Genomic DNA, 288,358 nt, shown 5'->3' on the forward strand with positions numbered 1-288,358 from the left:
AAATGAACTACAGAAAAAGTATCTGGATAAAAATGAAAATGCTCTGCCAAAAAGAAACGCCAATTTCAGCAAACCCCACTTAAACAAAAAAATAAAACAAAACCCTTCTGACAGAACAAAAACAAATCATAAAGATTGTACTACTTACCAATTCCAGGAGCTGTGAGGGAAGAAATGGTTAGAGAAAGACAGAGACAGAAAGAGCTGAGTGGAGGAGACAGAGATGGAGGGAGAGGGATGAAGAGAGTTAAAAGACTATCTCAGATCTGGCTGTACTCACCGAGGAGGATGGGCTATAGGACCTGGTTCTACGCCGCCTTCGTTTGTGCTTACGCCTGCTGCCTTTCCGCCGGTACGACTCGTCCCTTTCACGCTCCCTCTCGCGGCCACGTCGGTAGTCATACATGTTTGGGGAGAAGTCGCGTGGGTAGTAATTTTCAGCTGCTCCATGTGGCTCCCTTTCTCTGTCGCGATCTCGATCTCGGCTCTGATCCAAGCGTCTGTATCCCTCGCAGTATCTCCGGTCAAATGGCCGGTGCTCCGTAGAGCGATTGTCATAGCTACGACTTGAATCAGAGGACAGAGGACACATTGAAACCTAAAGGCTGACAAACAACCAAACTATAAAATACATTTTCAGCACAACAAACCAAACAAATCTCACAAGCATACCTCCTTGTGCGTGCATAGCTTCCTTCCTGCCTGTGTCCCCGTCCCCTTCTGTCTCGGTCTCGGTCTCTGTCACTGCTGGAGGAGTAAGAAGGTGATCTTCTGTGTCGGTGTCTTCGCCCTCTGTCTCTGTCTCTGTCTCTGTCTCGATAACGGTCTTGGTAACTGCTTCGACTGTCTCTGTCCGAAGACGAGTACCGTCTTGTGTGAGGCATCTGGTGGATTATTAGAAGGATAAACCAGACAGACAGTACTTAAATTTAGGAGAAACAGCCTAAAACAGTCAATTTTGGCACATGCATTCACTGGGGCTACAACTAGCGACTGTTTTCATTATCAATTAACTGCTGATTATTTTCATGAAAAATCATTCAGTCCAGGGATTTTCAAAGCATGAGATTGTGGGCCTCCACCCAAATATGTAGATCTACTAAAACTGCACTGAACTTTAGGAGACCAGTTTTTACAATTAGTTCACATTTTCCTTCTTGCCAAATATTCACATAAGTTGTTACAGCTGTCTACTGGAATAGTCTTAAGTGATTTATGAGAGTCAGATGGAGGTACAGTTGTAGGAGACAAAAATGCAGCCTGAAACTGTTTTGTTCTTTGTTTTTTGTTTTTTACACATGCATTCACTACAGCTACAACCAATTCTTTTCACCATCATTATTATTTTGAATATCCGTTGATTTTTTCACAATTAATCAATTAATCATTTAGTCTATAAAATGTCAAAAACTAGTGTAACCTGCTCATCACAACTTCCCAGACTCCAAATTAACATATTGAACAGTTCAAAACCAAAAGACACTGTCATTTAGGACAGCAAATGAAAAGAAAAGAAGCAAATCCTCACATTTAAGAAGCTTGAACTTGCAAGTGTTTGCCTTTTTTGCTTGAGAAAAATTATCAAAACAGTTAGCAACTAATATTCTTTTGATCGACTAATTGGTTAATCAATATGGCTCCTACATTCACTGTTCAATAAAGCCGAAGAATTGCAAATACTTGTATGCAAACTTCGTAAAAATACAGCTGCGTAAGAAACCGATTACTGGCAGACATTCAAGCACAAAATCACACAAATCAACACTCCAAGTTTCACGAGCATCAATATGAAGCATGCAGCTTATAAATACGTGTAAGATAGTTAGTGCCAGTGGTTACAGCTAGAAAGACAACTGTTGAAACGAGCCTGGAATTAGCGTTAAGTGATCAGACAACAGTGAAAACAAAGCTAGCTAGCTTAGATCATTTTCATAACCCTGTTGCATGATCCTATTTAACTATTAACAAGCCACTACTGGTTAGTGTAAATACAGCATTGCTTCACACGATGGCACAAAATACATAACTATAAATACACGACTAATAATAACATTGTAATATTGTCAGTTGAGAGTTAACTAAGCTAATATGAGATCCATAACATAACGTCGGTCCAAGTTGGTAATACGCTTCTACATGCATCGCTGTTTTTTCCCCACCAATTTAGGACGACGCGTTATTAACACAGCCCTTAACGCTGTTAATTTCACAAAAAGACTATGACATTAAGTGCTATTACTCAATATTCTTACAGTTTACGACCAAAAGCATATCCAAAATGGCTTTAAACTCGAACTAACTGCCCAACGAGCGACATACAGGCTGCTAGCATGCACTGCTAGCCACATTAGCTAATGTAAATAATTTGGCCGCCATCTTAGCTTAGCTACGATCACAGCTAACCAAACAGCTACTTTCGCTAACAGTCGTACTAAACCGTTTGTTTAAAACGTGGCCAACTTCACGGCACGTGACGGCTCATATACATTACTTACCGTTTTAGCGGCGAGGCCTGTGCGCTTATCCCACAAGAAATCCGTGGTGGCGTTCCAGTTTTCTCTTTTATCTCCCTGCTTGCCCGCTATTCAAGTCTCCCGTTGCTAGCAAGCAGCCATTTTTTCTCTAGCCTTCCCTAACGCTACAGCTAGTTCTGGTTCCGACTGGCGGTCCGCCTCCTCCCTGCGCCGAAAATGTCATTCAGCGCTGTGTGTGCACCAACAACCACAGAGAACTAATGAGAGCAATACCCTAAAACCTGCAATACTTATAACTTTACAGTATAATAAAATCCAAACTGACGTGTTTACCAAGTTATGAGTTTGCATGACTTAATTCTGTGTATTTTATCGGATTTAACCTCGCCCATAATTTTGTTTTGCGAGGAACCTTTTGAACGTGCTACCTTGTTCTGACTTATCATAACTTTGAAAAATTAACCTCACAATTTTGACTTTCTCAACAATGTGACTTCATATTTAACTATTCTAACTTATCACATAATTTTTAATTAATAATTTACTTTTCCTACAATTCTGATACACTGTTTCATAATTTTAATTCTACAGTGAGTGATTTTATGTCCATGTTTAGTTTCCTTTCATGGTGGAAACAGGCTTCCTTTGCATTTTGTATTATTTTTACATCTAGATTAGATGACCTGTAACAAGTTAAGATAAACAATAAGAAAATCAGACAGTTTAATTTAAAAATCCAAAAACCCTAATACACATTAGTTACAAATACAAAATTTTTACTTAACCCATAAATTTCTTAGTTGATTTGTTACCTTGTAATTGTTTTGTCTTCTCTAATAAATATGAATAATTAGTATCATATTTTTGTTTAGAATTTCACAGTATTTTATTATCGTAACTTTGTATCTCGTAATTTTAAAGTAGTTGTCTTTTTTTTTTTTTACTTATCCCACAATTGAGTCACTGTCATAATTCAGAAGTCAGAATTTGCTTAACCCATAATTTGTCTCATACATTTGAATACTCTAATTACAGTCAACAATGTGACTTACTTTGACTTTGTTTGACTTAACATGAGTGATTTTATTTCTTCATGTCTAACTCTTCATGTTTCTTTTTTGCTTGTGGACATGGGCTTCCATGGTTTCTAAATTTTATTGAAATCACAATATGGCCAAGTGCAATATCCAAATCGCAGAAACTGCAATTTTTTGATCAAGGAAAAATGTGTGACAGAACAGCATTATAATGGAGGGCTGGAGAACTGCAGACATGCCCCAACCTACAAAATATGTTTGTTTGGCACGGACCCCAACAAATGTCACATCGTGATTTAATAGTTCTTCAGTGAACATCAAAATTGTGATACAAAAATAATCAAGAATTAAGACAAAAATATCATTCCCATGAATTGTGAATGTCAAAATGATTTTTTAAAAACCATATTGCACAGTTATAGTGCAGCCCTTGCAATTTTATCATTCTTGCATCAAGAATAGATGCTTTTTAATAAGTTAAAATAAACATGAAGTGAATAAGAGAATTTATTTTTATTTAAGAATACAAATACTGTAATACAGACACACGTATAAACACATAAAGCGTGGCTTCAAGAACACTCAACACTTTTATGTCATTCCAGTGGGGTAGAACCTTCAGCAGTGCAAGTCCCATTGCGGTTCCCGGGAACAACACCGGGCTGTGGGGCGATTTGTGGCGTCTGGGCCACGATCAAAATTAAAGGCCATGTGACACACAGGCGTCACAAATATCAAGCATGTCCAATCTGAAGTGATTGTCATCAGAAGCAACAGTAGTACCTAGAACTCTAAAAAAAACAATAAGTGCATGCTCTCGACTCGGCTCGGTCAGAGAAGAGCTTCAGTGCAGATGCTGTATGGATCTAAAAACACATGAGGCCAGAAACCTTTTTGCAGTTTATGTGTCTGGTAATCAGCTGTCTCTGAATGCATCTTGGAATACTGCATCCAGTCGTCTTAACACATTCATGGTCCCGTCAGTGTGCTGATTGTGATGAAGCTGTAGTACACAAGACAGGGAGCAAAAGATGAGATAAATAAAGATACAGGGGATAACTTAGGGGTAGATAACTTAGGATAACAGGGGATGATTTTATTAGTTTAAGAATTTAATTTACCATTGACTGAGGTAGACTTGTTCTTCTGCTCCTCCTCCTTTTTCACCTCCAAATGCTCCCTCATTTTAATCATGTGCTCCAAGCGCGGCGAGCCTCTGTAGATCCACTGCTTACATTGCTCCTTCTAACAATGAGGACAAACTTCTTTAAGTCACAGTATCCAAACTAAATATATCAGAGAGAAAAAAGACCAAGAATCCACTTTGAAATTGTTGAAATAGTGATGTTTACAGCTGCTGACCTGAAAAAGGACCTGTATTATGCTGGAGTCGACCACCAGCACCTCACACCTCTGCTGAAATCCGTTCAACTCGGCTCTGATCATCTGTCCAGCCCTGTAGTGGGTCTGGGGTGGGTAAGGCCACGACTCTAAATACTCCTTCAAGAATTTCTTGCTACGGTCATCTGGGATGTCGTCCAAAGGGTCCGCCACTGGTCACAAGAAAAAAACAGAAACTAAGTCTGTCACTCTGCTTACCGTGGACAACTGTGGTTTGACAGGCGCGAGAATTTGGGACACTTGCGTAAAATGTGTGCTACTGCCACCTATTTTGACAATAAATCGGTTCATTTGTGTAATTTCGTAAGAATATTCTCTGGCTTCTTTTTTGGGAGACACTGATCAACGTTTTCATCATGTTCTGACATTTTATAGACCAAACAGCTGATCAACCGGTCGAGAGAATGATGGACAGATTAATCAAAACTGGATAGAATCTATAGTTGCAGCAACTGTGTGAACTGAGTGTATTTATTTTTCTCTATCAATTCCTTTTAAGAGCTCAAGTACCATGTTCTAATGCACATAATTGTTCTATCATTGAGCATGCAGCTTGGGTTATGGTGGGAATCCTATCATAGGTGGGAAAAAGAGGGAATAATATGGAGAGGCTAACCTCAGAGAAGATAACCTTGTGTCTGTAACGAATCTTCAAAAACTAGGTGTGTAAATGAAGACATCCAAACTTACATGGTCTGCACACCAGGTAAAGAAAAGGTAAGGCAACATACACCGGTGTGAGATCATCCAAAAAGACCAGGAACCTGGAAAATGAAAATATGTTTAGCATTAAAAACAAAAGGGAACTGCATTTTATCCTGGGAAAATGGCAAAAAAACCCCAACTTAATCTAAGTTTAACATTAAAAAAAGTTATTAATCGCACATACAAACCTCATGTGGTTTTTCCTGCCCGGGACCTCTGCCACGATACCAGGGCAGAACCGGGGCTTTTCATCTTTAGACTTGACCACCACACGAGTACCAACAAGCAGCTGATCTCCCTTTGGTATGCAGTCAAAAGCGACGTGGTGACCCGAGACGAGGCTCCTCCCATTCTCAAAATTGATCTTGTATTTCAACTTACCATTTTCTGCAAAAATGAAAAATAAAACAAACACATTAATGAGTACAGCCCTTTTAAAAGCCATATGAACTTTATCGTAATTAGATTTTTTGTTAGATTTGTTAGTTTTGGGTTAGGGTTTTTTATTCCCATATACCCCAGTCCTAAAAAGTGTAGTTATTTTTTTCTATCAGTTCCTTTTGTGAGCTCAACTACCACGTTATGATGCACATAACTGCTTTAAAATTGAACATGCAGCTCGGGTTATGGGTGGGAATCCTATGATCTGTAAAAATATCTGTCCATTGTTTTGCAGATCTTTAATACAAATAATTATATTAAAAAAAATAATAAGAATTCAACTGTGCAGAATTACTGGGTTTATACAGAATGTAGACATGAAAAACTGTGCCGCACTCCACTGTTGATTTAGAATTTGAATGTCAACCTTATGTATGAAGCTTTGAACTGTTCGGTACAGCCCCAATGATAAGATCCAACTGAGCAGCTGTATTATATTCTGTGTTGTGCCAACTGGACAAATTCTTTTTGTTACCTTTTGTTATTATTTCTGCGATTTTCCCCTGTTGCCAGCACATGGCCGTCCTTCTGGCCAGGACGTTCATGTTCTCTCTGATCTTTCCTGGTGGCCCGCTGGGAGCGTCTGGGGTCTCGGGGACTTTGTTAAAGGACTGGCAAGGAGTCGATACTGTGCCCACGGGGGTTACCCCTGTCTGTGCTGAAGGTAAACAACATGTTAATATCAAAACACCAGTACTCCTGCTGCTTTTCCAAACTGGGGGTGTGCCAACCACTACTGTCAGTAATACACCGACTATGGATGAGCACCTCATACAACCCCACTTTAAACAATCAGAACTATCACTCAAGTTAGCGCCCAAAAACTGTTTTTGATTGTTAGGTAGTGAAGGAATCAGCAGGCTAATGTCTTGCCAAGCACATTAAATCAGCCAGTGCCAATGCTGCTAATGGCTAATGTACTGTGGTACATTAAACTGCTTATTAATCAGATGTGGTTAGAGAGCAGTTAACAATGAGAGAGCAAAACTGCTGAGCCTTAATAAAAAAAAAAAAAAAAAAGGTTTCATAAGAAAGTATCAGTTCCCTCTCAAAATGAGCAGAGAAATTAACCGGAGGATCTCCTACTATATATCAGATAAAAAACATGTAAATGACCACATACATTTTAAGCTGTGGTGACTTTCTTGTTTTTCCATGACAAGTGTGATATGACAGCGATGAAGTGTGCTTTTTAGGACCAGAAATAAATTAAAACATGCAACAAAAATCTTTTTTTTGAGTGACAGGGGTGTTCATGTTTTTGTATGGTGCGTCTTTGTGGCCATTACCTTTGCTGTTTGCTGGCGGTATCAGTGTTTTCCTTGCTTTGCTCTTGGCTTTGGTATTTGTGCTGGTTTGAGGTGTTGATGTTTTTGTTGTATTGCTCTTAACACTGGCGTGGGGTGCTGATGTTTTCGCTGCGTTGCTCTTGTCGTTGGCGTGGGGTGCTGATGTTTTCGCTGCGTTGCTCTTGTCGTTGGCGTGGGGTGCTGATGTTTTCGCTGCGTTGCTCTTGTCGTTGGCGTGGGGTGCTGATGTTTTCGCTGCGTTGCTCTTGTCGTTGGCGTGGGGTGCTGACGTTTTCGCTGCGTTGCTCTTGTCGTTGGCGTGGGGTGCTGACGTTTTCGCTGCGTTGCTCTTGTCGTTGGCGTGGGGTGCTGCTGTTTTTGCTGCGTTGCTCTTGTCGTTGGCGTGGGGTGCTGACGTTTTCGCTGCGTTGCTCTTGTCGTTGGCGTGGGGTGCTGACGTTTTCGCTGCGTTGCTCTTGTCGTTGGCGTGGGGTGCTGACGTTTTCGCTGCGTTGCTCTTGTCGTTGGCGTGGGGTGCTGCTGTTTTCGCTGCGTTGCTCTTGTCGTTGGCGTGGGGTGCTGACGTTTTCGCTGCGTTGCTCTTGTCGTTGGCGTGGGGTGCTGACGTTTTCGCTGCGTTGCTCTTGTCGTTGGCGTGGGGTGCTGACGTTTTCGCTGCGTTGCTCTTGTCGTTGGCGTGGGGTGCTGCTGTTTTCGCTGCGTTGCTCTTGTCGTTGGCGTGGGGTGCTGACGTTTTCGCTGCGTTGCTCTTGCCGTTGCCGTGGGGTGCTGACGTTTTCGCTGCGTTGCTCTTGTCGTTGGCGTGGGGTGCTGACGTTTTCGCTGCGTTGCTCTTGCCGTTGCCGTGGGGTGCTGACGTTTTCGCTGCATTGCTCTTGTCGTTGGCGTGGGGTGCTGCTGTTTTCGCTGCGTTGCTCTTGTCGTTGGCGTGGGGTGCTGATGTTTTCGCTGTATTGCTCTTTGCACCAGTATGTGTGCTAGCTTGGGGTGCTACACGACTCTCAGCAAGTTTCTCATCTATTCTTCTCCTCTTGCTTGGCATATCATCAAAACTTGAGACAGAATAATCTGAATCATTTGAGTCTTCATCTGGTTCCCACTGAGTACTAGACTCTGAACTGTTAAAGGATTCATCGTCACTGTCGCAGGTCTGAGGTGCTGGTGGACGTAAGGATGACGGAGGAGGTCTGATCAAAACCACCACTGGTTGTAACTTTGGATTGTCAAAGATATTTTTGTCGTTGTATCTATAGAGGTCCTTAATGTCACTGTCCTCTTGCTTTGGTAACAGAGGAGCGTGGACGTTTGAAGTTGGAGAGCTGCAGGCTTCAGGCTCAGCCTTAAACTCACGTTGGGATGGAGGTGCATGTCCTTCAAAAAGACAAAGATCTAGTGAAGACAGTGAAGGACACAGATATAACAAGAGTAGATTTTTTTCACTGACTCAATGATTTGCATCTTACCGCCTATTATACTTTTATCATCATCATCATCATCATCAGAATCTGGGTACTCCCACCCCAGCAAAGAGTACTGTTTCCTCACAATGGCTTCACATGCTGCCACAGACCTGAAAAACATCAACAACAAAGACAACACAAATAAAGAAGGGAAGACAACAGCACTTCAGGTACTCTGAGAAGACTTACACACCCTTCACTTTTAAACTACTTAAAGGAATAAAGCTGATTGTTGGTTTTAATACAAATACATTCTTCTTCAATAGCATTAATAAGAGTCAAGATACCATGACAGAATGGGTTTGGCATTTTGAATTTAAGATATCTATCTGTCTATGAAGAGATAAAGAGAGGAGAACGTTCCTTTTCAGGTGAGAGAAATGCTTTATTCTATTTTAAGGAGCCATGCTGGATAAGTGCTGAACATTTACACAACACAGAGCAGAGATTAACCCAGGTATGCACCTCCCTGTGCTGTATTCATGAACCATGAAAGGCCGGCCAGTTAGGTTTAGAGATGGTTGGCAGGCAGCTGGATCACTTTTTGGTTGCCACCAGGAAAGTTAATAATTAATCATTAATGATTAATTGCTGCTAAGAATTTAACTGATTAAAAACATATTAAGCAACAGTTTATGTTTTGAGTGTAAGTTCTCTGAAGCTCACAGGTTTTCTCACAGTTTAGTCTGCCTAGTTACTCTAGAAATGGCAGTATCTGCACCCCATGCCATATTATTTTATTTGGAAGAGACATTTATTGAATAAGAACAGATGGACAAGAGCAGCTGTTTCAATCAAAAGTCTTATTGTTCTGTCATTCTGTTTATTCAAAGTGTTTGTGTTTCATAAATTAATGTTTCACGTGACTAATGTGCCGCTACACTTGTTTAAATACAATTTAAAAGTTTAATTTGGACATTTTCTTTCTACAAAAACCTGACTAATCACTCTACTGCCCAATGACAATAAAGGCCTTCTATAACTTAACTGTTTCAAAGGGCTCTCACAGGACCACAGAGTAGATATGAGACTCACTTGCAGAGCTTCATGAGCTGGACAGCCTGCTTCTCCCTCCTCTCCAGCAGAGATTTCAGCAGATTGCATTTCTGCTGCATGTCTGCGGAGATCACCTTGTTCTCCTTCACTTTTGTTCTGATCCACCGTTGGAGCTCCTCTTTGGTCATCTCTATCTCATCCACCTCCATAATCACTGCAACACACAGGGTTTCAAATCATGTGCTACAGTAAAGTGTACAGTAGCAGCTAATTCTTAATGCAAAAGGAAATTTTATGCTTAAAATACTTGACTACTGACAGGCAGGGCTCCTAGCACACCTGCAGAGTCACAGAGGATGGATATAACCAGCTCCTGGACGTGCTGTAAATGGTGCAATCACGGTATGGCAAGCCGTTGTAACATTTAATTGAAACACACTCTTATCTGTAATTATGTATTGGCTATTTCTCGGAGTCAAAACTGTATTCTCCCTCGCCAGAATGGGACTTAAAGATATCCACAATAACAATCCTATTAGTTGAAATGTAAAAATATAAAGTTTGATTATACTAGTCAAAACTAAATTCTCTTCTGAAACCCAAGCAACAATATTAGGCTATCTTGGCTCAACTGTTAAGTGTCTATGGGATCAAATAACATAGTCATGATCCCTCAGACATCCCAGAATTGAGCAAGTAAACTAAGCTGGGCACCTTTTTCCAAGCTTTGGCAGCAGGGAGGCTGGGGATGGCCACCAAAAACCAGGGCGGCACAGTTAATCAGTTGTAATTGCTGCCCCCAAGTTTGGGAACCACTGACTTGAGTGAATTACAATTGCAGCCAAATGTCAAACTCAGTAAACAACTTAACAGGCTGCTTCTGCAAAACAACAATAATAAAAGGACTGTTGAGTCTTTTAATGCCATGTCTTAGTTTTTTGCACCAAATTATGGTGAATGGTATTAATAAGAGTATAGATATGTATTATTATCATTAAACAATATTAGTATCAAGATGTGTATCAATAAAATCCTAATGATATCCATCCCCTGGGAGGCCCGTGGTCTCAGACTTTAGATGGATAAATAGCAGAGGAGGCTAAAGGAAAAATGTTTTAAGTATTTATGATTTAAGGTGAGCACACAAAAACTTCTTTCCTCCCACAGATGAATGTTAAAACTTCCCTGGACACTACCGCTGGACACTACCAGTTTGAACTAAAAACAGAATGTATTTTAAAATCAATCATTTACTCTGAGATTGCTTCACTCACTGTTCACAGGTCTACTCACAAGTGTTACAGTGGCGCGTGTGTAAAAGGGAACCCCAGACCGGCGAATGATCTCGAGAGACTGATAATTTTAATCAGAACCATGGCCTTTCCGAAACCCAAATCAAGCGTTTTCTGCCTCTAAACCTACCAATATTTTAAACAAATCGTTCTATTGTTGCAAAATTTAAACAACTTGTACACGATACACAATAAATTAACAATGCGCGTAACTCTCGCGAGAGTTTTGCAAATCAAAGGTTCCCTTCTAAACACGACTGTTTAAGAAACTTCATGTAAGAAGCTAACGCCTTTGCTCTGGACTTTATGAAGGTTTGGGAGGAAATGCAACACACATAAACAAACGTAAAGCTTAGCTGTCACTTATTAAGCCTTTTCTCTCGTGGAAGTGTAGCATTTAGTGGGCAAATACCTTAAATAAGGCAAAAATCTTCCCTTTGTGTAGCATCTCACAGTCTGTTTTCGACTGCTGTGTCTTCTTCGTCGTTCTCCTGCAACAAGTCGTAACCGGCTCACTGCTGCCCCCTGTGTCTGTACATTTTATTTATTTAGATATGCTTAATATAATAGTCGAACATAATAAACCTTTATATAAAAGAAGGTAAGCCAGAGATTCCTTAAACTGTCCATTAGTTTGAAAATGTGGAAACCTAAGCTACAAGCAAGTGAAAAAAAAAGTTTATTCTAGGAGCCCTTAATCAGCAAATTAATAAGATTTCTGTGGTTAATCGTTAATTCACCTTTAGCTTGATAAAAAAAAAAAACTAAATGCAGCTAAATTGTGATCAAATTAGAAATTCCCTTCTGTCTCATTCAATTAAATACCTTTTCTTTCAGTCTGTGATTGTATAAAAACTGCTGTTTTTCCTCCTGACTTATTTGCTCCACAGTGTATTATTACAGCTCCTCTGGTACTGGTATATGGAGCAGAAGTGTCAACTGTGCTACATTTTACGTCTCCTAAATAATGTAAATAAGCTCCACAATTTATGTTTACGGCACAAGACAATCAACTTTACATCTGCATTTCAGTTTTCTGTCAAATTATAGTAAACTACACAATAACGCTACAATGAGTGAAGAGCCAAACATGTTGGGACACACAGCAGAAAAAAAGACAAAGCTGAGGAGGAATTAGAGTGAGAAATTAGATTTTTTTTTTAATATACACATCTGAGCTGAGGCTGACACTTGCTAGTGACAAGCTAACATACAATGCAAAACATCTTTTACTTTTATTACTTACAAAATGAAACAAAAGAACAAGAAACAAAATGCTACACAAACTAATTACATAAATGCAAATCAAATTTGATAATGGTGGAAAAAAAAACACTGATCACTGGCAAAACAGCATAGTAAGAATACAGAGGTGTGGTTATAATTGAATTCAGAGATGAGACGTTAAGCACAGTCTCGTATGACATTACAAAATCACAATCTTCTGTCTCCCCCCTCTTCTTACCCCCACACCCCCACCTCAAGGAACCAATGGATGAACAGAATGAGTTTATAAAAAGGACTAAATAAAATTTTAATATGATTCTAACATGTGACATTATCAGATTTAGCATTGTGCTTATCAGCCACACGGCATTAAATATTGGCTACATCAATAAAATCAAAAAATCACGCCTGTATTGAGTGGGTGGACTTCCATCTGAGAGCTAAGAGACTTTTCGGCCAGTCAGCCTGAGTGTCTCTGTCTGAAAGAGAGATCTAAATTGGAGTTGTCAGATCGAGGACAGAAGGTGAACAGCGTCGCAGACCTTCTTTTAGGAGTCTGCAACCTAAGTGCCCAAGGTGTGACAAGCGCATAAGGCTTTTTATCCAATGTGTGAGGAGTCTGTTATGTTCAATTAATAAAATCAAAGCGGATTACTGGATGACAGCAGAGTGTTGTGGCAAATTAGCTGTAAATTAGCTACATGACAGGCCCCTTCCCTCCATTATACACTGATAATGGAAACAGGATTAGAAGACTCCTTCATCAGAGTCTTCAACAGGGGATTTGCAGATGCTTGGTCTATTTTTTAAAATTTAAAGTATGTTTTTAAAAAAAATAACAGTGAAAGGGATAGTTCGCCCAGAAATATAAACTCAGTCAGTCAGAAAGTGAATGAAAAACAACCTGAAAAAAACATGCAAATGTCTCCATACTGCTCGTCGGGTGTAATCCAAGTCTCCTAAAGCCTCAACATGCCAAGCTGACCTGAAAGACAGGTTCATTGTCACACGACACACCCCAAGTTCTGATGTTGTGCACGAGCAAGTGAACAGTATGTTGGGGCTTTAGGAGACCTGGATTACACCCGATGAGCAGTATGGAGACATTTGCATGTTTGTTCTTTTTATTTTTCCATTTGAAAACTGGTCAACATTCACTTAAACTGTCTGGGAGATTCAGCAACATTTTCCTGTGAAACTCCAGCAGCGTTTTGTGGACTACAAAACTAAACCCAAACTTCTATCAGCACGAGGGTGAGTAGATAATGACTGGCTTTTCATTTTTGGGTGAACTATCCCTTTAACTTGACTCTAACACATTGTTAGCAAAGATGAATTGGCCTACTTGTTAAAAACAAACAAACATCTAAAAATCATTGTCAAAAGGCTACCCATGAGTCCTGTTTGGCCCTTATCGATAACTATGGTCTAGTTAGCTACATATAAATGAAATATACTGGCCCATTAACTGTAATATTATCCCAAGTGTACAGACGTTCTTGTGAGCCACAGTGCATTATTTTGTAGCATCACGAGCAAGATACCCCGACATACCCTCCACCTCAGAAACCACTGGATAAAGTGCAGAAGGTGAAGCTAATGCAGGGAACATAAGCCATACCACAACGGCAGCTGACTTAACAGGTATGGGTAAATACAAACGTGAGAAGACCCCAAAATTTTCACAATATGAAGTAGAGGGGTCCCTGCTCCGTCCCTATCAGGGACCATCAAAGGTACATTACTGTGTGCAATTGTAGACAGAAAAACCCCCGAGAACATCCAGGTTAGTTAAAGTGCTTCTAAATGTGACCCGTTACCACAAAAGTATCATCTAGTGTGTACACCATTGGACCACTGAGGGAATGATGTTGGACGTCCACCCACAGGTATGTAATATGGAGGAATGAAGGTACCAGTTGGGTGTAATTTTGCAAACTTAATTTTGAGTTGCCAAAGTGATGAAGCAGCTATGTGATAGTGGGAATAGTTACCCATAGACCATAGCTGTTGTGTTGCTAAGACGTGATTTACATAAACCTTGCGATGCAAAATGGTCCAAAATATGGTCGTGCCTGGCTGAAGCCGCATTTATTTATGCACTACCAAATTCAGTTCATTTTGCCATAGACGCCTAAGGTTGGGTATAGTTGGGATTTTATCAGTACCAATACTTGTCGATACTCGTATTGATATTACTTGCCATAAGTTGGTGCAAAACATAAAAGACATGTCATAGGAGGTTGTGAAACATTTCAAGTTATTTTATCACTACTTTTTTTTGCAGTTTACAGAAGTTAAACTGTTTCCTGAGTCATTACGTTTCATTAAATTTAGTTAAGTGTGTCCATCCCTCAAGACACCAGTGTTCATATTGACCTATCGCTCAATGTTATGGAAAGTGAAAAATAATTCAAGTATCCACCCCACGATTTGGATTCGCTCCAAAATTTGGGTTCTTCCAAGGCGCGTTACAGCCTTCCACCAAGTTTTCTGAAAATCGGGACAATGATTTTTCCATAATCCTGCTGATAAGCAGATACACAAACCAACAAACAATTCATCCACCCGTCCGTTATATACAGCCGTTTATGCTTTGCAGGGTCGCGGACGGCTAGAGCCAATCCCACCTGACAGCCATGCATAAAGCTGCTTGAGTATGCTGCAGATAAATTCACATTTCTGGGATAACTGTAAATGTCCATTGTTCAGTATGTTCCCTATGCATGATGACACACAAATTTATTACCTTATAACTTAATAATGTCACAATATCAGATAGGAGCAAACGTCGGGCTGAAGTTATTCATGTGCACTCATATCACAATTATTTTTATCTTATTTTGGCCTGAAAGGTTTGGTTTCTTTCTCAGAACAATCCAGAAGCACATCACTTTAGAGTGATCATTACTGAAAACATATGTTTTAAAAAAACAAAACACTGTGGGCACTTAATCAGAGTTATCATCGAGCTCTTCCACTCTTTTTAACTCCAAAAATCTTGCCATGTGTTCAAGTCGTGTGGAGCCTCGATAAATCCACTCCTTCTGTTGAGTCTCCTGAGAGTGACCAAAACACTACATTATATCATAGAAATCTGAAGGAAAAAAAAAACAAGAAAAGAGCCACAATAGTTTAAACAAAAGCAGCGTTAAATGACACTTACCTGAAAAACGACCTGTATCAAGCTGCTGTCGACCACCTGCACCTCACACCTCTGCTGGACTCCGTCTAACTCTACATTAAGACCCTGTCCAACACTGTACTGGGTTAAATGTGGATATGGCCAGTCCTGCAGGTATCGAGACATGAAACACTTGTGAGGGCCGTCTGGAAGGTCGTCTAAAACGTTTTCCACTGTCGGGAAAAAACAAAGAAGTCACTCTTCTTACTGAAATGTCTGACAGTACAGCGGTATATATTCACTTGTGGCACTGTCGCTTTGGATGAACATGTTAGCATTATGTTTGCATGATACATTTGGCGTCTCCAAAGTCCACACTGCACTCTAATTCTAAACAGGTTTTCAAAATATATTGTTTTTTTCTCACCAGACAGTATGCATACTAAGTTGAGTACAATTTTGAGCGTGTTGGTGTGTGTTCTCTCACATTGCAGTCATCACATCATCATTTTATCCTATTAGATATGTGTGGGAAATCTGAACATATTTAGTGTATGAATTCTTGAGTTATGGCCAAAATGTGCTTTGTGAGGTCATGGTGACTTTAACCTTTGACCTCGAACTTCTAATCTCCTCATCCTTGAGTCCAAGTGGACATGTGCACCAAGTCTGGAGAAATTCCATTGTTAAAATATCGCGTTCATGAGAATGGGACAGATGGACGACAACTCGAAAACATAATTCCTCCAGCCACAGCTGTTGCCAGCATGGAGGTATACAAAGCCTTTGTGTTTTTTTCAGAATTCTCAAAAGGCAGCAGCCAACAATGCAAAGCGTTTGAGTTATATAAGCAGGGAAAACCCAGTAATCTAGACTTAGGGCGTGAAAAAGAAGTACAAGTGTGAACAGCCAAACTTACATGGTCTGCACACCAGGTGAAGTAAAGGTAAACCAACATAAAGCGGCACGTGATCATCCAAAAAGACCAAGAACCTGGAAGATTAAAATATAATTTACATCAAACCAAACCTTTGCTAAAGCATTTGGATTTTCTACAGGTAATTGTGAGGTACTAATTTCTTCAAACACACCTTAAGCGGTTCTTTCTGCTGGGGAGCTCTGCCAAAACAGCAGAGCGGAACTTGTTATCTTGACACTTGACCACCACACGAGCACCGACATACAGCTGCTCCAGCTTCGGTGTGGTGTCAAAGGCGACGTGGTGGCCAGACACGAGGCTCTTCCCCCTTTCTTCAAAACTAACTTTGTACTTCAATCGTCCGTCTTCTGCAGTTGACAAAATGAGTAAAACTGGTAAAAAATCACGATTGTCATGTGTTCATATTGCTTTTTTGTTGGACCAAAGCTCAAAGAAAACACAAATTCCAAAAGTATATATTACAGAGAGAATCATCAAAATGAATTTTCTGTCAATTAAATAACTTGTTCAATTAATTTACTTATCATTTCAAGCCTAATAGTTATACATTAGAGTTTTCAAAAAAGCTTTATTTTGTTTGTACAAAGTACGACACGTTAACTTTTTACAACACTTGCATTAGTGATATGTTTAGCAATTTAAAAAAAAATACAGGTTTAGGTACATATTAAGGACACGGCACTTATACTACAGTGCACAGGGACTTTTAATTAAAGTCCCTCTGATCAATTTCCTGCCAACAAAAGTGAGTAATTTTCTTACCTCTTGTTATTATTTCCACTATTTTTCCCCGTTGCCACCTCATGAACCTCTTCCTTGCCAAAACCATCATGTCCACTTTGACCTCTTCTTCTGGCAAGTCAGGACGAACCTTTCTGGTCTCCTCAGCAGTATGGGCAAAAGCTGATGAAATTATTACAGGGGCTGGTTCTGACACTGTAAAAACAAAACAGTATGTATATTAAAACTAATGGTTGTGGATTACACCAGATGAGCAGTATGGAGACATTTTATGTTTTTTTTGTGTTGTTTTTTTGAAAACTGGTCATCATTCACTTAAACTGTTTGGGCGTTTCTAAAACATTGTTTTCCTGTGAAACTTTCCTAAACTAAAAGCCCACCTTCAATCACCATGAGGATGAATAGATAATGACTGAATTTTCATCTCTGGATGAATTATCCCTTATTATTTTTTAAAAATATTTGCCACAGGTCTTTATTATAACAACCTGATCCTCTTGACTGAAGTGGGCAGCATGTGATTGGTCCATTTTGTGCAGGACAAGAGTCAAATGATGCATCAAAAGCCCTTTCTAAGGGAAAACACACTTGCTGTGTTGTACAACCATCTGATGTTCTTACTGTGTGATTCTCTGTGTATTTTCCGAGAAATCAGAATCACTATAATCACCTTCTGGTTCTGACTGCATGTCAGAATCAGAGCTGCTGGGGGAGTCATCTTCACTGTAGAACTGCTGAGGCGTTGGTGGTCGCAGAGCGCTGATCTTATAGTCGGGGAGTCTGGTCAAGACCACCACTGTTTTCTTTATTACACTCAAAGAGTCTGAACCATTCTCCAATTGTGTCCTTTTGCAGGGCGTTTCGCTTGTAGAGGGAACAGACTGACAAGGAGAATCTGACATATTTTCTGCAAAGAAAAAAACATTGTTGTAAGTGTGACTTGCAACAAACATCCAACCTACAAGACAGATCACTGTGTTCTGGTCTGGTTAATCTGCAACTATTTTGATAATTGATTAATCTTTTAAAAGTACAAAATTTTTTCTGGTTACACCTTCTTAAATATGCGGATTCAAAACTTGTTTGCATCACACATGAAACTGAAATTAAATAGATTTTTATTTATAATTTAAGGAGATCACTTTTGGATTTTTCACTACTTTTTGATGTTACAGAGGTTAGCAAAGCAATTACTCAATTGAGAAAACAGTGTTCATGCCAAGAATTTCCTTGAAGTTGAACATAAGAATTAGTTAAAAACCGGATTTATTTTTTCAATTAACACAATGAAGTACTTACCATCATCATCTCTTTCTTCTTTAGATTCTGTCTGTCTGTCTGTTCTCTTGTTTTTTACCGTCTCCCCAGACTCCTGGAGCTCCAACACTCTCCTCTTCATCTCATCCACCTCCGTAACAACTGCAACATGTACACACAAATGGGATGTAAGACAAGGGTCTTCTGCAGCCATGGGCCACGGGTTCAACTCCCATCTGCGGCCCTTTGCTGTATGCCTTCCCCCCTCACTCTCTCTCCCCCTTTCCTGTCATACCTTCACTTGTCCTATCTAAATAAAGGCATAAGAAGTGATAGGTGAAAGGTGATAAGTCATGTCCAGTTTGCAGAGCTAAAGAGAGGCAAACTGTTTCATCTCTGTCTAAAACAATCCCACACTTAAGATGATCACGGCGAGGCCTGCTCTCTGCAGCTTGTTCTCTGTGTGAATTTGTGCTCTGACCAGGGGCTGCAGGTCATAGTGACACATAGATGCACATTATTCAAATCAACTTATTTTTGTAATTGATTATGGTGATTACATCGATGAATCACCCCACCCATACACATATTCAGTTTTCCTGCCGGACATCAGCTGTTCACTTCACTCTGATGTCCATTCTTAGTGTATGTACAATTATGGCTTCTAGTTTCTACATCACACTAGTATAAAATGGACCAGGACTGGCTTCCAAAATAGTTGTGATGTCACAAATCATGCCCCTAGGCCCGCCCCTTAAAACCTGATTTTCAGTGACCACAGTGAAACTTCAAACGTTCAGCAGGGTGGATGTATGAACATGGTGTCAAACTCTACACATGACTTTCTACACACTGAAGCTAAAACATCCAACTGTAGGCACAAGAATAATATGTATTTTTAATGGAGGGGGACTTTAATGTCATTTGATGGGCAGTTATGATGCTAGCTTATTTATTCTTTAGGGAAAGTTACAATTATGGTTTATTTGAAACTTTGGGTTAACCAACTGTGTTACATCCAAAGCTAAAAACGTAGCGTTAATGTTTGAATAAAAACTGACAGCTTACCTGTCGTATCCTGATTATCCGCTTTAAATGGACAAAAGTCTGGCCACAGCAAAATGTTGGTAATGTTAGTATTTATTTTGTGTGTCGTTTGGCAGCAAGTTAGCTGAAGCTAGCTGTCAGGCGAGCAGCACTAGCCTAAACTACTGGTTACCTGGCTAGCTAGCACTCAAAATACAACACTGCACAGTCGCGATTGTACGCAAATTATGGTAAATGACTTTCAAGTTCGGTCTGCCAAAGAAGTCTATTCAACAAAATTAGCATAAACGCAGCTGTCTCCATTTTAGACCTCTGTTGTTTTTGTTTTTATTGTTATTGTGTTGCTTCTTCTTCGCTGTAGTTCCGTTCACGATGTTGCATTACTGCCACCTTCAGGATCATTTCGAGAAGGGAACCTCAGACCCGCGAAAGAGCTCGCGCGAGTGATCATTTTAGTCCAAACAATTAGCGATCCCTTGCCATAACCAAGTAATTTTGTTATTGAACCTAAGGAGATCTTAACCACCGCACTGTCACATCATACAGCACAATTAGTTTGTACAACGTGCATACTGAAGCAACAACGCGTAGAAATCTCGCGAGATTTTCACAAATCAAGGGTTCCCATCCAGACACGACCCATCCTCAGGTATGTACTAATGGTTAAGTCAATCCAAAACATGTCATGTTTCATTAATGTATCGCGTTTTGTATTACAACGTCATCTGAAAAGTAAAAATAAATACAGTGGACTACAAAGTACAATATTTCCCTCTGAAAAGTCGTGGGGTACAAGCATAAAATAAGAAAACTGAAATATTTATGCGAGGTATTTGAGTAAATAAGTTACTTAACATCACTAATCACACCGCCATAATAAAGTTTCTTGAAAAAACTGAAAATAATAAAATCAGTGTATGATGATTTAATGCAGGGATGTTGTACTGCATTGTTTTTCGCTAGATATGCTTAATAGAATGGCTATATACCTATAAACATTTCTTCTGTTAAAAATTAATGTCGATTAATGTCATTGAATTGTTCCTTCTTAATCCACTTTTGCTTTGCTAAAACTAAAGAGAGACATTTATAAATTCCCCTCCTCCCTTAGTTATTTCAACAAAAAACATCTTTTTCCCCTTTATTACGGTGTTTATATAAAATACTTTTTTTTTAATTAAAAAAAAATAGCTTTGCTTGAAACAGTACATCAACTCAGCTACATTTCTGTCTCCTGGAAATGTGTATTAAAGGCTCCTCATAATATAGACTAGATACTGTAGGTGGGAGTAGTTTCAATACAGAGAACAAACATTACATATGTAACCGTTTATGTTTACTGCACAAGACAATTTTACATCTGAATTTCAGTTAGTTGAGACCTCAACATTTTATGTTAAGTTACAGGCAATTACACAGTAATGTTACAATGAGCAGAGTGTTAAAACAAGTTGGGACACAGCAGAAAAAAAACACAAAAGTTGAACAGGATTGGGGATTGAGAAATTAGATATTCTTTTTTTATACATCTCTGGAAATGAGGCTGACAAATGACAAGATAATATACTATGTAAAACATATAAAATATCTTTTTTTAACTTAAAATGAGAAAAAAGAACCATAAACATAATGCTGTACAGAGAAAATGTTGGTCATGCTGTTGACTCATTGTTTATTATAGAGTTTTTCAAACTTAGAGTTTTATCAGAATTTCATGAGTCTGATGCCTTTCGCTTGAAAGGCTGAACCACTGACTCTCCTCTGTTAGTCACTGTATGAAACCTGTCCCAAAGCTGCCAGGAAGGGTGGAAATCTGTCTGAATGGAAAAGTGACCAGGAGGCGCATGAGCCGGAGCAAATGAAAGGTGATTTCACAGATTTGTTTGGTTCCGAGGCCACGTCTCCATGGGCTTTTAGCCAGAGTCTTCATTGTGCTCTCCCAGGCCTTTCAATTTCAAAAATCTTGCCATATGTTCAATTCGTGTGGAGCCTCGATAGATCCACTCCTTGTGTTGATTCTCCTGAGTGACAAAAAATAAAACACTATCCGTTATCCAACAGAAATATAAATAGAAACAGAAAATCAATAGTTTAAACAACAGTTAAATAATACTGACCTGAAAAACGACCTGTGCTAAGCTGCAGTCAATCACCTGCACCTCACACCTCTGCTGGACTCCATTTAATTCTACATTAAGGCCCTGTCCAACACTGTACTGGGTTAAATGTGGGTATGGCCAGTCCTTCAGGTATCGGTTCATGAAAGACTTGTGAGGGCCGTCTGGAAGATCATCTAAAACGTTTTCCACTGTCGAGACAAAACAAAGAGTCTGTTATTATTCTTACTGAAATGTAAGAATGATCGGGTCACCATCGTATCGCGGTTCTGAATCATAGATCAAGTCATTGTTGGTGAAGAGACAGAGCTGCTTCAGGGACCAAGCTGAGCTGTGTGTCTTCGTACAGGCAGCGGGTATCACTGAAGTTGCAATAAACACCAAAGTCACAGGACACTTGGCTTTGAGTGTGAAAAAGAAACACAAGTGTAAAAACAGCCAAACTTACACGGTCTGCACACCAGGTGAATTGAAGGTAAACCAACATAAATCGGCACATGATCATCCAAAAAGACCAAGAACCTGGAAAATTAAAATAGAATTTACATCAAATCAAACCTTTGCTAAAGCTTTTATTTTTGTTTTCTGTGGGAAATTTTATGGTACTAGTGTCCTCAAACACACCTTAAACGGTTCTTTCTGCTGGGGAGCTCTGCCATAACGGCAGAGCGGAACTTGTTATCTTGACACCCGATGATCACACGAGCACCGACATACAGCTGCTCCAGCTTCGGTGTGGTGTCAAAGGCGATGTGGTGGCCAGACACGAGGCTCTTCCCCCTTTCTTCAAAACTAACTTTGTACTTCAACCGTCCGTCTTCTGCAAAGGACAATATGTCAATGAGAGAAACTGGTAGAAAATCATTGTGTTACTTTCTGCTTCACTGTGGTTCAAAATTAAGTACAGAAGAGAAAAACATTGTTCTCTACAAACATACATGGTTGTAACTGCATGCGAGGAATATGTGTCAGCTACGTTTTTATATTTAATAAAAACACAAAGAGAGAGAGAAAAGAAAGAGCTTCAGCTGACAATTAAATAATAGCTGCTGGGTAGTCGCTTCATTCAGCTCCATTCACGCTTCATTCACACTCCATTTCTTTGCACAGTTTTGGATTAGTCAGGGGTAAGGTGGAGTTGGGCAATGCCAAGATGGCGATGGCCAGACCCGCCACCACAATCTGTGCATTCCAGTATCCATAATACCATACTACTACATTTAGCATGTCCCCATACAAAGTATATCAAATGCAGTATGCCAAAAGTATCAGAACGTTCTACTGCATTCTGGTCACATTTCAAACTTATTTGTGATCAACTTCCAGCCAAAAAGTAATTTTCTTACCTCTGGTTACTATCTCCACTATTTTTCCCCGTTGCCATCTCATAGCCTTCTTCTTTGCCAGGACCATCATGTCCACTTTGATCTCTTCTTCTGGCAAGTCTGGACGGACCTTTGTGGTTTCATTTGAGGAATAGGCAAAAGCTGATGATATTATTACAGGAGCTGGTTCTGACACTGGAAAAACACAAAATGTGTACAGTACATTAAAACGAATGAGCTTGAGGGATTGTAAAACATGAATGACTTGTTATGGAAAATTTCTGGGAAATATGTATGCACAATAACAGAGGTCGAGTGTGAAACCTTCTATTCATAAACTCTGTCTAACCAGAAAATCTGAGACAATGTGAGTGGCAATTAAATTAGTATTTTCTTTTTTATTTGCTTTGTTTTCAGCTGTGAGTGGTGTTGGTGTTCATGTCAATGTGGTGGTGGTGGTGGTGTTGTTTGTGGCATTACCATTGTTGTTGTTTTTACTCGTCTGTGGTGTGGGTGCTGTTGTTGTGTCACTCTTGGTGGCTTTTGGAGCTTTCTCCGTCTTTTTTGAGAGTGAGAAATCAGAATCACTAGAATCACCATCTGGTTCCCACTGCATGTCAGAATCAGTGCTGCTCTGGGATTCGTCCTCGCTGTAGAACTGCTGAGGCGTTGGTGGGCGCAGAGCGCTGATCTTATATTCTGGGAGTCTGGTCAAGACCACCACTGCTTTTTTTATTACACTGAGAGAGTCAGAACCGTCCTCTGATAGCGTCCTCTTGCTGGGAGTTTCGCTTGTGGAGGGAACAGACTCACATGGGGAATCAGACATATTTTCTGCAAAGAAAAAAGCATTGTTGAAATTGTGGCTTGCAGCAAACAAACAACCTATCCTGTGTTTTAGTTGGAAATTAATCTGCAGCTATTTTTCAAGCAAAAACTGACACATATTTTCCTTTTTTGGTGTTTCAACTAACACGATGAAGTGCTTACCATCATCATCAGATTCTGTCTTTGTCTTGTTGTCTACCTTCTCTCCAGACCCCTGGAGTGACGACATTCTTGTCTCCATCTCATCCACCTCCATAACCACTGCAACAGACACACACACACTCCCAACTTAAGGCTTGAACTCCAGACAGTACCCCCTAACACTGATATAGATGTAGAGGCAGTGGACACAGGTTGCACACCAGAGCTTTGCACAATACTGGCACAGTCAAGAATTGGATATTATCCTATATTTTTATCTACTATGTGTGATGATGCGCATTTGTTTTTGTTTGCTGGTCTATTGATATTTAGAACATATAACTGTAGAGTAGCTCTGAAATCAAATATAAAATAACAAATACTAATTATTGCCTGGTATTTTTAAACACTTCCACCTGCTCCTGGTGATAATGTCTTTTTTTTAAGTAAAAAAAAAAAAAACCTTGAAACTGCACTTGCAAATATGACCTTTTTGGAGTAATGATAAACTGTTCATCTGTGTTAATTGTATATAAATCTATAGATACAGTATATAATTGTCATGGTGAGGACTATAGGAGCTCTGGTGTGTTTTGACTTGTTTATATTACTGTTGTTTGACAGTCAGAAATAACATTAGCTCATATGTAATTTAAGGAACGTTACTAGCTACAGTTGAAGAAAAGATTCTTTCAGGTCCAAAATCTTTGGCTGGTTCAACATGAGCTTTATTCACTGCGCAGCAGAGATAGTCTCACAACACTGGAGCAGGGCTGTCTGTCAGGTTATACATAGTTTTACAGGAAATCACAATAAGATCCGAATGCAAGTTCCACCACAAGAGAGGAAACAAGGTTCCTGAACAGAAGTGTGAACTGGGTGCTAAACCAGCAGAAGTGCATCTGAGAGACCCAATCTGAAATCTGAATCTTGTGATCAAGTCGGACACAATTGTTAGCCACAGACTAAACGGGGAGAGTGGTTGTCGATGGGAACAAGTGTGATTAAGGGGGGACAACTGGACTCTCCACACAATGGCAGAGTCTATGTTGTAAAACTGTAGGCATATGTCATAAGCAAATGTCAACAATGTTTGTGTGCTTCCTTTCAGCTACTCTCCACATCGCATACTTTTCTTTTTTCACTTTTAGTACGTACTATAGCTGCCCTCACAAAGTATGTACTGTTGCATGCAGCTTGCATACAATTGGGACTTACTACTTCATCATAACATTGCGCCTTTAACTTTGACCCTGTTGCTCACGTGTCCGTCACATCTGCATGAAAAGCACACTGGCTCAGGTAGACCTACCTTTGTGTACAGGACATGACTACGACAGGACATACTCCCAAATCATTCGCAGTTTGTTTACATTTAGACCTGGGCGATATAGCTGAAAAACCTATCATGATAGTGAAATTTCATATTGGCTGATAGTGATAATTATTAACATGTTGTGTGCTCTAAAGGGTGGAAGGTGATAAAATTAGTTTGTTGTATTATCACAGGGCGCTATGGATACATCAATATTTTTGACTAAATACCTTAATATTGATAGTGCACAAATATTGTAGGGATGAATACTGAGTTTTTTGATAATCATCAGTAATGTGGATATAATTATTAAGTGTGTAAAGGCAAATAATAGAACAGCTATAACAGTCTGATAAGTTCAGATAATTACATTACTTTACTATAATTCAGCCTTTACAACCAGAGAAAGACAACACTTCTTATATGTATATTATATGTATGTATATGTATGTAGTCTCATTTCACGGTACAATGTAATATCGATATATTTCCCAGCACTATGGTCAGCCACCAAACCTTAGGTTACTTGGGTAGGTTTAGAAAAAAGCTCAAATAAGTACCACAGTCCAGGAAGTTGTCCCAGGGGTTGTGTCATGTAGTAAAGTAGGTGTATCGTACAGTTTGTGATAAACCCGTCTCTGCTGGCTTGCACATCCAAAATGCAACCGGATGCAATGCAACATCCTGTTGTTCGTTTTTTTTTTCTTTTTGTTGATTTGTTTATTAGCATACTGCATTTGACATACTATGCATCAAGACCTACTACATCTTTTTTGACAGACTAATTAGCATGATAGTACTGCTAAGTTAACCCACTTCACATTTGTGAAATCTTTAGTCAGTGAAATCTCCCTTTTTGCATTTTCACACATAGAATAATGGTTCAACAAACACGAAACTGTGTCTTAAAGTTCCTGACTTCTTTGGGACAATCTTATCGACTGTCAGATTTGAGTTTTTATGTGAACTTGGTCCAATGTCTTGGTCTAGTTGTGAGAAGTTAAATCTCCCTTTTTTTCCCACACATATCAACATTAATATATAAACAGCGTTAACGTGTTATCTAAGGTGTCTGCATGTCGCCACATCAGCGCGTTAAGAGGTCGCTCAGCACAAGCTGAACCCTGAACTTTCCTCTTCTGTCCACTCGGAGGTTAACTTCAGCGGAAACTGAGCTCAACGTTAATAACTGGACCTCTAATAAAACTGACAGCTTACCTGCTGATGTGCCCTGATTATCCGCTCCAAAAGACAAACGTCTGGTGACACCACGATGCAGTAATTTATTGATTTTTTTTGTGTCTTTTGTCAGTGACGTTAATTAGCCGCAGCTAGCTGCCAGGATGCAGCACGAGCCACCTGCACTGTAGCTAGCTAGCACTGAAACATACGACAGCTTCACAAAGAGCGGTTCAACCGTCGTCCTGACTTTGCGTCACTTTTTGCATGTAAATGACTTGTAATTTTGTCCCGATAAGGATCCTCATGTATTTATGGCATGGGCTTCCTCCATTTTAGATTTCTGTTATTGTAGCATCTTCTTCTCTTGTCGCGTTTGCTGTTGCTTCTTCTTCGTTGGTTTTTAAAGCCGGGTGGCTTCCAAAATGTTGCTTTACCGCCCACTAGTGGATTGAAAAGACTCGAGTCTCCTATCTAAACTAAATTTAAAAAGAACAAAAAAAAAAAAAAAGAAATATTACCCATTCTCTAATACAATCAGCAGTTCCCAAACTTTTTCTAGGACGCCCCGCTGCCAGAAGCTGAAAAAAAGTTTTAGTCTTGTTCTTACAAAAACAATATTCATTGTGCTTCTTACCTAAACCGTTCTTGCTTTTGCTGCTTCTTCTTTTGCAATTAATAAACAACAAAATGGCACATTAATAGTTTGCAATAGCTTGATGGTAGTTCACCTATATTCATATTTACATTAAATTAGTTAAATTGCATCTTATTTGCTATTTTTGTGTAATAAAACTATTGAAACTACAAAGAAAATTGGGACATAAAAAGAAAGGACTGATTATTTTTATTTTATCATTGCTTCTTTACTAACTGACGGACGTCCACATGGGCAAACCAAAGATGACACTCCTTGCACTTTCCCATGAATAACAGGAATAAAAATGTCAATTCCCTTTAGTATCGCAATATTATGTTTTGTGATACTGTACTAAACATCGTATCATAATATTGTGATATTTGTTTTGTGTTTAAATCCCAGACTACTAGATATCAGTGTTGTTATCTTTTTTCACTGTTCTAATTCAATTGCAATACAAAGATATATTTTTTAAACTCAGATTTTATGCATATTATGATGTGTTATTTATACTTTGACAGTTTTTCTTAAATTAGATTTAAAAACTAGCAATATATCACCCAGCTCAAAATATCACAATACAATAATTAGAAACTTTATATTGTGATACATATTGCAATGCCAGATTCTTACTTTTTTGTATTATAGTTTGTTACAATTGCATATACATTGTCAAAACTGTATCTTCTCTGTCTAACTCAAGAGCAGGAGTTGAGTGTTATCTCTCCAGTTTAAATATTTCCTTTTAGTAATGAGATCCCCCCCCCCCCCCCCCCCCCCCCCAAAGCTTTGCAGGATAGCTGCACAGATCAGTGGACTACTGAGGAGGACGGTTCATGTCTCTCTACAGAAACACGTGTGGTCGTCGCTGCTGCATTAAAAGGCTATTCCATACACAGATTATAAGACTATGTAAGACATGTTACAGACATGTAAATGTAAATTACTACTTTTTCTGTAGGAATGTGAGCTTAATGCCAAAGTATGCACCATACAGATGTATTCTATAGGACTAAATAAAGAAATATAAAACATAATAAAAATGTAGAATTGCCAAACAGCATCAGAGAGGTCAAAGACATTGGAAATAGCTAATCATGTCACTTTATTTTGATCCGGTGTACATTATATATAAATATTATACATAGATGTGTGCTATGCTGTTTTAGTTTATTGGTGTTACAGTATGTTGGTTGTACATCTCTCTCTCTCTCTCTCTCTCTCTCTCTCTCTCTCTCTCTCTCTCTCTCTCTCTCTGTGTAAATACAGTTAAAAAAAATTAAATATTGCTTCTTAGATTGGCAGATTGGCAAAATAAATCTTGTTGTGAACATATATCAGAAACTCAGGGTGAAGTCTCTTGATGCTTTGGTCCCCTGGAGTGTCTTTTTAGTCAAACACTCAAACATAACCTGATACATGTCTTGTGACTTCCTTGTGTAATGATGACTTCTTTTTCTTCTTCTTCAGTGTATCTATATAGTGTATATATATATTTGTACAGCAGTGAGAGTGATTCTGAATTTCCTGCAGAGTCCTGTCTCAGGTGATCTGCTCCTCCTGGTAGGTGGAGGTGGAGATGGAGCCGTACGGATCCACCACAGTCTGGGCACAGCGCACCACCGTCACCAGCAGGAAGAAACACAGGAGGAAGAGGAAGAAGAGGGCGAAGCCCAGGTCCACATCCACCTCAAACTGGGTCGCAGGGGGAGAAGCCTGGTCCATGTGGGCGATGATGACTGCTGCTGATCCCTCTGTGACTGTTTCTTTCTTCTTCTTTGTCAGTTCAGCTCCACCTCTTCAGCAGCAGGACAGGTGTGTACACATGTGCTCCTGAGATGATGGTGATGACTTGAAGTCAGAAACACGAATCAAAAAGGCAGATGAAGATTACAGAGCTTCTGTGTGCAGAGACAGTGCATTGTATTACCTAAAGTCTTGAGCATCCTGGTGACTGAGTGGTTAAGATGCACAGTAAACACACCAGCGTTGTCAGTTCAGTTTTTTCACAATCAGCCTAACTTCTCTTTTTCCAAGAGAGACATTTCAAAGCTTGTTGTTAGCTTAGCTAATGTGAGTTTTTCTGTGGCCCACCAGCCTGTGCTGCAACATAAGGTTTGACTGAGCAAATGGCAGGTGCAGAGTGAGTGTAATTCTATTGCAGCTGATCACCACACATAGGTGCTTTAAAAAGACGTACAGAAGTTCAGATGTCTCAGAGTAGCTCTGATATATGTATCTTAGCTTAATTTATTATATTATGTTCCTTCCTCACAATAGAACTTTTACACAGCAGCCATAGTGATATGAAATAGTAGGGTAAACACACTAATGATACTAACTCAACAAAAATAAACACTTTTGGTGTTTTGGCTCCTATTTTCATGACTTGAAGTTAAAAAAAAATCAAATGTTTTTGTGCACACAAAATGTTTATTTCTCTCAAATCTTGTGCATAAATTTGTTAAAGACTGTGCCAGTGAGCCCTTAGCCAAGATAGGTGTCAAGTGGATGGATTAGCTTCACAAAGAAGAGATGCTCACTGATGAGGATTTTGACAAATTTGTGAACAAAATTTGAGAGAAATGAACATTTTGCGTGAACAGAAGAAGTCTGAGATCTTGCTTATTCGTGTTCCTGCTTTTGTTGAGCGAGCCAACAATCACAATTGCAGCATCCTGACTCTGTTTTACCTGAATGAAACAGAACCTTAATTAGTATCACTGGTAACACCGGTGTTTACTCTACTATTACATGTCAAAATGGCTGCGATCAACAGTCCAAACCCCAAAGATATGTTGTTGACAATCACGGACAACAAAGAACAGTGCAAACACTCAGTTTTCTTGAAGCTAGAACTGGAGAATGACTTCAATGACTGATGGAACATCAAGATAAATGCTGACTAACTTTCTGTCAGTTTATTATTGGATTAATCAACTAATCTTTTCAGCTCTAATGGACAGTTTAACATATTCTTCTGGGATTTTTCTGCTTGGTTGTTATGTAGAGGACAGAACAAACTCTTACAGACAGATTAGCTCTCATCAAATCAATTATGGGAACAAACTGTTATTAATTTCACTATTATAAATGTTTAAGTCAAATTCTGCTGCTTTAATTACTGTAAAAGCTGACAACAACAAAAGATTTCAAAGTTATCAGTTAATTTTAAGGATATCACATCAAACTCACCATGCTGCATCGGCCACCAGTCAGCCCGGTGTTTGTTTCTGCAGAGTCTGACCCGTCCAAACCTATGAGGAGCTTTCAAAGCATCTTCGTCTCTCAGGCTCCTTATTACTTGAATTACATAAGATGGTCATCAGTTACCAGAGTCTTTACTGTCCCCCCGCTCTCAGGATCATCACAGGAAAAATGAGCAGCTCCTGCACACACACACACATGCACATACACACACTTACATACACATGCAAGATACACAAGCATACTTGCACCTCTGCAACCTCCCCCTGGCGTGTAAAGCCTTTATTAATACTTAAGCAGGAATTGAATAACGGTCTACACAGTTCACAAGTGAATCAAACACCCCACAGCTTTTGTCGTCCTGTCAGAAGGACCTTCATCCTTGTCACCAACTCGACTTCACACCACAATTAACTCAAGCACCTTAGGCGCCACTGACCTTATTCATTACACAGGGCTGAAAAGGCACCAGAGGAAGGAGGGGAATGTGAAAGGAAAGGCAAAGATTTAAGGAGGAGGAGTAAGACTGGACACAGAAGGGGGGCGTGGAGAGGAAAGCCCAGACGCAGGAACAGGGGAAACAGGAGATGCATTAGCAATTAAATTGTGGAGCAAGATGCGAGCGAGAGAAGGGTGGAAATTGACCCTGCTGCCGCTTTAAAATGGAGATTGTTACAGTGAGGCTGCCAGTGACAAGTGATCCCACTCCATATGCAATTAGCCAAGGAGGCCTTTTAGGCTGCAGCCAAAATACTGTAGCAGGGGAAAGTGGCAGAAGAAGAAGAAGGAAGAAACAAGAACTGGTTTCTTTTTAAGACGGATGAAAAAGAAGCCCACCCTGATCCACCTACTCAGACTTTCCGACTGATTCAAGACCAACTCTTTCGCTCAAAGATGATTCTGCAAACATTTGAGACATTTTTGGCAACAGTCTGCATCCCAGAAGTGTGCCGGCCAGCTGCCGCCCAGTATGTCACCACCGCACGCTGCCATCTGATATTGTAATGGCTCCACGGTGCCCTCAGGTCCACTCTACACCAGTGGAACCAATAACTGATGGATGGTGCTCAGGTCAGACTGGATTGGTTCCACTTCAGCAGTGACAGAGTATCTCCGAGGCACTGTTTTTGTGGTGGCATTGTCATGAAGTCACACATTTCTAAGCTGAATTATGACCACATCATTACATTGTTAACACATGCTCCAAATCACAAAATTGTACTTGAGATTCTGTCCTAAAAACGTCAACAAGAGCTACAATGCCTTGAATAAGATATTTTTTATTTAACAGAAGGAGCTTACTCATAGAACTGGGCCATGTTTGCCACTGTGTTACATCAACTTTTCTTTTAACAACACTGTTTGGGAACTGAGGACACTAATTGTTGAAGTTTGGAAAGTGAAATTCTTTCCCGCTCTTGCTTACACACATATGTATATATATATATATATATATATATATATATATATATATATATATATATATATGACGTCTGGTACTCAACAGTCCGAGGTGTTTGTTGTCATTTTTTGTGCATTTTTTGTGCATTTTCAGTGGAAGACATGTCAGTCCAGTACCTGAACTCTTTTTGACTATGATGCCACGCTGTTGTAACACATGCAGAATGTTTCTTGGATTTGTCTTGCTGAAATAAGCAGCGACGTCTCTGAGATGGCAGCGTGATTTCCAAAAACAATCTGAAACACGGACTCATCAGACCGCAGCACGCTTTTCGTCTTTGCGTCAGTCCATCTCAGATAAGCTCAGGCCCCAGAGACGTCTTCTGTTTCTAGAAGTTCTAGAGAAATAAAACATTGCATTGTTTTTGTTTATGTTTCACACAGCGTCCCAACTTCTTTAGAACTGGGGTTTGTACAGGACTGCTGAAGTAATCCACAGGGGCTGTACATATTTTTAACTGCGCAAAAACATACAGTACAGTACACATTAGTCAACTTTCTGTCTGAGTTACATTACAACATAACACTTTTTATTTAGCAAAAATGTCAATCGTCCTCTGGTTCCACCTTTTTAAACCATGTAAAGATTTTGTGCTTTTCTGTTTTATCTGATTGTAAATTTAAATTTTTGACTATGACTGAGGACGCTGGGAAATTGTGACTGGAATTTTCAATATTTTCTGACATTAGACATAGAAAACATAACCTACAGATAAACTGATAATGAAAACAATTATCAGTTATTTTGCAGCCCTCAAGGACACAGATTGCATCTGCTTTGTGTCGAAGGCAAATTGAGAGTGTGCAAAAAAAAAAAGTTATTTTCATTTTGGAAAATCTGCCAATTATTTTTTTTTTCAGTAATAAATTGGTTCTAAAAAGCAGATGCCTAATGCCTTAAACGGTGTCTTTAAATTGATTTTTGATAACAGTCAAAAAACCCCAAACATTTGCATCGTATTATCACTGAAGAGAAAAAGGTGCCATAGCAGAAAATCCTTGCAGTTGAAGAGCTTGACATCTTTGCTTGAGTAGTTTGCCATTTAATTTTGTGTTGAGTGACAAATCAAATCAATATATGGGAAACCCTTAAAAAGGTCTCTAGCAGTTAGTCATGCTTCATTATTATTTTCTCTCCACTCAACTGGTGTGATATTAAAAATCTTGAGTGTTCATCTGAAACTAAACCTTTATAACCCCGTCAAAGTGTAATTTCAGATTCCAATTAAAAGACGAAACCATTAAGGACACAGAATAGTAATCCACACTTATCTTTATCATCATCGTCATTATGATTTTACATCTCAGCAACACATTATGCAGAATAAAAACACTTTCTGTTGAAGCAAAGCTCTTTAGAGGGAGCTGCAGGTGATTGGTCGTCCTGAGCGGAGGAAAGTTAGACGCCCAGAGCGTTACAGTACAGTGCACTCACTGTTGGACGTGTTGGGGCACAAAGACAGCTGAAATAAAGACAAAGGGACAATATATATATATATATTTTTTTTTTTTGCAATTGACAATTGAAATGATGAAGGCACTTGAAAATGACAAGGTGATACAAAATGTAAACCATACTTTGGTGTTTCATTTTTACCTCTGTACAAACGATTTCATTAAACATTTTGTTGTTTTTTTTTACAAAATGAACCAAACACTGACAAAGAGGAAGATCTCGGGTAGATAATTAAAATAAATATGAAACAAAATTTACTTCTCTAAACTAAAAATAGATAAGGTTGAATTTGAACACTATTTCTAAGCTTGTTTACTAGATATTTAGTCAATGCTGCTCCATAGAAGAAACCATAAAGTGCATCTTTGGATGGATGGATGGATGGGGAAAAAAAACACTGAATGGAAATGCTATTGACTAGTCCAGCCTTAAAAAGAATTCATAAACAGTTACTGATTAGTTTGGGTGACGCTCAAAACAAATTGCTCCCAAATTTAAACCGTAGACTGGACTGAAAACAAATAAAGGAACATAAAAATCAAACAACTAAAAAGATATTGAGCATAAACAGAACAAACATTTAAAATGATCTCTGTGCGTTCTGCTTCCCAAAAGGCAGAGCATTTAAGACAAACTTCCACACAAGGCACTTTTTCAACACACGTGGAAGATGTAGCACCTTCTCGCACTCATTCAGACTGTTAAAAAACATTTATCTCCAATTTTAAACATTATTGGAACAAGTATGTTTTAGCAAAACCTTTGGCCAGAACCAAAGTGACAAAAAAAAAAAAAAAGTGGCAGCTGCAGCAACTAACTCGCTCAAATTTGCTATTAATTGATACTCTGGACGTCAGTAAATCAGGTTATGGTCCATAGAAAAGACATCGCTGCATTCACCTCCATGCTCCTCACAATGTCACTGACTTCAGTGTGGTTATTCAGAGCACATATCAGTCAAGTTTAAGGGCAGTAACACTCAGAAGAGTTTTAACCGACTGTATAGGAAATACAGCACCTCTTTAAAATACTTCTAGTACCAAAACATAAAGCTACAAGCAGGCAGATTCGGCAACATGTGGCAACTTGGTCAACAGCACAGGATCTTATAGGGGAGAGAAAGGAGGAGAAGGTGTGTGTGTGTGTGTGTGTGTGTGTGTGTGTGTGTGTGTTATGAGAAAACCACTCTGCTGCTCAGGTGCTGAACAGATCATTGTGGTTCTCCATCGCAGTCTTCCTCTCTGCATTTTATTTAATCCACAGAAGAAGTGAAATTATCCACAATGGACTACCGGTGCTTCAGAAAGAAGGTTATAAGAAGACATGAGCGTGTGTGTGTGTGTGTGTGTGTGTGTGTGTTTGCTGCCTGCTGCCCCGTTCAACACGCTATGCTCCCGTTCTTTGGCTTTCAGGTGAGGGCCACGTGCGAGGGCCCGTCGTCACTCCTCACACAGCCTCCTCATCTCACAGTCCGATCAGTCCGTCTTTCTGTGGTTGTTGTTGAGGGGGGTGTGGCCGTTCTGCACATGGCCGTTTTTAGATTTTTCCCTCAGCTCGCGGTCATTGCCCTCGTCTTCTGACTCAGTCTCCTCTTTGTCGCTCCGCTCGTCCTGGACGATGTCCTGTCGGGTAGAAACAAGAAGGAAATATGTACACCTGCTGGTTTGAGGTGAAAAGTATTGTGCGGTACAGAAAGGCCTATCTAAACCATTTCCTGTTTACTAGGAAAAATAATAATTAGAAAAACCCACAGTGTGCACTGGATCATAGGTAGAGTATTGACAATCTGTGCTAAACTATCACTCAACTTACAAATAAAACACTTATGAGTGCAAAGTATTTTCAAAAACTACTGAGACTATTAGTTCCTCCATACATCATGATTTTCTTTGGCCAGTTTAACCTCATTGGCTACAAAATTGCAAATGGAAAGGTTTGGATTTTAATTCAAATTGTACACAGTTCTCATTTCTGATTTTAAAAGTAGATTACATAGTGTAATGCATACTTAAGTGCAAGTAAAATTAAAGCCGGATTTGAACAATAAGCAGTTGTAATTGCACCACTGAATTGGAGTATATGTAAAACACCTCCCTGGGCGAAATGCTGGCAAACACGGCAGAATATGACAGATTTACAGTCAACAGTTGGCTGTGGCAAAATGCACCTGTCTCACACCGAAGAAAGACGGCCATAGCATAGATCCACAATCTCAAGTGAGTGACAGCTTTTTGAAAGGTCTGCTTGTTTAACTTTGAGGGATCGCTGACTTTATTAGGCCGTCTATATCTGACACTGCGGCGCACACGAGGAGGGCCTTCTGCTGGACTCTCGCCAGTCGCCCCTGAAGGCAAACAGAATATGAAATCTGTCTCAGCTGCATAGAATGACTTTGAAAACACCAAACTACTTGCTTTGAAGAATTTCGTTTGTTTATACAATTCAACATACATACAAGTTCAAGCTGCCTGCAAAGTTTATATTATGTTAATTCTAACGGTGGTTAACATGAATGGCCTTCTCCTGCCTCAATAATTATTAATACTGCCAAATAATAATCTAAAGTGGTCAGGCCTTGTTGTATGTGGTATTGCCTGAAATATGGCCACTGTGTTTTGATTGCTGAGGTTAAACCTTAAATCAACTGCATTTCTCAGGATTCCAGCGACAGAAAATGTCACATTTTGGGGAAAAATATTACTCCCTAATGTGGTATTACGGAGGAAATTGAAAGCGGCGGTTCGTACGTTGCCTGGTAGGAATTTGATGACCATGCGCAAGATGAGGCCGGCCCAGAAGATGTGCAGAGCCTGCAGGACAAACATCAGCCCGTTGAAGAAGTAGAAGCCGAAGAAGGGCGGGTAGAGAGTCAGGGGGTACACCCACGTCGTGTATATGATCCTGGACGAGAGGACAAAGGCAGAACAGAGAGTCCAGTCAGAGCCACCTACAGTCCCCATCAAAAGCCCATTGAGAGGGACCAGGACTGTACACAATGTGCCTGTTGTTATGTTTCCCATACATTGTAGCTCAAGTTTTAAACAAATTAAGACAAAAACATGACATTTTTGCAAAATTAATCAGTTTGTGTTTCCATTATCTACCTGCATGATAATATATTCAACAGAGTATACTGCATATTTATCGTAGCCATTTCATCGTAGCTTCCCACATAAGATGGTATTTTTATTTTCCTAATGATTGAATTAGTCTGTTTTGAACATCATGTTCCAGCTGCCAACAGGGACAGGACAGTATGAACACCCCCGCTTGTACTCTTTTCAGTTTGGGAGTGGAGGCATGTTACAGTGAGTAGCAGGAAAACATCTGTTTTATGTACAGTCATAGAAACACAAACTGCAGTGTTTAAAAAGATGCTGCTGACTTTATACTTTAACTTTCTTATTGTTAACAAAAATCCCATGAAAAGATCAAAAACCGACAATGTCCGTCTCTCAGTATCAACCCACTAACACGTCCAAACTTTTGTCTGTCCCCTGCTTACTTTGAGCAGCAGATTAACACTCACTTGATGCGACTGTGAGGACAGAATGTGGGACTGACAAAATAAACTTTAGCGCCCACATTGATCAAAATGAAAAAGTGTCTCACTGTTTTTAAAAGTTTTCGGTCCAAATGTGAGCTCTACGGCACAGAGGAAAAAGTGATAAGCAAGCCAAAAACTTGTCAATGTTGCACAACTTTCTCAAACGTTTCCATCACACAGTCACATCATTACAGTTACAGGCACATGTAACAACATTTTTACCAGAAGGGGAGGATGACAAGGCGGGTGACGATGAAGACAGCAGCGAACATAGTGAAGATGAAGTTGCAGGTTTTCCTCCAGCCTGCATAGTTGAACATTTTGGCTGACTGGAAATGAAAGACAGACAAGATCACAGAGAAACCTTTACATGTGTTCACCTCTAGAGGGCAGATAGTGAACTGTGAGGTGCACACTGCTCTGACATCAAGCTATTCAGCAATGCTAAATCTTAGGACAGGAGGCAGGGTAACACATTCATTCTACACTGCTGTGTGAGTGTTATTAAATTTCTTGCTCTAGGTATATGAAAAAAAAAACTCTGGAAAATGTATATTTCTCTTGTCTTTTTTTTTTTTTTTTTTACTTAAAAAGCTACTTGCTAAATAAAAAAATAAAAACACATTTAAACCAGTTTTTTATCACTTCAGCACCTATTTTCCTGCCATTTCAGCACGCTTTCATACCTCCATTAGATAGTCAGAGGCATCATGCACTAACATGATCAAAGTCCCTCCCCGGATGTAGTTGACCAGCCAGGAGAAACTGATGAGCATGATGGTGGCTATGTGGTGAATTATCTGCTCTTTGAAATCCTGCAGAGACAGAAAGACACAGTGTAAAAGAAACAGTTTGGTCACTTATTGATTGAGCTGTAAAGACTGGTCACTAATCGACAGTGTGCGTCCAGGTTGATGTCTAATTTACAAATGATTAACTTTCTGCACATGGCAAATTATAGGGCTTTATGGCTGTAAAAACAAACTAAATCCATATACAGTAGCAAAAAAGGAACTTGATGGGAAGTTGCCACACAATTCCTCACATTAGAGGCTGCTTTCAACACAGACGAGCTCTGGAAAAAGTCCAGAAAACTGTTGTTCTGGTTTTACAGATTTAGTGTCTTGTGTTCCTTTGTGAGCTGGATTTATAAAACAAGAGCTGGCACCCAGGCCTCTCAATCTGCTGACAGGTTTAAAGGTCTGCCACCTTTCACAACAATGTTTAGACCGGATGACAACATGGTCAATCTGTCTCTCCACAGTGTGATTCCCCCAGTCACACATTAACTCTCAGGTCACCTCAAGATGAAACATCCCCCGACCGGACAGACAGTTAAGCTTCACTCACTCTGACTTTACCAAAGTGGAAAAGAAGTGAAGTGAACATTATCTTTAATGGCCTTCTTACTGCTGACAGCTCCACTCAATACAATGCATGAAGTCAGGACATCTTAATGGAGAAATCAATACGAAAACCTCAAAATACACTACCAACAAAACAGATCATTCTCATTATTCTGTGCACTCAGAGAGTGATCTCTCTTGATGGAAGGTTTCTGAGGGGTTTTATATACAGAGCTAACAAAGTTTATGAGACAGCGCTGTATCACTTACCTTACGTTTGACATCCGATGCTACGCTAAAAAGAAGCGAGAGATAGAAGCCTAATTCAATCATGTAGTACCAATACTGTGAAGGCAACAGTGGCTGAAAGAAAACAGAAAGAAAAAGCCGTTCAGAATAACATGTTATAAATTATTTTACCCTTTAGTGTGTAAAGAAATAGTTTGGATTATTAGCTAATCTGTATATTAGCTATAGTAGATGGTGATCTACAGCAAAACGTCTTTTAGTCACCTTAAAAAACAGAAGCAAACAAACAAAATGATGATTTCCCATCACTAAAGGCTGTCTGACAGCACAGTAAAGCTGTGAAAATATTCTAAATATAGCATACACTTAACTGATATTGATTTTTTAGATGGGGATTGTTTTAAGTGGCTAACATTCATTTTTACTGCTGACCCTGTCCAAAGCAGTACATTTAAGTACACACTTCGATGCTGGTACTCCTTTACTCCTTTCTGCTTCTTCAAATAGGACGTGTCAACTGTAGCTAACACACTGACTATGGATTAGTACCTAATACAAGCCAGTGTGAAATAAGACAAACTATCCCTTTGGTAAACAAATGGCTAAAGAAAAAGAGAAGTCAGTTGCTTCACCTTTTCATACTTCCAGCAGAGAACGTATAAATCTGTTTAAACTTAAAACATAGGAGAGAGGTTGCAGGTTATTGTTGCTCACATACCATTTTTGGGAAGCCATCCCACATCAGCTTCATATCGTAGAACCATGGTTTCTGGGACGAGATAGATACTCATTATTAATGAGGGATTAAGTGTCCAACACAACACCACAACCACTCTCATTCACAAAAACACCAAAGAAGAACAAGGAAAACACTGTTTATGGAACCAATATTGTCAACATTCACTTTCCTACATTTCTGCAGCATATGTAACATCTAACGAACAGATCCTCCCTTATTTTTCTAAAAAAGCAACCAGTCAATTGATCCAGTTATGACTGAAGTCTATTTCATGGTTTAATTTCATGAAATGAGACATGCAGTGATGTTTGTGCTTATTGTAAACAAATGGTCTAAGTGTCAGCCAGATTCTGACACAGTACTCACGTCAATAAGGATTGCCAGGCCAGCAAAGAAAGCAAGAAGGTAAAAGGTAAATCTCCAACTGTAAGAGAATGCACAGCGATCTCAGAAATCCTGTTCTCAGGCAGCCACAAAAACAACATCCCACCCGTACACAACGGTCAAACAACACCACAAAGCTTTTGGGTTTAGGGGACACAGATGTCTTTACGTCGGCATTGGACATCCGTCTAAAATCAGCAACCTGTGCATTTTGTGTACTTTTCTTAAGATAGTTTTTACTATACGTGTCAGACCAATCACTTCAGCTCACAAGGAAATGATAAAACAGACAAACCGATGGGAAACACCTAGATTGCTCCCAGTGTGTTTTACATTTTCAGCATTTTTCTGTCTGAGTGTGCAATATGTATCCTCCCATCACGCAGATTGTTTTGCAACAGAATTTGAGGAATGTTTTTGGGTGTATCAGGGTTAGAAGCCAATACAGTGATGAGGAAATAGCCATCAGTACACCAGGGAGCACTTAAATACAGTACATTGGAATCATTTTTGATGTTCTGTAGTAGCAACTCATATCAAAGCTTTTTACAAAAAAAAAACAACATTTAATGCTTCAGTGTTTTTGTTTAATGTTTATATGATTAGGATGATTGTCTTGATTAATAGAGTCGTTGTTTGGTCCCGAAATGTCCAAAAATGGTGGCAGAAAGAGGAAAGCTGTTTTCCAAAGCTCAAAGGGACATCCTGTTTTGTCCATAAGCCAAAGATATTCACTTTACTGTCATAAAAGAGTAAAGAAAGCAAAAAAATATTAACACTTGAATAGCCGAAATAAGAAACTTTGGACATTTCTCTCTTTAAAAAATGACTCAAAACAATTAATTAATTATCAAAATAGTTGGTGATTAATTTGATAGTTGACATCTAATCAATTAATCAACTAATCCTTGCAGATCTGTATATGTTTTTTCATGGCAGAAATACATCATATATTAAATGAATACATATATTTTTGTTTTCTTATGCTGTTAATCAGCTAATGACCCCTGAAATTTAGAGTGTGAGCTGATGCAGGTGTCCCGAGCCTTAGCTGGGGAAATGCTGCTTTAAAGATTATGCAATTTGTAAACGGCACAACACAATATCTGTAAAAACTTTATCAAAACTTTGTTGGTCCCATTCAGTTTCCTGAAATCTACACAGATCATGAAAAAAAAAAAAGACATTTCAAAGCAAGTGAGTAAAAGATACTTCATGACTCAAAACAGGCAGAATGAAAATGGGATGACTTTAACTACCTTGCTTCCCGAAATTTTTTGAGCTTGCTGGGCCGGTCCTGGTTTCTCCGCTGCCTGAACCACCTCTGGACCTGTCGCACTGAACAGCCCGTCTGTTTACTTAAACTCTCTATGGAGCTCTGACAACAAAAACAGGACGAGGAAAGAAGAGTCAGTACTCTCAAAATACATATTTTTCTCTGGCCTCCAGTGTTTTTTATCCATCATTGGAGGACTATGGATTGATAAACCAGGTGATGATTTTTGGAGAGAGACACTGATGATGAATATTTCCAATATATTTTTTTTGCCCTTTGAGCACCACAAGCCCAGTGCCATCTAGTCCCAATATATTTGAGAAAATGCAGACAACTCTATTGATATAACTCAAAAAGTACAAAATCAGATTAAATGTACACTACGTTTAGAATATTCTCACCATTTTGTGATACAATCAGGCAGCCTTTTTTCAACAGGAAACAGCCTTTAAATAAGCCAAATATTGCTCACTTCAAACCAACTGAACTGTTTACAACACACTGTCATCATGTTGGCCAAATATCACTCTGTCTTGCTTAGCCAGACTCCTTTTACAAATCAGTAATTTTACCTCACAGTACACGGAAATAGCATCTCTACTGCTGTCTCAGTCTGTTTGTTTGTGTTATTGTGTGACTTTGGTGGACACACAAACAAACAAACAGCAGCTGTAGAACAGCAACTCCCATGTTCTGTGAGATAAAATAACTGATTTCGCTTTCGTTTCGTGATATTTGGCTTTTTTTAACAGCAGTTTCCCATCGGAAAAGGATGTTTGATGGCAAGTGGTGGTGAAGTTAAGTGGTGAAAATATTTTAAATACAGTTTACAATTAAAATTCTAGTAATTTGGGGACCTATTTTCACTGGGTAAAATACATCCTATTGCTGACATTGTCCACAGCACTACATTGATTAGCTTCTCCAAACTAGGCGGCATGCTGACCGGCATCTACTGTGGATAATACACTGACTATTGATATTGATAATCATACAAGTCCACTTCAAATAATCCAAACTATCCTGTGAATGTTTGATGTCGTAAAATGATGGTAGTTGACTGGTCTTGTAAGACCTGGGTATGAAGAGATGTGATACTTTTATCATTCTTGTCCTTTTACACCTCGAACACCAGCGTCTTTGAATTCTATGATTAGACTCATCGCCAAAGGACACGCAATATGTATGAAGCAGCACTAGTTTCCTGAAGTATGCAGGATGATTACCTGTGTGGGATGCTTTGATGTACTGCAGAAATGGGCCTCCAGGACGGGATTTGGAGGAGCACAAACACGCTTCTTGTCGCTCACTCCCAGCAGGGAGGCAAGAGGAATCGCTACTGTCCTGGAAAGAGGAAAATACACCAGGTGGAATACACTGTTTACGCATCGGCTCACATTTGTCAGAGAGAAACATGCAAATCAGACAAGTAGGGCGGTAGATTAACAGGGAAATGATCTTGTGACAAGACGTAAAGAGATGGCCTCACCTCTCGAATATCTGTCTGATGATGAGGAAGCAGAAAGCGATGGGTACGGTAGCCCAGAGGTCCCCTGCTTTGGGAAAGACTACGCCATCGTGGTCCTTCAGGTCATCCCAGCCGTGGCCTTCAGGAAACCAAATCCAGTCCGCCCATATCAGCTCACTCAGCCGAGACAACATCCTGAAGACGAAACAGACGGAGAAAAGGATTTGTTTTTGTATCATGTGGAAAGAAGGTTTTGTCAGCTTGGTGACTTTCCATTAGATACACTACGGGACTCGCTCAGCTCTGACAATACCCTGACAGGAAAGAGAGGAAACAGAGAGGGCTGAGAGGAATGAGTATTGATTGGAGGTTATTAATCTCACTGGGCATCTGCAACAGGCGCTGTATCTGGGTATTTCCTGTCAAGATTTTGTTATGCTGCACACAATACAATCACAAAACCCACGGGAGTTCATTCAGGGCTCTAACCTGGACTTCAGTTCGGCATTTATTTAGATTCCTTGAAAAACAAACTACTCCAGCAGCTGGATGGCATATTTACTCACACACACGCTGTGTCGGAAATCACTCCCCCCTTCACTCATTCTCTTCTCCCCACATAATGGACGGTCAATAGTTGACTCAGTAGTGAGCAGTAAGTACAGAGTTTGGACACTTATTAATCATCATCATTTTGCATCATCACTGTCAGACGTAGAGTCGTTCAGTGGTTTTGCATCTGTAAAATCTGAGGCACTGCACTGTAGGACTGTTAACAAAAAGTAGTTTACATGCCATGGATGGATGTTATTTTTTTCCCTTGTTCCCTTTTGGAATCTGGTGTGGGTGAAGGGCACTGTATGGTGGATTCAGACACTCAAATAAAATGTTGGGACAGTAAATATACTGCACTGTAAAGTTATTAATAGGGACTAGTTTTGGACACAGCCATGGTTTCACATTTCCAACAGTTGTCACGTTGGGCATCTCCATGCTTTAAAGGCTTTATCTTAAGAGCAATTCCAGCATTGTTAAACACAGACCTATTTCTGGCATCAATATCAATTTATTTATGCTGTACTTTTTCAGTACTCTTAGTTATAAAATTCTTTCAACTTAAAACGGCTATTTACGGACCACAATTTTCAGCATTATTGTTTATGTTTATGTAAATGGTTATATATATTGTGTGTGAAACTCGCTCTTGGCTCACTGCGAGGTAGGGTGCAGAAAGGCAAACAGCGGCACTATATGTCGTGTCTGCCTGGTATACAAACAGCTACGCCAACTTTAGCATTGGATTTACCTAAGTTCATAAATTACATGCCTGTTCACAAATCTCTTAGACCCATGTCACTGCTGACATTTTACCATGCATTACATTTACTGGCGAGATTGTGGTATGTTTTTCATGTTGTGTTACGGAGTTTGGTAGGGGTGAACTGAATTTTAGAACCTGTGATTCTCCTGGCACGTGTGCTTAAGTACAGGCTCACAGAGCAGTGGAGTCTATAACTACAACAAGACTTCAGGTTTGGTTTGCAGTATTTAACTGCAGGGAGGGACCGAAGTACTGAAAAGGAGCAACACTGGATACCTTGACACAGAGATCATTCTTTCTGCTTTGCTATTAGAGTGCAGAAACAGCAACATGATCCTGGGATGACATCAGTGCTGCTGTAATTACTGGCAGTGAAAATAAAACACTCACCTGTGGACTTACAGTGTCAGCAACAGCATTTTACAGTTTTGTATCAAAGTGTGAACGTCTTTCTGAAGCAAATCATTAAAGAGGGAAATTCAGGTTATCACACATCTGCTGACAGATCTTTTAACAAGGACTGTGTGGACTTTGACTCATTATAAGCTAATCTTACTATGAATGCAGAGCAATTCATGCTAGCTGCATTTGTTAGCAGAGGAGTTCAACAGGATCTTTAACAACAGGTTGCCTCACCTTGAAACAACAGCAGTGAAATATCAACTCTCCTGTCTTTTAATGTTAACCAGTGTATGGATTTCAGTGAACCTGCTGCCTCCTGTTTGCCATCTCTCGTGTCAGAAATCTACCCTAAGCTTTTATTTTCACTCCAGAAAACAGCCTAGCTTTCTCGCAATGTGCCCACCATTGTGCTCAGCTGTCCGCAGGTCATGATAAGTCTGTTAAAAAGGGTCAAACAGAGAACAGAGAACGGGTTCTCTGTGGATTGTGTTAAAACGTGTTAATGGGTGCACATTTTGTATTCAGTCCCGGAGTGAATTATGGGATTTGTGTGAACACAAAGAAGGTTTTTCTGTCTAACTGGAAACCAGCCTCGAGGCTGCAAAAGCTCTCAGGTGTGCATCCCAATTATTAAATGCTAAGTACATGTTTTTCTTCTGTAGCTCATCTAAACTACACAGCTCGCGTTCATTGCATTTGGCAGCAAAAGAAGATAAATTCACAAAACTAGCAACATTAAAGGCAACCATTAGTAACAGTACACAGGTTAGATGCAGTAAATGTAAATTCTTACTTCTTTTATTTAGTTTTATATACATTTATTAATTATTTATTTCAATTTCTATACATATTTCTGTTATTGTGCTGCTGCAACAACCACATTTCTGCACTGGGTATCAATAAAGATTTATTTGACCTTATTGACAGGGATAGACACTTAATTTTCTAAGCACTGGTCCAAAAAGCCGCCAAGCCCTCAAAATATAGCAGCCAAAATGCATTTCTCATGGCCCAAATGTTAACTTGTGTAAAAACAGCACAGAAAAGGCACTTTAATGCAACTTAACACAGCCCTCCGTAACGATGACCCTTCCTAAATTGTGTTGCCATTAGTCTGCCTTTTGTGTTTCCGGATCTTCTGTGAGGACAGCATTAGCAGTTTGCTTAGCAACTCCACACTTCATTAGCTCTGACATATCAGTAGCTAGTTAGTCACATTCGAGTACTGTTCACTGTTTTTGTGAAATGTTGAAACAAAAGCCAAAGGCTCACAGTATGAGATAAAACTTTCTGGCCAGAGGGACCCATCTAAGTGGAATATTTGGTGGCCACGGAGAAATTTTTTGCAGCCACGGTCCATAGGGCCATGGTTTATGTCCAACCATCTAAATCCAAGATGGCGCAACACTAGTGGCAGATTGTTACAGCAGGTCTCACTCATTGTTGAGCCTCTTCCTGACAATGACTGCACTATTAATGTATACTGAGGTTTCACTTCACCTTATGCAGGACAATATCAGTATCACACTGCCCAATAGCAATATTTTTCTATGTGCAATGGTGTAGATTTGTTGAGTCTGTTTATTGTTTATATTGAATATACTATTCCTGTATGCTTTTATATTTTCTCTTGTTAATACTGTTCCTATTATCCTCCTATTTATATTGGTTGGTTACTTATTACTATTGTTTTCTTATTAATGCTTACTGGCTGCTGTTATACGGCAAATACGGCAAGTTGTGGGACTAATAAAGGAATATCTTATCTTATCTCCTTGCATCCCTAGATGTTTATATTTGAAAGGTGAGTTCAACAGTACTGTGTCAGCTGTCTGTGTATGATTTCCTCAGCAGTTTACTCACTGGTGGAGATCAATAGTTGGCAGAAGAACAGGTCAGGCATCAGCAGCTTAGCAGGTGCAACTGCTGCAAGCTAAAATAAACTCTCATTTTATTTTGTTAGCCAAGCTATGATGATGAATCATCCAGTATGAAGCGTAACAAACAAGTAAGACCAGTAGACTGGTGTACACAGCTTAACACAGACCTTTTTAAGTTATTAAATTAATCACAATTTGGATTAAAAAGGCATATTAGGTACTCCGTTTACACAATTCCACCTGGAAAGAAAATGACAGGCATGTGCCAACAGTATTTGTGAATTTAATCCTGAAGATGGTTTCTGCATTAATTGGTTTGTTGTATTATCTTCCATCTGTTCTTATTCTGGCTGACATTTACACTGGCATTTCTAACATTTAGTCCGGTATCATCAGTCACCACTAACCTACCACATTTCCATAGTCAGGACAGTTTTTGTTAAGACCAAAGTGCACCGTGTCCACTCTGGTGCCACTGGTTTAGTGTCCGGGAACAGGAGTGGTGTTTTTGGAGGAGCACAAAGAGAAGTGACTCGAGCTTCACTTTTAATTTTAATTCACACCGCACTCCACAATGACAAGCGACAGTACAGTCCGGTACTAGAATGACTATCCTCACTTCTATCTGACCATCTACAGACCATCCATTGGTATAATTGAGCTGTATGCTTCATGTACGTCTGTATCTTTTTTTCATATTATTTGTTTCTGTGTACTCAGCTTCTGTGACATCTATGGCATTTCTGTCTGTAGCTCTTTATGAGTCTTTCCTTTTTTAACCAAGTAAAGGTATAATCCAGTGATTAAATACTGCACAGTAAAGTTGAAGGACTTGTAAGTGACAGACTAAAAAAAAAGGCCAACAATTCAAAAAACTGCACACCTCCAGTTAAGAGAGAAGGCTTCCTACTGAATAAGCAATTTGTATTTTTTGTTTTTTAGAGTGGATTCCAATTTTGGTTATTCTTGTGCTCTAGCAATACATGTTCCTTATAATTTAACACTATTACAGTGGTCTACAGGTATTGGCAATGTGCCAAGAAATGCAACAATGAACCAGCAAAAGGCTTGGAAGAAGACGACTGCAAAGCAGCGGTAAACACAGGCAGCCAATCAAAATCCACCCAAACTTACAGGTTAAAGCCTACAACTTAAACACTTGTATAACATAATATCAGGACTGCAAATCTACTATAAACAATATAAATTATATATTATATATGATATAAATTATCTGATTCTAATAAATTCTGAAATATGCATCCCATGCGTTTAAACTATCTGCCCATTCACTTCCTCTGCCCTCTCCCTGCTGTTCTCCTCCTCCTTCCTCCACATGATGATACATGAAATCTGCCCATTGACTATATTTAGAAAACTTGCATCACTGCTGTTTGTGGTTGCATTTTTTAAACGATGCACTTATTCCAGATATTCCTCAGTTGTGTCTGCAGAGAGGGACACAGAAGAGCATCGGACAGGCAGGAAGGAAGGAGGGAGGGAGGATGGGTCCACTTTTTTATCTAAGAACACATGCTCTTCATTCACAAGTTTATTTAAGATCAGCCCTAAATGTGATTAGAAAACAGCGGAGGACCTGAATCGCTTGGTGCCCTGCATGTAGAAATGTGCTTCTGGTGTGTTCAGTTAGACTGCTGCTCACTCCAGAACTGACATATAGCAGCGCTTCCACATGCCGTGCGTCTCTGCCAAAACAGGTCATCAGTATACATTTTCAGACGCTACCAACAAAGCTGGAGTGAGCTGCATGTGCTCAGCATCACAAAATAATATCGTTCATCAGTGTGAATGCCCACATCATTATCACTATAGTTATTGTTAGGCTACAATTATCTTTCTTGGTGTGGGCGGCCCTAAACACTGAATACAAACAAAACTTTTTGTTTGTTTACATAAAACTCCCCAGGGCACCTTTAAAATGTTAAGTCTCAAACCCAGGCTATGATAAAACTGATGACACTATCAGGGTTATTTTTTCAGACTTTGGAACCTTTTTTTTTTCCTTAACTAAAACCTTGAAGCCCTGAAGCTATCATATGTTGTACACACTGTAAAGTCATTGGAGCCAAATTTGTGGAGTTGAGGTATGTGAATAAGATCGACTTAAATTGCTTCCAGGACACAAATTAATGACTCATATCTACTATCTAAAATGATGTCATGAAACTGGAGGCTGCTGGATTATTTCAAATCTAGAACAGGGGTATCAAAAACCAGCCCGTCAAAGGGTCCAATTCAGCCCACTGGAAGACTTTTGATTTGTAAATGGTTAGCAACACTTACGGACACTTGGATTACACCACACGAGCAGTATGGAGACATTTTGTGGGTTATTTTGTGTTCTTTTTTTTTTTAATTTACTGGTCACCATTCACTTCAACTGTACTGGATTTGGCTGCAACGCTGTTTTCCGCTGAAGCTCCGGGAGTGTTTTGTGAACTGGAGATCTTCAACCATCCTCACATCAGCACAGGGGTGAGTGGATATTGAGTGAAATTTCATTTTTGGATGAACTATCACTTTAAATATACATGAACATTACATGTACATTTATATTAGTCTATATGTCCTGAGTTTCATCGGCTGGTTTGCAATCAGATAACCTTGCTGGCTACAAAAATGCAAATGAGTGGTTTGGACATTAATTCAAAATTGTACACATTACTCCATTCTGATTTTAAAAGTAACTAGATTACACAGTGTAATGCATACTCAAGTACGTGTTAAAGTGCAGACTTTAAATATACTCATAAAAGTATAAGTATCCAAAAACTACTTAATCACAGTAACTTATTTGTAATAAGTCACAGCTCTCTACGCTGTTTGCGTAAACTGGCACAGGGAGTGGCTGAGTGCATGGCGCAAGCGGGGAGTCTCCCGGACATAGCGGAACAGAACAGACAACTTGACTCACTGAGATGGAGCTTTGAACAAGTTTCCCAACACCAAACTGACTGCCAACACACGCTATGCCTAACACAGAAGGCCACGTATATACTAATTCTTGAATTGCACGTAAAAAGAGAAAGCAGGGGCAGTTTTCCTCGGCGACATCTCCAGTTTACGCTAAAAAAAAAAAAAAAAACTTTAGTAACCTACTCCATGCGCGATATAAATGGCCGTTTATCGTTTGGAAACAACTTCTGTATTTCCTCTGAGGCGGCCGTTGTGCTTTGTTGGTTCGGCTTCGATATTTTCATGACCTTCTCTTATCGTGGTTGTTCCTGAACAAACATCACCGACGACCGCAGGCCTGTTGGCTGGTTTAAAACTTTGATGCGCGAGCCCTATCAAACTTCACGGCTGCCAACGGCTGAGTGCGCGAGGGCTTCTTCGGTTGAAGCGTGTCAGCGGAGTTTGACGGTTGAAACTTCTCATAAATCCTCCCGGGAGGATGACTCTCCTATTTCTGTCTAAAAATAGCAGCCCAAGGTGCGTGCTCGAGTGGGAAGTCTATGATTTGAGACCTTTTTTAAACGGTCTAAACTGACACGAACGCATCGTCCATCATGTAACGGTGCAGTCAACTTACCTCTCTTCGCTGTGTGCAGGCAGGTAATGTAGTCTCAAAATGTACGCCGCTGCTGCTCTTCCTCTGTTCCTGTTGTAGCTGCGGGGATTTCATGTAGTTCTCCAACTTGTTGAGCGCTCAATGAAGCTGCAATCCGCCTTTTTTTTCTCTCTTTTCTCTAAACTTAGGTTCGACACATTCTCGGGAGGAAAAAAAACAGTGTCGCACTTTGTTCTCAAAACAATCCTTTGTGGGTGGTTCAAAGAGGAAAAAACTATGTTTGGTTTGTCAATTTTCCGACTGATCAAAGTAATCTGCATGGGCCTCCTCGGCTTGTTGCTCAGCCGGGTAGTTCAATTGGTCGGGTATAGTGGCAGTATGTTAAAAGTGGACTGGGGGGGAGCAGGCTATTTAAAGTGACGTAAGCCGCCGCTCTGTATGAGAGGTGGTTAGTGCCACACGAGACAGGCTCACGGTGGAGAAGCACTCAGCACTGCTGTTCAGAGGTGGAAGCTTTTACTACATTTACGCAGGCACTGTACATAAGGACAATTTTGTACTTTACTTGAGTATTTCCATTTAATGCCACTTCATACTTCTATTTTACGACATTTCACAGGCAAATGTTTTACTACATTTATCTGACAACTTAGCCTAAATTTCAAATTGATATTTTACACAGAAAACCTATAATAACTTTTTCAGAGTGATATATTGCTAAAGGAATAGTTGGGATTATTTGAAGTGGAGTTGCATATACTTATCCATAGGTAGTGTATTACTTACAGTATTGCAGTCAGCGCCCATGTGGAGAAGCCGAGAGGAGTACCAGCAATCAAAGTGCTGCTATGTGCAGGGTCAGCACAAAATGTATTTTAGCAACCTAAAGAAAGGCCGAACTAAAAAAAATCAATATTAGTTTAAGTGTACACTATATTTAGAATATTTTCATTGCTTTATTTTGCCTTCAGACAGCCTTGTCCAGCAGGAAACCACCAGTATATGAGCCAAATATCAGTCGCTCTTGCTCACGCAGACTCCTTTGGCAAAATTAGTCATTTTACTTTGCAGAACTCTGGTCGTTCGCTGCCTTGATCAGTTAGTTAGTTCATGTTAGTGTGACTTAGGTGAATCCAAACTAACCTTTTACAACACAGAAGACGCACAATAACATTAACATACCAACTGATTGAGGCAGTGGTTGAACAGTAATTCCTGCATTCTGCAAGGTAAATTTACTGATTTTGCCAGTGGAGTCCAGTGTGTTTGGAGACAGCAATATTTGGCTTAAAATAAGTGTAGTTTCCTGTTGGAAAAGGCTGTCTGACTGCAAGGTAAAGCAGTGAAAATATTCTAAATATAGTGTACACTTATATTGGGTGGATAAAATGCATTTTGCTGCTGACCCTACAGCAGTACATTGCTTTGCTTCCACCAGTATTCCTGATTCTCAAAACCTGAGGCCTATCTGCCATCTGTTGTAGCTAATACACTGACAACAAATTCAAAAAACCTGAACTAACCCTTTAATAGTAACGTTATAGTAATGATAATCAGATACGATAGTATATTATATGATTGCATTATGTCAGGAGCCATTCTGCTGCCCAATGACTACGTTTACTTTTCATACTTTAACTTTTTTACTTTAAGTAAATTTTTCAATGTAGGATTTTTTTTATTTGTAACAGAGTATATTCACAGTATAATATTACTACTTTCTTCCATCACTGCATGTATTAATACTTTTCAAATAATGTTTTCAGAAATTCACCAAGTAAGGAAAAGTGTTTGTGTGAAAAGTGTTTGCTTGAATATTATTAGGCTTCAACTTAATTTTGTAACTCCAATAACCTTCAATACATTTCATGACTATAGTTGCTTAATACTGCAATGTCTCTGCCGAAGTAAGTGAAGTCAAATACACAGACTCATATATGTCATTCAAATAAAACTAAGTGAGTGACTTTTATTTTATGTCATTTATGTGTCTTATTAGATAAGTTTGTAGTGTGTTTATTTTTTACCTTGACAGTTTTAGCTGTTTTTTTTAAAGGCATGTTCAGGCAGACAATAGTGCCTGGAACCAAGACTGAAGTTGAGCCAGGTCCAATTTTATTAGATTTCACAGCCCTAGGGCACTTTCAGAAATTTTTTTACAAGAGAGTAGCCTGCTGCATGTTTTGTATCAGAAATTTCCACTGAATTTTAGGAGGGACATCTTTATGGTGCCTTGAATGTCGAATTGCAATGATTCAATCTAATATTTCCCAATTCTAAGTTAGAATTTTCAAGCTACAGTGTGTTGCAGCTGTTTTATCTCCACTTTTCAGCAGCAGTGTTTACAGAGTAGCAACTTGTTGCTAAAACAGGTTTCTGTTCCTCATCCTACAACGTCTGTGCACGTGGCACTAATCACCCGTCATACACCCTGGCATGCTGACGAAGGCCGAGGCGTGTTTGGACTCATCAGACCAAACCCAAAATCCTGTGGCAGACAGACGAATTACACTCCCCAGCTGTGGTCACACACCTCAGCTTTTTCCATCCTCTTCATATCTGAGCTGGATATTTATACACGTAGTGTCATCAAAAAATCATGATAGGAGTTTGCAGGCAGAGGATTATCGATGACTTGAACACAATAATGTGCTGTTATAATGTTAAAAATCTACTTAACGTACCAATGATCCCAATAAACAGCCCCAATAAAAACACAAAAAGTATTTCTATTATTTCCTTCACGTAAGTCTTGGTAAGTTTGATCCACAGGTTCAAATGCCACCGCTTCTGGAGGCCAGATGTTTTCCACTTTCCTCAGTACTTATCCAGGCCTATAGAGAGCAGCAAACTCCCCTGGAAAGATCATTTATGATCAAACACACAAACCTCTGTCTGCTCTGCTGCCTGTTTGAACAAATGAAACGAAAGAAGTGCCATTTTAATTTGCATTTGGTCTGTAATGCTGAACAAAGATACACACATCCACATTTTTTTTTTCTAAATTGTACTTTATTTTCTTTTAAAGACATATGTTTTAAAACAGCGATTGTAGAGAATAAATAAAGAAACATTATGTTTGTTTTTTTTTACTTCCATAGGTACATTTATGTAATTAAAAACTCTATAATAAGTGTGTTCATTGTCTTGAAGACCACAGGAATCCTCTTTTTTTTCTTCGTCTTTTTAAATTAAAAAAGAAATTGTCACATCTCCCCCCTCATCAAATTGATTACCAAATAAATTAAAACGTAAAAAATCAAGATAGAAAAATTCCCAGCCCTTCCTTCCGCTTTGTTAATTTGAAAAGTAGTGGCAGCAGAGAATCTTAACTCGTGAAGTCCTTTAACTCCATTTTTGAAAACCAAGGTATGTACAGTCAGTGAGAGGAAATCCATTTCTCTTCCAGTTTAATTACCCCATGTTTTTAATTTACGTATAAATAATAAAACTAACTCTACATAACAATATTACCAATGGTAATCATACAGAATAGTATTTTCTTTTGCCTCCGACTGTGCAGACTGGCCTTCTCTTAACGCCATAGACCACAAATCACACTATACAGTAGAACCCTGTTCAGTAGAATAACATCAGTGATATGCTTTTTCTTAACATGTAGATCTTGTTGCCGACAATAGAGTATGTACATAATATAAATGAATCCAGCTGTGGAATGATAGGAAATCTGGAGCACTTCAAATATTGCGGATGCTGATTCTGTAGATGTATTTGTTGCTGATATTACTGCTGCTGCTGTTGTTGTAGTTTTTGTAAGCGCATACACGTGTTACTGCGTTTTGTGAAGTGTTGCTCCTGTGCTATATGGTTGGTCAAACAACCAAAAAAGGCTGGGACATCCCAAGTGGTTTTCTTGATTGAACTCTTAGGTTTTCCTGGAGGTGAAGAAGAAGAAGAGAAGAAGAGGAGAGAGAAAAAAAGAGAGCACAGAGCATTTTTTTAAACCAAATCACAGCAATCAAACACATACATTTAAGACTTTGGAAGTGGAGTGGTGTCTGCAATACACACTGCTTGCACTGATGCCTCAGGGGGAGTCACAGTAATCAACTAGTGTCCATGCAACTCAAATAGTGACAGTCATACTGCTGCAAGTGTATGCACGTTCTTAGAAAATAGTTTGTCATCTCTTTTGGCAGGCAAATTAATTCAGAACATGCACAGTAGGAATTCTGGTGGGGATAAACTCGCCAATTTTCTGGGGAGATAATTTTACATTTATTCTAATGAGATTCAGAGTCGCGTCCTTCACCAAACTGTAAAACTGTAGTTTCTCGGGGAGGATTTTAAATCAAATAGTTTATTTGTGATGTGAGTTGCTGCAAAACAGAGCATCAGCTGGTACCAAAAACATCTATTTAAAACCAATTTTATATATGTGTATATAATGTTAAAAACCCCTTAACAAGACATTCAAGCATTACAAACTGTCAAACTTTGTTCAAACCTGTTTATTTTTTTTATTTAAAAAGAAGATAACAGATATAAAATATGTATTAAAAAAATATAAGATGTTAAATAATCTCATATTTTCCTATAGACACTGAAAACAATAACATCAATATCTTGTGCAAAAAGTATTTTTCAATATAATGTGTTTCATTCCTCTTCAGTATAATGTGCAATATTACATTTTCAACATCATGTGCTATATTACTATTAACTATCATTTGCAATATTACTTTTTTTTTTTATTACTTTTCATTGCCAGTACCAATTTTCTATTTGAGTTTATTTTAGTTAACTTATTTTACAAAAAAAATCTCAGTTATTTAGTGATTAAAATATCAAAAGATGGCAACATTTACGATCATGAATGGCAAAGAAAAGCAGCAAATCTTTATTTGTAAGGAGCAGGAACCATGTTGTAAAAATGTTTGACATTTTTACTTGAAAAATGACTGACATGGTTAATCGATTTTGAAAACAGTTAGCAACTAATTTTCTTTCTAATCAATTAATCGGCTAATAATTGCAGCTCTCTTTGGGATTAATAAAGTTCATTCTCATCTCTTATCTTCAACAAATGGTGCATCACTCTCTGTAAAAACATAAAACATATAGCTTTAAGATAACTTTATATATTTGTAACATATTTGTATAACTACATGACTTTAGTGATACATAAGGGGGGAAATAGGAAAAACTGTATGTTAAGGGGTTTTTAATAAAAAATGAAATGTATTTATTGGCTGGTGCTGAGGTTAAGAGAGGAAGATCTCAAAGGGAGAATTTGGATTATTTTAAGAGGGGTTGTTTGAGGTACTTATTGATAGTCAGGGTATTACCAACAGTAGATGCTGTCTCCTCGCCCCCAGTTTAGAGAAACCAGACTCCACTGGCAAAGTCAGTGATTTTACCTCACAGAACACGTGGTTGTTGGTCTACAACTGTTAGAGGGACTCCAGGATGGAAGCTAAGCAACGTACTGCTGTGGACAGGGTCAGCAAGAAAAGGTCTGTTAGCCTCTTTAAAAAGGTCAATATCAGTTTAACTTTACACTATATTAAGAGTACTTTCAGCACTTTACCTCTTCAGCTCTTTCCGATGGAATACTGCCATTATAAAAGCCAAGTATCAGCAACCAAACTCCATCGGTGAAATCAGTAATTTTATCTTGCAGAACACAGGAGTTGCAGATCTATCGCTGCCTCGGTTAGTTTCTTTGCGTTATTGTGTGACTTTGGTGAATCGGAACGAACCCTTTAAACCACCAAACTCACAAAATAACACAAACAAAATAACCACTCGAGGCAGCGGTACATGAGCAACTAGTGTCCTGCAAGGTAAAATTACTGATTTTGCCAATAGAATTTGGTTGAGTGAGAGAGAGAGAGAGCGATATTTGACTTTTATAACAGCGGTCTCCCACAAGAGGCAGTCTGACAGCAAGGTAAAGAGGTGGAAAGAAAATATAGCATAAAGTGATATTGATCTGACTAGGTGCGCCTGTTTTTTAGATAAAATATGTTTTGCTGCTGACCCTGTCAACAACAGTTCATTGCTTAGTTGGGGGCGTGTCAACTTGCCTCCTGTATGTAACACACTGACTATCGATAAGTACCTCATAAACCCCAATTTAAGTAATCTGAACTATCCCTTTAATCTGGCAATTCATTTTTGTTTAATTAATTTCTTTTTTCCCACCAGCAGATACCCTGTGGATAAGACACCTTATGTGTTTTTTGTTATTGTAAATGTAAAGTGGATGTTATTTGAATATGATTAGTATTTTTTTTGTTAGGAGTTTTATGTCCCAGAATTCCTACAGAGGAATGCAGTTCCTCAGCCAGCAGCACGTGTCACAGGAACCAAACAGCTTTACCCAAAACCTTCTAAAGTCAGGTTAGTGTCTCAGCTGGTACAACACACACACACACACACACACACACACACGCTCACTCACTCACTCACACACACACGTTCACTTACAGATGAACATTTTTTTAACATCTAGTCAAAACAAAACAGTCACACACACGAATATAAACGCGCACACACCTTCTGGTTATCTCACACTCGCACACACACTGATTCACGCACAAATACTATGTTGTCATCCATTTACAGGGGCACGTTCAAAATACATTTTCAGTCTCACAAAAACCAAACAAAGTTCAGGCACAACGTCACTTGGAATTGAGTTACAACCAAACGAAAACCCCGCACTCACCGAAAACTACCACACCAACCAACTAAACAGAGGGAATGTGTAAGAATGATAATCATGACAGACAACAAAAAGGAAACTAATCAAAAACCAAAATGTCTAAAAGGAAAAAGTCCTAATAGATCCATATTTTGATGGCTAATTTAGCTCTTAGCTTTGAAGCTTTTTAGAGGACTTAGAAAAAAACAGCATGTCATGATAATCAATTACTTACAGATGCTGAGGTAAAGTGACAGTTATTGATCAGTGTTTGCAAGGATTAAAACCAGGACAAAATAATAAGAGGAAACTCACAACGCACCAAACACAGTTCATGGTCGCCACAGTAACCCGCCATGCAGTTGGAGCATGGTGAATCAAGGCAACGGCCCAAAAATAAAAATTGCTAATGGCAACCATCACAGGCAATATCGCCACAGCAACCAACACAGGCCAATTAACTTACAACGCAGTGAGAAGGAGAAGGGGGGGAGGTTTTAGCGGTTGCTAGGCAACCGTAGCCATAGCGACGCACGTCTCCACGATATATGTATGGACGGGACAGTCTTGAGAGTGGTGTGATGTTGTTTTTTTCAGGAAAAATGGCACATATGGCACAGCACAAAAACAATAAAATGAAAAGTAAAAACAAAAAATTAATGACGAACAGCAGTTGTAACATTCAACCCTGCGACAGAACACTGGTTAGACAGAGTAAAAAATCTGCTTCTCAATAAAACTGCCCCTACATAATGAGCAAAAAAAGATGGAGCCACTTTTACACAGTCTATTTCAAATTGATGGTATTTTCAGAGCGCTGCCAACTCATTAAAGTTAATCTACTGTAGGGTTATTGACTTCTTCAGTTCCACATGAAAGACAACCATTTAAGCACTGAGTCCCCCAATTACATCCACTCTGTCTCTTTAACTTCCAGACACATTTCCAGCTGCCTATCAATCCCTCCCCGAGCCCTCCCCTCCTCCTCAAACACGTCAATATACGATCACTCACCTCCTTCAGTAAGGCCTGTTGGCATCCTTGGGCCTCTTCAGCTGCACCTTCAGTCTCTTCATGCCGATCTGGAAGCCGTTCATGGCCTGGATGGCAGTCTGGGCACTGGATGGGTTGTCAAAACTCACAAAACCTGAGGAGGAAGTGACAGAATGAAAGAATGTCAAACATTCATGGTGCATCAATAGAAGCATCATTTATGGGGAAAAAAGTAAATAAAGTAGGGATGTCCCACACTAGGATTTTTTTCAGGTGAATCAGATTAGTCAATACAAATACTCAAGATTTCAGATATTCAGTTCGGTGAGCCATAATAAACTCCTACACCAGCCTATATCAGTATATTTTACCAGTAAGACTCATTTTAACACCTTTTTTCTTCATTTGTGATGCGAAAACATCTGGTTTTCACATCACAAATGAAGAAGAGAGGCGTGTGCATCCTCGTTTAATAGATCAGTTATAAAATCGGTGCACCACAAAGCTTCTCTCCACAGGCTGCTGCCCTGCACGCGCCGCAGTCCTTCACACAGTGAATGAAGGGTTTATTTTGACCAAACCAGACATGGTAACTGTTGGAACAGTAAAAAGACAAACCAAGACGTTTTGGGTGAGTTTTATTTTGTTTCTGTCGAGTTTGAATGAAGCTGACCATGATGACATTGAAATTATAGTTTTTAAAAGAGAGTCTGGTCAGTTTAGTGAGAGCAATAAAACAGCTGTTTCTGGTTAAATAAAACATATCCCGCTCTCTCTCTCTCCATAACAGTATCTGACATTTGTAATAACATTCTGAACCCGTCAGTGACAGAAACACAAACAAGCATCACCTGCCCTGTGCACTCTGTGGTGTGCTGTGGTGACGTGGCTGACAGTGTGTCACCCTCACACCCTTTCCATCACTCTTCTCCTCGTCCGTCACAGTTAGTTTTGCGGTTTGTGGCGATTTTGAAACTTGGTCTGTAAAGTTTATAGCTGCCATGCTGTTGCACTGCTCTGTGTACAATGATGCATCTAAAAAAAAATGAGCGCTCACTTTCAGCTTCTCTCATCAGTTAACCACCAGTGCATGATTTTACAAGGATTCTTTATAAATATATAAAAATAGAAAATATATTTATGATTCCACTTATTCATAATTCCTAATGTCCTGTGCATTTTTCTAAGCTTCTGTCTGTTTTATCCTGCACTCTGCCAAAAAAGCAAAACTGCTGAAAGAACCTGTCAATCGAGGAATCTCCAACTGATGATTCAAATGTTTGACTTTCAGGGGGCAGCCATAAAATAAAGGTAAAATTACACAATGTTTCTCACATAAAAAAAGAATGTCTCTAAAAGCCACAAGGCAACAATAAATATCACGCACATCGCCGTCACAGTGACTCACCGAAGCATTTACTCTGGTTGGTGGCGCGGTCAACAAAGACCTTTGCAGAGATGACGTTTCCGAAGGGCAGGAACATCTGCAGTATCTCAGAGTCGGTGAACTCCTGTGGCAGGTGGTAGATGAAGATGTTACAACCCTCAGGACCTGCGCACAAACAGACAAAGAGTCACGACAACACAGACATGACGCGACAAGTCAAAACAGGCGATCACTGAAAGCTGCAGTCAAAAACACTCAAAGATGAGCTAATGCGAGTAACAACACAATTATAGTACATTTTCTGTTTACTCAGAGGAGCTTTACTTGACAGTTCAGGTAAGTAAAAAAGGCAGAGTAAAACATAAACATAAAAACAAATATTTAATATTTAGCAGTTTAAATGAATAGTTTAACATTTTGGGGAAACATTTTTTGTTAGTTTTCTTGCTGAGAGTTTGACTGATGCCACTCTGTCCAGTAAATACGAATCCACACCCATCAGCTGATTAGCTTAGCTTAGCATAAAACCTGTAAACTGGAGGAAACGGCTTGCCTTGCACAGTCTGCAGGTTACAAAATCTGTTACTAGCACTAATATAGGCTGGTTCTGAAGGGTTAGTATGTGGATATTGTTACTTTTCACTCTCAGCATTTCCAGTTTTTATGCTAAGCTAAGCTAATTGACCCTTCCCAAGTCCCGCCCCTTTTTACTTCATGCTCCGATAACAGTTTGAGCAAACTTGGTACCTCAGTCAACTTTCTCCTTTTCTTGTAAAAGTGACATACAGGTTTGGATCTTTGCAAGCGTTTTGCTAACATTAGCTAATTTAAGATTGGCCCTTTACATCTCTTTTACAGGTCCCCCAGCTACGTCCTTCAACCATCCTCAAAATGTGGTTTTCTTTTCAACATACATACACAAGCCTAGCACATAGCTTATTTTAGTACAGAAAACGGAAAGAGGAAGTTGACTGAGGTATCAAGCCTGTTCAACTGTCACTCGAGCACAGACTGAAAAGGGGGCGGGACATAGGAAGGGTCAATTGTCTCCAGGCTCCAGCTACATGTCTATAATATAGAATTTTCTCATCTATGTCTCTGCAAAGAAAAGCAAAACGGGATATTTCTTAAAAGGTTGAACTGTTTCTTTAAGAAAAATGAGAGACATTGCTAAATTCAGTGTTAAGTAAATTACTATAACACCTCTATATTTGTCTTCAATACAGATTTTTGAGGAGAAAGTAATATAATAGTATTACTTTATACATTGTCCTTCCACAGACTATATTAGCGTGCTTGCAAAGTCTTAAATATAGATAATTTACACTTAATATTTTTTATTCTTATTTCTGACTGCGTGTGATATTGGGTTAGATATGTAAGTGTATTTTTCTTCCAGTTGCAGGCAGCCATTGGTTTTAATTCTGTTATCTGGAATGAAGATCAGTTATCAGATTGTTGTGTAATGCGGTACAGTGAACATCACGTCAGCATTCATTTTTGTCAGTGTTGCATAATCATTGCTTTGTTATGCAGTTTAAGTAAGTCTGCACTGCATTATGACAGTATTGTCATGACAATAATATAGTTTTGATAAGAGCTGAAAGGATTAGTCTATCAAGAGCAAATGAATCTGCAACATCTCATCATTTGTTTGATCACTTAAAGAATTTAAGAAAAAAAAAAACTTAAATATTATCCAGCTGCTTCTCAAATGTGAGGATTTGGTAATTTTCTCAGTTTTATATAAACTAAATAAATTGAATATTTTGTGGGTTTTGGAGTCTTTTATCGACTAAATTGTAATCAAATAATCAAAAAAATATTGTATAGTGCTGCCAGTAATGGAAATAATTACTAATCACAGCACTAGGTTTGACAAAGATTAATGCCGATTTGATATTCACTGTGATAAATTATAGAATTCAAGCACTAAAAGTCTGCAAATATATTTTCATACCATACAAACAAATCAACTGATACCTGGAACTCAGCAGTGTTTGCAAAAAGGTTATCTGTGGTGTAAAATGTGTGTGTTTTGTGGTAAATGGGCTAAAACATACAAAACCAGTGGAACATTCCTCTTAGATATGATTAACCCACATTCGTGCTCTTTGAGTTTACCTTCTCGTTGCTGCAGCTGCTGCGGCTGCTGCGGCTGCTGGGCCACCAGTGTGGGCTGGTGGGGAAACGGCTGTCCCACCAGGCCGTAGGCAGCGGGGTAGGTGGCTAATGGAGAGGAGGAGCAGGTGAGCAGAGTGCAGACAGAGACTGCAAACTAATCAGTTTTTCCTCAAAAACAACATCTGACGGAGCGGCATTCCCACCTACAGATTTGCTAAACCTGGGAGATGTTTTGCATATATTTTTTGATGCCTGAGTCATTCTATAGAGCTGCAGTTTATTTACATTTGTAATATATGTGCATGTTTTGACTTTGGATGTGAATCTCTATTTTACACATGCAGTGTTGGGTAGTCGTGGAGTGCAAAGGTAATGTTGCCGCATTCCATTATGTTACATAAAACTGTTTTGCATTCCAGTTACACAGACTGAAAGGTTATTTCTAGGAACTAAAAAAAATGAGTTGCATGGGCCAGAAACTTCATATCTTAAGTCTGAAGTTAAGAAGAGTCTGAGATAGGATAACTTGGAGCGAATAATGACTAACTTTAGGAATCCTGTCTTATCTTACTTCATCCTTTCTTATCTCAGGTTCGGAAATCCAGCATCCATTGTGTAAAAGCAATAAATGAGCAGCCATGTAGATTAAACTAATGAGCTATTGTTAGATATCGTTAATGAACACTACTGTCAGCTGCCATTAGCTAGTTAATAAGTTAGCCTTGACTATAGGTGGAAAAGTTAAAGTTCAGACAGTTATTCTAAATGGTTAACCTGAAATCAGGGGAGTCTGGACGCTCGTGTATACACATTTCCTATCTTAAATTAGAATCTGGACATCTGTAACGGCTTTTTTTCCTTAATCAGGGCCTAACCCTAATCACTATGGTTACCAAACAGTTTGGTAATTTGGTCATGTGGATTTGCAAGTCAGGATGTTTCTCTAACACGGCTCAGGCTTTCAGCTGTCAAATTTCATTTAAAACATTATATTTTTGAGATAATATTTATATCTGGAAACAATTTGAGCCTAATCAAAATTTTAATTTCTCTCCTTCAAACACTGATACTTAAAGTTGTATGTGGACAACATTACCAGTAGCAGCAGTAAGACAAGCACATGCACTGATATAAATAAATGTCAGTTTATGTCACTGTCCCTCCATTACAGTGGACACAGTTGGAGGCTCACCTGTGTAGTGCTGCATGCCTGTGTAAGCCTGCTGCAGGGGATCCAGGACAGGACTCTGAGCTGTGGCACAGTAAACACATGGTCACCAACTGCTATATGCACACACACACACACACACGCACAAAAAAACCACTCCTAAATGCTATTTGGGGCACATCAGCACGCTCCAAATAACATTTAGTGCTTTAGTTTCATTTCATTTCCTCTTAATTAGACCGTCCTTGTTGCACATCAACAGAGGAAGCCTGTGATTCTGTGGAGGAACAGCACAATTAATCTTTACTTTCTGCTCTGAAGGATGTTGTTCGTGGCCGTACCTTGATAGGCATGAACCCCGTTTGTGTACAGGGCTTCGGTTGCTGATTGGCCGTTGGGCGGGGCTGGCACAGAGGGGTAGCTGTTCACTGCGATTGGTGGAGGCAGAGCAGGCACAGGTGTGGCTGCGATGGAGGGTGGAGTGCTGGTACCTGCAGACACATTAAAGACATTTCTTTTTATTTTAATGAATTTAATTAACAGCATAAATACAGAATTTAATACCTAAATATACTGCCAGTCTGCAGAAAATTATTTGATTTGCATTTTTTTAGTAATAATAAAGAATATAATAATAGGATGAGGGCTCTGAGAGACTCTACTTTGGCGCAGCTAAATGAGCATTGAGCTAAATGCTAACATTGGCATGCTAACATGCTCACAATGACGATGCTAATATGCTGATGTTAAAGGTAGCCTGTGGAGTTTTTGACCTCTAGTAGTGTTAAGAAGCATTTTTACAATTTTTAACTCTCTAAATGGTTTAAAGAGACACCCTAAAATCTAACATACACATTTTGCCTCTTACCTGTAGTGCTATTTATCTATCTATACTGATATTGAGATAATCTGTATGTCAAATAAATAAAGTACATAAATTTTTTTCTTACACCAGAGAGCAATGTCAAGTTTATTTTTAAACTTAAAGATACATTATAGAGGCTATCCAAGTACTTGCAGGATGTGGGTTCTGTAACTCACACACCGTTTTACCGTCTTCTCTTCCTTAAATCTAAAAGCCAACATGGCTACCATCATGACACACTGAAAAAGAGTAAAAACTCCAAAATAGATGTTCGTTGTTTTGTCCTCTCAGGTCCACTGCTCCGTGTGTATCTGTCCTCATATTTCAAGCAGGAATCTAATCAAGGCCGGCCGGGGCCAGACATCTCTGCCTCTCATTACCTGAGGAGGGGGTGATGGATGCGATCGGCGTGGCAATGATGCTGCTGGGGTTGAGGGCGGCGAGCTGCTGCATCTGAACCGCCGCCACCGTGGCAACAGGAGAGAGGTAGGCCGACTGCGCCACCAGGGCCTGCTGCTGCATCAACTGGAGGACAGAAGGAGACAGACAGGCTGTGATTGAGGGGAGGTTTAGAGTATGAAGTACAGTATGTTTAGAGAGATCTGAGTGTGTAAAGATTGGGAGGTTTACTTTAAAAATCTGTTCTGATATAATGACAATTACCTGTTAGAGAATATAGTCAGTAACCTAATCCAAGTATTACAATATTAAAGTAATGTAACTTGATTACTTTCCAGTACTTTTAGATTATCATAATAACAAATATGGTGAATTTGTTTAGAAAGATATAATGTTTTATGTTTGTTGTAGCTTTATTAATTGTTTATCCAGTGATTCCATCCTTTGTTCTGCGTGCCAATGCATGTTAAAATTAATAGCGGCAATTACGCACATTTAAATGTATTTCGTTAAGTATACTATTCACGCTAATTCATTATAAGCTTGTGTTTTTACCCACACACCATCCTGGTCACCAGCATGACAGACATACACATACAGTCTCAAAATATTTTTTGGTAATTGCAGTATTGACAGGTTAGGTAGCTAATGTTGGTCTGTTGGTCTATTCTGTCTAGCTAAGGTTAGCAGTCAGTCTGTGAAGCTAACATTAGCGGTTTGTCTGTCTGACTAACGTTAGCAGTTGGTCTGTGTAGCTAACAGTAGCAGGTGGTCCATGTAGCTACATTAGCAGTTTATAATCATTCAGATTTTTACTAAATGTATCTATAATCACACTAGGTCTTTTTTTAAATCTGTAGCAGAATACCATTACCTTTTTTTTTTGTATCCTGATAACATAATCCTGTTACATGTAATCTGTTACTTTCCAAGACTGGTAGAGCAGAGAAACACCAGAAGACTTTTACAGTCTGTAGACGGACACACTCACAGATTTCCATTATTAATTAGCTCAAATAACTGGACTTAGTCATAAAAATCGAACGTGTTTAATGCAATTGCAGTGGCTCCAGTCTGAACCTTAATCAGCAGTCAATATAGCTGAAGGCTGCGTCTCTGCACGCTGCACAACACAACAGAGACAGACCAACTGTCCTCAGTGACTCACACTTTTTTGCTGTGTCCAGATGCTTTGTGATCTTCACAGTCAGCCATCGTGGACAAATCAGGGTAATGATACATTACACGCTTTTGTGTGGTTTTTGAAAATGGTGAGCAAGTTTCTTTGGGTTTCTTTGGGTTTTTTTTTTTTTTTAAACTTTTTTTTACTTTAGTATAGGGTGCCACTATAAATCAACACATCCATGATGAGTAAAAATGCTGTCAGGCCTCCTTAAGCATCACAAATTGAACAACTTTAAATGAGCCAAATCTAAAACCATTTGCAGTAAACGGTCAATTAGCAATGACGAGAGCAGTAATGTGGCTTTACTCTACATTGTAAATTGCAATTTTTCTAGTAAAAATTATCCAGTATGACATTAAAACTCCTCTATTAGAAACACATGGAGCATATCCCATTGAGGACGGTTTGCTTGCCAGAAAGTTAATTTTGTATCTTTTCTTGGGGGATGTTTTGAGTGAAATAGTTTTCCTCTGCTTCAGGAAAACATCAGTTAATTCAAAGTTTAACAGCTTTATTTTGCACCCCAGACTGTTTTTATGTCTGCAGTTTTTTTTTTAATTTACCATAGGGCTGCAACTAATGATTATTTTCATTATGGATTAGTCTTTCAATCACTTTCTCAATTAACTGATTATTTGGTTGGTCCAGAAATGTCAGAACATGGTGGAAAATGTTGATCACTGTCACCATAAAGCCCAAGATGTCATCTTCAAATGACTTGTTTTGTCCACAACCCAAAGATATTCAGTTTATAGTCACAGAAGACCCAGAAATATCCACATTAAAGACACCGTAATCAGAGGATTTGGACATTTTTTCTTATGAAAATGACTCAAAGCAATTTACTGATTATCAAAATTGTTCCTCTAAATTACTAAATTAAAAAAGACAGGGTTAGTGTAGACCTCTCAGCAACACTGAGGCAGTGTCCATGTGCACAATAGAGTGTGTCGAGTGTGTTGCTCACGGCCTGTGTGTAGGCGTTGTACGCCCCGAGGTGCAGGGTCATGGGACTGATGACACCCAGCTGAGAGGCCACCTGCTGCATCCGCCGGAGCCCTCGCTCCTTCTCCGAATCGGCAAACTTCACCACCAGGCTGGACGAGGCGCCCTGCGGAGGAAACAGGAAAACTCAAACTCATAACTCCATCTATCTGACACGCTCCGCATCAGGCTCCACGTCAGAAACAATATCAGCACTCAGACACTAACCATGTAATGACTCAGTGCCTTTGTTGCAAGTCATCCCTCCTCTGTCGCCCCTCATTTTATATCAGTTCTCCACTGTCTGACATCAAATAAAGGTGAAAATATCTGAATAAAATACTTAAAAACACACAAAACTAAACAAAAACCAGGTTGTGATGTAAAAGTCTGCAGGTAGTTTTGAATTTTAGCTTTAAACCGTTTCTAATGTTAGCCTCCTTCAAACAGCAAGCCAAACAGCAGACAAGACTGTACGTTTTCCACCATAATAAACACAAAATATAATATTAAAAATAAAATTATCTAAATAAAAATCTCCTCCTGCTTCTTTTTAAATGTCTAAAAAACATATGAGTCACTGTAACTTTGTCTGGGAAAATGTAAACACGCTTCTTTCATCTGATCTGAAGGAGAATCTGACCGGGTGGCAGCCATTAAGAACAACTATGTAGAAACAGCTGATCTTCTCAAAAATGGTTTTGTTAATTTATCATCACTGTCGGACAGAAACCTCATATGTCCAAAACTGCTAACTGAATGCTGCACCCGACAGTGATGTCATGTCGGCCACATAGAGTCATCAGTATTAAACTGAGATTGTTTCCTGACCAGTTAAAAACTCTTAAAATCAGATTCCAGTGTGAGCCGGTCATAGTCCTCATTAATGTAAAAGGTACAATAAGAATTAATACGATGTGATACAGTAAAGAAGTAAAGATGGAGGCCATTGAAGTCAGTGTTTACAGTTTTAAGCTGATGTGGACTGGAAGCCAAAGAAATTGTGAGCAGATGACAACGAGGCTGATATGGACCCCCAGAGAGGTGGGTGAAAAAAAAGATCTGGCGATCCGTTTTCCAAGTCTGATCTTCATTTTTCTTTCTTTCTTGTGTTTATGATTTAAGAACAAGTGAAAAAAAAAAAAGTTTGGCCAGGATGATTTTTAAGTTTCCTTATTTTTTCATCTCTGAAACAGGTTGAGAAGAAACAATTTTGAAGAAAGAGAAAAATATTTGCAGGCGAAAAATTGTTTTGCAGGTGAAAAAAAATGTCTTGTCAGGGTCATTTTTCAAAGTTATTTTTTCATCTGTGAAAACAAGGTGATTTTTGTGCAGGTGAAAAAAAATGCCAGGGTTATTGTTACTTTTTCTTAACTTATGAAAACAAGGCTCTTAAGTCATAAACAAAGGAGAGAAAACAAATTAGATCCGACATAAAAAATGGATCACCTTATTTTTTTTTCACTTGCCTCTCAGGGCTTGTGTAGGAGGATGGGAAAAAAAGCAATTTTTTACATTTTGGCTTTTTCTTAAGCAATGGCTTCTACTTCTGTACGGAGGCGTGTGTGTGGATGGGGAGTGAACGACTTCACAGAAACAGATTTGATCCAGAATTTCAGGATGTCATCAGTTACTTTTAACTGCATCTGTGTCAGCACCTTTCCACAAGAGTCTTGGAGTACTGCATGAATTGTGATGTGACTGTTCACAACGATGTTTCATGGCAAAAAAAACAAACAAACAAAACAAATCAGAATTAAAATGACCTGATTCCATGTAACTTGAGCTGTTCCATCATGAAAAAAAAAAAAAAACCAGATCTGATCCAGATTTGAGCAAAAAACCCCAAAAAACTTTTGCCTGCAGTGTGAATGCAGACTTAGTCACTTGACAAAATATAAAAATAAAAGTAAAAATATGTGTAAAAAGTCCAGAAAAGTGAATTAAATATCTCTTTTTCTCATTAAGTTAGTTGTTCTTTTAATTTAGCGAACCTGCGCCAAACCACAGTACAAATTTGCTACAACGGAAAAAAAAGATGAGCACATTTTACAAAACCTTTATCCTCTATTGTGTGAGTGAAAATGTACGTGTGTGTGTGTGTGTGTGTGTGTGTGTGTGTGTGTGTGTGTGTGTGGAGGAGGGGGGACAGAAAACAGAAGTGGAGACTGTTAGCTGAGTCACCATGTTGAGTGTCTAAATGACTGTATTTGGAGCATCTAAATGTGTCAGTGTTTGAGTACATGCGTGACCATGTGTTTTTCTGTGTGTGTGTGTGTGTGTGTGTGTGTGTGTGTGTGTGTGTGTGTGTGTGTGTTTGTATGTATGTGTGTGTGTGTGTGCGGGGTCGACTCACCGGTAAAGTACGACTCCCATGCAGAGCGTTGATGGCGGCCTGGGCCTCTGCGTTGCTCTGGTACTTTACAAATGCACACCCTACATGAAATGACACACCATTAAACGTGCCCTCACAGACACACTCTTACACACATTCTTGCACACACACACACACACACACACACACACACACACACACACAGCATACAGAAACTACTTCCCTTTAAAAATACATTAGGAGCCGTTTTACATCTAGTGCTTCATCAGTTACGGTGGCATCATTAAACATGGTCCACGAGACATTCATTGCTTCATCAATCACAGTCCGTAAACCACCAAACGCATCATTAGCCATGACCCATAAAACCTATTGCATCATTAGTCATGCCTCATGCAACAAACGCAGAAAAATCTAGCATCTGTGTTTGAACTGTCGCCGGACTTTGATTTACATGGCAAATACCATTAGCATTGTTGTTAGTGACAATGGTAATTTACATTCACGTGATGGCGGTTATGTGCCGCAGGCTTAATTCTCAGGGCTGGTTATAAAATACAAACAGTTAAACAAAGTCAATGTCACTGTTACGGTCATGATCTGGACTCCATTACCGATCATTTTAACCTGCAACCTGCTCAAAGCTGATGGAAACCTTGGCTGGGGGTGTTTTGGAAATAACGGAGGATAAATCTTCCCAAAATCATCAGCACTGATCATTTTATTCTCTGGAGAAATATGACTTTAGTGCTTCGGGCTTCAGGTAGTCTAATAAACCTTTGCCATTTAAATAAGAATATATGTTAGGTATTATTATGTCCATTTACATAAAGGACATTTTCAATCACTAAAATGGTTAAATATTGCTAACAGGGTGCACTATGCAGCAGAAACTCCAGTGTATTAATCTGCTGATCAGTTTCTTAATGAATTGATTGGTCACAAAATGGTAATAAATGACAAGCTGTTAATATGAAGCAGTAACACTTCATTTAAAGGGGTGTGCATAACACTGTCATCACACTGTCATAACCGTGTCATGACACCTGTCATGGACGTGAAGGAGTCTTTATGAATGTTTATGCCGTTATCATTAACTGCACTTCTTGCAAATATGTCATTTTTATCGCAAAGTTGACATTGTTTGAGATGTCTTTGTTATGACAACTTGATATTAACAAAGACAAAAATTATTTTATGATGGCGACCGTGGTGTGTCATGAATATTTTCCTTTAACTCGAGTACAGTGCTATATTTTAGACTTGTCATAAAGGTGTCATTAAATGTTATGAGGCCAGTTTAAGGACAGAGAACAGTTCCAAGGTGATTTAGCGTACTGATGGACAGATAGTGGTAAGCTAGTTTACTTGTTGCTAAAATAGTCTAACTGCTGTCTGTCCATCAGGTAACTCTGTAAGATAAATCACCTTGGTACTACTGTATCGTCAAACTGCCCTTATGACACAGTCATAATGATCTAATGACAGCCAGTGTCAAAACCATCCACACAGTATAATGTAATATAAAAACATAAAGCTAAACAGTTATATTAAGTTGGATAGTGTCAGGTTGTCATAACAAAGACATTTTTGTTCATGTCAAATTGTTATGACAAAGACTCCTCAAACAATGTCAACTTTTAATTAATAAAAAAGGAAATAATTGACCTAAAGACACTATAGAAATTAACTCGTAGTCTTTTTTATCCTGTGCTATGCCTCAATTATACACATAACGATTTATTTGTGTTATATTCTGTTTATATTTTATTTTTTTTTGTATTTTGTGTTTCTGTACGTCCAGGTTCCATGTTGAATGCACTGAGTTCGTGCAGTTTCTCAGGCATGAATTGCCAAGAAGGTTTTGTTGCACATAGGGGGAACTTGCCTCGGTGATTTTGGTGCATAACGATAAACAAAGAAAATAAGAAAATATACGGAAAAATAAAAAGCAAGTACTGCATGTCACAAAGCACAAATGGTAAATTGACAATAAGATATGGACAAATATTATAATGTACAGTTTTGTACACACTGTAAAAATGAAAATGTTGAGAAAACTTTAAAAAATTCTATTTACTTAAATATATTTTTTGAGTTTTAGCAACTAATAATGAAATAATTTACTTTGCTTCTTTAGAAAAACTTGAATCTTTGAGCCGATTAAACTTACTGACGTAAAAGTGAATAATGGTTAATCATTTAATATTTTCAGTTGCAACCATTTACTTTTAAAGCACCCAAGTTATGTAAAATCAGATTCACAGCTCACTGTGAACAGTTTTTGAAATACAAAAAACTCAGATTTGTGTTTATCTGAAGCTGAAGAGTAAAATATTTCAACAAAAGGCTGTAGGTTGGCAAAGCTTTGTTTAGATGTTTAGTTTATTTCAAAAAGTTTGAATTTGATCTTCAACAAACCCTAAAATCTAGTGTTGCCTTGAAATTATGAGTTTTGTTTGCTTTTGTTTACAGTGTGTTTGTTTACAGGATTGTGCAAAGTGTCCACAGAATAGAGAGTAATAATATTTGTGCAAGATAGCAAATACAAATTGTAATTTGACGTTACCTTTGCTGGTACCATCGGGCCCACGGAGCACTGTGCACTCCTCTATGCTGCCGAACGGCTCGAACATCTTTCTCACGTCGCTGTCCGTCTGCTGTTTTCCCAGCATGCCCACAAACAGCTTCCTGTCTTCTAAGGGGAAGGAGATCACCAGGATGGGAGGAAAGAAGTGTGTGGATAATGTGAGTGGGATTCCAGGAGGGAAAAGAGTAGAGGGAATATATTTAAGGGGAGAGGTGATAAAGGGGGGAAAAGGGGGAGAAGTGCCATGTCACTGTACATGCATGAATCAGAGGGAACAACAACAACAGTGTGACACAAAGCAGGATGGACATCAGCCTGCAGTGCTTCACGGTGCCACCAGAGTGCAGTAACACGAACATCACAGCAAACAAACAGCATCTGGCGGTGACTCAAATGTTTGTCACCCTCTGTGTTGTCAGAGAAGCTGCTCTGTCTGTCCCCGTCTGTGAAGGATCAGACCAGTGTTTCTGCATGTTTTAGCCCATTCACTACAAATCATGGACACGGCACATTCCTGCAGACTCTCCTCTGAGGCACGCCGCAGATTTTTAGACTGTGACCTTTATTTTTCTTAACATTCAGACGACTATTTCTTTCCTAGTCACTTTAGTATGATATAAAAATCAACTGTCAAGAGGCTTAAAGCTTGAGATACACAATGCACATTGTTTTGTTACATCTATGCAATTTCACCTTGATATTGTGATTGTAAATGTGGTTTGATTAGACAAGCCTGCCTGTGGTATGACCTGACTGACAATGGATTTTGGGGGCTGACACCAATACTGATATGAGGGAAGGAAAAAAAAATCTAACATTGATATATTGGCTGTTACTCACTAAAAATAAACTATTAATTTTAACTAGTGTCTGGCTGCCTTAAAATTATGAGCTGACTGAATTTGAAAAGCAAAGTTGGGGTAATTTTGTAATTCAAAGCAAATTAACTTTTCTATTTCCTATTTTAAGATATTAAGTTGAACTCTTCAGTCACACTGACAAACATTACAAGCAGATTTGATTTCCCTTCACACTTCACACAACAATGCATGCTGGGAAGTCTGCTGATATGCTGATCATGGTTCCTCTGAAATTTAATTTAATGATTTGGCTGAACTCTGTACAGTTCATTCATTCAACTCATCATTTCAAGACAAAAGACTCATGTTTATAAGTTCTGAAGTGTTCTGAAAACATACACAAGGAATTTTAAGTTTAATCAAATTCAATAAATAAAACTTGCATGTTTAGGTTAAGTTAATGAGAAAAGTTTAGTTAATTCCACTAAATTCCTGTTTTTACTGTGTATTATTTATACAGAATATAATATACCGAATATATAACACACAGTGTTTTGCAATGACCCCTAAAAGGGTGCAAGGAAAATAATATAAGCTAGTGGAGGCAGGATATTTTACAGTTTAACAACAAATGCTATTATCCAAAATGACATAAGGGCACTGAGATAGTGGACCTTAATAATATTAATATAAAAAAAACATTAATACAGCAAATATTCAATGTGTGTTCAACCTGAATCAAGAACAAGGAGCAAATATACATACAATGTTGCCTCTTAAGCTAAAAAATAAAAGCAAACTGCATTATGTTCTGTTAAAAAAAGTTTTTGCCTGGGCACATGTTGGACAATATGTATGCTGATACAAATGTAGGCCGATGCGATGCTGTGTGTCATTGCATGGCGATTTTATAAGCCTTTTTTTTTTATCTGTGGACTGTATTTTTAGGTTGTTTACTTTTGACATCCCATTAAAGTGTCTGGTGCAGGTCTTCAGCTCTCCTCTGCTCATTAATGGAATATTTAGTTGGTGTAGCACAGAGAGAGACCAGCCTTGTTTACATGACCGTCCCATGTGTGAAACTATCTTTCAATTTTTGGTTTTGTTCCGTTTTAACAGTCACAGGTCCTCCTATTGACTACAATAAGTGTAAGAGTGCCTTTTCTTTGAATTTGCAAACCCAGTGAGAACTAGGATTTTAACGCTGATTTCTAGTTTAAAACTGGTTGATACTGACTGTTGAATAATTTTGATAATTTCTTCAGTTGTAGGTTGAAAGAGATACGACACCGAAGGTATTTCTCTGAGTCATTTTTCATTGTTGGGTGAAATTTGGTTTTCAAAAAGATTGCAATTTCGTGCTGCCAACAAGAAGCTTCCAGGACGCTGTAATGGGACAAGTTCTTCATGCGAAATAAAGAAATAGTGCTTCTCGCTGAAGTCTAACACGCATGCACGAGAATACGCGGCGGCTGAGTGGATTCAACGAAGGATTCTCAACCAGGCGCTCGGGATAAAAGTCCAGTGTGTGATGACAATTTTGTCTGGCTTTCAACTGAGAAATTTGGGATGTAGTTTCATAGTGAGGGTCCAAAGAAATGATAGACTATTACTTGCACATTGAAGAAGATAAATGCCAATGTCACAGTCGCAAATCTCTGTGAAATATATTCAATCAGCATCTTCAAATAACTTTCACACTTGAACCAATTCTGAACATCTTTTCAACATCTTAGTTGTATTTTTAAATGTCTTTGCTCAGTGGAAATACTGAAATGGAAGGAAAGTAATGGCCTCCTAAAACTATAGTATGTTTAGCAAAATGCTCAACAGCAAAATATATTATATGTGTTAAATGTGCTAAATGAGAAAAGAATTGACTGAAACAGGTTAAAATAAAAGTGTTCAAAAGTTGGAGGAAAAGATTTTATTCCCTTGAAGTGATATTTTGACTCGTCGTAGTACGAGAAGCGCAGGTGCTACTAGAAACATTAACAATGGCTCTGTTGTGTTCAAGTGTCCCAGTAAGACGTGAAAGTGTGACAGTGAGACAGCAGGCACAATAGCAGGACCCTGACACTGAAGCAGCTGAGTAAAATTGTTCATTTTATCATTTACACCTGTGCTTCTCTTACTACGAAGTGTCACAATGTCTTCTGTAAAAAAAAATAAAATAAAATAAACCCTCTGAATAAAAATTGGAGTATCTTCTGAATCTCAAGCAAGTTTCAAGTTTTCAAACTGAAACCAGCGGCTGCCATGAAACTATGGCAACAATAATGTATAGTATAGTTCCACCCTGAGCCTCCATCGATAAAAAAAGCGGTTGAATCATTTTAGTTATTGAAACTCGCACCTGCACGTCTGAATGTGAGACATCTGCATCAGAGGAAGATGCAACTCAAAGATAATTAGAGAAACTCAGATATATACAGGCACAGATATAATGTGTCACTTTGATAGACCTACACACACATTATCTATGCTTTTTGTTCTTTGTGTTTTTTGGGTGCTTTTTCTCTTTTTTTCTGCACTGGTAATGATATGCGCTGTATATAGTTCGTGTTAAATACTGTTTATACAAGAGATCTTGTCTTTTGTCCCTCTTGTACAACATTTTTCACGTGACAAAGTCAATAAAAAGTGATCACAAAAAAATGTATATATGAATTGTAGTAAATGTGAAGAAACATACAAAAACATAATATTTTAAAGGAACAGTTCCCTTCACCAAATCAAGAATATATACTTTTCCTCATGTAGATAGTTCTGGTGTCAGTCTTTGGAGATATCAGCCATAGAAATGTGTGCCTTCTCTCAAATATGATGGAACAAGATGGCTTATGGTGCTCAAAGCGCCAAAAATACATTTGAAAAGCTCATCAGCAGTGTCTCTTTCTATAAATCATGACTGGGTTACTCCAGATAATCCACAGACCTTGTTGTGAGCAGCTTCATGCAGGAACTGCCAACTTTATCACCACGAAGAAAGAAGAATGGACTCGTGGACGGGAGGCACGTGCTCGCGGGACGTAAACATTAATGGCGTCCTCCTCGGCTGAGTTTTTCCTCTCATTCATGAGTGAAAGCGTGCTTCCTTCTGCGAGGTGATATGATCGGCAGGTGTAGTTTGGCGGAAAGAAAATAGTCCCTACATGAAACTGCTCACAACAAGGTCAGTGGATTATCTTGAGTCACGGGGTCATGATTTCTGTGAAGAGAAGGCAGACGTGTCTCCAGCCGATATCTCCAAAACTCAGCAGCTAACACCAAAAGTATTGATATTTTAATACTTGATCAACAGTTGTTTGCTCAGTTAAAATGATAGGATATCAGCTAATTACAGTATCTAAAGTACAGAAGCTATAAAAAAGAATTATCTGTGCTCATTCAAGTCACCATTTTCCTGCCTGATATTTGGCTTGCAGCAAAATCAGACAGTGTTCAGTGACTTTTTCTGTACCAGCACCATGTGCAGGTTCTTTTTAAAGAAAAAAGAAAACCTAGTTCTATTTTGTGTGCCTCACACTTTTTTTTCTTTTTGTCATGGTATGAAAAGAGGTATTGAGTAACATTTTTTTTTTTTTTAATTCTAGTATTGTGTCAAAGTTTAAAATGCTGCTGTCATGACAACTCTGCAGTCTGGATGGATAAATAGCACTATAGGCCAGAAGAGAAATATCTAATTTTGATTTTGGAGTGGGATGTCACATTAAGCTTTTGGAAACAGCTTAACTTTAAAATAGAACGTTCGTAAATGCTGAAAATGGCCTGATTAGGCGACTGGACCACATGGTAAGCTAGAAGGATCTTAAATGCATTTGTACAAACTGTAGCACACTTGTAGTTGAAGCCTGCATGTCTGTGATGTGTAGGTGTAGTTTGACGGCAAGAATAAATACTCAGTCTTAATTTGTAGTTTTATTAAAACAATAATCTGCAGGAGGAATTATTTTTTTTCATATTTCCTATGCAAATAGCAAGTTGTAGTAATGAATCGTTTCTAGAAATATCCTTTCATCAACTGATATTGTCTTGATTTTGGTGGTGTCACGTTAAGATACTCAAAAACTTACAACTTGTTAAAAAAAAACAAGTGTGCAGCTGTGGACTAAATGAGACTAAATGGCCTGTTAAGACAGAAGTTTTTGTTGCGCACACTGTGAAAGTGTTGTTTGAACAGGTGTTGTGTTTCCGGGTGGGGACAGGTGTCTCTTACCCCCTCTGCTCTCACTGTCGGCCGGCTTCACCTGGATTGGACGGTTCATCTGGAGAGACAGAAGTCACACAGTGTGGTTGGTTTAAATGCAGGACAGGGGTGGAAAAACAGCAAAAAATAACTGAAAATGTGGGTCCTGCTGCGTTGCAAATAGCAAAAGATGACACACTGACTGAATGTAGCTCTTGTGGGAATGCTTTTAAAGGATAGTTCGGATTATTTGAAGTGGGGATGTATGAGGTGCTTATCCATGATCAGTGAAAAACCTACAGTAGATGGCGGTCAGCACATCCCCTGGTTTCTAGAAGCAGAAGGAGTATCAGCAAGGAAGCTCAGCAATGTACTCAGCAGCAAAATGTATTTAAGCACCTCTAAAAAAGGCCCACCCTAAGAAAAACAGTATCATTTTAGACATTGCTGGTTATAAAAGATAGTTTGGATTCAATCAAGTCACACAATAACACAAACAAACCAACAAATCAAGGCAGCTGCAGACCAGCGACTCCTGTGTTCTGTGAGGTAAAAATACCGATTTCGCCTGTGGTGTTTGGTTGGTTTGGAGAGAGCAATAGTCTAGTTATAAACAACAGTTTTTCATCACAAAAGGCTGCCTCACAGCAAAGTAAAGCAATGAAAATATGCTAAATATGGTGCGCACTTAAAACTAAATACTTTGACCATGGCTAAGCGCCTCAAATAATTTGAACTACCCCTTTAATGATGTAATATGATGTAATAGTGACATACATGTGCATGCATGGATGTTAGTGAATCTGGCCTGTGCTCTAGCCTCTACTACGATCCACCACTAATTTCCCTCCTTTCTTTTTTTTTTTTTGCCAGCTGTGCTCCAGCAGACCGCGGCTGGTCTGACACCAATACGTGTGATATTACATTCGCAGTGTCGTACGGTCTCACTTCAAGCCTCCTCTCCCCGAGTCTCTCTCAGGATCTGCTCTAATCCTGCCGTCTATCGTTCCTTCTCCCCCTATCACACAAAACCAGGAAAAGCACACACCCACGCGGGATTGGGGAAGTGATAAGATTAAGCACACTCGCCGGCTAATCTGGATTACAGGAACACGCAGCATCGGAGTAGTGAGAGATTCTGGGCCTGACAGAGAGACGACGGGGTATACAGGGTTAGAAGAGGAAGGAATAATAACTGGGGGGAAAAAAAAGAAAAAAAACAAAGAATAAAAGAATGACAAAGCGCACACGACACAGGGAGGGATTAGGCGACCTTTTCATAATTCATCAAAAGACAAGCTGCTGAAATGCCATTTTTTCTTTACTTCTCCACAATCATTGTCCTCCACTGTTTAACAAAACCCCCTATATGAAATTGTGCACACATGAGTGGCTCTACGCCTCGCCTTTTCAAATGTATAGAGCACGAGAACGGTGAAAAGAGAAGAAATGAAGAAAAGAACTGGGATTGAGAGGGATTGAGGGGAAGGACAGGAGCATATGGAGGGGGGTGGGGGGGTGTTGAAGGGGAGGAGAGGGAGGGAGGCGGTGAGAGCAACAGAGTGACACTCTGTTAACTGTGGCTTAATGAAGGTCTTAATTATGGAGCTGGTGACATTTCAGCCAGTCACTGATCCCGTGTCACTGATTGATCCGCTGTGATCGGTCACCAGGAGACACTATTGATCGGTGCCACGGTCCGCGCTCCGCCGCCAGGACCCGCATGCACAAACACCGCCCGCCGCCGCGCCGAACCGCCAGCTGAAATACCAGCAACACCTGCTGCAGAGGGCCCCTGTGTCTCCGCGCCGAGAGCGTCCATTGATTGCACCAATTAGTGGGATGATAGAGGAGATGGAGGGGCAAAGTCTCATCTTCCAATCAGTCAAGCAAATGTGGGCGTCTACTCATGCAGCAGCTGAATAGTAATTTTTGCTTAAATTATAGTTAGGAAAAGATTATTTTTTAAATGTTTTCTTTGCAGTGAAGTTAACATCAACCTGACTGGGCCCACGTGCTAAAATTCATGTACACGTGCTGTTATAAGGTGATATGGACAAAAGCACTCAACAAATACCACTTGTGTTACTATAGAAGGGCCCATTCATTGTGTTTTATCTACTGTTTACCACCATACTAATCACTTCTCTACACTTGAACACCCACAGCACTGAATGTACCATCTATAATGTGACAACCTGTATACAGAACGTCATGTAACTTACTACTGTGCAATATTATACATTTTAATCCTGTACCTTTCATTTTCTGTGCACTCTTTTGCTTTCCTAGAGTGGTTTCAACATCAAACCACACTTTGCTTCATTTTCACTCTTTAATCTAAATATCAGACCAAAGACAGGATTTTATAAGTCAAATACGAAGTCCCAGATTCTAGGTTTATGCCTTTTTTTGAGGGAGCAATACGTGACACTTTCATGTACTGCAGTCCAAATAAATAATTGGAGCCACAGACTGTATATTTAATGTACAGTCTGTGGATGAAGCGAGTTGTTTCCCTCCTCTTCAGACTCAAAGGAGTGCTGGAAAACTGGAAACTTCAGATTTTTAAGTACATCTGACGTAAAGCAATTGTGTTAATCTGACTCGTTACCTCGATTTGAAAAAGGTTAATTCATTTGCGTGTTACCAGTCAAAGTCTTTTTTTTTTTACCCTGGTCCAATTCTCTGTTTTTTAAGAGAAGGAATCAATAAGCAGAACAAAAATTAAAATCATGACTCCTTTTTAATCCGATTCTTATTTGGAACCGGTTCTTGTTGCCCAACCCTATTAAGACATCAAAGCTGATGCTACAGTGGTTTAACCTGACATTTCTGATAACACCTTTGAATGAAGCCTGTAAAAAGATCCCATGTTTGAGTGCAGGAGGACAAACAGTGACGGCCGTGGTGCTGCTGGTGGAGGTGGAGGTGCTGATAAGGAGTAACACAGCAGATGGCTCAGGAGATTGGAATTAGAATATACAAGGGGGGAAAAACAGTGAGAAGTGGAGGCCATCAAGGCTGTGCCACTTCACATCGGCACGGCAACCGGCCCCGCCGCTCTGACGAAGACCGGCGCTCGCATTGCCATCGTCATGGCAACCCCCCGGCGATGAGAACCCCCACATCAGGTAAACAAGGTTGCCCTGAACGACGTGCGGAAGAAGAGACAGACGAAAAAACAAATGAGGGGGACAAAGGGTGCTTCTAGGTCGAGAGATAGAGGGATTAGATGTGTGAAGGAGGAGGAGGAGGAGGAGGAGGAAAAATGAGAGACACTGAACAACAACAACAACAACAAAAAAAAAAAGATGGAGGGAGCATTGGTGCCTGTTGAATGTTGGCGCTGCCTCGAGAGCAGATGCAGGAGCAGGAGAAAAATATCTCCCTCTAAGCCTCAACCACTAACGTACACACTTTACAGTAATTTGCTCCCTCTCCTCCTCCTCCTCCTCCTCCTCCTGTTGCTCCCCTCCTCCTCCTCCTCCCCTTTCTCTCTTAGGCTTGTTTACAAAAACAGTCCCATACTGTGCACAGACAACACACAGGCAAAAACCTGCCAGATCAACAGCCCATTTCGCCAGCGTGCTCTCGCTATTTGATTTCTTTCTCCCCGTGCGCTCCGTCTCCAAACACACACAGATATTATATACAATCATCCTGCGACTAAACACACATCCATTGTTCCCACACACACAGTCTCTGTCTGTCTGTCTGTCTGTCTGTCTGTCTGCCCCTGTCGGTCACAGCAACATGAGCACACATCTACTCATACTTAATCTTTTCGCTCTGTGATGCCGCGGGGGGATTTCGCTGGGATTATGAGATATTAAATCCATAGATTATCCAATCAAATCACAGCTCGACCCCTTTCGCCATAATGCATGACCCCCCCTTTAAACATCAAGGAGTGGCACTCGCCTCCGTGTGAATCTATTTTTATCCACGACAGCAACATAAATGTGTTTTAAATAGAGTATTGTTGACAACGTAATGATGATGCATTGTTGAAAACTGCTGAACATGAAAAAGTAATCTAGATGAATATATAGATAAGTAAAACTCAATATGGTGACCCTTCTTATCAACATGTCCTGAAGACAACAGATGGAACAGTTATAACCAAGAGAGAGAATCTGTAGTTTGAATGCACATCCTCCCCCTTCGAACAGTAAAGTAGTGAGTTAATTATCTGTAGAGACTAACCATCTTATTTATTTCTCTATTTTTCTTCACGATATGGTAAAAAAAAGTCATATTGCGATAATTTTGACTGAAATTGTGGTTGCGATATGCAATACGATTAGTGGACATGACAAAATTTGCATTACAATTTTCATTTTTACTGAAAATAACCCAATAAAATCATGATGATGCGATATTTGTTGGGGTCTGTACCAAACAAACGTTTTTTCCTTTTATCTTAACAACATTTTTAGGCCACAGAATCTCTGCAGCACTACAGTACCTTTTTCAAAAAAATTGCAATTTAGTCCTGCGATTTGGCCATATTCAATTTTGATAGTATTGCGAATAATTGTGAAGCTCTATTCTAAACTAATTTGACGCTTATTATTCTATATTTTATTTCATTATTTTTTCTGTATTTTGCCCCTCTTCTGTTATTATCTCCTGCCTCTCAGGAACAACTAAATGCTTGGGGTGTATATGATAATATATAAGTGAATTCAAGCATTCACTGCCAAAGACAGTTCATGTTAACTTTTTGCACATGCTTAGGTCATGGCTGTTACTGTTATTTAATTTTATCAAATGAAAGATTATTGAAAAGAAGCAGAAACACTTTAAATTGAAAGTGAAAATGCTGTAAAATTTGACTTTTTATCATGGTTGTATCGTGTTACCATGAGTTTTTGGCATTGTAATTTGTATATGAAGAAGGATCAGGTGTTTTTTTTTTTTTTTAATATCCCTAAATAAAATTGCTTTTTATATGCATTGACAGGCCGGCTAACATACAGTAAGTTTGAAGGATATATCATGTGTATGAATGTGTGTAGAGGCTTTGATTTTGTATTTCTGGTCTGTTAATGTCTGTTAATGTGACTATGGTGTTGTGCAATTTTATTGTTTGTTGTCTGTTCATTTATGTTATGTTTTGTTTAATAAATTAAAAAAAAAAGATTAAAATGTATTGATGACGATATATTTGCCAGCAGATGATGATTTTTATACTGTCTGTGTATATAGCTGCTGCTGATGACACATTTCTGTCGCCTGTTTTCTCTCCAGTTTCCATCCATTCTGCTCGTCTGCCCTGAAAAGCAGCCACTGAATGGTAAATACATCAGCGGAGACCATCTCTTTTTGCTCTTTCAAGAACATTTACAGCGGGGAGGCAGAGTTCTGCTGGGGGGAGAGGGAGGTGGTGGTGGTGGTGTAGGTGGGTGGGGCGGTGGGGGTGGGGGTGGTGGGGCACAAAGACAATTTTCCGTCTTTGCCTCCCCTCCGCTCCATCACACAGCGCTGGTCATTGCATCGTGCCGGTCGCCTAGCAACCTGGCATCCCTGGTCCCCGCCGTCTCCAGGCAACGAGACCTGCGACCGTAATCAACCTGCCACCTCCCCTCCTCCCCTTCCCTCCCCTTCCCTTCCCTCCCCTGTTCTGTTCTGTTCCTCTCCTCGTCTCTGCTGCTTTTGCTCCCTCCTCCTCCACCTCCTCCTCCACCTCCTCCTCCTCCTCCTTCTCCTCTTCGTCGCGAATGCACTTATACGCTGGGACGCACTTGTGAATTCACCCGGGGGAAAAGAACAAGCACAGGTGGAAATTGGTATATTCACAGGCCGAAAAAAAAAAAGGAGATTAATAGACGCAGATGATTGTGAGCTCGCACAAAGAGTTGGAACAAAGCGACAGAGGCAGCAGAGAGAGATGCACAAGTACGCTCTGTTAATGTTTCCACACGTGGATGCACACACAGATGCGCACACACACACATGGGCGGGCACACAAAAGCAAGAGCGGAGAAACTCAACCTTCTCCCGAATCCACAGCCAGTCACTAAATCAATCAAACACAAAGAGACTGACAGCACAAACGCTTGTACAGTTCAATAATATTCAATCAATGATCCAGTCCTCAGTGTCAGAGCGGCTTCCCAGCGTTGTCTCCTCCGTCTCCTACAGGGTTCACTAGTCTGTCCGATATCAAGACGAAGGCTGACAGCTCTCAAAGCTGACATTCAGCCCTTTTTGTCAGACAGCCAACAAAAAATCCCTCAAAGTGGAGAAACTGAATATCAAAGAGTAAATTTCTAACAACACTCAAGTTGACTCTCAATTGTTTTGTCTCTTCTGACTGTTAAATATTCATGTCAAGTGTTGTTTGACTCGACTCAGTGGAGCAGAAGGGGGGAAAGAACTGAATCACGGGCAGATTTATGTGTGTGCATGTGTGTGTGGATACAGATAGGGTCCATGTCCTACTTTTCCCTCTTTTTTTTTTTCACTTTTTTTTTATTTGGACACGCTTTAACTCCACTAGAGTCCAGTTAGTGAAGTCACTAATCATAGAATTGGGACAAAAAAACCCATCGCTTTTTACTCTTCTATTATGCTGCCAAAATATATTTAAAAGATCAAACTCTTGGTTATTAAACCAAAGTCCCAGTAATTTAATTTTTTATTAAATGTAGACGTCAACTCTGTCTGATGGCAAATCTGATCTGAGACAACATCTTATGAAGTCAACACAATGTGAGATTTTCTCATCTCACAGCAGAGTTATAGTGAGTAGCCATTTTATTTTTTAAAGTTGCTAAGAGTTATCGAAATGCTAATCAAATTGCACATTTTAAACCATAATTCTTATTTAGCTTTGATTTACAAGGGCTACAGAGTTGGCATGTTATAGTTGACACACATCTGATGGCAATATTATCTGATGACTTTGATGAAAAATAGAAATCTTACCAGTGCTTGAGCAGTATTTCCCCCTTTTTTAAAACAGGAAATGAGACAGGGGAGCTTAGGGTGTAGCTAACTCGTTTTATCCCTAAAGTTTTTGACAAGTCTGAGACAGCTCCAGGCCCAACATTTTCATGGAAAAAAATATTTAAACAAAGATGATTTTGATAGCAATGTTTTGCAAAATAAATTACCTATGCCATCAGTAGGTATTGTTTAGGTTTTTAAGGCTTTTAACACATATTTAACTGTTTGAAGATGTGAATTATGGTCTGGAATTAAATGAACTCAAAGTGTCAGTATTAATACTTAAAAAAAATCAATAGGATACTATTTGTCCCAGTTGTAAAGAACAGATGTAGTTCAAAGAGCCTAGTGAGTTTTGTGACAACAGCCTCTTCCCACTTTTTCTGTTTGCCTGCCATGTGCACACAAACTCCCCTGCCCCCCCCCCAAAAAACACACTATTTCTCAGTAACAGATGTCTGTATTTAAGCTGATAAACACACTGCCTCAATGCACCTCCAACCCCCTCCACCCTTACTGCCACCCACTGTTCATTATATCAAACTTTCATTCATCTCTTCCTCCCCTCCCCCCACCCTCCCCTCCTTCATTTATCCAATTTCTCTCTAGTTCACACCCATTTACCACCTCTGTAAATCCAATCTGCATTCATCATTACAGTTGCCCCTGAGTGACGCGCAGAGGACAGGCCCTTTTTTTTGTTGTTGTTGTCAGTCGGGGCCGCCTGTCCTGCATCGTGCCTGTCGTGCATTGATATGCATGCATATGTAAATGAATCGACGCATGAATGCGCACTTAGGCTCCAGATAGATTCATCAAGTGAACATATTCACTCTGTGGTGCGCTAATTGCTATCATCATCATCATTCCTGCGACTCTCTGACATCAAGACATGGCTACATATGGAGGTACTGGTTTATCTGCTTATTGTCAGATACATCAAGTATCTCACACGCTCATGTTCAGCATGTTTTGAGGCCTCAGTGAACCAAATCTGACCGTCTACTTTCCGTTTTTGTCATATTTCTTGGCTTGTTACACATTAAGGCTTGGTTACACAACAAAGATTAATTTAAGCTAAAGATTAGTTCAATCAGAGTTGAATAAAACTAGGTTTAAAATGAGTAAACCCAGATTTAAAATTAAGCACAGCTCTGTTGCATAATTAAAATCTTATCTCAGTTTGGTAAATCCAAGTTTAGCGATGTGTAAAGAAATTTACATTACTGTATTCCTTAACAGAACATCTCATTGTTTGATATCTGGCTACAAAGTTAACAAAACATTACATTGTATGCTAGCTAGCTAAAAACAAACAAAAATATATTGTTTACTGGATAGCTAAAGAAGAAATTACAAGCTGTATTGTTGGCTGGGTAGCTAAAAAGTTAACAAAAGATTACATTGTTTGCTAGCTAGCTAAAAAACTGCTGTTGTTTGCTAGCTAGCTACAAACAAAACAAAACAAAACAACAAAGTTATATTGATTTCTGGGTTGCTAAACAAGAAAAAATGCATTGTTTGCTGACTAGCCGAAAAGATGACAAAACCTTAGATTGTTCATTAGATAGTGAAAAAGCAAAAAGGTCTTATTGTTTGCTAGCTAACTAAAAAGAAAAGTCATCATATTGTTAGCTAAAAAGTTAATAAAACATTACATTGTTTGATAACTGGCTAAAAAATAAAGGAAAAAACATTTTATTGCTTGCTAGCTATCTAAAAACAATCAGAAAACATTATATTCTTTGCTGAGTAGCTATAAACAAACAAATAAAAAATGTATTGCTTGCTAGCTAGCTAAAAAGTTAACAAAAAAATTACATTGTTTGCTACCAAGCTAAAAAGTTGGTTAGCCTAGTTTAGTGTGAGTTTAAAGTAAATGCTGGATCATTTTAAATTGGAGTTCTGACACCAGTGGAGTTTTGGTGCAACAAAATAAAAATATATATATGTTTAAGTTGAATCTTAAGCTAGTTTTAAAGTTTGGTGCAACATAATTTAAAGTGAACTGTGATTTAATCAGGATTACAAATCAGTCCTTGTTGGTGCAAGCCAGCCAAAATGTCAGCTTACCTTTTAACTTTGGTTACTTACTATGATGTAAAATGCAACGTCTACAGTGCTAACAGGTCTATAAGACACTGGTAACATCATGCTGCAATTGTTCAAGGCCCATGTGTTCCTACAGCAGAACATTTGCATAGACATTAAGGGAACAACATTGTGCCACTACAACTTCCTTTCTCATATCCTGCGTAAAAAGCCTGGGCTATATTTAGCATATGCATTTATTTCAGACTATTGATAAAACCCCTCTGTCTGCTCTGTCTGAGTCCTTATGGCTGAGTAAATGTCAGGCTTAGTCAGATGTTCCACTCAAAGAGGACTCTTTCCTCTCGTATGGGCAGCTTAAACACAGAAGGCCTTGCAGCTCAGATTTTACTCAAACACACACACACACACACACACACACACACACACACACACACACAGCAGACAGTGAATGAAGAAACCTGAGAGGAGCATATAATAATAAAACCCACAACTTCCTTCCATCCATCCATCCGTCCATCCATCCATCCATCCATCCATCCATCCATCCATCCATCCATCCATCTCTCTATCTTTCTCTCTACGGAAACATATGCACACAAAAGCAAACAGACATTTACACAGACACACAAAAGCACACACACCCTTCATTAAACCGTGTTAGTGCGAACACCTGCCCTCCCTTCCCCCCGCTGCACATGCAAATATACACCAAACACATACACACACACACTTTACTCACTTGGGCACAGTCACATTATTAAATACTTATTGCCTTTAAAATGAACGGTGAGACACTGGTGCAAATATTAATTCAGGTAAGTGAGTGTTGATGAAGAGAATCAATATATTATGTCCCTGCTGAAGCAAATATGAGCTTCAGGACTGCAACTGGCAAATCTTTTCCTGATCGATCAACATAGAGTTCATCAATGTTTTGAGAGACCTGCTGTCTTGCAGAAGGTTAACTGAGAAGATCGACACCACTCTTAGGTCTGTACATTAAATATGATGCTACATTAGCAGCCTGTTAGCTTAGCATAAAGACTGTAAACATGGTGAAACAGCTAGCCTTACACAAACATGATATAACATGTTAATAAGTGAGCTTTAGAGATGATTTTATTATCTTTAGACAGAGCCAGGCTAGCTGTTTCTTCACTGTTTCCAGTCTTTTTGCTAAGCCAGTTTAATTGTTTGCTAGCTAAAAAGAAGCGAACAAACAAAAAAGTTATATTGTTTGCTGTGTTGCTGAAAAGTTTCATTGCTAGCTTGCTAAACAAAACAAAACAAAACCAAAACCAAACCAAACCTTGTAGGATAGCTAAAAAAAGAAAAAAAAACATAGCTAGCTAAAACTGGGTAGCTTAAAAAATAACACATTATTTGTTTGCCGGCTAGCTAAAAAAAAACCCCAAAACAAAACAAAGAACAACAAACAAAAAAATATTGTTTGCTGGGTAGCTAAAAAAGAAAACATTTTGTTGTTTGACGGGGAGCTAAAAACTTAACAAGACACGATATTGTTTGGTAGCTAGCTCTTTTTTGCTTTTTGCGTCTTGCTAAGCTAAGCTAGCTGGCTGTAGGCTACAGCTTCATATTTGCTGTACAGACATGAGAGTGCTATCATTTTGTCTTCAGGGGGAAAGAGTTCAATCGACATTCATTCCCGCGTCAAATTACTTTGCAGTAGTCAAAGATAGATAGGTAGGTAGATAGATAGATAGAAAACAGAAAACATTGATTATTTCAGATAATTTCAGCTCTACTGGCCTTTAATGGCAAACAGCAACATGATTCGATCAGTCAGCCCAGTTATTTTTGTGAAAATATAAGTCTGGTTTTGGAAGTTGCCGTGTAAAATTGCTTCCTTTAATGTGGTACAACAGGACGTTATTGTCTCTGTGAGCCTCACAACAGCTGACTTGGCCAGACAAACAGGCCTGAGATAAAGAGATAAGAACAGAGGGCACAAGAGCACAAGATGTCCAAGTAGGATTGAACGAGAGTGCAGCTCAGGAGCGAGTCTTTTCTCCTCCACAACCTCCATTTCCACACTTCCTCACAGAGTGAATCTGGTTTTATTGCTCCTGCCTTTTCTTTTCTTAAAAAAAAAAAAAAAAATCCACCATTCTTTGACTTTCTTTCCTCGCTATCGGCTGAATGTGCTTTTGACACTCTTCCTCCCCCAGCTCACTTTAGAGACGGACTCTCTCACCTGAAATTAAACACAAGGCCAGGTGCCACTCTGAAACAACCATCTGTTCGCCCCTGCCTGACTTCTTTCTTTCTCTAGTTCTTTCTCTTTCTTTTTTTCCATTGTTAGCGAGGAGGGAAAAAAATCACTAAAATAACAAGAAGCGGGGGGAGAAAAAAGCCTTAAGACCGACTCAGAGAGGAGAAACGCTAAAAAAGAAGCAGCACTGAGTGTTAATGACATCCTTCAGCTTTCTCCACATTCAGGTGTGCTTTCACTGGAGCTTTCTCCCCTCAGTCCTATAATTGCTTTCATGTTATTTCTTTTGTATCGCCCTGGCCATGAGATGCCAAAGTTAATTATTCTTTGGCAGTGCAGGTGCAATTAGATGACAATTACACCACAGCTGGTAGCAGGGGTGGGAAGCTGTTCTTGTCCGTGTGGGTGTGTGTGGAGCTAATAAGATGGTTTTCGTGTTTTTTTTCCCTTCCTTTGGCAACGGATGGGGGGGAGGGTTGAGGGTTTAGCTTGTTCCACACGGCTTAGAGGTAAGAGGTTGTGAGGAGGAGGAGGAGGAGAGCCGCTGGGGTAGAAACACAGAGGGGGAGAGGGCTTTAGACATGAGGCATTGGGCCCTGCTGATCCCCTACGAGAGGTCAGGAAGGTCACGCTACTGTCACGCTAACAATGGGATTTCTTTTGTTGCCACCCTAATACCAGCCTGCTCCTGCAAACTGTCCCCACGTCCCACAACAACCCCCTGCCTGCCTTTACAACAATGTTCTGGTCCTGCAATAATCAATAAGTCGAGCCTCAGTGAGTTTCATAATCGCATAATCTGTTATTCATCAAGGAAAATTTCCAAATTTTTGCTGGCTCAGGCTTCACAAAATATGAGGTTTGGTGTTTTGGCTTTAAGGCTTCAACTAATGATTGTTTTCATTAAACAATTAATGGTTTTATCTATAAAATGTACAAAAGATGTGGAAAAATGCCCAACAGTATGCTATCAAATGTTGTTTTGTCCTAAAAGCACCCAAAGATATTCAGGTCACTATTACATAATACAAAAAGCAGCAGCAAATCCTCACATTTTGTGAAGCTGGAACCAGAGAATGTTTTGCATTTTTGCTTGAAAAATTACTAAACCAACAATTAATCAAATTGTTTTATAGTTTTCTGGGTATAAAACTTTTCTGGCTTTGACTGCATGATTAATTGTTAAATATTTTAGGCGAAAATGCCAAAAGGCTTCTGAAAATGCGAGAGCTGGTTGATGCGTCATATTAAAGACTTCAACTAATGATTATTCTTTTTAACTAACTGATAGTGGCATCTTGTTTTTTTTCCTAAAAAAGTGTAAAACTAATAGATACTGAGTTAACTACCACAAAAGACAAAGAAAAGCACCAAATCCTCATATTTTAAAAGCTAATAGAAAATAGTTTTGCAACTGCTCAATTTATTGACACTGAATCACTGAATATTTTTTTAGCAAAAAAAAAAAAAAATCACTGGTCACAGTTTTTATATTAGCTGCTTTTCTTAGTCATCAAAGAAGACTTTTTTGTTTTGTTTTTTTTTTTTTCTGCTAACTAGACTGAGACTTAAAAATTTAACTACTAAACTTAACTACAGTATGGTGATGAGTTGTCATTTGGCAGGGGCCAAAAAAAAAGAAGTGAATGATGTAGATTTCAACAAAAATAACCAAAAGGAAACAGGGGTAAAGCCTTGTTAGTAAAAGAGGAAGCAGCAGCAAGTCTGGGAGCACACTCTGTCTCAGTAATTCCTTGCCTTGTCGCCTTGTCTCTCATATAGTCGGTTATTATAGAGACGCGGCTGTCATGTCATATTTAGCTCTGGAAATGTCATTTGGCAGCACACCTGCTGCCTGGCTATGCTAATAAAGCTAGGTTTAACTTTGATTAGGATTCAGAGGGAGAGATGGATGGAAAGAGAGGAGAGGAGAGGAGAGGAGAGGAGGGGGGGGGGGGAGGGGTGAGAGGGAGAAAGACGGGAGACGCAGAAAGGAAGAGAAACATCAGAGAGAATAAGAACTGGCAAAGTCACTCCAGCAGCGAGCCTCATAGCTGTCTCTTTCGACCCGTGACATGTTGCGAGATGACTCATGCCTTAACTGGATGGATATGTCTGGATGCATCACATATGAAACATAAGAGGGAGAGCAGCCTCTGACCTTTATTGGAGCATATCAGCTAAAGGGGGAAGTCAGGCCTGCATGTCAAACTCGGTTAATTTTCCTGTGTCACTGTGTGTCCTCGTGTGTCTGTGTGGCGCGTTCACATAGCCCCACATGCCAGTTATTCTTCTCTCTTTATATATAAACATGTGAGCTGTTGAGGAGCTCAAAAACACTCACCCCTGGTAGTGTCTTCTGCTCGTGCAGTGCATTCTGGGCTTTCAGGGCGGACTCACGTGCACAGTATGTCAGGAAGGCACATCCTGGAGACAAAGACAAGCAGCAGAAGAGGATTGAACTATAAGTCTGTGTGTTTTTATGTCATATCATATGTCATATGCTATATTTAACGTCAGAGCTGGCAGTGCCATGTTGTTGTAACTTAATCTTAATTGGCCGTTTGCCCTGAAGGCCTGCAGGCAGAAACATGCTGCTGGAGGTTATAATCCTATTAGAAATCTGCCATTTCATATATGTGCTTTGGATTTATCTAACAACAGTTCTGGGTCAGCACGTGTTTAGAATTTAGAAAAATTAGGAGGCCACAGATGATGGATTTTTGGGGCTGATAACAGGACTAAAACATTCTGATATTGACTTATCAGTTAATATTCCTTATACAGATTGTATATATAGAGAGCTGCGCAATTAAACAAAATATTAGCAAAATCGCAAAATGGCCACATGCAACATCCAAATCACAGAGAATGCAACTCTTTGAAAAAGGTAAAAACTGTGACAAAACAGCATTATGATGAAGTACAGCGCACTCTTAGAAATAACTAGAACCATTAAGTGTTCTTCGGCTTGCCCCCATTCTTTCAGGAACCCTTTTTAGTTCCTGAAAGAATGATTCCACTTGGAACCTTTTCAAAGAGACCCAACACAAAGGGTTATACCTAGAACCATCTGTGAAAGGTTTCACCCAGGACCCTCCATGAGAAGTTCTACAGAGAACCCTTTTATGGTGTAACGGTTCTACCCATTCTCCCTTCTGAGGGTACTGACAAGAACCCACCCAAGAGGTTCTCCTGGGAACCATTTTATATTCCAAAGGGTTTTGTCTAGCTACCACTCAGAAGGTTGTACCAAGAACCCTTTAATATTCAAAGGGTTTTAACTTGAACACATTCACAGGGTTCTATGAAGAACCTTTTTATATTCCAAGGGTTTTATCTCAAACACACTCAGGGGTTCTTCAAGGATTTCAACAATGCTCAAAGAACTTTTTCTTCCAAAAAGTTTTCTTTGATTGAAAACCCTTGACAAACCCTTTCTTCAAAAAAGGGACTCTTGAAAAGCAAATGGTTCTGGGTAGAACCTCAGCACTTGAGGAAGAACCCTTTTGGAACCCTTATTTCTAAGAGTCACCCTGCCCTACAAATTTTGTTCTCCAGATGTAAGAAGACATGTTTGTTTGATACAAACCCCAATAAATGTCACATCATCATGGTTTGATTCAGTTTAGGCACAAAAACGACTTAGGTAGGTTTAGGAAAAGATCATGGTCTAAGATTAAAATACAACCTTTCTGGCAATCTCAGGGATGCACTGTTGAGGCAAAGAGTACTAACCAATCACAGTACAGTAGTGGTAGCCAATCACAGCACATTAGATTGGGACTAGTGCAAATCTAGCGAAACTTTCAAAAATCTTGCAACTCTAGGGTTCCCTTCTAAACACATCCAAATTAAAGTATTTGTTACATGGCTTTTATTAAATACTTGATGCTGATTGGTTCATTATGGCAGTGAAAGGTCTTACATTTCTGAAAAACACACTGTTGCTATGAAGAACAAACTCGAGATGCAATGACTTGCAATTATTTTGCCATAACGACCTGCTCACTGTACATTCCCCTGTTTATTATTCGGCTTCTTACTAAAAATAACAATCATTTGACACAAAATATTAATTCAAAAAAATTTTATTGCACCTCCAGAGTCTATGCTCAGAACTGTGTCCATAGCAACGGTCTTTTCTTCATAGCAACAGTCTGTTTTACAGAAATAACAGAACTTAGAATGCTGTAATTCACCAATCAGAATCGAGTATTTAACAAAGCCATGTAATAATTTGCAATAATGACCAGCTCACTGTACATTATCCCTTACATATTAAATCTGAATCAAGAAAAATGATAAAATATACACAGAATGCTGCCTACACAGCTAAAAAACAAAGATGTGTTGAAAAGGGTTTTCATATGGGCACATATCAGACAACATAAATGCTGATACCAATATAAGCCAATATAGCTCTGATAAGTCAATATCTGGCTGATTACACTGGTCTGGCTCTACTAGAATTGCTTTGTTTCATCCGGCCATCATTAATAATATGTGTTTAAAGCTGCATGAAACAGAGGCAGAAAACGGAATAAAAACAATGAACATTTTGTTAAATAGCTGTCCCGCTGGAGATCTATGGGATTATTAAATCATAATACCTGGAGACTATTCAGACACAAGCCCTGAATGGGTATTTAATATCACGCTGGTCAAGCAAAATGTATGCAGTCCCACATAATAGAGAAAGGCCTCCATTAACCTTTAGGGCTGCCACAAATCATGAATATGTAAAATTATGCAGAATAGGTGTTATAGGTGTTAGAGGACTGATACCACCTGGCCTATACGTCTCCCAAATGACTGATTTATAAAAAGCCTTTGTTTTCTGCGCTCAGATTTGCATGAGAAATGACAGCGAGGATCATTGTTTAGCTTAGATCACTTAAACCAGCTTTAGTCCATCTGTCAAGCAGGATTTCCAATGTGTTGAGACTTTACTTCCAAATATACGAGAAGTCTGTTCACCGTGTGACACGCAGTAGTAGGGTGGGTGACACATACTCCTACAAATTGACTGATATCGCCACATGAAGCCAATTATGGACTGACAAAATACTTTTTGTGAGATTGAGCTCAGACAACTACTTCTCTGGTAATGACGATTAAATTTTACTTTGCTTTTCCTTCTAGTTATATATATCATTTGAATTCCAGAGTCCTCTACGATTTTTAATTGTACCACGCAGAGATAGGCGTGAACACAAACCTCCCATCATGCACCAGGGGGTCTCATGAACATAATTCTCTTTTTAATATGTTTCATTTGTGTTTTACACTGCTCTCAACAATGATTTTTGTACTGTTTCCCCATTTCAATTGTTATTGCATACATATGTCAGTGTATGAATTAGAGCGACTTAATGTCAAGAAAAACAGGCATTTTGAGAGTATCTGGCTTCTGTAGCATGTCGTATTTCAGTGAAATGGGATAGGCAGGCGGAACATAATGTTAGGGGGAATCTGATTTGAATGTTGAAAAGCGGGCGTGTCTGTGTTTTCAGTCTTCACTCTGTGACGCTAAAAGTTGATGACTGATCAGTGGGTCAATGTCATGATATGATTAGTTGAAAATGGTTGGTTCAAGCCTATGTAAACACGCGTCATATTTTGTTTTACAAGAAGGAAACATGGCTGGATTTTGAAATAAGAGTGCAAAGAAACTGATTTTTGTTTTTGTTTGTTTCTCTGTTTTTTTGTTGTTGCATATATTGTTACATAGATGCATCATACAACCAGGGATATGATCTAAAAGTAATCTTTCATTCATCTCAACTTTAATCTGACAGCTTGTCCTCTTGTCCTAGGGTAGGATTGGTTTAGCAAAAATGCTAAGCTACAAGGATGTGATACTCTCTATCATTACAGTAATGTAGCCTCAGTAAACCCCCCAAATATTCAAGAAACCAGAAAGAGGCTACTGATGTCAGGGCTAACGTTAGCTTAGCTTAGTGTTTCCACAGGTAACATTTATGTATAGCAGTCAGTATTTCACACAACTCTGCTGTGAAGAACACAGGAGGACACTCAAAGAATCTGAAGCAAGAATCGTTAAAATCCAAACAATACACAACCCTGGTCAGGACTCTGAATTTCAAATTGCTTTTCATGAGCTGGCCATAACTTGCAAAGTGCTGTGATGTGAAAATGCAATACTACACTCTTATATGTGCTCATATTTAAACTGAAAAAGAAAATTATCCACTGCAATTTTAAATAGAAGGGCACTTGAAGAGGGCAGACCTCCACCAGGGCCAAATGCCCTACCTTGTAATGTTAAAGCAGTTTTAAACCGGTTATGAGATGGTCTCAATTTATTACTGATGTCTTAACATGACTAACATAAGTTAAAAAGACCAACCGTGAGAGGACTGGCTATTTCTGTATAGATATTCTGAATTTTCCATAAAATCAGATGACACAAGCCTGTATTTACATTTTCCCTGCCAAAGTTACAGGGAGTAGTAGCCAGTCAATAAACCAGCAAATGGGTTCTTCCTTGGCCCATGATACATCCTTCCACCAAATTTCATTAAAATCGGGCAAGTACTTTTTCTGTAATCCTGCGGACAAACAGACAAACAAACAAACTGAACCAAAAACCTTCCCTCTTTGGGAGAGGTAATAAATAGTTTGTCCAGTTCTGCAAAAATGATTTGACTTGACTTCAGAAAATTCTGTTTCAGTGACCATGTTTCAATCAGTAAACTGGCAAAAGAAAATGTGAGTAAATGCTTTTGTTTTACTTCTGTTACACAATTATTATTAGGAGTTGGTTCATCGAGATAAGCAGTAGGTGTTGCCAGTTCCACAGATGGAAAACCACTGTATCACTGCGGGAAAAGAGGGCGCAACAAGATTATGTAATTAAAATTGCACCAGTTGATCCTCAAACAGTGGAAAAACAATGTAGAAAACATGATGGAAATATGATATTTCTGTTTGTTTCATCTGTTAATGTGAGGACGGTTACATCAGATCCGTGCGGAGTGATCATGGATGTATAAAAGAGCCATGGGAGCAATGATGAGACTGTTGAAGCCGAGACAGGCGCTCAGTCATCTGAGGTAAATGTTTGCTACGTCAGAACTCACTGTGAAAAAGTGTTTCCATCTCCCAAGCTCCCCCTTAAGTGATCCTGAAAACTTTTGTGGGAGGGATTGAGGAAGTTTTCTGATGTTTCCATCAAGGTTTTCTAAAGCGTTACTTCAAAATACAGATTAAAAATACGTTAATGGAAAGGCAGCTGGTGAGTTGAGTAGAATTATGTTGATTCAACTTAAAAGTATTTGGTGTGAGTCACTACCTCATTTGAGTCAAGGCTGATCAATATTTTAGTCAGTCCATGGCTGAAATATTTGGAAACTTGTCACCATGCAAGTGTGAATCAGATTTCTTTTTTTAAATCAGTGGTGCCAAACCTTAGGTTTTGGCTTCACATGGATCCTTAAAGACACTCCAGAGGGAAAAATTAGGAATAGTTTAACCTACTGAGAATAAAATTCTAACTGGAGGAAATAAAAGAGCAATTGTTGTAATGACCACCACTATCTTCCAACACAATGAATACTAAATTAACAATATTTTGTCCCCATAAGAGCTCCCTGAGACAAAATCTTATCAAAAAAGGGAGTTATTGGGCCTCTCTTACCTTTGTGCATCCCTGTGTATTTGTCCTTTATCACCGTCAACTCATAGATCTTGCCAAACTGTTCGAAGATGGGCTTCAGGTCCTTCTCCTCCAGGTTTCGGGGTATCTGCCCGATGAAGAGCTTGATTGCGTCAGGCTCCTTCATTGAGAAGTCTGGGGAGGAATAATAACACACACACAGCGAGAGAGAGAGCGAGAGAGAGAGAGAGAGAGAGAGAGAGTGGAGTGGAGGAGGCGGTCAGGAGGAGCAGCAGACAGGAGCCTGCGGGCTTAAATTCACACTGCACAGGAGGTGCAAACAGGAGGCCAGGGATGGAGGTGCAGATGGGAGCACTCAGTGTGGAATTTGAAGCTGAAATAATCGTTTCTGCACCCTTGGAGACATGCTCTGGTAGTCGATTTTTGGAGTTTTATCTCATATATTAAAACACTTACATTACAATATAGATTAGATATTAATAAATGAATGAGTAAAATTCTTACTAAGCAGCCTAAGGGTACTATAAGCTCATTGTAGACTACCAGAGATTCATTTTAAGAGCTATAAATACTATAAATTCTACAGTAATAGTGATGTCATTTGATTTTAGAGGTGGTTGCATGCAATTACACATATTTTTTTTGACATCATTTCAACAGCAGAAACCACTATCTTGACTTTCATTTTCATAAAACACAAAATAAAAGCATCTTAGTTACAGAAAATTAAAATATAATCCCATAACTTGCCTATTCTTGGCAGTATGAACATTATGGATGAATAAGCATAATTCATAGCAGCTAAATTAAGATATATACCCTTTGCCTGACATAAAAATGATTTAAAAAATGCATGTGATATTGTAAAATTCTTACTAAGTAGCCTAAGGCCACTATAAGCTCACTAGACTATCAGGGCTTCATTGTAAGAGCAGTAAATATGATAAAATTCTATAGAAATAATGATGTAATTTGATTTTAAAGGCAATTGTAGGCAATTACACTTTATTTTTTGGCATTATTTCAATAGTTTAGGCCACTCTCTCAAGTTTTATTTGCACAAAAAAAAAATATATAAATAAATGAATATATATTAATTGCAGAAAATTTAAATGTAATCTCTTAACTTTCATATTCTTGGCAGTATATGAACAGCAGGGGTCAATAATCATGATTCATAGCAGCAGAGCTACTATATAGTCTCTTTGCCTGACGTAAGATTGATTAAAAAAAAAAAATGCACGTGAAGCTCACTGACTGATACAGATATACTGTAAGAGCTGTAAGTGACATAATTTCAACAGTTGAAGCCACAGTTGCATAAAACCCGAAATAAAAGTATTTTAATTGCAGAAAATTAAGTTATAATCTCATAACTTGCATATTCTTGGCAGTATATGAACATTAGGGATGAGTAGTCATGATTCATAGCAGCAAAACCTAAGATATATTCCCTTCGCCTGACTTAAAATAATATTTTAAAAATGCATGTAATATTGCAACATTTTGCTAAGTAATCTAAAGCCGCTATAGCCTTGCTGCAGACTGTCACAGGTTGTAAGAGCTGTAAGTACTATAAATTCTATAGTACTAGTGATGTAATTTGATTTTTGAGGTGAATATAGGCAATTACACGTGTTTTTGACATCGTCAAAACAGTTTAAGCTACTATCTTGCGTTTTATTTGCTTTAAACTCGAAATAAAATCATATTGAGTGCAGAAAAATAAAATTAGAATCTCGTAACTTGGCAGTACGTGGACACTGGGGCTCAATAATCATGATTCATAGCAACAGAGCTTATATATATTCAATTTGCCTGACATAAAAACGATTAAAAAATGTATGTAGTATTATTAAATTCTTAGTAAGTAGCCTAAGGCCACTATAAGCTCACTTTAGACTATCACAGATTGATTGTAAGATCTATAAGTCCTGCAAATTCTTCGGTAATAGTGATGTAATTGGATTTTAGAGACGATTGTATGCAATTACATTTTTTTTTTTTACTTAATTTTAACAGTTGAGGCCACTATCCTTAGTTTCATTTGCATAAAACTCGAAATAAAAACAAATTAATTGCATAAAATTTCATCATAATCTCATAACTTCCATATTCTTGGGAGTGCATGAGGATCGGGGTTCAATAATCATGATTCATGGCCACATCTCTGCGCCTGACATAAAAATGATGAATAGTTTCATGTTGTATTGTAGTAAATAAGAGTACACTCAGTCCTCCCTTGCACTGAATTCGTTGTAGGCCGCCTATATTTCAGTATATCAAGCCCCTACAGAAACATGACAGTGTGTGTCTGTCATCACAGCTGGAAACCTCTGCGCTCTCTTTGTCAAGACACACGGGTGACAACAACAATGACCCGCACATTATTTTTTTTTACACACAAAACAACAACAACAACAACAAAGAGTTAAAAAGAAAAAAGAGAAATCATACCTGTGGTGCTGTTCGTGGCAAAGAATCGGCGTGTTCAGTGGCTGCCTTTCTTCTTCCCCCCGCTGTTATTTAGTTACTGGATCTCAATTATTCAGTTCATCTGTGTGTATAAGAGAATCCTGTAACAAGTTTAGGCCTGGACCCCCCCTATTATAACAACACAAGTAACATCCAGCGACGGTCCTTTATTCGGCATGAGCGTCTTTTTCTAGATCTGCTTCTTGTTGTTTTTTTTCCCCTGACAGATGCTCCGTGTTTTTTTGTCCTCTCTCAAATATAAAAAATAAACAAATGTCCCTCTCTAGCTCTGCTGAATGAGGAGTGTTGTGGTGAGAGATGATGAATTCAGGCTTCCTTCAGTAGACCGTAGGGAATTGGCAGTCTGCTTGGTTGTCCTCTCCTCCTCTCCTGTGTGTGTGTGTGTGTGTGTGTGTGTGTGTGCGTGTGTGTGTGTGTCTGTACTCCTTTGACGTCGTAAGCCGGTGTCTCCCTCCCTGTCCATCTCCAGCTCCGTCCCTCCTCCCCTGGGCTGTACGAGCCGTGATGTCTGCCGCCAGGGACCGTCGCTAAAGTACCAGCCCGGTGACAGCCGAGCGGGCAGGAGGCCGAGAGAGAAACGAGAACGTGAGCAGGTCGTTATTGAGAAAATAAATCCAGACAGGATCATGCAGGACACTGACACAACACAAAATATTCATTTCATGGCTTTATTTTTGCAGTAGCGAGCTGCTCATTGTATATTATCCAGTGTGTTACTTGATTATGTACCATAAAAAATCAGTAATTTGGCACAAAATAATGATTTTAACATGTTTTTAGTGATTTAACAATGATTTTCCTCCAGAGTCTATGATCAGATCAGTGTCCATAGCAACAGTCTGCTCTACATAGCAACGGTCTGCTATTCAGAAATAACAGAATTTGGAATGATGTAATTGACCAATCAGAATAGAGTATTTAACAAAGCCATGCAATCATACATAATAAAACAGTCACAGCCATATATTTGTGTACCTTTTCCCCTATTTATGATCAAAGTTGACTTTTCACATTACCTTGGCACATACTGTTTAGAATTTTTTGTGTACAGTGCTGTTGAGCATTTTGCTAATCACCTCAGTGTACTACATAACCGTTAGCAACATTAGCTAGCTAGCTAGCTAGCATTGCCATCTTCATTCAAGCTCAACAGAGACAGAATACCACTATGTGGTTTGTCTGTCCACTGTTCCAAGAATCGCCAGCACTGGTTTGGTTGAAAGAATTCGTCCCGCTCACTCCGCTCTAGCTATCTAGCTAACATTGCTAACGGTCACCCAAGACACTGAGATGATTTTCAAACAGTGTAAAAACACTATACACAAAATTAATTATAAATAACATTAAAGTTGATATAAAATGAAACCTATTTAACAATTTATGCCAAAAAGAATTTACTAAAAACAATTTCTTTGTATTTTTATATCAAAATCATGGAAAATCTGTAATTTTTTCTTCCTGTTAAACAAAATATGCATGCTTACATAAGCTGGAACTAACCAGTTTCACCCAATGATATCATGACATCTACCTGTCAATCAATCTTCAATTTTTAGCAGTGCAGGTCTAAGACTAAGATTCATTAGTTAGCTAGTTGGCAACAGTATAATATGGCTTCCAAGATGTTCACCAACTGAAACCATGTTCTGCTTCACCAAAATACCTGTTGGGTAGAATTTATTTACTTTGGGGAAAGTGGTGGATGTGACAACAGATTCTGTGTGAGGGATTTCACAGTGGACTTCTTCAGCAGCTAGCTAACATTAGCTACATGGGGGCATATGATGGTCTGGGACCATCATATAACTTTATAACTTGTCTAAAATCACAACTTTATTCAATGATTTGGGTGAACCTGAAGCATGTTTTATGGAGAAATGTTCTCTGATTTTCCCTCTGATGTCCTCAACTGATGCTTCTCTGACCATCCTGATAGCTTTACTTGATGCTAAAGTAGCTAAACTGCTATTTGCTCAGTCAGCTGCGTAGCTATGTTTGCTGACTCAGCTGCAGGGTGCCACGACCCAAACCCTGCAAACTGTTTTCCCTGTAATCAAACCTCCGTTGGTCTCAGAGGTGGAGGTCAGTCAAAGAACTGGAGCCAAGGGAAGGGGGAACAGAACCGGGCTCAGGTAATAGCACAGCTAATGAAAGCTAGTGGTTAGCAGCAGTTAGCATTTAGGTCCTTTAGCAACAAGTAAAGTTTTCTGTCCATCATGAAACTCCAACAACAGAAGAAAAGAATATAAAATATAATTCTCAGTAAAATATGATGATGTTTTACCAAAATCAGTGAATAAAGTTAGTTTTGTTTTTGCTCAATCATCAGAGAAGGCCAGACTCCTGAAACACTCGCTCTTGCCTTTGAGCAGTTCAGGATGTCTGCTAGATAATCTTGAATCGCAGCACACATTTGTGGCATTTAATGTTTAACTGTCCTGTTAGGAACAATTATTTTCACATTGGAATAAAAGGATTAATTGCAGAGTATGTCAGTAAATAAATGCTCATCTTTCCCCCAGCTGCTTCATAGTTTCAACATTCAACAAATACGTGATGTTCCTTATGTGACTCATAAAAGTACAGATGAGAGCACCTTCCATTTTTATGCTCCTAAAACCAGGGGTCAGTGACATTTACTATCCAAAGAGCCAATATGTCTGGAGCTGGAGCTAGCTAGGCCAGGGAAACACAAGACAAGCCACCAGCAAAACTTAGTGGAAAAGGTGCTGAGAAATCTTGTAATCCAGTTAAAAATAGTCACAATATGACTTTTTTTTTAACCAAACTACACAACCCTAAAAATCAGCCTGAGAGGCAGTTTGGATGAGGTTAAACTGTAAGCTGGGTATTTTTAAACATTAGGCAATTAAATAATAATAATAATAATCACCTTACTTATAGCGCAAAACAGAGTTTACAAAGCACTTTGACAGACAAAGCAAAAGAGCAGGATACCAAGGGGGCAAAATAACAACAGAAGGCCAAAACAATAATGCCAAACAGGGGCAACAAAAAAAAAAAAAAAAAAAAAAAGAGCTAAAATTGAGGTAAAACTAAGACACAAGCAAAAGACAGCAAAACACAGTAAATATAAGACAAAACAGTAAAAGGGATAAGAACAGGAAAACAAGAGACTAATAGTAAATAAAAAATAAAGGGAGGAGAATGCAGAGATGTTACATGATGTCTAGTCAATATAAATACCTACAAATAAAAATGATATGATTAAAATATATTAAAAAAAGAGACAACAACACAAAAGAAAGTCTATAAAATCGGTTTTAAATTATTTTAAATATGTTAAAATAGTAAACCGGTCTATTTTCCCTGAAGTAAAAGACAGAAACAAGACAGGGCTGAAAAGTGGGAAGGAGGTGTTTGCTCTGAGGGTTTTTCTTTCCCCCAGTTTTTCTCGTTTTTCGTGTGGACTGTAAGACGCAGACGGTCCCTGACATCAAGCGATGCAAATCCGCCTTTTGTTCTCGCCGTGGAGCTGGCCATGGTGCTGAAATGGGTCCACTCAACTCGTGACACATTATCATGGCTACAATATTCTCCCTCTCCGAGTGGGGGAAAAAAACATATTATTTCAATAAGAGTGGTCGTAAATACAGGGACTGTAATTTCACGGGCACACACACACACACATAGATACACGCCCTCTCTGAAATCTCGACAGCATGTAAACAATGAGCCCACATGACAGCAGGCTGCACACACCCCGACCTGCGCACACTTCAAAGGAGTCACGATCTGGACCTGCAACATTATCGCGCTTATTTATTTAAAAAAAACACACAGCTATCTGCCTCTCCGCCGTTAAATCCTTTATTTCCAACAGCAGAACATCTCCTCCTCGGCTTGCCTCTAATGTTAAGACTGCCATCTGCCATCAGTCACTAAATCCTATCTGCCTCCCTTCCCATCCGCCCTTCAACCCCAATGTAAGCCCACAGTGCCTGCAGAGGCGAGCACTCACTTCATCAGGCTTTGATCGGGTATAAATGAATGATAAACCCGAGCGCGCTTCGAAAACGTGATTCGTGTCACTTTCACAATGGATGGCATTTTTTTTTTTTTAAATTTTATTTATTTAGGGAGTGTAACAGAACCAACGACGACATCTGGTGACGAGCTGCAAACACAAATGGTGCCAGAGGTGGTGTTCATATTGCCGCTGTGCTCTGAGTGTGTGACTTTGCAAAAGATCACTGAGGATTTAAATGTGTTTTCGTGCTTTAAACTGTGGTGGAAGAAAAATAGAGATCATTTATTTCAGTAAAAGTAATAATCAGTGGTGGAAAGTAGGGGAGACCTGGGACAACTGTAACATTTTCTTTATAATCATCTTTTCATATAAGAAACATATATTGAGAAGTGAGTGCTCTTCAACTGTGCTGGGAAAATATATTTTAAAAGATCAAATTCTTGGCTATTAAACCTTTAAACGGGACAATCTCCTACTGGTTAATTTTTTTTATTAAATGAGATGAGATCTCTTAAAAAAAAATGCACATTTTTAAACCATAATTCTTACTTAGCTTTGACTTAGAAAGGCTACAGAGTTGATGTGTTAGGGTTAAACACATGTGACAGCAAGATTATTTAATGAATTTCCATCCATCCATTTTCTGTAACCGCTTATTCCCGAAGGGTCGCGGGGGGCTGGAGCCTATCCCAGCTGACATTGGGCGAGAGGTGGGGTTCACCATGGACAAGTCTCCAGTTCAACGCAGGGCTGACACATAGAAACAGACAACCACTCACACTCACATTCACACCTACGGGCAATTTAGAGTCACCAATTAACCTGGCATGCAAGTCTTTGGACTGTGGGAGGAAGCCGGAGAACCCAGAGAGAACCCACGCAGACACGGTGAGAACATTCAGACTCCGCACAGAAAGGCTGTTCTGCTAGCTATAAGATAATAACAGACAACCCAACCTTGGTTTATTTTGATATGAATAATAACTCTTTATTTCACCAAAAAATGCATATAACAGACATTTTTTACACATTATAAGTGCATGAATTGAAAGCAATGTAGGGTAACTGTGTATGAGTTAGAGACAAGGGACAGGAGAATATTATATTTAAACAGTATTTAATAATCCTGACTGTACTTACACACACAGGCCTCTCAGTCCAACCTCCCTGCTCACCTGTGATTCCTCCCTAACACACACTCACTAAACACACACACAGACACACACACAAAGAAAGAGAGAAACAATTTCATCAGTTTTATTTTCCTCCCAGTCTGAACTGACTGTTTTGATTTCCTGCTGCTGGTGCCACTCTCTCAGTTTGAGATGTATTTAAGCTGGAGGCTTACTGTACTCAGCTGCTGTCAGAGCATGAAGAGCCATCATCCCTGGGATTCAACGAGGAGAGCCACCACGGCAGCATCAAACCCCATCAGTTAACACGTGGCAAAGGTTCCCATCACATCAGACACATCAAAGTGTGGCTCTGGATCCCTGAGGAGGAAAACAGGAGGAGGGAGGGGATGAAACATGCAGGAAATAGGTTAAAATGCTTATGCAACCTGCGTTTCTCACTCAGGATAAATTAATAAATAAAAAACTATGCATTATTATGGTGCATATTAGCACTTTTAGCGCAACAAACAGCATCAAAAACTGAATGTAAACAAATCTTGCATCGTTTTTTTTTTCAGTGCTGTGGCTGCTGCACGTCTCACAAAGCCTAATAAAGTGAAAGTGATCCTGGGAAGATCTGCTGACATCTGGCGACGGTATTAGCTCACCTGAGCCTGAGCTCACGGCACTATTTATTCATTCCGAGGACGTTTATTATCGCTCATGGCCACGTTATAATAAATCGGCCCTGATTCGTTACGCCGAATAAACTAAAACGAGCTGAATTAACTTTCGGCTTCACTTTTTCTTCTCATGATTTCATCAAACATCGGGTTTTGTAAAGTTAGTTACAATCGATACTCATTTCCCTGAACAGAGCCTGTAATGATTACCAGAAGAAAAACTGTCTTAATTAAGGCTTATCCCACACGGACGGTTGAAACGTAATCCAGGTGCACATTTTTGCTAAAGTAAATGTAAAGCATAAACTCCCGCATCTCGTTATAGGTTTATTATTTTCCTCACTTCACTAACAAAAACTCAGATTAATTAAAAGTTTGGAAGTAAAATATTCGTGTGATGGGTTAATTAATTTAGTGACTCCAGGAAGAAAAATCAATTTTGATGAATGTCATAGGCAGATTTATTTCTTTTTAATAGAATGAACTAAAAAATAATAATAAAATAAAATAAAAATACAGTAATAATCCAACAAGGTACTAAAAAGTTTTCAAGTCTAATTAAATTGGATTTTTGCAAGTTAATTAATCAAGTAGGACTTTAATACTTGTTTTGTAATTGCCTAATTAATCTCACTGATTGGTTCTTTGTCTTAGAAAAGTCCCTTTGTGAGAACTCAGCTTGGTCTCAAATTAAGTGACCCTCACATTTCCCCATTTGCCACTACAGACGCAGGAATATTAGAGGCTCTGCTGTGCCAGGAGGGAAACAAACATGTTTTCCTCAGCTGTAAATGTGTTCATCACACCACCAGCACAACAGAAAACAGTGAGGTGGGATGTGGGGAAGGATTTGCTGCCGAAATGTTTGCTGCCGAGGCAGTAAAGCCTCATATGAATAGATTTGGTTGGACTGTTAACAGCTTGAAAGAAGTGCGGATTTATTTTTTTTTTAAGAAGACAAACTCTACAGATCAGAAAAGAATGGACTAACAAGTAGTGTAAACTATCTAATCAGTGGAGAATAACTTAAACATAATGGACTCCACTGAAGGTAAGAGTCTCAGACAAACTTCAAAATCTTGTTTTAGGCAAATTTGAAAAATTTATACCCAACTGTTACTGCTGAGTAATAACCTAAACGGAGAAATACTCGTCTGTCTTCTACAGATGACTGACAACAATAAAAGTATCAGTCAGATCACTACAGTCTAAGAAAGCCCATAAAAACTTTTGAGATTTTACTTTAAAATATTTAATTACATAAAGTTTGTCATTAAACAACAGCACAGGTTGACGTACGAAACCTCGGTGTGAACATTCCGTCATTAGGTGTAATTTTTTTTTCTCTCTCATGTCTAATTTAAATGGCTATTTATCTAGAGTACAGACAGTTTTCTTTTAATGTGGCCTACCAGTCCTGTACCTACTTGTCTTTAGAAATGGCTTTATCTTCTTTGCAGGAACAAAAAATTACCTAAGTGGCACGAGAGGACTAGTTACTATTTAAACACAGTAAATGTACTTAAGTTAGAGGAGATTTAGAGGCCTATTTCTGTTCTTTGAGTGCAACATTACTTTGAACTGTCTGGAATAATGTTGCATGGCAACAGCAACCTATTTCAGACAGGAAATGACACCGACACCTTCCTGTAACTATTTTTATTTTACAAAGAATACCAAAGGGGACAGTTCACCTCCATCAAAAACTAGATATTTTTCCTCCTACCTGTAGTGGGATTTATCGATCTAGATTATTTTGGTGTGAGCTGCAGAGTTTTGGAGAGATCGGCTGTAGAGATGACTGCCTTCTCTCCAACATAATGGAACCAGATGGCACTCAGCTTACATTTGGAAAAACTCAACGGCAATGTCTCTTCTCAGCAATCATGGCCAAGTCACTCGAGATAATCCACAGACCTTGTTGTGACCAGTTTCATGTAGGAACTATTTTCTATCTATCAACTGCATCACCACAGAGAAGGAAGCGTGCATCTAGTCATGAATGAGAGGTCTGTGCTCATGACAGCATGGGATGTAAACATTAATGGCGTCCTCATCGGCTGAGCTGCAGTTCGGTAGAAAGAAAATAGTTCCTACATGACACTGCTCGCAAAAAGGTCTGAGGATTATCTTGAGTTACAGGGTCATGACTTCTAGAAAGAGACACTGCTGTTGAATTTTCCAAAAAAAAAATTTGTGACACTTTGAGCTCCACAAGCCCAGTACCATTTAGTTACATTATATTAGAGAGAAGACAGATTTCTATGGCTGATAACTCCAAAACTCTGCACCTCACATCAAAACAATTCAGATGGATAAATAGTACTACAGGTAAAAGAACAAAATATGTATTTTTGATTTTGGGGTGAACTGTGTCTTTAAGTTCAAATAGCAAACCATAACTCTACAAAATGTAATAATCTGTGTGATGCAACCTGTGTTACTTAAATGAACTTCAAAGAGACAGTTGTGCTAATTTCTCTGGTGATGGACGGAAAAAATGATTTAGTTAAGGCATGTAGAGAAGATGTTTTGGGCAGTGGTGCAACAGGATCAGAGGAAAGAAAATGAGCAACACAATTTTTAAAACTCAGATTTTTATTAGGCAGTACAATGAAAACGAAACTGAAGTCGAGTATCTTCATCTCCTCCAAAAATGCACTTCTTCTGGGTCGGTGTTTGGAGGCTGAAAAAAATAACTTTCACACGTCTTTCTCACTTGTGGCGCTCTCCTTTCAAGGAACTTAACGAGACGTAAAACTACCGCCGGAGGGATCTTAACGCAGTGAAAGAGAGAATCGCTTCACAAATAAAACAGTCGGACTCTTGGAACAATGAAAAATTTCATTTCCCCCCCAATATGCAATCGTGTATTGTAGAAGGAACATAAATTCTATAACATACACTCTGTTTTTCATAGCCAAAGTGAGATTTAATTTGATGTTTTACCAAAAGTTACTGCTGATATGGAGGAAAAGCAGTTAAAACTGCCCGCTGAAAAACTAAATAACAGCAGAAATATTGCAGCAGCTACATTCTTTTGAACTCTCTTAGCAAAAAATAACTATGTTCAGATTCTGGGACTAGTTGACTTACACTTGAACGCATGCACGCACGCTTACCATGCACACACTCTGACCTGTATCAACTAAATGGCATATAATTTAATGCAATGCTTCCTACTGGAGCAAATAACACAAAAAGTGAATTATATATATCCACCTCTTTTTTTCTTTAATCTTCTGTCTTCACTCTTCAGCTCAGCAGCCCTCTCAGAGCCTCCGACATCTTCTAAATCCCCCGGTGTTGTCTCTTGTTCTCCTCAACCCTCTACACAGCCGTTACTCTTCCATGTTTACAGTTTTTATTAGCTGCTAAATTAATTCTTCTTCGGTATAACCTCCTCTCCTGATGCCCACATTTTCCATTTCATATTTTCATGGCAGAGCATGGAGAAAGTTGCTGCCCCTTCCTTCATCCACAGTGATTTAAAGAGCTCAAAGCTTTGTGTCCAGTCAGTACCGCGGGGGTGGAAACGGTCTTTTGGGGGCAAACATTGGACCAGCGTTCCCCCCTCCTCCTCTTGGACCTGGACGTTTGCCTCTCAACCTCAGCTCGGGACCGTGGAACCGAGGAAACGGTGCACGTGGGGGCCCTCTGGGTGGGTGTGGGTGGTTTGCTGGATGGGGAGGCCGATGTGGAGGCCGTGGACCAGGATGACGGATTTCAGAATGAGGAGGTGGTGGTCTCCTTGGAGTGTAGTGTGGATGAGGGGGGCTGTGGCGTTGGTAGTCAGGGCCAAAGTAAGGGTCCTCTGATGCTGAGGGAACACGTCCTCGCACTCTGGGGTGGTGGTGCGGGGGAGGGCTGCCTGGCATGTAATACGAATCATCCGAAGGGTGGTGATAAGGGTCTTCTTGAAAGAAAAACTCATCGTGGTAACGACCGAGGTCCTCTTGGTAATGTTGGTCGTCTGTGTGAGGTGGGCGTGCATCATCCGGGTGAGGGCGTAAATTTTCAGGGTGAGGGCGTAAATCCTCAGGGTGAGCGTGTAAATCGTCTGGGTGAGGACGTAAATTGTCCGGGTGAGGGCGTAACACCGCAGGGTGAGGAGGGCGAGGTCGATTATGTTCGTATAATGGCTCCTCAGGATGAAGCATGGATTTGTGTTGATGGTCGTGGACCACCATCCCACTGATGACGCTGTTGCCTCTGGTTCCAATCACCTCCCTTGCATCTGCATGGGGCACTGGCGGCTGCTCTCGGGGAATCATTGCACTGCTGGTCACAGGAGCAGGGGCATCAAAGCCACGAGGAGGGGGAGGGAACTTTGGGACAGGGGGGAGGGTATTTCTGAGGTAACCAGAGGATGGAGTGGTGCCCTGCTGTGACTCTGGAGGTTGCTGAATTCGCTCTGTTTGGTATGGATAATGTCCTGACATCTTGTTTTCTTCAGGCACTGTCATATTGTAGCCTCTAGGCTGCTGAGAGTTGCCCTCTGGGTAAATGTCACCGTACCAACGCCTTTCACTCACCCCCTGAAAGCCTTCAGCTGTCTGTGTGCTGCTGGCACCACCCGGGGCTCCTTCTCCAGGCACCAGGCCTCCTGCTTGTGCAGGAATCTGCTGGAAATGTGCAACAGGTGCAGTAATCCCACGTTCTGACATCTCATGTTTGCCGTATGGGTACGGCTGGTACACCTGTCCATTCTGAGCCACACCTGGCTGCAGGTGAGGCTGCTGTTGGTGAGGCTGCTGTTGGGGATTGTTGGGGTTCTGCTGACTGCTGCTCTGGTATGCAGCTGGAGGCAGTTCAAAAGTTTCTCCAGACTGATTTGTGTTGGAAGCAAATGGGGCCATCACTGGCTTGTCCATGATCTCATCTTGAGTCGGGGTGCCTCCACCCTCATCCCGCACAGGAGTCCCGTCCTGGGTGTCTGCCCCAGTTACCGGGCTGAGGTTATCCCCTCCCTGCACTGGGGGTGTAGAGAAACCCAAGTCAAATGTACTGAAGGCAGGGTTCCCCTGCAGGAAGCTGTGGATTTTAGATTCTAAGCTCGCAGAGGACAGGGACGGTTCAGGCTCTGTTGTCAAGTCCATGTCTCTGTGCAGAGCCTGGACCAGGGCGGAGGCTGGATTGGAAGTCTGAGGTGGGGCTGGGGAGCTTGTGCTCTGCCATACAGCGGAGCTGGTTGAAGAAGGCACGGGTGTGACAGAGGAGAGAGACGGGCTCTGAGAGGACACTGCTGAGGCAGATGTGGATGAAGGTGGAATCTTGCCTGTACTGGAGGAGTCTGAAGAGACGTTTGCAGCCGGGCTGCTCAGAAGAGTAGTAATGCCTGAGTGAAGAGAGGAAGAGACAGAAATGCATGTTCAGCAAGCTCACTGCAGGTAATGTATGATACAAAATAGATACATGAAATGAAACTAAGGTTTTGTTTTCAAACTTAGCGAAGGACTCCTTATTCTCACCATCAAGGCTGCTCTGGCCATGGACTTTGGACAGAGCCCCGAGGAGGTCTGCAGGACTCACATCCACCTTGGACAGAAGGTTTACCAGTGAACTGGCATCCTGAGGGGCCACAGAAGCAGCAGGGGTGGTCTTCAATAGGGAGCCAGTAGGGGCAGATGCAGGAGGACTCTCTGCTATTGGTGCTGCAAGACAGAGAGGGACACTCAAAATAAACTGTGTGTTTGAACAGTAAACACACTTTCAGACAATATTACAGGAAGATGCTGAGACTTAAAGGAGCAATATGTAACAAAAATGAGTAAACCAGTCCAAATAGTGAACTGAAGACAGACTGTATATTAAGTAGGTTGGAATCATATTTAATGTATGATCTATAGTTGAAGCCAGTTGTTTCCTTGTTTGAATTCAGACCAAGTTTTTAGTCAGAGGAGCCACCGGCACTTACCTGTGTTCTTCATGACTGAGCTTAAACTGTTGAGGATGGAGCCGATTTTACCCAGATCAACACCTTCCACAGCTGCTGAAGGGGCTGCTACAGGGGGCATGACCTGCGTGACAAGCTGCTCTGTTGACACCGATGGTTCTGTTTTCGCAGGGACTAGAGTGGACGTCTCAAGACGGGTGGGGCATTCAATCTGCTCCTCAACTGAGGAGAAAAATATGGCAGCAAGAGTCAGTCTGAATCAGTTATTTACTCTATGAAACAATTATATTCAACAATTTAAGTTTGTTTTTTTTTTAAAGGTAGCACATTTCATTTTGTCATTGTTGTGTGTTTTTCGACAAGTGCAGATAATTTTTGGAACCAGAGAAGTCACTGCCAATAAAATGAATAGGGTGCAATATGCTGCCAAAAACACTGAAACATAATCTCACCAGCCTTCAGTGAAAAATAAAATAATACACAGGTCACCCACCTAAAACATTAGCTCAGAAAAGGTTCTTCTTTTAGCTCTTATAGAACAAGTTAAATTACAAATGCTCACACATTTCAACCACTGACATAAATAAGGATGGACGCCACAGCTCCACTTCCTCTTGCTGTTCAAAAACGAAGCCAAAATATTCTAGACATGAGCACCACAAGCACGCAACAGTCAATCATGGCAAGAAATCCCCTTTTTATATCATCAAATAACTGATTAGAACCAAACTGATCAAAAAATTACCACTTGAACGAACATTAGAAAGATAGTAACTACCTAAAATAACAGAAACCATGTTACAGATCTTTTTTTTTTACGTACTCTGATGTTTTAGTTTGGCCCATGTCCTATCGACCAACATTAGGAGGTAGGATTTATGACCTGTACTGCAACCCGTCACCAGGGGGCAATCAAGATGCTTTGGCTACAATTTTGGGGAGCTGTCATGTTGTCCCTTTCTACATATGTCAGTGGTTTCAACCTAGAGGCCTCCATCAGAGCACAGGGAAAAATGGAAGTCAGGTCATTTATATACAGATATTGGCAGGTGATTAGCTTAAAGGGTCACATGGTAATTGACTTCCTTTAGTTCAATACACACACTATGTAGCAGAAAAGATGTTTATAGCTTGTTTTCTGACATGGCCAAAATAAATTAGTGAAAATGAGTTTAGTCAAATCTGCCCTGTGTTTGCTGCCTTTTTACCATTGGTATTCAGTTTTGGAAATCAGCGTTGTCGATTTATCTGTGCATGTGTATTCTGAATATTTGACATGCTTTTAATACTCATTTTCTGCAGTAAAACAGTTAGGTTTTTCATTAAATTATAGCCTTGTTATATTTTTCTTTTAATAAAAATCTAAAATTTTATGACCTCAATATCAAGTTTTCCCCATGGAAAATGTCAAATGTTGATATTTTTCAAGGTACTCTATCATAGTTAGAACAAAGGAACACATCTATTAGATGAGACAGGTGCATAAGAGAGGGACGAGTAGACCAAAGAGTTGCAGAAACTATGAAAGCAACTGTTAGACATTCTAGCATTGTCACAACAATATTGGAAATATATTACATTGGCACCACAAACAAAATACTGGGAAAGAGCATCCTTTCAAAGATCAAACTACAGTATAAAAATATCATCTTTATACTTGTACATGAGTAAAAGATCATATTTTAACCTATTAGAGCTGAGTGTAGTAGTTAACATAGATGATATAAGGTAGTCTGGAGGTGTTGCAACTAATAAAAAAAGAACTGGGCGTAAAAAAGCAACAGTAAAAACAGTAAAATGTCAGATAAATGGCTGTCTGTAGTTCAATAAATGTGTCTAATTTTAATTAGATGGCTCTACAAGTGGGCGAAGTGTTCCAGTGAAACTGGCTGTGGCACAGATTGGAAGAAATGCTTGGATGGTCTTCGTTGACATATGAAAGCTGTGATATGAGTTTTGTGTGATTTTCTGCATGAGTCAGTGACTTCGCTTGCCTATTTCTGGTGGTGCTTCTCATTATTTCAACACATTTTCTGCATAATGCTGCCACAGAAAATCGGTGGGAAGAATCACAAACAGCATTTATAAATATTGCATTTAAAAAACTCTCACTGTGCAGTCCCTAATCACCATCTCACTGCTTACCTATAATGCCACCACTGTCCATTTCTTCATCAGAAAGTTCCATGTCTTCCACTTCACGATTGTCATTCTCCCCGAGTGTCTCCAGGCGTCTGGGGGATCCTCCCGGTGAAGACAGAGGACTCGGTGCCGGCGGCTCTGCCTCATCATCCATAGCAGAGCCATCGAGATCTGGATCAGGGTGGGCCAGTTCCAGACCATGAAAAGGGGACTCTGAGCCCGTGGGTGAAGGTGCGTCTGCAGAGGGTGAGGGGATGGGTGACTCATCCAGGTCTGGCAAGGTGGCCTTCAGGGAGTCCAGTTTCCGTTTGAGGTGGGAAACCCGGTTAGCAAAAGTCTGGTAAGCCTGGTAGGTATAGCAGAGGCAATGGACTGTCAGTACATGAAGAGTAAAATAAATATATATATATGTATATTTATTATAATTTCTTCTTTCACAGTCCATACAATAAGAATTGTAATCTCTAATATATTTTCATGCATGAACATGTGTGCCTCCCATCTCACTTTTAATTAAATATACGCTCATTAAAGCTGCAACGATTAGTTAATTAATTGATTAGTCGATCATAAGGAGCTAGTTTCCACCTATTTTGATAATCGATTAATTGTTTCAGTCATTTTTCAAGCCAAATGTCAAACATTTGCTGCTTCCAGCTTCTTAAATTTAAGACTTTGCTGCTTTTCTTTGTCAATTATGATAACAACTAAAGAGTCTTTGGATTTTTGACTGTTGGTTGGACAAAAGAAGCAATTTGAACACAACACCTTGGGCTCTGGGAAATTGAGATAAGCACTTTTCAACGTTTTTTGAAGTTTTACGACTAAACAATTAATAGTGAATTAATCAGCAGATGAATCAATAATGAAAATAACTGTGCCATAAAACAGAAGGAGTTATGCTGAATACTCTGAACATAGACACTAGCCCAAGGTGGTTCTCGGCATGTTATGGGCAAGGAAAGTGACTAACAAATGAGAGCCTGAATAAAATAAATTAGGCTAAAAAAAAAACAAGGCTGGCATAATTTTACTTGGTTACATGTCCTGTTGCATAATTGTCATAGATGTAACATCACAGAAAAATTTATTGTTGCAAAAATATGAAACGAAGGTTGTGAGCTGTTAATGTAAAAAAAAAAAACAAAAAAAACCAACCACATAAAAGGGATAGGTTGCATTTTTTGAAGTGGGCTTCTATGAGGCACTTGTTCATAGTCAATGTATTACCTACAGTACCAGTCAACAAGCCCTCAGTTTGGAGTGACACAAGTACCAGTATAGAGACTAAACAATGTAGCCGCTCAGAAAAGGCCCACCAAAAAAACTGAGTTAAATCAATATAAACAGGAAACTGTCATCATACAAGCCAGATATCATCATCTAATTCAACAGGACTCATATTAGAAAATAGGTCATTTTACTTGTGCTCTGCAAAGAAAAATTACCCATTTTGCCAATGGATTCTGGTTTGCGTAGAGAGAGCAATGTTTGGCTTCTATAAAGAAAAAAGAAAGACTGTCCAACAGAAAGGTAAAGCACTGAGAATATTCTAAATATACCGTTCACTTTAACTGATATTGTTATTTTTTGTGGCTAAAATGTGTTTTGCTGTTCACCCTGTCCACAGCAGTACACTGCTTAGCTTCCTACACCAGCAATCCTGTTGTTCCTCCAAACTGGGAGCGAGTCAGTTGCCATCTACTGTAGGTAATATGCTGACTGCTCCCTCATACAACCCCACTTCAAAAAATCCAAACTAGCCCTTCAAGTTTCTTATGATTGCTAACCAAACCAGATACAATACAACAAATACATCAGTCACTCACATTAGCAACAATCTTGACCTCCTTGTACTGCATCTCGTAGAAGATATCTGCATTGCTGAGCATCTCCATGAGAGGAGGCCCTATTTTCATTTGATTGTCAAGGAATTTGACAAACTCCTTTAGTTGTGCACTTCCTTCCTCAAAGTCCTTGAAGAACTTCTTTCCCCCGGCCTTATCTGTAAGAATCAAGTATGCAAGCATGATTTTTGAGCCAATGCAAGGAAGTGAAAAACACAGTGATGATCTTGCAGCCAAGACCCATCTGTGTTGTAGTAGGACAGATGGTACATAAGTAGAAGGTGACTACAGCAGGCACCTTTGAGCTTCTTGAGACCCTCAGAACTGCAGATGTCAACCCTCATAGCTGCCAGCTGTTTTTCTCTCAGGTCGATCTCCTGCGCAGATCTCTTGTACTTGGACAGTTCATCTAATAGTGCCTGGGGCTAAAGAGGAATGAGCAGTTAGTCACAATGTCAGACTAACATAATATCTTAGTAAAGGAGAAAAAGAGGACAAATAAACCCCAATTCCAAATTATGAATAAAAAAATAAAGACCGAATGCAATGATTTGCAAACCCTTTTGACCTATATCAAATTTAATACAGTACAAAAACAATGTATTTACTTTATTGTTCATAAATGTACACTCAGTCTGAAATTGAAGCCAGCAACATCTTCCAAAAAAGTTGTGACAGTGGCATGTTTACCACTGTGATACATCACAATTTCAACATTTCAGCGTTTGGGAACTGAGGAGACTAATTGTTGGAAGTATTGAAAGTGAAATTCTTTCCCATTCTTGCTTGATATACAACTTCAAGTGCTCAAGAGTCCAGGGTCTCTGTTGTTGTGTTTTGCGTTTCATAATGCACCACACATTTTCAATGGGAGACAGGTCTGGACTGCAGGCAGGTCAGTCTGGTGCCTGAACTCTTTCACCACAAAGCCACACTGTTGTAACACATGCAGAATGCGTCTTGGCATTGTCTTGCTAAAATAAGCAAGGACATTTCTGACGTTGTCTGGATGGCAGCATATGTTGCTCTAAAACCAGTATGTACCTTTCAGCATTACCAGGGCCTGCACTGATGGGACAGTTACCCATGACGCCATGGGCACTAACACATCCCCATACCATGACAGATGTTGTTTTTTGAACTTTGAAGGTCACAGGCATTCAATGTTGGTTTTCAGCCTTGCCCCTCACATACAGAGATTCTCTGAACCTTTTAATGATATTATGGGTAATAGAGAGTTAAATCCCTAAATTCCTGCAGGTTTGGGTCACACATTATCCTTAAACTGACTATCTGCCTGCACAGTTTTTCACCAAGAAGTGAACCTCCCCCGATCCTTGTGGACGACTATGCTTATTGAGGATGTCCCTTTCATACCCAATTATGATCCTGTCACTTGTTGCAAGCTAATTTATTTACCTGGAATGTTTCAAACAGGTGTATTTTGAGCCTTCCACAACTTTCCCAGTCTTTTGTTGCCTCTGTCCCAACTTTTTAAAATGTTTTGCAGAGTTCATCTGACTTCTGACTTTTCACCACTTTTTTCAGGGAATTGGGGTTTTACCAGCATGACTACATTTATTAGCTTATTTTGTAAAATAAAAATGTTGCAGTTTAGTTAAGTTAAGTTCAGCTTAAAATGTCACTTTCTTGCTTACCACAAACTCGGCGAGAACCTTGGACTGTAGATCTGCTTTAGACTCAACTGGAGCTTTAAGAAAGTAAGAATAAAAATTAGAGATAACATCCAAGTTATGTTCTCAGTATTAGGATAACAAAACTCAACAGAAGTAAAAGCAGAGTTACAGAAGTATAAATGTATAGTAGCTAATAGAACAACTGCATGCTGTGACTAACAATAATAAAATACTTTAAATTAAACTTTTAAAGATTAGTGTTGAGATTGAGTTAACAGAAAGTGAGGAAAAAGATAAGCACATTTACTTTTTTGCTCCACGGGGGTCTCAGGAGGGGACTCCTCTTTGACTAAGCTACTCCTCAGCTCAGCAATGAGTGTCCCTGAATACACACCCCTGTCCTCCCAGATGGACAGTATCCTTTCCACCGATTTAATTACCTTGGTGTCACCTTCAAAGCTGGAAAAGGAGAGGGGAGGACAGAATAAGAACAAGTGAACCAAGAGAGTATTATTTTTTATTTTTTTTGTTGCGATGACATCTGTTTTATTTATGTGTGAGGAACTTCTTTGAATGAATAAAACAAATCTAGGACAGAGGAGACAGAAGCAGTGGAAACAAAAGATAAAGGAGGTTAAAAGGAATGATAAGGAAGATTATCAATGCATCTAATATTCTGTACATTTTCCTGTTTAAATAACTACTTACTTGACAAGCAAGAAGGCGTCACGAAGCACCTCAGCAAACGCTGTACGGTAAACCATGGCATTTTTTCTTTTACAGTTCTGAATGACATCGTTGGCCAGGTAAAAAAGGTTGAGTCTGTGTGAGGCATCAGCTGTTGGAGGGAGGAGAGACAGTATCATCAGAGACAGAAATATTCTGCTGAGGAAAAAGTGGAGTCCAAATAACCTGAAAAGAGACTTCTATCTTTGTTAGTTTTCAAATATTTTTTTAGATATCTGTAGTGCTGCAATGTATTAATTTTGTGAATAATAATGATGATAATAATAATCTACTCTGTAAAATATCAAAATGACTTAGCATTCATCACATTTTACCTGCCCCAGGCAAGTGGGCAATCCTAATAGTTGAGCCCTGTCTTCTAAGAGGCATGTAGTCAATGCATATATGACATTTAACCAACATCAGACTATGCAACATAACTTCACACATTTTATTTTATTTTATTTCGCACAATAAAACAAAGCAGCAGAAACATAGCAACAAAAAGCAGCTAATTTTGCAGGTGAGGCTTATAGAAGAAATTTCACATCAATAAGCATAATAAGCAAATTAGGAATGCACCAATACCATAATTAAGTACTCATATCAGTACTCAGCATCGGAAAGCACCCAAATGTAAGTGCTTGTACTTGGTCTAAAAAAGTGGTATTGGTGCTTTCCTGAAGCAAATACAAACATGTAATCCACAAGTGTTCTGCAGCCATGGGGTCAAAAAGCAAACATAACCACCATCATCAAAAAACTTTTTGCCATTTATGATTTTGTGATGACAACATAGAGCTTTCAAGAGAGTGAGTGAAATATCAGCCTACTTAGTTTTCACGTATGTAAGACTTATGTATAATCTGACATTTATGATACTGGTGCTGACATGATACCCAGGTTCTGGTGTGGACACCAAATCAATTATTTTTTATGCTTTACTGACTGAATGACTAGACCTTTTTGTAATTCCCTAAAAAAAATATCTCTCAACTGCATGATCCAGTTATGTCATTTGAGAATATCTTGAGTAAAACTGAGAATCAGACCAAGCATTCTCTGGCAATTTCATTTGTACTTTAAAAGAATAATATGCAACAAATTCTGTACAGACTCATATAAACATAATACCTTTTAATAATCTTTTATCACCCACTAAAAGGGTGGATGTATCTGCAGAGAGCTCTCGCCCTGTATTTACTCATTTTCTCATTGGGACCAACCCAAAATGGTGGTATTTTACATCCTGGGAATGAGACTAAAAAATAAACTATCCTTCTGGTGCCTTTACAAAAAGCTCAAACAATCCTACTGATTTGATCTTCAAAAGTACTGGATAATAACAAGCCATAAAAATGCAAAGAAAGCCCATTAGCCAAACAGATCCATATTAGGCAATGCATGACTATGGGAAAAAAATAGATCTACAGGAAACTGATTATCTTGCATAAACTTAATACATCATTATTATCTGTGAACAAAGGGTGAAACATCAAGTCTTCAGAATCAACCAGTTTTGACAGCCAATACATCTACAAACAAAGTTTCCAATTACTAGCTTAAATCCTTCAGGTGGCATGACACAACACACAAACCCTCAGGAGTTACAGCTTTGTCACTACAACGGGACGCACAAAGAGCTGTTGTATCATTTTAAGGGTGAAGGGTTTAATAACTAAGTCAACTGCAAACGAAAAACCTATAGTTTTTCTCATTTGTATTTACCGAAGGTATTCATCAAAAAACATTCACCAAAGAAGAAGACCAAGATTTATGAAATCTGACAGTTTGAATGTGTCAACAAAAACTGGAAAAAATTGTACTCCATACAAAGCCTCAGTCAAACTGTATTTGAGCTGGCTGAAACACATTTATAGTGCACTGAACACACACAACAAGCTAAGAGAAAGACAGTCAATAACGAGGCAACGAAACCTCTGAGTTTTGATAAATTTCTCCACTTTCATGGGGTTTGGGAGTAAAGCCTTAGTCCAACAGTCAACCTTGGTATAGAGGTTCATACTAAAATTCCTTATCTCAGAAATGGTTTTGGAACATCAAAACAGCAACACATTAAAAACACAAAATTAATTAAACGTACAAAAGGAATTTCCTGCATTCATCACAATAAAGTCATTAAAGTGTTCAGAATGCAAGAAAATGTAATTACACAAATAATGAATTAATGAGGTATTTAATTTCATTTCAAACCAACACCTGTTTCTGTGACAAATCTCCATTTTTCAATAACAAGGACCTCTTTAGGTTAGCAGCGTACACAAATAACCTTTCCTAACAAAACTCAATGTGTATTTTAACTGCCACTATAAATAAAAACTGGAGCCTGGAGCCAACAGTCTTCTCCCTATTGAAATGGGAGACCAAACCAAACTGCAATGTTTTGAAAAAGGAAAAATGTGTGAGAAACAGCATTATGGTGGGGTTTTGTAGAGCTGCATAGATGACCTGAAACCTTTGCTCTCCAGATGAAAGAAAGCATGCTTGTTTGGTACAGACCTCAATACATATCACAACATCATGATTTTAATTTTTTTTTCCAGTGAACATGAAAATTGTCATGTAAAACTGATCATTTCCAGTAACTGCATCACATATCACATTTTCAGTCAAAATAATCACAATATGACTTGAAACCATGCAGCCCCACTATTGACTCATCTGTACAAACTTTACATCAAAGGACAGATAGGAAATGAAAAAGCAGCATTGGAGATTGTTCTAGCTAAATACCATCACCAAAAGTTTATTCAACCTTAAAGCTACAACAAGGAACTTTCATATTTTGTTGTTTTTGTAGGCCGACAAACCATTTGTCCAACCAACCTAAGGATATTTCACCTAATTTACATGATATAAAACAGAGATAAGTAGCATTGCCTCATATTTTGAGCAGTACGAAACAACAAGCGCTTCAACAATGGGATTCTCAGTGGAGTACTAAACCCAAAATCCAGTGAGCATATTCCAAAAAATTTAAAAGGTAGCACATCTTAAGTCTTCAAATCAGGGTGGACAAAATACTCACATTTCAGTTATTTATTTAGTTCACATCACAAAAAAACAAATGCTTACGTGTTTCGGCACAAAGCCTTCATCAGAGCGTTCGCAGTACTGTGCAGGTTCAATGTATTAATATACACAAGGGCAGAGAAAGCACACAGCACACAGTTTTTTGTGATGTGAGGTAAATAAATAACTGAAATGTGAGTATTTTGCCCTCCATGATTTGAAGACTTGAGATGTGCTATCTTTTCAATTTTTTGGAATACTCATTTACATATTAAGATCCTGAAAGAAACAGATACTCCATTATACAAGCAGCTATATGCTGTTGGCCATCATGTCCAATTCATGTAATAAAAGTAATTAATATATCGTTCACCAAATGTTTGTTTTAATGTTGTTAACTTGTGGCATGAAACTTGAGTTTTCAGAGAATCTTTGACAATGATTACTCCAGCACCCGAAAGTCTTAAAAAGACTTTATAACACATACTGTAGACAGGAAACACAGATTTACAATTCACATTTTGACAGATCTTGTAACAAAAGCTCATGCAATCCAGTTTTTAGGTTAAAAACACACTGTCAATTTAATAAACAGCTATGTAACCAATGCCAACAAGAAGACAGTGTTTCAGAGGATAACGCCATACTGCAACCTACTGTTACTGTTTCTACATTTCCACACTAATTGCAGTGAGGGAACAAGTCATACTGTCTCACTCAGAAAAACACCAGTGTCAAACTTTATGCTGAGTTTGTCTAATGCTCTATTCTCACATTTACAAACATACAAAGGTAAAGTTACACAAGACCAAACCAATAAACAGCACAGACCTTAACTCAACAGAGAAAGCTCATGTGAATGCCAGGTACAAAGGTGGGAAAAGCCGTACATTGGTATTCTGTTATGAAACATACATGTGTGAGTTTTGTTGTAATATCTCCATATAGTGTAAATTCTGTTTATTTTTGCTGCTGACAGATTCATTACAGTAAATCACTGTACAATTCCTTTACATTCTCAGATATACTATAACTTTTACACATCTGTAACAGAAACATGCCACTATCTGTGACTACGCAACAAACTTTTAAAAAGTGCAGTGCCAAAATTGAATTCCTCCCCCTACTGTGAAAAGTGATCAGAAAGTTTGACATTCTATTATACTAATAAATTTTTGGCTGATAACAGGAAATGTATATTATTGTTTATTATTCTGATAATTAAATTATACCAGATGGGTGTACTGCAAAGTGAGATTAATGAGTTAGTGAGGTGTGTCATATTTAAAGCCAGAGTTTTCCATGTCACAAAGGTTTTCAGTTTTCATATCAACTAAAAAAAAAATCCATAGTGTGCATATTTAATTAAAAGTACTATTCAAGTCCCTGACAGAGGTCATGGTTTAGCTGTTTCAACTGTGAATTCATCAGTCAGTAGACTTCAAACCAATTTTTTTATCAACACTGCTGCAGAAGATGAGATTATTTAAACTACACTGTTAGGCAGCAGTAGGCTCAGAACAGTAAAACACTGAATAGAGTAGCACCATGGGCCAAACTAAATCTAACCAGCCATTTAATAAATTCCTTTTTTTTTGGCTGGTGAGCAAAGAAAACCAACCACTTGCACATGTTACCAGCGTTTGGCTGGTAGACGGTGTTAACTTTGGTCCCCACAAGAAAATGCACAAAGGGAGCATAACAAAAACTAGAACAACAAAGGTGTTAAATTAAATTTGGACACAGGGATCCTGTAGAAAACAATATCACAAGATAATGTAATAAAGTAGGTGCCAGTTGATTCTCAGTAGCAGGTGCCAGTTAATGGAAGGTCCAATTCCCAAACAATTTTGCAAATAATCAATTTGCCAAAAAGCAACCAACACATGTAGCTTGAACCTGGGAGTTTTTGGGGCCCATGGAAGTGGGGGCCTTGGACACTTCCCCCAGCTGGTAATCAATCTCATGACGCAAAATCAAACACCCTCCCCTTTAACTTTTCCTCAAATGTCTTCTTTTACTCACAACCCGAAGATATTCAGTTTACTATCACAGAGTAAAGAAACCAGAAAATATTCACACTTAAGACGCTGAAATTGGAGAATTTTGAGCTTCTTTCTAAACAAAAAAATAATAATAGCTCAAATTGATTAATCAATTATCAAAATAGTTGATTAATCTGATAATTGATTAATCCAATAAATCACTGTAGATCTACTTTATATCTATGTATCACTGTTTATGCATAGATTCTATATTACGTATATTATATTCTGTCTATAGAATGTCGCCAAACATAAACATTATTTATCACCTTGTTAACATTTTTTTACTCCTTAATTCAGCATCGGTCTCGGCATCGTCCCTAGAATCCAAGTATCGGTCAGGCCCTACTTGAAAACTACTGACAGCTTGGTGCTGGCTGGCTAAATTAGGAAGAGCGCACATTTTAAACTGCAGTGTTCCGGTGATCCTGACTCTGCCATTTACTAAGTTAAACACAGTAAAAAAAAACAAATAAAAAAAAAAACATATCATCTCATAGTTAGCTCTACTTAAGCACTTTGACTGGGACAGTTGTGCCCGAACGAGAGCAGCAGTACAGTTGAAGCAGTAACTGTCAGTTTAACAGGTAGTAAATCTACTTACATTTCTTCAAACACTTCATCCAGTGCCGCACTATCAGACTGTGGTACTTCTTGTTGTCGATACACCACGCTGCCAGTCCTTGAATCGAGTCCATCGTGTTGGTGACATTTTGAAACTTCTTGTCCAAAGTGGACTCCAGAGAGCCTCCAGAAGAGGCTCCTGCTCCCGCTGCCATGTCCGGAGGAGCGCGAGCTACTCTAACCGACTGTTAACATTCCAAAAACCAACTGAAGTTAGCCAAAGCTAGCACTTAGCTTAGCATGCTAGCTTTAGCACAGTTCAGCAGCCGCTGGGCTGCCATTGTAATGTTAAACCAGCTTAAATGTTTGGTATAGTGTTTCCAGTCACTCGCAGTGTCTGGAAGTTTTCCACCGTGAACTTCTGTATCACAGCTGGTAGTTTGTTTCGTTTTACCATTTCAGGCTAAAAGTTAGCGCCTTCCGACATCCTGACATATATCTCTAAGCATCCTGGATGTCTGTTTACTCGTTGCTGCTGGTGGAGGGATGAAGGACACTTCCGCACACACGACGTTAGCATGGCGCCACCCAGTGACACGGAAGCTAAGTAAATATTTGTTAGCGCCACCTGCTGCGTTTTATTGGTAACGTAAAACTATTTATTGTATAGCATACAGCAAGTTGAACAGTGGTGGAAGAAGTTGTCACATCCTCAACCTTATAATACAACAATACAATACAACAATGTAAACAAAATAAAACACAAATAAAATAAAATAAGTTTCTATAATATGTATTGGCTATCGATCTCTATTGTATCCTCATATATACACACTGTGCAGTAATCCTGTTACTGTGCTACTAGCCTGTGAATTTCCTGCTTGTATCCTGTGCAACCCAGTCTGTGTGCAACTATCCTGTCACAGGGCAATAATGTTACATGTGTGCAATTATCCTGCACACAAAGGTGTACATAGTATATTAAGCTTTTTCCCTATTCATTTTTATTTTATTTGTATTTTATTGTACCTTATATGTAGACCATGTTTGGTTTATTAATGCTGATGCAAGAATATAGAGCCAATTTAACCATTTAAATTCTACAGGGTAGTTTAATCGATAATTATACATCATAATTTATAAGACGATAATTGGTTTTGTTTGGTTGGTTTTGAATAAATTCCGTGGTGTAAAAGTTTTTCAAAACTCATCAGTCTTATAGAGCCAATGTCTGGCCATAGTAATTAGACTTTTAGTGTTTAATTATGATAAATCAATAAACTGATCAGTTTAAAAAACACTATCAAGTGATTGCATTTGCATTTAATCTATTACTAAACTCAAATTATGCATTTTATTAAAAAAAAAAACTACAGATTTGTAAATAAAACTCTTGTCAATACATAACTGCTGGTCAAGAGCTCCAGTGGTGGAACACTGCCAACATATTTAAATGAAAGAAAATGGACATTTCATATGTTAAAGCAGGAAAAATATAATTAATGACTGACTTCAGACAATACTGTCACCATATTTCATTCCAGAAATCAACAAACACATTCTGTGTTATGATGAACCACATCATTTGTTTAATATAGAAAAATATGTGCATTTGTCAATCAGTCACCATTAATGACAAGTTCATTATAAGAAACAAAGATGAGCCTTAAACAAAACTGAAATCAAGAAAAATGAAAAACATACCAACTGGGGAAATAAGAATTCTGTGCTACTTTCAGTTTTTTCTCATTTCACAAATGAATATTATGACTGTTACATTTTATATACCAAAACAGCTTTACATTGTTCTCCACCACGTGCTTACAGTCTCCATTTTAAACAACATAACACAGGGCCAATGAAATGACTAATGCTGAAGCATGAGAAACATCTACATAGCAGCACATTTGGTTTGCGATGACATGAGGTGACACTGTTAGTTATATAATACATTTTTTTGTGTGATTGATGGTGTCATTTCGGGCAGGTTTATGGTCATAAAAGTAAGGCTGACTGGTGACAAACCACCAGAGATGAAACACCATTCAACATGAATGACATCCGATTTAAAACATGGTGGTACAAATGCCATAAAAAAAACAACAACAAAAAAACGGATGTGTTCAGGAGTGGAACATGCCTCCATGATATTCCTTATTACATAAGAGAGTAAAGCACTTTGAGTGAAACAAATTTTTATAACAGCAAGTCAGTGATAATAATCCATTTTAAATGGGACACAGAAGCTCTTCTTTTCCCCTCATAATGACACATTGCATTTAAGAGCTCTTTTTTGTGAAAAAAAGCCTGGCAATAAAATAAATTTACTTTTGCTGCTTTTCAGATATTTCCATCCACAGTGCCAAAATGAAAAGATTTCAAATAAATAAAGTCAATGATTCAAGCGCTCATGTTAGTTTCACAAGTTTGCAGATGGAATCGAGATTTTCAAGTACAAATCCTCTTATAGAGATCTTTAATAAATAATAACTCTTTAATGTAACAAATGTTTAACATTTCCTCATTGTCATCCAAAGTGCAGTTGCATCTATTTCAATGTGTACTATAATGCAACATTTTCATCTACTACACAAAACAAGTTCGCTCACTTTCTAGATAAAGGAGTAACTGATATATTAACATCTAGCCAAGCATCTCCTATTTCCTCATCTACTTCAGTCATTATTGATCAGTTTCCTGTGCAGCATTTTTCACGTTATGTGCAACTACATCTATTCTTAAAAAAAAGACTTTGTTTTGCATGTGTTTAGCAATGATAAATAAAGAAAAGGTGACGTGTGTATGATATGATCATGCAAACTGGTTTAGTTTGGCACATTTTGGCATTTTTACATATTTTTGCTCTACCATTATGTTACAATCAGCTGCCAGAACACGTTTAAGCTTTCCTAATGCCATTTTTAATCATTTGTGTTCATGATTGACACATTCTTTGTGACTGTACCAGGGCTGCAAATAACAATTATTTTCACTACAAATCAAGCTGCCAATTATTTTCTCGATTTCTTATTTGCTTGGTCTATAAAATGTAAAAAATGCTGAAAAATGCCCATCACAGGTTGCTGGCACACGTAAAACCAAGAGATTATCTTCTTATCGCATGTAAAAAAAAAAAAAAAACAAAAAAAAAAAAAAAAACAAGAAGAAGCTGGAATCAGCAAATTTTCGGTCATGCTTGCGTCTTTACGAATTCTTTCAGCCTTAAACTGTAACAGCAACAATCCTCTGTGTTTTCATAAAAGTGATGTCTGGTCTTTCTGGTTTCAACCAATGACATGAAATCCTACATTGTTATTGTTAGGGCTGAGAACCAAGATATGAAAAAATATATTTAAAAAAGAGCTCAGACTGCTTTAACATTACATGTGTAAAGTATTTCAAACATGTTTTAACTTAGTAAAAGTCAATGTATACAAAAGTGATACTCTTACATACAAACAATACACAATTCCTGGTAACAATAGTGCAATAACACCAGTGTAGTCAAAAACACACTGGATAGTTAGGAGTTAACAGCTGTCTCTCTGCATTTCTCCTCCTCTTCCTCTGGTTTGAACGTGCTTTGCAGTCATCACAGACGGGCTCTGTGCCTAACTTTATGCTTATGTAATCAGGTCCGCCCTCTGCCTTCACTCTGGCTGGCACACTGTGGCACCTCCATGTGGTACCAAGGTCAGCTAAGGTGAGTCAGCTGTAGCCACGGAGTCGCTTGAGGACACTGAGCTGTCTTGTCCAGCTGGACTTCCACAAGGAGAGGGCAGAGAAATTTCAGGTTGCTTCCGATTCTCATTTACTCTCACGCCGGATAAATATGACGGCCTGCTTAAAGTGCCAGCGTTGTCTGTAAACTCGTGTCCAGCTGTACAACTGCCCCATGCTGCTTCAACTGCATCTTCCACTCGAGTTTTCTGTTTTTCGGGTGATCCAGGTCGTAGACGCGGGGCAGCGGTGTCCAGTGAGGTCACAGCCTGGCAGCTTCCGTGTTTACGTTGCTTATGCTTGGCTGGGACTTTGCCAGAGTGGTCAGCGTCAGACCAGCTCAGTTTTCTTTTCTGGAATGGGAAAGAAAGACTAAAAATAACAACCACGACAAACCAAGGTCTTAAAGGAGAACGACAGTTTATATTTTTAACCCTCTTATAAAACATGCTTTATATAATTACTGCAAAACCTTCACTGTAATATTGTTTCTGCATTCTCATTATTTCTTCTTATCTTGTTGTCTTCTTTTGCCGAACTGTATTGGTATATTTCTCAAGGTTGCTTGGATGTTAAATGAATGTGGTGTCTAACAAATAAGTGGTCATACACTTTTTGTCTTGTCCATGTATGGAAGCCTTTTCAACACAGGTCGTACTAAAAGACGCCTTAGAGAACACCTTGCTGAGCATAAATTTGCCATCAAAATTAGGAATTGCAATTACCCCACGGCTAAACACTTCAGTGAGTTCTACAATGGTTAATGAACACATAAAATCGTTGCTCAGGGGGGAGACAGAATACACATTCTCACATGTTTTCTGTGACATGTTTTTTTTTCTTGTACTGACTTTGTTTTTCTTACAGCCCATGTTTAAAACTTATATAGGTCCCCTGTCACACACCCGTCCTATTTAGTGGCATAGAGGGACAGCTGTAGGACCTGTAGTCTATTTTTTAAAGATTTTTAGCATTTAGCATTTTCCTATTCAGTTGATTGTATAATGGTATCAGTTTAAATTATATAAAATAGTGTAATTCTTGTAGCTTTTTCTTTATCTTGCTGTTTTTTGATGAATGTAATTTTGTGTAAAATCATTGTCATCCTCTTTGGATAAATGTTTATTGTTTCAAAAACGTTGAGACACTGAAAAAAATGAAATGAAACCTTCATGCGGTAACAAAGAGAACATCCGGTATGACGCTCACTTTAACTGGCATGTGGAGCTGATTTTGGCGCCAGTGTGGTGGGAGTCTGGGAGTGGTGGTCTGGCTTGGTGTATCTGTGGACTGTAATGCCACCTGAGGGAACCATATTTTGAGCATCATTTCTATCTGCAGCAGGTTTTGGAGGTATTTCTCACTGCAAAAAAAAAAGAACAAAGGAACAAGCATTACCAACAATGCTCAGTATGAAGGACAAAGACAATATCCTCTTTTTCACTGTATTAGGCGCACTACTTTTGTTAGTCTTACCCCATTTCAGGCCTCTGTAGTATTCCAAGAATCCTCTGCAGTCTGTCTATGGCAACACTTTGCTGGAAACTGGATAAACCTGCAACAATTAAAATACACCAATCAGATGTCGAGGCAAATAGGAACTTAAGGGTTTCATACAGAAGGGAAGCATGTACTGATACTTGAGAAGAGATGACAGTCGTGTTTGTTATTGCCCAACCACATACCTTTGTCAAATCGCCCAGTCTTCAGTCCATGCAAAAGCTCAAGCAAAGGATGGATAAACCTGTGCAAATCTGCACACTGAGGAAATAAGGAGGAAGATTAGTTTTTACTATGAATGATCTGCAGTTTGACAGACAAAAATACTGAAACAAAGACTTAGGAACCAGTTAACTCACTTTCTGAGCGAAGACCAAGTCCCCTGGTGTGGCTGCAGACGAGCCTAACGTGGCAGCTCCAGGAGAAGATGCTGATCCGGGATGCTTTGTTTCATCAGGCCGGTCGCTCTTAGACCTCGAGTGCGGCTGATCTGAATGAGCTGGGAAATCCAGGTAATTTCCAGAAAGTGTGATTCCATCGCGGACTGAGAGAGGCTTTGTTATTCCACTGTCTCCCTCTCCCTCTGAGAAGACGTCCGTTTCATCCTCAGTCTGCTCACTCTCACTGAGGAGGAAGCTTGAGGTGGAGGGCAGCGAGTCATAAGACGGCCATTTGGAAGAACTGCCCAGTGAATTCATCTGTGGAGACAAGGAGGGAGGAATCATGTCCAAACATAACTTCAGTGATAATCATACAGGTAGGGCTGCAGAATAAAAATCAAAGGGAGTTGCACTTACAAGATACTACATACTAAAGGAGATTTATTTGTGTTTTCCAGTTGTACAAAAGATGCATTGAAGAAAAACAAATAAAGAAATACTAATGAAGTTTCCATTCCCAACCTGACTTTTCTGTAAAACATTTATTACAATCTGATGTTGGCTAGATGAAAGGTCTCAAAACTTTTTATTGTTTCAGTATTTCTGTGTTTTGGAAGACCACTGAGCCTTCTCCCGTTAAAAGCCATTTTTCATAGAAATGCTGCCATTTTTCATACAAATGTCTAAAAAGCTCAGAAACTGTGCAATGCAGGGTTTAAAGACTTCTTAAAGACATCTTTTTACAGTATTACAGTATATAATATTGTTGATATTTGATCATATTGACCAGCATGACTCTGCACTGTTACAGAAGGAATGTTTGGATTTTGGAGAAAATGTGTATACCGAGATATATATCTAACAATATCAACATATCATTTATAATCAATATTGCCCAGCAATCTCAGGATTCAGCACAATCCAGTCAGTATCATGCAATACAAATTAGAAGTTGCCAAGTCATATAAGTGAGGTCTTGGTCATCTCCTCGACATGAGGACAGGACAAGAAAACAAACAGCACTGATACATTATCATGTGCACACAAAGGACCTGCTCCAACGCAAATCAACACATGCACTGTCACCAAGTACGTGCAGTTTGTACACTTGGGAAACAGTTAGTTCATCTGAGGACAGAGGTGTACTAGACATTCACTGCTGACTGTGATCACTTCATGTGACCTCAACAACAATAATAAACCATTAACCTGCTTTATGACGTGACATTGTGTTCAGCATGCTTGTTATGACTGACACAGTTTCCACTGTCACAGGTATGTTTTATAAACACATAAAGGGAGTATAACTCTAACATAGCTGAATATCTTTGAAAACCAGAAAGCATGCATAAAAACAGTGTTTGATTTTAATGATGTCTGAAGTCAACTAGTATATGTAGTTAATACTTTGAAGGAATTTAATAAAAGAATATATGCAAGTATGAAGCATGTTTCTTTGTATTGAAGTGGAAGTTAGCACTATTCATGTGTGATTCCAGTGAATAATTTCCAGTGAGAAACATGCTGTCTTCATTTTTTTTTAACAGAGAAAGAGGACTGGTAGAGAGCTGAACATTATTATATCAACATGAAGCTGAACTTTTGAATATGAATGTCATTACTTTATCATTTGATCCGGTTAGATATTTGTGTGTACTTTTGTCATAATTATGTGTGATGGTGTATGAAATATTGAGTTTTGGCCAAATGTGTGTGTTGTGAGGTCACAGTGACCTTTGACCATCAAAATATAATCAGCTTAACTTTTAAGTCCAAATGGATGTTTTAACTAAGTTTAAAGACATCCCCCCCTCAAGGGACTCCTCAGATATTGTGTTCATGAACTTGGGATGAACATGAGATCACAGTGACCTTGAACTTGGACCTCTGACCACCAAAATCTAATCAGTTCATCCCTGGGTCCATATCACCGTTAGTACTAAATTTTAAGAAATACCCTCTAGGTGTTCTTGAGATATCATGTTCACCATAATGGGACAGATAGGAGTAAAAAAAAAAAAATCATACATCCATGTATCATATTCTCATAAAGAGTGTAAATAGATAACACTTGTGCAAGTTATGCTATTTAGGTATTCTATTTTACATTTAAACAATAAACATTATTGCCCAAAATTATATCAGGGCACCTAAACAGTAAACCATCACCAGTACTTTTAAAAAGGAAAAAAAACTATAGAAAAACAAACACAAATACAACAAAATATATGTATACATTAATCTTGAACTAAGAAATACACACAGACTGCTGCCTATGCTGCCTTTATATACAACATACAACACACACACACTACTTATTATTTTATCTTTCGTTACTCTAACTTGCCTTTTTTTTTTTTTAACTTACTCTCTAATGGTGCTTCTCAGCAAAAGTTTTTCCACATGATTGTACTTGTATAACCGGTGTGATGATAAACATCTTGAATCTTGTCAGGCAAATACCCCCATATTATAATAGCCTAACAAAAAACACCTGGTACTGAAACTGTGTATTGGCAAGATACTACAAGTATCACGACACAGGGTTTATGATTTATATATATTGCAATATATTGCAATACTGTAAGCAAGGTCATATATATATATATATTTTTTTTTTTTAAATCTAATTTTAGGGTTAGGGTTAAGTCGGGGGTTAAACACAAATTGAACCACTGCCACTAATCTTTGTATGTATCGCGATGACATGATACTGTGTTTTTGAGGAATCAATACAGTATCACAAAACCATAATATCACACTTCTCACGTGATCTATATTTTCTGACACCTCTCGAAACTGATACAAACTAAACATTTCAGAACAATAGAATCTACACTAACGAGCAAACACATTCTAGAAACTAAAAGAAACTCAACTGAATTTAAAACAACAAACAAAAATAAAAACAGATTAAAAATAAATTCTAATTTATGGCCAATTCTTCTATCGTAAAACATTGCATAAGTCAAGCCGAAAATACAGTCAAGTTCCCCTAAAAAAAGGAAGAAGTGAGAGGGGCGAGAGCTTACCTTAAAGACTGAGCCCAACTGGATTCACAAAGACCGTAAAAGAAAACAACGCTTGAGAAGGCAAGCTGCTCCGCGTGGACACGCTGATTTAAGTCTAATGTCTAATATCTCTGTCAGCGTAGATGTGTAAAAACAAACGGTTACGCCTGTTTTTTTCACGCTCAGTCTTCAATTCCTGCCCGTGTTTAGTTCGGTTCCTCTGACGTCCAACACGTTCAAAAAGTACCACAGCGCTCAACGGCCCCTACACGTGCTGCACTGGTACAGCGCCGCGATTGGCTGAAGGCAGATTCGACCGTCTCTCATTGGCTCAGGGGCTTGGCCAATCAGCAGCATCCAGGGCGCCGGTTGGCTGGTAATTGCGTAGATCCCACCTCACCTGCAACGGCCGCACGTGTGCATGGTGTGGCTGAGGAACAACACGCGGCAGCTGGCATGTGGTGAAAATTTAGGTTCATAAATTAGGTAACATTATGATACGCTTTATAAAATACAAGTGTCCTGAAATAAATTAATATGACGTTATTAAAGTAAAGTCCCTGAACTAAATAAATAAATGTGGCATTATGAAACTTAAGTCCCCTAAAATAAATAAAAGTGTCATTATGGAATAAAAGTCCAAAATTAGTAAATGTGGCACTGTAAAATAGAAGTCCCCTGAAATGAGTAAATGTGACATTATAAAATAGAAGTCCCCTGAAATAAATAAATGTGGCATTATGAAATAAAAGTCTGCTGTAATAAATACATATGGCACTATGAAACCTAAGTTCCTTGAAATAAATAAATGTGGAATTATGAAATAAACAACTCTTGAATTGGTAGTAGTCTTTTGAAAAACATCGCTTTTAAATAAAATAAATATATTTATTTACTGACCTATATTTACTCATTTATACATATTATATTTACATTTATTTATATATTTATTAATTGCCTCATATTTATTTCAGAGCAATTTTTTGTGTATTTATTTATTCATGTATTTACATATTTTTATTTAATTATTTATTGACTAAAATGGCATTCCAAATATACATGTCATGTATTTTTTTTTATAATGTGCTAGGCTTAAATACAATGGGCCAAGCAGAGAATGCATAAAACAGTTGGGTTTTTTTTTTGTTTTGTTTTTTTGTTTTGTTTTTTGTTTTGCACTATAATAATAATGTGCACCTTCAGTAAATTCAGCCAAATGGGACTTTGGTTTTTGTGTGTGCTCTAGATGATCTGGTTTCTTAATTGTATTCATGATAAAGAGAGTGTAGATAAGACAGACTAGATTATGAGATATGGCATCATAGGCCTATTAGAGCCAGAGAAAGAGAGCTTGGGACATAGTCTTACATAGTTACATAATGAGATTGCAGTATGCTGAGCAGTGAATCACTTCTTTTGTTGCATACTAAAATAGGATGCTGCTACCTGCAGGACAATGTTATGGAATCAACATACCCGATGAACTGAAAAGCACCTTATAACAACAAAAAAATATGTTTTTGATAATAATAATGAGACTTGTTCGTTTAGTTAACAGGTACTGGAGGTATGGAAGAATGAACAGACAACAGAGATGCTGCTGCTATTCTGGGTGTGGAGGAGAAAGTCAATTTCAGTTTGACAACTGCCAATGCCATTATCACAGACTGATTTATTTAAAAATGGACAGAGCTCCCGAGGTGATTGAATTTCCAGGAACTCTGCAATACGTCCCCATCAAATCAGCAGAACAGTGTTGTTCATTTTACGGAAGATTATTTGTGTCACACTTGTCAGAGGCTCCTGGGTATCTTATGAAAATAGACTTGATGCATGTTCCTGAAGTTTGCATAGCAACATTTAGTGCCAGATGTTTGGATTGCAACAAAGATACTGTCACAAAGCAAACAGCACCAGCCTGCGCTATCAGCTGCTAGAGAAACCATGCAAACAGAAGTGTCCAATACCAATAACTCTGCAGAACTGTCAATACTGAAAAAGCTGAGGGCTGGTTCTACCTGCACGACGTGTGCATGTCCTCTGTTGTTTGCAGTGGAAAATGGTTCCAAGCTAATTATTGAGCCCTGGATCACATGGCACACATATTCCTATAACTTCTGCAGTGATCAAAGCAAAAGGTTTGTGGCAACAAGTTAAAAAACAAACAAACAAAGGCAAATCTGAAAGTATTGACAAAACCTTAATTTGCTTTTCATCCCCAGTATTTTTTCTCCTTTTCTCCCTTTCTTTTATATTGTCTGCATTTTGTCTAAATGTTTTATTACTCTTTGTACTTTATTTTTACATAATTAATTAATTATGTGAAATATTAATGAAATACATGAAAGTAAGGATAAGAAAAGTCTATAAAATTGAGTGAATCATCAAATTCTGTCATTAAAAACTATAAATTCCCTAAAGAATAAATATGAAATGAACAAACAAACAAACAAATAAATAAACTTGCCCATTCTGAGGGCAAGGTACGTACATTCTTTGAGTCTCATAGTTATTAACAGTTGGCATCATCCAAGTGAGAAATCCTGATATTAACATTAAGCATGAGCAGCAGCTGATATGTGACACTGCTTGATGTGTTAAAGCTGTCGGATATGTAAAGTTCAGTTGGTGGACAGAGCCCTGCTGTCCATGGTTCTAACCAGGTGTGACCAGGTTTTTGATATAACAGGTGGACCAGTAAATGAGTATGTGTCAGTGGTGACATGTTTGACTGATATTTGTCAGTGATAAGGATGTGTCAGTGTGCGTGTGTTACAGGGTGTGCGTTGGGAAAGGGCCAACGGAAACATTTGCGCATTTCACAATCATATTACTGCACATTGACACCGACTGCACAGTCTGAGTTGTGTCAGACTTGAGTCACAAATTTACTGACTTTAGACTTGACTTGACAAAATCTAATAAGACTTGCAATTCAACTTGAACATCTGTTTAACACAAGTGACTCATGACTTAACTTGGACTTTGACTTGAAAGTAGTTGATATCTTCCAAAGTCCAAAGAGTAAAAAGTTATTTACAGTTATTTAAGGCTACTAAAAGGAGTTTTTGACTGGTTATGACACTCGCAGTTAATTACTGATACCACCTACATAGGTTAATGAGACCATTGTGAGAAGATTGCTGTGGAGAGGGCGGTGACTATTTGCATATTCATGAATCTTTGAATACTAAATGAAGGCGAGGCGTAGAGCTACATGTAAGCCATTTTCACAAGGTATTTGAACTTATTTTGCCAACTTCCAACTTTGTTGAGCGTTTAAAGGTGTACAAAGAACAATAAGTTGAGGCTCTTTTATTAAAATGGCATTGCATTAGGTAATGAACGCATTGTGGCTTTTTTCAGACTCAAAGTCAAAAGTTTAGGACTCAGGACTTGTCAGTCTTAACTTGGGTTTTAACTTGATATTTGAATGCACAGCCTTGAGAATTACATGTGACTTGAAAAGCAACAGCAACATCCCCGTTACTCTGAATAATTCACAGAACTATTTTCACAGTTACTATCTCTTCAAAAAAAAGTAGTTCCACAGAAAGCTGCTCACGGTCCATTACATTTGAGATAGAGTGGAGTCTGATAAAACCAAAAACTACTGCCAGACAAACCACTGGAGATAAAACAGAGGAGTTATTTTTTAAGATGAACTGACCAGCGACAGCAGTCAGGTTCCATCAGTGTAAACTACAGGCCATCTATCATAAGGCTCCTTTCAGTCCTTACAATACTACACACTCATTGACTGAAGCCACAGGACAGGGCATCAACATGACCTACTAACCTCCCGGACAAGCAAGCCTGGTGTGAATGTTTAACTTCCTCTGTGTGAGCAAAGTGGGAGCAAGTGTTCACTTGAAAGGCCCCCCCTGTGGTGAAAGCACATCTGGACAGATGTGCAAGGCTGATGTGTCTCGCTTATGGGAGTTTGCAGGAGGTGGCAGACACCATCGGTGCATATTAACACCACACTGCGTAGTCGTGACCTTGAATTAATTAACGAGTTGCTGCAGCGCTGCGTGTTCCCAGAAAAACACGTCTCCTGTAATGTTTGAATGTCCTTCAGCAAATGACGTCACATCCAAACACTTCCAAGGCTTTTTTGTGGCCAACATTGACCCTTATGCTGTTCACACTCCTCGTCTGTTTACTGTAGATATCAGTTTGTCTGTTGTTTAAACACACAATATCCCCATTCATATTTCATTGTACTGGCTCCCTGTACAGAATCAATCTGACTTCAAGATTATACTTTTAAATTCAGGAATATCATACAGACTTCCTTTTTCCTACTTATCGCATAGCTAGCTCAGTTGACTTATAAAAGGACACGTATTCAACCTAATTTAGTCTGCCCTGAGTACTAAAACCAGTTACACATCTTTGTATATTATTATGTATCATTACTGTGTGTATGTGTGTTTTTCCTATTTGTATCTAAGTATAAATGCAAAATAACTATGTGCATACTGTGTATTGTACCTCAATTTTTCTATATTTTTAAGTGTTTTGTTACAAACAGTTGCAGTTTATCTGTGTTTCACAGTTATATATTTTGTTAATGTTAATTATTGCTTTATTTATGTACATCCCTTTGAGGCATATTTTGATATCAGGCTTTAATAAACTTTGACTTGACTTGAGTTGAATTAAAGAGAAGTTTAACTGTGATGAATACTTTTTCACCAAGTCAAGGCTTTCAGAAAATTAGTCATATTTATTAGGTTTTTCATTTGTAAGATTGTGTGGGAAGATTCAAAACACAAAATGTCATGAAAGACGTATTCATTAACCTTCTTGTTACAGCCAAGAATGAGTACAAAAGATTCTTCCTTCGAAGTACAAGCACTGCAGTTTTCATGCCAAATTTTGTGGAGAAAAAAAAAAAAAAAAGTCCATATTTGACTTGACAGTGAACACGCAACTACACGTTTCCTTTCCTTTACTGATGTGACAACATGAAAGCCATTTTTGTCAGTATTCTCCAAGTCTATTTAGAAGTGAAAGTGACAATGATTTCTTCTCCCATTTTTCTGGGCCCATCTAGACCAGTACATTGATAACGTCCCATTTCATCCCATTTTGCTAGCAGCCGAGCCAGGGATCCTCTCTGTTCGTCCTGGAGATGAAGGCAATTTTTCTGGCCATTTCCGTGTGGTAGATCCGCCTGCAGTTCTCAAAGTTTTTCCGCTGTCGCTCTCGGCAGGGCTTCTCAAAGTAGCGCTTATGTTTCACTGTTTCAATAATACCATCCTGAGTCAGCAGCCTGGAGGATGTAGAGGAAACACGTGAATAATGCAGACCTGGAGTGAATTCAAGACACTCAATTCAACAGGTAAATTGAAACAGCAATACAAGCGACACTGGCAGAGAAGACCATGTCCATTTCTGGGTTCTTGATTCTTTTCACGGTAAATCATTTATATATTTAAACTACAAAAGCATTATTCCTGTTTTGGTTAATAGATGTAAAATACAGCAAACTCCAGGCATGTTAGCCTAACACACCACCTGAGGGGTTTGCAACTGATTGATGTAATTATACATAGACATATATGTATTTATTTACAGTTGCTAACAAGCATTTACCTATTTACCATTTCTCTACTAACAAGAACTCTATTGAAACATAGCAAGCCCAACTAAATATCAAATCATTCCTCTAAAAAACAAGACACAGACATGTTTTCAATCCAAGAAGAACATATGGTCAGTCATAGCACAATAACTTTAAATACCAAAAAATTGCAATACTTTCCATGTTTCAGTTTTACCTACAAACAGACAATTTGAAATCTACAGTATTTGATTTTGTGTTGAACATGTGTGTTTTTGGTAATATACTATCTAAAAGTGAACAAGCCTTTACTTTACAGACTTTTATTTGCCTTCTACTTACCTTTACATTTACTCGTATAGTTGATAAATAAATAAATAAATAGCAAGTGACAGAATTGCTGCAGTAATAGTTGGTAACATGAAATTGCTACCAGTCATCAACAAAAAATCCAACAATCCAACCTTTGGATAAAAATGAGTAAAATATACAAACACAATGAAAACGCACAGAAGGCAAAAAGCACAAAATTGCACAGCCCTGTACTAACCTATGCACTGTTATGTCCACAAAAAAAAAAAATCCTAAATCCTAAATTTCCCTGACATACATAACATATACGTCCATGTAAGTGAAAGAACCTCGACACCTGTCTCCAGTTGAGACTGTAAATCTACATCTACTTCTCAATGTTTCACTGATCAGTTCATTCAAAAATACATATCAGCTGTTGCAGAAGTACAGGCTTCATACTAGATTTAAGATTTTGGACAATGTGATAAATAAATACATACATACATACATACATACATACATACATACATTTCCGGACTTGTTTTATAACTGACTAATGCTGCGAGTACTTGTACGACCAAACGTTGTTTGATGCTACAGACCTCAAACCGTTTTAATATAGCGTTTCCGTGATTTTATCTACTAAACGAAATCCCCTAAAACTATCAAAACACCAAACTTAAGGTTACCTACTACTGTAATATAACCAGTGACGCCACTGCGCAGCCGCAGCTCTGTGACATTGAGCGGAAGGCTAACGTTATCCAAGCTAACGTTTAGCTTATCATTCCCTGGATAGCAGATATAGATGATATATTTCATCGCATATTATAACTTAAATACATGAGACTGACCTGTTTAAAGTCTTGTACGCAGCATCGACGTCGCCGCCTTGTACCATCACTGTCCGCGCAACGAACCGAAGGTGCCTCGACATGATGAGACCGGTGCTTTCTCTACCACCAACCGGCTGGAAACACCTAACGATAAGACGTTCCGGGTACAAGAAGAATCTAGTTGTGTCTTGAGGGGAACCCCACACCCGCGAAAGATCTCGCGAGAATACTCGTTTTAAGCCAAACCATGATCTTCCTCTGACCCTAACCATGAGTTTTTATGTCCTTAAATCTATCAGTCTTACCTACAGCGTTATCAGATTATGATTACTTTATAAAAGGTGCACAATCAAAAACACCTACAAATATCGCGAGAGTTTCGCAAATCTTGGGTTCACTTCTAGGCAGGACGAGAAAACCTATAAATCAACGCTAGGTGACGCTTTATTCAACTATTTTCGCCAGTTACTTTCCTCATTTGTTGCAGTTGACTCTAATTTGTTATTTTGTGCAAAGATTTCTTATAAGGATAATTACATTCATGTTCATTTTTTTTCAATAAAGATGTAGTGTTTTGTTTTATGATATATGCAACTAACATTTAAAAAAAAATAAGCAACATTTTTTTTTATCTTGGCAAAATTTAATATAGGCCAACATTAAAAAAAAAAATTTCAAACAAAAAAAGACCCCCAAACCCCCCAACAACAACAAAACTCCAAAACATATTTTAAAGTTGCTCCCTAAGTGAATGACTATGTGAAAAACAACAACAACAACAACAACAACAACAACAAACATGCCGGTCTCTACAGCATAAGGAACCAAAGAGTTTATAATAAAAGGAGAGAGCTTTCAGGGCAATCACAGATTTATGAAACTACGTCTGCTGTTGTAGCAACAGGGACAGCGGTGTCCAGTGTTATTCTTTCAACAAGGCCATTCTCCTCTTCTTCTTCTCATCCCTGAGCTGCTGTTGTCCTCTGCGTGTCTCAGTCTGAGGTCAGCCAGCGGTGAATGCTGGCCTAGATCGTTAGGTCTAATTTGCATTCAAAAGTGCCTTTATATTTTCTTTCTCTGCATAAAATACCCGATGAGGTTAATTCCCATGTTGCTGTAACTCTATAGGGTACAGTAGCTGCATGGTGCCACAGGGAGGAATGCTGAGACAGATAGCATCGTGAGTCCTTTTGTGGGGTGAATACACTGCATCATGTTTCCAGAGGCGTCCCTTCTGATCCAGCCCTGCTGAAATGTTCTTGGCAGTGTGTGAGTGTGTGTGTGGCAGAGTGGGAGGAAGAAAGAAAGAACAGAAAGAGAGTCCACAACCTGAAGAAAATTAAATTTGCACTGAGAGTTTTATTCCACTTGGGGTGGTATTATCAACTATAAACTTGAAACGATTTTTTAAAATGCATTTATTTATTCTATCATTCTTTACTTATGCATTTATTTTTTTTCCTCCACTCCAGGCAGCATTGTATTATGGGTAAATTTGTTAATTTATTCTGCCACTGTAGCAGCTTCAATTGAACGTTCTGTTGCTTTAGTAATCCATACTGGCACAGTTCCAAAGCTGTTGACCGTTACTTACTGTCATTTTGTTAGTTGTGACCAAACAAATATTGACAAGCATATTTATCCACGTGCTAATTGGTACCTCAGTCAGATTTCTCCTTTTCCTGTAAAAACATTCATAGTCACATCTTAAGTTAGCTAATGTCAGGAAAAACTAGCTAACTAGACAGGTAATGTTAACAATACTCTAACTAGCTAGCTAATGATCAAAGTGGATTGTACCCAGCTTGTTAGCTAGCACTTTGCTAACATTAGCTAATTTAGGATGTGAATATACGTTGCTTTTGAGGGTCCCCCAGCAACATCTTTTGACCATCTTCAAAATTTGGTCTTCTTTTCAACATAGTCGAGTCTAGTTCATAGCATATGTATGTAGCCCAAAGGAAACCAGAAAGAAGAGACTTGAGGCACCAATTTAACTGTTACGTGGCACACAGACCAAAGGGAGGTGGGAGAAGGAAGGGTCAATTGCCCCATTTGCGGTATACAACTTTTTTGTGATTATTTTACTGCTAACCAAGCTAGCAACTGTACTAGCTGCCTCAAGCAAAGAAACTCAAACCTAATGTGTTGCTCACTTAACATTCTGGGTAAGTGTTAAAGGACCACTGTGTAGGATTTAGTGGCATCAAATGATAAGAGTGTCAACACCTCTTCTCACTCTTCGCTTCCAAACATGTAGGAGAGCCTAGGGCAGCTGCAGGACTTGCACAAAACACGAAAGGCCGTATCTAGGTGATTACACACTGATAAAACACATGAATGTTATATTCAATTTCTGTCATATCATGTCAATGAATCCCCACAAATTTGTCAATACTGGACCTTTAAAAAAGTTAAACTTAAAATTTGAATGTTCTGTTGCTATAGCAACCACCAAATGGAATGATTCCATAGCAGATGAAGTTCAACTGACATTGTTACAGCCACCATGTTGTCAGTTGTGACCAAGCAAACAATGTAGGTACTCCATGTCTTAGAGATATTCTGTGACCGCTGTTTATAATTTGAGCTATAAAACGTTTCTGTGATCATTTTAATGCTAACCTAAAAGCTAATGTTTTGCTAACATACCATTCTACAAAGGACCAGTGTACTGTACTGGTCACAAAACCATTTGCTCTGTTGCTATAGCAACAACCTATTAGAACAGAATACATTAACTATAATGTACAGTGTACTAGTTGTATGTATAAATGATTTTTTTTTTACAATACTTTTAGTCTAACTCCTGTTTATGGTATATTATTTATATCTGATATGTAACCACAATGTTTCATTAAATGCTGCTTTCAGTTTTACAATTGCTTCTACTACGGCTTTCAACCTTCAAGGGTTTATTTTCCATGGTAATTTTACAGTATCAGGTTGTATGATGAAATTGACTTTTGTACACATACACACCAACAACATAGAGCAAAAACTATTAATTTTGATGAGTGAGGGGGGTGAATGAGAAAGTCTGACAGCCCGAGGAAAGAAGCTGCTTTGTAGTCTGGTGGTATGACAGTGGATACTCCTGTATCTCTTGCCAGATGGCAGCAAGGTGAACAGGTTGTGTCTGGGGTGGGTATTGACTTCAAGTATCCCTTATTGAAAGTAGACCTGTTTAGCTCACTCCAGAGCAGTCTGCATATACTGAGGGCAGAACACCTTAATTTTTATTTTTTTCGACTAAAATTTTCACATTTAAATCGTACATAATATGCCCTGAATACCAACTGTGCTTTGGGACCATTATGCCAAAACATGAGACCAATTTGAACTTGAATGTAAATTAAAATGTGAGAAAAATAAAGGATTGGTCCATTTTAAATCAGTGAATTGATTAACAAGACCAGTCACTTTGATATTATTTGTATTAATTTTAGCTAATTCAGCTTGACTTTGTTGTCCCACAGTAGTTGGAGGATTTCAGCATTAGCAGAGCGTAGTCTTGTATATATTGTTTACCTCACAAATCTGAATATGCAGCCCTAAAGATGACATCCGGCTTAAATAAAGACAGGATGAAAAGGCAGCATGATTCTGTGTGGCTAAATGAAACTGCCAGCCAACGCTAAATGTGCTATTTGATCATAAGACTAATGTGTCTCCTGTCTGTTACATTGTGTTTGTAGTGTGAGAATGCTGATGGCACTTTGCTGGATGGACGCCTCCAGCTGTAAGTCTTATCTTTTGCTCTTTCATTACCAGCTTTACACCCCCCTCCCCCTCTTGAGCTAAACACATTAACCCTGATATCTGATTACACATTCCAGAACTTAAAACACATGGATTTTTTTCACAATAAAAAGTGTAATTTGTTTAATTGGTCACTTATTTATGGGATTGAGTAGTAATTATGGTTAGATTGCTACATTGTTGCAAATTACTTAATTACATTTTTGATTACATCTTTAAAATATGGCAATTTTAAAATTCTCAAACTTTTTTCATTATAACTATTGGTTTTTAACCCATAGAAAGTGTGTCTGACATAAATTACTCCTCTCAGGTTGCTAGTTTTTTGTTTTTGTTGATAATTTATGGATGATGGAGTTTATTCCTTTTCATTTACATTGGAAAGGGAGGATGAACACTTTGAATAAGTGCTTCTCTTGCAGTACAAAAAAAGTCTTCTGTGTAGCCTTTGATTCAAAGATTAAACCACAGCAATTTCAACAAGATTTCACATGTTATAGGTCTATAATACTCACAGTACTCCTGTAGTTTGTGACAGAATTGTTTTTGTATGTGCAATTTGATTTGACCAACTGCAAATGCTGAATATGTTTAAAGAGTAAAATAATATTTGTGGAAGTCAGATTTTAGTGGATGCATCACTTTTTTAGTATAAAGTTCAATATCGTCTTTGCTTGATTTTGAAGTAATCTAAAAGTAGGGAAGACTGGGGGAGAATGGGGGCGGTTGTAACAAGTCTTATTCCTCCGTTCAGAAACATGCTAAAGTGGTGATTCTTCTCATCTTCCAATCAGCAAGACAGACATATTTAACATCCGCTGCTGCATTTATTGTAACAAACTTGTTTTGCAGGTATGAAAGTATGTTTTTTCATCAATTTTCATTTATTTTTCCCTTTTTTTCAGTTTATTTTTTCATACTGTGCCACAGAAAACGTGAGAGAAGCTCACTCACACTTTGAGAAGATCAAACCCACAGAAAGTTTCAAAGTGAGAGCGTCACTGTAACCATAGAAACTCACTGTCCTCCCTCTGCTGCAGCGAGCCTGGCCTGCTGCTCATGTCAAGAAGGGAACCCTTGATTTGCTAAACTCTCAAAGTTTGAGATTTTTCGCGGGTCTGGGGTTCTCCTCTGGACATCACCGTAAAAACCAAACCATGGTCCGAAAAGTAAAACCCGCAATATCACACAGTGAAAGTCCGCCTGTCACGATTCTGATTTAACTTTAATCCAGTACTATTACTCCTACGCCAACGTGATAAAGTTAAGAGAGTAGTGCTAAATTAACGTGCACTTAAAAAGCAGGTGGGCAACAAGACAAACCCATTCCCATCATCTGTGACACTTACCTGGACTGGAGGAAAGTCAGGTCATCTTGTGCCTTCTAGACAACAAAAGAAGAAACTGTGTTTTAAATAATGCAAAATGAGCTAACAGCAAAAGCAGATTGTTATGTGGCTGCTGGAAACATAATCCCACAAAAAAAACTGTATTGATTTTTACAGTAATAATATATTTACTGTAAAAATTCCCCCACCAAGTATACAGCAACTTACTGCATGTTTATTTTACAGTAATCATGCTGTTAAAACTACAGAAATTGCTGTACACATATTATACAGTCAGAATTTCTTAATTTTACAGTAATAATGCTGTGAAAATCACAGAAATATGTTACAGTGTGCACACAAAATTAGATAACATGTCTATATGATTAAATAGTTTATGCTACTAACTACAAAAAATGACATGTAATTTGTGTTCTTTCTACATCTCAAACCCTGCTTATTAACTTATCACCTGTTTTGTTTTTGACTTCTTGTCAAATATTTTGGTCCAACATGACACCATCCTTAGAAAAAACAATTCACACTTTTCCTAAATATCCGAGCCGGCTGATCATCAACATCAAAGCTCTTACTGGAAGAGCATTTTCCAGCTCGTATCCAAATCTTTCACCATGCTGACAGGACAGAGGTGGAGGGAGCAGTTAGTTAGAATCAGGGGGGGAAAGTCCCTCCCTGACACCAGCCTCTGTATTGGCTGGAGCGGCATCGGATCCAGGAGGGCTGACAGCCAATCAGCGGAGGGGTAGATGCAGGCAGAGGAGTCGGCTGCACGAACCGTTTACAGACTGACGCGAACCGGAGAGACCGCAGTCAGACCCTTCTTCTAATCTGCAAAATCATCTCTGCCAGCGCTTTGCATCAAAATGGAGAAGACAATAACAGATTTCTCGGGAAAATGGAAAATGGAGTCTTCGGAAAATTTCGAGGAACTTTTAAAAGCTCTGGGTGAGTTGTCTCATGCATTTAGTGCACTTTAATGTGCACGCGCTGATAGATCATCTGGTTAATTTGCTGACAGAGTTTTTCAACTTTGAAATCAAAGTGCTTTACATGCAAAAACGTTTAAAACTTTTATGCATTTTAGACGCATAAAAATTACACTTATGTACATTTAATTTTAATTATATTTAATATACTTCCATGTGTACATAATCAACTTACTAAAAGTGTGCTATTTCAATATAGAAACACTGTACTTAATATCACACACTCTTAAAAATTAGGGTTTCAAAAAAGGTTCTTCCTGAAGGTGCTGAGGTTCTCATTTGCTTCTGAACTCTTTGCTCATCCCCAGAAATCATTTTGGAAGAAAGAGTTCTTTGTACCATAATATGATAGGATTCTTGGTAGAACCCCCTGGCTGAGTTCTTGTTAGCACCTGAGGAAGGTGGAAAGATTCTGGATAAAACCCTCTGAGAGGGCTCTGGGTGGAACCATCACACCACGGAGGGGTTCTGGGAGAAACCTTTCATAAATGGTTCTAGGTATAACCCTTTGTGTTGGGTTTTAGGTAGAAAGGATTACATGTTGAACCTTTATGAAAGTTTCCAGCCGGAACCAAAAAGGTTCTCCTGTGGGGACATGCCGAAGAACCCTTTATGGTCCTAGATAGCACCTCTATTTCTAAGAGTGTACAACATTAGTGCTACTAAAGATATTCTGATATACAATTAAGTGACTTTATTTCGAGACATCATTGAGATGCACTGAAGTACATCTTTTACACCGATGCTGTACTGAAATATATGCATAGAATTAAATGAAAATGTGACATTGTAAATACTATATATTTGAATTTTTAATGACATTCAAATACACTTATAATATAAGCTATACAGTACACTTACAGCGTTATGAAAAGATGCACTTAAATATGTTTACATGCATCTTAACAGTGTCTCAAAATAATAATAATTTACTTTAGTAATAACTTACTTAATTTACTTAATTGTAAATTGACTGCAAGAGCACCTTGCATTCACTTAATTTACAACTGTGAGTGCCCAGTTTATTATTTCTTGTTGCTTCTGTGGACACGTAATTCTATTTTAATGTATCTTAAGGAGCACTAATTATATGGATTAACATATTATGCATATTGCTAGTACACTGAAATTAGCACAGTTTTAATTGGGGTTGCAAATTTTGTGCATTTTCCTTAACCAATAGTTGAAAATGGTAACATCAATTAATTAGTTAATAATTAATAATTCTCCTTTTTTAATTATTTTTTCTCATTCTAAGGTTAAGTGTGGTTTCTTAATTTAACAAATGTCTCCACCAGACAAAACAAGGCCAATTACTGTCATTTTTAATTGGCAAAATTCTGAACGGTGATTTATTGTTAATAATTTATCATTAAAGTTCCAATTTTTGATATATTATTAATGAATCTACTAGATATACTTAAGTTAGGTGTGCTTCATTTTTTTTCACATGGGCTAAATATACTTTAACTTACTTATCTAAGTAGAGTTAAGCCTACTTCACTGTACTTATTATAATTGTCTTTTTTTTTTTTTAACCTGTGAAGTTAAGCATCATATTGTTTTCTGGTTTATCATCAACCATGCAGCTCCATTGTTAAAATGCAAAAAAGAGAAAAAAGGGAAGGGAAAGGGAAGCATCTCCAGCACAAAGACCTGTCAATCAAGTTGTCAGTGGCATTATGAACTGGAAATCCACTTGGCTCACAGGTCAACTGGAGAACCAGAGTGGTTTGAAGTGGCTCTCTGTGGTTAAAATGGTTTGCTCCTGCCCCTGCTACCCTCCGTGTTCCTGGGAATACCGGTCTGTTAAGCCATATGAGACTGTATGGACCGCAGTTATAAGAGAGAACAGGAGAGAAAGAGGTCAGACGAGGGGCAGCCAGTGGCATCCATTAAAAATCTGAAGACAAATAGCCTGTGGAGGAATGTTAGATTAGACTCATCTGAAGCAGGGTCCTCCTCATGCGGTTGTAATTAGAGCCAGTGTAAACGGAACTAAGCCTTGACATGGGCCCCAGCAGCCAGTCGGCTCTCGGACTGACTTTCCTTCACTTCCCTGGGCCTCTCTGACCCAATCTAGTCCTCTCTGTGTGTGTGTGTGTGTGTGTTAGCACCACTCCATGAGCAAATATGGTCTGAACTGATCTGATTTGTCGGGTGGTCCTGATCTTTCTGAAGCCAGTTCACATGAATAATAGCAACGACTGAGGGGTCAGCAGGCGGTTTGCATTTGTTTTACATTCATTAAACATCACATCACATCTCTACCAACCCAGCACAGAAATGTTGATATAAGCTATTTAATTCTTTCAGCCTTGTTGTACTTTGGACATCGCTCCATTTTTCCCACAGTTTATTCCTCTCTGTTGAAAATCCTGTTATATTTCTCCTGCTGCATAAACCATGAATGAATAATGAAGTGGACCCTGAAATACACGTGGGTACGTACACACGGGGACGAAAAGGTTGAGAACCAACCGTTTCTTTAATGTGTTAGGAAATATCTAGTTCCCCCCAACTACACTACAGGGGGCATACAGGGGCTTGACAGGTTCTTTGTATGGCATGGTTCTGTATAGCACCTCAACCCCCCTATAGAACCAATGAAGAACCAGTAAAGAACCACCATGATTTGGCAGAGGCCCATGGGCCGAAGGGGTCAAGGGGCCCCTGGGTCAGGAACTCTCTATGAAGTGACTAATAATGTTTCTGTCAAGAAAGAAATGCAAAAAATAGACATAAGAAAAACATAAAACAACCACAAAGAGACACAGAACGACTACAAAGACATGCAAACCATGAAAAGCCACAAAACAAAATTTATCACACAAAACACCCAGGAGTCACAAAATGACTACAAAGACACACAAAACTACTACAAAAAGACCACGAGGAAGCACAGAATGAACACAAATACACAAAAAACAACAATAAAGAGACACAAAATGATGACAGAGATTCAAAACAATCGCAAAAGCATGCAAAACAACTATAGACACAAATGACAAAACAGAAAACAGACATAAAAACACAAAGATACACAAAACAAGCACAAAGATGAAGAGGCATCAAACAATACGACTACAAAGAAATGCAAAGAGACAAAAAAATTCAACACAAAACTTCCACGAGTTGAAAGATTATTACAAAGACATACGACATAAACACAAAGAAAGATGAAAAACACAAAGCAACTACAGACACAAAAACACACTGGTACACAAAACACAGGACAAGGACATAATCTGTAGATTCATTAATCACATGTTCTATAACTCTCTTTAAATGTTTCATGAAGGGAACCTTTCACCTCCTTGTCAGGCAGAAACAGCTCAATTTAGTTTTGAGTTAAGTGGATAACGACTGAATTTTAATTACGGGGTCAAATATGTCGTTAAAAATGTCACAGCAATTTGTGGTTTTAAGGAACATACCAGAGGTTTTACATATTGTAACTCATTAAACACGAATCACGTATGCTTTTCATTACCGGCAACCATTTTCTGTTCATTGAAAAGTCAGCATGCAGGGACTTGAAACTCTGAAATTAATCACAATGAATGAACAGTTCATTGTCTTATTTTAACATCGCGTCACTGTGTGGCAATACATCGGCACTGTTTTGATAAAAAGCATTGCACTCAAAGGATTTATGGAAGGGAAATCAAACCGAGAAGACAAACATGAAGCAATCATGGACACTGTGAAAAGGACACACATCTGGGTTTCACTTGTGTTTTAAAATCTGCTGTTTGACTCTCAAACATCTGATGACTCACTGGATGCCAAACAAGGAAACATTTTCGAAACAATTCCAGCTCACCACTACAATGCCACCAACAGATGTGGCAAAAAAGAAAGACTCTGGAAGCACTGATTCAGCTTCTTTACTCAAGCAAAGGTGAAGAAGTGCAGACTTTGAAAGGTACTCAAAGTATAAAAGTGCAAAGCTAACTGAACCTCACCTTTTCTACTCGATTGAGTCTGTTATGTCTTTTACATAATCTGTTGTGTTGATGGATTCACCAAGGAATCATCTTTTCTGTGTGTTGCTGTCTCATCCACTTAGGTTGGAGTCAGTCTTGATGTTGGGAAGGTGGCGCACAATGATGTGAAATAATCAAGAATTCCTCTCAAATGAATTAGAACTAAAAACGAGCCTGTTTGGAAACATAAGGAGTAGAAAGTACAGACATTTGAGTCAAAATGTAGGGAGTAAAAGTGAAAAGTTGTCAGAAAAATAAATACACAAGTATCAGAATCAGACAGAAAGATCTTTATTGTAAAAATATAAAAATATATAACATAAATAAAAGCAGAAACATACAAACAGCAGTAAAATAGATTAAAAACCAATACCTGAGTACTTGTACTTAGTTACTTCCTGGTTCTGTACAGTGCAAGTTGAGAATAGACATTCAAAGCTAGTTTACTCCTTTAGTCACACTCAGATTGCACAGTTGGTGATATTAGCTGTTTGTGTGTGAACAGGTGTGAATGTGTTCCTGAGGAAGATCGCAGTGACAGCCGCCTCCAGGCCGGCGGTGGAAATCACCCAGCAGGGGGAGAGCCTGTCCATCACCACGTCCACCAGCGTCCGCACTACCCATGTCTCCTTCACTGTGGGTCAGTCCTTCAACGAGGCCACGGTGGATGGACGTCCCTGCACGGTAACTTCCCATGTAACATTCCTGTATAATGTGCTAATACATGCATACCAGCGATTGGCCAAGGACAGTGTAACTAACCAGAGCTCTGCGCAGAAGAAACATATGGGAATAATTTGAGTGCAACTCCAGAGTCGGTCCTGGTGATAATACATGGATCTGTTCTTCATTTCTTCATGCTGAGTGAGTGTTGATGGACATAGCTCCTGACAGGCCATAAAAATGTTCTGACACACAATGATCAGCACTCCGAGCTCCAGTTATGATGAAACCTAAAGCTTTGCTATAACTTCACAGGCTCCAAGGCACTTACATGATGTCAGCTATTAATATTGTTCTTATATGAATCCCTGCAGAGTTTTCCTAAGTGGGAAACAGACAGCAAGATCAGCTGTGAACAGACTTTACAGAAAGGTGATGGACCCAAGACGTCGTGGACCCGAGAGATAACCAACGATGGAAAACTGACACTGGTAGTTATTTTGTACAAAGCACTAATACATAATTGTATAGAGGCAGAGTATCAGATTTAAAGAGACTTAAACTAAGGCAATTGTCTAGTCCAAACTCAGTTTTATCCCTGGCCACATCAGCATTATGGATGCCCTCAAGTCGACTGCACTATTAAAGGTTACCACCCCTGCTAGTGGACAGCAGATATACTAGTCAGTCAAACAATTTCTCAATATTTTATTCATGTATAATGCCAGTTGACTGTTGCCTCCAAGATGTTATGTAGCCACCCGCCACTAGTTGTGGCTGCGGCCCGTCAGACAGCAGCCCCTCTCGCCCAGCTCAAACGCCCTGATGGCCCACTCAGTCCTGGAAGTTGTTAGCAGCTAATTCAACAGAGGACAATTTGTAAACAGCAGCGCGACATGGCAATATTTTAATCTAGACAGTGAAAATAAAGTTAATTCTAGGCTGTGTTAGACTAAACTGGTATATAACCACTCAACTGGAGCAACATGTGACCACATTCAGCATAGACATGGACATTAACCTGCAAGCAGAGCAGCTGCTGCTACTGTTAGCTCTGCTAACGTTAGCCACACTGTGTGTCAGGCTGACAGCTATCGTCAGCTGTGGGTCATTTACCCACAGACACTGTGATCCTTTTTGGTCTGAAAAGATGAAGCATTTAGTGAGTTCTTATCACGTTTTGAAGGTTAATGCGCAATGTTCATAATGCACAGCGCAAATTAGCATTCATTTCAGTGCTATTTAAAGTATGATTTGGCGATTGTAGACTGTGATTAATGGCTTCAAATGGCTCTGAATACACCACTATGTTTTCAGACAGTGTTTAACACCATCAATTGTGCTGATGCATTTTGGGACAGTCTATAATGCAGTTCAGAATTGTATTATCTAAATTGTATTCTTTGCAAGCTCTTGTGGGCCAATTAAAATGAGGATCTGGCCCGGAATTGGTCTGTGGGCCTTGGGTTTGATACGTAGTTTAGTATGAGAGCTTTACAGTATAAAAAAGGTAACAAATTCTTTATGTAAATCATTTATAAGCCATAAATAAGAACAACATTGAGGTTACCAGGCAGTAAAACAAGACTTCACACAGCTCTGTTGTGAGTGAAAGCAATAACCTTGCAGGAACAAGCACATAAAAGTTAACTGTACATTTGTGGAGAACCTGTTACAAGCCTCCACAATGACTGGAGTTGCAATGAATCCAGACATATAACCCCCTTTTCATGATCCTTTTAAAGTACTGAATGTGAGTTTCTGATTCTTGTAGATCACAAAAAACATTACTTGCCCAGATATCCTGCTGAATATTAAATACATTTTAAGAGCACAGGGCAAAAACAACTCATGAATAAGTTGCATTGCCCCCATATGCTGAACTGTCCCTTGCCCCATCCATTCCGGCATACTGAAACTCTCTAGCAGTGCCTGAAAGGTTATCCCAGTAATTTACCTGGAACTGTGTGAGGCTTAAGAGTCAACAGCCCTGCGAGCAGTGCTGTGAGTTAGGCACAGCAGTGCTGTAAGCTAAATGCTAACATGCTCACAGCGATAATGCTAACACTGTGATGTTTAGCTGTCACGTTTACCATGGTCACCATCTTTGTTTAGCATTTGAAGACGCTGGCATTTGCACTAAACACGTTTACAGTCATTAACCGTGAGTTTTGTAGGCATTTGGTGAAATTTTTGACCAGATAATGGTGCTAGATTAAAGTTTGGGATCATCAGAACAATGCTGCAGTCATGACCGTAATTACAAGCAGCCAAATTGTTCACATCAAGCTGACTATAATTTTGAGTTGAATATTTTGGGAGCTTTTGACAGCTCCTTATTGAAAAGAACTAAAGAAATGTCACAAAATTTTTTGACAAGATGTCTGTAGCCCTCATTGCTGACAGTTACATCTAAATCCATTATTGATTCAACTAGAATCAGTTCATCCTAATGAAAAAGGGATCATCTATACACAGTTTGTATAGAAAAGATGATAAAAAGCCAAACACATGCCAATAACCAATGAGGTAGGTGCTGGATCACAAAATACCTGGCAGAGTTGATAAACAGTGAGAGATCCACACAGCAAAAAGCCTTGTGTACTTCATGCAGAAGTAAATCAATGTCCTTTAAAAGGCTCTGAAACAATCTGCCTGAGCAAATCAGGTCGGCTAAATCAGTGACCTCTTTTAAATCCCTTCTTAACACATACTTTAATCGGAGAGCAGGAGAGCCTACTTGAGTTTGAACTGTTTTTAACAGATTTTATTTCTTAAAATGTTTATTATTATTATTATTATTATTATTATTATTATTATTATTATTATAAACTCCTCCAAGTGAATGTTTGATCACTCTTCTTCTGGACAAGAGATGCAGAAGATCTTGACATTTAAAACTTTGGGAGTATTTCTGATGAATTAAAGAGCTAACTGACTCACAGCCTTGTAACCCAAACAAAGTTCTTAATCATGGCGTATTACTGATTAATAATGAGTTTATTTTTTATCAATGGTAATAAAGACATCAGTTAAACTCTTCACCTGATCATAAAGTGGTTAAAACTGTCCTTCTGTTGCTTATTTCTTTCAGACCATGACCGCAGGGGATGTTGTCTGCACCAGAGTTTATGTGAGAGAATGAGGACGTTTTTTTTTTTTCTAAGACTTATCATAAAAACCTCCTGTTGTCTGCCTCATGCATGGTTTACATTTTATTGCCTTGTTTTCTTCTTCGTCCTCCTCCCAGCCAGTCAGATGTTGGTCAGATTGTGCTCATACAGTGCACTGTGTAGAAAAGGCTTCAGTTTACATGAAAGTATGTTTGAACAGTGGCTGCTTTTATAACACCAGAACTGAACTTAATATGTATGTATCATATAGAAATGTCATACATTCCTTTTTTTAAAGCTGCTTTGCAGTGTCTAAATCCTTTTTCAATATGTTAATAAACTGTTTTATATGAATTTATGAATTTGTGTTAACGTTCATCAGCTCTGTATTCCTTTGCTGTTCCATTGTTTGCTTGCGAGCTGAAAAGTTAACAAAATGTGACAGTCTTTCATGGTAGCTAAAAAGTTGACAAAACCTCACATTATTAGCTAGCTAGCTAAAAAGTAAAACAAATCATTACATTGTTTAATAGCTAGCTAGAAAGTTAACTAAACATTACATCCTTGCTAGCTAGCTAAATGATTGATAGATAGCTAAAAAACTTAGGCAAACAAAATGTTTCATTGTCTGCTAGCTGTATAAAAAGTTAGCAAAACATTACACCTAGCTAAGAAGTTAGCCAAATGTCCCTTTGTTTGATAGCTAGCTAATAAAAACGTTACAGTGTTTTCTTGCTAGCTTGTTGTGTCTAGAAGGGAACCCCAGATGCACAAAAGCTCTTGCAAGAGTGATTACCGTAATTTCTGGACTATAGAGCGCACCTGATTATAAGCCTCATCCAGTACATTTTTAAAGTTAAAACCATTTTGTACATACATAAGCCGCACCTGTCTATAAGCCGCATGTGCCCACATTGAAACATGAGATATTTACAAAGAAAGACGGTACACAGAAAGAGTTTTCAAAGTTTTAATAATATACCTTAGCTTTTCTTTCCAAACAGTGCCTGTGACGCGGCAGTAACACAGCAGCAATACGGTAGTAACACAGCATTAAAAGGGCTGGTTAAAAAAACATACCGGTAAAAGTCACTGAGACGCGGCAGTAACATAGCAGCAACACGGTAGCACAGCGAAGTTACATTAAACTTGCGTCTTCCTCGACACATATATTCCACCTGTCTCACTCTTACCTTTTCTGCTCGAGCGCCCCTGGCGGCCGTTAGAAAAAATGCATAAATTAGCCGCATCATTACATAAGCCGCAGGGTCGAAAGCGTGTGACAAAAGTCGCGGCTTATAGTCCGGAAATTACGGTATTTTAATCCAAAGGATGATCTTTCCCAAACTCTAGAGTGTGTTTTCCGACTAAATTTAAGCAGAATTTGACCATGGAATATTCACTTTAATTAATAATTAGTTTGTCCAACCTGCACAATGGAGAAATGAAAAAAAATTATGAACATTCAGATAAAAACCTAAATAATTAACACACTACACTGCTTGCTAACTATTCAAAAACAGTAGTTAGCCTAGTTAGCCTACTCATGCTAGCTTGGTGTAATTTCTCTGTGTTTTTGAAAAACTTGTCAGCCAAATTAATGGAGTAAATAATAGAAGATCAAGCATCATAAAACTCAACTGGATTCACACTTTCTTTGAGGAACTTGATTATTTTGCTTAATACATCTAAAAAAAACCGCTAAAAATTAGAATTAATTTCAGTTACTTTACAGTAACACTTAAACTAAGGTTTAAATGGAAACATAATTTTAAGACAGGTTCAAAGTTTGGTGCAATATCATTTTAAGTTTAACAATCAGGTTTAAATATTAATCCTTGTTGGTGCAACTCAGCCTCATTCTTTATGTTGCCTCGTCCCTGCACTTTCCATTCCCTTGTCCTGCATCTGCATATCACTTTACATCACTGTCTGTCTACTGTTCAAACTCTCCTGATTATTCCACACCCATCTTTCCATTTGCAGTCCAGTGTCTTTGTCCTCTATGTGCTCTTTGTCATCACAGCTCAGTACAATATGTAGTCAATTATTTCATATTTTCTGAACTCTGTTTTGAGGGACATTTTGGCAAAGACGAGGGGGAAACAGGGAGTGGAAAGGAAAATGAGTGAGTGAAAGAGAGAGGGTGGTCATGAGAAAATTATTTCATAGCATCATGAGAGGTTATATTTCGTATTCGCCCCTTTCCAGCTGTACCTACTTATTACAGAATGAGCTCAATAAAAATTCCCCCGCCCTTTTGTTCTGACTTTGCAGCCAGGTACAAATTGTTTAGTGACTTCTTCTAATACTGTGCAGGGAGATTTCCAGCTGTTCCCTCTAAAAACCCACTTTTCAACATAATGGACGCAAACAAAATATACAAACAGACTTGAGATGTGAACAGAGAGCCTCTAAAGTCTAGAATCAACTGCTGCGGCTCAGTCTGAGGCGAACTTCACCTCGCTGTGAAAAATGGACCTTCGGGGTCTCTCAGGCACTTCCTGAGGAGAGCACTGCTACGGTTCACGGGCCGTGATGGTTTTTCCAGGTTTTCAAACAGTGTGCAGACAAGCGCCCCTCTGAAGTGCTTCCCAGTTTATACACACAGTGCTGCTGAGCAAGCAGAAGGAGGACTGGGCCTCCTCCAGGATGAATGTTCTCAATAACCTCTGTGGGTAAATCTGTGTGTGTGTGTGTGTGTGTGTGTGTGTGTGTGTGTGTGCATCAGTAGGGGAGACAGTACTCAAGAGGCAGGGCAAGCTACTCAGGTAGTCTGATAATAGGTTAATTTGACTTATTACTCCTTTAAAAAGTAATATTACTTTACTTATTACTATTATTTTTATTACCCTGCTGGCGACTTTTTTGTGCTTTGAAGTTGAACAGTTGATCCAGTGAACTGTTAATACTGATGTTAGCTGTCTAGATGTCAGCTCTGGTGGAAAGTCCACCTCTCTGAGTGTGACCTTCAAATTATATTCCATCACCACATCTACTTTTTTTTCTCTATTTTAATATATATTTATAAAAGCAGGTTTTTATTTGTAAAAACTGAAGCCATAAATAAGAACAACTGGACTGAATTCAATACCAACCTTCATCGTGGTTTAAAATGTTTTCATTATTGTGAAAACAAATAACTATGAATAATCAGAGACACATAGCCGGTTTTCACCATATTTGTTTTTAAAACTGCAAAAAAGAAGAGTCTCATGAGAGTTTGAAGTGTGACACAATGCATGCTGCTGTTTAGGTTTAAGAAAAGATCTAGGTTTGGGTTAAATTAGACCATTCTGGCAGAAAGCTCTGAAGGTTAACTTCTCCCATGTGCTTGTGTATAATTTGAACAGTTATTTAAATGAAACCATCTGAAATTTGACAATACGCCCCAATAAGGTGTGTTTTTTTTAATGAGTCACACGCCAAAAGGTGGGGTTTTAATTGTTTAACGATGTGTTATATTTATACTCTCATCATTTCAGTTCAGTTTTTTAAATGTAAAATTTTAAGTAACTTGAAACAATGGCTGTCAAATAAAAGTGTGCAGTAAAAAGTGCAATATTTCCCTATAAAGTAGCATAAAACTAAAAAAAAATCTAATAAAGTGCCTAAAAACTGTACTTACAGTATCTGGGTAATTACTCTTCACCACAGATCTGGATCCAGTTAGGATCTGTTTAAAAAAATAAGAGAGTGAAAAGATCATGTGTGAACAAGTATGCACAGCTTACACAACTTTTATGTCTCACAGGCACAAAGTATGTTTTCATGGGCTCACTGAAACCCATGATATTGTGTAATCGCTCATCAAACCGCAGCGCTTTAACTACACTCTGGAGAGGATGGAAAGTTTCCCGCTATTGGCTCAATAAGAACACTGGCATTGCACACACACACACACACACACACGCACACACACACACACACACACACACACACACACACACACGCACACACACACACACACACACACACACACACACACACACACACAAATACATGAGATGCCTGATTTTGTCTAAATGACCCCTTTGACTGATGCTTGTTGGCCTCAGAGGAGCAGTCTAAACCACCCAGTCCCGCCTTGTTAGCTGGGTCACTTTCCGCACACGTCTGTTATGCCAGTTCATTCCTCTGGCAGTGATGTCATGGAGCATTGCATCGCTCGATTGGCTGGAGGAATGTTGCGGTTTTAAGACCGGGAAGCACCCAAGTCCAGAGATTGAATCCGAGCCATCTGGACCGACCATGACGGGGCAATTGGAGGAAATGATGAGTCACTGGAGTCAGCTGACAAACACAGATGCTGTGAGAGGAGGGTGAAAAGACAAACAAAGTGAAACCTTGTGAGCAGGTTCAGACAGACAGCACAAGTGATGCAGGCTCATTCAGTTGTAACAGTTAAGGTAATGGTCCAAAGATTTACAGGGATTTATTTACAGGATATGGAAGAAATAGTACATAATATTCATAAGTGAACAGTTTACAGCCACAGAGGGAATGGATTCTTCCACATGGAGCCTGCCATGTGGCTCTGCCATGTTTCTACAGTAGCCCAGAACAGACAAACCAAACACTGGCTGAGTTTCACAGCTACCTTAGTGTCTCCCAAAAACTTGGATCAAGGTATTTGCTATCTGCAAGCTTACAAGTAGATGCCACAAAATCCCACCCACTGGTCCTTTAAAGGGATAGTTCACCCAAAAAATGAAAATTCAGCCATTATCTACTCACCCTCATGCTGATTGAAGGTCGAGTTTAGTTTTTTTATGCCAGCAAATATTGCTGGAGTTTCACAGGAAAACAGCATTACAAAATCTCCCAAACAATTCAAGTGAATGATGACCAGTTTTCAAATGGAAAAACCAAATGAAAAAAAAATATATATATATGTATATATACATATACATATATATTTATATATATATATATATATATATATATATATATATATATATATATATATATATATATATATATATATATATATACCTACCGCATACCGCTCTCCTAAAACCCCAGCATGCTAGTCAACTGCAAGTGCACATCACACCACATACACCCAGTTCAGATGGTGTGCACATGCACGAGAACGTGGCTCCAAGCTAAGGCTCTACGGTGATAATTTAGGCTAAAAACAGGATGTCAATTTTGTTTTTAAAGTCAACTTCGCATGCTGGGGCTTTAGGAGACTTGGATTATACCAGATGAGCAGTATGGAAGCATTTCATGTTTTTTGTGGTTGTTTTTTCCATTTGAACATTTTTGTGCCTTTAAAAATTAGACCTGACCTTCAGTCAGCACGAGGGTGAATAGATAATGACTGAATTTTCATTTTTTTTGGGTGAACTATCCCTTTAAGTTGCGCTAAAGAAGCCGTCATCATTTCTGTTGCAGTCTATTTAGGCTGTAAAAATGGCCACGCCTGCCCCAGCATCTACATGCGAGCTCTGATTCTCCCCAGTACTCCATATAAAAAATTAAATTCATCTTAATGGTTGCATTGATCTGCAGCTCCTACACTGACTTCTAATTACCAGTTGGGAATGTATTATGGCCATTAACAACATGATGCAAATAATCCTTTTCATCATCAATCAACCTGCTGCTTATAAGGTGGAGCTGAGCCGAGTTTTGCTTGAGTTTTAAGGGAATATTTCCTTGTCACTGTTGCTAAATACTTGCTTATGGTGGGAATTGACCCTTCTTAAGTCCCGCCCCTTTTTGCTCTGTGCTCTAATAACTGTTGAGCAACCCTGGTACCTCAGTCAAGTTTCTCCAAATATTCACATCTTAAGTGAGCTAATGTTAGCAACACACTAACTAAATGGCTAGCTAATCTAGACTGATCATTAGCTACCTAGTTAGCTATCATTTTGCTGATATTAGCTGTGAATATTTGTCACTTTACAAGAAAAGGAGAAAGTTGACAGAGGTACCAAGCTTGCTCAACTGTTCTTTGAGTACAGAGAGGGGGAAAAGGGCAGGACTTGGGTAGACTCTCTGTAAATAGTATGGTCACCATCTGCTCTATGTTAAAAATGTCCTGAGATAACTTCTGTTATGATTTGGTGCTTATACAAAACACTGGATTGACTTGAAATTTGTTTTTCGGCTTCTGAAGGGGGACATGCCAGAAAAAGTTTGGAAACCATCGCCTTAGCCAGTGGTGATGTCATCAAACTGCTTGTTTTGTCCAACCAACAGTCCATTTTCAATTTACAGTTATATAACACAGAGTAAAGCTGCAAATCCTCATCCTGGAGAAACTGGAACCGGCAAATGTTTGGCATTTTGAATGGTGGTGAGGAATGACTCTCAACCATTAATCAGTAATTGATATTTGCCTATTAATTTTCTGTTAACAGACATACTGACCAAACGACTTTTTCTTCTGGCTATTTCTTTAAGCTCTATTCAACTTTGCTATTGTTTTTTAACAAACACACACACCAGCCGTCAAAGAATGAGTGGTGTCCTCTGTCATCTTTGGACCTTATGTAACAGGTAACATCTGTGAGCTCTGAGTAGTTTAGAAGATTTTTTGTTTTAAGAGTGTTTGGATAAGCCTGAAAAGGTAAAAAGTTTAGAAATATGGAGTTAATTTCATGCAGCATAAACATGTTTTTTCTTCTTTCCTTTCCCATTAATCATCCAGAACTCCTCAGGTTTGTCCTGTTCTGTCTAACCATCTGTCTTCGCTGACAGTCAGTACAAACTAATGCTGCAGATCATCATTGCTCAAACACATGGAGCTCTATTGGAAATTCAAGTTGAGAGTCAAACGTTTCCAGATATACTGAATATGTCAGGTTGAATTTTGATGAAGTGATGCAGAAGACATTGGATGAAATGGTGCAGCCATTAAAAAACATTGAGCTCTGGGGTTTGAAATGTTCCCCTCACTGTTCACATCATCCAGCTTTAATGGAGGACAATAAGACGTTAAGGATACGGATGCTAAGCCCTTCATATATGTGAGGGTCTGTTCATAAGGGGGTCCAGTAAGAGGGTCTGTATGTACTGTATGTGTGTGTGTGAGAGACAGTCTGACCTGTGTGTTTGTAATGAAATCATATGACTGCCCTCACCCATGTGACCCCATGTGACTTGTAGGAGAGCAGAATGAAAAGAGAGCAGGCTGCATTGTGCGAGGGCATTAAGCCATAAAGTGTGTTTACAGTAAAGTTGGAATCCGTCCTTTGGCTGCGAGACGAGGTCCTTTAAGCTCCCTTAATACAACTTCATCACTGTGCCACAATATAAACTCTAAGAAATCCATATCTAATACTGGGCAGCAAAAAAAGTTGCAGAAAAATAACATCTGGGGAAAAAAGTGATTCAGTTTTAGGGTTAATTTAGAGGGAATGTTTACTGCGTGTCCAAAGTGATTGATATTTGATATCTGATGATAACCTGAGCTGCTGCACCTCAGCAGTTACACGGTGTTACATCAGTCCTGAGAATCAGCTCAATCAAGGCTCAAGAGCGACATCTACTGGAAGAAAAGGAGAACATCTTTTTAGAACGGCAGAACATAAAGTTGAAGGATAAAAAAAAGCACTTGGATGACCAGCCAAGGTTGCACCTCTCAATTACTACAGCCGGTAATACTTCATTTGAAGGAGTGTGCAATAATAATGTTGTGCCCACAGAACTAGCAAAGGAAAAAAGAATCAAAATCCAACCTAAATAAAGCAAATAATCTAGAATAATCAAACAATACTTCTTCTTTATTAGTAAAAGAACAATGGAATACTAACATCAAGCAAAAAGCTCCTCCTAATTAAAAAAATAATTAATTAAAAAGAGCTAAAATGTGCTAAAAATGTGCAGCTTTACCTGACTTCCTGCATGGTTTAGTGGGAAAATGTGCCCAAGAAGGGTATTCTTCAGTCTTGATTTAATTTTGATTTGATTTGATTTGATTAGATTAGATTTATTTAGTGCATATTGAAAAACATACAGAAAATATAAATAATGACAAAAATATCAAATCAAAATTCGATTACTGATTCTGATTTTGAGTTTAAATATTTACATGCAGAACTGTAAGTCCCTTGTTTTTTTTTTTACAGAATAGGTCTCACACAGATAGGTGATAGAAAAAGAAAAGAAAGAAACAAATAAAGAAGGAAAATAAGGAAAAAATGATACACAGAAAACCTAAGAAAATAAACAAATCTGTCCCCACAAAAATATACACACAAAATTACACAAAAATCTCAAAAAACATAAACCATTCATTCATCATTCTTTATATTTTACAGAAAATTGTCTGTGATGTGTTTTAACACAGGGAATGTGAAGATAACTCGACTGTCTGCTTTTGTAGGAATGATGAACTCAATTAAAATGAAAATAATCACAGTATTTAAGTGAAGGAACGAGTCTTTAGCGGGGCGCAGGGGCTGATCCTTGAACCAGGGTATGGAGCGGAGCAGGGCAGGAGGAGTGGGGTCTGAGCTGGGGGAAGGAGCAGGGGAGGCAGGCAGAGGGAGTCCAGAGATCCAGACTACAGAATGCAGATCCGCAGAGGACACGGGAATACAGCTAAACACAGAATAAGAAAACAGAGAGGCTGGAACGAGACTGAGAGAGTCTGCAATCTGTGTGCGTGGTGGAGTTGAGGCCCAGTATATTTAGCAGGTTGATTGAGCTGAGTAGCAGCTTGGTGTTTGACACCTGCGCACCTGATCACACTCCTGCAATCATGTACACACACACACACACACACACACACACACAAACACACTGAGAGACTCCTGCCAGGATGAAGCGGAGGGCATGACAGCTCTGTAAACAAACTCACATATCTGAGGTCTATTAATGCCAAATATGGACAAAATATTCAGCTCATGAAACAGTGCGACAGAGGGCGTCCTGGAATTAGAAAATGTTGCCACACTGCTGTTTCTGAAGAAGAAAAAGTAGTCTCCCTGTCACTTGTTTTGTTGGTTTTTTTAGGAACGGTTTCGATACCACCACACAAAGATCAACCTTCGCTGTGACTAACAGCCTCATTTATCTCGTCGCACAAAACTGTTTCACCTTCCTGGGATAAACAAATCAAAGTCTGAATAAACTGATTAGACTTTGGTGGCCAAAGGTCACAGTAGATTTCATACTTTCATTACGACAAAATTACAGACAAGCATCTAATGGGATAAAATATTGGGGTGATGACAGTTTACATCCAGAAGGTCAAAGGTCAACTTCACAGTGACATCATAATGTTTAGCTCTCTATCAGTCCTCTGTAAAAGTGAAAACAACATGTTTCTCAGTGAAACACATGATTTTTGTGCTTCCACAAAAACTAGAGAGAGGCAGATGAAACTGAAGCTCAACTGAAGCTTGTGTGAAGAATATCATGTGACTGATGACGCCTGAATCTTCAAACATCACTGGTGCTTCAAGAAAGAGCTTCATTGAGTTTGAGAGTCTTTAAAGTTTTGCAGCTAAACTATGTTGCGTTTACACCACAAATGGGATAAGAAGAGGTTTGGTTTCATCAAAAATATTTTATATATGGGCATAATTACATTGCACGCATGTGTGAGACTGAAACTATTCATATCAGCGAGGTGCAGTGATGCTTCGGCCCCAGGCTTACAGAGCTGCTCTATCTTGTGCAAACCACCAGATGTCACTGTTGTGTGTTTGCTGATTTTGAAGCCTCAAAGCTTTGAATCTCTTTTGGCACAAATAGAAAGAAAGCATCGACACTTCATGAGGCTTCATCTGCCCATCACTACAAAAAGTACATTTATTACCTTTTATTAAATTCCCTCAGAGTTACAGGTCAATATAGAGGTAAGTCTTCGCTACAGACATCATATAAGTCTGGACAGACATGAATGTAAACTGGTGGAGACATAAAACTGTGAGGCAGTAATTAATAATGAAGATGAAACACTTGCAGCTGCAACATTTGATCTATGATTAATTGCCTATTAAATTAAGCTGCACCTATTTTGATAACTGATAAACAATTTAAGGCTTTTTTCAATAAAAAAAGTAAAATCTGATTTCAAATGTGAATATTTTCTGTCTTCTTTATTTCTTTATAACAGTGAACTATTAACTATCATTTTACCATTAACAATGGTTTTAAAATGTCTCCAAACACACTCCTAGTCACAAGTCACATTAAGGACACACCATCCGTCTGTCACATCCAAGACACCCTTTAAATTCTGTTTCTTTTGTGGGGCACCACCTGGAGCTTTTCTTAAATTTGCCTTTTCCAGGCACAGCTGGATAGAATACCTCCGAGGCAGCTTTTACTGTTATCTGACAGCCGATCTGCAGGGACCCGGAGCAGTTTCTGAAGTCTGTACCACGACATCTTCAGACTGCAGCAAAAGGAGAATCGTTCATCCCTCCTCAATGTCACAGCGAGGGAGTTTGGGATTTTTCTTTACTTATGAGTAAGATTTGATTTTTCCGTCAATCATATGCTTTGTTAAATAGAAGTACAGTGTGACAAATTGAGCCGGTGAAAGGTAAAAAGTCAATTTAAGGTAAATGTGAGGGTGTCAGTCGACCAGTAGAGGTCGCTGTGGTTTCATCGTTGAAGCACTTTAATACTCCACAAGGACACAAACTGGTCTCTTCACATTATTAATGAATCAGTGACCAGTCACACTGTATGATGAATTATAAAAAAAATAATTATTGAACTGTATACCAGTTTATTATATTAAAGAAATTATTTTTATCCCACTCTGTTTATCAATTTTTGATTTATTTGGCTGCCTTTAAAATTGCAGCTTGTAGAGAGAAAAATAGAGGGATTATGGAGCTCTGAGATGCATTTTCTATACAGACATGTACAATAAAAAACAGAATTAGCACAAAATACCACATGGGTAAAAATCATCAAAATACACCATGCATGCTCACTCATAATTTTCTTGTCGTCATTGTCTGGTGTATCAGCTGTTCTCATCAGCTGGTCACATCTGTCCAGTAGCACAGCGACACACCTTCCTTGTTAGCCTATCATCTCTCTGCAGTCTTTTTTAAATATGATTTTCCCTCCACCTTTAGTTCCTTCACGCTGCTGTTACGCGCACCGCTCCACCTCCTGATCACCATCCAATCTTAACAGATTCATCAGCCTCGTCAGCCTCATCAGCCTCATCAGCCTCATCAGCCTCATCAGCCTCCCAATCTCAGCAGAATCCATGTAAAAGAAACTGAGAGATGAAATGAATGAATCTGAAAACTTCTCACAGACCTCCTGGTAGAGGAACCCTCACTTTAGAACCACTGATCTACAGAGTATGAGAGGTTGTTTTTCTTTCTCCATGTAGATCACAAACCCTCGAATATGAAAATGACTCATTCAAATTGGTTAATGTTAAAGTGCATTTTATCCCGGGGATACGGTCAGGCAAAGCGGTCATGAGAAGCATATTTTCAGATGGCTTTCATTCCATCTCTAAAAAGTCTTCTGCAGGTGGGAAACCAGTGCAATTTCCTAAATTAAAGGCGACTCCGGTGATCTGGGCCAAATAGGCCGGGTGGTCGACCCCTCTTAAGGCAGAGGAGGGCCAAATCTGGAGAGAATGCACCTGTGTTTCCTGGTGCTTATCAACATCTGCTGCAGCTGCTTTGTTTACCTTCCACTCAGATTGTTTTATTTGGCCGCGGCTCTTATTGTGCATTAATTGTGCAGGAATGTATCTGTGTAGCTGCCTCTCTGACCTCTGTACGTGATGCTGGCTTGTTGTTTGATGCTCGGGGTGATCTTGCACATAATTGGAGAATCCTGTTGTTGCAGTGATCAGATCAACATCCCGGCGTAAAAAAGAGATCTTCGAAAGTATCATCTTGATTGCAGCAGTAGCTTGAGTCAGAGTTTATTTGCATGATCGGTAAAATAACTAAATAAAACAGCTGTAACCACGATGCAGAGGATGTTTTTCACTTCTCATCTGCAGATTTTGATGGATTTAATGCCTCCCCATTTCCAGATTAATTCAAAACAACATCTGTAGCTGTCAAACATATGTCTCTTGACAAATCGTTTAAAATAAATACTAAATAACCACAGTTTTGCATCTCTACAACTGTGACCTGACCAAAGAGGCCAGCCGCACAAATCTGTCCTGGCGCAGGAAAAGTAAACCACGATGTAATCCACTAATACTTCCTTCCGAAGAGGCTGCATGTTATTGTTTGGCTGTACCACTTGGCCCCGATGCATAAAGATGGGAAAGACAGTAAATTAAAGCGAGCTCATTGCAGGGGTCAGTGAGAAGCCTCGTCCCCTGCAGAGGAAGCGACAGGATGACAGAGAGCCCTGCTGGGGCCAGACGACTCATTACAGGCTGAAGGGAGAGCTGAAGGCCCCTGGTTTGGATTTATGTGACAGGTTTCAATGACAATGTTTTACATGATGAAGAGGATGGAAGCAGAGGAGGAAGGAATATGATAAAAGATAAAACAGGGGCTCTTTGGGGTGGAAAGTGTTTACATTTGTAGAGGCTTTAAAAGGCACTGCGTTATGTTAGAGATGTTTTTTCTGTGTCACTGATATTCTCTTACTGGATTTGAAGAGTCCACAGTCATGTTAGCGGCTCAGCGAGGCTGGACCATTGACTGTATAACTTCCTCCCGCTGTATAAAAATTGAAGCCAAAATATTCTGGATGCAGAGTCTGCACTTTAGTGACCAGGACTGTAGCTGCGGTCTGGTCCGGTCCGCACACACTGATGTCATGAAATCCTCTCTTTACTTGAGCAAACATCAACCTGATGAGAATTAACTTAAATGATAGAAACCATCTTTGGGAATAATATTTGACGTGCACTTCGATTTTTTAGTTTGGCTCATGTGCCATCTGCTAACATGGAGGGATTGAGGTTTAGCCAGCAGGGGGCAACCAAGATGTCTCGCTTCACTTTTGGGGAGCTGTCATGTCGTCTGTCTTTGTATAATAGCGTCCCCTTCAAAATTTAAACAAAGCAGCCCCCGGGGCATATTTCATCTGCGTTTATTAAAATCGGTAGATACATTTATCATCTCCAAGGCTACAAAAAAGCCTTTGGAGCCATACCGCAAGCCCAACAGGAAGTTCACCATTTTCCGCCATTTCCGCCATTGTACTTTGACTCCAAAATCAGCGTGAGCAATCTGTTTGCAATGGAAATGATTAAACGCTTCAGTTTACAGCTGCGTGGTCGAGGCACCAAATTCGTAGTTCACATTTTTAAATTTTGAACGAAGTTCACAGTCTCAAAAATGAACTAGTTCATGTTCACTTTTTCCTTTTTTTTTCTTTTTGAAATAGAACTTCCTGCCAGCGATGCTGGAATCTTATATAATGATGTCATAAATGGTGTGGAATATTCGTGTTTTTATATTAATTTGAATGGCCAGGGTTGCTTATAACCACAATTATGAACAGCAAATTACAACACCAACGTACTGCTGAAATTTCCAACTGGGGACACGGAATTCCAGCGTTCCAGTTCAAGTGGAACGTACCGTAATTCATGAGAACCGCAGTGAGACGCATGAGAGGTGAGACAAAGGAGAGGAGTGACTGTAATGCAGATCTGTCTGTCTCTCACAGACTGTAGTTTGCGATGCAGTTTGCTCAGTCCTCCCCTCGTGGGATTGCTGTTTTGGGATTTTTTGTTTTAGCCAGTTTTAGTTAGCAATGTTTTGAATTTAAAGCAGCCAAAGACCAATGGGGTTTCCCTCTCTTGTGTACTTACCAGGTACCTACAGCACTCACATTTAGTTTTAGCTTACTTAATTACTGTAGGTAAGCAAGAATCTCCAAAATGATTAAACTAATTTCAGTTTACATCACTAAACTTGGATTTATTAAACAGATATTAGTTATGAACTGTGCAGCAGAACTTTGCTTAATTTTAAATCTGGATTTTCTGGTTCTGATTGCAATTTATTAGATTAAATTAATCTCTGTCGGTGCAACCCAGTCTATGTAGAACACAAACAGAACAAAGAACAAGGAGGGTATTACAATTTTGTGATAGGAAGACTTGTACTTTGATAAAATTTTTACTCTGTATTTTAGTGATATGGAATGTGTTAGTAAAACATGGGCTATTTGTTTTGAGACATGTTCTTGTTACCAGAGCTCTTATAAAAACATGTTGCTTTTGGCTCGCATCACGTCAGTCGGCGATCACACTTCATTACTTCTGACCGCGGCAGCCTCAGGAGCAATAATTGGCCACACACTTCTCACTTGTTACATCAACTTTTACAACGTTATGGACACTGAGCTCTGAAATCAGAAACCCAAACTAGGAGCAGCACATTCATTATTCCACTGTTTTTTTAATCCAGCTTACTACTTTCTGACCTCAATACTTGTTTCCCATGTTTTTTTTGCTACTTTCCCAACATGTCACAGGAATAGACAAATAAAATAACACTTTATTTAATGAATTAAACAAACAAGCAAATGCTCTTTGGCTTGAACTTCCCAGGATGTCCTTACACAATGTAAAGCCTCTCTGGGATCCATATCGGCTGATTTACTAACATGAAAGAACCACGCAACTCACAGTGGATATGTTTAAGCTCTTTTCTTCCAGCTAAAAGGCCTTCACGCTATTATCAGTTTGAATGGCTCCTGCCGGGGCCTGCAGCCTTTCTTTGCTTCACACCCTCTGTGTACACCGAGTGTCATTCTCACTCCCACAGACCATCAATCATATCAAGCTCCTTTTCATTTTTTTCTGGATGAGGGAGTCCCTCACCTCAGCTCACGTTTACATTCTTATTCTACTCCATTTATTTTCCCAAACCGCAGGACTTTCTACTCCAAACCAGCATTACACGATCCCAAATCATTTTCTAATTTCCAATATGATAATCTTACAACTTTATGTCAAGGTGCTTGCAATAAATGTTAATAAGTAATAAGGCCCTTATAATATGCTCATAAACATTAATATGCATCAATAAGACTATATAAGGGTCAATATTAAACATGTCCATTGTTAGATAATAAAATATTTAACAGTTAACTAACGCATTTTGGGGGTTCTGGATTAAAAATGCTTATCGTTAGGTTATAATACATGTATAAGCACTAATAAGCAACTTGTTAACACTTCTTATTCATGTTAATTAATCCTTTATTATGCACTTATTAACAGTTAACTAATGCATTTTGGGGACACCAGATCTAAAGCATGAACAGTGTTTATTAAGGTTAATTAATCCTTTATTTGACAAATATTAACCCTAGTGTCATAATCTAACAACTAAAGATTTGTGTTATGCTATTATTAACACATGTAGTCTTATTAACACATATCAATGTTAATAAGCATCGTATGAGAGCATTATTATCTATGAATTGACACTTACTACAAGAACTTTAATATAAAGTGTTACTAATATCTTTTATTTTGGTAACCAATATGTCCAAACAGCAACCGCCCTCATTCTGAAAATCAAGAAACAAGCCGAGAAAAGTTTGATCATCTTGAGAAAGTTGTAGATTTAGAAATCTACTGGACCTGGATACCGTCTCCGTTTGATAAGAAACTCTGCACATCTGAAAGAAAACAGGGATTATTTCAGCGTAAAACATCTGATCTCAACATTTCTGCAGAGATCACGCAGTTAATTTGGGATTATACTGCAGTGAATAAGAGAAGGACATGCAGTCCCAGGCAATGATTACAGCACTTACTGTAATGATTTTAGGCTGACTTGATTTATAAGGTTATTCCCATGTGCCCTTTTGGCACCACTCTGTGCTGTGGCAGGTTTTTCAAATATTTTCTCTATCGGTGGTCGATTCTGTGCCAGTTACGTAGCTGAGCCGATGATTTCTGAGGTTGCTGTGCTCGGTGATTGCCACATGAAAACACTTAAAACCCAGCCATTAATTTAAACACAGGGAAACTGAGGTCACCGCCACAGAAGGCCAAAAACATGGAGCTTTCACAACAGGGAGGCTAAACGCGCTTCCAGTGAAGACAGGCCTTTGAAGTCTTTACTGGAGGCAATTGTGAAACTGTGAAAACAGATTAAATTAAATTCATTGAAAGTTGGTGCAGCTGAGACGAATGTGAGAAACAAAGAATGCCATAATAAGAAAACCAGATTCACAGAAGGAGACTATAGTGCTGAATAAACGCATTATATTACAATTATTTCTAAATAGTTAAGGACTGTCTACACCAAGATCAATAGGAATACATTGTTTGAAAAATCGTTCTAACTCCGTGGCAGACAAAGTCTGGACAAAACAACTTTGTGGTGTCGACTCTGCCCTCCACTTGAGTTATAACTATATTTTTTCAAAAAGGTATATTCTATTTATCATTCTTGGTGTGGACAGGCCTTAACCCTGATTAGAAGCTTGAAGAAGACAAATGATTTAGAAACTTTGGCTGCTTTAAGTATTTGGCTCATCAAGTGAAGCAGATAAAAAACAGACATCATTTTAAATCATGCTGGAAAGAAACAAAGAGCCTCAATCACTAATATTTAAGAAAGGTCCAGAGAAAACGGTAGAATTGTTTATATCTGAGCTCTTATAATGATGAATCCCACTGTCTGTGTAAGTGTCAGTTGTTCCTGATCAGCATCACAGAAAAGTAGAGAGGGAAGTCAAGAAAAGTCCCAAATGAAAATCTAAAGACAGTGATGAGCTATTTTTTTAAATTACAATTAATACAATTTTATGGTACATTTATCTAAAAACTGTACAGAAAATAACCAATAATTTTGCATAAATATGTCAGCACTCAAATGTGAGTAAGTGTGCACTTGAGTGTTGGTAGATTCTGTTTTTATAACTCCCACAAGAACAACTCCTACATAAGAAAACAGAGGAAGATGCCAGAATCTTTGTGAATACTGTGGAAGTTGGTTTTAAGAAGATTTTTTTCTTAATAGTGATTGGTAAATGCGGTCCAAAGTATTATTGGTGAAATATGTTAATGTAGTACAAACAAGAGTAATTTAAATGTAACTCGAAGGTACATTAACACTTACTTTCAATGAAATTTTAGCAACATTAACATGAAACATCTGCAGTATACTGGATTAGAAGCCAAACGAAGCCAAGTCCCTGTTTTCATTTGATCTGGTAGATAATTCCCATTTGTGAATTAGTTTGGCGGTGCCTGCCTATAGCATTACAGCAACACAATGTTCGACTGAAACCAACTGCTGGTGGCAGAAAAGATTAAATTTTTGACTGACAGAACTTTTGATTCTCAGGCAGGAAGCAAAGGAATGCAAATAATTATGTGTCATACATTCACACTGTGTTTTGAGAGCAGAAAATCTCAAATTTGTGGTCGGAGGGAGAAATAGAACAACATTTAGACATTATTTTAAATGTGATAGCAACATATTTTTTTTTGTATCTGTGCAAATATCACAATGTTGACCTTCACAATAAGGTGAAAGAGGGAGGGTGTGTTTGGATGGTCAAAAAAGTCCACCACCGGTGGAAAACTTTGAAAAAATACTATTTTGATGGAAAGAGGAGTCCATAATCACAGTACGCCCAGCTGCATGTAAACTAAAAGGAATATTCGTTTTCATCTGCTATGTAAATAGCTAAATAGGAGTATGCAGCCATTGTGACCGAATCTACTCTTACATGCAGTTTTGTCACAGCACGTTTAAGTAAAACTTTCGCAAAACTTGATAAGGACCTTTTCGGTCTGTAATGTCGATGAGAGCCCACATTTAGCCACCAACTGCTGTTTAAGTGAATTTCAGCTGACATCACTGAATAAATATACAAAACTGGATACAGCTGTAACAGTGACACTGCCTCTGGGTGTGACTAAACAGGTCTCCATGCACACACCTCTTCACTACTTTAATACAGTGAATGTAATGCCTAACTTACAACAGATGTCAGGTTTAACTGGCAGTTATCACTGACTGGACACTTCTTATATCATTTAGAACTTAATTATTCACTATTTAAATACTGTACGCTGTTTTACATCTCACTTTATTTAAAAGTAGTAGTAACTTTGATCTTACTTTCATGCTTTAGTCTCTTGTTTCTACACCAGGACACAATTTGCTGTCCACTCCATCAGTCCAACAGTCTGGCTTCTTTTGTTTGACTTCCATGGTGCACTCTGGTTTACACAGCGGATCTGTTTTCTGGCTCCTCTGCTCACCTGACGTCCAACAACTTCAGCTATAATATAATAATGGCTTGTGCTGGTGCCGATCTCTTTCAACTGGATTAATAATACTGGAATTAAGTGCACATTTCGTGATTAAATCTGATACGAAGCAACTGAAGTCTGCAGACAGATGTTCTATTTTTACTTTCACTTCCCTTCTCTACGTGTCCTCAGTGTTTTCATTCATTTCCATGTGAGCAGGTGGTCTCTACAGGGGATTCGACAGCCCAGAGTGTTCATACTGCAGGTACTGTGCTCTGTGATATCTGATTTGGTCGGGATCCAGCACTCTGGGTCCCTCGGGGAGTCCCATCGCCTCGCCAGCCCTCAAGAAACGATCCGCTTTCAACAGAGCTGGTGGCGTGTGTGCGTACGTGCAGATGAAAACGCCACTTTGCTTGACATCCTGAATGTCCACCGGAGACAAAACTTCCCTCCCAGTTCAGAAGTGGTTCTCCGCACCTCCTGTCCTCACACCAACAAAGGACAACTGGTGTTTGCCAGCTTGTGCGGACCCTCTTCACACTTGGCTGGTTCAGACTCTCTATAGAACACATTCCAGCGAGGGTGTCGGGTCAGTGCAGGCGCTGAAGGACACGCAGCGGTCTGCAGGCTGCAGTAATTTGTTTAACCTCTGATTAGGCCCAGGAATGTCAACTATGAAGAGACACTACAGGTCCCGACAGCATCGTTTGACACTCTGGTAATCTGTCATTGCCACTAGAAAGCGAGCAAGCGAGTCACCACTCGAGACAATAGCCACTCGACTGCCTGTGCAGAGACGGAGTTTTAATGTTTGCACCATCTGGTCTGGCGGAAGAAAGCATGTCGTCTATCTGTGGGATTTATCTCATGTCTTTCTGTGCAATAAGCTTCCTTTGCATGACATACGGTGCAGCATTTGTATCAGGAGATTTAAACTGATGCTGAAGATTTTATCATGAAAGGAAGCTTTCTGAAGTTTGAGTTAAAGAAAGACGTAATGAGGCCCAAACTTTGGGACCCTGACTTTAAACCGTCTATCATCACATCATTTTGGCACAAAAAGTGCAGCCTAAACGCAGATTGAAAACATTAGTGCATCACATGCTCCTTTATTTAATCTAGCAACACAACACTGACCACATGTTACAAAAAGATGTTTAAATAAATCTGCAAATCTGGAATTTAATGAGGTAAAAGCAGAGTTATCAAAGGCACATTTCTCCAGGGTTATTATCTTAACATCAATGTTTTATGCTCAACTTCAAAACAACATCGTACTTCTGGCAGAATAAAAACAGAAAAAAGAAGAGGAGCTTTCCTCAGGAAAGCTGCTCTATGTACACACGTTAAATTATACAATTTTAGTATGCTAATAAACATGTCAATTGTAGTTTTACAAGTTCCAGGTACACTTTATCTTCTCGCCAAATGTACCTTTAGTAAATACTCCACAGTAGATTCTGTTGTTATAAGCTGGAAGTTATGAAATATGTGTTCACACGGATCATTGGAACAGATCATGGAATCATTAATTTCATGCTTCACATCCAACTCCAGCTCCATTTTTTCTCCCTCAAAGCTGCACTGATGGGAAACAGAAACAGGCTGGATTGTGAGGCTGTGTCATGTTGATGTCTGTGAAAAATATTTTGGATCTAACTTGTCTTAATGATCTGCTCTTTGTCTTAAGGTAAGAGGTTAAGATATGATAAAACTGACAGGACCGGTCTTAAAGTTGTTTTATAATGTCAGCTACAGTTACAAATATGAACTTTAACCTCATTCTTTGCGAGTCTTGTACATGTGGGACAGCTTAAAGGGATAGTTCAGATTTTTTGAAGTGGGCTTGCTTTCTCCAGTTTGGAGAAGCAGCGAGTAGCCACCAGACTCCATTGGCAAAAATAGCAATTTTACCTTACAGAACATGGGACTTACTGTTCTACCACTGCTTTGAATGGTTAGGTCCTTTGTGTTATTGTGCAACTTTGGTGAATCTGAACTAACCCATCAGAACACAAGAGTCACACAATAACACACTGAGGCAGTGGTAGAGCAGGAACTCCTGTTTTCTGCAAGGTAAAAATGATTGATACCGGTACTGATATGATATTGATACAACCTTTCTTTAAAACATCCGAACAACCCCTTTAATTTCCTCATTTACATGTGAATATGGACGGATCATGACTTGGTACTTCATCCTTACATTCAATAATATACTCCATCTCTGTGCATTTTTAAGAATAGGATCACACAGCTGTAATTGTTACACATCAGTGATTATATGTATCTGAATTAATGTCCTTGTTTTTCATATTGAGCAGAGGTAAGGTGATCACTCACAGTCCGAACCTTGGCAAGAATTGGTCGTTTCTCAGCCAATAACAAAGGCAAAATGGATCTCGGTCCAGAATCTAATCCAATAATAACCTCACATCTTGAACCCTAAAATAATCACACCCTGTCAAGACAGCTAGTGTGTAATTGCCAGCAAATACTGCAAGTGACCCTCATAAATATTACCAAACACTTGCATTACAAGGTCAACTTAAAATTGAGCATGTTTTGTATAGCAGTCCATTCTCTTCAATCTGCGTACAAATAACACATCATTAACTTTTAAATTGCATGCTGTGAACAGAGTAGGTATGGGTATCGTACCAAATATCCAGCATCGAATAGTACTGATAATCCTCCATTTATCCAGATCTAGAAAAAAATACTACGTAGCTCACAGCCAATCACTGCATCTACAACCTACACAGTCTGTGGTGTGTTGAAGTGTATTTGACAGAGTTGTCAGTTCAGCGTGATGAAATGCTATCAAAACATATTAACGTATAGTTATACTACACGCATGTGGTATCTGATGAACATAAGTACTTCAGGAATGCTTTCATTCACATGGTGATTTCAAATGACGTAGAACAAAAAAAAATATGAAATGAATTGGTATCAGTATCATTAGTATTGGTATCATAATTTTCAAAACAATGCATACACCAAAATAAGATTTGGCATGCAGGTGATACCCCACAAACACAATGCAGTTGCCATGTTAGTTCATGATGTAGCAACATTACACTTAAAACATTACATTGCAGCAACGTTACTGCAACTTTAAACCTAGAACATTAGGCTGCAGCGATGTTACAGCAACATTAACTTAAAATGTTAAGTTGTGGCAACGTAACAGCAACATGAAACTTAAAATGTTGCGCTGTGGCAACTTTACTGCAACATTTTACTTAAAATATTTGGTAGTGATAGCATTACTGCAACATTATACTTAGAACATTTCTTTGCAGGGATGTTGCTGAAACTTTACACTTAAAAGGTTAATTTGGGAAATTGGGAAAAACATACCAGCGACTTTTAAAGCAACGTGCTGATGGAGACACTTTGAAATTTCCACCCAGGAAACCGAGGTTCTTGTCTTGCATGAAATCAAAAGTCAGCGTTATCTAAAGTTGCATTTTGTTACGTGCACCATGTGACTTATGTAACATATTTATTTAAGCCCAAACCATATTTTCCTAACCCTAGCTAAGTAGTTTTGTTCCTAACCTAACCGTTTCATAACGTTAACCACGTGTTCAGCTTTGTTACCATGAAAACTTTGGCATATGCACTGCATGCAATTTGAAAGAGTAAAGTTATCTTATTTGTATGAAGATTGAAGAGTTATTAACACATAATGCAAATAGAAACTCAGTATACACTGTACAGTACAAAAAACAATTTCATCTCACTTTGGATATACAATTGGGATAACAAAAATAATACTAAAAACACAATATATAATACAATCATAATATTTATGGGCTGCATTCTGTGAGCAACATTTTAATAAAAAAGCCACGTCTCTCACTCATCTCCATATAGAGCGGTGCAGATTAGTTCTGTCCTGCAGTTTAAGAGTCAGTGCTGCTCTGTGATAGCTGCTTTCCATTCAGAAGAGTTCCAGTCCTCCATTACTTATTACAACAAAGGTCCCCAGGAAAATCATGCTTGAATTCTCATACAAGCTGAAAATGTGCACAAATTCCAGGCGTGAGACAACACACCTGAACGCATCTCTCCTTAAATAAGTTCAAGTTTGTGAGTCTGCTTGGGAACAGAAATCAGTTCAGGTGAATCGTGTCTTCTCCGTCCTCCCCCTCCCCGCGGCTGCTTCTCGGTTCACTGAGGAGAAAAAGTTACGAGGCGACGCAGCAGCACAGCAACAGCAGTTGCTCTGGGGAAGAACCAGTTTGAGTAAGAGATTCATCGGATGACCCCCATGGCCTGCGAAATGAGATGAGACAAGAGGATAAAATGGAAAGCGTCCCTCTAATGTGCTACATAGCCGTTTGGAAGTTTACAGTTTAAAGTTCAAAGGACTAGGAGAAGTCCAGGGGATGGATCATCATGGCGGTGGCTCGTAGCGAGTAGCTGGGGCCCTTGAAGTAGTGCCACTTGATACCGTTCAACTTCCCTATGTGTTGTCCTTGGGTGAAGTACATGCCGTTAAGGTTGGACGGGCCACAGGCATCAAACCACCAACCTGAAGAGAGAATAAGGACAAGGGAACATAAAATACATATATAAACAAAAAAATACGAATGACTGTTTTGTCAAGATGTTGATAAAGTCACCTCAGTTACAAGTTTTGTCCTTGGTAAAGGTTGAAAGTTTCCCATGGCCTCTCCCACAGCTCCATGGCAGTGGTTCAGACACCATTTCACTGCTATCTGCTCAATGTGTTACTGTCACTGGGTTCACTGGCATGCCAGTACCTGTTGCTGAACACATTCGGTACCTCTTTCTATTTAAAGCAAAGAGTGCATGAGCTCCAGTGTTGTGAATGGCATGGGAAACTTTTATTCTGCTCTCAAGGTGACACATTTCATCATTTCTATCTGGTATTTAGAGAAAAGGTAGCTGTACTTTGACGTACAGGGTGGTTCTTTTATAAGTTGTATTTTTAGTTTACAAGGTTCTCAATGGTTTAACATCTCCATACTTAATCAGCAATCTCTGTCTATACTTCCACCCCACTGCCTTAGGTGATAGACTGTAGCATTAAATTCACCAAGAGCTAAGATACAGAAGCAGTCCTTACTTTTGTTGAATCTTACTCAAAGTCCCTTTCTATTCAGTCTCAAATCTGATTCCTGTTATCATCTCTGTCAGTGTGTGACTGTCCTATTCTACTGGACCCATCAGCCTGATAATTCTTGTGCATCCTCGAGGATCTCTCATGCTTATGGTGATTCGCAGTTTTTTGAAAAACCTTGACAAACCCGTTTTATTGACAGCTCTGCTCTGTATTGACTGCTAGGTTAAAAACAAGGCTTACCTAGTCTGTTGCAGGCCACATTTTGGCCTTTGTCATGGCTCAACCGCTGACATCTAAACAAAAGTTTGGTCTTTTGCTTAAACCAAAACATCTGCACATTAATTACATACAAATAACAAAACGTTCTGAATAAATAATGTTTAAATTGATAAGTTGGATTTATTACATTTATTGTTTCCTTATTAGGTTAGTTGGGTGAAACCAGTATGCTCGGTTACAATGACATTACATTATCCTACGCATCTTTAAAAAATTAAACTACACAAAATCACTTAAATAAATATTTTGCATACATCTATATTAGCAAATTAGACAGCACTAAACTATACTATACAAAAAAAACTGTTTTCAAAATATTGCAAATTTCCGATGGCTGCACCTGGCATCTTGTGGTAGCATTGCAGTAGGTGCTTCACCATCTGTGGCCTGGCGAAGACCTGCACTCTACTGAGGATAGTCTTCTAGTTCTATTCTGATTTATTGTCTCTTAATGTTTTAAATATATACAACTGAATGTAAAGCACTTTTATGAGGGGTTTTGGGGCTATATAAAGGGTTGCTATGGTTACTGTTATTATTACAATTAGTATTATACAGTACAGTAATGTATGTTACAGTTAAGAAAGAACATAACATTAATTCCATCCTGGTAATCTGTCAAGTCTTCTATCTGAACTTGTCAACACACCCTCACTGATACAGTCAGATATAGAACATATGTGAGGAATGGCATGTGTCAGTCACACAGTGACAAATGGCAGCTCTTCTCCTCTCTGCTGTCAGACCTGAATACCACCACGGCCTGCAATACTGTATGACATTTCACAAGACCTGTCAGTAATCAGGAGCAATGTTTTGCCCTTGCAGCTGGCCTGCATCACACAGATGAATCTCATATCGATTGCTGTGTCGCCGTAAGACACGTACACAACCTAAGCCTGGAAACTGCTGGACACCTCCTTACATTTCCGCTGCTGCGTATAATTCTAGGATGCTGGCGCCAGTGGGAATCGAATATAAAATTGCGCTTGCTCCGCTCTTTGCAGATGGACCAAAGCTGTGAAAGGTTAAAGCTGCTGGAGTCAATATTTCAGAGTTATACATGGATTGAATGATTGTGTGTAAAATGAAAGGAGTCGCTTGTGGTGACGAATTCACTGGTAAATTATCACCTAACTCTGCAGTTTCTCTCAGCTCTATGGGGCATTTTAGCAACTTTTTGTTCATTGCTTTAATTTTAGGGCCAGGACCTTTACTGTCATGGTTCACTTTCATCCACTGATCTTGTCCACTTCTATCGGTTTCCAGCCACAGCAGCTGACTGTTTTCAGGTAATAAGCTCTAAAAAACACCATCTAGTCTGACTCATTGCGTCTACATTTTCAAAGTCCCCAGGAAACAACAAAAAAAACTCAGCAAATCGGTGCCTGGAATTCTAACAGTATGAACGTCAACAAACAGCTGTTACTACTGAAGTGGTCATTTTAATGCCAGAACTCGCCTCCCAACGTGCAAATGTTCCACCAAAACATGTTACCCGTCAGCGCTATTTTGCAGCAGCATCATCCCCGCAAGACATTTGTGACTGGTTTAAAGAAATGCAAATAAGGCAGAGTATGTTTTCCCCGTATCGCAAAATGATTATGTGTGAATGCACATTGAGGACGTATTGAGATCGAATCAGGCGAGTGCAGTATAGAAGTGAGGCTGCTGAAATGAAACTCAAAGACTGACTGACATGTGATGTGCATTGTTTTTGGGAATGTCTGTCATGACATGCAGTCTCTAGCTGTGCATGATTCAACTTTTTTCCCATGGTCTAGTGTTTTCAGCTAAAATTGCAGAAAAAAAGTAATACCAAATTGCAATACTTAAGAATTGGAATATATATCAAATTGGCATGCAAGTAGATAAGTGTATCATCCTAGCTCTACTAAATCCTGCACATTGGTCTTTTAAATGGGAAAATAGAAGCCACTTAATCACAAAAATGAGGCTGGAATTTACGCTATATAGACAGGAAATGAATGAAAAGATAGTTGACAGTACCAGTAGAAAAAAACGATAATGTCCTGTTGTGTTTGGTAATAGCGTGTCACAAAGTGCGAGTTGTGCAACCTGCTGTTTTATTTTATTGAGACAATGTTTTCCTGTCAAGCCACGCAGCAAAATACAGCAAATATGTCCTACTTGCCATCCCTCACTTGTTGATGAACCGCAGACCACACAACCGCTGTCACATACATAAACATCCAGCGTGCACAGCAGCAATCCTGTGGGATTTATGATTAGTATACGCTCTGTTTCCAGGCCAGAGATTTTTACTGACTTGTAAAAACAGTGGGGGTGTCTTCTCTTGAAAAAAGTCTCAGCCAGAGCTGTTTGTTCTCATGATAGAGGGATACCCCCTACCTCCTGCTGTCAGTGCCTTATCCCTACTGCATGTTCTGGTGCAGGGTAAATATATATGTTACAGTACGTGTGTCCACTTTATATCCTCCTCCGTGTTCTTCACACTGCGTGCTGTAGCTGTCCTCATAAATGTAGCAGAGAGGTATTTTCCTCTTGTATATTCCAGACATGATGTCAGACCTGCTCTTGTAAATGCAGGAAGTAAATCAAATGATATACTGTATATACTGTCACGAGCACTGTGCTGGGTTAGAACCAGCCTCCACTCAGGCTACACTCATAGAAATAAGGGTTCCACAAGTGTTCTTACCAAAAGGCTCGGGTTCTATCCAGAACCTTTAGCTTCTGAAGAACCGTCTTTTGAAGAAAGGGTTGGTCAAGGGTTCTTTGTGAGACTAAGGGTTCCATTAAGAGCCTAAATGACCCTTCTTCAAGTTCTTCAAGGGTTCTTGGTAGCACCCACTGGGTGGGTTCTAGATAAAACCCTTTAAATATAATAAGGGTTCTTGGTAGCACCCACTGGGTGGGTTCTAGATGAAACGTGGAAAATAAAATGATTCTCTGTAGTACCCATTGGCTGGTTTCTAGATGAAACTCATGAAATATGAACCCCCTGGGTTAGTTCTAAATTAAACCCTTGAAATATGAAAGGGTTCTATGTTGAATTATCCTGGCTGGGTTCTAGATGAAACCCTTAGAATACAAAACAGCAGTAAAAAACCTTGGAGAACTCTTTCGTCAAAGGTTCTTGGTATCATAATATAAAATAGTTCTAGGTAGAAGCCCACGGGTTGGATCTAGATGAAACCCATGGAAAATAAAAATAAAAAAGTTCTCTGTAGAACCTCCAGGTTGGGTTCTAGATAAAACCCTCAGAATATAAAAAGGTTCTTGGTAGAACTGCCTGGGTGAGATCTTGTTAGTGCCCTAAGAAGCTGGAAAGATTCTGGGTAGAACTCTGAAAGAGGGTTCTGGATGGAACCATTGCATCATTGTAGGGTTCTCCTCCAGAGACTATTATCTGGGGATCTAGGTGACAGATGAAGTTCGCAGATGGTTCTTGGTATAACCCTTTATGTTGGGTTTTAGGTAGAACTCTCTGCTCCCAGTGGAATCTTTATTAAAGGCTCTACCAGGAACGAAAAAAGGTGGAAGAACCCTTCATGGTTCTAGTTCCACCTTTATTTTTCAGAGCGCACATGTGGTCATGCCTCTCCTCTCTGGCTGAGGTGGGCAGGCCGTGAATCAAGAAGAGAAGGGGTGCTGATCAGTGATCAGATGCCAGTTCCCTTTAACCGGCTGCGTTCACAATGACCTAAGAGGTAACGCTGATCTTAAAACTGCACTTAGAAATGCTTGATTAGTACCAGGTCAGGATCGAGCTGCCATGAGGTGACAGCGAGGGTCACTGGGCTCCACTTACACAGCAGGAGAAGCAGAGTCATTTTAAATCTCTCTGACACTTGGTGCCGCGCCCAGGGACTTTTACAATGAGCTCGTTTCCAACCACATAGCAACTGGGAGGAGATGCAGAATACAGCCAAGTAGGTGCGGAAAGATGTATAAGTGGCCACGTTAGCCTATTGCATGTCTCGCAAGAGCAGGTTGTGATCATAATGACCTGAACTAATGAACGGGCAATAAACATTGTGGGGTTGGTCACAAAGCCAGACAGAGAAAATAGCTTTGGGGATGGTTACATCATGCCGTTGTTTTCTCATAAAAGCAATTCTGTATTGTATTGCTCGTGCCACATAGCCACAAATGCGTTGTTTTACCCATGATTTCTGTTGGCAATATTCACATCGTACTCCCCAAGTTAATTGCTGAGATGTAAGTGGAAGAAGACATTGATGAAAAGAAGTCTGTTGGTGCAAGAAACACGAGAACCCAGATGATCGGGCAGGTTTAATACAAACCTCCAGGCAGGATACATTTATCTATAAACTGAGGAAAATGAAGACAAATGATTAAATTGGTCTATTTTATATTAACAGTGGATGAGATGACTGTATGTAATGTTAAAGCTGTTGTCTGATGCGACAAAGAGAAAATCACTGTTCTCTCATCATCTAAACTAAATGGTTTAGATAATATGGGTAAACTGTTGGATGTAACCCCTTTGCAACCGCCAACTTTTTGCATTCCTGAGGTATTGTTTTCACAAGAATGGGTCAACATAATGGTCAAACATAATGCCTGCAGCCACGACTGCCACCAAAGACAGGAGACATAAAAAAAGGGTTTTTCAGGGTTTTTCAAAAATTGTAAATCACAGAGGTCCATCAGCAAAGCCATCAAAAAAGCCTGAAGGGTCCAGTAGTACATGAGACTAACTGTGGACAAGCTGCAGGCTTGTTGGTTGCCCACACACACAAAAGCGATCATACAAGCAGTAATAAACAAGAATCATTCATACCCCAGGAGGTAATGGTGACATATGTTTCCTGTTTTGCCATGAATGTGCGATTATCCTCACTGTAATGTACTTACCACCAGTGAGCATGAGGGCACACTTGCACATGCAGTTGTCATTGTCCATGTCCTTGGTGCTGAAGTCTGCTCCGTGGATTACTAGACTGCTCTGTCTGCCTGCAGTCCCACTGTGGCTTTTCAGGAACAGTCTGAAACACATCAGCAGGAGGAAGAGGAGGAGGAGGAGGGAGTCAGGACATGGAAACACATTAGGAGGAGGAAGGAGGGAGAGGAGTATGGCGGAGTGAGCAGTGTAAGCAATAAAGACAGCAAGAAGACATAACATGCTGCAAGAAATGTCTCCCGAGAGATATTTATTTTTTGTTGCGATTGAGTACATGTAGGACACCTGGAACAACATTAACAGGACAGAGAGAATATAAAATAAGGAGGAGAAGAAAGAGAGAGCATATGAAAGGAATACAGATGGAAAACGAGAGACTGGGAGAAGAAAGAGTGTAAGGAATGTCTGGGAATCACATTTCCATCTGCAGGGCCACAGTACGTTAATTTACACCACAACAACAGACTAAATCATTAAATACAGCTTTACACAGTAGAAGAGAAATAAGCAATCTATTTAACCTAACATCCGTCTAGTGCTGGACAGGTATTTCCCCTTGTCTTCTTGTTTTTAAATATATGGTTCTCTTTTCATGATGTTACATTTCATTCATGAAACCACACGCACGACTGCACCTCTGCTGCCGGTCTGTGTATATCTTTTGCCCAATTTGAAGGATTTTATATTGGAAAACCACGGCAGAGGGCTGCAGAAATGCAATAACTGCAGAATGCATGCTGTGCAGAATCTACAATAGACTAGTCCTCTCAGTGGCTGTTGAATGTACAACAACACAACTTTCTTTTGTTGCCCCCTGTACCAACTTTTTTTTTAGAAAATGTTGCTGGAATCTTTCAGAATGAGTGTACATTTACAAAAAGCAATAAAGTTTATCAGTTTGAACATTAAATATTTTGTCCTTGGATCACACTCAATCGAATAGATGTCTAAAAGGATTTGCAAATCATTACATTCTGTTTTTATTTACATTTCACACAGAGTCACGGCTTTTTTAGAATCGGGGTTGTACAATAAAATAATCACAAGCCATTACTCTGAACATTTATATCTCAGATTAAACTTGTGCTACAGAAACACGGATCCGGCTGTAGATGTCTGGATGTACTGAATAGCGATGCTGTAATCAACTAACAGCTGCTGAGCATCACATGGTAATTATCCATCTAATATAGTGTAAGAGATGACGAGATAGTGACTATGAGAATTTCCTGCCATCTTCTCAGTCTGAGGATTATTACAACGAAAAGCACATCTCTGGGAGTGATAAGCTGTCACTCCCAAGCTGAATTCCTTCACACACTCAGCGCTCAACACACACATCGAAAACTAATATGCAGCTTGGACGCGGATTCCTTCAGGGTGTGTCCCACGGTGAACTCACTCATGGTGTGAATGGGAATTGCCGCATGCGGATCTGACAATTCCTTCATCCTTCTGACAGCACTACCATTACCATCAGAGCGCGCCTCTCCCCGATCCGCCGCATCAAACGCTCTTTCTCTTCACGTCTTTGTTTCTCTCACGCTCGCCCAGTTTCACTTTCTCCCAGTAGAAGACACTGCACACCATGCCAACGAGGTCTCTGTTATTAAGTATGGTTCACTTTCACTGAAAGCAATTTCCTGAGTTCATTTCTGGACAACAGGGGACCATGGGCGTGTAGTGAACCTTGCACCCATTTTGGGTTTTCCGATGAGAAAGTAACAAATACAAAAACAAGACTTCATGCTTTCGGGATATGTTGAACACCTCCCGTCTTGGTGAAGCTTGTACCTCTGAGGCATCGGGCTGAACACCTCAAAGAGAGAGACTGGGCGACTCCCCAGGAAAGAAAGCCGTTTGACGTGAAAGACTTCTGTATTTGGACAGCTGTGTAAATGGCTGCAGTGCGAGTGCAGTCACAGTGGGGAATTCACAAAGCCACTAAACCAATAGGTGCAATCCTCCGATGTGAGGGTGAGTCATGTGTCTAATCAGAGGCACCAAATGACCACGGGACATGGCAAGTTTGGATAAGAACCTTCGAGTACACTAGAAGGGCTGCGTGTGTGTATAAATGTGCAGCTTCCTGTTAACAATACGTCATCTGTGACACACGCTGAAGTACTAATGTTGTCTGCAAGGCAACAGATGTCTTTGGAGATATTGTTCACACTCTTAGAAATTAATTAGTTCCAAAAGAGTTCTTCCTGAAGGGCTGAGGTTCTTCTCAGAGCCATTTGCTTCTGAAGAACCCTTTTTTTTTTTCAAGAAAGGGTTCTTTGGAAAAGGCTCTCTGACTAGGCAATCCATTAAGAAGCCTTTTCCAAAGAACTCTTTTTGAAAAAAAAAAAATCTTTCAAAGATTGTTGAGATCTTTGACGAATTCTTTCATCAAGGGTTCTTTGTACCATAATAGAGGGTTTGAGAAATATCACTTGGAATATGAAAAGGGTTCTGATAGAACCCCTTGGAATATAAAGGGGTTGTTGGTAGAACCCCATGGGTGTATTCTAGAAAAAAAACCTTGGAATAAAAAGAAATCTTTGGTAGAACCCCGTAGTTGGGATCTACATAAATTTGTTGCAATATATACTCTGAAGGGTTCTCGGTAGAACCACCTGAGTGTGTTCTAGATAAATCCCTTGGAACATAAAAAGGTTCTCAGTTGAACCCCATGAGCATATCTGAGATAAAACCCTTGGATTATAAAAAGGCTTTCGGTAGAACCCCTTGAGTTGATTCTAGACAAAAAAACCCTTGGAATATAAAAATGTTCTCGGTAGAACTGCCTGGGTGGATTCTAAATAGAGCCCTTTAAATATTAAAAGGTTCTGGATACAAGCCCTTGAGCATGTCCTAGATAAAACCCTAGTGAGTGGTTCATTATTAGAACCCTTAGAAGATTTATTACACACTTTAAAGGTTCTCTGTCCTACCGGCAACCAAAAAAGGGTTCTCCTTTGGGCGCAAGCCAAAGAGCCTTTTATGGTTCTAGCTGGCATCATTTTTTCTAAGAGTGCAGTTAAGAGGAAACTCGTATCCCAAAGCACTGCTTCACTTAAGGGAAGCATGACTTCTATCAGCTAATTCCTGATTCTAAAGTATAAAACATGCAGCGTCTAGGATGAGGTCTGCTACTGCTCTGATAAAGAACAGACTTTGCTGCACATCTACTCTCCATTTCCCAAAGCTCTTACGATATCTGTGGCGCTGACGAATCGCCAAGGCACGTCATCAAGAGGGATTTTCAGCATGACACTTTGACAGGCTGCTTTAAATACTCTGCGGCTGTGTTTACCGGGTTCACTGCATATTTACCAGACCAACAATCCCCAACTCAACTGACATCTGCAGTTTTTCCTGTCAGGAAACATTATGCACTCAAATGATAAGTGGGATAATCCAGAGTTTGGCCGAGTAATGAAGTTAAGAAGAAGAGACGTTCTTCCTGAGGCCTGTTCCTAAGAATGAGACAGAAAAAGACATAAAGATTGACAGAGAGATGGCGTCCAATAATTCATGTTAATGAAATGTATCAGGGGACAGACATCTGCTCAGCCATGCAACTGGCAGTGCATGGTAATCCGATTGTTCCTGTTAAAGCAACTTAGTAATGTGATTGGTCAAGGCTCATTAGTAACCAAAACACTGAGCTGTGAGGGGAATAATTTAGTTTTACTCAATGACACCTCTTGGGAAGGAGATTGGTGTCCTGCCATCTAATACTTCTAATACACACCGGGGATGCAGGCTTGTTTGTGATCTTTCAACATAGTTAAAAAGTCAAAGAAGCAGCAGTGCATGCCATCATTAAGGAGTCATTTCATCCAAATTGCAAAAAACACACATCTTTCACATCACATTTATCCCTGGTGGTGTCTTTTCGTGCAGATAGCTTTTAGCTTCATTTCCAAAGCTTTTGAGAGGTCTGAGGTGTCTGCTGATAACAAATACCACCCAAGTCAACTTAAACTTAAAGTTCAGTGGAGTCACTGTATCGTATTTTAAGGAGAACTGAATACAGCATTAGAGGCGGGCTCTGTTCATTTCTGTGAAAGCTGCTCAGTGGCGCATGAAGCTGAACCGGCTAACTTCCAGTTTAGCTCTCTGCTAACATGAATCGGGATAAAATGATTCAATCATGCAGCTTTTCTAGACTTTGCAAATGTTGCTGGACTGAATGGTTAGTGAAACAAATCATTTTTCATGGGGCTATGGCACTCAATTCACAATTCTTTCAGAAGCATATGGGAAAGTCTCTCTGGGTCACTGTGTGTCACTTCAGTTGTAATTACATGGTTTGGCCACTATGTCAAATTGGCTCAAAAGCCTGGCCCGTTTCCTGGGGGCTTGGTATAACATAGTATGAACATAACACAGCCTAACTCAGAGGTAAGCTAACTGGAGATTTTTTGGCCCATTCCAGTGAATCCTTGTGACCTTAATAATATGAAAATGAATAATGCATTGGTTTAATTCAATAGTTCATATTCTCCAATTGCAAAAGTGTGTAGCCAGTGTGTACTCTTCAGTCTCCCTGGGCTAGCTATGGATGCCAAATATAAAAAAAAGACTCAGAGGCAACTTGATAAATTAATAGTTGTGGCGCCAGACAGATTTTTTTCTTTTTTAGCCAAATATGACTCTTTCAAGGGTAAAGTTTACAGATCCACGACCTAGCTTGTTACCTAGCTTCTGTTTTTCTACTGGAAACAGCATGATGAGTCATCCAAAATATTCAATGTTATGAAGGGATGGACCATTTAATTTAATGGCTGATAAAAGTAGAAAAGAAAATATCATGGATATGATGTGGTCCAGCAAGTAGTTCACCAAGTCAGCGTGTCTCCAGTTAGCCAACCTCTTAATACCCAGTCTCTCCAAAATTGAGCTTTCTGAAAAACAGAAAAATGTGAAAAATGGCTGCAGTATCATTTTAATTTATTTTTAAGTGTCCAGTGCCCAGGTCAACCAGGATAATACACAGAACTGTTTTTTCTGTTTGCTTTGTGATATCCAGCTATAATAAACTTGACTTGTTCCCAACTAAAACTGCTCACAGAAACAGATGCTATTGACACTTAATCCTAAGTAACTGGGCCATTGTTTCTGAAAAGAGATAATACTGTTGAGTTTTAGGTAGGTATGTATCAAATCTGTTTGGCAACACAAGTGAATTTTCATACGTCCATACTGTATTACTGGTGGCTGTGAATGTCTCTAATGGAATTAGATCGAGGACAAGTAAAACCAAAACTATTTGCGTGACTAAGTACCGCTCACGGCAGGGAGAGATTTTTTTCTCTTTTTTGTGATTTGGGTGAACTGACACCTCAACGCTTTGATGCTGATTCAGTTTCAGTCATAATGAGTCTATGCTCTGGAGTATTACAGCTGCAAACTGTATACGTGGGAAATGAGTTGTAGCGGTGTCAGGTGACGAATCAGATGACTGAGATATGTTTACCGAGAGCACGTCCAAGTAAAACTAGGTTACCAGGACTGACATTTTTATCACACTGTATCTTAAAAACATTGTTATTAAACATTATTAAAACATTTGCACTGTTCTTACAAGGGCAATGAAGGTTTTTTTCCCTCTTCCCTTATCTACTATCTATGTTACAAAAATAAACTTTTGAGTGAAAATATGCAAAAGATAAGAGTTCTGTTGGACCTGCAACATCATGCTCGGTATATTTGAGCTCTTTCTATAAAGCATCTTAAAAGTTGAGCAAACATAAATAATTTGCACTTAATTCAAAGCAGAGGAGTGATCATAGAGGTCTCCTTAGAGCTGCTCCTCCTCTCTCTTTCTCCCCACAAACAGGAGAAGATGTGTTGGATTACAGCCTGGCAGGCTGGGTTTGGCGCGGGGCCTCAGATCTGCTAACATGTCACAGTGTTTGCAGCCATACTTTTATCTGACACTTCCCATTTCACGACGCACTGTTACTCTGAAACGAGGATATTACTGTCATACAGGAATTTTATGAAAGAATTTCTCTGGAGAGGTTAGGGAAAGGCTTTAAAACAATGTCTCTAATGGAATTTGTTATACCCTGTGCAAAGTTCGAGTGGTTCTTTGAAGAACACAACTGAAATTAAATGCTAAAATTGCTGTGAATGATCGCTGTAATGTGCAGAAAATCATCTGAGGATGCCACTTTTTTTAAAGCCACTTTTCATCTTTTGACTGACACAGCCACGCTCAGCCTGCTTGTTTTCTTTCATCTCCATACATGAAGGCGTCGACGCCGTCAGCTGAGGGTGCAGCGCGTGCTGTTACACACCTGGCAGTCATTAGCCTCCTGAACTGCAGGCTGATTGGCCCATTGCAGAGGTTAATCACCCTGACCAATGCATTGCTTCCTACTGCTAGGCCACAGAGGTGTCAGGCTGGCTGAGACCTGCCTGACTGCTCTCTTGCCACTGGGTGTCATATAGCTCCATTGAGACACAAACTGATGCAAACAGCATGTACGGATGTATAGAGGTTAACTATTGTGCATATAGATTGATAATAAGCTTAGGTTTGAATGTGTTGGTAAAGTTTTCTGCAGTAAAGGTCCTGACTAAGGCTAAAAAAGCTTCCATATGCAGCGAATAGCGATCTTCTGAATGTCTCAAGTCCATTAAAAAGACAATATAAGACCAGAGAAAGCGCATATATTGCAACGTTAATATGGAAACCTGGAAGTTGCATTTAGTTCTAATGATAGTTGTTTTTGTGACACTTTCATTTGAAGACCTCTGGAAATTTTGTCCAGTTAAGCATGAAAAATATGTGGACATCTGGCACAGTCTCAGCTCAAGCTGCACACTGGCTTTTCTCAAACTGCAGGCAAATCAGATTTGTTCCTCAAATAAAATCTTTAAGACAGGCCGTCTGTGCTGTTATTTGTAATCAGATTGGATTTATGTGTCCAGACATCACCAACCTATCTGCATGGGTTGCTGTGTGCATGCTTGCAACTCGGCTTCCAAACACAGAAGAAGAAGAACAACAACAACACAGGAGAATGAGAAATGGAGATCAATCATTTTGCAATCCACACAATCCTGCTCACAACGGAGGGTGCTGGTGTAGGGTAACGGGTTTGTTTTGTACAAAAACGATACTGGTGCCCAAACACTGCCTCCACTAATTTGTTTGTTTGTTTTTAAAAGGAACACAAAAGATGGACAATTACGTCAATCAACAGCTTTTTCATTGAGGCAAATCTGAACAAAAAAAAGTCCCATGTGTCGTCAGATACTTCCTCTCTTTACATGCAATTTTTTAAACATTTGTTTAACATCCTGCCCACTGTTGGAATTATTTTGAAAGAAATGCAGACATACTTAATTGTGATTTAGTCAGGTAGGCCATATGGTTACGTTCCAAGTGACGCAAAAGACACTCTGAAGTCCAATTTGATCAGCCAAAGCATTCAGACTGATATGCACTTGTTGGAATCCAATTGGAATCACCTCAAACCACCTCTAAATGTGGCTTGGATCCAATTTGCAAAAAATTTCACTTTGTGTTATTTTTGCTGACTGTCTAAAATCATACTGGATGCAGTCGGCCAAATACAGATTTGCGCTGGCAGTCGGAACAAGGACTTACTGGCTTTTTCCTCCAGCTTCCAACTGTATTGCAGGACCTCATCAGAAAGTGGAGATTGTTCAGCTGTCATAGAGGTGGATCTATTGATATGTGAATTTAGCATCGTTATTATCCATTTCCATTGCAACTGAGCAAACTCCATCCACTGATGAAGGCATTAAGTGTGGTTGAAACGTCTAGAAGGCTTTTCTTATTTGTCTTTTCTTTCCACTTCATTTCTTAATTTTCTGCTGTTTAACTTAAAAGGTGATAGAGAGCTGCACAAACTGTACATGGTATGAAATAAAAAAAAAAAAGCCATATTACAACTTCTGAGTACAGATGAACTCCTGCTGCTGATTCTTTTTTTCTGTTCGACACACGTGTTGCTGTCTACGCTTTGATGCTTCATCTCAGTATCACTGGAAAGTGTGAAACCTGAGGCTTCCAGGGATGGGGTTCAAGTAGTCATAACTTGAGATATCCAAGATTATCTCAGTGTGAGTCTTGGAAAGTAGAGGGGGGTCACCATGTTTTGGAACTCAAATCTCTGCCAATTCCTTTCCTAAATCCTCACACGAAAAACATCTAAATGAGATATATCTGATTCCACAGGGACATCGGGTCATTACCATATGGAGAAATCACTGGATTTGCGAACTTGGCGGCGAAACGTTTCGTTCAAAAGTAAACATATAAGTCTTTTGTTCCAGCAGGGAGGCTTTGAAAGTACAATTTTTCCCGGTAAACCTCAACTTGTGTCTGTGCATATATTTAACTGCCGTGAATGTATTCCTCAGACATTTCTGAAAATGATGGTGCTCTCACTACATCTTTACATCTGTGCATTAGTGTTTAATGTGCATTAAACATACCAAGACATTAACTGACCTACATACTTCTGAAGTAGTTGCAGGAAACTCTAACTTCTTAGAAAAAAAGTGAACTATACAGATCAGATCAGGCTTTGGGTTGAGCTATATAATTGAGCAAAGGATTTTTGGATTAACAATATCTTACAAAAATCATACATGTTATGCATTTCATTAAAATGGATAGAAAATATGGTAAAAATAACACATTTGTTTAAGATTTCAATCCAATTGAGTGTAAACTGAGTTGGACTTGGCGTTACAAAAAGGTTTAGACAAATATATTCTATGTGTTTCACTAAAATCTCTAAAAAATGAATCGGCTTGTCCTTTTCTTTATGCCTGATTAGTAACGGTTTACCATTGCCTGGGTGCGGACCTTTAAATATGGCTTTTAATATATGAGTCGACTGATTTGTCTGGCATCATAACATGCTAATGAGCACCACGGGAGAATAACACTGTTGTCAAGTTGCTGTCAAACATTGTCAAGCTGTGCGCCATATATGTTGGTCTCTAGTGATTGGTTAGGGAAAATAAAAAAAAAAACAACCATGAAAATAGGAGGCAGTGAAAATCTGAATATGGAAACAGAGTGTAATTAGATGACAAGTCTGATATTAGGCAAAGTCTGCCAGGTTCTTGCATGAAGACTCCCAGTATTCACATTTTGAAAAACTCAACTATTAAAACACAATTGTATCTTATCTTATCTTATCTTATCTTATCTTATTTATTATGCACTTTTATTCTACAGCTCTTAAATTGGCCTCTAGTCCAGTTAGATTAGATGAGATTAGACTAGATTGACTTTATTGTCCACCTCTGTGGAAATTTGGTTTTGGTTTCTCCCAAGATAAATAAATACGTACATGAACATGACGCAACAACTCAACACACGATTAAAAGCACACACTACAGACAAAATACAATAGTACAACGGACTGACAGCAGCAAAGAGTTTATATAATTAATACCAGAAAGCAAAAAATACTGAGTGCCTCTGTTGCAGTTGTTCTTTGTTCAATGCCCGTGGGACCCTGAATCAACAGCAGCAGTGTGAAATATCTGCAGTTATTGATTTAACGTTCCTATGTACAACACTGTCAAAGATAATACAAAGCTGTTTTCATGACTTGTCAATCATCTTCCCTGCAATATAAACAATTTTGGAGAGCTTGTTTTTGTTCTTTGCACTCAGGTTTGCCGTCCCGAGCTGTTACGTTAAGTGATAAGATGCTTTCAACCAAGTACGTGTTGGGTAACACCAAAGCTCCACAGCTTCCTGTTTAAATACAATCAGCTGATTGGCCCTCAGACCCCTAAAGGTGAGGGTCCAGTCAATGATTGTACGCAGGTACTTAAAATGTTCAGCATCTTCAACAACACACTTGCAGGAAGTAAACAACTGGAAGGCTTGTCAACATCCGGTTTCATCCATGTTCACATGTTCTTTGAGTACTTTGGTAATTTTCAACTTTCTGTGTTTTTATAACAATGATCAATGGCTTTTTCACCAAACACATCTTTATGCAGACAATACTGTTTTATACTTATAATGCTGTTCAATTAGCCACAGAGAAATTACACTTAATGCACTGCAGGAAGCTCAGTTGCCTTCAGTCTTACTGTACCATTTTTGGGTTTGTTATTGGAAACAACATACACTCCTGCGTTGAACAAGTAAAAGGTTTAGTTGGTATTTCCTGGCTGAGAGACATAATAATCCTTGGTATTTATTTATCTGCAAAGCCTACAAAGTCAAAAAAAAAAATGCATCATGGAAAAAGTTACGAAGCCACCTATAAACCAAAACACTCCTCTGTAATTTTAAGACCTGTCTCGAGAATCACTGTTTATCTACATGAAACTCTAGGCTGGCATTGTGTATCATTTATTTCAGCTTGTGGCTCTGTTTTTTCAAGTTACGCAACTTAGTTTTGAGTAATGTGGAATTCTCTGCATTCCGTGCCATCCTTGCCCCTCTGATTCAAAACCATTTCACATTTTCATTCTCTATATTTTCTCTAATATACATATTTTTTTGCTATTGTCATAAAGGTTGACTTTTATTTTACCTCCTCTGTTCATATTGTTATGTAGCACAAAGCCCATTTTTGCGGCAAAGAAACTCTGATAAATGAGCGCGATTAACTGGATGTGTTGATCTGATGGCTATCGTTACAACAATATTTGCAGGTCACCAAATTATATTTGATTTTATTATTTTTCTTTCTGCAACCCATGTTGATTCCAAATTATGATGATAGGGGACTGTTTTCTGTTGTTTATAAAGACAGTAACCCCTGCAATTATGGTGACCCCACTCACAAAGAAGAAAAAAAATCCAAAAGACCTCATTTCACAATATTATGAGCTTGTGGTTCACTGGGAACTTTGTTGCTCTGGTCAACCCAAATTTACCCCTATAAGATTTGTTCATTCAGAATTAAAATAACATTAGATGTCAGCTTACACTGTGCAGATGTAGCCAGTGATTTGATTTATTCTTTTATTGGGCTGCAGTTGCATTCATGCAGTCATCTTGATTTGAATCACTCTACTTCTAAGAGCATTTTAAAGTTTTGTAAGACCAGATCTTACAAAATCGCTTTCTCGACTCCAATCTGCACTGAAGTCCAAGTCTTGGACTTTTGGGTTCTGGCAAGCTTTATTAAGTTTTAGACATTTTCATTACTAATAAAATTGCACTTTTATTTTCTTCACTTATTTGTTTAGCCTGTATAATGTCACATGTACAAATGTAATGTATTGCTTTGTTTTAACAACAGTTCAAAACCCAAAGATTTCCAGTTTACGAGAAGCAAAAAACAACATTCAGATTTGAGAAGCTGGCACTACTTCAATAAATTTGTTAAACAGTTAATCCATTACCAAAAGTTGTAGATGACTAATTTTCTGGCCCACTAGTAATAATAGCTTCATACCAAAATTTTCTGTTTTTAGTTTTATAGATCAAAGTTTTGGTAAAAGCTTAGAGTTTTAAGCCCTTGAATTTCACAGTGTTAGACTGCATGGAATCAGCTCTGTTCACAAGCTGTAATCAGATATTTTCTTATCAGTTATGATTTATGGAAACAAACTCTCTAAGGGCAGGATTGCCTTTTTGAAAGAGGCCTTCAAAACAAGCAAAAACTCCAGTAGTTGTGGTAATGGAATTGAATGAGGGAAATCATGATTTTTCCCATTCCCCATTACACTGGGTGGGTACATGAGTTTCCTGGGACAATAAGGATGCTATATTTGACGTTTACCCTAGAAGTCGCTGTAGAACTCACAAAACTCTGATCAAACTGTCAAACTAGGCAGTGCTGATCAAATACGGGTCATGCTCTTGTTACTACATTGCCTATTTCTTGCTTAAAATGTTTTTAGAATCACATTTTAGTTGAAAAACGATAATGTTTCTAACCAGGTGGCTGCTATTTTGGCTCTCATGTCTGAAAGGGAACCTCAGAACCACAAAATGACCAAACCTGTGATCTTTCCCTCATGCGAACCTAACGCTAGTGTGTGTTTTCTGTCTCTAAACCTAGATCAGATCTTAACCACAGCCCTGTACAGCCCCCGTTTCCAATGGAGACCCCTGAAACTTAGGTCAGAAATGCCTCAATATTCAGTTACTGCATCACCTGTTTCACCTCTAAAACGATTTCAGAAACTTTTAGTGAGTGTTTAGCAGTATGCCTGCATAAGCAACAACAGAGAGTCTTTTTTTTTAACTCAGTCCACAATCTTTTCCTAAACCTAACCGTGTAGTTTGTCTCGACCTACCCAAGACCTTTATTTTGAAAGTGTAACTGTACATTGCGTACTAATGAAGGTGATGGTTGATAATACTGCAGATGGAGTGTCACGAAATCATGGAAAATTATTCCATTCCTTCAATAGATTAAATTTCGTGACTAGTTCATGAACTGTTGTATCACACTGGACAAAGCCAACAAGAAATAGAAGACTGAATAAAGATTTCAGAGTTTTAGAGTGTTGACATGTATATAACATGTATTCTTTTTACAGGATTTCATTCCTAGAGGATTAAAACCCCATATTTCACAAAGGAATAATTGCACACCTCCCTCCCTCTTTGCAAGTTGAGTAATTTCCGTTTCACATATGTATGTATGAAACCAAGAAGCTGGCAGCAAGACAAACATTTCCTGGCTAGTAATTCTTAGCGTTGTTTATGATAAATGGTGAGTTGTGTGCATTGTTGGATATGTACTATCCAATTATTCTACCTGTTTTACAAGTGGTGCTTTTCTGTTCATGGTCTTGTGTATGTGCTTTTGTTTTCACAGTGTGTGTGTGTGTGTGTGTGTGAGACACAGAGACACGGGAAGATTGACCGTACTATATGAGGCCTTTGTAAATGTTTGTCTGACTCACACTGACGCAGACTGTATTCCAGTAAACCGCCACGGATGACATCAAATAACCCAAAACCAACTAAAAGACAGGTCGTATCACTTACAGCTATCTTTTATGTTTCAGAGCAATAAATGCAATTTGGGAAATTTGTCTCAGATTGTTTGACATGTAACAACAAAGAGGTGCCAAAGCAGAAAGAACATAAAATGTGGCAGCGTTGATTTCTTTTTTGGCCAAGCCATCGGGTTTATTTTGGCCTATGTTTCAGAGGAGTGTGATTATCATGCCGCAACTATTTTTCAAGAACAGATCTATTTATAGAGAGTGTGTTGATTGGACTCCTCCACAGTACGAGCCTGCATCCAAAACAGCCTAGAATGGTTGGGGATGTCCTCTGTCTGCCTCAGCAGGACAAAAACAATTATTATCACCTTAATTTAAAAGAACAAAAGGTCAAGTTTGGGACATTAAAAAATATGTTTGAAACAGGAAAGGATGATACGTGTGTGAAACAGTTGCAGGAGGAGTTGGAATTACTGGAAGCTAAATTTGCTCCACATTTTAATAAACTCTCTTAACTTTCTCTTGGATTTAGTAAAGTTCATATTGAATTTTGATGCCCTTCTTTTTTTTTAGTTGAATCAGATTTGGCCATACAATATGAATATTCAACAATTCATTCTTTTTCTTCTGTTCTGTGTGCTACATTAAACTCTTATATCAGCCTATATGCGTTTTAACTTTCTTCGTCATTTGTACATCATCAGTGCACCGCAGGTCACCGGTTCACGCTATGAATTAAAGTTAAAGTTAAAATTTATTTGGACCGAATGATAGTTGGTGATTGTTTGAACAGCGAAAAAAAGTTTTTTGTTGAGCTTTATTTTGTTTCTCTTTAGTTTGAACAAAGCTGACAGTAATGTTAAAGTTTTTGCAAAGGGAATCTTGTGAGTTTGGCGAGAGAAATAAAACAGCTGTTTCTGGTTAAACAAGCGTATTTTACAGTAAGGTCTCTCCCTGCAGTGATCCCTTCCATAATGCTTTCAGACAGATAATAAAAATCTGAGTCCGTCGATGGCAAAAACAAGCACCGGCAAACAAGCAAGCGTCACCTGTATTGCTCGCCTCGCCGTGTGCTCTGTTAAAGTGGCTGACGGCGCGTCACCTGCACTCCATTTCTACCATTGTTCTCTGCCTCCATCAAATTTACTCTTGTGGTTTGGTGGGATTTAGACTTGGTTTGTAAAATTTACAGCCTGTCATGCTGTTGCGTTACTCTGTGTACAATGACGCAGCTAAAAAGAGCTTCAGTTTCTCCCATCAGTTTGCCACCAGCGCATGTTGTCACATTTGTGATTCCCCTTGTTTCTAATGCCTCGTTGTAATTTTTTCCCTGTGCGTTCATATAATCTTCTATCTGTTTTATTCTGTTACTGTAATGTGCACTGACAGACAAAAAGGCAACTGCTTGACAAGAAGAATCTCCGACTAATGGTTCAAATCTTCGCTTTCCAGGGTGCAGCTCTATACTCATCCTTACAAATACACAGGCCTGCAGCTTCACTATTCGGTGTGCCAGGTTGACAAGCCTGAAGTCAGCGTCTGTTCACACAAACCAGAGCCAGAGTTTCTCTCAGTCCTCCCATCGCGGTCGCACAAAACCTCAACTGCAACTGTGTAATTCAAAACAAAAAAACAACTTGATCTCCCCTGCTTTTCATTCTTTCCTTTCCTCCCTTTTTGATTTCTTCTGCTTGATTGAAAAGTATTTATGCAGTCCTCAGAGAAAACCACTGAGGCCATTGCAGGTACGAGCTCCTCGAGGCGGAAACCTTGTGAAGTGAAACCCTTGTCATCGCGAGACAATTCTGAAGATTAGATATGGCAACAAGCCCAACGGCCCCCCGCTGTAGGGAAACACTTGAAACTTGTAATCTTTTCTGGAGCTTGGGTGCAAGGAATGGAAGGGTTGAGGTAAAGGCTTTTAAGCCACAGAATCTCGTTCCTCATTTCGTCATTCAAAGCTGAACCCAAGACATTTTGCAACCAAAGGGACCTCTTATCAGAGGGAACCAGCCATCCAGGGAAAACTGCAGAATTGGAGATGTCAGACCTTCTCCTCTGAAGCCAGCAATTGCTTGGAACCCGGTGGAATTTGCAGTAGTTTCCACATCTGAAAGGGCCAAGCATCTGCCATAGTTTGAGGCCTGTTATCATTAACCCCCTCAAAAGAAAACAGAAACCTTCGCCCCCGCAACACGCAAGGACAAAGCGTCAATCAAAGTAAAGACTGCAATGAGGAGACGATGACAAGCGATACATTTGGTTTGGAAGGAATTTGCAATGAGAAAAACTTTACCGCAGACTTACATAACAGGATCGACGTGATTGAAGCGTCTGGAAAGCTCACAGTTACTGGCCATGCCTATAATCTTGACACTTATGAACATTTTACTTTCGATGCAAGTATTATTTCCTTATATAATTTCCTTCCTCCATCCTTTGTTCCAATAGTGACATATGCCTAAGACATAGTTTCACAAATATGCAGTGATCGAAGAGAGAAAAAGAGGCTAAAAGCTTGTCTACACTGGAGGGATGTTTTTCAGTCATCCGTTTCATGTCAGATAGAACAAATTCACTTCTGTTTTAATCAATACAGCTGTCTACACAGACGGCGTATTGACTCGGCCTTTCACTTGCACTGTACGCATGTAACTGCAACCTAAATCATCTTTTTATTCTTCAGGTCTATTTTCCTTTGTTTTCTGCAGAACAACAGTGATTTGGACCCGGTACTGTGCCTGAACGGATCTTGTGTAGACACTAGAAGTTTCTGCTGCTTTCATTACACAGGCTGTGTGGACATTGTCTATGTGTCTACAGCTACGTTAGCAGCTTTGCGAGGCTTTAATAGGCACAGCAGCGCTTTGAGCGAAACACTAATAACATCATGCTAACGTGGTCACGATTACAGTGTTAGCATGCTGATGTTTAGCAATAGGCCTCATATGTAATATGAGTGTATAGTATACTCGCATGCTAACATTTGCTCATCAGCAGAGGTGGGACCAAGTTATTGTTTTGCAACTCACAAGCAAGTCTCAAGTCATTGCATTTGAGTCCTAAGTCAAGTCCCAGGTCAAGACAAGCAAATCCTGAGTCAAGTCCCAAGTCAAGACTGACAAGTCCAGAGTCCTTAAGTTTTATTTTCGCTGCTAGCTCACTAACTATGTTATATTAGCCTCAACTTACAACTTACTCTTTGTGCAACTAATTTGTAGTTTTTAGCATCTCCATCTTGAATTTTAGTCCTGTTGTTGACCACCTTGTAGTTTTTCTAAGCAAACAAAATTGTCTTTGGTATCATTTTTTTTTTACAACTGTAACTCAGTAATAGTACATAACATTATTGTTCTGTTATGCAAGCTGATTCAAGGGAAGGTATCAAGTGTTTTCAAGTCAAAAGGCTAAAGTGCAAGTGGAGTATTGGTGTTAAAGTTCAAGATGAGTTGCAAGTCCTTTTTGATTTTGTCAAGTTGAGTCTAAAGTCATCAAATTTGTGAGTCTGACTTGAATCAAAATCATGTAACTCGATTTCATACCTCGACTATGTTGCACTAAAAACAAACTACCGATGAGGCTAGCTGAAATGTCATTTTACAGGTATTAAGTTATAAAACAAATTGATATTTTGACCAACAGTAGTGCTAGATTAAAGGTAAAGAGATCACCAAAGTTATTATGATTCATCCTGACAAATGTTTGTACCAAATGTCATGGCAAATCCATCAAATTGCAGTTAAAATATTTCAAAGTAGTGGACAGACTGATCACTGATCACAATGAACAGAGCCATACTCATAGTGTGGCTAAAAATATTTTTTCAGTTATTTGCAGATTAATTAATGTGTTCATATTTCAGCCTGACATCCGCATCACTTTAACATGTGGTGCAAATATGTGACTGCAGTTCAGACCGCTACTGAATTCTGCAAAAACAGATCCAGCCCCGAGGATATTAACCAGCCATTATGAAAGCTGTCTGTGTGTTCCTTGGCCTGAAAAAACAATTATCCCCCTCTTTGTCTACTGGTAGCAATACGAGCAGCATTACCTGTAGTTTTGTTTCTCACTGCCGATTTGAAAGCGGTCATAAAGTGAGAAGGCCTGGTGTCCGTCCCAGTCTGTCAGCTCTACACGGAGGGCGTACTGCCGCTGGCTGGTCAACTGGTAAACATATTCGTTCCCCCACCAGTGCTCTGCAGAAAGGCTCCCAAAACCCTGAAATGAAGGAGGAGAAACAAAATAACTGGTGGGAAAACAGCACCGAAAGTCCTCTTTATAAATCATAGACAAAGGATTATTCATTACTATCTCCTCTCTTTTCCTAGAATGATAAAATCTCAACGCTAGAGGATTCTGGAATGGGTGGAAAGGAATTTTCTAATTTATTTATTGATTTATTTTTTGACGATCAGAAATTAGATCAGAACAAACGGTTCTTAATAACAAATAATATGGCTGTTTATCCACTTGCAGAAGCAGTAATTTTTTTTTCATCAATAGCATCCCGGTGTTCCTTTTCATTTCTTCTGAAAAGAAACACAAATTACTCATGTTGTCCAAACACAGATGAAAAAAAAAGTTGGGACGCTTTGTAAAATGTAAATAAAAACAGAATGAAATGATTTGAAAATTCTTTTTGACTTTTATTCAGTTCAAAGGCAAGATATTTAATGTTTGAACTGAGTCCACTTTTCTAATTGTTTTTGGAAAAACATGGACTTCTGGGCTTAAGAGGAGAAAGACCATGTAAATTATCACCAGCTCAAAGTTCAGAGGCCAGCATCTGTGATGGTATGGGATTGTGTTAGTGCCCATGGCATCATGGGTAAATGTCACATCTGTGAAGGCCCAGTTAATGCAGAAAGGTAAGGTACAGGTTTTGGAGCAACATATGCTGCCATCCATGTCTTATGGTTGTAAATCCAGACCAGAAAAGGCATCCATCTGTTCGAGCAGCGACAGATTTATTAGTGAGTTCCTGTTAGGTCACCGCACAGCAGCACATTTTAAGACTAGGCTGTCGGCCACAGCAATACACACTATAAAAACCTCACAAAGAAACTCCTAGGGGACTTTAGTAGAATCAACTAAGCTTTTCTCATTAATGTAAATATACAGTTTAAAAGTTTTATTTTAGTTTAAAAAAAAGTTTGCAGTATCTATTTTCAGAGTACTTCAGAACTTACAAATGTGAGTGCTTATAACTTTAAGTCTTTTGACTTGAAATGATGAGATGAATGAATGTACTGGACAGAGTTCAGTCAACTAGTTATACTGTTCACGCAGCTTTTGGAGCAACATACGCTGAAAACCAGACACCGTCTTTTTGAGAGACGTCCTCGCTTATTTCAGCAAGGCAATGCTGAGGCATATTCATGTGTTACAACAACATGGCTTTGGAATAAAACTGTTCAGGTATTAGAGCGACTTGCCAGCAGTCCAGATCTGTCTCCTATTTAAAATATGTGGCGCATTATGAAGCACAAAAAAAAAAAAAAAAAAAAAAAAATCAGAGACCCTGGACTGCTGAGCAACTGAAGTCATATATCAAGGAAGAATGGGAAAGAATTTCACTTTCAAAACTTCAACAATTAGTGTCCTTCCTTCCAAACATTAAACTTTTTTGAGACATCTTGCAGGTGTCAAATTCAGAATGAGTGTGTATTTACACAGAACAATAAGGCTAATCAGTTTGACCATTAAATATCTTGTCCCCCCACTTTATTCGATTGAATACTGGTAAAAGTAAGTATTTGCAAATCATTGCATTCTGTTTTTATCAACCTTTTACACAGTGCCCCAACTTTTTTGGAATCATGTTTGTATATTAAGTTATTTTATGCAGGTTTCTGAAGCATGCTTTTGGCTCGATCCTGCACGTGGATAGACTTAACCTATCTATAAAAGTGCCTAAATTGGGACCAGCTGAAAAAGACACCTTTTTCCATTTCCACTCAAGTCACACATGTTAAACTCATTATTACTTAAAGACTTCTTTCCCAAAATATATACAGCATGCACGGACACTCCTTCAAACAACTGCAAAAGTTTGTATTTGATCAGAGTGGCTCCCGGTCACAGGCAAAGTGCTTCTGACAGCAGCCAAGAGCAGCGGATTGCAGAGGGGAATATCACAAAGCGGGATGACATTACAGCTCTGACAGGATAGTCTGGACCGCTCCATTAAAGATTGGGAAAGAGGGGGGTGGAACGGGCTCAGGAGGCAAAGTCAGGGCAAAGTCTGTGTTTGTGCTGAGCGTATGTGGTGATGAGAAATGGGAAGGAGGGAAAGTAAATATGGGGCATTCCTCGGGTCTTAGGCATGTCCTGCCGAGTGGGTGGAAGAGAAAGTGACTGGGGCCCATTATCGCTTGCTCTCCGTTTCTCTCTCTCCCTCTCCACATTTGATCTCACTCCTGATGAGACGTTCCCTTCTGACTGGCTTTAAGCTCGATCCAATGCCTCCTACTGTGACCGCGGTTTATCTCAAGAGCGCTGGCCGGAGAAGACGTTTGGCATGAAGCTCTGTTGACAGTTTTACTCCGCAGAGTTCCGGTGCTTCTCGATCTTTCACACGCAAACCTGATCGACATCACTCAGCTCAGAGAGGATGAGGAGATGGTTAGTCATATTGTTGGACTGAGGGCTCGGTTTGTATTTCAGTTACACTTGCTAGAATCATTTGTCTGAGAGGAAAGTAACTTTAAACACTGAGGATTATAAATCTCAGTCCTGTTGCACAAGATAAGCTAGAATTACAACCGTACTCCGGTTCGGTGGTTCCCAAACTTTTTTGTCTTGTCCTCACAGCCGGACGAGCTGATGAGTATCCTTCAGCATGAACTCACTAGCTGTAATGCCTTTATGAATGAACTGTAAACAGGATGCTATATAGTAATATTAATTCTGAAACAATTATGGTTTCACACAATTGAATCGTCAATAAGTTGGTCAAGCCTGCATTCTACTTTTTGGGGTAGAAACTGGGTGTTTCAACCTTTATCCCTTATATTTTGCAAACAATTCAACCGTTTCATTACTTTTAGTAAACAATGTCAACTGTTTCCATAACTCTTAGCTAACAATTACAACTTTCCATTACTTTTAGCTAAATATTTCAAACTTTTTATTCATAACTTTTAGCTACTGTAACTCTTTTTCAACTGTTATCCATTACTTTTAGCTAACTAATTCAACTTTATAGGCTACGTTTCACTAAATTTCAACTGTTTGTCCATAACTTTTAGTAACTGTTTGGCCATTATAATTAGTTATTATTTTGAGCTAACATTTAGCTATTTACTGATGACTTTTAGCAAACAATTTTACTGATATTACATTTAGCTAATTATTATATCTAATTATTCATACTTTTAGCTAACAATTTCAAATGTCTATTCATGCTTTTAGCTGACTGTTTCAGAGCAAGCATCATTTAAACATGCTGATAAGATGAAAGAGCAAGTTGTGAATATAATTTGCAAGGTCTCCTGTTATGTGTGGTCTCCTGCTAATGTAATCACAGATATTAGATGGTCTTAAGATTACATTTTAATGTCCGCACTATATCCCTCTTGCCTAAATTCTCTCTGTGGTCTCACAAAGAAACGGCATCTCAGTTTTGACTGAAGGATTTACAAATCCTCCAAGTACATTAAATCTGTGAGCACAAGTCTCCGCAGACCAAGAATGAGAAAATGAATAACACAATAAAACACCATTTATCGGCTCCAGCCTTTTCAAGGAGAAGGACAGTAATGCTAAGCTGTTAGATCAGCGCTGTAAATGTCAGCCAAGGTCCACGAGTGTGCCCTCGTGTACTGTAATGCACTCAATGCTCTCTGTAACACCTGTTCAAAGCTGGATTTTTTCCATGTCTGTCTAAATGCTGCTCACTTTGCACGCCTCATATTATCTTTGTTTTCTTTCTCTCCTTTGTCCTTTTCCACTCTCTCTCTTTTATTATCAATCTGTTTTTTTGTAACATTCAAACCTGTAGTGTCCAGCTTTAGTTAAGTGCTTTTATTATGGCTTCTTGACGTGACAGCTGTATGTCCATCAGTCCGTCCTACTCATGTAAACCCAACAATGCCTTGATGAAATTTCTTCAAATTTGGCCCAAATGTCCGCCTGAACTCAAGAATAAACTGATTAGATTTTAGTGATCACAGATCAAAGTCACTGTGACCTAATGCCCATTGCATTCTTAGGAACGCAATATCTCAAGGACACCTTGGCGAAAATTCTTCAAACTTGGCACAAATGTCCACGTGGACTCATTGTGACATCACAAAACATATTTTTGGTCTTAATTCAAGAATTTATACGCTAATTATAACAAAACGTCCCAGGTCAAAGGTCAGCATCACTGTGACATCATGCAAAAACACAGACACGCTCTATCAGTCCTCTGTCAAGACAATATGTTTCTCAGTGGAAATTATTCATTGGAATCATACATGTCAAATTAGTACCAATTTTGTAAAAAGTCTTCACCATATAGTTGAGTCTGGACGGACCTGGATTTAAAGTGCAACTTGACTGGCTGGTGGAGGCAATTCTTATTTTATCTAACATGTGTGTCCTCTGGTTTATAAGTGTTTGAAATTCTCTCCCATTGACTTGTAAATTGTATATCAAGAGCAGAAGGAAAGTAATTAAACTGGAAACATACTACAGTGAACAGAATACAGTCCGTTTGACAATAAACTGACAGCTAGTGGAAGGTATACACAGGTGACTTACAGAGCAAACACAAGCAGTACAACTGCCAGCAACAATAAATCCAATTTACCGTCTAAACACAGCTCAGGTTGAAAATGTTAACACTCACAATGCAAATATGCATAGATTTCTCCTTGACGACAAACAGATGAAACAGCTGGCACAGTTCTATAGAGACTAAACAAATGTGTTGTTTTTACATTTAGGTAATAATTTCCTGTTGGAAAGGAGGAACAATAACAGTATGTCACTGAAGCCTCTGCTGAGGAGCGAAGCGGGTCTCAGACACCCGAGACAATATTGCTAATACAATAACGGTGGAGGAGCTTTGTTTTGAGGGGGGATGAAATCTGGCTGAAGAATTCCAAATGGTCTTGGATCACTGGACCCTGCCTCTTAGCGCTCGGCATGTTCGAATCGAGGCCAAAAAGCTCACTCGATTTGTCATAATCCCCCTGCGGAAGTGTGTTTTTGAAACAGGATGTTTTGCTCATCACACAGTTTTGTAATTTATGTTTAATGGATATGGATGAGTGTATTCTCTGCCTTTCTGTCTGTGTGGTGACTCACTGCCTTCTCTTTAAAGGACCACCGTTATCATCTCACTTTTAAGGGATATGGATGAGTGTCTGCACGCTGGGTAAGTGTCTGTGTGCGTGCATTTGTCTTGTCTCACCGTCTTGTACTCCTTCCACGTTCTCTGGAAGTCCACACTGCCGTCCTCTCTGCGCTGGATGACCGTCCATCCACCGCCGGCTGTTTCCATGTTGCAATACACCTACGCAGTTACAAAGAAAGTGCAAATGAGTGTGGGAAAACACATGCATGAAAGTATTAGAACACTAATAGCACCCAAAGGTCTTTATAAATTTTTTAAGAATTCAGAAGATGCAATTCGATTTGTAAGCTAATGATTCCACTGTTCAGTGCGACTCTCAGTGGCATTAAAAAACAATGAAGGCTCATTTGGACAATAATTTGCTTTCAGACACTCCTTTTCCCAGCTATCATCATGAATCATCTTTGGGAATGTGACTTATCTGTGTCCTCCTCAAACTTAATCAGCGTCTCCTTATCCCTCACCAACTCCCCGGAGATGTTCCTCATCAGACGGAGCAGATTCTGTGGGATCAAAGTGGAGGTCCTGGGTGTAATGTGGCCCTTAACCTTGGACCTCGGTGTGTGTAAGCTGATAATGCGAGGCTGGTGCTCTATCTGCAGTGTTGCTCTTTGTTTTGAGGAGGAGACCCCGGGGTGGAGCGGAGAAGGTCTCTCACCTCAGCCGGCCCACACAGCTGAACACACATGAACGCAGCCTGGGTATAATTAAGGAAGTACCCCTGACAGAATCATTTTCCCAAAGACTAGCTCATCATTCATGGTATGTATGCACAAAAAACGCACAGACGCAAACACATACAAACACTACTGACCTCTTAAGCTAAAATTCAAATCCGTTTTTGCTAAAATAGTTGGTATAATATACATATATACTGTATATCCTTGGTGTTTGTACTTGTTTGGTCAAAATTGTTCTTTAATTTCTCTGTATTTTCCAGTGGTTGTCAATTTTGGGTTCCAGTGGAATAATTGTTATAATTGGTATTTTGTTTGGTGCAATGAACACGGTTAGAAATAAGAATAAAAGTAACTTTCCCAAGAAGAAGAGTTCTCTGGATGAAAAGGGTTCTTAATGCAAGCCACAGTCTTACCAAGAACCCTTGACAAACCCTTTCTTCAGAAGCATATAGTTCTGGGCAGAACCTCAGCCCTTCAGGAAGAACCCTTTTGGAACCCTTATTTCTGAGAGTGTTTGATTGTGCAGGCTCTAAAAATAGTCATAACACCACCAGCTGAAGGTTGGTGTTGTTTGCATTGTTGAATACTATTTCTGATATGAGCACCATCCACAGTCCATGTTACTCCATGTTATTACTGCCTTCACATGGGGTCGTGTTTATCGGGTTCATATGGGAAGAGCCCGTTTGAACGCCCCCCACCCCGTCTTGTGGTATTCACAACCTCATAAGTGGGATTCTTCTAAAACCTCTGATCTCACGAGTCGCGTGTGCACGCCTTATCGTGTCGTAAACGCGCGTTCGAGAGTTCCTTTTGCAGCAGAACGTGATTTGAATCACGGGGTAAACCACAAGGTGCTACAGTAACCTGATACTTAGAGATTTTACAGTCATTTGTTGTCACTAACTACGTCCTATGACTCATGAATGAAAGACAGCTAACACTTGCTAGACCCCATTCTTTGTATAATATGGGACAAACACAACGCTGATCAAGTGTATGGGGGCTGCACGTGACTCAGCAGGTGCTGAAAATAGCATAAATGAAAAGTAGGCTAACATCCAGTGTGAGTCATTGCTAACGCAAGTTAGCTAATTAGCATCCACTCGGAAAGTGAAACCCAGTTAGCTAGCTCAGTTAGCTAGCTAGATCGCTGGCTTCCACTTTTCAAGTGAACGGGACAGTTGGTCCTCCACAGGGACGCCCTGATCATATTTTTTTGTGACCTGATTGCTGATTTATCTTTTTTTCAGAGGGAAATGATCACCATAGACTTCACATCAAGTTGATAAAGTTGTCAGCAAACAAATCTGGAAAAGGCAAAGTTTGTTTACATTGCAGTCAGAAGGTGACCGAACGTTATCGCTAGTTTAGTTATAGCTCTGCTTTAACATAAAGTTTTAATGAGAATCAGCGCTGCAATCTGAAATGCAATCATATATCAGCCACAGTTTTATACCGATGACAGAGAGCTGAGAGTGAGAACAGATTTATTTATTTTCCCTGAATTAAAGGGAGGATGCACTGCAGGCTTACTTGAGTGTGAAATGAATCATCGGTCTCTCTTTCGAGTAGCCAGTAGGTCATGTTTTCTCCTCCAGCATATCAATAAACATCAGAGCACTGATAGCTCTCTTCCTATTCTCCAGGACAACCATTATCAAACAAAGTAGCCAGCCAGTGGCAAGAAAAAGCGATATAATGCGTCCAAACAAGATAAAACAAAAATATGAAAATAAAGCTACGACACTTCCCACTTGATATAAGCTGGTCAGAAAACTATTATTAATTTAAAAACAATAACTCTGTTGCATGAGACTCATTTTGCAAATGAAGTGCTTGTTTAGGTGAGTTAGTATGCTTCATTGATCAGTTTTCAGATCAGAGATTACAAAGCTTTATTCTTGATCTCAGAATTGCATTTTTTTTTTTACTTAATATTGATATTGATTGACGGCCTGGGCATCCCTAGTCTTCCAGAATGTTGAATGTTGTAAAATGACACATATTTAAGGTTTATAACCACAGCTATGTATGCTTGTTGAAAAAGTAGAAAAGCATGTGCTAAGCTATACAGAAATATAATTTTTGTTCTAGTCGATAGCACACCATGCAAGGTGACAGTTTGTCTCCAAGAAACTCTCAGAACTCCACCCAGAGTTGAAGCTTAGATGCTGTTTTAAAAGTATGTTCAATAGCTGCTGCATCCTCTATTTTTGGCAAAGTGTATAAATGTTTCACTGATATTATGATTTATTAATTCTCACACAAAAAGTAGAACTCAAATTTCTGTGATTAGCCCAGCAGCACCGAGCGTGAGTCTGAGAGACAGTAATCAACACACAAACCTTCTGCCAACCTTTTAACATTTTAAATCATCAATCAAGAGAGTCTAAGCATACTGTAGAGGTTAAGAACACACATGCACACACACGTACACACACGCTTAGTCAATTGTCACCATCCTGATCAGCTCAGTGTCCAGTTTCACACCTCACCCACTTCCAAACTCCAGCACTCACAAAGCTGCAAAGTGTATTTTCAGCTCTCAGTAGTCCTGCAGCAGCTCGTACCCATCATTCACACTCATCAGTTCTGTGGAGGCTCGGGGTCTCTTTAACTCACTTGGACAGAGTCGAGTCTCACTTCAACTCAAAGAAAATAAGTGAAGATTGACCTAGAAGTGATGAAAAGGCAGATATTTTCACATTACAGCGGACTGCTGGCTGCAAGATATTATGGCTTCGCACCTTTTTGGTCTCCTGAGGGCTGATCTGGATGGTGTAGACTCCGTTCTTATGGACGCCAGCCTGGTAGAGGTCGGCACAGTCGCGGAACTTCTTCTCTTCATCCATGACCTTTGTACTATTAGGAATGACTGCGGGCATGAAAGAAATAACGGAAACTGTGTTACTCTTTTAGAATAAAGTTCTTCAAAGACAAATTAAGCATATGTAAACCTACTTGCAGTCCTTGAGCAACTTAGCATTGCAAATTGTTTTAGTCATCTTCACAGCTGAGAATCTATATTTGTTATGTAGCAGTTACACCTCTGACATTTTGAAAAATACATTTATTCTTGCCAAGAGTAAGATGAGAAGATTAATACCACTCTTACATGTATCCTTGAAGGTAGGAGCTGAGGCCAGAAGGCAACTTGCTTAGCTTAGCATAGCATAAGGACTACAGTAGGGTGAAACAGCTAATTGGCTCTCTTTCCAAAGTCCCAAACTACACCTACCAGCACCTGTAAAGATGACTAATTAAAAGTTTTTATTTTGTTTAAAAAATTTAAAATGACAAGTTGTGGTTGGGTACAGTGACTTCCTGGAATCTTCCAAAGAAACTAAAAGAGAAGAATTAAGAATTAAGGGTCATTACATCACTATAAAACATTCAATGCTGCAGAGTTTGGTGCCAGTCCTAATAAAACTTATGAAAGACGGAATGTCGATCGCGCTATTTGGAGACCAACTGCAAATAAACAAATATGCATATTTTGAAAAATCAGTCAGTATGTTATTCTCTGAAGTGTGTACTTTCATTTCCTTATCAAAGGTCATACAGTGTAGATGTGTCGTGTTTGACATGAGAGAGGTATCAGTCTTCTCATTGAACTGTTTAATCAGACTGTTGAACTATTTCAAGAGGTGTGCATAAGACCAAAATGATCTGAGTGAATTTGTGGGCAAACTAATTTACCAACCTTGCTTCCCCTTGTTGACTGTTACAGTTGATTTGACAATAGGTGAGTAAACTTCTCAGCCTCATTTCAAAGAGGCAGATAAACTGAGTTTACTTGTGTTTACCCCTGGTCATAACCATGACATGGGAACCCTAACCCTAATGTTGCGACACAATGGATCCATTGACAGATGTCGAGTCAAGGCATCCTATTAATTTTTATGGGAAACCAAAGATCCGGTGATCTGGAGATCCACGTGATGGATACACCATGGCGAGGTCATCATGACTCTTCAACTTTTTTTTTCAGGAGTCTTCCAGTGCAATGTTCCAGGCTCTCAAAACTCTGATCAAACTGTCAAACTCGCCTCTGCTAATCAAATATGGATGAAGATTTTGTTACTGCATTGCTGTTTCTCGCCTCAGATGTTTTCAGAAATATATTTTAGTGCACTGGTTCACTGCAATATGAATTTGTGACCCAGCTGCCATGTTAAAAACAGTTAAACCCATAGCTGTAGCAGTACATCACCCACCAACTAGAGCCTGTAGTCTTTCAGTGCGTCCAGCTGTGTCCCTGCCAGATTCTCTGTCTGCACTGTCAACCTAACTTTGGATTGAGAATGACATAATTCACGACTGACACTTAATGACAACAGCAAGAATAGGAACTAATATTTGGGACAGGCCCACTGACCACTAAGCCCCTAAATTTGTTGTTTCAGTTTCAGAAGGCCCAACATATCAGTAGCTGGCCGGCAACAAGTACTGAGCACTGATTGCGTTAAACAGTAAAGCACGAAGGAATCCAGATGTTTGTGGAGCTCTAACGGCCAGAGTAACTGGCTGTATCATGTATATGGTTATCACTGTGTCACATCAGTCTTAATGCACTCCCTTTTAAATTAAGTGCTACCAAAGAAACTATACGCACATCTTTTTTAAGTGATTAGTTTTTGTTTAACACTGAGATAGTGCCACTGAAAACTGGTGTAATCCATTTGTTGCATTGCTGTCTGGAACAGTTGTTTTGATATTGCTACTGGAGGCACCAAATTTCAAATTGGCTTTAATGTGATTTTGCACAACCCATGCTACACTTTGTGGCTACATGTGTGAGCTGTCTGTCAGGAACATGAGAGGAGCAAATCTGGACTGACGAGGTGCCAAAGCTCAGGTGTGGTGCTACAACATTTCATGACAAAAGACGTGACCAAATATACACCAGATACACCAGATACAGACGCAAGAATAGCACTGAATGAAAAAAACAGGACCATGTGATTCAAAGGCTCTTGCCCTTCATGCAACCTCCTGTGTCAGACAAGTATGGAAATCATCAGTTCTGTGATTTTTTATGAAATCACAAATTGCAAACAAGCCCCGTAACGGACCAATTTATCATATTTCACATCTATACATCTCAGAGGAGAAAATATAAAAGGTGTCTGAGGCAGAAGCTGATCGGTGTGGTCTCACTGTGAGTATCTCATAACAGCCAGATAAAATCTGAGGGCGACTAACTTATTAGCAAGAGAAAAGCAATTCATCGACTGGATGATCTGAGCGAAGGCCTCAGACTGTGACAGACCAGCTGCATCCATTTCCATCTGTGGATAATTATGGCGGCACTATTTTGAAACCAAGCAAGGGGCTGAGGACAAAATACTACAAGCTATAAATTTCAAGTTCCTGTTATAACAAGTGGTTTATATTTACCTTCCAAGCCCTTGTTATATGGATGGAAATTCCTTCCGATTTTTCTTTTTTTTCTCTCTCTCCTCTTTCTTCCTCCCTTTCTCCTCCCATATGAGGGTTCATCTCAGTTTTCACACCATTGTTTTTATTATTGGAATTGTTGAGTCAAAGAAGATGTCAGGGAAAAGTGAAATGTGTCAGCGATCCTTAGCCTTCGCTTTGATCCCCCCTGCCGAGCGCAGAACTTCCCGGTGGAAGCAGGCCTCTTATTTGGATGTACAATTGGAGCATTTTGACAAAGTATTGAGTGTCAGCGACAAGAATCTCCTGCTGTGACAGGTTGACAGAGTGGACCCTCGCGCTCCAGACTCTAATGCAACAAAGAGCGGCCCTGTCAGGTGGTAATTTACCCCAAACCGGCAGACAGCGGGGCACGTTTTAGAGGCCAGGGAGAGTAGACACATTTTGTACTCAAGCAGAAGTACAAATGCTTATGAAAAAACATACTGATTCAACTTCTTTACTCAAATAAAAGTGAAAGCACAGGTTCTGAAATGTACTCAAACTATAGAAGTAAAAAGTCGTCCATTCTACAAGCTGTTTCTGTACAAAGCTACTCAACTTTTCTCTGTTTGAGCCTCTCATTCATATCTGTTTAATATTTTTGTCTTGTTACATCTTTTATGTTGTTTTTGTCTTATGTGTTTCTTGCTGTTGTTTTTGTCTTGCTATGGCTTTTATATTGTTTTTTTTGTCATGTTACTTGTTTTACATCATCTTTTGTCTTGTTAGCTATTATTTGTCTTATTAAATATTTTATGTTGTTTTTCATATTGTTGAGTCTTTTACATCATTTTCACCTTATGTCTTTTTTTTTTGACTTGTTGAGTCTTTTTGATGTTTTTATTCATTTTGCAATGTCTTTCATGATTTTTTTTTTTTGTCTTTTTGAGTCCTTTTTTCATCTGGTCACACCTTTTATGTCGCTTTTTTGTCTTGTTATGACTTTTACATTGTTTCATTTTTACATTTCATGATATGCACGGATGAATACACCAATAAACTGCCTTTTCTCTGTTCTGTCCATTTACTACCTGCTGACATCAGTTTTGATGTTGGGAAGGCAGCACACAATGATGCAAAATAAAAAAAGCAAATTTCCCTCAAATGCACTAAAACTAAAGCAACAAGCCTGTTTTGGAAATGTAAGGAGTAGAAAGTACAGATATTTGTGTTAAAATGTAAAAAGCTGTCAGAAAAATAGATACTCAAGTATAGTCCACACACCTGAAAAATCTACTCAAGTACAGCAAGAAAAAAGTATTTGTACTTAGTTACCTCCCACCTCTGGTGGACAATTATTTCACAATCGCCTCTGAGATCTCCCTTGGTGGAAGAAGACTGTCTGCTGAGGGACTCGATGCTCCAGTATAGGAGCGGCTCTCTTGAACAGCTTGCTGCCCAGCTCTAAAAATATTATTTATGTCCTAATATTTATTTGCAGAAAAATATTTTGTGGTTCAGCGGGGACTCGTATTCAGTAGGGGGTTCATGTGAAAAGATCAGCAGGGCTGGGGTGTTTGCATAAATCAGTACCCTTGCCAAATGAGCCCAAATACTCGAGCTAAAGAGAGTGAGTAATGGAGCTAAATGGACTGCCATAGACATCACAGCTCCCATGTGACTATAATCAGTCTTTAAAAGCCACAGAGAGTTTAAGTGATTCATACAAAATCCAATAAATTTCTCTGGTGTATTCATATATAAAGGATGCAAAGCGCTATAAAATAATACCGGTTCATTCCCACAGTACATTTTCATCACAATGATGTGTAGTCCTTCCTTAATATTTGAAGAAGATTATGGTTATTGTGTGGAAATTTCTGTGTAATGTGCCCCAAGATTCATGAGATAAAAGTTATATTTCTTTAATCTAATATGTCTGAAATATATCTGCAAAACACTCGCTGTCAGTGTATTTTAATTCTTTCCCATTCGGTAACTGTTTTAATGGTTATACAAGTCAGTTCACTTGATGAAGGTTAAGGTTGTGCCAGATGGCTTTCTGCCTGTTAAAAGGAAGTTCTTCCTCGCTACTGTCGCCTTAGTGCTTGCTCTTGCCGGGAACTGTTAGGTCTTTGCAACTAATATTATAAAGAGTACTAGCTAAACCTGCACTATATGAAACAATAACTTTCATTATGACTTGGCACTACATAAAAAAAATGACTTTATCTTTGGCAAATATTGAAAAAGTCAACACCTGACTTCAACACAGTTGAAGCATGTGAGAAAGATTTCATGGACATCTTTAATAGTAAGCCAAAACCACAGTCTTCTCCTATCTGTAATCAACTGTTTTAGTAACATAATGGCCAAAATACATGGAACATGGATGTTGCATGATACGTCAGCCACAACATGCTAGCATGAAGCTGCTACACTGACCACAGAGGCCACATGCACCTGTGCAGGCACTGGCTGCTCGTCTCTATTTTTATGTGACTGACCTTTTTTTCCTTCTGTTTGTGGCTGTGCATCCCTCTAACAGATCAAAAACCTCACACAACTCTGCAGAAAACAAGTACAAGTTTAAAAATGATTAAATTGCAGCAGAGGCAATCCTTAATGGAATCCCAGCATAACTAACTGCATTGTTATGAAGTATCAAAGTATCCTACTTAAAAAAAAACATAGCTGGCACACAACCATAGCTATGTGATCTGACATGACATCTGATCCCTGCCCCATGAATTTTGTCTGTAAACCCCTTGTGCTTTGTACACCCAACCATACAATGTCCCTCCTTGAGTTCTGTCCAGTGAAAGAACGTTACGCTTTCTGGGTTCATGAAAAATGTCACCAAATATTGTTCAAATCAGAATGTTTTGTAGGAGATTTTCACTCTAACAATCCTACTGCAGACAGTTTACACGGTCCTGTAGCCACACCGGGTGAATGCAGTGAATTAATTTACTAACCTGACTGGAATTGATATCTACTGCCTTATTAAGTGCCTTAAAAGCATATTGCTTCATTTAACGTGACTGTGTGCAAACTCTATACGTGTAATAAAATAGTCTAGTTCCTTTTGTGAAAATAAAAGCAAGAGGCACCCACACTTTTAGGAGGGTCACTAAGGTGACTCACATTACGTGCACACTTAACACGGTCTTTGTAACAATAGGTGTCAACTCATTCTGCCGGTCAGTGAAGCATAAAAATAATCATGCGCGGCACTTAAAAATTTGGTCTGGATCGTCTAATGAAGTGGTCTGCCATACTGTCGTGTCAGGGCATTACAACCCACAGATGCCATTTTTGCCGAGCGTTTGCATGGAACCTTAAAACAATTACACCCTCTTCGGCTCTGAGTAAGCAGCTGTAAAAATGATGAATGTCGTTCATTTTGTGGGATAATAGAACACTGTAAACCAAAATCATATTTGGCGGCCAGAATTTTTTACAGAGTGTTCCAAATCTGAGATCAATTACTGTTAATAACAGTGTGTGGCTCATTGCACTCTAATGAGGTTTGGGTAATGATTACAAGCTAAACAAGAGCTCCACTGCTGCATCTGGCCACATCAAAAATACCTCAACGAGTGCACTGAAATGGTTGAAAACACACTGGAAACTGTAAGCTTAGGAATGCCATACATGGACAAACGTAACTAAGGTACGTCCATGGAGATTTAGGCTGTGTTGCACCAACAAGGATTCATTTTAAAGCACTATTTATGTTGCACCAAACTTAAAACCTAGCTTAACATTAAGAAAGATTGATTCAAACCTCTCTTTACAGCTCAGTGTACCGAGATTAAGTATGATCGTGCTGCACCAAATCCCACTTCAAACCCTGATTCAGGATGAACTTTAAACTTATACTTGACGAGGTTTAACTTTTAAAATGGTTGAATTTTTTAGATGGATTGAGCAAAATATTCAGTTGATTCTTTAGTCAGCCTGTTGCCTGTTTTTAATCTTCTATTTTTGGCCATATTGCTTCATTAATTTGGCCAATGAGTTTTTTTTCACAAAAGAGGGAAAACTAGAGTTTCTCTGCTGAGCCATCATGAGTAGGCTAACTAACTTGTTTTTGCTAGCTAACGAACAATGTAACATTTTGCTAATGTTTTAGCTACCTAGCAAACAATCTGTCTTGTTAATGTTTCAGCTAGCTAGCAAACAATATAATGTTTTGTTAATACTTTAGCTAGCTAGCAAACAATATAATGTTTTGTTAATGTTTTAGCTAGCTAACCAAAACAATACAACATTTTGTTAACTTTTTGGTTAGTTAGCAAACAATGTTATTTTTTGCTTAGGGATACAGAGCAGCTGAAGGTTCCCCTTTTATATAGCCTGCTAGGTCCTGTAATTTGTGTAAGCAAGCATCTCCATAGCCTACTGATTAAACTCTATTTAAAATCTCAGTTTAAATCAATAAACTTGGATTTACTAAACCGGAATTAGATTGAATACATTTTTGTTGGTACAATACAGTCTTCCCATCTCTAAGTTTTTGTCATCTTGCCCAATGCAAAGTCAAAGCTGATGTGAGTCCAATCTTAAGAGGAAATGCTCAGTTTTCAAAACAGTGCCTAATGCAAGCAGACGCCACTCCATGGCATGAAATACTAACCCTTTCCTCAAATGAAAACACTAATCCCTTTCTCAAACAAACAAAAGCCCTCCCCTCAAACATGGAAAAAGGAGAGCTCCGCTGCTTCTCTGTTTTTTAAATGCCGTCTAAAAACAGTGGCAGTGCGTCAGACGATCGGTGAGATCTACCTACTCCTTCACCTCCTTTGGACAGCGCTTCCCCCAGGAGCTATTACAGTTTGACTTATTTGGGCCGGGGTGAAGAAAGGGGAGACCTCTGACCCGCACGCCCGCCTCAACCTTCAGCACGGCCGTGGAACAGGAAAGGACCAACCACAGAGTGGCAGCGACCACGTTCCATTTCTATCGCCTCTCATTAAGGCAGCCACCAATCACAGACAGGAGGACGGGCTGCTACACTGACCCTACTGACACTTAGAATAGAAGATTGGTGGCAAGAAAAGCATAATATACACTCTTAGAAAGAAGGTGCTAGCTAAAACCATGAAGGGTTCTTTGCCTTGTCCCTATAGGAGAACCCTTCATAATTCCTGGTAGAACCTTTTGTAAAGGTTCAGAGGGTTCTCCTACAAAGTAAAGGGTTACACCAAGAACCATCTGTGGATGGTGGCAACTTTATAGTTCTTGGTGTGGAGTGCCTTTTACCAAAAACCATTGATCAGACCTTTCTTTAAAAAAAAGGGTTCCTCAGAAGCAAACTGTTCTGGATAAAACCTTCAAGAAGAACCCTTCTGGAACCCTTATGTCTAAGAGTGTCCAGAGAATGAAGTCAAACCTACGCCAGTAAAGTAGAGAGCCAACAGTGTTGCGTCAGCACACGTTTGAATGTCATCATGAAGAATGCAAAGATGATACATAATAACCAGTCAGGCCAAAATGGCCTCAAAAGACCGCTTGCAATTAAATGTAACACGTGCAAATCCAGACTAAACAGATGGAGAGTGAGCTGAGGCCGCCTGTGACGTTTGTTGCATGGAACATTAAAAATACAAAAAGCTGCAGCATGATAAATACAAAGCACATGTTTATCATGTGAAGCGGTCATCCACTCATGATTCCTGGATCCCTTCATACCCTCGTTGTTTCCTGTCAGATGGGAAACCTCAAGGAAGCTCTGTGAGGTCTTGGGGCGTCTCTGCGGGAAATCCACAAATGGAATGAAGTTGCAACCAATCCCCCAACGCAGACATTCATGTCAAATCTCCTGTGGCCAATGGGATTTAAGGCCAATGTAGGGATCAAGTGGATTTGGTGTTTAAACGGCTGAGAAAGGGGTAAATGAGTTCACTGACCGAACACGGGGGGTTGCATTGCTATCAGGTCAAATGTAGGGCCAAAAGGGAAATCCCTGGGCTCGTATTAACAGGAGGGAGAGACTCAGAGGAATATAATAAGCCAGCATGCCTACAAATAAGGCTTCCAAGAAGGTGATTCCTAAAGGGGTGAGGTTCTGCTCAGAACCACTTGTTCTGCAGAACCCTTTTCTGAAGAAAGGGATTGTCAGGTTTTTTTTTTTTTTTTTTGTAAAACTATGAGTTCATTTGAGAGCCTTTTTCATCCAGAGAAGTATTTTTGATAAAAAGCGTTCAAGGATTTTTGAAGTCCTCCACAAGAATTCTTTGTAACATAACAGGGTTCTTAGCTGAACTTCCAGGGTAGGTTCTAGCCAAAATTCTTGGAATATAAAAAAAAGTGCCTGGTAGAAACCCCTTAGTGTAAAAAGTTTCTGTGTAGAACCCCTTTGGTAGGTTCTTGATCAAACATTTGGCATGTAAAAAGATTAGTTAATGAACCGATCAACATAACATAACCGTTCTACATAAATCCCTTGGTATATAAAAGGTTCTCAGTAGAACCCCTGGGTTCTGGGTGGAACCCTTACACCATAGAAGGGTTCGCTGTAGAAACTCCCATAGGGGGTTCTGGGTGAAACATTTCACAGATAGTTCTAACCCTTTATGTTGAATTCTAGGGAGAACTTTCTGAGAGGGTTCCAACTACCAACCAAAAAGGGTTCTCCTATGGGAACAAGCTGAAGATCCCTGTGTGGTTCTAGTTAGCATCTTTATTTCTATTTTTTTTTTATTTCTCTTACTTCCCAACCAGAGTGCTGTTTGACATTTCAGTGACACTGTGTGCACAGACTTGAAGTTAAAGTGTGAAAAGTGATTGTTGCAAAAAGAAAAGCAACACGCTGCTTTATGAGAGGCACCAAACGTCTTTAACAGGAGCACAACAGGGTTACAAGAAGAACCACGTTTATTTCTTCATGCTGCTCTCAGTGTTGCAGAGTTTAATAGCCAGTGCATCCCTGTGTCTCTCAGTATGGGGTGAGGTTTATAAAACGGGTGTCATCATAATCGCATGAGGATTGTAAAATCAGAAATGTTGTAGCTGTTACATTTGACCGGAGGAAGCAAGTAAGGCAAAACAAGTTGAGTGTCTCACAGTTCAAGCGTCGCAGAGCCAATCCACAAACTTTCTTTTGCAGATTGTGGTTTGGCAACAGACAGTAGTCACTTTCTTGAGTTAGGGTCATTGCTTGTGGGGGTGGACAAAATTTGGACTGGTCTATAATCAACCAAAAGATGACTGACATGTTCTCCAACACTGAAACATAAACATAAACCTTTCTTCGCCTGTTTGGACCGGGCCAGGGTTTCAAAGTACAATGTACTTTTATTTATCATTACAAAACACATCGTTATCTTTATGATTTTCATGAAACCAAAACAAAACAAAAAACCACACAATGTATATATAGTAGATTGGTTGAATAAATAATAAGTCATAGAAATAACAATAAAAAACAATTTTGCATGGTTGAGTCATGAATCAAGGGTAAATGTCTACAGACATGCTAGCAGCCCTGTCAGGCTGTACTTTGACACAGCACTACTCTGAGCTAAATGCTAACGTCAGCTGCTTAACATGCTCACAGTGTCAACGCTAACATGCTAATATTTCACAGGTATAATGTTCACCAACTTAGTTTAATGAGTTAGCATGCTAACAATTCTTAATTAGGATTTACAGGAGCTACATGTATGAACAAGGACAAAGAAAAATTAGAGAGAATATGCCATCAGAAAGTAAAGGTGCTGTAAGCTAACTCATTAGCAGCTAGCAGTCTTATTAGCTGACTGGGAACTGGAAGCTGAGAGCATCGGGGGAGTGTTGGTGTTCACGCTGCTAGTACAGGAGTTTGGGACCGCGAAGAAGAGGAGGTTTTCAGTTGGTGGTTTTGATGCAGTGGCGGGGAGCGGCACCGGAATGGATACCAGGACCGAATCTGGGTAAGCAGGCAACAGAATCGGGCTCAGCAGCCACCCAGTGAACACAGCCAGACTGATGGAGGCCAGTTTGACGAAAGGGAATATAGTATGTCGTGGATTTACGGCAGCTTCAACCAGTAGAGATATAAGATACAGTGGGTTCATGGGGGAACAGGAGTGGTATGAAGCAGGGGAGTCGTGTGAGGGATGTTCAGCATCAGTCAGTGCCCAAAACCTGAGGCCTGAGGGAGGGTTACGATGGGGTCAACCAGTGTGTCTCCACTCTGCTCTCCTCCTCTATTCTATTCTATTCTCTACTGCTACGTCAATCCACACAGAACAGGTCAAGCGACAGGCAGGAAATCAGATGCAGAAATACCATAGAGAATCTGGTCAGTTCTCAAAGTAAGAGACTGCATGCAGACTCACGATCATAAAAGCAGAAGAAAAAGAACTGTTTAAAGAAACAGTGTGTAGGATTTAGTGGCATCTCGTGGTGGTGGTTATGCTCCATTTCAACCTTATTCTGCCAGTAAATCAATGTAAATCTGACACACTGGACCTTTAACTACATAGTCCACGAACCGTTTGTGGTAGAAACACAAAAAGCAAGGTAAGAGAACCAATCTGACAAATCAGAGCAAGCCAACATAATCAGGTGGGCAAACGGTTTCTGAAATGCTGCTGGTGGGACATGCAGCTATGAGGAGACTGAATCAAAAACCATGACGCAGACATACCATGCCAAGCCCGGTGGAGTCAACGCGTAAGTCTTTTGACTTGGTTAACCATGCTCTGTGTCATTGTTCTCCGCGATTTCTTGGCACGTCTTTCAACTTCAAAACACAGCCTTGCTTGTTATTGTCATCATCTAAACCTTTCCCGGTATTTCAGTGATTGGTTTGAGCATCTGGGCTCAATCAGTTGTCAGTTTCTTGATTAAACATGTTCATACATTTCTAAGAAGTGTGGCTTTCTTCTTCTACATCTTCAGCACAACGCAACTGCCAGAATCTGCTCTTATGTAATGGTTTTTGTGTAAAATCATATGTACGCTTTGAATTACTGAAAACGTTCTAAACCTCTCAGGATGTAAGACTTTGATTCCAGCGAGCCTACCTCCGTCTTTGGAGCAGAGGTTGAGCAGGTTATGGACGGTATCCATCATCTCCTGCTGCTGTCTCTGCAGGGCTGTGCTGTTTCCTGTGGCCCGGCTCAGCTGGGTTTCCAGCTCCCTGATAATCCCACTCTGGCTCCCCACCAGGGTCTGAAGACTTCCCTTCTCCTGCTTCAGTGCCTCCAGCTCCTCACGGTGTCGCATCTCCATTTCTAACATCTTCTGCTCCAGGAGGCTGAGAGGAAGGAAAAGTCAAAAACAAGTTTGTTATGTAAGACGGAGAAGTTGTTAATTATTTTCACCCAAATCCACTGGAATGAGTTTTGTTTTCACAGATCTCTGATTCCAGAGAGAACTAAACAAAATCAGCTTCTCATTTCTGACCATCAGCTAAAATGACCACTCTCAGTGGCAGATTTCATAAGTGTAGCTAATGCTAATGCTTAAACTCCTCGAGTCAGCTGAGAAGTCCATCTCCAGCTGACATTTAATGTTTCCAGCTGACAAAATTTAAAACTAGAATCCTGTAAAAGGGTCTAAATTATTCAAGTTACTTAACAGCTGCATTCATAATATAGTGTTGATGCTAAAGGAGGCTAAAGGTGCATGCTAGCAAACATTGTTTGGATAATTATATGTATACGATAGATGGTAAACAAATAAATAAATAATAATAAGAAGAAGATTAGCATTAAGGATTAGCATTAAGAGTACTCTGAGCAACTTTAAAAAATAAAATGGCTACTAGCTATGAATATGCTGTGAAATGAAAAAAAAAAAAGTTTGCCAACTCTGTATGACATCAGCTCTGTCAGATGGAAAATCTACATTTAAACTATATTTAATTAAAAAAAAAAAAAAAACATTAGGATGTTGGTTCAATAACCAAAAGTAAGATCTTTTCAAATATATTCTCCCCACATAACTGAAGAGTAAAAATCAAAATACTGTTTTTTCCCAGTCCTCAAGAGTGAGTGTTTTGTTATGATGTTACCAAAGATTTATTGGTTCTAATGTGTGTCTTTTTCATTTTTTTAATCTATACATCATGAATAGCGGTCAGCCGAATAATAAAATTCCTCCACTTGAGACATTTTTCCCTCCCTGCTGTTACTTTGTGATGGACACTGCGAGTAATTACAATCTAAATGTGGGGATATACTCCCTTCACTTTACAACTATTTCCCAGTGAGCAATATGGGAACACAAACACAAAAAGTTCCCATAAGACCGAAATACAAATAATGATGTCTGTAGATTTGGTTGCTATGTTTTCCCCACATAACATGGTCCATCACGCGTGTTGCACATTCATCTGAGGTAAATGACTAAGCCCTTTCTTTATATAAACATTACCACTGTACAATCTAATGGCCTGAAAGATGATATACGCTGACATCAAATTCATTTACTAATCTTATTTTCCCCTATTATAGTAAATTTAGCAAAGGAAAAAGAAAAGATGACACGTACGAGATCGTATAATGTCAAAATTGCTGAAGCTTAGGGAAATTGTCCTCAGAAATCTGTCTCCACGAGCCTCTGCAATAACTTAAAAGTCAGAATCTCCAGAGACTACGCTTTAAAACGGTGCTCATTTTTTTTTGATTGCATGGAGTCTCTATGGATATGCTGCAATGAGAGATGTGGACCAAACCCTTTTAAACACTACATCATCAGAGACAATCCCACAGGACCAATCAGTGTAAAGACACGAAAAATGTATCCAAAAGCCACATTTTAATTGCCTGATTTTGCAACAAATGCTCAGTGGTCCAGCGTGGAAAGCTCATGCATTTGAGACTGATTTACTGAACATCACAGAAAATACGAGCTTCCTATTATGCTGTTGTATACACAACTGAATGTTGCTTTGGAAAATGGTCAGTGAGAGCTGGTAGCACGCTTCGGATTTTGTTTACGCAATCCTGCAGCAACAGCAGTGCTTAACGGTACAGACGGGATCATCTTTAATTCCTTCGGCTTATCGTTGTCAAATTCGCTGCAGTACATGGATGCTGTCCAGCTTGTTTTGTTTTGTTTGCTTGAAGTCTTGTCTGTTTACCTGTTCTTGTCATGCAGCTTGCTGATCTCATTGGTCTGGACCATTAACTCTTTCTCCAACTTGTTTGTGGAAAGAGAATTTTCCAACAGCTGGATCTCGAGCCTGGATGTCTGATTCAGAACCTGCCATGAGAAGAAAAACACAGATATACAGAATCGTCTTAGCTTGCATGTATAGTAGATGCAGCGAAACACTGTGTTTACTGACAACGGTGTTCCAAAGTGTTCCTGAGCCCATGTAGTACCTTAAATACAATTATGTGGGTTTTAAATGCAGTTTTTAATGCTGAGGGGTCACAGACATTCAGTATTGGTTTTTGGCATTGACCTGTATGTGCAGAGATTTCCCTGGATTCTCTGAATCTGTTAATGATCTTTTAATGATAATATGTTTTGTTGTCAAATTCAGAATATTTGCATGTTGGAACATCCAGTCTTTGATCTGCATTCACCTGAATGCAGGTCTACCCTCATTTGCAAATCATTGCATTCTGTTTTTATTTATGTTTCACGTCCCAACTTTTGTGGACTGTACTATGTTAGCTCCCAAAGCTAATATTGTGTACATGTGCACCAAACCCAGAAGAGAAACTAACAACACAGCAGGCCTGTATTTAGGGCTTTCTGGACACCGGAGTAAAAACACACACACTGCACATTTGAGGCAAATATAAACCATCATCTTTGTTTTCATTTTGTCAAGTATTCACCCAACACATGGTAGCACTTAAAAGATATTCATCTCTGCTATAATTGTCTTTTTTTAAACTTTGCAAACAGTTATCTTTTTTAGAGCTTTAGCAAAAAAAATCACCCACCACAAACTTCACAACTTCCCATCACCTCCTTCTCAAACTCCTCCGTATAAACACTAAAAGGAAGCCAAAGCCAAATAACTCAAAGAAGGGACCGGCACTTATATAGCATCAGTATTGTCTTTGGCAAGTTTTCTTTAACCTTTCAGGGGCAGTTGAAGGTGGAATAGCTGGGCTAATGGAGCATAGGATGGATCCTCTCAGTGCTATTGTGTGTGTGCATGAGAAAGACAAAGACATAAAGAGAGAACTGAATGGGACACGTCGATCTGTGTTGTGTTTGACAGCATTAGAGTGAGCGTGTTTCATGAGGTGTTACCTGGGTCTCAACATCAGTTAGCTTGCGCGTCTGTTCAGCGGTCTGAGAAAGAAGGTTCGTGCCCATTTCCAACATGGCTGCCGTGTGGTTGTGGACGGCGCTCTGCTGCAGTTGAGCCATCTCTGTCTTCATACTCTCTTTGATGTAGTTCTCAATCTGCACAAAAATGTTGCGGAAAAACAGATTAGACTCACAGGGAAACGAGTATTTCAAAATCGTGCAGAATCGTGACATTAGTTCCACATCAGCATATTGCATGTTTACACTCACTCATCAAAGACACAACACGTGTTCTACTTCATGTTTGAATGTAGAAATATTTTTAAAAAACAGAATGGATCCTTAAAAACACAATTTCTTAGTTTGCTTTTATATTTATGGCCAGAGTCAAGACAGTTTCACACTCAGATTAGCAGAGGTGGAACCAAATCATTGTTTCGCAAGTCACAAGTGAGTCTCAAGTCTTTGCACTCAAGTCCCAAGTCAAATAACTTAAGTCCTAAACTTTGAGTTTAGATTTATCAGTGGTTTGGCTGCTTGTAAAAAGTGTCAAAAAACTATTAGCATTAGCTAGCCATTTTTTGATCGATGTAAGCTAGGCTCGTCATCGCTATGGAAACACATCAACAGCTGGGGTCATATTAGCAGTTGATGCGGGTGGGTGATGCGGATTTGACTTTGAGATAATTTGTGGGCAACAGTTCTGTTCTGGTTCTCAGCTTTGTAGGTGTGGACGGGGGCGTGTTTGCAAAACTGGACTGAACCCATGCAGGACTCTGAGTCATAATGCACCAAATGTAATGTTTTAACAACAAAATCAGTCTTTTCTTTTAATAGAACTTTTAAAATCAGCCAATCTAGAAATTAATGGGATATTGTTATGATTTTATCATTTAAAGATTATAAGTGTTGTAGTAGAAGAACAAGAAAGAAATTACAGATGTAGGTCTATTTATTTCAACAAAGGAAAAAAAGAAAATTTTCCATTTTAAACAATCTGTTCTATGGCCATTCCAGCGTAGATTTCTGAGGTAACAAGGTGCACTTGAGTGTACCATGAATTCCCTGTGTGTGTGTGTGTGTGTGTGTGTGTGTGTGTGTGTGTGTGTGTGTGTGTGTGTGTGTGTGTGTCAAACTTGTGGTTTAGGCTCTCAGCATAGTTTCTTATTACATGATTATTTTGGTACAAATATTTACTCAACAGTGTGGCTGATACCCTTCTGAGATTTACTCGACAAATAGAAAATCTACATGCATTTGGCGCCTGGCAGGTGTTAATTTGGGACCTTGTTAGCTGATTCAGGAAATTGAGGGAAATTAATTGATTTTTGGCACAGTTTTAATCATTTTAAGGCTCAAGTGTGAATGAAGTCATTAGTATTACAGTCCATGTAAACCTGCAAGTCTTTTGGATATTGAGCATGCATAAAGCCATCAAATGACATCTGACTCGGGTCAACAACTTTGCATACAAGCATCTGATTGTAAGCTGCTGACATAAGTGGCTCCACTGGCTACGTATATCTGGCACTAGATTAAACTCATTTTCAACTATGTGCCTGTGATCACAGTGCAGCACGATGGTAAAAAAAAAAAAAGAAAAGAAAAAAAATAGATCTTTTTCAAGTGACATTAGTCAGCTTTGAACTCGAAGATATGACCTGGGCATGTAATATAATCTTACATGCATTGTGTTTGTCCCCATGGTAAAAGCAGGTTTAAAAGACATCATATAATGCATTTTTATCATAAGATCCTTCAGCTCGTTTTTAATCAGCATCCCTTTGGTCGCACACTGGTTTCTTCTACACATATGAAGAAATGCACAAACAAACATATTTTTTTCATCATTTGAGTGGAGCTGAAGTGAGGAATTGGTTTAGCCAATACAGGCCCAGCCAGATGTAGGTGGTTAGCTTGTGTTGGAAGAGGCAGAGATGAACCGATATTCAGTGGAGCTTGTCTGGAGAGAACTCTTTCATCCTTATCTCCAAACACAAACAATGACAAGAGGGAGATAGAGGTTTATGTCGGATAAAATTTCTCTTATGGATTCACTATATGGACCATCTGTGTTGTACTTTGATTATTTATTTTATTTCCCCCCCAGTGAAATGTTAATGTAGAGTCTTTTTCCTTTCCTACACACTTAGAAAAAAAGGTTCCAAAAGGGTTCTTCCTGAAGGGGTGGGGATCTACCCAGAGTCATTTGCCTCTGAAGAACTCTTTCTTTTTTAAAAGAAAAGGTTTGTCGAGGACTGAGGGTTCCATTGAGATCCCCTTTCATCCAGAGAACCATTTTGGGAAGAAACGGCTTCTCAAGGATTGTTGAAATCCTTGAAAAACTCTTTTGTCAAGGGTTATTTGTACCACAACATAAAAGAGTTCCCATGGGAACCCCCTGGGTGAGTTCTAGATAAAACCCTTGGAATATAAAAGGGTTCTCCATAGAACTTCCTGGTGCATTCTAGAAGAAACCCTTCAATCATCTCAGTAGAACCCTCTGGTTGGGTTCTAGATAAATAAATTGGACTATAAAAGGGTTCTCATTAGAATCCCCTCTGTGGATTCTAGATAAAACCCTTGGAATATAAAAGGGTTCTTGTAGAACCCCCTGGGTTTGTTCTAGACAAAGCCCTTAGAATATAAAAGTGTTCTCAGCAGAACTGGGTGGGTTCTAGATGAAATGTCTCAAATTTAAAAGGTTTCTTGGTAAAAGTTAGCCCCTTTATTTCTGAGAGTGTAGGTAAGTTAAGGTGACATTCTTTTACTTTGTTTCCTTTTGTTTTGTTTGTACAATGTTTTACATCATTTTATATTAGATTAGATTATTCGATATAGACGGATTGTCTGTTTATGGTCAGAGACCTGCTTTTGTTTTACAAATAAATCTAACTTTATTGGATTTTAAGTGTCCACTTGTTCATCTGGTTGCTCTCAGACTGAACACACGCTGAGATGATTCAATAATCGGCCGGTGGGGATATTCTCAACCACTTGATCTTTAAAAGATGTTGACTGAGTTCTGCTTTGGCTCATCAGTGATCTGTAACGGCCATGTTTCAGGGACACATAAGGCCAAGACAAATCCAACAGCACAACATCACATGTGTTGGTGTCCTTAGCAACAGTTGCCATCCTGCGCTGTAGCTTGGAGACAAATTTAACTGCTAACACACTGACAAATAAGTCTGTGGAGGAAAATGCTTTGTTACAAGATACTTCCAGTGAAAGCAGATGGTGACGGCGCACATCCCAAATCAGCTTTCCATCTCTCAGTATGTTCACATTGTTGCCATTATCATGTTAGTCCTGATTTACCCGAGTCCACTCGAAGGGACCTTAACACATTTGACTCAGAAGGGCCACATGCCTGAGTGATAGTGTTGTAGTCCTCAAGACTGGTGCTGGTCTCGAGACCATTTTTCAGACCGCTAAATTATGTTTTTGCAGGTGATAAACAAGATGAGACAGGCCACGTAAAACTGCAAAGCTAATTTATAGATAGTTATGTTCCATCAAGTTCAATTAATGTCATGTGACAGCACTTGGTCTTTACTGCATCTCACCCTCTCTGGTCTAGGTCTTGACTTGGTCTCAACTTGTCAAAGTCTTGGTCTTGTCTCAGTCTCTGTACACTCTGGTCTTGGTCTTGACTTGATCGCACTTTAGGTGGTTTGACTACAGCACTGCTGACCACTGCTAATGTGCAATGAAATGGAGAAATAATTCCCATTATGCTTTCCATACTTTGGGTTAAATTTACACAAGTCAGTAAAGGTTTGGGAAGTTTTTCAGGGCCCGGTCTTGATGACTGTATGTTGGAGGGCCTGTAATTTACATTTGATCCAATGATTAGATCAGTTCATCTTGATTCGGTCTCACTCTGCCTTGGTATCAGTCTTGACTCTGTCCCAAAGTCTTGGTTGTGACCTGGTCACAGTTTAGTGGCCTTAACTACAACACTGCTGAGCACAACAAATATGCATTGAAACAGATTGTATGTTGGAGTGTGTCAAATTTCTGTTTGATGTAATGATCAGATCAATAAATTAATAGGCTGACAAAGTGCCACAGCACAAAGAAGGACACATACAATATACTGTGTACAGTAATATACCGCATATCGGCTTTGAACCCATCTTGGAAGCCATAAAGTTTCTAAAACTAACAGAAAAATCAAACTATGTGAATCTGTTGGCACAATAAAATCTTGATAATATTTCTACTGTAGATATTTCTAGTTGCAGAAAAAGAACAGCCATTTCCTGCTTTTATTAAAAAAACAGATAACATTTGCAACATTTCAATTGATCCCAGGCCGATAGATAATGAAACAGTCAGAACAAAGGTGGATCTCTTTTCTTTTCAGCAGAAACGGCCAGTTCTCGGCCATTTGCACAGGTCTGCCAAGTCGAATTAGCTTTGCAGTGTAATATCCTTTCTTGGCAACGGTATTAAAGTAGAATGTAACATTTTTTCGGGCCGGATTTCAGGCATAATACAGCTTCCCCTAACTGTGAACTACATAAGGCTGATATAAGTGTCACTTTCCACATAACCTCCAATGGTCTGGCCTGAGGAATTGGAAAGAAAACAGTGAGTCTGGAATCCACACAGCTCAAGTAATGATGGATTACTCTGCCTGATAATGAACCATAGAATATGACTGTGTTTGGAAATGGCTTTCAGTCGATCTAGAAATGTAAAATATCTGATCTCTGTGGATGGTGTAGGTTGTTTTACATCCTACACGCATTGAAAACTTCACTTTGACTTCACCTCACTGTTTTGTACATCTTAAAACAGCAGCTTTGCACTGCAGTTTATGCATCAGCTGACATTATTGTGTCCATCTTTGAGGGTGGCAATAGGCTTTGCAAAGTGTAAGTCACCTTCAGAGAAAAGGTATTGAGGAGACAGACGGCTGACAGAAACTTAAGCTCAGCAATCACTTCGTGGTTTGTCTCTCAGGGAATGTGGCTGACTCATGGCTGGATCTTGTGGGGGTCATAAATGGAAAGTACCAGGGAGAAACAAGATTACACAAACACGCCCAATCATGTAAAATCACCACTCAGGAAGCCGTAAAATAGGTCTATGTGGGTGTTGGGTTATTTAGATGGTTTCTAACCTCGACTCCAGTTAAATGCTGTGCTTTTCAGCCGGCGACTACCAATCGTAACTATTGTCAGCAATGAAAGCAAATACTCTCTTTCGCTGCCAGAAACGAAATGCAAATTTGTGTCACTTGGGAATGGGACTGAGATGAGATGAGATGTGAAATAAATATGAGTGCATAATGAGAATGCAAAGGTTGCGGTGTTTATTTTCTACAAAGACGTGAGGTTCTTATGCCAGAGACTGATTTTCTCTATTGTGACAACCATTTTTGGTAAACCTGAAACTGGAACTAATTTCTTCAGGTCATGATGCTATTTTCTGCATTTTCATCAAGAGATAGAAATGTCAATGAAATAACAGAATTAAATTGTAATTTTGGAGAGGCTGCTCACTGCAAAGCCAATGGTAGGGGCTAGTTCAGGTCCAGCCTGACTCCCAGACAGCAAAGGGCAGTATGACAGCAGGGAATACAGGACCGGGGTAAGCAGCCTGGCAGAGAAGATGGCCGGACCGGGAAAAACATAACCTCTGAGGCTGACAAGGAATACAATACCAGGGTGATTTAGGGAGTCTCCTAATGGCCAGATAGCTTTACTTGTTGCTAAACTAGTTAATAGCTGACTTCTGCTAACTGTCGAGTCAGTAGGTTACTCAGTTAGCTAGGTGGTTTGTTTAGTTATGCAGCTACCTGACTATAACTCACCTTGGTACAGCTTTACTTGTTGCTAAAGTATAAAACTGATATCTGCTGCTAATTGTACAGCCATTAGCTAGTTAGCTCAATTAGCTGTGCAGCTAGCTGTCTCAAATAGCGTCAGTACAGTCAGCAGAAGGAAAACAACCCATGAATCACCTCGGTGCTGTATTCACTGGACAGATAACTTCACTTGTTGCACATTTAGCCATGCAGCTAGCTGACTCAGCAACAGCAGTACAGTTAGCAGCAGTTAAACTCTTTATTGACACAGACATGTTCACTGGGGGGGCTGCTGAGCACGGTTGGCAGCAGTTAGCCGTTAACTACTTTAGGAACAAGTAAAGCTATGTGTCCATTCGACAAATCTGTAACTCACCGAAAGTTGAAGCTGAGCACCATCAGCACATGAGAGGAAAAAACAGAAAATAATTCATCCATAAAGTATGATCCAGCTTCACCTAAATCGGTGAGGCTGAACTTTATGACTCCTAATGAGGGAAGGCCTGGCCCGCCCTTCGCCCTGCCTCTGATTGGCTTACTCAAACCCTAACCAATCTCATTCCTCATTCCTACACCTAATCAACCCAACCAATGAAAGCAATGACAACTTGCTAGTCAGAGGGAGAGTATGGGCTTGCATATCTTCGTAGAGGGATTTGGGTGGAGGTTCACTCACTCCAGAGGTCCAGTTGGATTAGGTCAAGCTCCACTCATTTGGCTCTGCAGTGAGCACCACTTGTAAAAGACAAAATGTCTGATAGCCTACTCATAAATTGTTCTCCCAAATGGGGATTTGACAAAAAACAGGTTTCAAGTAAACTTGGCTTAAAAGCTTTTTGGTTTTGGTAAGCTTCTACATGGAGCCCACCAACTCAGGGTGAAACTAAAAAAAATGGGGGTCACCCTCAACCATCCAGTCAGGTGGATATGTAAACAATGTGTAATAAATTCAAAACGTGGTTTCAGGCATGAAGGGGACACATTATCTTTAAACTGCATATTTGAAGTGGGATTATGTAACTTTTGCTGAACAGCAGCCACGGTGGCTGCAAGTGAAAATTATGATATAATGCTAAACACCCAGTGGAGAAGAGTTATTAAGGCAGTAATGTCCATTATTAAGCAATATTTACCTAAAGTTAGCTCACATTAGCCACCATAAGCGACTGGTCATACCTGACCAAATAAGGCTGCAGCTGCAAACCCCTGAATGTATTGAAGAAAGGACTGGTGTGTTTTAGTGCTTCTAAATTTTTCATTTTTTAAAGAAATAATGTTTTATTTCAACTATCAAAAGTTACAATCTCTCTTTAAAATTTGAAGTTTAAAACTTTTGTCAATCTCCCCACACGCATGGACATTTCACACTTTAAAATGAGACAGGAATAAAAAAAAAAAAAACAACCTCTGCTTTAATCAAAATAAAAATAAATCTGTTTTTTAGACATTCCAGAGGGTGCAATAATATCAAACTGCTTTCAGGAACTACTAAAACTAGCCTCTGGTTTCGCAAAATCACTGTTTGCTAAGTGAGAGTCACATAAACACAAGTTTATGTTTCCCTAAGTGGTACTTTACACAGAGGTATAAAGGTTTTAAGGTGGTGTGTTTGGCACAGTCTGGGGCTACATGAGTTCATGAGGACTGGCTGTGACTTTACTAATGATGCAGGCATTAGTACCATAACTGCACCCTCACAATGCAGCATGTGCAGACTGGTCCGTTTAGGCAGTTTATGAGGTACATTTGGTGGGCTTATATTCCAGTTACCTGTAACAAAAATGCAGTCTAGCTATTCCTTCCTTTGTTGTGCACAAATGCACATTTAGATTAAGAGAGGTAAATGTGCACATTTAAATGTTCTATGGTAAGTAGCTATTAACACTTCAGGCTCAGACTTAAACTGCTATAAACTTACTCTGGTTTGAGGCTTGTGTTTTCGCCCACAAACCATCACCAGCATCACCACCTAAGTACCAGAATAGATTTTAGTAGTGGAAGTGTTGATTCTTAGCAAGCAAACTAGATTTCTGTTTAGCAAATGTCAGTGATTGGTATGTGTAGCTAACATTAGCTGTTGGTCAGTGTAGCTGAAGTTAGTGGTTGGTCTGTGTAGCTAACATTAGCATTTGGTTTTACATGTTGAGACAATATAATGGGGAATTTTTTTTTTCAAGAGATAATGAATTGGCAACTGTAAGATTAGCTTGTTTCATTGAGATCTGAGTAGTGTTAAGATTTGTTAAGTGTCATAATGTGTGTGCACTGCGCTTCATATTATCATAATTTATTTTAAAATGTATTTTAATCTTGCTAATAATTCCCATTTTTACAAAATGTAATTGGAATCCGATTACATCTTATTTGTTTTGCAACTGTAAAACAATATAGTTAGTTATTATGTAATCCTGTTGCATGTAATCCATTACTCCCCAAGCCTGGTATAGCACATAAATGACAAGCTGTATAACATAAAACAGGATGCTGATTTTAAGAGCAATGGGACTGTTAATCATACAGAAAGACGAGTGTTTAGGTTACCGAATGAACGGCACTGCGTGTGCACATTTTCATGGAAGCCATCACAGGCAAAAAGCCACAAAATCCATCAGCTGACATCCCCGACATACAGATTCTGTACATTATCATGGCAAAGCCGCTAAATTGCCATCGCTTGAGAGCCAAGAACAGGATAATCCCTCAAGATGATACTCCCGGCTATCATGGTTACAGATTACTGCAAATGTTTACCACTTTTCTGACATTTCCCATTTAGCCATTCCAAAAGGGGGTCTTGATCTTTCTCTAAACAGCAGCAGCGGTGGTGCTGAGAGACACTGTGAGAGTCAGAAAACGGTGGGCCTGGACTGTATAAAACACTTGCTGCTCGAGCTCTGTCACATCTCTTATCTCTCCTCTGTGTGTGTGTGTGTGTGTGTTGGGAGGTGATGGTGATGGTGTTGGTGGGTTGGTCTGGCCTCTGGGATGCATCCCTTACGCTCAGGCTTGGATCCATTTCAGGCCACTTTAATGGACTAGAGCATCGGGGGGGGATGTTACCCACCCCCAAAATCACCACCTCCGGGTGTTTAACAAGCCACCATGGTGGGACCAACGCCAGCAAATACACTTAAGCCTTCTTATCGCCCACCAACAATGAAGGGTGAAATTGACACCCCTCTTTTAAACCTGGGCCTATATTTCACTCTAGTAGGATTTAGGAGGTGTTACCCTGACTCACTGCCCTGTCACTCTGCAGCGTGGCCTAATCTAGTTATGGTCAACCTGTGTACGTATTTTAGTAAGCTGTCTTCCTCTGGCAGTGACTTTGTTTGTTTTTAATTCCACCTTGAAACAGTTTCAAGGCTCTACGTCTTAAACTCTGTCAAGATTAGGTGACTAACAACTCTCTTCTTTGACCTCTTTGACCTTCCCCCCGGTGGCTAGCATCCAGGCGTTTACTCAATTACTGCCACATTTTTTTTTCCTCCCATAGAATGTCAATAAAGAAAGAAAGAGTGGTCAACAGACAGATGAAAATATGTATATAAAAACAAACAGACGTCCCCCACGTGCCTTTGTGGGCAAAAGAGCAGCTTAGGCTTGACACTGAAATGTGGGTTTGATCAGTTAACCAGCTGCTAAACATCTCCGCCAAACAGCCATTTTCCACTCACAGTTTGTAACAAGGCTGTCCATGCATACACACACATACTGAGAAATGTTGGATTTCTTACATGGTGAAGTGGTGTAGTGTTAGTACGTTAAACAAATATGGAGGGTGGTGCCTCCTTTTTATCATTTCCAAAACCAGAAACACAACAGTAGATGTGAGAAATGGACTCTGTTCATCTGGTCTGTGTTCAAAAATATTTAACAATATTTTAATGATTTAAAATGTTGCAATAAGTCTAGAACAAAATCACTTTGTAATATAAAGCTTCTGGGATTAATTAGCTCCACAGTACAAGATCATTTCCATGCCTTCTACGAACTGCTGAAGATGTGGACTTCTGCCTAAGACGCAGCTTTAGCTTCAGTGATTTCATCATCATCATCATCATCATCATCGTCAATCATTGTTTATACGGGGAAAACTGATTACGTGCTAAACTCTTTTACAGCGATGCCCTGAGTTCACATTCACACAGACTAAAGCATGACAACAACAACATGAATAACAACGAGATGACGAAAAACTCAAACAAATACAAGCAGACATGTCTGACAAGAATGATGTACGGCAACAGTAAAAATAATGAACAAGGGAAATGAATAAATACCAAAGAAGTCTGTCCAAAAGGATTTACAGCAATAATAAAAACAATAAAATGTAGGAAAGGTTAAAAACAGTCAATAGCAACTGTGTCTACAATCAACCAAAGCAGAAACACTATACAACAACCACATCATCTAGCAGCCACTTAAAATGATCTACTGATACATACCTGTCCAGTTCCAATACCTCTTATTATTTATTCCATTTATTTGGATCAAAAAAAGCTCAGTATTGATCTATGGGGTTCCAAGGTATATAACTCCTGTGAAAGAGTTTGATGACAAATGGACTTGGGTTTTAAAAGAGAAGTGACTTAGATGGGTAATTTGCTTAGCAATGCCTTATAAACTCCTGTCTATAACTGAGAGAAGACCATCACAGATTCTGATATGATTTACAGCAATGAGTTCTGAAACCATCCCAGTAATAAAACGTAAAGCACTGTGGTAAACTGTTGTGTGCACGTGTACAAAATCACCATAATCTATGACTGACATTATAGTTGACTGAACATTTGTCGGTCTGTTTTCTAAGGAGAAGCGTGGCCCTGTACAATGCACTCAGCTTAATTCTCACCTTCTTTGCAGGGTCATGCATGTGTGTTAAATGAGAGCTTATCATCTCGCCAAATCACCAGGTATTCATAATCTGTGATGTGTTTGATTTGGGCCCCATTCAGGGAAGGAATACTGTAGGTGCAATGATCACACTTTCTCAACTTTGTAAACAGCATAAATTAATCTTTTACACTCATTTAAAAACAGATTTCTGCATATAGAAGCATATAGAATGGTATCATCTGCATAAAAATGTTTGCAGTTGCCAACTAAGGCACATATATCAATAACATACAAAGTAAAGAGCAATGGGTCTAAAACTGAACATGTGGCACAACACTGTTTAATTCTAAAACCTCTGACTTCAACCCCAAAGCATCTATGCACTTTGTTTTATCACAAATAACCACTGGATGCTTCTTCAAGACTCAACAAGGCCAATTTATCCAGAAGTAGTCTGTAATTAACAGTGTCAACAGCCTTCAGCAAGTCAATAAACAAAACCGCTCAGTCTTTCCTACTACCAGGAGCAGAAATGATATAATTTACAACAACAATCACTGCTGCGACTGTGCTATGGCCAGCTCTAAACTCCCTTTGGTAGGGACTTAAAATTGCATAGACAGAGCTGTTCATGTACAAAAGATTCCAACAACTTTGCTAGACGTGTCCTTCTTTATGTAGTGGAGTCACGAGGGCTGATTTACAAACTTTTGGATTTAGCATGATATCATGTATGTAGCCGTCATTTGCATGTTTTAGACCCTTTTTCTTTTTTTTTTTTTTTTTTTTTTTTACAAGATTCTTGTTTTAAACCAAGTCATCTGGAAACATTAAAACATCAGTAACACAATGTTTTCAACTGACTCGTGGAGCTACAGCTAATAAAAAAAAAATCCATCTTCTGCCATTCTTTGTCTACCTCTGTTTGACATCCAGGAACCACTGCTTCAATTCGTTTTAAAAATCTAGAGTGGTAAATCTGTCAGTGTCATCATTGTAGATGTGCTGTGCAAGGCTGGAAAGCCGACAGGCGTAGCAACAGTCAGTAAGTAAGGGGCTGCAGCTTAGCGAATGGTCAAGTATCGTACAGTGCACAAAAGGGGCCTGCAGTGAGGTGGGTGGTCTGGCCTCATCTCTGCTGCTCTGTCCGAATACTGTTGATCCCTGGACTTCCCTCAGCCAGAAAGACTGACTGCCATCTGAAAAACAAACCAGCTACTGCCAGCACACACCAACTCTAAGACTCCCTTTTTTTCTTCTCTCTTTGCATTTTTCTTTCTTCTTTTCTTCCCCATTTGTCTTTCTGTCAAGATGCTATTGTGTTGATGTCAATTGGCGTTTTGGTTGCGCATTTCCAAAGACATAATGAGCCCTGTGTACACAACCTGAAAATAAACCAACCGTTGCTCTGTATAAATCACTGGGCAGATCATTGTGCTCACTTGGAGATGCCCAAAGTCCTTTGGCAGATCCAGAGGCGCACCATTTTTCACCCTTCAAAGGTCTTCTGTCACAATGGTTTGTCAACAGGGCAGACAATAAAAGAATGTGAGTTCACTTAGCCAATACTACAGTTTTCAAGATTGATTTGTTGGTTGTTTCTAATGAGAAACAAATCAGAACTTCTAACTTGAAGGCAAATCTTTTCAGCCAAATCGATTTTCCACATTTTGTCAAGTACGTGTGACCTTCATGGCCTTGTAAATCATTATTCAGTGTTAACAATTTTAATAAACCACAAGCTGTTCAAACAGTTTGGAAAATGTGATGTTAAATTTTGATGTGTTGAATTTTTCGTATGACTTATGAGCTTTGTGTACGGCTAATTTACTCTAATTTACAACATTTGAAAACCGCAGTGTAATAACAAGGCTTCGTTTCAAGAAAGTCTGAGCAAAATGTGAAGAATGTCGTGATAAATCAGGATTCTGAAACACAAATTGGCAGAAATGTGGCTCTAGTTGAGTCGGATTTTAGATTTAAAGGTTTATTAGGATGAAGTCAAATATACAAAAATATAAAACGCCTGAGAAATGAAAAGACACTAGATGTACTGTTTCTGGTCTTATAAACAACTATTTCAAAACATTAATATGGCAATTTGCTTTTTAATATCATCAATTTTTCCCTCAGATAATTTCACTTTTTGGATGTTATGAAGACGTCCATTGGTGGTAAAAGTACTCACATTCTTTACTCAAGAAGAAGTACAGATGTGTTAAAAAAAAAAAAAAAAAAAAGACTGGTAAAAGAAGTGTTGATTCAACTTCTTTACTCAAGTAAAGGTGAAAAAGTACAGGCTCTGAAAAGTACTTAAAGTATGGACTGATGGATACATTAAGAAATCATCATGTATTATTATCCCATCCATTTAGATGAAAATTGAATCATCTGGAAGGTGGCACACAATGATACTAAATAAAAATAATTAATAATTTCCCTCAAATACTCTAAAACTGTAGTAATTAACCTATTTTGAAAACGTAAGGTGTAGAAAGTACAAATAGGGCCTAAAAGTAAAAAGTAGTCAGTAAAATAAATAGAAATACCAGAAAACTCTACTTGAATACGGTAATGAAGTATTTGTTACTTCCCGTCTCTGCAGAAGTCTCTCTACATGAATGTAGCTTCCAGCTCAAGAGGCCTTTTTTAAATCAAGAACTCTGGCAGTGTTTTGTCTAGAAGACATGCTTCAGTGATTAACTACAAGCCTCAGACCAAAGATGAAACAGAGAGGTTCTTCTGTATGTCTGTAATATACAAGATAAAAGCCAATTCATCTCAACAGACAAAAGAGGAATACAAATCAAGTTTTGACATTGTGTTATGAAAAAGCTGAACTTTCTCTGAGCATCAAAAAAGACATGGACAAAATGTTTTGGCTTGAATTGGAGTCCTTTAGCGCTCTGGAGCGGGTGTGAGCACGTCCAACAGAAATATTTGCTTTTGTTGTATTGATGTTGGTACAGTTTTGTTTGTTTTTAATGATCAAAATTCATTCCGGAAATGAATTTTCATTTCTTTGGTGTAGACTGGGATAACTTATCATCTTTATCTGACAGGATTCCAGGCGCAGCACATATAACTTACAAGGAAGCATGAAAATACAGTATGTTGTGCAGAGTTATGTTGCACATGTTAACTCCTGTAAACCAACCTCGCTGCCCCGAGTTGTCCCCAATAAAATCAAGGTCAGAATCAATACTGTTCACAGACTTTTATTTTTAGATTTTACAAGCTGTCAGCACATATTTTGTGAACTTGCCAAACTACTTAATGGATCCGTTGGCTGTTACCTGCTAAACATATCGTAACTCCAGCCAGTGTCTGTGCACTCTGCCAAAGATGGGGGTTTTTAAGGACGTAAAATGCCCTCACCCTAAAATGTACCGCAAGTTCATGCATGGACACAAACAGGCTATGCATTAATGCACACATCACAGGCATTTTCATCAGAGTAGGGGACAATTAGCTTAACACTTTATTGAGTGCAATTTTCAACTCAGTGGATGCTATGAAAGGCTTGCTGGGTACTTTATGAAAGAAAGAGGAATCCTCCTGGAGGTCTTTAGAAAAGACGACTTTCTCTTCGGCATGGCAGCTAACTGTTAGCATACTGTTTGTTAGTGTGCTTGAATATAACCCTGAAAGTGACATGTTGATTGACTGACACACACACACACCCACTGATCAGTGTTGAATTATATATATATTTAGTGAGGTAATTATGAGTAGAACAGAATATGATAAACTTTTACTAATAAACTAAAGTAGCCAGCTGACAAACAGCAAAGACTCGTAGATAATGATTGTACTAATAATACGTCACATTAGTATTTAATTATCTTAAATTGGACCTCAGACATTCTGAGCAGCAGCTTGATCTGTCTGTGAAACTACTGTTAACTAATATAGCATTAACACAGCAGCTAAAGGTGAGACTGGGAGCTGTCAGCCGGATTCATTTACATATCTGATAACTTCAGCTGTTGTTAGTGCTTATTTACCATCCATTCATAAGAGGAAAACCTTGAGTAGTCACAACTAAATGTAACACCACTTTAAATGTAATGATTAAATTAATGAGAAAGTCATTTTAGGCATTCCTGCAATATAGTATTATTACTAAATGTCTGGTTTTCTAGATTCAAACTTTGACATTGACTTAAAGTGAAATACTTAATAATAATATATGTTTACTAACCTGCTGTCTGCAATTGAAAAAGTATAGTTTTACAGTAAGATTTATGATATACAAAGCACTTTAAATCAAAGAACTCAAGAAACTTTAAACTTAACCTAACCACCATTTTTTTAGTGTGATCAAAAACAAAATGAATTGTCTGATATACAGTAATATATCTAATATTGGTTGTTGTATAATTTTAATATTATTTTGTTGCAATCACAGTATACAGTTATATAAATGTACAGTTATATATTTCGTTCATTTCTGACTCAAACCTCAAACAAATCATAGCATTTCCTGGTTTCTTTCCATGTTAAATGAAAATAAATACAGTACAGTACGGCACAAGCATGAATGTATATTTTCAAAAATCCTCCAGTTACAATCCTGATCTCTAATGTCAAAAAGGGCCCAAAAATTACTCCAATTAATTATGCGTATCTGGCCGTATGGGAGAGGAAGTACTCGCATTCACCCAAGACATGGGAATGCGTAACGAAACCCAAACAACCAAACAAACTGGGACCTGCTCATTCATCCAGAGGTCTTAAACACTGAGTACCAGCGAGGGGCAGTCTGCAGTTAATGTGACGCAAGTCGTCCAACATGGGAATCTGTCCTGAGGGACGCATCCGGGCAGGAATGTCCCCGATGATGCCTTTTTTTTTCGGTCAGTGCTTCAGGCCATGTCAGTCTGTCCCTTTTACTGAAATAGACGGGGACACTGCAGCCCCATCATCCCACAGAGGAGGCGCTTGCAGCCAAATATTTGAGATAGCGTTCCAGTGTACCCTCTAAACATCACAGCACGGGATTCCTCTGCCAAAAAAACTGTAGAAATAGATGCAAAAGGACATGTGTTGTTTTAAGCTCGGCCGTGACAGAAACATTAGTACGCACACGGTCGTACGTTAAACCTCCCGGCTGGGCAGAACTTCAGGGAAAAAATGTCTCCAGTGTTCCCGTTTGTGTGCCAGCACTACTATCTATCAAGCTGGGTGTCTCTTCTAATCAAAATGAATGGGCATTTAATGACAGGGGCTGTTTCCTTCAACGTCACAGTCGTGTTTATCTTTCATCCTAACATCCCATTAAGCGAGGACTGCAGAGTTTATAAACCGCCGCTGTAGTCGTCCAGGGTTACAGTTACTACACACTCCACACACTTTTTCTCACTTTCTCTTTCTGCCGCTCGTTGTATCTCTCTGCCTCCCCCTCACCCAGCCTCTTCTCTCTTACAGTCTCTGCTTTGCTTTGTTTCTATCACCAAAGATGAACTGTCGCTATCTCATCAGGTCCAGATTATGTTACTTAAGAGTCACGTTTGACTTTCCAAGTGTTGCTTTTCCACACACTGGGTTATACATCACACTATGGAAGCCCATTTCTGCCAATAAAAGAGAAAAAAAATCCCCATGGAAAGTCATAAATATGAGATGAAAAGTCATAATTATGAGTTATAAAGTCTAAATTATGAGATAAAAATGTGTAATTGAGATAGAAATTCAAAAGTACAAGTCAAGATACATTGATACAAGATAGATTGATACAAGTCAAAAGTATGAGACACAAAGTTGAAATATTGAGTAAAAGGCCAAAATTATAGCTTGAAAAGGCAGAATTATAAATGAAAAAGTTGTTTATATGAGATAAAAAGTCAAAATTCTGAGATTAAAAAGTCATAATTATGAGACAAAGTCACAGTTATGAGTTAAAAATGGAGAGTTATGAGTTAATAAATCAGAATTATGAGATAAAAGGTAGTAATTTTGAGCAGAAAGTCAAAACTTAAAAAGCTGAAATTATGAGTTAAAAAGTCAAAATACTGAGGAAAAAAGTTTGAGGTAAGTTGAGTTAAAAAGGCAGAATTAGAAATTAAAAAGTCATGAGATAAAAAAAAAGTGGAACTCAGGAGATAAAAAGTCACATATATGAAATAGTCAAAATTATGACTTTTTCATAATTGTGAGATTTTTTCATCTCACAGTTATGACTTCCCATAGGGGCATTTTTTCTTTTATGTAATCGGATTTGTGTAAATGAGCTTCTATACATATGCATGGTTGCATGAGGCACTTTTAAGTACGTTGGTACATTAAGGCAGAAAACAGCGTGTGTGTGCACGTGTCCGTCTGCATGTGGGCCTAAATTTCCCCTGAGTGATGCTGAACCGACACTCAATCCAAACAGAGGGGATGAGCAGGAAGACGGGCTGCAGTAGCCCGACAAACATCTCCACATGGAACTGTTTCAGTCTGACCTGCGGTTCACCGCGGCTGGAGGAGACGGAGGAAAATATATGTTGGTGTTAATGTTAATGTGCAGCTCAAAGACTCGACAGTACCACTGCGGGCCGTGAAACAGTCACTGCTGCCTGAACCCTCAGCCGATGATGGATGAAAACACTGATAACGTTCATGTTTGTGTGTCTTTATTGTCTGTTGCTCTTTCTAGAAAAGCCGCAGGAAAAATATATTTGTAAGTCATGCATCTAAAATGAGTTGAAACAAGCCTGGCTGTGTGACAGCACAATTTGTTAGACATTCACTTTTGGATCATTTACAGCATGTCTCTCTTGGGACGAGCCACGGAATAAGACAGAAGAGAAGAGATGGAAGATTTTGAGAAGCGTGGATAACACACAGTGCACTGTATGAATAATCACTGGCCTTTTATGTGTCCATGTTTCTGTTTGTTTTTGCATTTCTTAGGCTGAAGTGCAAAAGATGTGTGTATAAACACAGTCGAAAACAGAAGATGGATCAAATTAAAATCCAATCAAAACCAGTACAAGTAAACTAGGATCATTATGTTCAGACAACAAAGCAAAACATCCTTGCGCATCACACAGGAATTCCCACAGACATCCACAATATCAACCGTACTGAAGAAGAAAGCCATACCTCCACCAAACACAAACAGTCATGCAATCTCATCCTGCAGTCCCATGTAAACCTGGAAATGTACAAACTGGAACCAAACTGGACCTGTCTATTATCTGGACTTCACAGCTGATTGATATTAATAAGTCAATATTTAAACTTTGCGTCTCGCTTAATGTAATGTTAATAGCCTTCTCCCTTGTTTCTGGCTGCGATGCATCGTTCCTCCTTGTCAAGAAAGTTGGTAAATTATGTCCAGGTTTTCTCCTAGATTGAAACAGCATGGCTAATTCACTCATTGTTCCAGCTTAAAAATACACTTGCTGTCACAGCAGGGTGACCGTGTTTTTAAGCCCCAAACCAGGACACTCAAGTGTACTGTACGATAATGAACGTGCATGGTCATGCACACGTACATGCAGGTGATTATGCATGCACCACACATGCTGTCACAAAACTATTATGTTATTATGAACTAAAATGGTTCCAGAGCAAATTGACCAGACATTTAATGGTTAAAGCAGGAGAAACACTAAACCAGTGCATACCGATCTGTAAATGAATGTGGGTTTTACAGCTGTGTTTTATACTGTATGAAAGGCTTCTCCTTCAGTTCATGAAATCCCTGCAGCACCTGAAAGCAGCAGCTGTTAACACACAGATGCTCACTGTGTTTACCTTCATTAAATCGCTTGAAAACAACACCAGGTTGCTAAGGCACAACTTTGGAGGTGAGTTACATGATTGCTAAAATAGCGTTGGTCTGATGTAATCATCACAAATCACTTTCTTTATATTGCTGAGCTATTTTTATCATGTTTAAATCTGATTGGCACAGGTGTTTCAGAGCACTGAAATCAGTGATGTGACTCATCAGAGGCTATTTAATGATCACAGCACCCGCTGATCTACACTCACCTCACACAACTGAGGCTACTAAATGTTAAACTGAGGGTGCAGCATGTGCTTTTGCACCTTCACAGCCTGTTTAATTGTGGTGAGAACCGTTCAGTGTTTTGCAGATATTTGTCTGGACTCTGGAATCAGTTTTGTTGGATCCAGTATATGATAACTTCAACTTTTTCTATCGTTTGAACGATAAAAACAATTGCGCGTTTATTGCAACAGCTGGTAATGTTAGACAAGTCTGTCCTTTGTTCTCCGACTCTTCACTTCCTGAGCGGGGACGTTCACTTGTCATTTGGCATCACCTTGTGACCATCTACACTTCATTGACAGCTTAGTAAACTACAACTGCTGGATGAAGATCATGTGTTATGATCAAAAGCTCCAAAAGCCACAAAATGTACCTTTAGGTAAAACTGATTTATCAACAGTTCTGTATATTCCAGTGATCTTCCTGGGAAATTACTCAATTTAAACAAAAATGAGTTGATTGCTGTTGAATGAGGACACAACTGAAGACACCAAAGGACCTGGACATTGTTCAGGAATTCTCTGGTTTGACATAACGCTCTATGATCAGTTCTACTCTAGATATCATGCTTCAGTAAGACGTATACTCTGATGTTCATAACAGGAGTGCTGTTTGACAGTCACTGAGAAACTGTGACAGCCTCTTTTCTGTCCGAGCTTCACCTCATGACTGTATCCGGTCCAGAGAAGTAACATCTCATTTGATCCTGCACAGGCCATCAGTTAAGCTGCAGGTCGCTTCATCCAAACACAGACTCACATGTACGTCAAACAATGTCACGCACTAGCACATATGCAGAAACGGACATTAGTGTGACACAAACTCCTCTGTAAGCACACGCATTCAGAAACACACACACGGGCCTCTGGAGGATTAGCCTCTCCATCTCAAAACCACTGCAAACACGTCCATTTAAATAAACATCAAGAACCATTTGTAAGCATTTGTATTTTGGTTGTAAATCCGGACCATGAAGCACATCCATTTGTTCGATCAATGACAGATTTATGAGCGAGTTCCTGTTAGGTCGCCGTACAGCAGCACATTTTAGGACAAGTCTGTCAACTACTGTGATACAAACTGTAAAGAATCATTAATCAGTTTGGTGGAATCAGCTAATCCTCTCTCATTAACTTAAAATAAATTTACAAGGTTTATTTGTACAAGTTAATTAAACTTAAAGTTGTTGAGAGTTGCTGATAATTGTCTTGACAGCACATTTCATGACGCCATTGAAGTCAACAAGCTTTCTTTGCCGCCGATCACATAATAACTTGCTGCACCAGTCGTGTTTAACTGGTTTTGTCATTTATGGAGTGCAGTCTGTCCCTGCAGAGAACAGCAACAACCACGAATGCCAAAAACGACAATCAACACTTATCGCTATGAAAGGTTTTATTTTGTAACTGACTGCTATAATAACAGTTTTAAATGTGGCAGCGTTAAAACAGAAACCTGATGCTAAATCAAGGAAACAAAGGTCAATAAAAGTTTTATATTCGCTGTCATTTATGTGGCTCAGAAGTAGTGATGAACTGGTGTAATACGCTGGATCAGCACTGATACTGACCTTAAAGCTGTTGTGTGAATATTAACAATAAATAAAATGACCAGGTGTTTGTGAAAGTAGCATGCAGTGACCAACCCACAGAAAATGACCACCTGACTCCTAGTTCCCCTGCGTTTTAGCATCTTTTGGCTTATTGTTTTGGCAGTAACATCACTCTTTTGATTCACTCTCATCACTCTCTGTGTTTTATTCCTCAGGCAGCTGTTTTGAATCCACTGTAAGCTAGCTGTCCAGAATCAAACAGCAGACAGACAAAGTTAGTTGCAAACTACAGTGGCTAACAAACATAGTATAGTGTTTAGCAGTTTAAGAGCCTGACATTTTGCTGAGGAGTTGGTGGAGACCAAAACAGAGCTAACAGGAGGGTGAATATCCTGAGCTTATGCATCAAAATCATATCAGGTAAGAAAAAGTAGTAGTGGTGCATGTTTAGACTGAATCTTCATCAAAGCATGGGACCCAAATGTTGCACAGCGGCAGGTGTTTTCCATCAGCTAATCACCTGCTATGACATCACTGACTGGGGTGTCACCCAAAGTGCAACAAGCTGAAAAGGCAAAGGTAAAGAAATGTGGTGAAAGGTCAGAAATGTGAGTGATTTTATGAGGGCTTTTGACTTGTACTGCACTATGTTTTGTGGGTGTAATTTTCAAACAGTGGGGGATATGTCTGCCAGCTCCAGCCCTGGTATTGTGTGGAACGTGAGAAGCCTGGCTCTGGTCCCAGACGAGGCAAACACAGTTCTGGACAGGGTTTGGACTGTGTTCTCAAAACAGATTTGAGAGTGTATATGTGTTTGCATGTGTGTCTGTATCTTTTTTGTTTTCATATGTGTGAATATGTGCATGTGCCACACCAATCACGGCACTTAACCGACAAACTGAGAACTGACACGCTCAGTTGTCCAAACCGCCCACAGAAAACACAGATGGCCTGTCGTTCTGCACGGTTTCAGACTGTCTACCATCGAGATGTGTTTCAGATTGTAAATTAATTCATTGCACGATATTCACCCACACCAAAGCACTAAAAAAACAAAACAAAAAAAGAAACATAAATAAGAACTTGTTGCACTAACAAAGATTCATTTAATCTAAGGTTAGTTATAATCAATGTTTAGCAAAACTAAGTTTTAAAATGAGTAAATCTAGATTTAAAATCAAGCAGAGCTCTGTTGCACAACTAAAAACTAATCTTGCTTTAGTAAATCCAAGTAAATAAATAAATAAATAATAAATATGCATACTGTTGCAACCTAGTAATTAGAAACAAAAGTTCTACAAAAGTTACATTGTTTCCTTGCTAGCTAAAAAGAGGTTAAAACAGAGGTTTAAAACAGAGGAAGAATTTCAGTTTTAAGCTGAGTTTAAAAGTTTGGTGCAACATAATATAAAGTTTAAACCAGGATTTAATCAGGTTTAAGAATGAATCCCTGGTGGTGCAACCCAGCCTAAGTGAGACTGAACTGTTGGATGTGATGTAGAGGTTGAAGAAGTGACTGCTATCCCACCACTCCAAGAACAAAATTAAAACAATGGAGCCAACTATTAATCATTTAAACATCTATCTTCCCACACTGGGAAAGAGTGAAACGGTTTATCTTTCACCCAGTATCTTGCTCTCTGTCCCCGTTGCCCTCTTCCTCTCTTTTCACCTTTACTTGCTTCCTGTCATCAGTTTTCCACGACTCTGACCGACTCTTCAGCCCTCTGAAAGCGCCTCGTTCAGCCATCTGACTGTGATTCTTTTTGTTTCTTCAATTTGAAACCATAGCAACACTCAATCCGCTGGGCTGATCTCCAGAAAAAGGTGAAACAGCTCTGTCCCCTGGAACCTCTGGAAGGCTCCCCAGCGTTGACAGACAAAGACGTCCTCTCAGAAAGCAACATCTGTCGGGGAGAGTCAAAGAGACGCTGCGGGGAGAGACGGCCTCAGAGGCAGCATGTGGGGAGGCTTCAGGAATTCTTCTCTTCACTCCGCAGACTTTACAGAATTAACTTTGGGACTAATAATTGTAAAATACAAAGAGATCAAAGAACTAAACTTCAAAAGTGGATGAACAAAAAATGAGGCCTGTAGTGAGACAACTTGCAGCGTATTCAGATTTTTCATCCTCCTGCTCCCCGAACCAGCAGAACACGCTTAGAAAAAAAGGTGCTAACTAGAAACATGAAGAGTTCTTCGACTTACCCCTGTAGGAGAACCCTTTTTGGTTCCTAGTAGCAGTTTTTATTTCATTATCAGCGTACTATCTAGAACCCAACATAAAGGCTCACCCAGAGGCCCAATATGAGAGGTTCTCCAGAGAACCTTTCTATGGTGTAATGGTTCCACCCAGAGTCCGGTCAGGAGGTTCTATCCAGAACCTTTTCATCCTCTAACGATGCTACCAAGAACCCATCCACGTGGCTCTACTGAGAACACTTTTATATTCCAAGGGATTTATGTAGAACTGATCCAGAGGGTTCTATCAAGACCCCTTTTTATACTACAAGGGTTTCATATAGAACCCATTCACAGGGTTTTCGTGTGAACCCTTATATTTTAAAAGATTTTTATCTAGAACCCAACAAGGGGGTTCTGCTGAGAACAATTTAGTCAAATTAATAGTTTCAATGAGAGCCCATCTACAGGGTTCTAGCGAGAACCCATTTTTTATTACAAGAGTTTCATTCACAACCCACATACAGGTTTTAATGAAGAACCCTTTTTATATTACAAGGAGGGGTTTCATCTAGAACCCACCCTGGGGGTTCCATACTGAGAATGCTTTTATCTTCCAAGGCTTTTATTGGGAACCCTGTTCTATCAAGAACCCTTTTATATTCCATTGGTTTTTATCTAGAACCCACCCAGGGGGTTCTACTAAGAGGACTTTTATATCATGGTACAAAGAACCCTTGACAATAGAGGATCTCAACAATACTTGAAGAACTCTTTTTTTTCCAAAAAGGGTTCTTTGGATGAAAAGGGTTCTTAATGGAAGAACCCTTGACGAACCCCACACCTTCAGGAAGAACCCTTTTGGAACCCTTATTTGTAAGAGTGTACATAACATGCATGTTCTCTCAGTGTTATCTTTTCCTGGAAGTAAAGCGGTTGTAAAAAAAAATCGACGGACTCGTTATTGTGAATTCACACCGTGCGGACGTCCTGCAGCAGCTCGAGTTCTCCGCTGCAGTTTTGTTTTTCTGTGCCATTTTAGTTCCCTTGAACCTTCATCGAGCCTTGATTTACAGACCACAACCAAAATGAACCTGAAGTCGGCAGGAAAATAAATAGCAGCAGATACGGGTGAGTAATATTATCATCTGCTCTGTTTATCAAGAGTCATTATAAAACGAAAATACAACAAAGATAAGAGGCGGTTCTGCGAGTGAAACAAGTTCAAACACAGTTGTGATTTGCTGCAGGCTGTGATAACACCGCATTACTTCCCCCGCTAAATGCGCACTCAGATTGACTATAATGTCTAATGTTTCGCTCTATCTAAGCTATTACTATCTCATATTTGGCTCATAAGCACTCAACCTTAGCAGTGGCAGAGATACAGCCCTGAACCTTGTGCTTTTGGCAACTCTTCTGACCATAACTTACACTCTCAGTACTAATGACTTCCACTTGCCTGCCCAAAAAAATATTATTTATACTCATTCTTTTGAAAAAAAAAAGAAAAAAAGCTTTTGCTCTTGTTTCAGACACTTTATAAAAACATATCTAAACGCCACAGTAGAATAAAATATCTAAACATCACTTCCAGACCCGAGTAACACACTGCAGAGCACTCACATTCATAACACAATAGTTTTATATAAACAGTGGATCAAATGACCACAAGTGTGTGAAGCGGGTGGCTTATAATGACAAATCCAGAGATAATTATCAGTTAATTGTGCAGTTAGGCTCAACTTTAGTGAGCAGCCAGCAACTTTGAAGGGAAATTTTTGCCAATTTTCAAACAGCTTTATCATTAAATGTGGCTGTAGTCAATCAAAAGAAGTCTTGGTTGACAGAAATTCAACCTACTCTTTGACTAATTAAATAGTAAATTGGGGGAAAAAATCTGCACATTATCTATAGATTAATTAAATCAGCCACACTGGGCTGAGTGCACGCTACCTGGGTGCTAATCAAAGCTACACTTGGCATTGCAAAGTGAATGAATTCCTGCAGTTTGACCATTTCCTTTCAACAACAACTAAAAACTATGATAAACCCTCTGTTTGTTGCAGCAAACAGCAGACAGACCAAGTTAACAAGCAGCTGGCAGTCCACTGTGGCGCATTCAGCAGCCTTGGAGGCAGATGTTTCTCTCTAGAGTTGTGGAGATCAGACCAGAGCTAAAGAAAGAGCGAGTACTGGACTCACGTTCTGCAGAGAGGCAGAGGCACGACTCCAAATTAATGCTAATGTTGATACATGTCAGTTATAATGTAATAATGTGTCAGTTTTAGGTTCCTTGCTTGTTTGGCTGCCTCACAATGACCTAAAAAAAATCAATTAATGCAGGTTTAAACAGATCACTTTCATATCTGAGTGACACACTGCGAAGCACTCACATTCACAAAACCTCTGACAAACAAATGAAGAAAAATTAGCTCCATTAAGGGGAGTGAATATACTCGAGGGCAAATGGAAACACAATCCTATCGGAGGAAGCGCTCAATTTATTCCACAGACGCATCAGTGGGTGCCAAGCTACACGCTGGCTACTCTGTTTTCAGAAGGAATATCATAAATCGCTCTCAGTCAAATGTATAACCTTGTAATTAAAACAAAATAAATCCCCCGCAAAGTGCCCACCAGAGGGTGATTCACTCAGATGAGTGATGGAAAAGGAACCACATGCTCGCATTAGAGCTGTAGCAAGACAAACTAGACATGTTCAAGACACACAGTTCAATTACCAAGAAATTTACTACTTCATTTATTGGGCTTTAAAGAGAAATCACTCATTCTTATTGATATCTGGGTTCTGAACCATTTTTTGCATTGATGTCTGGGTCATTTCCAATTTTTTTGTGTTTATATCTGGGTTCTTGATCACTTTTAGCTTTAATATCTCGGTTTTGACGATTTTTAGTGCTGATTTTGAGGTTCTTAACCACTTTTAGCATTGATATCTTGGTTCTTGATGATTTTTAGTGTTGATATCTGGATCATTTACAAATTTTCAGGTTTATATCTGGGTTCTTGACAATATTTATCATTGACATCTGGCTAGTTGTGAATTCTTATCTGGGACAACGGTGTGGGACACGATTTGTCCCAGTTCTCAAGAATGGGTGGTATATAGTACATGTCTGCCCAGTATCAAAACTCAGCACGTTTGGGGCCACCAGCCGCTCTGAAATATGATTTCTGGAAAAAATGGGACTCAAAACAAAGTGGGTTGCCATATTGAGCGTGACAAAACTTCTAAATGCCTCTTTTCCTGAAAATCAGGCACATTAACAACATTGGGCTCATTTTCACGTCCATGTGGAAATACTATGGCAGGGCTGTAATGTTTTCCCCTACTCCCATGACACGCTAAGCAGAAAGCTCTGTTTCCTTTTCACTTTCGGTCTTAGTACGAGTGCAACCAAGACGACTTCTCTGGAAGCTGTTATTGTAGTGTCCTTCAGCAATTTCCATGGTTTCCTTTTTATAAGTTTCGGGGTCAGGAAGGAAGAGCTTTTTATTCCTCTGAGCATTTCCTTGCCCTTCTGCATCATCCGATTGTTGGTTTTGGCCCACATTATCAGTGAAAATAAACTCTTATAGAGGCAGTCACCCCTAAAATAGATGGGTTTCTCCTTGGATCCCCAAACATGCTGTGTGGCCCTCTGATAGCATTAAGTAGAGAAACATATTCACCCTTTCTCCTATGAACTCCCAGTATGGAAGGGAAACAAGCTGCTGCCCACATGTCAGTGTATCCATTTAAACCACTGTTTACGCAGCACAGTCTTGTTCGTTGAGAGGCAGAATGATGGGAATTTCACAGGGATAAGACACCAATGATAGCTTCCCCCCCTCCCTTTGTTCAACAGCTTAGTTTGGCACAGGCCACCCTTCTCAAGAAACACTGCTCTCAACCACTTTCTACTGTCTCCACCAGCAGGGAAATGAGAAGATCTATCACTTTCACTCCCAAGAGCAGAAACACGGTTTGGCTGGCTAAACTTCTATCTGAGACAAATTTTAAGAGAAGTAGAAAGGATATTATCAAAATGTGTTGTGAGATACAGTATGCTTCTATTACTTTTTACTCAGTGCAAACTTCTATCAGTGCAATCCTCATTGCCATTCAATACTCCAAAGCCGAACAGCGAGAGTAATGCCTTGGTCAAATTGTCGTACCGTTCATACTACACAGCTTTCTGTCGTGTAATGTCTTGAAGGAGTCTTGAAGTTTGCACAATGCATGACTGACTGGCAACAAGGGATCACACATTACAAGATCTTTCACCAAGAGGAATCCTCAACAAGTCTGTCTGCTCTCCAAACTACAAAAACACACACGAAAAGTGACATTAGATCATTAATAATGAAGCATCAGTGTGCAGCATGTTACTGTCGTAGCTGCTGGCGGTGGAGCTTTAGAAATACTTTTTGCTCATTTTTTTTATTCGGGCTGTTCTGGCTGCTGCTTGGATGCTCTTCCGTCTCTCCCCTCCGACTCCTCTCCTCTGCGTTTGCTCTTACTGGCTGTAATTTGTTGCATGGTTGCCAGACACATCCCCGACACGACCAGATATTAAACCTGCTTAATATCGTGAAGCTGTCTGTAAGGCATCAAGGAGCTCTCTGGGAGTTCTTGTATTATGTCTTTGAACAGTTCACACATAAAAATCACACCAGTTTGTCTCTGATCTGGTGTTTTTGATGTTTTTATATCTTTTTACCTTATTTTATGCTTTTATTATTACTTATGTTGTTTCACTTTTTCCTCTGTTTTTATTTTCTCTTTTGTAAGTTTATTAAGGCACATTCAGAGTGGGTGCTAATAGCTATCTTCAAAGTCCATAAACTGAGTCAGACTGGGTAATATCCATTTTTGAGATGTGTCAGATGGCGCAATGAACGGCTGGCGAATGGTCCTGCTATGACAAAAAAACCAAAAAAAAACCAAAACTAATTTAAACACGATTCAGTCATCAACTCACATCAACAATCTGATTGTAATCTGTTCTGGCCAGTGTCTATGCAACAACAACAAAAAAATAAATAAATTAAAAACAGGGAATGGAAAGTAAACTTGAGGTGAATGTTTTTTAGCCTCAGCATTATGCCAACTTGTGCTGCATTCTGGATAATTTCATTTTGTGTTTTAATTTGAAATGTCGGTTGCAATGGCAGTTATATTGCGAGAGAGTTTTGGCCCTAAAGTTTTGACTGTCAGCATTGTGACGTAGCTTGTTTTTGGTTTACAGGGCTTTCTCAAGGCCTTTCACACTACCGCCACCTCAAGTCATTTTAGTTTACTTGTACAGGAAGGCAGCAGAGGGAAAGCCATTTCGACTGGACATTATCAGATATCATGTGTTTTTTTGAGTACCCAAAGCTGTACAACACAGCACTAGCCACAAACACCAGTGGTCCCAGTGATTAAAACCTTGTTTCTTGGGGAATTATTTACATGACATATCCATGTTTTTCTCCCTTACCTTTATTTCATAGATGCCCATATAAGCTAACAGATATTTGCAAGCTAGTATACGTTTTGTGTACTTTTGGGTGGTTTGTACCAACATCCTTGGACTGCAGTGACAACAGTGACTTTTACAAACACTTTGCTTTTCAGGGGAATGCACACAGTGGTGTGAAAGAGCACCATGTTTTGACTGATTTCTTCAAAGATTCACAACTTTTATCTGGAAGAGCCCAAATTGCACATTGATTACTTTTTTTGTAGTTTGTATTCTTCTGTTAAGCCTTAATTTTGCAAAGCATCATGTACATTACGTTAAGAAAGGTGCTACACAACTAAAGGTTAATTGTTAACATTGCTCCATGCGTGAAATATCTTGTTTCCTGCTGCATTTTCTCCCTGAGATCAGAGCCAACCATGTCCGAGGCTCCTCGCCTTGCAGGCAGGCTGCGGCAGTAATCCTTGGACAAACACAAGCCACCTTTGACTGGTCAGGAATGTTATCAGGGTCCATATACTCTGCCCATGGCTGAGGAAGGAAAGATCTCAGACTTAAAATGTTTTCCCAACAGCTGTTTGCTGCATCACTCTCTCCGTTTACCCCCCACACTGGACTGCACTACCCAGGCACGGGGGTGCTATCTGGACTGGTCTCCTCCGTCCGTCTCTTTCATCAGGGCTGGCTGGAGCAGCTCTCGCTTAGACAAGCAGTAAAAACGCTGGCGTGATTAAGATAGATAGACTGGCCAGGACACTTAATCTTCTGTCCAATGAAAAATGTTAACTGCATCCTGATGTTCCCCCCCATGCAGTGCAATTAGGCTGAATTACCACTGTGTGTTTAAGTGTCCCCACTGAAATGCCTACTCCAATTCCTTTCTTGTGCTAATCTTTCACGTGGTCCTTGTGTTTTTCAATGACATGCACCCAGGAAATTAAATATCATCCTGTTTAAACATTTCAAAACATAATCCAACAATGATGACATCAAACAATCATGTCGATATTGGGTTTTTAAAAATAAAATGTGCTATTTAAAACGAAAAATATCTGTGGCCCTGCAAACTCCAAACTGTCACAAAAGAAGAATGACAGTATCAGTGGGGATGGCAGACGTTTTCACAGACTCCTTTTTTACATCTGAGGAGAAAGTTACTCTAGAGATCTCATTAGTCAAACCTTCAGTCTACCGACGCTGCCGTTGTGTTTTCATAGTATCACTTGTACTATCACAGACGGATGAGGTCCACTGAGCAAAGATAAAGCCGGTGTTATTTCACCCCTGGCCTTTCTTGACACATGGATCGCTTTTGGGAGCCGTGCAGAAACACACACTCAGGTTTTCAGACTTGACTCAAGTCTGACTCAAATAGTGAACTGCTATAGAAACTCATCAATAAAAGATGCGGTGTATTTCTTTAATTAGATGGATGCTTATTGGTAGTTAGCCCTCTAAAGTGAAAAACAGTGCAGAATATTTTGCCCGTATCTTGCTTGTTTGTCTTATTTCTGCCATATAAAGGTGAATGTACACTGATTAGATAATTCTTAGCTGACATAGTTTTTATTTATCCATTAGTTTAAAAAATCCCTCAAATTCCATTCTGGAGTTGTGCCTTGCCATTAGACCAGGACAAAAACATCAAGAAGTTATTGCAACGTGAACATTTTCAACTGTGACACAGATGTCACTTACCAGCACTACTGCTAACTGTAAGTAGAAGCTTCATTTGCCTTTAGATCAACATGACAACCAGGCAAAACTGACCTGCAAACACATAAATGTAGATGGGGAAGCTGCCAATTCATGTTTCTTCATCCTTTTTATCCAGAAAAATGTCAGTTACGCCAGTCTTGCCCAGACCAATATGACAGTGATCCATGATGGTTATGTCAACGTGAAGATAACTCCCATGAGCCCACACCACTTCATGATGTCATCAAACTACATCTTTTGTTCTTGTCTTAATGTGAGAGAGACCCCTAGCAGCAGAATTTAGATTTTAAAGGCTCATTATTATGGTTTTAAATTTCTGCATCATGGTGTTAACATTGTTACTCATAATATTATGTCTTAGCCGTGTTTTCTGGTCTACACAAATGCATATGTTAAAATTAAATCAATATCAAACGTGCAACAGTCAGTTGACTAACAGCTTGAGCTAGGTGAGTAGAAACCTCTGTAGTTGGAGCAGTCCTAATTTACACACACAGCTATGTAAAATTTACAGTACACCCTGACATACACCACATACAGTAAATTCCTCCTCTAAACTGAGATAAAGTCTGTGATATACAGTCCAATGATAAGCTGATGTCTAACAGATTCTAACTTGTACCCTCAAAAACCCTGTAACTGGGGACTCATACATATTTGTGTCTGCTCTGTGGTTCAGTAAGAAATGAGGGTGGAGTCGCCTCCAACCCTACATCTCCCTAATTACAAACTCCATCAACATCTCGCTCTAACACACAGTGACCAACGGCTGGTTAATTGATGAGGAATGACTATTTCCTCCAACCTGAGGAGTGAAAAGTTTACTTTCTGAGAGTAAATGAGAAGCAGGCACACAGCAGAGAAGCCCAGACGGTTTGGGGGAGGACACGCTGACTGCTAATGAATAGACTGGGGGGTATATTGATGAAGTTCAGGTTGACTAATTCCCCAGCTCCACTGTAATTCATCAAATCCATCAGGTGTTATCTGGGCATGCATTTGCTTTAAGGCACACCAAAGGTGGGAGCAAGCCACACGTGTGCAGTTCACAGGCAAATCTCAAGTCTGAAGAAAGTCCCACGTTGCTGCGGTGAGAATCAAGTGAGTCAAGTCAAGTCAAAAGTCAAGTCATTGGGAATTCTGATGACCAAGTCCTACCCCAGTTTCTGCACTTAAATGAAACACAGTTAGCTCGTAGGCTAATTGGTTTAACTGGTTAACATTATATGGCCCCAAATCAGTCCCTCAATAGTGCATTAGAGAAGAGAAGACATATTAAAGTCATAGTTCTGATTATTTGAGGGTGGTCTGTATGTTTTTGGTGTTTGGGGGAACTTATATGAGAAAAATCACTGAATTTATGTGTGGAAAAGTTATGACTCAGTCCGTCATCCCAACCAACTCTTTCTTAGCACTGGGTTTCTGGGTTTAAATAGACTGTGAATCATCATAAAATTATGTGCACTATGGGATTTAGAAAGGCAAGTTCTTCTCAGTCGTCTCAAGTCATGAAGTCAAAGTCAAGTTGAATCTTTTATCAATGTTAATCAAGCAACTCTCAAGTCAAGTCACGTGACTCAATTCCCCACCTTTGTGCTTCACGCAGACAGAAAAATAAACCATTAGCATTAAGCAATAAATCACAGATCCAACCTGCTAATCTTATTTGAGAACGACAATATTGTGGAAAGTCGAGGAGCAGGAGAGAGCCGGTTCTGCCGAATTTGGAAGTTTGTTTATTTGATTCATGTATTCATTTCGGGGAGATAGTCTCACTTTCTTTGGAGACACAAAGTCTCAAAGCTTAGAAAAGCAGAGTGCCTGCCAAGCTATATCACCATATCAGTGATGGCCTTAAACTTTGCAACTCATTAACGCTACAGTAGAACCATATTTGAACATAGTAAACATGTCAGTAGATCTATAAATAAACTGTAATAAAGTAATTAAATGAGAGATATTTCATGTCATATCAGCTCAGTTATAATGTTTGTGTTTGTTTTATTCTATAGAAAAATAAAACAGGTTATAGATGTGACTCTTCTGGATTTTCATGTTACACTTGCACGTCCTTGACTTGAACAAATAAAGGCAGCTTTCTCTTTCTCTGTCTTTTCCTCCTCTGAGTGTCTCTGGGGGCTCTCTCTGACTTCCTGCCATTAAAGAGAAAGCCCACTGGAGAACAGGGGGTGACTGACATATAACTACCTCTGCTCTATGACCGACGCTCCACACAACTCAACTGGACATCTGTGGAATTTACTCAAAGGGTGGTTTACTCGGGAAAACGTAGAGAAAGCGGGAGAAAATAGACATTGCTCGCTGGACGGCAGACAGAGACTCAACCATCCAAGATATCTATAGAGACTATAAAGTCGGACAGCTGTGTGACATCAAGAACAAAAAGTTCATTTCAGATAGTGTACACAGTTACATAACAGCAAAGCAGTGTTAATATAAATAGTTTTGCATATTCTGGCTTCTAGATTATTAAAAGCACATTTTCTTGTTGTCTGATAGAAGCTTTGTTTGTCAAATTGACCACGACGTCTGTTTGAGTTTACCCATTAATTTTAGAGGTTTACAAGTCAAGTCAGCTTTATTTATATATCCCGGTATCACAGATCACAATTTGCCTCAGGGGGCTTTACAATCTGTACAGTCTACGACACCATCTATCCTGTAGACCCTCAATCAGCTGAGGAAAGTCTCCCTGCAAAAATCTTACAAACAGGGGGAAAAAAATGCAAGAAAAGGGTCAGTTCACACCATTTGAACCTGAACAGCAATGTCTCTATCTTACTCAAGATAATCCACAGACCTTGTTCTGAGTAATTTCATGTAGGAACTACTTTCTTTCAGCAGTACAATCTCCAGGGACTAATAAAAAGAACTAGAACCAGAACTAGTAACTAGGTCATGATTCTTGGAAAGGGACACTGGTTTTGAGTGCCATTTGGTCCCATTATATTGGAGAGAAGACAGACATGTCTATGGCCAAGATCTCCAAAACTCACAAGGAAAAAATCTAGATGGATAAACACTACTACTAATAACACTACTAACCTGGCACACCAGATGGTTTGTTACACAGAACCATCTGGGGAATCGTCCATAGAAACTGCTTGGAAAAGGGCAGGCACTTGGCAGGTGATTAGATGAACCATCTGTCACATCTGACACGATCAGGAGAAGAGCAAAACATCTTTTCCATTGAGAAAAGCCTTCAGGGTCGGTCTTTGCTCTTCTTTTAGTGAAGAAATACTCCAATTGTGATATAACTAATGCTATCGCAGTCGCTAAGCTAACCTCTTAAGAAGCTGCCATTGTTTGTTCAAAGCAAATCACTTCCATAGGTGCTTCTTGCTGTTGTCACACCTGAAACCACGTCCGTAGCTGCCAGTAGTCTTATTATACCGATTGGCGCACCACTCTTGGTGCGGACACAAACTGATAACTCAGAGCCTCACAAGATGGATTCTCGTGTGATCTCACAAATCCAGCTGCCTCGCAAGGTAATAGCACTACAGGCTAGGGTAAAATATGTTTTTTTGATTTTGGGGTGAACTGTCCCTTTAAGGAAGAGCCACAGAGGAGAGATCCCTCACCCAGGACAGACATGCAATAGATGTTGTGTACAGAACAGAACAGAACAGAACAGCAGAGATCAAATACAAATTTTGATGACTAAAATTCTGATATAAAATAAGTGTAATCATGAGACCAATGATGCTGCACTTTTAGATACGGCTGTAATCCTTCCAGCTAAGCCTCTTTTTGTGCACGTTATTTCACTGACATTTGTGCGTCCCTGTGACATTTCAGTCTCAGACTGGTCACACATCATCACATAGGAAAAACATTCTCAACTCCTAAAGCATATAAACTCTCTCCTACTGACAAACACTTTGACAAACAGCGTGTTGACCACGAGAAAACAGCAAACGCAGGCTGGTTTCTGGTCTGAGAGCCTCATCCAGAAACCAAAACAAGTTATCTTGTGAAGCCGCAAACAGACACTCTGTGGAGACCACACACCCGACGGAAACACAAATATCTCAACAAACACACAACAGTGGGACCACTTCAAAAGACATCCAGTCTCCTGCAGGGCTGTTGCGCTTCAATGCGCTTCAATACACAACTTTCTAAACGTGGATCTTATTACAGGGTTTCTGCAGGTACTTAAAATGTCTAAAATCCAATAATCTGAATTTAAGGCTTTAAAATGTCCTAAAATTGATTGGATTATGGAGTTAAAGGCATGTAACGCAACATTTCCCTCAAGACAATGAATAGACCATTCATAAACCCTTTCAATCATCACTTAAGCCCCATTAGAAGTGTGTGGTGGTGGTATTTCCTTATCATCTCATTATTTATTTGATATCCTGGGAATAAGACTCAACAATCTATTATCTTTCTGGTGTGTTTATGAACAGCTCGGACAAATCCTACTGACTCTACGTTCAACTTTTCTTTAATAAGGATGCATTAACTTCAGTCTTGCAATTAAAGCTCTTATATATTGAGGACGTTGGTGTCCTGATTCTGACTCTGCTAAAAACGTAAAAACGTCTTTGAAAAATCTTAAATTTAACTTGTTGAAATCTGCAGAAACCTTGAACTAAAACAGGAAAACTTAGCTGCTTTCCTGTTTCAGTTGACCATGATGTGATGACAGCCAAAATTATAATAATATCTCCTACTCTTACCTTCTGTAGCCACTGGGTATAGTTCTCCATAATGTGCTCAAGCTGCTGGATCTTCTGGCTGGGAAAGTCTGCCTCAGGCGGCGGAGCGTCCCTCTGGAGAGAGTTGGCGTTCTGCTGGGGGCTACCGGCTTTGGCCTCCCTGCAGGAGCCTCCTCTGCCTCCATCTCCCTCAGGTAGGATGAACGTGTAGGTGCACTGGCCATGCTGGATCTTATGAAAGCGTCTGTTGCTGTAATTATTGCTGCTACTACTTCCTCCGCTACTGCTGCTACTGCTGCTACTGCTGCCACCTGTGCTGCTGCTGCTATCCGTCCCTCTCCTCTGCTCCCCTCCTCCGCAGCTGACAATCACCAGAAGTGCCGCCACGGAGAGCAAGTGTTGGGCGAAGTTGTACCACAGCATCATGAAAGTTGCAGGTGGGTCAATTCTTGTATTGTCTTCGTTTGGCTGGATGTTGCCTTTAAAGCTGGATCAGACAACGGTGAGGAACACCGTTAGCCTGGAACATGCACCATCCATCCTCACATTGGACCTCCAGCGTTGAGAGCTACTGCACACATGCACATGCTCTGCCTCCACAGCTCCTTTAAGTTCTTAAAGTCTGGGCAAGAAAAGTTGCACGCATCTCCTGCAGAGTGACAGCCTGCTTATAAATCTTGATGTTCTTCCAATAAAATCGCAGCCAGACACAGACTGTGCGCTTGCATTTATCAATCTCTGCATTTAAAATAGGTGCTGGGTGAGCGAGGACGGTGTCGTCAGACCTCCCCTGGTCTCTCTGCCGTCCCGTCCTCCTCTGCTCTCTGACTTGACGACTGAGAAGAGTGAGAGAGACTCTCACTCTGAAGAGCAGTTCCAGCACACTCTGCGCCTGCCCCTTGCAGAGCCTGCACAGGAATGTGAGTGTGTGTGCACGGATGTGTGTGTGTGTGTGTGTGTGTGTGTGTCTGAGCCTGGCAGAAAAGGGACCCCAGCACAGAGGATGTGCTTAGACTGTGAGGATCGGTTTACAGGCGCTCTGACTGCAGCCTCATGTGGTTGACCTGCCTCACTGGCTGTGTGTTCACACAAAAGACTCCTCTGAACGTGTGGCTTTAATTTATCTGCTCCTGAGATACGACTTGACTCCCTTCTATACTGTACAATGACAGGTGCTATATTACAACTAGGCTCAAGGGAGGTATATTTCTAGGTGTTTTTATTGTCTGATTCTTCTTTTCACTCTCCTCCGACAATGAAAAACCATCGTCATGGCAAGTGAGATCTTTATAGAGGCGGAGGTGGAGGTCTTCATCATATATCCAAGCAACTTCAGACCTGCCAGCCTGTATGCATCTGGTTTAGCAAATACACATTTTTGATATCAAACTACACTGGTATGATTTGTCACTCTAAAGCAATTTTGAGTGGTGACCTCCTGGATAATCTGGTTGGTGTTAGTGTCCCAGTCTGCCCAGGATTCCTCAGAGGTTACTGTGTAACACATGAAAGCTACCAAACTCATTTTTTGTGTGTTTGCCCTTCATGTTGAATGTCTTTTAGGGCCTGACTTCACTGAGAACTGCTTCCTGGCTCTCATTCAGTGCTGTCTGACACAATATTTTTTTTTTATTTCCCACAACCATCTGGCGTCCTCCAGAAAATATCCTGCACAGTTGAGAGCCACTGCTGTAAAATACACAAGAAGCTGGTGATGGCTTGTGAGTTTTATTAAGTGTGCAGTAGTCAAGTCTCAAGAGGCAGCAACAATACGCCAACAAACGTCTAGCCTTCCAAAAATCAAAACAAGAAGAAGAAGAATTTGACTGATCACAGCGCTGGATTCGTTCCCCTCGCTTTTTCCCACCTATGAAAAAAACATTCGCAAGAAATATTTTCAAAAAGAGATGAAGTTACGCCCCTTCTGGTGCGCCCTGTGGCATCTTACTTCAGAAAAAATATGAACGATAGTCTATAGAGACAAATAATTTTTTGTTCCTGTTTGAATTGTGCCACAGACATACACATATGATGTTTGTCAATTTAAAAGACAATTTTACAAGTGACAAAATGTCCAGACTTAGCCAGCTACATCGCCACTGAGTCACGTAATGAGTGCTTGTGTGTAGAGTCAGCGAGTCCGGATCGTCAAGCTGCATTTTTTTGTGGATACTGCGGTAAGACAAAAAAGTAGGGTTAGATAAAACTGGAAACTAGCTTACAGGAAGTCTGTTACACAGCACAGTGGGGACACAGGACAGCTCAGCTTTGACATGTAGTGCTTCACGCCTGACACACAGCGACAAGTGTCTGCAGTTTCTGGCTTCATGTTGCCGGCTTCACTTGAAAATAACTGATGTGTAGTAGCTGGTAATGTGAACAATCTGTTAGCATCAACCAGAATGGAAATCTTAAAAAGACTACTCCACTGATACAGCATTGTGAAACACTTCAGTTTCCAGGTGACATAATTTCATGGAAAATAGGTGGTAATTACCAAGTAATACATTGGAAATCTCTTTTAAATTACCCACAAATTACCTCCAAATTACCTACAAATTTTATAGTTAACTATGTGATAATCAGCAAGTACCATTTTCATGTATTTGGTGGTAATTACAAAGCAACATATTTGAAATTTCTCTGAATTTACCTGAAAAGCACCCCTCACATTTCACGGTAAGTATGCATGATACTTGGGAATTATCACATACTTAACCATTAAATTTGGGGGTCATTTTAGGGCAATTTCAAAGAAATTTCAAATAAATTACTTGGTAGTGACCATCTATTAGCCACTAGCCTTAAACATAAATGAGATTTCTAACTCCTAGATTTATTTTTCATTTAAATTTGTAGTCCTCAGACCCAACCAACACTGACTTGTGTGATATAGGACAGAAGACTTTATACAACTTCTTAAGACCATGATGCATAAAATTGATATAGTTCCCCTTAAAGAATTAAAACTTCAATGTAACAATGAGGTTTCTCATACAGAGGCTTTGAAATTTAGTATTGTCTGGGATTGAATGACATTAATAGTAATTTTCCATCGCTGTAGCCCAGAAATAGCAGAACCAATATGAGCGTGAGAATCTGCAAAGACTGCAAAAAGCTCTAAGATTTATTTTCTGTCTTTCATCCATCCACTATATCTCCATTACACGCACATGTCCCTATCTTTGTTCGTTTAATGTACAGTATGTCTCTATCACACACACTCTCTGCTGTTATGTTTTCAAGAAAACAAAAACGAAATCCAAGAATGAGCGGGGGAAGAAGGAATGTGTCTTCATCATTAGGCCAGAAGAAGGAGCAGAGTGAGGAAACGCAGCGCTGAAACGCTCTGGGTCAAAGGTCACGTCCTTGTCACGGACGGTCCATTTTAAAATCTCTGATTTGGGGAGACACAGCTGTCTGAATTCTGGCCAGACTTCAACATTCCTCTTTAGTCCAAAACATCCAAATCTGTGTGACTCGAGTGTGTGTGTGTCCGTGCGCCTCTTTGTATGTAACGGATGTGTATAAGCAGCATTGTGCTCATGTATTTACTGCCTCTATCTGCCTGCTCATGCTTACATGTTGTACTGTCTATCATACTGCATGTGTGTGTGTTTGATACACTCCGGAAAATAAAGGAAGGGAACAAGTTCTACAAAGAGACAGAACCCTCTGGGTGGGAACTTGAAAAAACCTTGAGGTATAAAAAGGCCTCCTGTAGAACCCTCTTGGTGGGCTCTAGATTCGACCCTTGGAATATAAAAAAGGTTCTCAGCAGAAACCCCTGAGCGTGTTCAAGATAAAACCCTTGGGATGTAAAAGGGTTCTCTGTTGGAGCACCTCAGTGTGTTCCAGATAAAACTCTAGAAAATGATTTTAAGTAGAACCTCTTGAGTGTGTTGGTAAAACACTTCAAATATAAAAAGGGGGGGGGTTCTAGATATACCCTCCGAATATAAAAAGATTCTCAGCACAACAACTTGGGTGAGTTCTAGATGAAAACCTTGGAATATTAAAAGGTTGTAACCCCCTGAGTGGGTTCTTGTTTGCACTCTTCAAAGGTGGAAAGGTTCTGGATATAAGCTCCAGATAGGATTCTGGCTGGAGCCATTATACCATGGAAGGGTTCTTTGTAGAACTGGGTGAAACTGTTAGATATAAACTGTTAAATAACAACTTTTTGAAAGGGCTCCAAATGTAACCTTAACAAAAGGTTTTAACGGAAGCAAAAAAGGGTTCTCCTGAGGAGACAAGCTCAGGAACCCTGTATGGTTCTAGAACCTTTTTTTCTCTGAGTGTATAGTGTGTGTATTCAGTGATAGTGGGGGGCTACACAAAGTTGGGCCCTGTGTGTGGGAGCAGAGGGGCGGTGTGAACGAATGCATGAAGGAGACCCAAGATAACAAACCCCTTGAATAACTCAGACTGGCCAAGACACAAAGCATGTGCAAATATCTCTTGGAGTGCTTGTCTTTGCTTGACGTACTTTGCTGGTGTCCTAAAATCTGGGCGCCAGTTACTGTGTCCAAGGGAAACTAAGTGGAAGATAATCGGCACCTCTGGGCAACTTTAGTGTGCAAAATTAAAACTACACACCACCTCTATGAGCAGCTGCACTACAAACCACTGATGGAGGGAAGAAATCGGAGAAAAGAAGTTACATCTAGTTCTCAGTAAACCATAAATTGATCTGTTTTCTAAACCGTCTCCCCTGAAGAGCAATTATTCTGTCATAGTTAGTCATCTTAATTAGGCAGGGGCCTGTAAAGCTTTGGATTTCTTCCTGTGTCTCACATCAGGCTTCCCAAAACAAAAATCAAAAGGGAAAAAGTGTGAAGAAAGGATAAGTGGCTGCCCTAAGCTGCTATGGTTGGTTTGTCCAGCTATTTAGCTTACTCTTACAGTAGGCTACCTAACCCAGTATTACCTCCAAGTCAAGAACCATTTTATTCTTGGATACTTCTATTTTAGAGTTTACGGTACTGTTAGCAGCTCTGTCCTGCTCCTTATTCGATTTAAGAAATGATTTTCAAAAAACACATAATATAAAAGAGGAAAGGATTAAAGAATGTGTTTATCTGCTTTAACTTAAGCTGCAATCATTAGCATGTCAGGCTAACTACCTTCCAACTCAACCTGGGCAAAGGGATAGATCCAGAATTTCTCAATGAGAAAGAGTAGAGATGCATCTGCATGTGTCTGGTACCACATGTTGATATTCTGCTATAAGGGAAAAAAACGCCCTGCCTTGTTTGAATATCTCTAAACCAATCACAATTGTCTTGGGCGGCGCTAAGCCCAGGATGCACCACTGGTTTCACTGCAAAATAGTGTTGGGAGGGGGGACTTGTTGTGATGGAAGATTTGCATGTGGGGAGGTCAGTCCTCACATTAAAATGGCTAAATCACGGAAAAGGACAAGGTAACTGTTGCTAGCTTGTGCATATTTGTACCATTAGCGACGCAGGCGCTAATTTGCTATTTTCAGCATGTAGGTTGCTAGCTTGGAGGTTGCTGTTGTTTCTCCTATGGACTTAAAAAAAATGTAGATGGCAGATGCTGCAATGCCGATGGAAACCAAGCACCTCCATGGCAGGTTTTTACCCGCAGCTGTTTTTAAAATATTAATCATGATATTTTTACTTGAAAACATGTTGGCTGGGGAACATTCAAAGGGTTTCAAACTAACAGTGCTAACATTAGTTAGCTAGGTGAGAAGCTGTTTACTTCTGAATGAAATCAGGGACTGTTTATAAAAGTGCGGGGAAAATCGGCCAACAGTTATCAGTGCAAACTACAGGAAGTGCTGTAACAGAACCACAAAAAGCTTGACTGGCATAGCAACAGTAACTAAGGGAACGTTGCTTAGAGATGATTCAATTCTGCCTGGCCATACATGAAAAGTTAGTATGTGATACGAAAGTGTGTACATTCTTTTCATTCAAATATGTTTAAAACCTGCTTTTGCAACATCAAAATCATCATTCTTATATTTGACTGTTATATTTGGCTTGACTTCCTGAACAGCAGCAGAGCCTGTGAAGAAACACAAGCCGTTTATATCTATGATATGAGTGGTGCAATGTCACATCTGAATTCTTACTGGAATGTAAACTTATTGAGAAAACAAACCCGCTTTTCTAAGCTGCAAGAGTACAAGCATTTTCTACCCCTCGAGGTCCCGTGCTGTCTGTCCTGCACTTCCTGTCCCACACATATAGGCCGATCTAATGCACAGCCAGTTTGGTAAAATGCAATAATCACTTTGCTGGTGACAGTCAAGCCCAGCGCGGGTCATGTCAGTTGTGAGAGGCCTCGAGGCGGCAGGCCTTCATGGGAATCTGGTTGTGAAAGGTTTGGGAGGACATTTTGTATAATTCAGCATCAATCTGAATGACACTCCCTTCCGCATGTAAGCTAAAATTGAATATATGATGTGGGAACATAAAGATATCAGAGTTTTTACATCTTTTTCCAGTTTTTCCTGGTGTAACTGGTGCTTTTTTTTTTCTAATTTAGTTGTGGTGGCTGCTTACAGGTCAAATAATGTCAAAGAAGCAATTTCCACTGCCCGACTTTTACAGTTTCAGCTTGATTTACTGACAAAAATTTCTTTTAAGTGTATCCTCTTACTTTCCAGTTACCATAATCCAAATGTGAGGTGATAAAAGTGTTAGTATGCTCAAATATGTCGCTTTCAATTATCATCATGAGCTTTACAGTAAGTCGCTTTCAATTACTATCATGAGTTTTACAGTAACAGAAAGTGCTTTCTAGACTTATTTTGCCCTGTGTTTCATCTGTAAGGTTACATGCATTCTTCCCCCTGAGCTTGTTAAAGCCATTACTCATTGGTATTTCTTCTTTTGGTTAATGTGTTTCAAAGGTCCAGTGTGTAAGATTTAGGGAGATCTTTTGGCAGAATATAACAGAAATGTTATATCATTTTTTCATTAGGGTATAATCACCTGAAAATAAGAATCCTTGTGGGTTTTTTAAAAATTTTTTGTAAATATACGCCATGAATTTGATGTCTGTTTCAAAAAAGCTGGGACAGGGGCCACAACAGACTGAGAAAGTTGTGTAATACTCAAGAAAACAGCTGTTTGGAACGTAAGTGACAGTATCATGATTGGGTATTCAAGGGGCATCCTGATAGGCTCAGTCATTCATTCAAGAAAAAATGCGGTGAGGTTCACCACTTTGTGGAAAACTGCGAGGACAACTTAAGAACAATATCAACACAAAACTGCGAGGAATTCAGAGATTTCACCATCTACTATCCATAATTTCATTAGAAGGATACTATATGGGCTATTTTCAGTAAAAACACATTACCACACAGAGACAAAGCTATATATCAAGAAAATCCAGAAACTCTGCAAACTTCTCTGGGCCTGAGCTCATCTGAAATGAACTGATGCAAACAGTGTGCTGTGGTCAGACGAGTCCACATTTCAAATTGTTTTCAGAAATTATGGACGTTGTGTCCTCTTGGCTTAAGAGGAAACGGACCACCCAGATTGTTACCAGTGCTAACTTCAAAGACCAGCATCTCTGATGGTATGGGGGTGTGTTACTGCCCATGGCATCATGGGTAAAACATCTGTCACATCTGTGAAGGCTCCCTTAATGCCGAAAGTTACATACAAGTTTTGGAGCGAGATATGCTGCCATTCAGATGACGTCTTTTTCAGAAACGTCTCTACTTATTTCAGCAAGACAATGCCGAGACACATTCTGCACGTGTTATAACAGTGTGGCTTCATGGTAAAAAAGTTCAAGTACTAGACAGACCTGCCTGCAGTCCAGACCTGTCTCACTGAAAATGTTTGTTGCATTATGACGTGCAAAATACAACAGAGACCTGAACTTGTACGGAAAAGAAATTTTACTTTGAAAACTTCAGTTGATGTCCTTAGTTTTCAAAACACTTCCTGAGTGAAGGAAAATGTTTTGTAGGCAGGTGTCAAATTCAGAATGAGTGTATGTTTACAAAAAACAACAAGTTAATGAGTTTGAACAGTAAATATCTTAATTTTTTCCAAAAGAATGTGCAAGCCTCTTCCACAGAGGTTGCCATGTGGAACTGCCAAATTTCTAGTTACCAAATTATTTTTACACTGTTAAAAAAGTAAAATTCATGTAAAATATTTTAATTCACTATTTCACATCTCAAAAATGTGTGGCACTTCCTAATAAATTTGTTTCTTTGATCTTCTGTCCCTGGCCAGGACACAAAGACGCTCTCTGTGAGTTATAAATGCAGTTGTCACTGGTTGTGGAAGGCAAAAGCGTTCCGTTTGACTCCAAAGACAAACCTCAGCAACTCATTCAGACGTGCTTGAATAGCTCCAGCTCTCTCAGTGTTTGCCCATTTCTTTTAACTTGGATAATTTGAATTTGATTAAACGGTTGCATAATGCGGCCAGAACTGTGATGGCACCATTTCTTTCGCCCCTGAGGTTCGCCGTTTGTCATGGTGATGTTGATTAAAGCGTACCCACACACACTCAAACACGCTCAAACACAGTGTCATGGTAATGCTGAACCTTTGCCAACATCTATACCATTGAGTCATCAGCAAAGGGACCTATTTGCAAGTGCTAATGTGGTGACTCTAGCGTATTATTCTCCTGTTTTGAGTTCAGGGTGGACCTGTCATATTCTGAGTTCCTCCTGAAAGATCCACAGTCTGGTCTGCTGGGGCCTCAAGGGAACGTTAATCTCTCACACAATAGCCTTGTTAGCATTTTGCTGAGTGATGACTTCACTTTTCACACTGAATGGCTCAAAGGTGAGAGTTAAGGAATTATGCATTTGTGTGTGTGTGTGCTTTGAGTGGATTTCAGCCCTGTGAAGGACTCTGAGTGGATGTGCTGCTGGGAGTAAAGAGTTACACTGGTGGCTTACGCTCTGAAGCCACTTCAACAGCTCTGCAATAAGCCCATGGAGTAATAAGCTCACATTTTTAAGCCTGCTTAAAGAAATCCTTTTGGAAAATAATACTGAGGCTCAACCTCCAACGGTTTTCTTGTAGAGACAAACGTAAAAGGATTATGGGGAAAAGTAGACAGTCAGCTGAGCGTAGCGTTAAACAGAGGCCCAGCTGAACAAGAATAGAATTAAAGTGAAACCCGTTATTCCTCATAGAGCCATTTCAAATGAAGAAAAATATCTCAGGAACAGCCGTCTTCGGTTCAGTGCCATGCTTTGATCCGGCATTGCTGTTGGAATGGCAGCGTATGTCAGTCAGCTCACTTCTTTGGTCCAGACTGAAATACCTCATCAGCGATGATTAGATTGCCATGAACAACACCAAAAAAAAAAGTCTGAAAATACACATTAACATGATTCCAACTTGGCAAAAATAAATCAGCACTCATGTGAGCTAGTTTCTAAAATCACTGTGCTGCACTTATCCATAACAGTGAATTAGTCAGCTACGTATTGTTCAAACATATTGGCCTCATAGCTGTAATATTATCCCAAGTGTATGGACATGCTTGGATCATTTTGTAGCTTTGTGAGCAAGAGACACTGAGTTTCTCACTATAGGATTTCTGACATTAGGAAGAAGTACTATCTTGTCTTAGGATAGGAATTTTACAGAACCGTCTTAACTGAAGACCCTGTCCTATTTCAATTAAGTGCCAAAAATGGCAGCACCACCAGAAGAAGAAGAGAAATGGAGAGATGCCTCATCACTCCAGTTTGAAAATGCACCAGCCCACATCTTCCTCAAAACCTTAAAAAACAGTTCAACTGTTAGTTAAGTTTTTGCCATCACTGAGACATTGGACAATACGGAGAGGATGAGGAAGGTTTGGGTTTTCCCTAACCCTAACCACACGTTTTCTCTCTCTAAACCTACCCAGATCTTAAAAAACATTATAAAATTTAGTTTGTGTAATGTGCACAATGAACAAACAACACGTACAAATCTCACAGAGTTTAACAAATCTAGGGTTCCCTTCTAGACACGACCGAAATGCCTCAATATTCTGTTACTGCATCACCTTTTTCCACTGAAAATGCTTTCAGAAACATATTTCAGCAACAGTTTGGCAGTAATATAAGAGAGTTACTCACCAAGCCGCCATCCTCAATTCTGTCCTCGATCTCTCCTGACCCCCCTCCTCCTGTTGCAGTCATCGATCTCCCTGTTGTGGTGAGTCTTTTTTTTTTCTTCTTTGAAGCCATTTTCATATCGACCTTCAGGTAACACGGCATTAACAGCACTTGCTTTTCCTCCTTCTTTGCTTTAGCAGGTCTTTTAATTCCACTGCTGCTGCTGTTAAAATGACAAACTCGAAACTCATAAAATTCTTCTTTTTACTCTTTGATGCCATTTTCATGATTGAATACTTCTGACATTCAGCATGGGGCACGATGCTTAGCCTTATATGGTTTTACTGGGGTGTTAATTGTGCTAATTTACAAGTCTCCTGCACGTGCACTCAATTACACGCCAGCGGATCATTTACACAGGTATCTGAAAGTTATGAGCGTTTGCTGAATTGGATGTGGCATTTTTCGTACAAGCCCTTCGTATGACAAAAAGTCTGAGAAATTTAAGATAAGATTATGAAAATATGAGGCCCATTGTTATATTATTATATATATAGTGCCCTAAAAAATGACAACAGCGAGGCTGAATGGCCTTGTCCCCAGAATGATGAAATTCCAGGCCTCTTAGTTTCGTTATCCTCTGATCAAAAGGTTACTGACAACACAGACATAAACATACAGCGCTTAGAGATGTAAAGTGTGGTTCATAGCTATCAACAGGGGCTCTGACTAAATTTTGCAGCAGCAGCAGATGATTTGATGGATTTCCTAAACAACCCTTTGTGACACGTTCCTGCCTGGAGCCATGATGTCATCAGGGTGAGACCAGTGGAAGAGTGACACCGCAGAACCATTAGCACAAGGTGGCTGTCATTCTTCGTTATCCCCCTGGGGCTCCAAAGTCTGTGCTCACCACAGGCATGGCCTCTATCTCCTGTCAAAGCATTTGCAGCCAATCCCTGTCCCACCTCAGTCCCTCCCAATCCGCGACTCATGAGGCGAAGTTCAGACCGAGGTGAACGGAAAAGCAAGGAGGTTTCTGTCTGTCAGTGTGATGTTAAATCTTTTATTCCAGTCCGTAACTCAAGGCCAGGTTTTTCACTCACAATACTTCTGTGAGCAAGACAGAGTTCAGAAAAACGGGGCATCCATGGTCAAGGTAATCACTCTCCTGTTGGTCTGACAGCTGGGGGTATGACAGGGTTGCACTGTGAAATAAACGTCAAAACATCAGCAAACAATAGAAACAAAGATAAACAGATATAAAATAAAAGATGAGTCTATTGTCCAGTTTCGGCCTCCAGCAACGTTTGTGGTTTTGACCTTGTTTTTGTTTTGCCTCTGTGCTTCACCAATTTATCATTATGGCAAAATCAATTTCAAACTTCATGTTGATGTGTATATTTTACAAGACGTTCTGTATATTGTTGTGCAGTACGTGGTACTGATCCCATCTGATGTGTCCAGCTTCGCACTCTCATGCTTCCAGAGGCTGATCAGGAACTGTGCGCTCTAGTTTGATTTGTCTTTATTGTTTACGGTGGAATCAATTTCTGCAAATCACCGAGATCAAATTTGTCACAATCAGAGTTCATATGATGTGATTTGAACCCTGCTTTCAATTTGCAATCAAAAGCAACCCCATGTGAGAACAAATGCACAAACACAATTGACCTTTGCTGCTGCAATGTTTGGCTGTTGCAAAGGTCAGAGGAGGTTTTGGCGAGACTCGGGAGTGTCTGCAATGCTGCTCTGGGTCTGCTACTCTCTGTTTTGACACTAATCTGGAGAGCTGAGTAAACACTGAACAATGTGGGTCTGCAGAACACAAAACACTGACACATGCAAAACAACACACAGTCAAAACACACAATGAACTGTGCATACACACAAACACATAAGGTATACACAGGATCAGTAGCAGTGCCTGGTAGCGATACTTTTGAAAATTAACTTTGCACTCCCAAAACTGAAAATCCCTTTGTAATTTCTTGTGCATGTTGGTTATATTGTCCTTATGATCTGATGATGATTTTCTGCTTTTTCTTCTTGGGTTTACCTTCTATTCAAACTGCCGATGTTAGACTTATATTAGTCACCTTCAGCTTTTTCTGCAGAGTTTACAGTTTACATACAAGATTTTGTGCTCTTGTGAGATTTTAAAGAGAAAATTCTGGTATTTTTCGCCCTTCTCACTTTCCTGGCTCTGCTCGCCTGCCTTGCATCAGCCTCCTCAGCGCTGCCCTTCCTCAGCCGATCAGCTCCTCTCTTGTCCTCCTGTTTCATTTTTTTCTCATTCCCCTCAGCTGTGCTTCTCCATCCTCACCTCTCCACCTGCACCTCATTCACTCATCAGTTTAGTTTGTGTTTTAGTCCAACTTTGGAGCTCAGCTTTTGCTGAGTCGTCTGCTCTCTTCTCCTGTTCCTGTGTCATAGTTTTTGTTATTTTCGGATAAATACTCTACTTTTAATCCTGTCTACCTGCTGGCACCTGCATTTGGATCCACCTGCTTTCCCCTCTTTGTGACAAATTGTGACTCTATAGGCCATGCTAACTTCGAGAAAAACTGGCCTACACAAAACAGCATACATCAGGGCAAGTTGCACAAACTGCCAACTGCTCTCCAAATGAACATTTTTGCATGAATAATTCCAAACGCTTGTCTCTCAGCCTAACCATAAGTAAACACACATCCAGAAATGATTATTATGGCAGCATAGGTATGCACAAGTCTTTCTTCTCATGAAAATCAAAAACAAAGGCAGCGTTTGCAAAGTTATCATGAATCATAGAGTCACAACGGCCACATTTATAGAAAATACACCAGATTGAAATATACCAGACCATTGGTTATTCCTTTTATTCCTTTTTTATTCCTTTTACTGACAACTAGAGAGGCAACTCTGTGCAGGGTTCTGCAGTCAAGCCAGCAATACTAAATATGCAGCGCCCAGGTAGACTTTCAAAATAAAAATTATATATATTATTATATAGAATGTGTATGCAACAAGAAACAGTTTTAATCACAATGTAATTGTGATCCTCTCTTATCAGCTATGATAAAACATATAATTTAGAAACAAATTATTTGTAGGAATAAATTCTTTTGTATGGGGTGTCCAGTCTTTTAATAATTTTACAGTCTGTTCCGACTTTTGGTCAGTAACTATGAGACCCTCACCATCACATTCCTCAGCCTTTAGCTAATATTCTCTGTACATTTTCTGTGCTCTTCTGCCAAATCAGATAGAGTGAAGTTTAACATTGTGGACAACAGCAAGCTGACACCTGATACAAGCTGATGACTGCTGATATCACCATCACAGTGTGTGTAGGGTTACACAATCAGATATTGGTCATAAACAGAAACATGCTTCACTGTCAGTCACAGCCTTGTGCAACAATGGAACCTGATCTACTGCAGCTTTAATTAGCGATAACTAATTTAGCCTGCTGGCTACTTGGACCACTGTTTGACATTAATCACAATGCCGCTGATGGAGACCCTTTTTGTTGGCCTCAGATCGACTACGTTGTCCAGTGTCATACATCAGAGGAGACGCAGTAAGCTGAGCTATGTGTTCTTACTTACTCTGCTAATTTCACCGCTGGCGAGCGTTGTTTGCTCTCTTCATCTTAATGTGCAGCCAGCTTGCTGCCATTTGTCATGTTGTATTTTCTCCTGTTGTTATGGGGCCGCTCGGCGCTCCTAACATGGGAAAAGAGCATGACATCAGCGCGTGGTTATTTTCTTGACTTAACCTGCCTGCAGAGTCAACAACACATATTGAGTCACTGTGTAGGTGTGTATTGTATGAGATCATTCATGTGAGAGCAATAAATAAATCCACCTACAATTCCTTTCATTTGGTTTATTTAAATACTTATATTGCCTATCACATTTAATGATTCACACAGAGGAGGCACAGCAGAGATGTCACACAAACAATCTGCCACACATAGACTGAGTTTCACCAACAAAGAAAGAAGATTAATTCCTAATCATACTTAGTTTTAAAATGAGAATATACAGATTTAAAATGGAGCTATGTTACACAGTTATAAGAAAATAATATTTGATTAATTGATTAATTTGAGTGCCATCAGGACCTAATAGTATAAAATTGGAGGGAAAACTTTATGCTGCTCTGTATTCCTTAACAAAACGTTGCACTGTTTGCTAGCTTGCTGAAATATAAACTAAATGTTACACTGTATGCTACCTAGCTAAAACAGTTAATAATATATGTCACTGTTTACTAGCTAGCAAAAAAGTAAAAACATATATTGAATATTAACAAAATGTTTCACTGTTTGCTAGCTGGCTAAAAAGTAAGCAGAAATTTGCATTGTTTGCTAGCTGCTAGTGAGCTAAAAAGTAAAAAGTTATATTGTTTGCTGGCTTAACCTGAACCTATCTGTGTCATAGCCTTATTTTCTGGCTGATTTAAATGGTCAGTGATTCCTACAGATGAGGGAGAGAGAAACCACCTGAGCAGTTATACCAGCATGTCCATGCTGGTCTGAAACCAGCAGACGATCTACACAAACATGGCCTACCAGCTGATCACCAGTTAAACCAGCTTGAGCAAGCTGGCCCACAAGGTAAACACAGCATGACCAGCAGTTTGAAGTTGGTTCAGAAGGACCTAGAAAGTCAACTGAATGTTAATTCTTGCTAACGCGCTAAAAACAATTGTTTGCCAGCTAAAAAGTTATTTAAATGTTATATTGCTTGCCAGCAAGCTAAAAGAAAGTTAACTAAAGGTCACGTTGTTTGCAAGCTAGCAAAAAATGTTAACAAACTGTTTCATTGTTTGCTAGCTAGCTATGAAGTTAGTTAGCCTAGTTAGCCCGCTCATGATGGCAGAAAAGCTCTAATTTTTCAACTTTGGAAAGAATTTGTCGGCGTTTACATTTATTCTCTCTAAGCTAGTTTTAAAGTTAAGCGTGTTATAATTTTAAGTTAAACCGTGATTTAATAAGATACCAAAGTGAATCCTGTTGGTGCAACCCAGCCATAAACTTCCCGTGTTTCCTTTATGTCTCTTTTCCGTTCTTTTGCGATGACGCACAGCCGTCCATTGAGTTGAGTTGAATAAGTAAGGAGCTGCATGAACCTTCAGCTTCACCTCAGAACTCACTCCCTCTCAGCTGACTCCTGACGTACTGTATGAAGGATGGAGGGTGAGGAATCTGATAAGAGGTCCGGGAAACAAAGTTGGGTCTGTGTGTTCCACCGTCCACCCCACCTACACCTTCTCACAGCTCTGTTTGTGAATATTGTGAAGTATGATCCAACCGACACCAGACAGAGCGGGTTCTGTGGATTCTGTCAAAATGATAATCCTTTAATGGACACAAGGTTAGTTTGCTGAGAGCCAAAGAATGTTCACAAAGTCTCTGCAGTGTCAGGTACACACTGAAAAATAAAAGTGCTAACTAGAACCGTAGAGGGTTCTTCCGCTTGTCCCCTTTTTTGGTTCATGGTAGAATTCTTTGTAAAGAGCCTGTTCAAGAGGTTCTACATAGAACCCAACATAAAGGTTTACACCTAGAACCATCTGGGAAAGGTTCCACCCAGAACGCCCTATAAGAGGTTCTACAGTGAAACCGTCTATGGTGTAATGGTTCCACCCAGAGGCCTCTCTGGGGGTTCTATCGAGAATTTTTCTACCCTCTCTGGGTGCTAACAGGAACCCACCGAGGGGGCTTTACCAAAAACCCTTCAATATTCCAAGGGTTTCATCTAGAATTCACCTAGGAGGTCCTATGGAGAACCTTTTTGTATTCCAAGGGTTTCATCCAGAACCCATCAAGGGGGTTCTACTGACAACACTTTTATATGCCATGGGTTTGATCTAGAACCCATCAAGGGAGATCTCCCGAGAACCCTTTCATATTTGAAGGGTTTCATCTAAAACCCACTCAGGGAATTCTACAGAGAACCCATTCAATTCCATTGAGAACCCATCCGGGGAGTTCACCTGAGAACACTTTTATATTTCATGGGTTCCATCTGGAATCCAAGAAGGGGGGTCTACCAAGAACCCTTTCATAGTTGAGGGGTTTCATCTAAAACCCATCCTGGGAGTTCTACTGAGAACCCTTTTATATTCCAGTGCTTTCATTTAGAACGCAACCGGGCTCTACCAAGAAGCCTTTTATATTCCATGGATTTCATCTAGAATCCATCAAAGGAGTGCTACCGAGAACCCTTTTATATTTGAAGGGTTTCATCTGGAACCCACCCATGCCATCAACAATCCTTGAAAAACTCTTTCTTCCAAAAAGGGTTCTTTGGAGGAAAATAGTACTTAAGAGAACCCTTAGTCTTACAATGAAACCTTAACGAACCTTTTCTTAAAACAAAAAACAAAAAAACACTTCTTCAAAAGCAAATGGTTCTAGGTAGAACCTTAGCCCTTCAGGCAGATCCATTTTGGAACCCTTATTTCTAAGAGTGTAGAACACAATATAGAGCCTCTTGAGAGAAGATGGATGGTTATGATACTGTTCTTGAGGCAACATCCATCTTCAAACCTGTTATCTCGCAGCGATGAAGCGATAAAAACTTAATGCAGCTTACTTCCAGCAAACACAGTGGAGAATACTGGTTTGATTGATTAAATTCTAGAAAAGTGGGTTAAGGTTCCCGTAAACTGTGTGACTAAATGCTGCTAAAGGTCTGTGAAATAAATCACCAATCATTTAAAGAATGTTCATGAAGAAACATGCATGGTGGAAAATTTATGAAAGCCAGTTCATACAGTAATTCACAAAGGTGCAAATTTGCCTTTGGCTCACAGAAAAGAACACTTGCTAGATTTAGCTGTTTTTAGAACATAAAAAATGTCACTGTGAGTAACTATTGTGAGAAAAACTCATATATAAAGTCTAAAACTTTGGCAGCTGTCATCTTTCATGTGCTGAAAACAGAAATATTTGCTTTTGTAAGAAAAAAGAAAAATAAATCAGCTGCACATGGTCACCAAGCCCCATGAGGCCAATCATGTTCAAAATCTCTCTTTCATGGTTTCAGACACAAACAGAAGCATCTGCATCTGTTTATCATCTCTCTTCATCTGTTTCTGGTCTAACAATACTCAGATGAGTTATACCCTATGACATGTGGAGTCCCCAGGGACTCTGTTCTGAGGCCAATCATATTTAATTTACTTATGCTTTGTCTTTGGTTACGTTATATACAAGCATAGCATTCCTTTCATCGTTATGCTGACGACACACTGATATTTCTTTCCGTGAAGTCAAACATTCACACCCATTTCTCTCATTTAGTTACAGGCACAGCAGATATGAAAAGTTGGATGTCGACAAAAAAGAGAATTTGCATTCAACGATGAAGGTGTTATCTAAACATTTTTAGCTACCAAGCTAAAATGTTAAACAACCACTTGCTGTTAGTTAGCATTTGCTATTGTTTGCTACTTAGCTAAAAGGTTTACAAAATGTTTCATTGTTTGCTTGCTAGCTAAAAAGCTATATCAATGTTGTATTGTTTGCTAGCGAGCTAAAATATTAACTAAGAGTTACATTATTTGCTGGCTGGTTAAAAGATCATCTAAAATGTGTAGTGTTTGCTAGCTAGCTAAAAAGTTATCTAAATGTGATATATACATATAGGTTATCTAAATTGTATAGAATTGTATAAACTACCTAAAAAAAAAGTTGACAAAATTGAAAAGGTTATATTTTTGTTAGCCAGCCAAAAAGTTAAACAAAGTTATTGTTTGGTTGGTAGCTAGGTGCTAGTTTATCTAAATGGTATATTGTTTGCTAGCTATTTTAATCTTTCTTCGTTTTAAGCTAGTTTTAAAGTTTGGTGCAACATAAAATTAAACCATTATTTAATCAGGTTTATTTAATCATAAACTTCCTGTGTTTTATAGTCCTCGCTGTGAAAGGTTGGATGTCCACAAAAAAGAATTTGTGTGCAACAATGAAGCCATATCTTTGCCTCTGTCTTACATTTGGGGAAAGTAATTAGTAAGCTTGAGCAGTCTTTTTTCTTCATCTAACAAATATTTCCAAGATTAGATTGTTTTAATGTTCAATGATTGTCATACTTGTCTTATTTTCAATGCTGCTGAGCTACTGCACTTTTAAACAACGTAACTAAAACTGTTGAAAGTGTTTTATGATGCACCTTTGAGAGACAGGAGTGGAGGGGAGACAGCCTGCAAATATTAAGTTTTTTTCTCTATGAGCTAACAATGGTTAAAAGAAGTTATTTGTGTGTGTTTGAAAAGTCTCCCTCCCTCTTTTGTCCTGTGTCACAGACTGACGCAATGGTCTGTTTTCAATATTAACTTCTAGATGTCTGCATCTGAACCACCAGATGACAACATAAAGTGACTGATATTTTCATTCTCTGCAGCCCTGATATTAATCAACCTTGTTCTTTGTTGATAGTAGATAGTGATACCACTCAGTGTTGGGTTGCCAAGTTCATATTAGAAATCTACCATCTATGTTGTATCATTGAGATAACAAAAAGTGGGTTGTTTTATAATAGTTTTTCATCATAAATGAGCCACATATTGTCATCACCTGGCCAGGTGCACTGCTGCACAATGTGCTGTCATCGCCTCAGACTCACGGACTTACCTTAGGTTACACTAGGTTTGATGAATGCAATGCACTATGAAAATATTTTCATATGAAATATATATTTCCATATGTTCATGTGTGGAAATCTCAGCAGGTTTCTGTGTTTGTGTTGGTTCATATAATAAAAAATGTCACCACACAAAATGAAACCAGAGTAATAAAAAAAAATAAACTGGGTTAAAAAAAACAGTCTGTTGTGGAAATGTTACAGCTTTTGACCTTTTCCTCATTTTCACATCATGTCATGCATTCTTGCAGTAATTTGAAGAAATTAAGTTGTTTTGCTTTTGTTTACTCTTTGCCTCTCACCACATTAATGGCCCCGCCATGTAACACAGTTTTTTTTCGAAGTTTTTCTTATTTTGTCTCCAGACTGTATTGTTGACTATGACACAAGTTCACTGCGGCTAAACTGAAGGAAAAAATAGCAGCCCACAACTTCTGGCATATCCCAGTGGAACTGTGGGACTGTCGACATGAAAACTCGGCTAAAAATGTCACAATTTCATAAAGTCTGCTGTCAAACTCACAGCACATGAGTCACAATAGATATACAAAATCTAATTTGCCTTTAAAAGGACATAAACTGTAATGTAGCTCTTGATTAAGTTTCAGCACCAAAACAATAGACTAAAAAGATAAAGGGATATTATGTGGTTTTACTATTTATGGTGCTCATGTTTTTTTCCCCACAAATAACAGCTGCTGTTGGTGACTAAATGTTACAATGTTACAAAGTTATATATTTTTTAGTATTGTTTGTAAGCTAGTTTAAACACTTTACAAAATGTTAATTTGTTTACTAGCTAGCTAAAAAGTTTACAAAATGTTTCATTGTTTGCTAGCAAGCTAAAGAGGTTAAATGAAGTTGTATTGTTTGCTAGCTAGCTAAAAAAAAAAGTTATCTAAATCTTATATTGTTTGCTAGCTAGCATTTTAATATTTCCTAATAATTTTAAAGTTTGGTGGAACATGATACAAAGTTAAAACATGATTTAATCATATTTAAAAATGAAACCTGTGTTTTATACTCCTCCATGTCTTTGTCTCTTGCAAAAACCAGTTTCACCTCAGAGCTCATTCCCCTCGCTTCGACTCACTGCAGCTAAACTGGTGGAAAAATAGCAATCCAGATATTCTGTCTCATCTCAATGCAACCTGGGACTGTCATCATGAAAACTAGATTAAAAATATCAAAATTTCATAAAGTCTGCTGTCACACTGTCTCAAAAAAAAATTACTGCACTCTGACTCTTGATTGAAATTTGACCAAAACATCAGACTATAAGATAGAGGGATATTATTGTGCTTTTACCATTTTGGGTGCTATCTTCCTCTTTTTGAACAAATTCAGCACACATATCAGCTGGTGACCACACATTCAAGCTGCGATAGCATCACAGTGATTTTCTGTTGCCTGGTGCCAAACCTGCTACTGTGCCAAAATTTGATTTATAGCACTCTGAGAGGATATGTTTTGAGCTTATAAGATCATATTTTTATGACAACCATATGGAAAACGGCACCCAACAGATATGACCACATCCACATAAAGTGAAATGTCACTGAGCCAAAGCAATTAATTTTTGTCTCATGCTACAGAGCTGATCTTGTGCAGCACTTCTCTCAGATTTAGCGAGTGCGTGGGACCGTGTGTAATGTCAAAGTGATATGAATAAATAAATAAATCGTATCGCTGATGTTGATAGCACCTCTTGCTTTGTTTGACAAGAGTCTCTGATAGCTGGAGACATTTATAGACTTAAAAAATAAGGACAGGGAGAGAAAAAAGAGAAATTTCCAACTAGAGGAGCTTTTTCTGCAGGTTCTCTGAATATGGAAACGGCCTGTGAGGGCTGCTTCATTGCGTCAGTGTCTGGCGACGCTTGCCTCAACCATTACAAACACAATGAGGTCAAGGGAGTGAGTGACAGAGTGGAGCGTGGACCTTAAACACCTCACAGTGAGCGGGGCTATTAGCTGCCTATTAAAGCTCAAATAGCAAGAGAGCGTGTCGAACATGTCTCATTGCAAACTGGCAGTTATTCACCTGGTGATTTGGGCGGGTTTGTTTCACCGATCTGTCAGAAACATTGACCGTGCTACAAACCAGACCCTCGCACACATTACATGCTGAAACACTCGAGGTGGATTCTTCGGCTGCTGATCAGAAACAAACCGTCCCCTTGGAATTATAAAGCCCTATCTGACATTTTTGTCAAAATTTATCTGCATATTTTTATTCTGTGACCACTTATTAACATTAAGAGCAATTCTGATCGGCTCACGCTGTTGGAACCTTAACAAAGTTAGAGTTTGACTTTGCAGATAAAACCTTTTCATCTAAATAAAAATCCCCAAACAGCATATAACCATATTTTAGTATTTTAGTTTTGGATAAAGCAAATAATTTAGTTGGAAATTTTGAAATTTTCATCTTTTTTAATTTACAGTAATGCAAGCTGCATTAATTGTTGATTTGAAAGCAGTCGGATTATTAAGTACATGTGACTGAAAGCAGTTGTGTCCACATGATGTGTTAACTTGATTTGAAAAAAAAAAAAGAATCATTCATGTGTTAAAATTAATTTACATTTTTAAAGTTGTCCTACAGTAACAATTCTGTTTTTTAAAAAGGCCATAAAAAGGATTAAATTTAAATTTCTCATAAACATTCACTGAAATTATAAGAATTGTTTTTGCTTCTTTTCATATTTTGCAGATAGAACCTTAAAGCTCCAAGCAGAAAGTGAGTTCTTAAGTTTAGAAGGTTTAATCTGCTTTTGACTTGTTGTTTGTTAATTTAAAAACACGTTTGATAGGATCTGATATTGTAGATTCAGAATACATTTACTGTGCCCGTTATTTTCGTGTATGAAAGTGATTTGCTCCACTTATCATTTTTGCTGTTTGGAATGTAAAAACATTAAAGCTCAATATCTCAGAACCACTCAGAACGTAGATGGAACCTTATAACTCTGGGGGGACAAACCGTCATGACTGATGAACCGATCCCTTTAAATCGGAGTAATTTGTGCTCACACAGCTGATAATTTGACCTGATCAATTTCAGGAAATTAGTCAGAAGGTGGAGAAGTGGTATAAACTTGGCCCTGCTGTGTATATGTTTACCAGAGGTCTGTCACATCAAATAAAGCCAGAAGGTTTACATCACGTCACTTTGTTGTATGGGTCAGCAGGCCGACACTAAACACAATCAATGGCTGGCCTTCTCGCCTCGCCTCCAGGACACACCGCTGAGGCTCCTCAGCGCTTATTTGAGTGTGTGTCTATGAACTTGTCACGCACCGAAGCCGCTATTACCAAGTACAAATAAATGGAAACTAATTTAGCAAATGGGGAGCAAAAGCACCACCACATGGTACGTGACCCCGCTGACACCGGGGTCTGACCAACTTGCCGATCTCTCGGGTTCTGTTTGTTTCTCCTGGTGGTCTAACAGTTGACAGAACCGGGGCCTGGAGGTGCACAGCGCTTCCCATTTGTCTCAGATTGGCAGACAGCTGTGCCTCGTTCCCTGCGACCCCTGCCATGTCCCAATGAGAGAGAAAAGAGAACAAGTTCTGCACTTCTGAAAGATCTTTTAAAGCTACGCTTCAGCTCAACATCCCATTATTTCTAAGAGTTTACAGTGTTCCCTTTAGAAAATAATATTACATCTATCTTTCTCATGCAGGTGTCCCTCAAAATTGCTCCCCCAAAATCATTTTTGATGTGATCTCTTTTCCCCTGCAGTTAAATTTAGGCCAGTATCAAACATATTTAAAAGTACTTTTGTCTAATGACAGTCTGTCATCTGTTTTATTTTAATGGTTACACAAATAACCCTAGTCCCAAATTTCTTATGGCACGTGTGCAAATTGTTGGCTTAAAAAAAAAAGGAAAGAAATAAACGACAGTATCAGAGACATGCTTTTAAAACCTGCTTAGAGTAGTGATATAGCTTAATGGACCAATGTGTAGGATTTAGTGGCTTCAAGTGGTGAGCTTGCAGATTGTGAACACCTCGTTTCACTCTTCCTCTTCCTTTCCACCGCTGCAAAATGTGACAGGCCCTGTCTAGACTCAGTGTTTGGTTTGTTTGTTCTGGGCTACTGTGGAAACATGGTTGCGTAATTTGGTACAGCAAACAACAACATATAAATAAACTACAGCTTTATATAGTAAGTAAAACAAAATAAAAACAAAATAGTAAGAACAAATCAGTGCATGGAAGGATAAACAAAATGCCATTAAGAATACACAGATTTTTAAATGCAATGTATCCAATTATATTGTCCTTTTACTAAAATTTATCCACACCTTCCAGCCAATCAAAATCAGGAATTCTCAGTAGCAGTGGCACACTTGAACAGAGGTAGATGGATTTACAGAGGACATTTTTAATATTATAATAATAATCAGGATGTGTGAAATTGTCACGTAAGGATTTATTCTGTTTTAATTGTTATTTTAAGTAGGTTTTGTTTTCCCTCCTGTTTACACTAATAATGTCATTAAATGTTTACTCTGTCTTTTTTTTTAAATGATTATCTTGGTGTATTTCTTTGTTGTAAAGCACTTTGAGCTTCATGTCTTGTATCAAAGTTGCTATACGAATGAAGTTTATTATTAATAAATTTGTGGCTTGTGTTTGCAAACCTGAGATCATACAGCTTTGATAAAATAATGATTAATTGTGTGGTTTGGTGATATCTTATCTTCAGATTTATCTGGGATAAATTTGCAGAACTCTACAGGGTGACGGCTGATGGTTGGAGGCCAACACGCTGATATATAGCATGTCACTTTCTGAAGAAAGATAAAGAAGATTTAATACGCCGCAGACAAAATGTGGTTTTGAAGATGTTTCATTGACTTTGGCTCACCACACCCCAGGTTCTTGGGTGTGGATGGGAAAAAATGTTCTCCAGTGCGGCTTCTCTCAAAGTAAATTCCACAGTTGTCTCTTTTATAACAAAAAGTTATAAAAGTCGGTTTTATTGATCAAGGTTTTTTTTTTTTTAATTAATGAACTAACAAACATGTTAACATGGGTCTTGATTTGGGACAAAAAAATGACTTGACTGACAGTGATGCATCATATTTAATGTCCAACTGCAAGGTCAAAGGTTTCATAGGTTTCCTTCCAAAACAAAAGTATAATAAAATGTCCTCTCCAGACAGTTTGTGCATTTTATCCCTTTCAAGCCTCACTTACTTGGCAGAACAAAGTTTTATTTGATGCAAAAGAGGTTAATCTCCTCTACTCTGGCATGCCAAAGCTGTGTCTGTCCATATAAGTCCACGGCGGCTAATGTTGTTTTTAAAACCAAAGCCTGAGAAAACCTTTTGTTTTGTCCTAAAAAAAAAAACTTTGAATAACTGTACTTTTTTTTAAAAAGTATTCATTTCAAGGCGCAAATCATTACATGTCTCTCACAAGTGTCCATGAACTTAAAGAGATAGTTTGCATTATTTTAAGTGGGGTTGTATGAGATACTTGTCCATACAGGAGGACAGCAGGAAGTCCAAAGTAGGAAGCTAAGCAACGTACTGCTGTGGACAGAGTCGACAGCGACATGTACCTCGGCTATCCAAAAAAAAGGTCCACCTATACTTTTATGACTTTACCTCGCCTTCAGACAGCCTTTTCCAACAGTAAACAGTTGTTACATGAGCAAATATCTTACCCCTCTCTCTTTCGGGGGGCTGATTACTGCACACAAGAACACACCTTTATGACTTTATTCACTGATTTTAGCGAAACAGGATCATATTTCAGACTTTTCACACACTTCTCTGTGATGTCCTTCAGCCGCTCTGCCCCAGCTTTTGCCAATTTACACTACAGAGTTTTCTGATTGCCAGGCAAATTTACATGTTGTTAGCAGCTACTTGAGACACTAGCTGACTAGTTAGCTCAGAGATCAGCCTGGATATGTGAGACTACAGCACCTTGAGTACTTCTGGGCACCGTCTTAGCATGGAGAACAGTGATATGCTGTACCGAATGTGAATAATTTACTGTTTATCAGATGCAGAGTTTTGGGGATTATTGTGCACAAACACACAAGTTCATAACTTTCTTAACAGATTTTGGTGAAAATGGATCATATATTATAGAGAAAATATTTCCTTGTTTTCTCTTTGATGTCCTCTGGCTGTTCTGCTTCAACTTTGGTTGATTTATGAAGTTTCCTGGCAGACAAAGTTTCACTTGTTAGCGGTTAGCTACTTAAGCTGCTAACTGCCAGTTAGTTCAGTTAGCCATGCAGCTGCCTCTGCGGGAGCTCAAACACCAGGGGAGTGCACGGCTAACTAGCATCAGCAGTTAGCTACATTAGCAACAAGTAAAGATACCTGCCCAGCAGAATTTTTGTAAATCACAGAGAGCTGAGTGGCAGCAGGGCATCAGAAAGAAAACCAGAAAATATTAAACATCAGAGACATGCTGAACACGAACATACTCTTCTGAGCAGAGCAGTCAAGCATATTGCATTTAGAGCAGTCTGAAATGTAAGCGTTTCGCTCACAGGAATCACTTCTACATAAGTTTACTTCATTATTTGACACATTGTCCATGTTTAATATGAACATGCGACATTGTAATATTATATATATGACAGAAAATTAAGAAAAGCTTAATAGGTCCCTTTAAGAACATCAAAAATGTGAAAAACTGTGATGGTTCGCAATTTTTCTGATAAAACAGAAATATTCTTAAACTTAAAAGAACATTATTTGGCCGTACAACATTTGTCATAAGTCTTCTTAATGAGGCCAGATTCCACGATTTCTGCAGTCCATCTGAGAACATAGAACACATATGCATCCACCCGGACCCTCCAAATAGATAATTAACCACGAATGTGTGGGGCAGAACCTTTTATATCGTGCGTAGCTTGTCTATCACACAACGCCACACAGGACACTGGAAACCAGCCAGCCTTTCAACACTATGTCCAGCCCCTGCTGCTTTAAACATGCAAGCTCTTTTTTTCCTTCCTTCCTCCCCACTGCTTCCCTTGCCATGGTGAGGGAGACGTTTTGTACTAAACACCTTCACATGCTGTGCTCTGGCTGCCAGAAAAGCTCTCCATGCATGGCTATTGGCCCAGAATGATGGCCTCTGTAGGTCGTATTAAAAGGTCCAGAGTTGGCCTGTCAGTGCCACTTTTCAGGTCCGACAAGCACCTTCCTCTGCTGGATGACCAAGAAGAGGAGGAGGACGATAGGTATAAATCCCCATGTTATAGTGATGAGTAGTACTCTACAAATGCTGCAGCAGGGTGGGCCAATTTAAGAGGTGATGACCCTGTTCTTTGGCAAGACCACACTGGGAACCTCCTCTCAGGTCATAAATCAGCTTTTTTCTCTACCTTTGATAAAGAATATGCTTTTGATTTCAGTTATATGATGCTCTTAAGGGGATTGCAGCATGAAAAGACAATTGCAGAGGAAACTTTCAACAGTATCTAAAAAAGTGACTTTACTAAATGAATTATGGTCTTGTCCACTAGCAAACTGAAGGGTGGGGCAGCTGTGACAGATAAAACATGATAGAAAGCCCTCTAGGGTGCCTTTCATTGGAAAAAACGTAATGAAATGGCCTTTCAGGTGCCTGCAATATGAGAGAATGTGGTGAAATGCCCTCTCGGGTCCCTTCTATTGGAGAGATGGTGAAATGCCCTTTAGGGTGCCTTCCAGTGGATAAAATGTGGTCAAGTGCCATCTAAGTTGCCCCGCCATTGGAAAAATGTGGTCAAGTGCCCTCTAGGTTTCCCTACTGTTGGAGAAAATGTGGTGAAGTGCCTTCGAGGGAGCTTTCCATTGGAAAATGTGGTGAAGTGCCCTCTATGGTGCCCTTCCATTATATAAAATGTGATAAAGTGCCCTTTAGTTATCTTTCCATTGGAGAAAATGTGGTCAAGTGCCCTCTAGGGTGCCTTCCATTGGATAAAATTTAATAGAGTGTCCTTTAGCTGTCTTTCCATTGGAGAAAATGTGATGAAATGCTCTCTGGGGTGTCTTCCATCAGAGAAAACATGGTGAAATAACCTCTATGGTGCCCTTCCAGTGAAGAGAATGTAATGCATGGCTGCTCTACATGCTTCTAAATGGTTAAACAGTTAAAGTACCCTGTGTGTTTTTATTTCAGAGGTGTAGTAGTTGTGGTACTTTAAGTCACATAATAAAACAGTTTTAATATAAAGCAGGTATTGGAACTGTTTCACCAGACATGTATCACAACTTTCGGCGCACCAGTGCATAAAGCTCTTGCCCTTTTTTTCCCACCCCTGTCCTTAAAACAGCCCGAGTCCCCCGATGGTTGTGAGTGTGTACCTTTAACCAGACCAGAGGAAAGAATGGGATATAGTTAGACAGATATAGTTACAATGGAGCTCTTAACCTCGGAGGAATTATGTGGTCATCGCTGTGATTTAAAAAGAGCTAAACCAGAAATGAGCTGAAAATAAAAAGACAAAAGCCTGACAGATCCTAGCGGTGTCCATTTTGGCTCCTCAAGCTCAGAATGCAGCTTCTCAGTCAAAAACTTAAGTTAGTTTCTGGGAAACTGGCGTGCTTCAGTAAGTGTTGTGCAAGTTTCAAAAACATCTAAAATAAAGGCTAAACATTCACTTCACAGAAAGAGGTGAAAAGCTAAGGATATTGTGTAAAGCTTTGTTAGATCACGCTTGGAATTTGTCTTTCGGACTTCCAGTTTTTGCCATGGAAAATCTGCGCAGAGGTATTTAGTACAAATGTAGAGCTGCTTGTTGGTATTCTTGGGTTGTTATATTTTATAATTGTTGCCATAACCAACAATGACTGCTCACCTTTCCCTGTGACTGCTACTTGAGTCCAAACTTAAATCCTCTTCAATCAAATTTTACTGTTTCTGTTCAGTGTCATTTCTGGTGAGAAAATAAATCTGTCATCTTTTTGTGGCTTTGGCCATTATTCCATCAGATTGGCCATCAGATTTTATAGCATTGCACTCATTAGAAAGGGTTTTCCTTTAATGGAAAATGAGCCGTTCGTGCCACAACTATATACTAAGCAAAAGAAATGTAGAAGTACATAATGTTACTCCTCTAATTGGAATTTGAATGGTAGTTGAGGTAATACTAGTATAATACTATTGTCAGTATTATGAATTGGACACAGACAAGGTAGAAAAATTAATGTGTGACCCAAAGCCTGTACTGGATTCAGAAGTGCAACACTTTGTTAATGTTACATTGCTTCTTTTAGCATTGCAAAATTTAACATTTTCACACCACACTTAACCTCTTGATTATCAACAGCATGTGCATAAAAAAATGTAATATGAAAATAGCCAAACATGTAAAGCCAAAGCACTTAACTTAAACAAATGTACTTAGTGACATCTAAAAACCAAGGACCTGGATCAATCAGCTCCTCTCTGTTACTCTTTACTTTACTTTCAAGCCCCAGTAGTTTTACACCCTTAGTAAAGAAGGTGAAGGGCAAACCGATAAAGAGCAGGGAGGACGGTGCTGGGAAAAGCAACCAGTGGCCAGTCTGTAAGAAAGGGTAGCCAAGGGTCAAAGACCTATAAATAACACCAACAGGGGAAAAAACAGAAGAGCAGAACATGCACATTGGGCTGGTGTCTGCGTATACTGGATGCTGGTTTTCAGCATTTACAAGGTGTTTAATATCTGCAATTAAGTTCCATTTATTGAATGATGTTTCTTATTGTCCCTCTGCACACGTATGAGCTGTAGCCTTGTTTTGCCCTGTCAACAAGGATTGCCTAAAGTTTGTTTCATAAAGACGACCAAAATTTAAAACTACCAGTCAGACTTTAAAAAATCAAAGGGACAAAACACACTAGTAAGAAGCCTGTTGTTTAACCAAATGCAATCAAGACTTTCCATGAAGTTGCGATTGTTTCTCTAAATCCGTCCAAAGATTACAAAGATGACAAAGATTACAAAGACCAAGATGAGGAAAATGTCACGCACGAGTTGTCTCAGTAGCTCTGCCCCAGAGCAAAAATTTGCAGGATGGAGTGGGAAGAGGATTTTATATTAATGTGTGTTATCTCTCACTCCAACACACACACACAGCACTCAAACACACACACATGCACATTTGGCACTGCAGCAAAAGGCTGGCGACGTGAGGATGAGCTCTCTGGCTGGAACCCGATTTGGCCATCGATGGTGTCTTATGAGAGAGAGGAAATCGGTCTAAAAATAAAGATGTGAAACTCAGCTGGCTGCAGTGATCCAGTGCTGTGGTTTCCATGAAAACGTCAGCTAAACATTTCAGAAAGCTATTACGCAGCTAGTTGCATACAATATTTTACATAACTACTGAATATTTACATCATATTTTGATCAAAGTAGTAAACCCAGTAGAACAATAACAAGAGTTCTAAAATGATTTAGAAGAAACTGCGATCAAGACAATGCAGATGTTAATGTGACAAAGTTGTTGGCAAAGACAAAGTCACATGCAAGCTACAGCCGACTGACATTAAGAACCAGGACGATATGTGTCTCTATTAAATGAATCTCCTGCACCCTGACCCAGTGGGTCAGTTTCCAGCAGAAAATAATTAGAGAACCACTGACTTATGACAGCAAGTACACAGCTATTCATAGGATCAAGGACAGTTTAACTTGGGGTCAGTGTTGGACATGTTATTCACAGACGTAGATGGTCAAAGAGGTTTAATGTTGTGTTGCTACTGAATTTTGAAGAAACTAGAATTACTGCCTTGTGGTTGTGTGCCTCCGCCAAACCAGTCAAATAACTAAGTTCCAGTTTACATCCATGTCTGTCCAGACTCATAATAGAGCCTATATGTAGTGAACACTTTGAAGGAACTTTATAAAAGGTATTAAATGTATTTTTTTTTATCACTATATGGCCTTTAGGTTTAATCCTGGGAAATCATCAAGGTCTCGTTTTCGTGGAAAATATTAATTCCTAATGTACATGTATGATTCCAGTGAATCATTTCCAGTGATAAACATGCTGTCTTCACTTAGAGAATATTTTTAGAGGAGTACTGAGGACTGATACAGAGCTGAACATCATGATGTCACAGTGAAGTTGACCTTTGACCTCATCATTTTGTCCTATTAGATATGTGGGTGAACCTTTGACAAAATTAGCTTATGAAGTTATTGTAAGTAAGTAGCCTGAGTTTGACTGAGTGACTGACTTTTTACCACCAAAATCTAAGCAGTTTGTCCTTGAGTCCAAGTTGACGCTGGCACCAGATGTGATGAAATTCCCTCCAGGCATTACTAAGATATTGCATTCATGAGAATGGGAGGGACGTGAGGTCACGGTGACCTTTGACCACCAAAATTTAATCAGTCCATCCTTGATTTGTGTCAAGTTTAAAGCAATTCCCTCACGGCATCTTGAAGTATTGTTTTCACAAGAATGGAATGACCTGAAAACATAATGCCTGCGGTCACGGCTGTCACCGGTGTGAATCCATTAAAAAAAGAGTTTTCAAGGCTTTTCAAAAATTCTGAATCACAGAGGTCCTTCAGCATACAGTCATGAGTGTTCATCATCAGGCTGATCCATCCAGTACTATGTAAGATTTACTGCAGACAAGCTTCAGATCCATTGGTCTCAACACACACACCATCAAACATTCGAAAAATCACACAATTCACTTCAGGCAGGAGAGAAATAATTTAGCTAACTTTGATTCGCAATCTAAGTATTTTAATACACCTTTGTTAGCTGTCATTCTGATTGTCTGTTATTCCCAAAAGTAAGAAAAATGTCACAGGACTGAAAGCCCATGTGTCCAACAGCCCTTGTAGTTTTTTTTGCCCCTAATGTAATATTGTATTTTAACATAACATATGTATTTTTGCAGCAACAAGCATTTGGAGCAATGGCCATTTGTTTTTGGGGTGATGGGCTGTTGGACAAATGAGTTTTTGGTCCAGTGGGACATTTTCAGGATTGTTGGAGTTTCAGAAAAATACACCATTGAAACAATGGCATGGGACCAGCTGTTGTGTGTGAGTTTATGCTACTGTGTAGACCAGACCACGTGGGAAACTAATCCATTAGGCCTACATTCTATACTAAATAAAGCAGTGAACAAAATAAATGAAATATAAACAGGGTTTTGCTGCACTAACTGTATTTTACAATTATTCAGACTTATCTCCATAATCGTGTTCACCCATGTGTTTGAGTGTGTATCTGTGTGCGTAGCTGTAAGTTCCCTGAAGTGCATGCAGTGTGTTACTGATGTGGTGTGTGGAGACTAGCACCCTCTTGTGATATCACCACAGCCTCGCTGTCACCTTGGAGCTGGATAAACGACCAGATGCAAACCAGCTTCTGCCTGGAAACTGAGAACTGTGATCCAGCACTGGCACTGCCGCCGAGCTGTTTGGTCTTTTGCCGTGGTGATAATGTGCAGCCTCAAAGGCTCTGAGGGCAAACTGTGTGATTGTAGAGTGAACAAACTTTATCTCAAAGGAAAAATAAATGTCTCAGATAAGCAACAGTTCAGCTTGATTTGCTAATAAGTATTCAGAAAATGGCAAAAGTAGCAATACCAACATGTAAAAACACACAAGTAAAAGTCCTGCTTTCAAAATTTATGTAAAAGTCCAGTATCAACAGTAAATGCAACATTTTTTCTAAGCCTACTTTAGCCCACGTCCATATGACTAAAGCCTTAACAGCATTTTACTGTTCATGAGACCGCAAGAGATAAAAAAAAAACAAAAAACAGTTAGCTATTGTGCTATTTCCTGACTATCTGATCAGGAGATGTCTAATGTTGAGTAATGGGAACTGTTAATGCTGATGGAATGAGTTAACAGTTTGAGTCAAGCATAGAACGCAGACATGGGGGCTTTCGCAGTACAGAAGTGGGCATGGTTTCATCTAGGTTGGATGGATAGACCCTGAGTGGAAAGCTTAAGTACCTAAAATTTTATTTAATTAGTAAGATTAGTAAAGAAATTAGTAAATTAAATTAGTCCTGCTGCAGACAACTTCTAAGCCTCTATATGTTTCATGACATCACGGTTCTGAAAGAAAGCCAAGTAATTCCTGAATGTAGCCTTGGTTGGTGGTGGCTATTGCATCCTTATAGGGACTGTCCATTGGTCCTCAAAACAAAAGCCCAGTCTGAAGACTCATTGTTTGAAAAATACACACTTTGACTCTACCCTTTGCCCTTAATATCTTTGTGCATTTTGCCGCCCAAATGTCAGCTTATCTTTGTCAGTTGACCTTGGTCACCATGGTAACAATAATAAACAAGTGGTTAATATTGTGAAACTGTCGTAGTTTTGTTTGCTTTAAGCGCAAAAAAAAGCTTTGCTAGGTTTAGGGAAAGATCAAGGCTCTGGCTAATGATAAGTACGACAGTTACGTCAGTCAAGTTAGATACGTAAGTTCTGAGTGATGGGTCTTCAGACCGTCTTTCAGTCCAGTGGGACATTTTTAGGACTGTTGGGGTTTCAGAAAAATGGGACCCCAGAACAATGGCATGTCACTCGCCTCACACATCCAGTCACTGCACCAAGCTAGTACCGAATCGTCTGTCCAAAGACCAAACTGATATCGACCATCCATTAAACTACTGTGTATACGCTTCGGATTAATAATACAGCTCATCGGCCAGTATGTTTACAGTCATAGATAAGTTCATGTCCATGCCTATTTTTAGACTAATTTGAATTTAAAAAGAAAAAAAAAAATCAAAAATCTATCTATGTGATTTGGAGGACCCCCTGGATGAACTCTGAGGACCCCTGGAGGTTCCGGCTCCCCTCTTGTTACTGAGAAAATAGTCGCACTGCTTTCTAGCACTGTATTTTATAATTTTTCTGTTTTGTTGTGTGTCGATGCATGTACATTTGCTTACAATCACAAGTAGAAGGTCTCTGTAAAGCCCCCCTCATGGGGCCCTGGTGTCACTGAGGTGACAGGAGATTATACCCACACTCACTGCCAAGTGTGTGGAAGAACAACTCTTTTAATTGTGTTTCATATCTGCTGAAAGGTGTCAGGACAGAGCAGCATGACTGTCTTTTCATTCCTTTACACCCTCTATTTATACCAGCCACTGACAGCTGTAGGCTGCAGCAGATCTGGACAGCACATGGAACCTATTCCGACAGGTCGGGAACAACCGGATGCCAGACCCCTGCCCACCGTGATCCCAACACTACGGATTAATTGATTCTCAAATATTGATATAGTCCTGGTTTTATGCCTCATGTAAAAGTGAGACCTTCTCTACAACATCCTCATCAGTTTGAATTGCACCTGCGGGACTTAGGAACTAATTTCTCAGCGGTTACAATAAAAATAAAGTAAATAAAAAACACACTATCAGCCATCATGTTTCATTAAGACATGCTTCCTTTTTATTTCCCAAGTAACAGACTTCAATGACCAATTTATCATAATTTATCTAGGAAGTTACGTTGTGTTAACAGACCACCCTTCTGCATGTGTTTCTTCGGGAGATCCTGAGATGTCCGTGTTTATCTGTAATTATACAATGGCTTTCACAGCTGCTCGGTATTATGCTCAATTTCTTGCACAAGCCTTGATATGAGCCCACTGCTCCATGCCACACTCCACCTATACAGTGATATATTTGATTTGGCATTGGGATGCACACAACTGTCTGCTTGACATCTCTAATGTGACAGGAAAAGCTGAACACGCGCCAATGAGCTCGCTCAGTGTCAGCGTGATCGATGAAAAGAGGTTTAGCAAAAGATTTTCGCTCTAATTGCCGAGCGGTCCCTTGTCTCTGCCAACATGGTGTGTGTCTGCGCATGTAACCGTGAGTAAATGTGATTAATCTGAAAACCAACTCGCTCCCCTGAGTGGTCCTTAATAAATCTGACCTCAATTTAGCGGTTTAGTCCGGAGAGCTGCTTCATTTCATTCCAGTGTTGTGTTTTACTCCCTCTTCTCTTGACCACACATACCTGAGCTACACTCTCAGAAATAAAGGTTCCTCCTGAAGGGCTGAGGTTCCACCCAGAAACATTTACCTCTGAAGAACCCCTTTTTTGAAGAAAGGGTTCATCAAGTGTTCTTTGGCAGACTAAGGGTTCCATTAAGAACCCTTTTTCAAAGAAAGTCTTCTTCAAGGACTGTTGAAAATGTTCAGAGCATTTCCACCATAAATATATTGGTTGAGAACCCAAAATGCTGGTTCCTAGCTGGAACTAAAGAATAAGATTGAACAGAATGGGTTCAAGAACCAGAGCTAATTTGGTGGAAAATGACTATGGGTGGATTCTAGATAAAACTCTTGGAACACAAAAGGGATCCCTGTAGAACTCTCTTGGTGGGTTCTCGATAATACCCTTGAAATATAAAAGAGTTCTCATTATAACCACCTGGGTGGGTTCTACATACAAAATTTGGAATACAAAAGGGTTCTCAGTAGAACACTCTGAGTGGGTTCTTGATTAAATTCTTGGAATAAAAAAGAGTTCTTGTTATAACCCCCTGGGCAGGTTTTAGATAAAACCCTTGGAATAGAAATGGGTTCTCTCCAGAACTCCCTGGGTTCTAGATAAAATCATTTAAATATAAAAAGGTTCACATTATAACCACCTGGATGGGTTCTAGATAAAACCCTTGGAATACAAAGGGGTTCTCTGTAGAACCCCTTGGGTGAGTTCCAGACAAAATCCTTGAAATCTAAAAGAGTTCTCAGTAGAACCCTCTGAGTTGGTTTTTGATAAAATCCTTGGAATAAAAAAAGAGTTCTTGTTATAACCCCCTAGGTGTGTTCTAGACAAAATTCTTGAAATCTGAGAGAGTTCTCATTAGATCCCCTTGGGCGGACTCTTGTTAGCACCATGAGAAGAAAGAACAGTTTTTGATATAACACCCAGAAAGGGTTCTGGGTGGAACCATTACATCATAAAAGGGCTTTCTCATAGATGGTTCTAGGTATAACCCTTCATGTTGACTTCTAAGTAAAACTCCCTGAGAGGATTCCAAGCGGAACCTTTATAATACATTCTACTAGGAACCAAAAAAGGGTTCTTCTATGGGGACAAGCTGAAGAACCCTTTATGGTTTTAGTTAGCACCTTCATTTCTCAGAGTGTGTGTCTGAAAGTTTCCAGGCTTATTACCACCATGTCTCTCCTGAGTGTCCTGTACTCGACTGGAGAGATGGCATCTGTGTTGAAAGGATATTTCTGCCCTGGTGAGTTGAATGGGCTCTTTGTGCAGCCGCCTCAAACCTGCGTTCTGCAGAGTGTCACAAAAAGTGCTGCTCATGTCCTTATCTGAAAATGGACAGAAATGAGTTCCAGAGTTTTCCAAGAAAAGTGTGCTATCTTAGATCTTGTAGGTGATTTGTCATCCCTTTGAAGGCCACTTTTAAATTCTGGCATCATGTTTAAAAATATTGTCATTGTGACTCACTCTGTTAGCGCTGAAGAAAAAGCTGCAAATTACATTTTCATTTGGGTTTGTGTGGTTTGAAATCAGATGGCTTGCAGTGATAGGGCTATAAGTAAAGTTTTCCGTCATTAAAAGCTTGTGTAGCACGTCATTCTAAGAGCCTCTCAAGTGAACATAATATTCAACATTTATAATTCATTGTCCTCTTTTGCCCTGGGAATTCAGCTTTATTTTACATGGAAAAAATCAGCTTTCATCAAGACATAAAACTTTGTAATCCTCTCTTTCCACATTGGCAGACAAACTGAAGTAACAGCAGTTTCACCCCTGTTTGCACCTCTGAATGCTCACTGAAGACTCTGAATATAATAGTTAGTCCTGAAAAGGCCTCAGAGCTCATTGCACAACTGTAATAAAACGTGCAGCTAAATGAAGACATAAAAAGATGAAGTCAAATTAGCTTCGGCCTTAACTCTCTAGACTCCATAGTACCTGGAGCACATGTCATTTTAAAATAATTCCCAGTGTATTAATACATGGGAAGAACATCCTACGCTTTGTGCTGTAGATACTGTAAAATGACCCAGACTGGGAATATTCACTGTAATGGTGATATCTGTAATTTTTTTCTGAGGTTAGGAAACAGCAAGGCCTCCTGGGTCCTGTTTTCTGTGAGGAAGGAAGTGTCTGGACACTTGACCACGTTGTAACTTTTCCACCTATAAAACTTTCTCATATAAGTTGCCAAAAACAA

The 288,358-nt window shown here is 39.2% G+C and overlaps 12 protein-coding genes and 1 long non-coding RNA gene across 19 annotated transcripts in view; 1 reads left to right on the plus strand and 12 right to left on the minus strand.

Annotated features, from left to right (window-relative positions):
- The window catches only part of clk2a (CDC-like kinase 2a), a 10,676-nt gene extending 8,023 nt beyond the window's left edge, over positions 1-2,653 (minus strand). The window contains exons 1-3 of the mRNA XM_084738580.1: positions 2,496-2,653; positions 673-884; positions 281-566 (exon numbers count right to left, since the gene is read on the minus strand). Of these exons, the coding sequence (XP_084594706.1) occupies positions 281-566; positions 673-884 (498 nt within the window). The 5' untranslated portion in view covers positions 2,496-2,653. The remainder of the gene's footprint in view (positions 1-280; positions 567-672; positions 885-2,495) is intronic.
- A 1,804-nt stretch (positions 2,654-4,457) lies between these two features.
- On the minus strand, positions 4,458-11,638 carry LOC146313155 (uncharacterized). Its single transcript, XM_084739448.1, has 10 exons — positions 11,529-11,638; positions 9,864-10,038; positions 8,832-8,938; positions 7,348-8,739; positions 6,534-6,941; positions 5,806-6,004; positions 5,603-5,676; positions 4,874-5,064; positions 4,633-4,756; positions 4,458-4,514 (listed from the first exon to the last, which is right to left on the minus strand). The coding sequence occupies exons 2-10, from the start codon at positions 10,031-10,033 to the stop codon at positions 4,492-4,494; spliced, it is 2,688 nt and encodes an 895-aa protein (XP_084595574.1). The 5' UTR covers positions 10,034-10,038; positions 11,529-11,638; the 3' UTR covers positions 4,458-4,491.
- Positions 11,639-14,887: 3,249 nt separating this feature from the next.
- LOC146313156 (histone-lysine N-methyltransferase SETDB1-B-like) lies at positions 14,888-18,665 on the minus strand. Its single transcript, XM_084739938.1, has 7 exons — positions 18,448-18,665; positions 17,819-18,055; positions 17,170-17,343; positions 16,559-16,754; positions 16,387-16,460; positions 15,510-15,700; positions 14,888-15,402 (listed from the first exon to the last, which is right to left on the minus strand). The coding sequence occupies exons 1-7, from the start codon at positions 18,617-18,619 to the stop codon at positions 15,295-15,297; spliced, it is 1,152 nt and encodes a 383-aa protein (XP_084596064.1). The 5' UTR covers positions 18,620-18,665; the 3' UTR covers positions 14,888-15,294.
- A 2,430-nt stretch (positions 18,666-21,095) lies between these two features.
- On the minus strand, positions 21,096-26,750 carry LOC146313157 (histone-lysine N-methyltransferase SETDB1-B-like). The gene is made up of 8 exons (XM_084738870.1): positions 26,397-26,750; positions 23,885-23,983; positions 23,375-23,728; positions 22,916-23,089; positions 22,194-22,389; positions 22,018-22,091; positions 21,570-21,760; positions 21,096-21,473 (listed from the first exon to the last, which is right to left on the minus strand). Exons 2-8 carry the CDS (start codon positions 23,976-23,978, stop codon positions 21,366-21,368), a joined length of 1,191 nt encoding a protein of 396 aa, XP_084594996.1. The 5' UTR covers positions 23,979-23,983; positions 26,397-26,750; the 3' UTR covers positions 21,096-21,365.
- A 1,526-nt stretch (positions 26,751-28,276) lies between these two features.
- LOC146313158 (cortexin domain-containing 1 protein) lies at positions 28,277-31,622 on the minus strand. The gene is made up of 2 exons (XM_084739167.1): positions 30,193-31,622; positions 28,277-28,848 (listed from the first exon to the last, which is right to left on the minus strand). The coding sequence occupies exon 2, from the start codon at positions 28,720-28,722 to the stop codon at positions 28,540-28,542; it is 183 nt and encodes a 60-aa protein (XP_084595293.1). The 5' UTR covers positions 28,723-28,848; positions 30,193-31,622; the 3' UTR covers positions 28,277-28,539.
- A 2,266-nt stretch (positions 31,623-33,888) lies between these two features.
- On the minus strand, positions 33,889-49,640 carry LOC146313159 (ceramide synthase 2-like). 2 transcript variants are annotated; one of them, XM_084738695.1, is made up of 11 exons: positions 49,287-49,640; positions 42,152-42,325; positions 41,889-42,006; positions 40,646-40,764; positions 39,369-39,426; positions 38,982-39,032; positions 38,285-38,377; positions 37,355-37,483; positions 36,891-36,997; positions 35,869-36,022; positions 33,889-34,743 (listed from the first exon to the last, which is right to left on the minus strand). In XM_084738695.1, the coding sequence occupies exons 2-11, from the start codon at positions 42,322-42,324 to the stop codon at positions 34,597-34,599; spliced, it is 1,149 nt and encodes a 382-aa protein (XP_084594821.1). In that variant the 5' UTR covers position 42,325; positions 49,287-49,640; the 3' UTR covers positions 33,889-34,596. The 2 variants fall into 2 exon arrangements, with proteins under 2 accessions (XP_084594821.1, XP_084594820.1); XM_084738694.1 differs by lacking the exon at positions 33,889-34,743 and having other exon boundaries at positions 35,583-36,022.
- Positions 49,641-52,255: 2,615 nt separating this feature from the next.
- Positions 52,256-96,439, minus strand: celf3a (cugbp, Elav-like family member 3a). Of its 4 annotated transcripts, XR_014772077.1 has the most exons (15): positions 96,300-96,439; positions 93,864-94,016; positions 88,545-88,627; positions 74,986-75,034; positions 69,946-70,074; positions 67,398-67,477; positions 65,025-65,168; positions 62,853-62,997; positions 61,949-62,098; positions 61,632-61,691; positions 60,440-60,544; positions 58,337-58,480; positions 56,950-57,082; positions 56,402-56,501; positions 52,256-53,161 (listed from the first exon to the last, which is right to left on the minus strand). XR_014772077.1 is itself a non-coding variant. In XM_084739519.1 (14 exons), the coding sequence occupies exons 2-13, from the start codon at positions 94,006-94,008 to the stop codon at positions 56,955-56,957; spliced, it is 1,359 nt and encodes a 452-aa protein (XP_084595645.1). In that variant the 5' UTR covers positions 94,009-94,016; positions 96,300-96,439; the 3' UTR covers positions 52,256-53,161; positions 56,950-56,954. The 4 variants fall into 4 exon arrangements, 3 of the variants coding, with proteins under 3 accessions (XP_084595645.1, XP_084595643.1, XP_084595646.1); XM_084739519.1 differs by lacking the exon at positions 56,402-56,501 and having other exon boundaries at positions 69,946-70,071; XM_084739517.1 differs by lacking the exon at positions 56,402-56,501.
- Positions 96,440-104,707: 8,268 nt separating this feature from the next.
- rprd2a (regulation of nuclear pre-mRNA domain containing 2a) lies at positions 104,708-120,564 on the minus strand. Of its 2 annotated transcripts, none has more exons than XM_084739516.1 (10): positions 120,058-120,564; positions 114,358-114,487; positions 113,957-114,108; positions 113,671-113,723; positions 112,311-112,437; positions 111,995-112,170; positions 110,169-110,511; positions 108,045-108,245; positions 107,599-107,781; positions 104,708-107,465 (listed from the first exon to the last, which is right to left on the minus strand). In XM_084739516.1, exons 1-10 carry the CDS (start codon positions 120,230-120,232, stop codon positions 105,643-105,645), a joined length of 3,363 nt encoding a protein of 1,120 aa, XP_084595642.1. In that variant the 5' UTR covers positions 120,233-120,564; the 3' UTR covers positions 104,708-105,642. The 2 variants fall into 2 exon arrangements, with proteins under 2 accessions (XP_084595642.1, XP_084595641.1); XM_084739515.1 differs by having other exon boundaries at positions 113,951-114,108.
- Positions 120,565-123,399: 2,835 nt separating this feature from the next.
- LOC146313162 (uncharacterized) lies at positions 123,400-128,868 on the minus strand. Its single transcript, XM_084739927.1, has 6 exons — positions 128,650-128,868; positions 125,597-125,935; positions 125,423-125,498; positions 125,214-125,292; positions 124,947-125,100; positions 123,400-124,090 (listed from the first exon to the last, which is right to left on the minus strand). Exons 2-6 carry the CDS (start codon positions 125,933-125,935, stop codon positions 123,716-123,718), a joined length of 1,023 nt encoding a protein of 340 aa, XP_084596053.1. The 5' UTR covers positions 128,650-128,868; the 3' UTR covers positions 123,400-123,715.
- A 4,472-nt stretch (positions 128,869-133,340) lies between these two features.
- Positions 133,341-135,506, minus strand: mrps21 (mitochondrial ribosomal protein S21). The gene is made up of 2 exons (XM_084738782.1): positions 135,349-135,506; positions 133,341-133,909 (listed from the first exon to the last, which is right to left on the minus strand). Exons 1-2 carry the CDS (start codon positions 135,429-135,431, stop codon positions 133,729-133,731), a joined length of 264 nt encoding a protein of 87 aa, XP_084594908.1. The 5' UTR covers positions 135,432-135,506; the 3' UTR covers positions 133,341-133,728.
- Positions 135,507-141,199: 5,693 nt separating this feature from the next.
- On the plus strand, positions 141,200-149,550 carry crabp2b (cellular retinoic acid binding protein 2, b). Its single transcript, XM_084738738.1, has 4 exons — positions 141,200-141,386; positions 145,922-146,100; positions 146,454-146,570; positions 149,174-149,550. Exons 1-4 carry the CDS (start codon positions 141,305-141,307, stop codon positions 149,222-149,224), a joined length of 429 nt encoding a protein of 142 aa, XP_084594864.1. The 5' UTR covers positions 141,200-141,304; the 3' UTR covers positions 149,225-149,550.
- A 20,347-nt stretch (positions 149,551-169,897) lies between these two features.
- On the minus strand, positions 169,898-263,165 carry angpt1 (angiopoietin 1). Of its 2 annotated transcripts, none has more exons than XM_084738647.1 (9): positions 262,570-263,165; positions 218,190-218,345; positions 217,057-217,178; positions 214,994-215,226; positions 203,342-203,469; positions 199,969-200,070; positions 194,617-194,783; positions 177,596-177,726; positions 169,898-171,895 (listed from the first exon to the last, which is right to left on the minus strand). In XM_084738647.1, the coding sequence occupies exons 1-9, from the start codon at positions 262,708-262,710 to the stop codon at positions 171,732-171,734; spliced, it is 1,344 nt and encodes a 447-aa protein (XP_084594773.1). In that variant the 5' UTR covers positions 262,711-263,165; the 3' UTR covers positions 169,898-171,731. The 2 variants fall into 2 exon arrangements, with proteins under 2 accessions (XP_084594773.1, XP_084594772.1); XM_084738646.1 differs by lacking the exon at positions 262,570-263,165 and adding an exon at positions 252,496-253,323.
- A 7-nt stretch (positions 263,166-263,172) lies between these two features.
- LOC146313166 (uncharacterized) overlaps positions 263,173-288,358 on the minus strand; it is a 26,658-nt gene continuing 1,472 nt past the window's right edge. Inside the window, exons 2-3 of the long non-coding RNA XR_014772023.1 lie at positions 266,142-266,258; positions 263,173-263,756 (exon numbers count right to left, since the gene is read on the minus strand). This is a non-coding gene — a long non-coding RNA (uncharacterized LOC146313166). The remainder of the gene's footprint in view (positions 263,757-266,141; positions 266,259-288,358) is intronic.

This window comes from Lutjanus erythropterus, chromosome 16 (assembly GCF_056507025.1).
Source record: "Lutjanus erythropterus isolate fLutEry1 chromosome 16, fLutEry1.hap2, whole genome shotgun sequence".
Classification (NCBI taxonomy): domain Eukaryota; kingdom Metazoa; phylum Chordata; class Actinopteri; order Lutjaniformes; family Lutjanidae; genus Lutjanus; species Lutjanus erythropterus.

Excerpts from the sequence above, each read along its gene's own strand:
- rprd2a (XM_084739515.1), bottom strand. The coding sequence starts at position 120,232 with ATGGCAGCGGGAGCAGGAGCCTCTTCTGGAGGCTCTCTGGAGTCCACT. Across the intron at positions 110,512-111,994 it reads AGGTCAAGATTGTTGCTAAT|GCTTACCAGACTTTTGCTAA; the intron begins GTGAGTGACTGA and ends TATACCTACCAG. Across the intron at positions 107,466-107,598 it reads TGGCCAGAGCAGCCTTGATG|GCATTACTACTCTTCTGAGC; the intron begins GTGAGAATAAGG and ends CTCTTCACTCAG.
- LOC146313155 (XM_084739448.1), bottom strand. The coding sequence starts at position 10,033 with ATGGAGGTGGATGAGATAGAGATGACCAAAGAGGAGCTCCAACGGTGG. Across the intron at positions 5,065-5,602 it reads TTACCTGGTGTGCAGACCAT|TGGCGGACCCTTTGGACGAC; the intron begins GTAAGTTTGGAT and ends TCTTGTGACCAG. Across the intron at positions 4,515-4,632 it reads CAAGTCTACCTCAGTCAATG|CTTCATCACAATCAGCACAC; the intron begins GTAAATTAAATT and ends TGTGTACTACAG.
- crabp2b (XM_084738738.1), top strand. The coding sequence starts at position 141,305 with ATGGAGAAGACAATAACAGATTTCTCGGGAAAATGGAAAATGGAGTCT. Across the intron at positions 146,101-146,453 it reads TGGATGGACGTCCCTGCACG|AGTTTTCCTAAGTGGGAAAC; the intron begins GTAACTTCCCAT and ends GAATCCCTGCAG. Across the intron at positions 146,571-149,173 it reads ACGATGGAAAACTGACACTG|ACCATGACCGCAGGGGATGT; the intron begins GTAGTTATTTTG and ends TATTTCTTTCAG.
- angpt1 (XM_084738646.1), bottom strand. The coding sequence starts at position 252,900 with ATGATGCTGTGGTACAACTTCGCCCAACACTTGCTCTCCGTGGCGGCA. Across the intron at positions 215,227-217,056 it reads AAGCTGCATGACAAGAACAG|CCTCCTGGAGCAGAAGATGT; the intron begins GTAAACAGACAA and ends CCTTCCTCTCAG. Across the intron at positions 194,784-199,968 it reads CGTGGAAGGAGTACAAGACG|GGTTTTGGGAGCCTTTCTGC; the intron begins GTGAGACAAGAC and ends CCTTCATTTCAG.
- LOC146313156 (XM_084739938.1), bottom strand. The coding sequence starts at position 18,619 with ATGGCTGCAGAAGACCCTTGTCTTACATCCCATTTGTGTGTACATGTT. Across the intron at positions 18,056-18,447 it reads AGAAGAAAGAGATGATGATG|AAAATATGTCAGATTCTCCT; the intron begins GTAAGTACTTCA and ends TTTTCTTTGCAG. Across the intron at positions 16,461-16,558 it reads AGCAGAAAGAACCGCTTAAG|GTTCTTGGTCTTTTTGGATG; the intron begins GTGTGTTTGAAG and ends TTAATCTTCCAG.
- LOC146313162 (XM_084739927.1), bottom strand. The coding sequence starts at position 125,935 with ATGAATTCACTGGGCAGTTCTTCCAAATGGCCGTCTTATGACTCGCTG. Across the intron at positions 125,499-125,596 it reads ACTTGGTCTTCGCTCAGAAA|TGTGCAGATTTGCACAGGTT; the intron begins GTGAGTTAACTG and ends TTATTTCCTCAG. Across the intron at positions 125,293-125,422 it reads GACTGGGCGATTTGACAAAG|GTTTATCCAGTTTCCAGCAA; the intron begins GTATGTGGTTGG and ends TAATTGTTGCAG.
- celf3a (XM_084739517.1), bottom strand. The coding sequence starts at position 94,008 with ATGAAGGAGCCTGACGCAATCAAGCTCTTCATCGGGCAGATACCCCGA. Across the intron at positions 75,035-88,544 it reads AGCAGAAGACACTACCAGGG|ATGAACCGTCCAATCCAGGT; the intron begins GTGAGTGTTTTT and ends CTGTCTCTCCAG. Across the intron at positions 60,545-61,631 it reads AGGCATGCAGCACTACACAG|CCACCTACCCCGCTGCCTAC; the intron begins GTGAGCCTCCAA and ends CCTCTCCATTAG.
- LOC146313157 (XM_084738870.1), bottom strand. The coding sequence starts at position 23,978 with ATGGAGGTGGATGAGATGGAGACAAGAATGTCGTCACTCCAGGGGTCT. Across the intron at positions 23,090-23,374 it reads GAGTAAAAACAACAACAATG|TGTCAGAACCAGCTCCTGTA; the intron begins GTAATGCCACAA and ends GTGTTTTTCCAG. Across the intron at positions 22,092-22,193 it reads AGCAGAAAGAACCGTTTAAG|GTTCTTGGTCTTTTTGGATG; the intron begins GTGTGTTTGAGG and ends TTAATTTTCCAG.
- LOC146313158 (XM_084739167.1), bottom strand. The coding sequence starts at position 28,722 with ATGGACCAGGCTTCTCCCCCTGCGACCCAGTTTGAGGTGGATGTGGAC.
- LOC146313159 (XM_084738694.1), bottom strand. The coding sequence starts at position 42,324 with ATGTTGTCTCGGCTGAGTGAGCTGATATGGGCGGACTGGATTTGGTTT. Across the intron at positions 40,765-41,888 it reads CATCAAAGCATCCCACACAG|AGCTCCATAGAGAGTTTAAG; the intron begins GTAATCATCCTG and ends TTTTGTTGTCAG. Across the intron at positions 38,378-38,981 it reads GGGATGGCTTCCCAAAAATG|CCACTGTTGCCTTCACAGTA; the intron begins GTATGTGAGCAA and ends GTTTTCTTTCAG.
- mrps21 (XM_084738782.1), bottom strand. The coding sequence starts at position 135,431 with ATGTCGAGGCACCTTCGGTTCGTTGCGCGGACAGTGATGGTACAAGGC. Across the intron at positions 133,910-135,348 it reads GCGTACAAGACTTTAAACAG|GCTGCTGACTCAGGATGGTA; the intron begins GTCAGTCTCATG and ends TACATCCTCCAG.